Consider the following 288,358-nt stretch of genomic DNA (forward strand, 5'->3'; position numbering starts at 1 on the left):
TTGCTCTCTGAGCTGCTGTATGTGCTTACAAGTGGTGTTTCTACAAAGAGCTCATAACTCTGATATCCCATGGCGTCAGCTCCGTTAACTTGAGGCTCGGTTGGTTGCATGGCAGTAATCCTCGGAGCCTCCTCGGTGCGTCCAGTGGTCAGTGCGCCCCGGGGTAAATCCCCAAAACGAGGAGGAGGAGCTCGTTAGCGCGGCCCCCGACCGGGACAGCGCGGCTCAGTGATGGACCACAAGCGACAGGCCGCAGTGCCGGGGCACAAGGAGCGCACAGGACCGTATAGTACAGTAGAGATTATGAAACAGGAGCAAGTGGAGCATGGCAAACTTTCGTGTTAAGTGATATGAAAACAACAACCAATCTCCCGATTACAAGTTTATATAGGCTACATGTTGCGGCTTAACTAACGACTAAAGAGACTGCCTATAGGCTACCCTTCACTTTGGCAACCCAGTGGGCATAAAATGCTTTGTTGTCACTTTGTCTTCTTCTTCTTCTTCTTCTTCTTCTTTTTTAACTAGAAACAAATGCCAGTGGGTCTTTATAGCCCTATTTGTTCACCTTGCGATTACCCACCAAGGCATCTTTTTCAAAAGGGAACTTTTTATTCACGAGTCAAAGACTTCCAAATAACTTGTTTGATAATTTAAGCATCCGGTGGTCGCAGGGGCCAATAAAAACCCATAAAGTGTGGCTCAGTTTTTGCTGTAGCATACACTGTAATAAAAAAGAAAAAAGTAAAAATGAACACAAAATTGAAAACTAGCTATTAACACTTAAAAACGTTTTGTCTGGGCTGAAGTGTTATGATGACTGAATTTGAGATATTATATTCATTCAAAAACGAAAGAGCTTACCTGAACACTAACTGGTAATATTTAAGTTTACTGTACTTAACTTGACTGATTTTCCTTTTAATTCAGGGCTGCGAACTGTAAAGCTGAAGAACTTCTGATGTTATTTTTTTCTTATATATTTGTACTTGGGTCAACTTTATTATAAGGTATTCCTTTTTGACTCATATTATTGGGTCTATCTGAAACATAAAAGTGGGGAAATGTTATATTAGTTTAGATAAAATATATATATCTAGTAATTACAACTTTTACACTAAGTAACTATGACAAATCGCTTTTACAGTGTATTTCTGTCCGCTTATGTTACATTTAATACAATCTTGATCAAATGAAAGTTTGATTTAAAACAAAGGGTATTCCTTAACTTAAGAGTGGGTTATTAAGGCTTTATCCTCTCAGAGACTTTCTGCAGTCTGGTCAGTTTGATAACTGAACAAACTTAGTTTCATTTTTTTTCTCCTCAGTTAATTTGAGATGTTTGAAATAAGCAGTGTATAGATGAAAGGAATGACAACAAAACACTATCATCTAAAGCAAGTCTGTTTAATTAATACAACAAAACTGAAACTAAATCATTAAAAATAGTTTCCTGTATGGTCTCAAAAGCAATCACAACCAGAGGGGATACATGTGTTTTTTTCTTGCGTATCAACCGGTCATTTGAATGTTTCTGCTGGAGGATAATGAGGCATCTGGCGAGCCAGTCACAAACCAGTACTCAATCAATTAGGAAAAGATGCTTTGACTTTCCTTGAAATCATCATTCATTTGTTCCAAGCAACATTCAATATATTCTTTATTCACAATGCACTACTTAAGGCTACCAATGTTTTAAATAGTTTTCCAATATAGTTTGTGATGACAGGATGGACAGATGATGTTAAAGAGTAAGTAAAGGAACCTGATACCAGGGTTTAGATGTGTCAGCAAGAAATAATTAAGTCACTCAGTATCAAGAGTCATGTCACACATTTGCTTTTAAAATCTCAAAAACTCAAGCTGTTTCTAGTCACATACTACCAGAAGTGGCAGTAGTGCACTAAAACAGAGACTGTCAAGTTCATCCCATAGATGGAATTTAACATTCCAATTGTACATAAACAAACCTGACAATAAGTTACTGCATTCACACCAAGATAAAAAGTTAGATTTAGTCAACTGGTTTTGACATACGCTAAAAACAGAATTCAGACTGCTCTTGTTTTATTTATTGCACTATAAGGATGATCATGGTTGGGAAGTAATGTCTTGGGACAATCATTTGTTGTTTTTTGGCCCTGTTTTTTTAAGTAAACGCTCATTTTAGCCATCACTAACTAAACCTTTAATAAGAATCATGTGAATTTCTGATTTGAGATCGAATAGAATATTTAAGTAACCTCAGTCAAAAATCAAACTAGAGAAAAGACAGCCACCAAAACACACTGGATAAACAAGTCATTTTACATACATCAACATCTGAAAGCGGTTTAATCCTGAAATTCAAAGCACCTTCACTGTTAACATTTTGCTTTCACAACTCAGGCTAGACACTGCGCAGGATGACAGAAGGGGAGGAAGAGGATATTTTTTGTAGAGAAAAAGTTAAATGCTTTGATGCTTTTTAAGGAATCGTACAACGGCCACACAGAGGATATGAATGACAAAGAAGGTGAACACAGCAAAGCAGCACTAATTTGTACCGTCTCCTCTCTCTTACATTACAGCAGGTTATGTTAACGTGTGATTTCATCAGCTCCCCTTCAATGACGACGTGTCTCTTGCTGTAGCAGTGCTCTGCTTTGGATGACAGGCTGAGGACTGAGTGGATAAACTTGAGGTTGGTACTGCAGGATTTGAGGCTGGTTGGGGAGGGCTCAGAAGAGGTGAATATTAATAGTATTGGTGTGGTCTGTAGGGGTCATCCTGCATGGAGGGAGATCATTTATTTGGGGGTTTGTAGGGTTCCAGAAGTTGTTTTGAGAACGTGTTGACCTTGTCAGCACCTCGCACTTCATGGGGCAGCAGCGGTAACTTGACTATGTGGAAATCTTCATAAAGGTCTTCCATCTGTATGGAGAGGTCAGAAAATAAATAATGACAAGGACATGGGACTTTCGATGAAAACAAAGCAGCTGAAATGGGACCATACAGAAAGAAATCAGTGACCCATGACTCACCTGGTCTAGATACTTGGACTGAATTTTATGGCGGGCTTCACACATTTTACACGGCCTGTCTGAGTCAGGAAAAACCAGCTGGTTCACAATGATGTTGTGTGTGTCGATGCGACACTTGGCCAGCTCCTGGATCAGACGCTCCGTTTCATACAGAGAGAGGAACTCCGCAATACACACACAGATGAAGGTGGTCTGTTCCTGATGGATGTAAGCAAAGACTGGCAGTGAGAAGTCAGAGCACATAAAATGGTTTACGCAGAAATACTTCAGTTAATTCAAATACCTTTTTAGAACGCTTTCCATACATTTAAGACTTCATCGCCACCCAAGTTCTAGCTGGTTAAATCAGTATCACAAGAGCATATGTACTATCTATATGTAATCAAGCAAATTATAAATTGTATAAGAATAAATATAATCATCTTCTTAGAGTAGCCAAGAAAAGCTTTTTCAGTCAGCAGTTCAAGAATTCTGCAAGGAACATCAAAGCTACATGGAAAATTATAAATCAGCTACTCCAAAAGAAAAAAACATCAACAAATTTTCCGCTTAGTTTTTCCGATGGGAAAACATCCATCACAAGTCGTTTCGATGTTGCTTGCAAATTCAATGAGTTTTTTTGTGAATGTGGGAACTTCCATCTCTAAGCAGTTTGGAAACACAAATGAAAGTCCAACCGATTACATCAGAGGTAGCTTTCCATCATTTTGCTCGTTTGAACCTCCTAACTGTGATGAGATAAATGACATTATTATAGAGCTAAAACCATCTGCCCCGGGTCATGACAGCATTAGTGCAACCCTTGTTAAAGAGGTAAAAAGATCAATATTGAAACCGCTCTTGCATGTTTTTACGATGTCCATGGAAACTGGTACTGTTCCTTCTGATCTTAAACTGGCAAAGGTTATTCCACTTTTTAAATCGGGTGATCCAGGACATTTTACAAACTACCGTCCCATCTCAGTTCTTCCATGCTTTTCCAAAATATTAGAAAAACTAGTATATAAATGCATCCTCAAACATTTGAACATGCATTGTATACTGTGTGAACACAAGTATGGATTCGGAAAAAAATCACTCTGCCTATATGGCCCTCTTACAACTAGTGGACAAGATCCATTCTTCATTAGAAAAGAAAGAGTTTTCATGTGGTATTTTTCTGGATCTCTCTAAAGCATTCGATGCTGTAAATCATGAAATTTTACTAGCTAAACTATATAGATATGGATTTAATGGAAATGTCCTGAAGTGGCTCAGTAATTATGTATATAACAGACAGCAGTATGTCAACATAAATGGTGTAGAGTCTGAGAGAACTATGATGCAGTGTGGGGTCCCACAAGGGTCCATTTTAGGACCGTTACTGTTTCTCATACACATTAACGATCTTGCAACAGTATCAAACACAATATGCTCATTATTATTTTCAGATGATACTAATTTACTTGTCTCCAATAAAAAAAATGTCAGAACTCATGAATGAAGTAAATAATGGCCTTCTTGCATATTCAAAATGGTTTAAATGTGAAAAAATCTAACTTCATGATATTTGCTGGAAAAATGAAATATAACTCTGAAATGGTGAAATTGTATATAAATGATTTAGAAATGACTAAAGTAACATCAACAAGATTCTTAGGGATCTTAATTGATGAGAAACTTACATGGAAAGATCACATCAGTTTTGTCTGTAGTAAGGTTACAAAATCTCTGGGGATTATTAGAAAACATTTGTGGTTTTTTACACTCTTCTTGTATCTCAACATTATATTACAGCCTAATATATCCGTATCTTACTTATTGTAATATTGTATGGGCCAGCACTTTCCAAACATATTTTCATAAAATTCTATTACTCCAGAAACATTTTGTCAGAATGGCAACTTTTTCCAAGTCCTGTGATGCAACCTTCCCTCTTTTTCTGAAGTGTAACATATTGACAATCTTTGATATTAATATTCTTCAAATAAGTAGCTTTATTTTTAAAGTTAAATACATGAGTGCAAACTTGCCAGAAAGCTTTAAAGCATTTTTCATTTTTAATTCTCAAGTGAACTATTACTCAACTAGACAAATCAATAACCTATACCTACCAATGTGTCGTACATCTCGAGGACAGTACTCAATAAGATACCGTGGAGTCAAATTATGGAACACGCATATTTATTTACTTCATTCATTTATGATTTTTTGTCTTTTTCTAGATACAAATTGAGACTCAGAAATGCGTTGATGTCAGAAATATTTGTAGTGAATAGTCCTGATTTTGTTATATTGTCTACATACTGTATGTCCTGTTTTGCTCTATTTTTATGTTTTCAATGTTTGTATGTAATTTTTAATTGGGTAAATTTTATTTGTGATAGTAAATATTCTTACTTTGTTATTTTTACTGTATTTTATTTTAACTTTGTTTAATCTCTTAAGGTGAGGTTTTGAGATAAGCCCTCATGGGTTTCTACCTCACCTGCACATGTGTTTTATTTTTTATTTGTTTTAATTTTCTGTTTGACTCTTCTTTCAAATAATGTGCAAATAAACTAAACTAAACTAATCTCATCCATTTGCATCCTTCAACAACACGTGCGCATGCATCTATTACAATGATGTATGAAGTTAGTAACTTCCTTAGTAACTGCCCAAAAAGTGTCAAACAGTAGGATACAACTCCATATGTTTTAATTATGTTAAGGCTGAAGCAGAAAAGGAAAAACAAAAGGAAGTGAATTATGAGAGTCGAGCATGACCAATAAGCTACAACTGAGGATAAACCTCTCACCCTTCCTTCTCTTTAGTTTGAGTTGGGTTTTTTCTCACTTAAACACTTTGGTGACTTAAAAAAACAAACAAAACAAATACAGAACATTCCTAATCTGAAGTGAAACTTAGGAGGACATACTGGCTGCTGCATTGTTTTCAGACACCAACACTTCAACATAGCATGTTTCCTCAATGTCAAATGATATAGTAAGGTCATTTTATGATTTCATGAAGTAGATATCTTACATATTGCTCCTTTAATGAAGAAAACATAACACCTTATCATCAGGACAAAATGTAGTCAGCTTTCCCAAAACATCTGACTACTAATGCAGTCAAGCTCTGACGGGAGACAATTTGTTAAGAAGGGTTGTAGATATCAATCAATCAATATTTTAACATGGAAATTGACTGTGCTATGGACACTCTCTATATATAACTAATAATGTAATAATTGTTGTTGTTGGTTGGTAGTAAGTGTAAGGCTACACAAAGCTGTAGTAAACCCAGCATTGCACTGCATTGTGCTGGCTTCACATACAAACAGGAAGCAGCAACAACTGTCAGGTTTTTCAAATTAAATCTTTTAAACTGAAGTGTAAGAATTGTACTTTTTGATACAGTATATGAACGGAGCTGTTTCAAGTCGTCTGAGAGTCGTCATGCTCACAAGATAAATTGTGGGCACTTCTTACAGTCAAAGTGAGACTGTTTAAATTGCCCAACCACATTTATTGATCAGTGATGTGGATCGGCGCCCTGAGTACAATATGGAATACGTAAATTACTTCAATATTAGACCTGATAAGATCTGATCGGTCCCATCTCTACAAAATACTACAGTATCTCTCTCATCACTGTAGAATGGAGTAAGGGGAGGGGATGAGAGGATTCAACACTGCATCACACGTGCAACACAGCCACACTACATAAATGCACAAAGTGTAGAAAGGTCTGCATGTCGAGAGAGATACAAAGCAACAGTGATATTAAGAAGATGGAAAGTGGAAAACACATAATGCTGCTTCTCTCTATTTTTTTCTTTCCTTCACCTGATCATGCTATTTTTACTATCCACAATGACAAATCAAAACTATTATAGATCCTACAGTCTTTCTTGCACTTTTCAGATTGTGATTCCACAACAGCACAGTAACAAAGCTCAGCCGTCAGTCTTTGTACATTCAAGTTGATTTTTCAACGGCGTAATATTTGTGTCCTAGTCTGTTACCTTAGATTGTATTAGGGGTAAGAAAGATGTGTAGAGAAACAGTGGGAGCTCGACACACACACACACACACACGCACACGCCCCCTGCTGGCTTCACCGAACCAGTCTCAACCCTGGCAACCCCACCTCTGTTGTTAACTCCAATTTAAGTACAGAGGTGGGATCACTTGGTCTTCCCATTCACCTCCGTGACATTCATCGTGAAGGCGAGACGTCACGGGCCTGAATAGAGCTAATGAGGGTTCTGTGGGGTTTTGTCAGGGTGCATACAGACACAAAAACAAACTAAGGGTGGTTTGAACAGCTGATAGTTCACAAAGCAAATAACTCTTTACCACAATGAAAATTGCAAACAAGAAATGATTACAAAGCATCTTTAATGTGCTTGTAATAATCAAAATAAACTGTCAATAGAGTAACTTACAGGATCTTTGAACTGCTCACTGACTGAGCGGATGACTGGCAGGGTCTCCTCCAGCTTAGAAGCCAGCTGGTCAGCATTCATGTCACCCAGACCGAGCATGTTACACATCTACAGACAGAGTAACAAAAACAGAACACATGTATGAAATGTTTTTGGCCAGAGTGCTTTTTTCCATGTAGAACACTTGATTTGTGGTGCAATCATCAAATCTTGTTTAAAATTTATAAATCTCTAAAAAAAAAAAAAAAAAAGGATAAATGTCAACAACCAATGAGTGACTGGATGTGCTTGCTTTGCCTCACCTGGGAAATAAAAGGGCTGATCTGGTTCTTTATCTGCATGAGGCGACCAAGACCACGCTCCACAATGGTGGGAAAGTTGAGCAGCCGCAGTGTGTGACCCGTGGGGGCAGTGTCAAAGACCACAACTGAGAAGTTCATTCCTTTCACTAACCTGAGGTACAGGTAGACAGAAGTGATAACTAAGTACAACACTTTTAAGCATTGGCTCAGACTTGAATTCCCTTATACAATGGTATGATTGTTTCTGCAATACTTGTCTTTCTTACCTCATGACTTCTGCATAGCTCATGGCCTCGTCGATGCCAGGGAAGGCGCTCATGGCCTCCTGCATCATCTTCTTCCCCATGCTGAGCATGTTGTCCTCTTCGAAGAACTCATCAGGCAGCTCTGCCACACCCAGGCTGGGGTCAATCTCCTACAGTCCAACAAACACATTACAAACGGGGGGCATTGTTAACTGTAACTTAGTTAACAAGGCCTCAAGGTTCAAGCAGCTCAGTTTGTTACACACTGATGTTTTGTGCTTAGTTCCTGATGTGGAACCGGCTGATCTCATGACACTGTAGTGATAGTGATCTCGTTTCAACAGCATAAACAAGCCTATTTGTTAAAACAAATCCAGCTCTGTTTATGTTCACTTGTCACACTTGTTTTAGAATACTTTTGAACTGCTGTAAAGGTAAATGTGCAAAAGATGGGACATTATGACATGTAACAGGAAAAGCAGCAGTGTTCATAACATTACATTATATTTGTTTTAAATTCCAATTATCATTAGCTCTTTCGTTTGTCATTTGTTTTGTTGTTGTGCATGGGGGTTCACTGTTATGAAGATGTTCTGTGTCCATTAACACAGAGTGTGACATATACATGTGTAAACTTCATTTCCTGCCATTAGTGGCTTTCTGAACACGAGTGCTCACCTGTTTCTTAGTATGTTCTCACTTACCATTGCAAAGAGGTTGTCATAGCCCTTGACCTTGGTCGGCACCTTTGAGAACTTCTGGTCAAAAGCATCAGAGATGTTATGAGCAGGATCAGTCGAGATGATGAGGACACTTTCCCTCACAGCTGCAAGCTGGACAGCCAAACTACAGCTGCAGAATGGTCACATGAAAGGTTTGTAAAGCAGGAGGAAGGCAACAGGAAAAGGGTGTTCAAAGCCCTGTCACAGGACCCACATAGTTTAAACCAGTGTCCAAATCAATCCCTCACTATTTGACAATACAAGTTTGAATGCACCCAAATGCATTAAGATCTGATCACCATCACCACATAAAGATATGGCAATATTCTCATAGCAGTGTGTACGTAAATATGTCCTGCAGAAGGAAACTGCCTAGTCACCTTAGCGAGTGAAACAAAGGTATTCAGACACCTTTGATAATAATTGACCAATTATTGCACAATTTAAAATGTATCTGCTCTGAATGCCTTTGAAAACAATTTAAAATGTAGTTTATTGATAAGAACAGGGTGTGCACTGATGATGAACTGGGTGATTGTATTAATTCTCAGAGTTATGTTGTGCATTTAATGTTTGAATGTGCAGCTTTTTAATGCTAATAAAAAAAAGTATGTGTGTTTTTTTTTTGCATTTTCCAAACAGGACAGGGAAATCAGATGTTATAACAAATCACTTGAGAAAGTCATGACTACATGTGATCAGCTAGTTGACGTAGCCTAACTTAACAAAATAAACTGATTTAACTTTTTTTACTGACTGAATTAGTTCAATGTTTATGAAAGACACATTTTATTTAATGAAGTATTAAAGATAATTAAAGCTAGCTCTATCTATGTCGATATTGACGTATTGTTTTTGCAAGTTTCTGATCACATCCTGGGCATTAGAAAGCTCTTAATCTGAACCTTTTCTACCTGCAGACTTCTTAATAAGGTGTCACTTACAGTCATGTTAGCTTGTGTCACATCGTTTTGGGTCATTAAGAGTCAACACTGAATTTATTTCATGTCGTAACTAAGTCCTTAATCCAACTCAGTTATCTACCTCGTACAAACCCTGTCATGTCTTTGTCACTGTGATGTTCGGTCCTAAACAACACACCGCACATATACATTTACATATATATATATATATATATATAATGTTGCCATGCAGCATGAACAGGTAGCAAGCTATCTCAGCTAGCGATGTAGCTTCAGTCATTATCGGGATGCCAATTCCAGTTTTTCCTTTCAACTTACCTACATGTGGTTTTACCAACACCGCCCTTTCCACCCACAAATATCCATTTCAAAGACTTTTGCTCTATAATATTCTTCAGTGTTGGTTCTAATGGCTCCACATCAGGCGCATCTTCAAACTCGTCTTCCACTGAAGCAGCCATTTTGTCTGTGTACAATGTAACGTTCACGTACTGTGCGTAAAACTCAGGTGGTAAGTACCGTCAGTGCTGCCTTCAGGGCTCCTCGGACAAATTAAGGGTTGTAAAAAAAAAATGGTGTGCGTCCGATTGACTGGGGGTAAAAGTAGGCTAATTTCATTGAGGATGTGAGAATTAAGTTAAATATCAAACTTGCCATGTGTCCTAATTTGTATGGTGTGGCCTTAATGTGTTACAAATAAACAACTGTAAAAGCTGAATAGTAATTTGTCTACCGTTTAGATACAGTGTACAGATAGTCTACATTTAACAGCTGAAACCATAGACTATAAATATTACTAATACTATATAATATCTTAGGCTGAAACCTGAAATAGTTCATTGTCTAAGGAAGGTTTTCATGTTTTGTTAAAATAGAACACAAATAGGTCAACACAAGATTTTTTGTAAACATTTTTTGATTGTGATGTCGTTGTTGTTCAAATGAAAATGATTGAGTAGACATAATCTTAATATAGGCTAAACAAAATCTAGTAGCCTTATAGTATTCACAATACCATTTTGTAGGTTGTTTTCAATGTAAAACGGCCTCCAAAAAGCTAAGTTTGTATTTTTCATTACTAACAATATCAATCATCATCATGTCATCTTTGAGTTGCCTCACTGGTGTTATCTGAAAGGGAAATACTGCAAGTACCCACAGAGGGCATGAATGTATAATTTAATAGAGCGGCCCATTTTCGTCTGAACTGTTCACACACTTGATCCAGCTGTTTGAGTCAGTAGCTTTTGCTGGGATATCTATATCAGTATCCAAATTAGTTGATTAAAAAAAAAAGCCCATCCCTGTTGCAAAATGTTTTATTGTGTCACATCCTTAAAATAGCACAAAAGGCAAGACTTTGGGGTGTTTGAGATTGACGTTTTAATGTGTGAGGAAAAAAATATTGTGTGTCGAATGTGTCACATTAAAGCCATTGAAGCCAATCATAAATGTGAAAAGTTGGGTGTCTACTAAAAGCACTGCTGAAATCACACTAAGCATTGCCAAATGACTTTTTTCACGATATGGACTTAACACAACTTGCATGGAATTATGAAGATTTTACAGCATTTTCTTTACATTTAGAGGCACGTGTGTGACAAAAAGTATGATCACTGTAAAGTGTGTATTGGAGAATTAGCTGCAAGTGCAAGTCTTCATCACTAGATAAGCAGCTAATTATGCAGCTAATTCCATGGAGCAAAATATAGAATTGTGAATCAATCTGATGACGTTTTCTCCCTTTGTCATCAGATTGTCTCTTGAAAAGTCACCATAGTATAGAAAATATATGAACAATTTGATAAAAGAGAACATTTTGAGAAAATAGAAGTAGTTTATTGAGTGATTAGAAGTAGGCTTAAGGATTTGAGGAATAATCAACACATTATGGTTTAATCAATAACATGTACTCGATGACAGCGTAATACAGAAATAAAGACAACACTACAGATTGGAAATCTTTGGCCCAGGTGTGAAGCACATTCATTTGCATGAACATTTACAAGCTGTGACCACAGGATAAGACACCTGCCTCCACAAACATCTTTTCGTCCTGATCACAGTGCTTCCATCAGACTTGTCGGCTTTAATCCTCCTAGGCCCATCGTCTCCTCTGATGTCAAAGCAGTGCCAAGCCAGAATCTTGATGTGAAATGTCTTGGCTCTCACACACTCCATCCCACTAGGAAAAGAGCAACTTTGCCCTCCATCTGATTTTTTACAATCAGTCTGCCGCAGCCAACGTGGCCAGAAAGCAGGACCCAGATCTACCCATTGGTAGCTTAATTCACAAGTGGCTGATCGTACTAGCCAGTCCCTGGCCGATCTGGCAACATCTGATGACAAAGAGCTAAGGTCTAGATCTGTTGCTTCTTCCTCCAGCTTCAGATGCTGGTTTGCTGCAGCCTCTCTCAACTCTGGAGAATCACTCAGATTAAAATTCTCTTTGGCAGTGGTTTTGTTGGGCAAATTGGCAGGCAGATGGAAACCACGCAACAAAGAATTTCTATCACCCTGACCCCCAGGGCCTTCAGATGGCTGCTCTATAGACATCCAAAACACATCATATGAGGAACCCAGGAGATGCAGGAGCTGAGACAGGCGGCGATGTCTTGGTTTAGGCAAGTATTGGTAGTCTTCAGTCCTTGTCATCAGGGTGTATGGGCGGATTGGCTGCAAGTAGGATGTTAAACTGACCCTCAGCTGAAGAAATGATGAATCCATGCCTTTGTCCTTCACATCTTGACCCAGAGTCACATTTGGTAGCTGATTATGGGCTGAAATATTTGAAGAAAATACTGCAGATCCATAGAGGAGAGACACATAAATCCAGAGACAGTTCAGTCTTGACATGGTCTTAGGTCAGGATAGTGAAACAAGAATGAGAACTAAATCCTCCCGCTCTGCTTTTCACTGGTTTAGATATGAGTTTGCCTCTGGGTGCTTCAGGATCATGGTGTACCCAACACCAGACATCCTTGAGCTTTTTAATCAATAACATGCTGAAATTGAAGGACTCATCACAAAAACAGTGACATATTATTGAGCACGTCCACAGCAAACCTGAACTCCCAAGGTTCTGTTTTGGCTAACTTCAATGAGAACTTACAGGACAAATCCAACAAGTCTGAGTTCGTTTAATGTGTCAAATACTCAAATGACAACAGTAATAACCTGTTCCAACAGTTTGTGTGCTGTATTTAAAAAAAGGAAGATAGCTGAACAGTCATCAAGGAAACATATTTATGAAGTAAGATATGTAGCTACACTCATTTTGCAGCAATAATGCAATGGTAAAAATGTGTGATTTGACCCTTAATTTGTGAGGCTGTGTTGGTAACCTCAGAGACAAAATATCCTTCAGATCCTCTTAGAGATGGACTGCAAAGATGGGAAACAAGCTTCTGAGTATATTCCCTTCCTGGATGCTTGTGGATTGAGATAGTGGAATGATTTTAACAGATGATAATGGAAGCAACATTTTTGAAGGACAATGCCCCATTTATTATCATCTACACAAAATCAGCTGCTTTGGTCAAAGGCAAAAATGATGGCATAACATCAAATATATTCTCAACATTATTATAAACAGTAAACACTTGTAATTAAAGTTTTGGTTTGCATCAATATTATACTAGGACAATTCATAAATACAGTCATAGGAAGTTGCTTATACACAGAGATAACAAAGAGCAGAATCAAAGACAAAACATATTGATGCAGTGAGTTGATCAGGCAGCAGACCTGGAGTGTCAGGTTTAGTTGTAGGCAGCTATGTGCTTTCAGAGAAAACCTGACTGGCCAGAGGATTTTTGTGATTCCAGGCACACTTTTTTGAGATAATATGCATGTTGATCTTGTTTGTCCTACAATTAAAGTGAAAAAAGTTGGTCGTGCGATCTCTCCTGTTGAAGGGTAGATTGTGGTGGCGGTCTGGATGAGGAGGGTGACACACTGCGAATGGCTTGGGTGCTGTGGTCCACTGCCTTCGCCCGATCTTCAAGAAACTTGTCAAATTCTAAAAGACAGACATTTAAAGGACGTGATCCATGTGCCCATGATCAGAGGTAAGCCAACATTTAAAAAAATGACAACAAATTGGAAGCAATTTAACAGTAGAAGGAAGAACTAACCTTCACTGGACACTCCCTCACTCACAGAAGACTGATCTGCCTGCACATCCAAACATATTTGAACAATAAAACATGGACAAATTGTAATCATATCACACTTAGAATCAGAATCAGAATCAGAATCTGGGTTTATTGCCAAGTACATTTACACATACAAGGAATTTGACTTGGTGTATTGGTGCTAAACAATTAACAGGGAACTTAATCGGAGATCTAACCTTTTTTCCTCCAAAGAACATCATGTTTACAGGGACAGGTTTTCTCTTACCGTGTCAGAAGATAACCATTTGTCAATATCACTCTTCCGAGAGTTTTTGGCTGATGGCATCTAAAATAAAGAGATATCAAAGTTTGTTTGACACACACCTCTAGCACTATTACTTCATATCAATATTTTACAATGAAAAACATTCATATTAATCCAGTTCCATTTTTAAGTTATGGTTGTATGCTAACCCCTCCGGTGACCTGCAACCTTGTATCCAGTGCTCCAGCAAGACCCTCAACAGCTCCTGGGTCTTCATACCTGACACTGGGGATAGTATGTTTTTAATGCAGTGATGTTTTGACATATGAGCCACAGTAAACCAAATGTGCATTTTACATTATATAAATAACAATGTTATTTCTGGCAGTAGCAGAACATAAAACGACATTGTTTGGTGAATATAAGTTGTTCAGAAACTGAATACTATAGCTGACAAGCAGCTGTTCTTTTTTTCATTTACTTTGTGTGACATCACAGTCAGTGTCATCTGCTTTAGGCAGAGAGCTCACGGTATATATTTTGCATTCAAGTCTGAATGGCAAAGGCAACGTCAGCCTCAGAAATCAGCCTGTAATTCCATTACCTATATAAAAAACTCTATTTAGTTTTAGAGTTTCATTACAATATGGTCAGATACTGCAGATATGTAGCACATATGTTATGCTGATTTAGTTACAGCTTGCCCTAAGGACCCTAGTTAAAGTCACCCCAAGTGATGGGAGCATTTTATTTTCATGACATGCTGTGTGTCTTTTGGTCATTAGTTAACAGCATTTACCTTTTCCTCTGCTCAGCCAGCGAGCTTCCTCTTGTCTGGGCAAACATGTCAAACTCTTCATCCTCTTCTGCAAGACAAAGGGCTTACTTATTACCTTTGTATCTAAATATCTACTGCATAGTTAAACATATTGTATATTTAAAATACAAAGAGTTTCATAATGCAGCACAGTTGTACTCACTTTGGTTGGGTGATTGCCGTTGAGTGGCCCAGGTGCTGACTGCTGGTTGGCTGGTTTCTCTGATGACAGGAGGCTGGTTTACTGAAGCGGGCTCTGGGCTGAGGTCGATGAGGCTCTGGCTTGTGGTGGAGCTTGGCTAGGGTGAACACACAACACAGAGTGTCACTTGTTGGGTGAGTATATCTGCATAAAGCAGAAAAGAACAATTTGGATGTATTTTGTGTTGCATGGATTACCACAAACAAAAAAAGAGAGTCAGGATCTTACTTGTTGAGTATTTGTCATTTGTGCCTTGTTCAGTCTGTCAAACCTGAAATGCAATACGAGTTCAATACTGTTAGAACAAACTTACACAATGCAGCCTAAAACACAAAACTGCAGCACACCTCTCATAGCGGATGAATGCATTGTTGAGGTCATCGTTGACAACAAGTAGCTCCTCAATAAACCCTTCATCCAGCAGCTGGGGGATGAGCTCTACCACGCGAGTCTGCATACTTTTACACACCGAATACAGCTGCTGCTTGGACAGAGGAACAGAGAGATTGATTAATTCACAAAGCTAATCACATAGAGTGAAGAGACATTTTCTGTGATCTTAGATTTGAGCCAGCTTCTGTTAGTTATTTATCAGTCAGTGGTTTCCAACATTTCCCAGAATCCTTTAACATCTTATCTTTATGTGACATGAGTGCATGTGGTGCATTGCATGCAGCATGAGTGATACATTATAGCACCTGAAATGTGGTTGTCAGTAAATGTCTTTCGACTAAACTGATTGACTCACTCACACACACAAAAACAAACACACACAATTAATAACCTGTAGCAGCTCTGTATCATCTTGCTGAATCTGGCCAGGTATCAGCTCATTCAGCATTTCTGACATCACAGTGAGATTCCCCTTTACGAGTGCCAGCTCACTCCTCAGCTTCTGTTCCTGGAAAAAACACATTTATTTTTAATACAATTTCACTTATAAACAGTCAAATTAGAGTGACAACTTTGTTTGTACTGTATGAAGGCAACAGATAATCCGGCACAATTGACCAACAGCTGCAAAGGTATACCAATGCCTTAAAAACAAGTAAAGACTCCTTTGACCTATGAACTTTTGCTAAGGAGCATTATATCAAACCCTTCCTGATTGCTAGCTTCCATACCTGAAGCTCTGAACATTTAAAGCGTGTTGTTTTGAATAGGAGGTGTAAAAAGGTTTAAGGCAGTGGTACCTGTGCAGCAGAGAGGGTGACTGGTCCCTCACTGGGATGGACGGCAGGTGAAGTATTCTGAGGAGGAACACTGGGAGGTTCTTCTGGTTCTGACTGATGTGTGGGAGCAGCATCTGGGGCAGTCTCAGGAGTCCCATTTTCTGGGATACTCTGTAAGATAAAGTCAACAACTATGAAATGTGTCAGGGACGTACAGTATGCAGTTAGATATCTATACATGCAGTTTGTGTATGATGTGATAGTTTCTCTTTGTACATTCCTACCCTGTTCGGAGTGTGTATGGGGGACAGAGCATCCAGGTCTGTCATGGGGAACTCAAGGCCTCGTCTCCTCAGGTCATCATAAACATACACCACACCCGCCAGGGAGGGAGAGCTGCGAAACGCATCAGCCCACGACTGAGGGTGGGAGGTAAAACATATGGCCAAATATGAAAAATCTGTCAAAGACTTTTGGGTATACTGGCCCAGACAAAGATTTCATGAGTAGAGAAAAAAATCGATCTAGTCTCACCATTGTGTAACCACAAACAACAATGACAAAATGATAACAGTATTTTGCATGTCTGTAACAATAATAAATCCAAAGAAGCAAACCTTAAAAACTATGAGATGTCAACACACTCTGAAAACTCTAATATAAAGTCTAAGACCCTATGAAACCAGCGGGATTTCCAATAGTAGAGAGGTGATGAAATTATCAAGAAAAACTTGATCTGAAACCATTTCCATCAATAGTCAACTGTTTCATTGTTGACATTATGTAAGTTTTAAACCTTGAAACAAAGGTTGTGCAAGATTTTGAAGCTGTTCATATAACATAATGTATATACCTGTATGAGGCTGAGCACCCGGTCATGGAGGGCAGTAGGGGGGTTATATTTGGGCAGAATGGAACGGACCAAAACTCCTTCAACAAACTCCTGTGAAGCCACCAGAACTTGGAAGCGATGGCCACAGTTCTTCACGCAGGCCTCAAGAACCTGACAGTGATACAGTGATACAGTCAACAATATACAATATGTGCAAAGTGAAAGACGCGCTAAATCAAGTTGCAGGAAATTTAAGATTATCTTCTAAATCTCTGACTATTCACGGTACAATAAGTATGGTTTGATTTAACTGCTTGTGTAAGAAACTTGCTGAAACCATCTCCTATAGGCTACGAGCCAATTAGGACAAAGGTCATTCTGGTCTTACTCTCTCACCCTGCAATCCTCAACTACAGAAGGAATGAATAAAAACTTCATATACAGACATACTCACAGTTAGAGACAACATTATCTCTCTGAAGTTATTGTTTCCTACAATTCTTTTCTTTATAGCTTTAACTGCATCTCTTGGTCTGGGGAAAAATAAAAACAATTTTGCATCAGTTAAGCAGTTTAATTGATTTTCTATCTGGATATCATCTAAGCATGAAAATAAACAAAACCATTAAGGTACTGAACAGTGTAATCATTATTCAGAAGGGCTAGATCATCATATTTGTGGTTCCTGATGAAAACATGTTACTCTTGGGACTACTCTACCCCTCATCTGTCTCGTTGATGATGTCACATATCTCCATGTTCAGTCCCCAGTCATCTGACTGCAAGATGCCGCTGGTCGCTCGCTCTGTCAACAGAGCAGATAATAGTCTTACTGATATGGGAACAGATAATAATGCAACAACGTAAAGATTAACTACCAATATCATGCATCATGAATCTGCATAACAACTGAAAGTCACACAGGTCACAGGTTTTCTTTTGAGATCTATTTCAGAAATAATTCAAGCAAACAAAAATATATTTCAGTCAAAAAAAACTTGAATGTTGAACGAAAAATTAGACGTTGCCCACAATGAAATAATTCAATAAAAGGTGAGCAATTCCCAGCAAATATCATTTCATGGTCTGCCTTCATAAGGAGCCTGAATTTGTTATATAAATGTACCCACATGAGCAATATTCATTCAAGGAGAAGAAGAATTTGTTTGAATGTTAAACATATTTATGTTAACTGTTGGTGAATTAGTGACCAACAACCTCAAGCTGCAGGTAAACACAACATTGTGTACCATCAGGGTCCTACAGAAACAAAATTGCATTGCTCTGTGTTAATGTCTATATGACTATAAAGAAAAGTTGACTTAGTGTGGATCATTTATAGATATATAACTGTTTATCCCTGTTCTTCTTCCTGCATCTCCATCTATCACATTTATCAAGCTCAGCACAGTTTCGGCAGATGGCTGTTCATCATGAGTCTGGTTTTGCACAAGATTTCTAGCAAAAAAAAACAATAGTGAGCTTCAAGATGCTATAACTGCTAGATGGAGCGATGAAGGCCTACAGTCATTTGATCAATTATTCTGTCTTAAAACTAGTGTGGGCCTTTTGACACTCAAAGATAGGCCTACTCTCCTTTAGGATTGTGTGGATGTGGTCGGATCAGAATTGATGAAAAGGGTCCTCCTACTGACACTCATTGGTTGCAGGAATTACCTGACATCACCTCAATAACAAAAGGCCCATTCACTTCAATCCACCAAAAAGAGGCAGACAAAAAAAAAGAGAGATCTTTCGACTGAGGAAAATATTACTCAAGTGATGGTGTTTTTTTTATTGGAACTCACTGTTTATGGTAATACACCAATTGAGAAATGGGTTTCAGCTCAAATATGTATCAACCTTTAAGCTATTTAATAATCAAAGCCAGCTTTATTTTCACCCAACCCCTCACAGGCTCCTCATAAGTCTCTAAATCCCCTTCATTCCTTTCCACCCCCCCCCCCCCCCCCCCCCCCCACACACACACACACACACACACACACACGCACACACACACACACACACTTTTCCAAACTCTTATCCCTGCCTTTCTCAATCCCATTTGATTCTTTACCCCTCCTCACAACCACTCCCTCCCTCCCCAGCTCCCTCCACTTCATGTGACTGTCAGCTGCTTCTGTTCTCAGAAGTAGCCTTCTGAAGCCTCTCTAGCATTAAAGTGTGAGAAAGTCAGTGAGTGAGATAAAGGGAAGGAAGGTTTGAGATGGGTGGTTAACATTTTTCTCAAGAATCATGACTGACTGACTCATGGATATGTTGGATTTTCAGTAGGCTAGTTAAAAAGCAACATGACTCCATGAGCGATAACTCCTGACCCTAAAAAGTTTTCTAACAGGATATTATTGTTGAGGTTCATGAGGTGTGAAACAAACGGTATCTAGAGGGGAAAAAAACACATCAGTGGTTGAGGAAGTGACTGGAATCATTCAGTTTCTTCTTCATTCGCCAAACCCCTTGTCACTTAACTTGCATAAACCAATCATAGGGCAGACTGAGGAGTTACGACCCGCCTCTGTAGCGTCGCTGGCTTTCAAGACTTCTCTTTAAGTTAAATTAAATTCAGAGTTATTGATCCTATCGACCGCTACACAAATGGAAAAAATATAAACTGAACGTGCTATTTGTATGTTACACTGCTGGCAGCATGGTCAAAGATAATAACTTGTTACTGTTGATTTCACCTATATTTAATGATTACAAATGTAATCAATCGGAGAAAGATATCTAACTATAACGTTAGTTTCAAAAACAGTCTTACCGATTCTCTGGCCGACAGGCGTTGAATATGGATTTCCAATGAGAAATTCCATTTTCTCCCCGAGTGAAAACATCCTCGAAATTGAAGAAGTCCACCCTAATATAGCAAAAATAACAACTGTTGAGTTAGAAACTGCAGTGTTTCCTTTTCCTTTCAGTGTCTGCCGCTGCCCCAGAAACGCACGGGCTTTCTCTGAGAGGTCACGTGAAAACTCACGCAGAGTCAGGAAGCAGCGCACATCAACACAGAGACTACACAGAGGCAACAAGCAAAGCCCGTTCAAATCTATGGTTCTTAACCCTGGTGTGACGGGATTTTTTCATTTCTTTCAGGACAAAAAAAAAAACATTCACCTCACTTTTTGGAAGCTTCATGATATATCAATCATAAAACCCCCCACCAGAAATTGGTTTGTTGTTTCAAGGCAACAACATGCTATAAGGGTTTAGAGCAGCCTGAAACGTCATGGTTTTCAGTGTTTAAAAATAGAAAACAAAACAAGCAATTTATCAAAAATTCATTGTGAATTTAACAAACAAAGCATTAAAAACAAGTTTATTTTTATACGTTTAGCCTACTATTCTAACACATAGGCCTATGCAATTCAATTCATTGGTCGTTTTATCTTCATATGAATGAGAAAACAATTATACGATTCAAGATTCAAGATTTTTATTTGTCACATGCTCATACAGATGTGCAGTGAAATGTAAAGACTGTTCCGCAAGGCCATGCAATAACACTCAAATTGCTAATACACATGTATACAGTAAAATAGAATGTAATGTAAAATTTAAAAAAACAAATATTTGAATATACAAAATATAGAATATAGAATATGTAAACAGTGTAAAGTGTCAGTGTGTAAAGTGTCCAGGGTGTCAAAGTGCAATGTGCAGATTGGAATGTGTGGTGTGTGTGCATCATGTAGTCACAGTTCTGTTTTGTTTTTACGATAGGTTATATCTGATAATCTGTCTAAATATGTGAGAACAACGACAATAACAAAACAGCAGCAGTAGCATTAGGGTGTGTGGAGGGAGGTAAAGCAGAGGGGGACACTCCTGGGACGCCAGATGTTGCCGATGAGCCCTCTGGAGGTGTTGTGGGCCTGGAACACCTAGGAAGGAGGGTGCCCACCTGATGACCCCAGTGATGTTGATGCCTCCCTTTATCATTTTAAGTAGCCCACCCGCCCAGGATCATTCCCACTCACATCACCTTAGGTTAATTGCAGGTTACAAGGGATTGTATCACCTAGTCTTAGGATAGAGCTATAAACGTGATTGCTTTTTGTAACTTCACTGCGTCATACACATGTTCAGTACTTTTCCCAATGAACATGGGCTCGGGAGATTCAGCGGTGAAGTAGCCTACAGCATGGCCTTTTCATTAAGAAGTGTGTCTTTACCAATAAATTGGCACCAATTAATTTAAAGGTCGCTGATAGAGTTAGCTGGAGCTTCATCCAACTGCATCAGCATGTTGCTGAAGCGTTGCCATTATGGCCTCCATCAAACAGGTAAATGTGCTGAATAAAAGTGTTTCAGTCCTGATTTCTCTTCAGAACAGTATTGGAGCATAAGCAACTTCTGGTCAATGTAAGTAGAGGTGAATGTTGCATTTCTGATGTTGGCCTTGACTTCAGGTGTATCACTCACCCAGGGACCTTCATCTCGCCTTCTTTATCCCAACTGCCCCATCACTTCTTTTCTCCCAAAAAAAGTTGTTGCGACCATTTCCTGTAAATATTAATATGGTTTGACTTTTCATAATTCACAGGAGTCTTTACCATTCATCAATGACAATCCTCTTTAGGTACTTCTAAGTCCCTGTCCCATTGGACCCTTCTTCTTTGCTCCTCACATCAACAATTTGATCAACTGGATTTTAACAGCTACAAAAGTGTCCTTACCGCATCTTGCCCTGAAGCAACAAATAAAAAAAGAGTTTTAGTAAGTAAATTAAATCAAAATATGTCTTTGAAAAAGTAAAATATACTCCTTTAAATATGCATGCAAATATTTTTGTTTATGACAAATGTCAATGTCAATTTAATCATGGAAAAAAATATATTTTAACTTTCCAATTTTTGGCACTAGCTTCTCTGCAGAATTGGCTCCAAAAAGGGATGCTTTACACCCAGATTAAATGTTAAAACCAAGCCACAACCTCCTGTATTCAAAAAGAAGGCCAGTGCAGAAGTTCTTCAAGTCCACTTGAGGCTGGCTCCAAGAGCCCCGGAAGTCACTTACACACCCCACTCAAAAAAGCCTGTTTTTACAGTAGGAATTAACAATATTTATATCCTGTTTCAAAAACCGATATTGGTCTGATTAGTTATTGTCCTCATGGGCATGTGTGTGTTGGGGGAGGGGGGTGATAACACATCAGTCTTGATCTTAAGAAAGATAAGAGTTGCATAGTTAGGCGTGAGGCTGACCTGATTGACAGGCGGGTGCAGTGTAGCAGTTTGTCAGGAGGCTTAAAACCTGCCACAGCTCCAGCTCATAGTCTGTCATTGAATGAAAGTAAGGCTGAGACCGGATTTCCAGCATGGCGAGACGCCATTAAACCTCCAGAGCCCTCTGGAGTAACAGATGGATGACGTCATTCAAGCTTTGCCAATTTGTAGAGAGTTAACAAAACTTTTTAAATGTATAATAATCAGATAAAGACAGCTTAAGTTACAGGTTCATTTATCCCTCACATTAATATCACAGAGGTTGGCACATTTTGTAATTAAATGAAGAAACAGCAGTAAGTTGCCTTTCAGAAGTCCTTAATAGTGAGCTCAGGTCAAGTCTGCTTTTCTCATACAGTAGTTCTATCTGACTTACATAGAGGTATAGACCTAATGTTAGAGCCTCTTTAAGCTAAATAGCCCATTTCAGTGTGTTACAAGAAATCGTTAATGCATTGCATCTTAATTGTGCACTGGACTTCTGCAAAAACACATTATATAAAAATGTTCTTTATTAAATAATCACATTTTTAACTATACCGATTGTAACTTTCAGTCAATGCAGGGGAAGTATAGTCTATTATTTCCTGTTAGAGTAGAAGTAAAAATATCATAACTGTAAAACATCTTTTATTAAATGGTATGTTGTGGTCGGTTTCAGTAGATCCATGAACTGTTCTGGTACCTCTGGTTTAATGAGGCTTTAGGAAACTTTGGGGAAGATAGTGATGACAACTAAGAAAGGAAACATGACTCAACCTGGCATTTTACTTCAGAACCTGAAAGGTCCCCTCCTTTATTCCATTTTATTAAACGACACAAACCATTTAACTTACTGTTGAAGAGATTAATTTTTTAATGAAAGAATCATGATCACAAACATTTACACTTAATCTTCTCTAAGACTGTCCTGAGCCTATTGAAACACGAGACAATAACAACCAATCAGAGGTAAGGGTTTAATGATCATTTATCTTCTCCTTATGCAGATAAGGAGAAGATAAATGATAGTTGCACCTTGTTTGTTAAAATTCTCAAGACAACATATGAGAGTAAGTGATTGGTGATGTAACTTCTGGCTGCATCTTTTAATTAGCAGCACCATCTAGTGTCCTAAATGCTGATAGCATTTCAGCAAACAGGAACATTAACAATCCACATTTTTGTGAGAAGGATATTAGTTGCCCACTGAAAATAGAAATCAGACATGAAAAACAATTATTTCTAATAGGTTGTAAAAGTTAATGTCTTTTAAACTTCTTATTTGTGTTAATAATGAAGCATATATATATTTCTTTAATATCATCTATTTGTCTGATCTTCTCAGGACACAGTGTACTCTAGATATAGTTCAGTTTCTTGTTGTTCTTTATTATCATCTTATTTAGAGAGTACATTTGAATTTTTTTTTACTATCATTCATTTTGGTGAAAACAATCTTTTACATCCCTCCACAAATATTGATAGTCCACAGAAAGACTGTCCTTGTTTCTTTGATTTAAGAATTCAAAGTTAGAGAAATTGCTGCAGAATCCAATTTACTTAGGGCGGAATATCTCATAATATAGTGCATATAGTTTTATTAGATTATGATGACAGTGCATTCAAGTGTGAGCACCACTTTACTGTCGTGTGGAACCTTCCCTCTTAATCTTACTTGATTAGATTTTTGGTGTCAGGAGCAATCTGAGTACTGTTTGTACCCGAGTAGTATTTACCAAATAAATGTTAAAGTTGATGATTTGGTGTATCCTTAACAGCTGCTGCTCTGTTTTTGAGCTGACCTCTAAGTCAACACTTACACTTTGGAATCTTGCTTTCAAGGCCAATCTTTACCTGTTCGCCGCAATAACTCCTTCAATAAGGGCCATCAATCCATTGGAAACTGTAATTCTCCTCTAAGCATCTTGGCCACTGCACTTCAAAACAGAGTTAAGCGACATGTTGCCCTACTATATTGTTTAGGCTGTTGTTGCCTTGACTTGCCTACAGGCCATCACAAGAACCAAAGTAAACCTCTGTGTTTCTGTGCCAATGAACATCAGTCATAATACCAGATGTTTTTGCCTAAATACTGTTCAGCATAGATTATTGATGACAACTTTGAGACAATATGTCATGCTAGTTAAACCTTTCATTTTTCTCAGCCTTCCCCTTTAATCCATTAATTTTCTGCTAAGCAATGCATTAACAGTTTAATAAAGGAGAGGTCTAAGGTAAGATGTGGTGTCCACCTTGTTGTTTGACTGAATCTATAATCATTTCTATATTCCCTGCATCATCTGTTGACTTGTCCTTTTTGTCTTCTTCTTGTCTCATCTTTCTGTTGAAATCATAGTTGAACTAATTCATCTGCAAATTCTCTGGGGTTTATTCATGGATATCCTGTTACCAGTAGCTGAGGAGTATCCACACACAGAGAGGTCATCACAGCATCCTTGAAGGGGGACAGTTTTAATTGAATAAGGTATATTCTCATGACTAGTAAGCACATCCAAAGGACCAAGCATTTCAGATGCATTAGCAATCAATAATTTAACATCAGCTTGAATGCAAGGAACACAAACACCATATTCTGTATATGGCCGGTGTTGCAACCTAGAAATATTTGTATTAAATTAAAATGGACAGAAGAAAGCATACTACACTATACGTTAGAAAATATATACTATTATATCATTTTTGTTTAATTTGTTTATTTAAAAAACATCCTGTGATTTCATGTTAGTTTTTACAGAAATTAAAAAGTTGTTATTAACTCTTAACGTAAATAGTCAGGGTCGTGTTCAAGAGATGAATACGCATGTATGCCGTTTTTGCTGTGAGGACCCGATGCTTCTTGAGAAAACTAATCATAAAAAAATACAGCACCGGGGGGGGGGGGGGGGGGGGGGGGGGGGGAATAAAGCTGCCAAACGGAAGACAGAGTCCTGGTCTGCAAAACACCACTTAGCAAAATGATCATCTTTGATAACACTATTGGGCTAACAGAACTCATCTGCTAGAACATGAGGTCATCCAGGTCTTCATTCACCAAATAGTCTGAGGAAGAATTATTTTTTTGTCCAATTCCATTCAGGCAGTTTTCATATTTCAAATTTTTATTCAACATGTTTTTTTTTTTTTTTTAATTTAGGATCTGTTCCAAGTAAAGTTAAGAACAGAACATAGATAAACAAGATGTTAACCTATGCTAATTAGAATCAACTTGAAGAAGCTTTCAATTTCCCATTGGCATTCATCAATGTAATAGCACAGTGTATAGTTTGTTGTAAAATCTATCTTTTTTAATTTTGCTTTTGCATTAAGTTGCAGAGAGTGGATTTTCACATTTGTATTTGTTTATGGAATAGTGATTTATGTAGTTGACTAGTCTAACTATTGTTTTGTGTTGCATTCTATGGGCATGTGTCAAGGTTGGAAGTGCAGGAATGATGAAAAGAAAGACCAAACGCAGACAAAGTGCTGCAGTACAATGATGAATTCTGCCTTCAAGCTGTTATTGGCGGGTTGGCAGACAGGCGGACTGGTATCAGAAAACAGGAAAGTCAAAGGTTTGCTGCAGAAACAGGAGGAAAGGAGCGCACATGTGCTCAGTAGATGTGAGCTAAACTTAGGGCAGATAGTCCTTAGGTGTTACCTGCTCTTTTGAGTCCTTAGTGCTACTATACAGTTTTTTTCTGCCCGTTATGGCTTTTGTATAATTTGTAAAGATTACAATGTATTTCAATTTCTTATTCTCTGCCTTGCATTAGACAGTGGATAATATTTTTTATTTCAGGTTTAGTTTGAAATGTTTATTCTTTGCAAGGATGTAATTTATCCATCAATGCTTCTATTTCTGTGAGGCTGTGGCTCAGTAACATCAGTCGTCTCTCAACGGCAGGTCGGGGGTTCGAACCCCCAGCTCCAGCAGGCACATGTCTGGTTAGTCCATGGGCAAGACATTTAACCCCAAATTGCTCCTCGGCAGTGGCAGCGTATGAAGGTGTATGAATGGGATGAGTTAATACTGATGAACACATTACATAACTCCTCTGCCATCAGTGTGTGAATGGGTGTTAATGGCTAGTTGTGACCTGCAGTGTATAAGTATTTGAGTCGTCAGCAGATTTAAAAAAGTGCTATACAATCCCAAGTCCATTTACCATTCAAGTCCATTAACAGGTGAACGTTTTCAGACACCTGTTCAGGGCAAAGAAATAAATCAATGTCCATTCAGTGACACTATAGCCTATTCCCTCTCTTAGCCTAAACATTCCACCCTGAGTATGATGACAGATATACATACTGCCACTTAGAAACTAAATGTCTTACATGAACATAAAATAAAAATAAGAAAAACTTCATTATGAATTCTAAACCAATAAGACTGATGTATAAGGTCATTTTGCATGCATCATCACCACTAGATGGCAGCATCTAATGCACTGCCTATGGATCATTTCTGACAATAGCTGTATTCTGGTGTTTTATTTGTTGTTGCAGATGAAAAGCACCATAATGGTAACAAAGGTACCATCTAATGATAAAACATGGTAAGCGTTACATTAGTAAACTGAAAAGCAGTAAGCAGCTGTACATCTCACATCCATTCTGGCATCTGATGAGGAAAACCAGAGAGGAAGGATGGGTTGATGTGTTTTAACATTGCATGTTGATACTTTTCTGGGATAAATAATAGTGATTATAGAATAGAAGGGAGGTGTAAGAACATTTGTACCACATAATTTAGATATCATGTCCAGGCACACACAACACCACTCGCTGTTCACAAAACTTCTGTCTTTCTCTAAATTTCCATTTGTTGTAAAACATATGAACAACAGCAAAACACAGAGAGACAGCAGTGATGTGTCTTTATTCAGTCCCTGAAATGTTGTGTTAAAAAGTGAAAGATATGAAAATGAAAATGAGTCATTTTTTTGGCATTTGACTTTGTTCATTGTTAAAACGAGTATCTCCAACTTATTCTGTAGTCTCTGTTATCACATCTTTTTTTTAATCACAAACCTTTCAAGTAAAAAGCTGTTTCATAGTTACAATTTTCGCATGAACTAAAGTTGCATGCAGCTAATCTCTTCTCGTTTTGTTGACATACTTCTCTTCTCAAAGCTGTGAGGGGTTAAATTGATCCAAAAGTCAGATAAGAAAGATGCTTGACAGTCTGGTTTTAGGAATGAGAGAGCCTGTGTGTTATCTCTTTTCTCCAGGCTGTATGGCTGGTATAATGTAACTACCTAAAAAAAACCTTGCCCCATTGTTAACATACTAAGAGGTCTGTATCAGTAGTCTGTGGCCAATAGCTTTTTTAAAATAGCATAGCCAGCTGCACATGAAATAGCACTAGAAGGAAATTATGCAGAGGAAAAGTTAATTTAGCCTACTTGTATTAGTAGTCATATTATCATTTATGTTTAGATTAGAGACCGTTTTAGTTTTTTTTTTTTTAATTAATGAAAGGAAAAATAGCCTTCTTCGAGGCATTTCCATTGGACTCTATTGTTACTGTGGGGGATATTATTCCTAATGGAAACCCAAACACCATAATGATTTAATCAAAAATTGCCCTACAATAAACTGCATAACCAGGAGACTATAACAAGGAAATTGCATTTATGGCATATTTGTATAAGTGTCACTCGTGTGTGAAAGTGTGTGCGTGGTTGCACTGGTTGTAAATTGATCCCTCCTACTCTCCTTGGGTAGTTGTGCAGAGGAGGGGCGAGGGGCGAGGGGCGAGGAGGAGGAGGAGGAGGAGGAGGAGGAAGCCGAAGCAGGAAGGAAGGCAGGCAGGCAGGCAGAGAACGAGGAGAGGCAGGCTGTGAATGTTAACGAGCCCCCGTCGTAATAGAGCTCCGTAGGTAGGGTTTGATAAAACGCCTTTTAAATGGAGAAGAACGACGACCACTTTTAAACACCTACTATGCGCCAGTGCCGCGTTCGCCTTGTGCGCGTGCAACAGCCTCACCGTCGTCGGCACGTTTGATCAGAAAACCCGTCTTTTTCCGCTAAATGAAATGTATCGCGACTGCTCGGGATTCACATTCTGACAATGGAGATTGAAAATATCGTGGCTAACACGGTTCTCCTGAAGGCACGAGAAGGTAAGCACAACTGAATGACAATTTAAATGTACCCCCCTCACCCCCTCAACGACATGGCCATGGACGAGCCTGAGCTCTCGGCTGTCCTCCTTGGGATATATAACCTATGCTTCCACTGTCTCTCATCGCTGCGCAGGGCTTTGTCTACCGGAAAACATCAAACATATTCCATTGAAACCAGTTTAAATCTGATTGTATGCTGGCTCCAAACACACTAACCGGACAGGTTTAAAACATAAGGCCCCGCAGGCTTGAGATGAACAACGCAGAGTGTTTGCAGCATCTCGCTCTGACGGCAGCGTTACATGTTGGCTATCGAGTAATTTTTTTCACAACATCACAAGTTGTCTTGTAGATATTGGCTGTTTAGGATGATATAACGGATATTTAAAGGTATATATTACATGAAATTGAGTGTGGACCGAAATATAGGCCTAGCTGCGCAGTGTGACTGTGTGTCAGTGCAGCCTCTTCTTACCTGTCATTGTGGGTTTCGGTGTTGAAAGGCCAATTAGTGGGCTAATGTGAAGTGGACTGGTGGCATTATTTGATAGATAAATATTCCACTGCATTGCCGTTTGGTTGTTGATTATGAGCTGCTGGGAGGACGGAATAACATATAGTGGATATTTAGCTGCAGTGGGAGAGTGCAAGAAGGCCCATCATGTAGTTACATCGACGGCCAAGCGATACAGCCCCGGGTGATTACGCTGCTCAGTGGGCTGGTGATCCTGTAGCAGTTCACCTGGAGGTGAAACAAAGGCGAGTATCTATCTGTTTTCCAGAGGATGATAGAGCAGAGAGGCTACTCTAAAGCCAGTGTGTGGGCGCAGGGTGGGTGTACAGCATTACAAGTATCAGCTGCCAGAGGAGGGTATAAAAGGTGTTGTTGATGCATAAAAAAAAAAAATATGTCCAGTTTTCCCCTTTCGATCGGATTCGGTATATGTCCTCAGAGGATGTTGTGAAGGTTTATCTTTTTTATTTTTATTTTATTTTGCAGGTAAGTCTTCTTCATGGTGTTGTCAGGGGGTTCGCGGTTCAGTGTGCGCTTGGAAGGGCCCTTCATACAATTCAGACTGCGTTTCAGCCCAAGACTAAACGCTAAAACTGATGTGAAATGGATTATTAACAGCATCCACTTTTCTTTACCTGCCATAAATGGTGCTTGGCATTGTCCTAAGTGTTCCTCTGTGGGTTTAATGTAGCCTACACTTATTAGATCTACATGTTCTGGACCTGTTATTGTCCTCAGTCTTTGATCTGGAGAGGCCCTAGTACCATAAGGCCTTTGTGAGAAGTTTGAGTGTATGATGAACCATGTGTACTGTGGAAGGAGCCTGCTGTCATATGGGGCTCAGTGTTCACTTCAGTGCTACAGTGTGTGCTAAATGTTGGTCACATAAGTGAACTCATATTGTCATTTTGATCATTTAGTAGTTATTTGAGCCAGTTATCAATTTGAAATACTGACCATGTTTTGTTTTCTAATCTTTTGACGTAAACACGACATTATCATTATTTTGTAAAAAACACTAATCAATAAAGCCATCAAACAGGCATCACTTGAAGTCTTATTAGGATTTCAGATTTTCTAAAAAGAAGAAAATAAATTCCAGCACTCCATTCCATCAAACATGTTGACTTTTATAGTCGGTGTGAATATTTGGTACTTCTCCTGCTTTACTTTTTCTGTCCTAATTAGCATTCAGACTAAGACAGTTAATATCTCCAAATTGACCCCTGAGATTAATTGGTATTAATCTGCTTTTTAGAGGAGGATATCTTCAGGTCTCTAGAGCTGTTCAGTGTTCAATAATGTTAAGTAGCCAACTCTGGAAATGTCACAAGCTGTAGGGCAAATCAGACCTCTGAACACGCTAACCCAAACAGAAAACTGCTGCAGTGGGGTCAGAGGCCAGCAGCCTAATTATTCATGAGTGTTCTGGGTTTCAAAGATAATCGATGGGAGATGAATCATTGAAAAAAATAGTAACACCTTATTTAGTCACCAAATGTAACATTTAGCAAGTTTTACTCCCCACAGTGCAAATCCATCAATGCAATCTTACAGTTTCCCAAATATCCTAATTTTTCCACACGGTAGCATTAGCTAAAAGCCCTATTCAGATTGCTTGATAACTAAGACCCTGCAACGTCTCGTCTTCAGTATGAAGTAGTTGTAAGACAGGCTTTACAGGGGCGAGACTAGATCACTGTAAAGCAACCGAGGAAGCTTTGTGTGTGTGTGTGTAAAGCTGCCGAACTGTTGTCTTATCTTATGTTGTTCAACAATTGTTGAAATCGCCCATCGGTTCTGGTAAAACTACTTAAAGTGAAATCATCAATTCCTAATTTCCTATGCATAAAATGTGACTCTTCACTGTGATGGCATCGTATAAACACAAACTTAAGTCCAGACTGATTTTATGATGTTTATCAAACTAGCATAATGAAGAAATACCTGCAATACAAAAGATAAATGTAATGGTCAACAGAAAGTATCAAGGCTATACTTACCCGTGTTGTCTTATTTTGATCATTCAACCTATTCGTTGGATAATATGAAACAACTTTTATTAACTACTATTACAGGAAGTGATAGTAAGCAGTGCCGCATAAAAATCAACACTGCTTAAATAAAACATTTATAGAGAACTCGAGCACATTTAAATAATTATAAAATATATATTTTCACTTCTTGTCATTTTAATGAGGAGTCATTTAAGAATTGTATTAAATTATGTGTTCCTTTGACTTTGTTTTAAGTTAACATATGAGGGTCTATCCCCTGGTCCTTTTTGGTTACCTTCATACCAAATGGCAGCAAAACTGAAGGCATTCTGCCGTCTGCAGCTGATGACTCAACGTGCGTTCACCCTGCTGATGTGTCCATATAGGAGACTGGAAAACAATTTCCAACTAATAGGTTTGCATGGTGCATAAAAAATCCATTATTTGTTTGCTGGCCTGGTGCATTCTCCATCCTCTTCAATCGCCATTTATAAGTGAATTCTTGTTCCTGAACATCTGTCAGTGCTGTAGGAACAGTTGAGTGTGATCAGAAGATGCTCTAAACTACTGGCTTTTTTCTCTACTTCTACACACCTGTTTATTTGAAAACGGGTAGCCAGAATGAGAAGTGTTATGACAGGGTGTGTCCAGTCTGCCACTCTTGAAATGACACGTCAAAGGAAGTGGTTTGGTATTGTAGAGATGACACATCTCCTACGCCCCACCGCTGCCTCTGAATGGTCTTACATATATTTCGTAGACCATTTAGAAAGGAAGCTTAAATTTACAGTTTTAGGATGCTTTCTTCGGACTGAAGGCGTCGGAGACTGCAAGAGAGGACTGTTGCATGAGAGGTCAGTTTGCAGTCTAAAGATGTGAAGATGCGAAAGTTTCCCATGATGGAATATATTCAAAATATTTCAAATGGTGTTTCTGAGAATACCAGTGTTGGAAAGGGTATACTTGAAAACCACACTTGAGTAAAAGTGAAGATACCTCACTTGAAAGTTACCAAGCTTAAAGTTAAGGTCAGCTTAAAGAAAATGACTCAAGTCAAAGTCTTAAAGTAGCCAATTATAAATATCAAAAGTATCCAGTGTTAAAATATAAGTAAAGTAATGAATAGTTCAGGTAAAAGTACAAAAACACAAAATGCCATTATTTCCCTCTTCATAGGCAGACACAAGAGAGACTTCATTCTGTTAGTCTTCTCTGCCGTCAAAAGCAAATAACGTTTGGAGATACGGCCACTGGTGTTGCTGTTCATTAGTGTTTTGCGTTGTGGCAGCACCACAGTCTGCTGTCTCGCTGGCAGCTGTGATATGAGGCTGCAGCCATGGTGTCACATGATTCTGAAGACATGGCTGGATATGCGGTGACTTGTTTTGATGAGAGAATGCATACCGCTCTCGTTTAGGCTCGTGCGAACATGCGTAGTCCAGGTGATCAATACTGACGATAGAGGCGGACAATTACATTCAGTTTTTAGATTGTATCGAGTAATGAGGTGTCCAATATAGCAGACTCAAAAATCACATTCCCTACTTTACAACACTGGAAAATACTCACTAACTTGATCATTATTTGCATAAAAAAATAAAACCACAGTTCATGTGAATATAGACGCTCAGACAAGGATTAGATAACTATAATTGCCAGAGGTGGGGTAGAAAATCTATATTTTGGGCGGCATTATATCTATTCGTGGCCGTGAAGTATGGAAGCATGCAGCCTTTTACAGGATTTGACTTTTATCACAGTGTTGGTCAGTCTGTGGACTTCACTCCTATTATGTAGAAATAAAAAGACTGAAGTGAGATGGATACTTAGAATGTTTTATTTGACAAAACCATTCTTGATTTAGTTGATTTTAGTCGACACAATTTACAGTTAAAAAAGTTAAATCGCAATATATCTCAAAATATATTGTATCGCAGTTCTCAGCATATCGCAAAATGTTCAAAATCGCACCAATATTGTATCGTAACTCAAGTATCGTGATAGTATCGTATTGTGGTGCCTCTGGTGATTCCCGCCCCTGATGATTGCCACAGTGAAATGAATCCACAAGGTCTCACACATTACTCTGAACTGTGCAGAATAACCCGTTGACAATTTAGGTGTGACACAATTTCTTTTTCTGAGATCTAAAATGTCAGCAGATGCTAACCCTTATCTCCACCAAAGATTATGTAAACAATTTAACGCTGCAGTATTTGTACAGTTATTCAAGAAAGATCTACCCAATAAGCTTTGCATTCTCAGATTTCAGCAGCATCTTCAATACAGGAATTATTTTTGTGGAATTGTTGCAGTTCTTTACTATTTATTTGACAAACAGCGTCTTGTTTATAAATTTCTATTGAATTTAACAAACTTGCAATTAAAGAACTTAACTAAATATCTGTATTTCATATTTGCCTGCATGATGCAATCTTTTATCACACAAGCGGTAACTGTTTAGAAAACTGCTTGAGTGATCTGGGGTTCTAGTTTTGAGGGTACACCTAAAGAGCAACTTAGGAGTTATTTTATTTGACATAGGGACATCTGAACATTTAAGTTATGTCGCCTTATAGTATATTTATAGCTGCACAGCGACATGTGTAAATGGGTTGGCAAAGTTTCTTAAGTTTTTTAAGTATCTGTTGCTTCAGGCCACTATATATCATTAGTTAGGGCGTCGGCCTCTTGGACAGGTGGAGACAACAATGGGAACAGCCATTATTAGTCAGAGCAACCTTCTCCCAGGGCACGAAAATATCGAGAGGAATATATCCAGTATGGATTTCCATGTGTCATTGTCAACAAACTATAACATTGCTAATGTGTTTATGTACTGAAGTAATTGCACATAAAAGCATAAAGTCTGTAAAAATGCTTCAACATTTAAAAACTTACCATCCCTCACTTTCGGCTAAACAGGTTGATTTCTTTTAGTAAGAAGATGTTTTGCAAGGCCAAAACAAAGCCCTTAACAAAAAAACAACAGCCAAAGCTTAAAATGCATCATATGAGGTGACATATTTAATTTTACAGGGACAAAAAGCCAGACACAATTGGGGAAACCTAAATATAGCCATAGCTTGTGTCAGCTAGTTGATAAAGTGAAATGTATTTTTTCTTGTATTTTTTCAGATAAAGTGTTTAAAGAGGTCATATTTTTCCCTTTTTGGGGTTCATATATTTAATCTATGTACCTACTAAAGTATGTTCACAATAGCTAAAGTTCTAAAAAAAATGTCTGTTTTCATGTACTGCCGCTCCATGCACCGGCTCACTTCTGACTCTCTCTCTAAAGCTCTGAAGTGCCCACGTTCAGAGTCCCAATGTGTGCCAAGTCTGATCTGATTGGTCGGCCTGTCGGCTCTGCCGTAATTGGTCAGTCGCTCAGTACGGTTCTCGGAAATGTCCCGCCTCTTTTACCATATTGGGAATGCAGCCACTGTGTGCAACATGAGCTGCAGGGCTTGCCACAACGAGCCAATGGGCTTAGATCAGTGATCTCACACTGACAAGACGTCACACCGGCAAATTTTTTTCGAGGGGGGCTAGAACCGAGCGTTACATGCAGCTAATGGAGGACGTAGGAGAAGCCGCGTTTCCGCGGACTTTGAATCTTTGCACATAGATGTGCCTAAACATGCACAGGACACTATGAAAACACACTAAAGAGCATATAAAACCAGAAAAAGCATAATATGGGCCCTTCAAAGGAATTCATTACAAGGACATGCTGTTTTGCACCCTGCTGGAGGGGAGGTGACTGGGTTTGGACATTTTCATAAAACTTGACAACATAATTTCACACAATGTTATTTTCACAGACGATCTTTTCCAAGCGTAATCCTTGACCCAGAGCAGTGACGTGCGGTGAGGTTCGTGGCTGGTGAGGCACTGACTTTTTCAGAGTCAGATTTACAAATATATGAACCCATTTATAGAGTAGTTTAAACTCACCATTCAATTGGCAGCTTGCACATTGACTACTGGTTGTGTTCCATATCTCATATCAGCATTATTTACACACACATAGAGGTAAGGTGCATATTTGGCAGATAGAATGTTACATTTTTTTACTTGTAAAGGAAGTCCATTCGCCTATCCTTCTGGACTAAAATATCCGTGACTTTGTTGTAAAAGTACTCATTATCTTCTTTTAGTTTTAAAAGTCTTCCATTATGTATCACTTCTCGTTTTGATTTAAAGTCCAGTGTTGAGAAATATTTAAGCTTAGATATAAAATCTTCCTTTTCCATTTTTGCAATCAGAGCCAAATTTTAAAATAAAAATTCTGCATAGAAGAGGAGCAACATCAAACCAAGCATAAACTCTTGGCCTTATGAGCCTCACACAACCTGACACACGCCCCCTTCAGTTGAGGCAGAGGTACTGGCTGCCTCACCCCATGCTTTTTCAGTGCGGTTCTGCCTCACCTGCCTCTGACCCAGAGCCTAAAAATGTTATTGAGACTGAGATAAAAAAGGCCATTTACATAAAATCATGTCCACTTAAGTCCACTGAGATGCAGGATGAGGTCCTAGCTGGTCCTAGCTGGCTGAGCACCTCACTGACTCTGTTAGTGGGCTGATGTATTTGTCTTTCATATTTGAAAAACTAAACAGACTTATTGTATCATTGCAAGGTAAACGCACCTTGTAACTGAATGATAACATTAATACAGTCAAGAGGATACTGGAGGGCTTGGAGGTTTTCTTTGTCAGCTGTACAAATTCTTTGAGCAAAATGCAGTGTTAATAAAGTGAGGAGTCTATTATTATGCACCTTCAGCCCCTCCTGGAAAACCTGATTGGCTGTCTCCAAAATTGCTCCCAGAAAGTACTGTGTAAAAAATCCTAAAATGTTACAAGCATGCGACATTGTAAGTGTCTGCTACTCTTTACTCATACACACACACAGTCATCATATGTGTCCCTGCTTATTCAATATTATGTTCACTCAGTTTGTGCCACCGTCTATATTACTTAGAAATTACTTGTATCATGCTTCCAGCCTTTCAATGGTTTGTTTTGCTGTTTTATTCTTTTGTGTTGCCTATATCTAGTTGCATGCAACATTATATGCGCCAACCACCTCCAGGACAGTGGGGGCCACCAATCTCTGTTATTTCGGTGGTCACTGGATATCAAGTTTTGAAACCCCTGGACACCCCTTACATCATGCTACAGTTCACACTGTGGCAAATGTGTTGAGGGTGATTTAAATATGTATACATTAAGTTGATTTCAAATAATCCACTTTTTATTGTAATACAGTCAAATCTCAGGTTGTAAGAGTTAGGCATTGGTAGAGATATTACGTCAAAAACACAATGAAGACATCTGAAGGGCAGAGGTAAATAGGGTTGCTGCCAAGTGTTGTAACTATTTAAATAATTACACACCTGTTTGTAAAAGCAACATGAACCTATGTTCACCAGGTCTTGAATTTTGCGCACATTTATTATTGAAATGTGGAGAGTAACTGGATATATGAGCCTTTGCCTCATCTGACCTCTCTTCCTCAAATCAGATTTCATCAGATCTGTTTCTGCGGTTTCTTTCATCATTCCTGTCTTCATTCAAAGAAGAAATCAGGGCAGTCAAGTGCTCCCTTTACTCTGATTAACAGAAGTAACTAATCCTTCTCATACTTCTCATTTCCACATCACAAGATGAAAGCTTTTGATTTTGATTTACCATAGAAAATTGCAGATGTAAGTGGATACACCTCTGTCAATAACCTCTCTCTGCTCCCTTGCCTCTCTCCACCAGCCTTTAAATTGTAGGCTAGCAGGTCCTCTCAGACCACTTGTGAGGGTTTTCTTCTGACGTAAGCCAGCATAGCTTTATTAGTTTTGTGGTCATAGCTGGGCTAACACTTGTTGTCATCACTCTGGGGTGTTTCCTCCAGCTGAGGCTCATAAAACACATTGCTTTGTGACTTTCCCTTGAAGTGGGACTTATTTTACAGTTATTACAGCCACAAATGGGCTGTGCGGAGAAAGAGAACGGTGTGTTGCATATCCAGCTCTGCTGCATGGCACTACCAGTGACACTTAGCTGGTGGCTACTGGGATGGTCATTAGCACAAATTCTGGGCAAGCTGACTAAGCATTTAGTGGCATTTTTAAACACTTTGTGAACATCATAACTACGTTGTTTCAGCTGCATTGTTAAATGTTGGAGAGGCTCTTCTCCTGTGAGAACCCATCTGTCGGCCTGATCTTAACAATGTGTACGGTCAAGTGTATTTACTAGGTGTTTTTTTTTTCAAGATTCAAAGAAAAAAAAGTTTAATAAGGGAGTTTTTTTAAAGTCTGTCTATGTAAAAGTCTAGGAGCAAGTGCTTAAAAAGCAACAGTACATCCCAATTTTGCCTTCTGTTGTTGGCAGTCCTACCTTCAAATTTGACATCAAGATGTTGTGTTATCTGCCATAATCTTCAAGGTACAAGTGCTATCTGTTCCACGCCCAAGGGCTCAGTACTGGAGAGGCACTATGTGTTCCTCTTTTTCAGAATTAACCAGTGTGCCCTTCTTGAGAGAGAGACAGCTGTAGATAATACAGTACAGCCTAGATGGTAATCCTTTCAGTTTGTCCTTTTACACTCTACGTGTGTGTGTGTGTGTGTGTGTGTGTGTGTGTGTGTGTGTATATATCTCAAGTTTAGTCTCACCATGTTCCCCTACCGCCTCTCCCTCCCCCAATCTCCTTCAAGACGTTATGAAAACAAGGGGTCAGTTTTCAAGTATAACTTGGCGAGCTTTGATGGAATATCTTTAAGAGACAGGGCAGAGCAGGAATGGTCTTTCAAAACATCACAACATGCTGCTGGAATGGGCGAGATTGCATCTGTATTTGCAGCCAGCCATGTATGTGTGCTCGTGAGAGACTGCGTGTCCCTTCATGTGTGGGTCCCATAACCCCAGCCCCTGCTCATTTGTTTTCCTGGAATTTACTTTGGTGTTGTAATGTTGTTCACATTTTTACATGTGCACTCACCTTCTCTCTGTGCCATATGGAGAGAGACCAAAAGAGAAAGAAGTCCGGCCATAAACAATTATGCCGCATAATAATAATAAACGCATAACAGGGAAGAAAACTGTTTATTTGGGGGAGGGGAGCAAGAGGCTGAAGTCAGAGAGAGGGTAAGGGCGAACATGTGAGAGAGGTATGGATTATCGGAGGTTAGTGCTGCCTGATATTCACATGTTTCTCTTTTCCTCTCTTTCTCAGCTGATGTGTTTCTTTCAGTGTGAGTATACAGATGGATTACCTTGTGCAAACATTGGGCCTTTGCTTTGAATAGGCAACACAGATACTGGCAGCTAATGTTTTCCTTATCAGGGGCTACTTCAGCCAATCACGCACTGTATCAGAGAGTGACTGGAAAAGCAACAGCCCATTCATTATCATGGCCGGGCTCCATTGTGCCCATGTGCATGCTCATATTACAATGGGCCTAAACTATGACCCTCCCTCATTTTTTATGTATTTTGTACTGCAGCTGTTTGAACTGAACCTCCTTTGCATCTGCTGCAGGTTGGGGGTATAAGAACTGACGGGCATTGGCTGGTACCAAATATTCAGGGTACGATAACCTTGTCCAAAATATCTTGTTAAACAGTGTTATCAGTGTTTTGAAAGTTAGAAAAAAAATGTTGCTCCTGCCAAAAATGTAGTGGAGTGGCCTCAGTTTGTTTGGATTGAAACCTTTCTGATTTACTTGTTTATTTGGCGGTTACTTTTCTCCCCATTTTATGAACAATAATGTAGTACTGTTCATTTTCCCTGCTCTCCATGCTACCTTTATTTAGTCAGAGTTTAAGAAAGGAAATCTTATTTATTAAAAGTCACTGTGAGTTTGTTGCTAAAGGGCAAGTGACATATTGTAAGAAGTAAATACTGTCTGCTAGCTGCCAAGGTTGGTCTGTCACGACGAGTTGGATTTTCTAGCTTTGCTGTGTTTTTTTCGAGTGTCAGCATGTGACATGTGTTCATCAGATGGATGAGCGCCTTTTCCCATATGGTGATGCAAAATGAAGATGGGTTGTGAAGACGGCAGCGCTGCATGGCTCTGTGTTCACGGCAACATCAGAGAAAGCTGGGAATCACAGCACGAGAAGTTGCCAGCGACGGTGTTAAGTTCCAAGTGTTCTTTTTGAATTGGATAATTCTTGAAACGTTAACATGTAGACCAGGGGTCAGCAAATAAAAAAAGACCATCAGTTCCCAAACGCCACGATGGAGAATTATAACATTTATTTTTCAGATTAACACTTTAAATAAAACAATCAGTACATTTATTATGAAAAAGAAAATAAGCACATTGCAAATTATGGACCATTAATTTAACATTTTGTAAGACTGTGTACTCCATACATGGATAGTTTTTTTTTCTTGTAATGTACACTCAACTGAACCAGCATTAAAAAAAAAAACACTTCATAACTTTACCACCTTCTCACTGACTCATACCAGGTTTATTGGCAAGGTATGTTCCCACATATTTTGACTTTGATTTGGACTTTTCTTGAGATAAAAGAGAGAGGAAATGGAGGGCAGGAGGAGGAGAATGTTTGGGATGGTGTGAGTAAGTGAAACAAGAAAGGAGAGAGAGCACAGAGGCGCCTCATTCATTAATCCACTCATAACTCACTGCAGATAGACAGAGGAATACAAACACATGCTGCATGTAAACACACACAGTGTACTCCCTCTCTTGTTCTCAATCTTTGTCTGTTTTCGCTCTTGTTTACATACTCCAAAGTATGTTGAAACCGGTCAGACTTGAAAATGGACAAAACACAAAATATCTTAGAAAGAATAAGTGACACTGCTTTTGGTGTATTCATAACTACTTTAAAGAGTGCTGCAAGCTGGACAACGGAATGGATTAAAATACCCAATGCAATGTTAAGAAGACGCAATCACCATTACTGGCTTTTGAATGATACCATTTTTTATTAGCTTTTACTCCTATAAATGAAAAACAGAACGGATTTTATCATCACGTAAGACAAGAAGCAAACCTTCTGTAGTTGTAAACTACTTGAGTATGTTCTATTGTCCATTAATCCATGGCAAAAAGCTGCCGAGCAGTTTTTTTATGTTGTTTTTTCCTGCATTTTGCATTTTGCTTTTGTTGGATCGTTGACAGCAGAGCTGCAGAAAACTTGGGGGAAAATAGAGAGGGGGAAGATGTGAATTCAGACAGTTGTAAGTAACATGTTACACATCTTGGACTGCTGTGTGGCCAGGATGACCCCGCTGTCTATATAGCTTTTTAGGAAAGGAATGTGCATCTGTGTAGTCAAGCAGCGTGTCACATGATTTGACTTTCGACTTTCTTAACATTTTCCAACTTTGGAATCTGGTCCGTGGCCTTTGCTGAGATTCTGTGCTATGATCTCAGCGCTGGCTGTAGCTCGGATATGACTGAGCGAAACTGCTCTGAAGTCGGTGTTTATGGAGGGCCCCGTTCTCTCTGAGGGGAGAACCAAAGTAAAATAAATACTTGCTCCATCCTGTCTGCATTAAGGGCCGACACACATGGCTTTGACGTCAGAGTGACATTAAACAGGGTGGGGTGGCCCAGCCAGCTCCTACAGGCACGTGCACACACTTAACGTGCACAAACACACACACACTTTCTTCATCGCATACTATCAGAATCCCTTTCTGACTTCTTTTGCCATTGTATTTATCTATTTTGTCACTTTTCTCAGTTTTTCTTTCCAATTTATCATTCTTGTGTCTTTGTACTGTATAAAACCACTGTCACTTTTAACTTCCTGATCTGGGCTACATATCTAAAATGTAAATTTCCAACATAACAATTTCAGGGTTAGAGGGAACAAGTTAGATGCTGACATTTTTTTTAGCTTTGTGTAGCTGGTTTGACTGTAATCGTTAATCTTTCTGGTTTCTTGGCCAAAGTGTGTGTGTGTGTGAGGATTTCTCATGCAAAGTAACTGTCAAGTGCAATTCAACATAAAAAAATAATCTTTGCTGCTGCTCCTTTTTTTCTCTTTCCCCCTGATGAAGAACATTTATCTGAGTACATTTTCTTCCCGAGCCTTTACAGCAGTGTGTGTGTCTGTGTTTACCCTGCAGGCCCACAACAGGTCTGTCTACATGCCTCTACATTTAGCTATCTAGCAGCCTGTTACTGTAGCTGAGCTAACACACTGCATACCTTCTCTTTGAAATCCACTGCAGAAATTCCATTGTTTTTTTTTAAATTTTTTTCATTATTCTTCAAAATGTTAATAATTGAGAATAACTAAAGTCTAAAAGGTAGAAAATTCACTTTCAATCATCACATACGACCCTCGATGTATATGTCAGAGTGTCAGTGTCTCCAGAGACATTGCCCCGTTCCTTTCAGCAGTCGTGTGGTGTTACCAGCAAACAGTCCACAGGACTGGACTCAAACAATGTAGGTAACGGGAAACAACATTGTCTCTATCACTCCCCTTTTGGTTTCCAATGTTTAACGCACTGCGAGCCTCAGCCCACGTACGGATGCGGAACAAAAACTGGTTGTGGGTGTTTTGAGAAAGAGGAGAGAATGACAGGGAATAGTCTTTTTTTTATCCTTCAATAGTTCAATGATGTTTGCCTTTGCTGAGGGGCATGTGGACATGTTAGCTTGGTTGTGTTTGTGGCTGTCACTCGCACAAAATGAAATGTGCGGCTTTGTGTGTTAATCTGAGATTGCCATAGAATCAATTTATTTGAGTAACGGCTGGTCCCTGATCACTGCTGAACAAGCTAAATATTTTCCAATTTCAGCCACCAGCCGGTTGTGCACCTATAAGTATTTGTACCAGCAGGTGACACCAGTTTTAATTGTAATTGAAAAAAAAAAATCTTATAGGTATAGTATGTAAAATTGTATGACAATGTATATATATATATATATATACAGTATATATTTTTTTGTTGAATACTTACATTACTTAAAATGTTTCCAAGAGTTATCAAAGTCAGAGAAATCCGTATTTTTAGAGTTGTAACAGGAAGTGTCTTTTCCCGGCAGCCGACACGATGAGCCACCATGACAGAATTGAAATGTTTTATCGTTGCCAAGGAAACACCAGCTGTTACGTCAAAGACCGCTGCATAAGGAAGCGGGAGCTGCTACTGAAAGCTGTCGCTTTATGTCCTTCTGTGGTAAAAACAATGGCATGTGTCTTATGAAATCATCTGAATGGCACTGACAGCCTTATGGGGTTTTCTTGTGGAATATGAAAGGACTAATTGTTTGCTTTCTTTCTGCACTTCTGTTTCTCTTCATGTGCATTGATTAGCTTAGCCGAACAGCCATTCAGACAGACTGAGATTTCTCAGCTATCAGTTCTAATTAAATATATTCAATCAGTTAAAAGCTGAAGACAAGGGCCAAAACTCTATGAAACCCCTTTTAAACTAGGACCACAGATGAAGGGTCAGCACTGATTGACCCTTTACTTTCAGCCTGTTGTGTAAGGGCCTTCAGTTACACTGACCACCACACATGGGACAGGGCTCAAAAGAATTCAGTAAGATACATATTTAGACTGAGTTGTCACTTGCAAAGTTACACAACCAAATATCTCCACGGGACAAACTTGTTAGCTGGTTTAAGGACACTCTGATATGCTAACGTTACATGTCTCGTATAACATAATTTAGGAGCTCTTCACCATCCTACTAGCGGACTAACCAGCTAGCGTATATGCTAACCTATCGTGTGTAATACCCCATTGAGAGGACTGCGTGTCTGTCACTGCGGTGCTTGATGAGGTTTGAAGTGCTAGCTTGCTGCTACGACACTGTTTAGTTGCATCTTACAGGCACAATAAGTCAGTAGGTTCACCATGAGCATTGGCTCTGAAGGCAAAGTAGTCCCACAGAAGATGTTGACAGCCTGTTCAGGTTAAAGGTACAGGACAGGGAGTTGTTCCTACAAAAGATGACTTGCTGTTATTTTCAGTAGTGGACATGTTGAGGAGGAGGGAGTGCTTCTCTCTCGTGGCTGATGCTTGTGCTCATAACCCTGCAATAAACCTCAAACAAAATTTGAATCTTTCTTTTTTATTTGCTTTTTCATTTATGACAGCCTGTAGTACTAACTGTTTTGTTATGTTCACTTTGAACAGGCCTTAAAAGTGGGCTCAATGGAAAAAAAATTAAGTGGAAGTGGGATAGCCGTGTTTTTGTAAAGGTGAGACTCAGCTTGCACACTGTTCAAACAGTCTGCTTATGTGTGTGGGTAAGTTGTGTTGTGTTGGACCTTAGTGACCCTCTGTATGTGTTTGTGTTCAAGCTGCCACATGTCAGGGACCAGCTGGTGTCATGTGCACTTTGGGGCAGAGGATTTCCCTCTCTGTTGTCCTTAAATTATCACATTGTACACGGGGCACAAGAGGATGGTTTGTTGTTCTCAGTGTTTTAAAACATGCAATGAAGTGTTCGAGGAAACTTAAGTGTTTGCTCGATAATCGTAAGGAGTGTAAGCCTACTTTGTCTGTCTTTAATTTCATTCTTCACTTATTTTTATTACGAACTAGAAGAAAAGCTGGCATACAAATGCTAATTGGGATGGAAATGAATACAAACAAACACCCTCACCAGATAATGGAATAGGATACATTATGTTGGGAGGGAAGCGCACGCTGCCTTCACCAACATAATGGTATACGCAAAATAAATGGGTACAACCACAGTTGTCACAAACAATATGAAGGTGGCTGTAAGTGGAAGCGCTGTGGCCAAACACCAGAGCAAACAAAACAGAACACAACTAAACTGGGAGTTGGTGCACAAACACTGCCATCACCCTGAAGGACAGGCACCAAAGAACAGGTGCTGCTGCAGCAATACCAGTTAGCCCTAGCGGAAACAAAAAGGCTGCCAGCCACTTGTAATTTGGGTTGATTATCAAAGACAGGACGGCTGCAACCAATTCCTACCACCATGTCGTTGCATCGTTATTGCATTAGCTCAAGCAGACACATTCTTGTGAACTGTAACCAAAAAAAGAGATGTGCAACTATGCTGGATGTTGGTGGGAAAACACACTAACTTCAGCAACAACAAAAAAACGTTGATACTCACAAGTTCGGCAGTGACCAACTGTAGGGATGGGGATCCGAAAGAGGCGGAAAGCTAATCGCAACCATTGGAGGTGGACTGAATAGACACAACACAGGGCAAAGGTCACAGGGCTACCAGCAACAAGAGGGTTTAGAGTTCCATTTTTAGACTGACCATGTTTAAAAAATAATGTAAAGATTTCAAATAGTGGCAAATAAGGAAGGATAGGCACTGGACTATAATTTGTCTTTGCGCTTTTGCACTGTGTCACTTATTTGAACCTGATGTTTTTTATCTTCTTAGAATATTTTTTTCAGGTGTTCACTTGTCTTCCAATGTCATGTTATGAAAGCCTTGACTGATTTTTAAAAGGTTGCTATACTATGAAGCAATGATAAGCAACAACACAGATGCACATATAAAAGCAGGATCTTTCCCTGAAGCTTCGAAACATAACCTTAATGTTGCACACACTCACACGTGAACTGAAAACAGCGTTATTGAACAGTCCTCTGGGAAGTTCAAATGACCTGTGATGTGAGGGGTAAGCGACCCCTAGCCACCACAGCACTCTTCGGAGAATCGGGTTTGCTCCGTATATTTTCCTAAATGCTCATTCCAACACCAGCAGATGTCTGTGTGTTGGTTTGTGTGTTTTGTCAGTCTGTGTCTGACTGTGTTTGAGACAAGATGTGTGTATGCCTCATGATCTTTGAAGCTGTCAACATTCTTCAGCACATGCTCTGTCATGATGTCATGAGGCGACTGGTGAGATGAAGCAGCTGTCCCTTCCTCTGGTCACTGAGAGGTCAACATGATCATGACACACAAACAAACACACACACACACACAAATGTTGTGTTCTTGTGTTGAAATGACTGCTGAACATGATTTAAGTACATTTTTCACTGTGTCTCAGGTGGAGGAGGGAAGAGGAATGGTCGCAGTAAGAAATGGAAGGAGATGCTCAAACTGCCCCACATCAGCCAGTGTGAGGAGCTACGCCGCACTATTGGTAAGAAATGGTGTGTGTGTGTGTGTGTGTGTGTGTGTGTAGGGGGGTGAAGCAGAAAGATAACGTGCCATGCTGTGTTGTCGGGTGGGTCTGACTGTGGGAGGAAGTACAGATTGGACTTCCTTCCTGTTTCTACCCGTCTCCACCCGCAGCTTCAGGCAGGGGAAAGGAAACGGTTTGTGTACATGTGTGTGTGTGTGACTCAGTGAATCCATTTGCACAGCCTTTTCTAAACCTTAAAGTCTCTGTTAACATCACATGTTTGTCTCAATGACTACCTGCCTGCTCACATCAAATCTAAGTGTCTTCACTCTTGCTTCCTTTCTGTTCCCCACATTGATGTGTGGCTAAATAAACAAGAGCAGGATTTTCAGAGTTTAGCTCAGACAAGAGCTGTGCTCCTGTTTCTCCTTGTCCCCCTCACCCACCTTGGTCGTCTGAATGCCACACCACTTAGAGTGTGTGTGTGTGTGTGTGTGTGTGTGTGTGTGTGTGTGTGTGTGTGTGTGTGTGTGTGTGTGTGTGTGTGTGTGTGTGTGTGTGTGTGTGTGTGTGTGTGTGTGTGTGTGTGTGTGTGTGTGTGTGTGTGTGTGTGTGTGTGTGTGTGTGTGTGTGTGTGTGTGTGTGTGTGTAAAAGTGCGTCACAGCTATCTCTGCCAGAGATTGCTGTGCTACCCTCGCCCACGTTCTCTCCCTCCCTCTTTGCTGTCTCCATGCCTCCCCCTCCCCACTATCTGTGTGTTTCTCTCTCTTTCTCTCCCTCCCTCCTTCCACCACTTGAGAGCAACATAACAGTATCAGAACAGGAGACTTATCAAGGGAGTTTGTGAAAAACTGAAGGGAGGGAGGTTTTTACAACACTAGGATCAAGATCTTTTAAGGACAGGGGAGAGTGAAAGGAACAGTGAGAGCAGGGTGACTGAGTGAAAGAGATATAAATACCTGTACTCCTCCACTAAATATCTCTTAATGTGTCAATTCTTTCTATGTCGATTTGTCTTGATATTACAAATGATCATTCACAGATCTAATTATCATAAACTTAAATGTACCTGTGATCAGTGGTGATAGATAACCTGCATAAAAACAAAGCAAATAATTGCCACCTTATGTGTGAAAAAGGACCTTAATTGTCAAGTCTTACATCTTACATATTCATCCATTAGGATTAAAACTTTGCTCTATTAAAATGTGGTGTGTGTGTGTGTTTTAACACAGCAGCTGTTGAGGGTTACAAACGTCACTATTACATAGACGCTATTGCATAAGTTCCCTATCACACTGAGCATAGGATCAAAATAATCCTTTTGCCTACTTAAACATACACCACAGGCATGTACACACACACACACACACACACACACACACACACACACACACACACACACACACACACACACACACACTCCTTGTGTGCAGACTGAGATACACATGCTTGCACATACACACTTCAGAACCAGTTCATAGAAAGATACAGTAGAAACTGATAGCAGTGTCTTTGTTTTGTCTTGATGAGGTGGGGCTCTTGACCTTAGCTGTGACTTAAGTGTGCAGTACTTCTAGGAAGTCTCGATAACTTTATGCAGGCTACAGACCCTTTTCTGCCATTCTTAGAACACTCTGCTATCAATCCAGCATATACAGTACAGACGCAACCTATACATTAAGAGACTCCTGTCTGATAACAACCATTCAACAGATTTATATTAATGAACATCTTGCCACCATTTGCTTTTTAAGTAACTATATCAGTCTAACTAAAGTTGAGTTTAATCAAGTTGTATTCATAGCTTAGTTCAGTTTCAGTTTTACCCCTCAAGCTTTCAACTCCTCATTCTTTTCAGTCCTGTCCCTCTTCCATATTTCTATGACACCTTGCTGTCTTGTATTTTGTTCATCTCTCTGTGGGATTACTTTCACTGTGGTTTTGTTTCAGAGGACAAGAGAGGTTCTCTTACACAGATAGGAAACTTTTCATTGGTGGAATGCTGGCCTACGCTCACGTATTCAAATGATTTAGAGCCTTGAATCAGTTTGGACACATACACGTACATGCTCTTACACACTTAGCCGGAGCTGGCCAGATTAACAGTGGTTTTCTCCTCAGTATTTTGCTTTCATGACATAGGCCTGATTAACTAAAATATATCCACAGACATGAAAGGGAGTCAGCATTATTTCGAGCATAACATTTTTAACTACAGACATTTATTTTGACAGACATTGACACTTGAAAAGAATATAGAATTAAAGCTGCCTCCAAAATCTCATGTTTTGTTCTCAGTAGCACACATTTTACTTCAACTAGTTTGGTAGTTGGTTGAAATGAATGAATTCTGCAGTATCTGTAGCTATTGCAGGAATGTGCTGGTTTTGGAAAATGTAGATGTTAACCGTAACATTTTGAAAACTTAAATATTCAAGTCTCACGTGTCTCCCTTTGCGAATATTGTGTCCTGGTCCCGGTTGTCTGTGTTCAATTCGAATGTCAATAAAGTATTACAAATAATGGAAGAAAGAGTGTTGATAGGGGTACTGAGATAACTTTAGTCTTTTCTTAAAAGGTACAATTCTCTGTCTATTCATATAGACATATTTGTGACATGTTGAGAGACAGGCCAAAAGATCCTGATAATTTGGAATTAGAAGGCCACTAAAGATTAAGAAAGGGTAAACTAAGCAACACCAGCCTAAGGTTCAAAGATATAATACCATAAATTAATTACTCAACATAATAGAATAGTTATACAATGTATTCTTACTTATATTTCTCTTAGTGCCACCCAGAGAGCCATGGGTTATTTAGGTGTCAGATATGTTGCTTAATAGGCCAGTTTCTGAAGAATAACCCTGAACATTGCACAACAGTTTCTGTGTTTTATTATGCAAATTTAGTGTGTCACCTCAAAGAGTGACCAGTTGTGCTGTGATTCAGTGCTGGGTGGAATCTGATGGCCTCTGCAGTAGCAGGAAATGTAACAGCAGTCTGAATGAAACCACATTTAACTTCTCAACAAAGGATTTTCACAATAAGATACCCGAAACCCTATCAGGATGCTCATCGTAACACTTCAGCCCGAATATTTAAATCCTTTGCCGTAATGATATGCAGAAGAGGATGGAAAATTAGCATGACAAAATATGAGATTTATCAGGAGCTGAAGCTAACAATTCCAACCAAGCTAGGTTTTGTTCATTTTCTTCCAAACTAAATCAGAAAAATTGACTTCTGTTGAATTTGGTTTGTTTATTGTTCGCACTTCCCATTTGCAAACAAACCAGCTCATACTGTAAATCGAAGTCACGTGCACTTTCTCACAAGCAGCTTATATATATGGCTGTCCACCTGTCCAGTCAGAGAGAGAGAACATTTGAGCTAAGTCAACATCTAGTTTGTTGAACTAGAGGTTGACAATTAAGGGCTTTGATGTGGATATGTAAATTATACATATATTAATACAGCATTGTTGAACCGGACAAAGTTAATGGAACTAAAGGAGTAACTTTCAACCACTTCACACATTTTGCTGTAAGTGTGAGGTGCTCTTCTAGATGAGCTGAACACAGATGATTTAAAAACAAGCTTCCAAATATTCTGAGATTAAAGATGAAAGGCAATCAATCAAGTACTTTCAAAGATCCTTCAGTGAGATTTTTTCTTTCAAGAGATTTTGTTCTTCATATTTAAAACATGCAGAGGACAGTGAAACAATATAAATATTGTATCTCTACACTCTACTGTTGCTCGACTAAGTGATAACTTTGTGTTTGTGGTTGTATAAGTGGAGAGTTTGAATGAGAAGCGCAGAGCTGTGGAACAGGAGGGAATGCTGTATAATAAACAGTGCAGCTGGGAGGGCTGTTGTGGAGATTTGATTTACTGTTGGAGGTTGTCCTGCAGCTGTCAACATGTAGAAATGTTCATCCCATGCATCCCTCCTTTTCATCCTCTGTTCACATGTGTACGTGAATGTGTGTGGCCTATTTTTGCGTGTGCGTGTGCGTGTGCGTGTGTGTGTGGCAGTGATGGAAACTGTCCTAGGTCTTCTTCCTCATTTAGAGGAAATATGAGTCAAATGGACGGCATTAGTCCTAATAGGCTGAGGCCTGCTGCAAGACACAGACACATAGAAAACATGCAAACACAAATACTCTGCAGGAAAGAGAAAGACATACTGTGTGTTTAACAAAACTTCCAAATTAAGGGCCAGCTTGCTTTTTTTTTTAATTAGTGTGTTAATGGATGAGATAAGCTTGTTTTAGTCAAGTTACTGGACGTGCATGAGACAATAGCTCCTTTGAAAATAGGGGCATGTACTCCTCTAACCAACTTAAACATTCATTAACACATTGTGTGTGTTACTGTGTTTATAAAATTGCAAAAATTTGCCACTTTTCATAAAATAGAGGGTTTAGGTTTGGGAGAGTATGACTTCTAAACCTATACCCTCTTAGCTAGCCTCTATACCACTTAGTTAGCTTCCTAATGTGGTTAGTTTACACAGGAAAAAAAGTTTACCCGTTGTCTGCTTTTCTAGTATAAAACAATATTTCTGTGTGTAGTTAGTTAGTATACAGATACTGTAGTAGATTCCTGCAACACTGTCATTCTGGTATCCCAGTCTGTGATTTCACAACGTGTTACGGCGTCGTGGAAGCACAAGGTGTAAAGAAACAGCTGTGGCTCACATTCACACATACTCAGACATGCATTCAAACACAGTACAGGGGGAAGGACTTTTATAAAGTAAAGCACAGTTTGTTAACTGTCACTCACATTTAAATCCAAAATAATCAGCCAATCATCTTCCTCAAACACATTTCCTTCTTTCTTCCTCAGTTATGATGCGAGCAAAGTACTAGCTAGAACTTGATATGTATACATGATCAATGTTTTGAGGGCTCCATCTAATTGAATACTGAGTGTGAATGGATGTGATCACATCCCCATGATGAAAATGCAGTGGACTGCATGGTTTTCATTTTTCAACACTGGCGTTGTTGCTTGGTTTTAACAGGCAGCAACTTCTGGTTTTTAAAAAATAAAGCCAATGCAGAAGTGCAACAATGTGCGTTGGGTCCATTTTTAATATATTTTTGAATATTTTACGACTGACAGTTATGCACAATTAAAGCACGGCGGATCTGACTGAAAGGTAGCGCACAGTAGCTGTTTGTCAGGAGGTTTAAAGCCTTTCTAAATGTCTAAAAAGGTAGACAGAGATTTGTTTTGGAGTTTAATGTGTATTCTGTCTTTCTCCCTCTATTTTCTTTCCGTCAGAGAGGGACTACACCAGCCTATGTGAGAAGCAGCCAATTGGTCGGCTGTTATTCCGTCAGTACTGTGACACCAGGCCAGAGCTGAAACGCTGTATCGAGTTTATGGACGCTGTGGTAAGACTGCAAATGAACCTTCTGCTTTAATTCTCCATTTTCCTTTTTGCCTTTTATATATATATTCTCTTCTTACATGTTCTCCTTCAAGTGGTTTCCCCTTTTCTCAATCTCTCTTCTGATTCTTCTCTCTGTGATTTCTCCAATGACACTGGCTTGAATCAGAGCCCTGCAAAGCAAGAAAACGAAAAGAAAGTCAGCACTCGGTCCTTTTCCTGCTCTTGGCAGTAGCAAAGGGTTGTGGGTGGGGTGGGTGTAGGGGGTGATTAGCGATTTAGACAGGCTGCACAGAGGAGACCCCTCCTCTTCCTCTATGAACTCTTCCATGAGGTCAAGCCCACGTCAGAGGCACGTCCCCAGGGTGAGCAGGCAAACACAGGCCCCAGCTTGTGTCTAGGCCCAAGGAGGTATGCGTGAAAGAAAGACAGGAGGGAAACATGCATATTAAGAACCTACTTTATTTTTTTCAGTTAAGAAAGCAACCACGTAGGTGAGACTAGTTTGAATTACATATATTCACACAGATAGTCACACAGATACAATATGAGAAATACAAACATTTTAGTGTTTACACCTATTCTGCCTCATTCATCTCCTTGTATTGTATATTTCCACTCAGGCTCCATACTAGAGGAACATTATTGCCTTGATTAAGATGGGGTTGTGTCACTAGTAATATCTCTCTATTTTGTCTGTGGTCCTGCACTAATTGAATTTCTTCCTCTCTCTTGTTCCTCATTAACCCCTCTACCCTTTTCTCTCTCTCCTCCCTGTGTCTGTTGTCTTCCTCATCCTTCTGCTGCCTGTCTCTCTCTGACCTTATTTGGAGAGATATTAAAGATGGCTGAATGAGTACGCTTTGTGTGCTGCTGTGGTTGTTCACACTTGTATTCTTCCCTGACAGGCCATGTACCAGCTAGCTCCTGATGAGAAGAGGAGGGACTGTGGACTGAATGTATTAGACACATACTTTAATAATGGGGTATGACACAAACACAAGCTTCATTAATAAAAGTGCTGTAAGATATAGACTTCAGATACTAATCTGATATTGTTTTAAATCTTCAGGTTTTATGTCTCACTGAGCTGTGTGATATTATTAAGTACACTTAAACTGAACGTTTTTATTACTGATTTTTCTTAAACTTTGTTTTAATCATGTTATTATTACATCTACATTTATCAATGAGTAAACACACAGTTTTTGTTAATAAGGTTTAATGTAGAATATGAAGTGGACTGTACTAAATGTGGGACTTAATTATAACCCCTAACCTCTGGTAAATTGAGGATTACTATCCTCTCTGTCTTGTGTAATAATATATATATATATATATGTGTACTCCTCTATTTTGGTTATTTTTCGTTGATTAATTTGTGTTTATAAAGCCACTAAATTAATATACTTTATCGTTTCAAAGTAATACACACTTAAAATACAGTTAAAAGTTGACGTTTATAATTTAATAATAATAAAGTATTTATATGTAATATGTCCATATTGACGCTCTAAGTTTCCATTGTTGTCTTCACACCACAACCAAAACATGAGCTTTAACAAGTTATTTTTGGTCTTCAAACAGATTGAGTAAAGCAGCCAAAACTGTAGAAGAGAAGGAACAGTTTCTTTTTAAAATCTCTGAAGTGTTTTTTTTTTTATGTTAATCTGACTGGTCTTCCTTTAGGCAATTAATAAGAGGTTAACAAAAATGTAGTTATTTATGATTAAATGACAAATCACCATTTTCTTATAACATAACCTGACAAATATACAAATATACACCAGAACAATATCCTTAGTCTGTATCAACTTTAGCCACAACATTTGACTTCAATAAAAAGACAAGTTTGATTGAACTTTTTCTCCAATTTTTAAACTTGATTCAGTATAAATCAACACATTATTGGTGTGCGCATATTAAAGAGTGTTTGTGATTTAAAAACATAAATAAATGTAAATATTGAACATGTTACAGTGTCCTTAGACTTTTATTATTCCAGTATAAATGTTCATCAAAGTTTTCATTGCAAACGGCCACAGATCAAGTATGAGCCCCTCCCACCAATTTCTCTCCAACCAAAGGAGAGCAATAGAATCAGAAACAGAAGTCTTTATGCCAATTACATATAAGTGTATCTGTGTTAGGTCAGTGTCAGCATATTTCTATTTAGATGTTTTTAAACAGAGACCAGCATTCACAACTAGAGCCAACAGCACTAAGGCTATTCATTTTTTTTGTTTACTTGAGCTGCTAGCCCCACACGCCGTATATCTTTGACCAGAGTCATGAATGGCTACTGAACATCTACATTTGAACAAAATGTGCAAAATACAGAGCGGCTTAATAAAGTACACAATATTGAAAGTAATGCTTTTCTAAAAAAGTAACAACTCTGACAACCAAAAATGTTCTTAAGAAAGGTAATTCAAGTACACACAAAGGATAACATTTGCTGTTTGTACTTACTACTGGACCTTTAAAGAGTTTACAGTTACACTTTCAGCTCCCTCTGATGTTTGTTTATAAGATGACCAAACAGGTCAGGTGTGATGACCTGTCATGCCAAGCTAACTTGTCTGCCCACCTGCCTCACCCTCTTTCTTTTGCTCTGTAATCCCAAAGTCGGCGGCCCATCTGCCAGACCTACCCCAGGATGTGGTGGCAGGGTGTCGGGAGAAGTTGGAGCAGAGTCCATGCAAGGAGCTCTTCAATGACTGCACCAAGTAAGTCTATCTTACTCTCTCCACTTCTGCCATACTTGTGCTCTTTAAATGTAAGTGGCTATGATCTGAGCCGCAGCTCTATAACTAAGTCAGTCTTCAAGTCAGTCTTTTAAACAAATACATGTTAGTGTGTAGATTTTGTGTTTTGGGGCTTTTTTGTATGAATCTTTGAATGCCTTCAAAGTGCAACGGAACCATAAGAACCCCCATTCCTTCAGATAGTGTCTGTGTTTTCATAATGTTTGGACTAGTTGACCCTGTAACTAGTGATGATGAGACAGCTGGCACTTGGAACACGATATTAGACACACACACACACACTTGCAAATACATGCATACAAGGGTGAAAGTGAATGAAAGCAGTGGGCAAAGAGAGCATCCGGATGGCTGGCATGAAAACAACAGCCACCTCAGTTTTCAAAATACACACACTAAACTCTTACACACTCACACACACACACTCTCTCTCTCACATACACTGATACTCAAGCATGCAAACACACGAACACACACACTCTTGCAGGTGTTCCTTCTTCCTGCTCTGAGAGCCAGGAGAAGCAAACAGACTGGGGATTATTACTCTGAATGTACTTCTTATTTCCCAGACACACACACACACACACACACACACACACACACACACACACACACACACACATTCCACACGTCCTGGCGTTACTTTTGTATTAACCCAGTGATTTATGTCGCATAGTATATGTTGTAAAACATACACATCGGATTATTCCTTGGATACAGTTGTACAATATAAAATGTTCTAATGCAGCACCCCTGCCTTTAAAAACATAACAATGTTTTGTTTTTCATTTAACTTGTTTTTATTACTGAGGTTAGAGTTTGCAGTGGTGTTCAATCGAGACTGTATTTTATTGAGAGGCCTTATTTAGATTCTGCACCTCTCATGCATGTTCATGAACAGGAGAAATTATTGGAACAAACTTTCAAATTATGGAAGTCTAGTTAGAGATCATACACACTTAGAGTTAAAAATTAAACTTGATAAACAACCCTATTTCCAAAGTTGAGATGCTCTATAAGATGAAAATAATAAACAGCACGTGGCACTTCCTGAATAGAAATTAACTATTTGGCTCCAAAACCTGTGTACTTGAAATGGTTCAGCATTAATTGAGCCTTCACAAATGCGAGTTGATTGATGCCATGTGCACAAAAGCATCCCCATATCTTCACTGATGCTGCCGTTTGGACTGTGCACTGATTACAAGCCGAATGGTTCCTCTCGTCTTCCAAACAGAAAGACAAATTTTGCCTTGTCAGACCTCTGGACAGTTTTCCACTTTCTCAGTCCGTTTAAAATGAGCCCAGACCCAGGAGTGTCTGATTTATATATTTTTTTTTATCTCGGCATGGCAAATTTTCAGCTAGCATTTATAAAAGCAGTGATGAACTGTGCTCAAGATAGTGTTTTTTTGGACGTGTTCCTGAGCCCCACAACAGAATTGTGTCGGTTTTCAATCCTGTGCCATCTGAGGGACCCTACATACAGAGATCCCTTCAGATTTTTTGAATATCAAATGATTTTTTGCAGACAATGAAATCCCCAGATTCTTTGCAATTTTATATTAAAAATGTTATTTATAAATTGTTGCACTTTTGCCAGCAGTGGTAAACCCCTCCCCATCTCTACTTAAGAAGAGTGCAGCGTCTCGGGTATGCTCTTTAGGTATACCCATACGCACTTACTGGGTAATTATAAATAGGTCATACAGTGGTGGGTAGGCCAATTCTATTGGGATGTTTAAAGAAAAAAGTCAGCCTTATACCAGAAGACATTTGTCAATGGTAAAGATTCTACTGAATACAATTCAAACATGTGTGTGTCACAGACAATCTTGTTTTACCTCTGAGAAGTGAAAAGGCAGAGAAATGGCATGATGAAGAAAGATACCATAGCATTTAAGTTCAACCCTTAAAGCACAGCGTCCACTTAATTTAAACGCCTCGACTGGACTGAAAACAAATTCAGCACGGAAGTGAGAGGCCTGCAGAGAACACAGCATGAAGGGCTTAGTTAGAAAACTCACACAGAGCCACAAAAGAAGAGTGAAAATGAGGAACAGGGGAAAGTGAGGAGAAATGGAAAGAAAGTGAATAGGAGAGTTGGACAAAACAGCAGAGTGCACAGGCACATGTTTTTGTTACTAACGGCTTGTAGCAGCAGCAGTACAGATGTTTGGAATGTGATTCCTGTTTGAGATTGTCATCACTCCTTCCACTATCATTATTATTTACTTTATATTCCGTTGTGGAATTTGTATATTTTTCAATTAAATAAATCCTATGTACAATTCTGACCCGGGGCTTTTCCAGTTTTTTTCTCACTAGGGAAAGCTTGTAGGAAAGGAAACATAGTGCGGTAAGTCAAACGTGACTTTTGGCAGAGCCACACACCCACAAGAAGAAATGTATTAGCTCACTCATGGATTTTTTTCTGCTGCAGTGGAACATGGAGTTATGTCATAGTGAGAGTAAAGCCTGGCCTTCAGTACTACATGTGGAACATGGTCTTTTGTGTATCTCTGGTTTTGACAAAGGTCAATGTTCTGATTTTACTCCCCTTTTCCTTTCCCATGCCTCTTGGGCTCCCTCCGTGTAACAAAAGCCATATTGTACGTGTGTTTATTTGTACTCACAGTGGTGTCTGTCTGAGGCTGGTCTCCAAGCCAGGCACTGCTAGGCTCCTTCCTTTGTGGAGCCCCTTTCTTAAAGTTAGCAGTTGTGTCTTCTGAACATAAATGAACCTAATTGGCTTAAACAGTGAAAATGGATGAGAGGCTCAGCTGAGTAGTTATTGGCTGGATAACAGATTTGAGATGGATGTTGGTATGGGGTAAAGAATGTATGCTGTCCCCTATACCTCAGTTGTAATATGGTATTGTATACATTGTTTGAACATGGCATAACAGCACCTTGCAGTGAATTTGAATGCGTTTAAATAACATTTAATGTACATGCATTCAAAACCAATGTGAGCTCAGGGACAGCAGAAGGCACTGAAAAGACCAGGTAGGACCTATGCTGCTTTTGCAAAGAAAAGATAAGACATTTATCTCCATTACAAAGCAGAAAACTCAAGTACCACTACATTAGACCCATGTATCATGCAACAGAGGGTACTAACCGTGTGGAAACTCTTTTCTCTCAAGCATTTTGCCCGGGTCAGCCACCCCAGGGCTATTGTTTATCACCAAGCGGCAACCTACGGTGAAAAATTCCAGTTAAGTCCAGTTAAGCCTGTTTTTACTGCAGAAATTAACATGTTTACAGTCTGGTTCAAAAACTAAATTGCTCATGTCTCTTTGGGCACACACTGTAAAGTGATTTTTTGATAACTCATCCATTTTGATTTATATAAAGGATAGGCATTATTCAAAATAAGGCGCGTAGCTGACCTGATTGGTGGTCGCATTGTAATCGTTTGTCAGGAGGCTTAAGAATCGCCTCAACTCCAGCTCTTAGCCTGTCAATAGGTTGACTGAAAGTTAGGGTGAGACAGCATTTCCAGCATGGTTACCGCCATCGACAGGCTTCACAAGCCCCCTGCAGTAACGGATGGGTGACTTCACTCAGGCTTCGTCCATTAATATATATTATGTTGTATGGTGACTTCTGGCAGCTTTCCTTATCGTCCTTAGTAACAATTTGACTCTCATTATTGTCCAGGTAAATCACCTTATCAAACAAGAGCGTTCATCTAGAATTAAGGCGGTAAAGGAAGGATATTTACTGTAACTATTGCTGTCACTGTATGGTTATTGGCTGGCAGAAGAAATATTGATCACATTGGTGTAAAAGTTATGTCTGCTTGGGTACAGAAGTAGAACAGTTCCTTCCCCTCTCTAGTCTTTCCATGTTTCTTAAGCTGGATTCAAATTCTCATTGATACCTCATTTACTTGACAATTCTGTTTTAGTTACATTACTATTCTTACATATTTATTTTTTAAATAGAATTTGTCTTTTGTGAATATTAGATAACCATCTGAAATAAGGTTGCACCAGTAGATTTGTAAAGGCAGTAACACAAATTTCACCCTCTAAAATCCTTGGAGATTGTGTTTCTTAACAACTCAAACTTAGACTTGTAAAACCGGTTAAACTATCCTGACGTACCTATTATATGTATTTAAGAGGTACAAAGTAGTACTTTGCTCATTATCTGCTGCTACATAAAGCAGAGAAATGTCCTCAGACAGATTTGTGTCTGTTGCTGTATTGATCAACTCTGCATTGATAACCTTAACTGAAGACTTGTTTTTTTCTAGTCCTATTGACATACAGGATACAGCATTCCAGAAAACCTTTATTTCTATGTTAGTGACCTTAATCCTTGATTGCCCTTTCATTCAAAATGAGATTACACATTTTTGTGTTATGTTTTCTCCTGGTGACTTTAACTTTTCTTAAACTTTGAAGTTAAAGTTTTCTTTTGTCTAGTTATACTGTAGTCGTGGTATGCTCCTTCTCTATGTTTGGTGTGAAAAATGAAAATGAAATAACAGAAAATACATCCATTTTCAACAGTCAATCAACAATCAAATGTATATTTGCCTTAAAATGAATGAAGCAGAAGTGTTATAGTCTAACCTTTAGATCCAGAATGAATACCTCATATGTGGTAACATCTGGGGGTGGCAGTTGTTAGAGTCAGTCATCTCTCAGCTGGAAGGTTGAGGGTTAAATACCCAGCTCCTGCAGCCACATGTCCGATGTGTCCTGGGCAAGACACTTAACCCCAAGTTACTCCTGCTGACTCGTCAGTGTATGAATGGATCAGTTAATACTGATGGATGCTTTATGTAGCAGACTTTGCCATCAGTGAATGGGGAGATGTGACCTGCGTGTAAAAGCGCTTTCAGTAGTCGGAAGACTAGAAAAGCTCAGTCCCCTTACCAAGTCCATCTGTGTTAACCACTTGTCTTATTATGAACCTGATTTAGTTAAGTTTATGTGTGTATTGTGTAACTGCATCAAAGAGTACATGGTGTTGAAGTAAAAAAACATCTGCTGTACAAGCTTTGAAAAAGGAGACTAATTAGAGAGCATTGCAGGGTTCATGTCAAAGACTCAAGTCCTCACAACTCTCAGTTAAGTGACATATGTTGATGTATGATCCGGAGACAATGGGGCTGGGAATGTTACAGCTCCTGTCCTCACAGACCTTTTTTTTTTGTGACATCATGGCTGTCAGTCACCACAGTCGTTTTCTTTGCAGTAAATGAAGTTGTTCTTTTGGAGGATTATTTCATAATATATGACATAATCAAATGGATTTGGAAAGACTCATACTCACATACACGTGTATGGTAAGGTGAGATTAAAGTTTTCCGCTCAACCTTTTGCTCAGAAAAAAAAAAAAAGGTTTTCCCAATATCCCCTGTTTCCTAGTAGGGTTGGGTGGAATGTTTCTGTTCAAAGGCATTTTACATTTTTCACGGTGGAGTATCTGCACTCGTATTTTCCGTCTTTCCACTGAGAACAGCTTTGCACCGTAACACAGCTGGCAATGCCTAAGGAGACATGTAAGCACACAGATATACCCAGGCATGCACACATAGAGTATCTGATTCAGCGCTTACTCAGATAAAGAGGTTGTTTTGTTTGTAGTTATTGTAAAGGTTAAATGATTATTTTTGGAGAATGCAGGACACATGTTTGTTTGTATGTCTGTCTGTCTGTCTGGAGGATTTGTAGAGAAAACATCCATGTGCATTTATTTCTGGTTACATTGTTACATCTTTATCCCTTGTTATTAAATGATCAACAACCTCTTACTCACTCCCTCCTTTCCTCCCTCCCTCTTTATAGAATAGTTCGTGATTATCTGAGTGGAGCTCCATTTTCCTCCTACCATGAGTCCATGTACTTCTCTCGCTTTCTGCAGTGGAAATGGTTGGAGAGGTAGGTAGTCACTGCACATTACACACTTGGTAAAGAGAAATGCAAACCAATCCTTTTCCTGCGATTAAAATATCCCATATGATCCTATACACATTCACTGATTTGTCATTCATTCCACTTCTTTATCTGCTATAAACATCATAAGAAGGCCTTTAGACTATACTGTCTTAAAGCTTTAAAACACTAAAGTATTTCATTGATTAATACAGTAAAGAAATGAATAATGATAGAAACAACGTAATAAATGCTAACACCAAAAAGCAACAACAAATGCCCAAACAAACCAAGGTGTTGCTGCCAATCAGTGTTTCTGTGTGTGGTGAATAATTGATGATGCTTTGCATAATGGCTGTGTAACTGAAGCAGGGTGAAAACACAGTCATCAGAGTAGATTCCTGATATTTTAGCACATGAATATGTTTGCAACATTACATGGTCTAAAAATATTGGCATAATCTACAAGTTGTTTAATGATTCCTTCTGTGTCTCTTTCTCATGTCTCTCTTCTCTCTTCTTTCAATCCCTGCAGGCAACCAGTAACCAAAAATACCTTCAGACATTATAGAGTACTAGGAAAAGGTGGATTTGGTGAGGTGAGTGTCACTGCAATGAATAACACAAGTTGACATGACTGATGGTTTGATGTGGAATTGTGGTTATTAAATTTTTATGACAGATACTTTCCATCATGTTGTTCCCTTTTACTGTGTGTTTATACACGAGTTATTCAGGTTAATGATTAATGTTCTTACAAGAAGCCCTTAACAGTTAGTTAATGCACAGCTGTTAATGCCTCAATACCAGAGCTGATGGTTGTAGAAATCTTAAATGGCGCATTATATTCCAGTAGTTATGTTTTGAAAGTCTTGTTAATAAAGTGCTGTGTGTGTGATAGTGTTTCTTTGCTGCATGTTTTCCAGGTTTGTGCCTGCCAAGTACGTGCCACCGGTAAGATGTACGCCTGTAAAAAGCTGGAAAAGAAACGAGTGAAGAAAAGAAAAGGTGAAGCAATGGCACTAAACGAAAAACGCATTTTAGAAAAAGTTAACAGTAGTTTTGTAGTAAGTACTACCTTTTTCTTATTCAACCTTTCAAAAGAAATGTACTTGTTTTTTTCTGTCTGTGTGAGTGAGCGTGTGTGCTGTATGTGTGAGTACTGTTTGTTAAATCCCTCAAGTCCTGCAAATGAAATTGGATGGCACGTTTGCAAAGGCTGTCGATCAGCTGTTACAGACAGTTGCTATGAAACGAGTTGTGTTTGTTAAATGACTTCCATGCCATGGGGACAAGCTTGCGAGTAGCATTGAAAAGAAACATGTTAAGATAATAAACTAAAAGGGGGAAAAAATAGACCCACACCATACTCTACTTACCAGCTACCACTGGCATCTCAGCTTGCCACCTGCAGTCAGTTCCACATTCAAATTCATGTAGGGAATTACCCTTCTATTTTGCCTTTGCAAACTTGTCAAATTTGATTTCATTTTATCACGACGGCCGTAAATCATCTGTGAATGTGTTCACTAATGTGTTCTCTTTTGATATGTTCCTGAAGGTGTTTATTCAAATTTACAGATTGTTCACTGTATATCTGTGTACTTTGACAGATGAAGGTCATAGATCATACATCAGCTACATATGTGCCTCTACATCTGCTTTGGTCCCTCAATTTTGACAGATTTGAACTGTCTCTATGCTTTAGCCTTATGACATTGATGGATGGCTTACTTTTACATTGTCCCCACATACAATCAGCAAGTATCTAGACCAAGCATTTGATAAGGAATAATACTTTAGAATAGAGCATTAATCCTTTATGCTGCGAGGCTAAACACTAGTCAAAGTTATTACGATTCTATGGACTTTAAAATCTAACACACCCATAATCCACTGAGAAGTGCATGTCGGAATATAATATTTAAGGAACTATAGAATATCAGAGAAGTGTTTTTTGAGAAGCCCCAATGTTTAAAGCAATATTTCATTATATCAAAGTAAAATAATAGAAATACAGAAAACAGAATTGCTCTTTCTGGTTGTCCTACAAAACTAACTGTTACAAAGTCCATTTGTGACATTAGATGTTTTTGGACCGCAGGAACTTTTTCATAGTTCTAGGAACTGTTGGAGCCCTACCCCGTATTATTGATTCCGCACCACAGGAACTATGAACTATTTTAGTTCCTAGAACCTCGCTTAGAGGAACCTTTTTAGCTCCTGCTTCAGACTAGGTACCATGGTGGTGCGAATGCAGACAGACAAAAAGTCCCCGTGTTGTGTAGTGCTCAGGGAACTCCCTAGTGGATAGTTCCTCTTCAAAAAGTCCCCAGAACTTTTTGTTCCAAAAACACCTATTGCTACTCAATATATTAATTATGCTTTGGGAAGAACGGCACCAAATGTAGGCTGATTGTCCTGTAGGGGCCTTAACTAAAACAAACCCAGAGTCCTCACCTTAACTTTTAGGTAATGTTGTAATGCCAGAATTGAACACTTTACAGAGAGTCACAGAGCTTTTCATTTGTAACACGCTATGCTAAAGAAGTAAAAACTTGGTTTACAAACAGAAAATACTAAACATCTTCACTGCTCTCACATTATAAATGTCATATTATGTGCATGTTTCAGGTGTGTCTTTCTTGATTTAATTTGCTATAATCATTTATGCTGTATAAAAATGGAATTGTGAATTGTATTCCTGCTTGACTGTGCATGTCCAAATCAGGAGTCCAACACAGCTGGGAAAGTAGTGTTGTTGTGAGCCACTATTTTTATTTCATCTAAGTGCTCACACAAGAAGCAGTTGAGGTGTTAAAGCATGAAACAAAAATGGATATGCGTTTTGTTTCTCTCTCTCGCAAAAAAAAAAGCAGCATGTGTATGGGTATCCGTGGGTGTGCAAACACACAAGTACACATACACATACACACACACTAACTCAGAGTTGGCTTGTTACAAAACCTCAGACCTGCAGCTTTTGTCGCCTGGGATCAGCGTGTGTGTGCGCGTGCGCGCGTGTGTGTGTGTGTGCGTGTGTGTGCGCGTGTGCACGTGTGTCCGTGTGTGTGCGTGTGCGTGCGTGTGCGTGCGTGCGTGTGCGTGCGTGTGTGTGTGTGTGTGTGTTTTCTGTGCTGCAGGCAGAACTGATGACTCTTCATGTGCCTCTCTACCTACGAGAGCGGCTCTGTTGCCTAGCAACTCTGACCAAACAGCAGTAGTAAGGAGAAGAGTCAAGTGCTCTCTCATACCCCTCATTTTCCTCTCTCTCACTTTTCTTCTTTACCTTTTTTATCAGTGCATCATACTATTGTTTAAGACATGCCTACAGTATGTTTTAAACAATAATCCATCAAAATATTCAGTGTGTGAATGTGTTTATAGACACAGGACAGGGTCACCTTGTTCTGAAACCCCTACATGCAGGACTGATAGAAGAAAAAATAGCTTTATTTGGGCATGTTTCGAGGTATTTAGGATTATGTAAACATTAGCAACACGACCTGATTTAATTTGAGTTAAAGGCTATCTTTAACATACATCAGACCAAAAAGCAAATATCTAAAAGTAAGTCACAGAAAACTAAAACAATGTCAACATTGTAAATAAGAACAAGGAATCAGTCATTCATTTCTTAAGGACTATCAATCAATGAATCTTTATTTGTATAGCGCCAATTCATAACAAATGTTATCTCAAGACTCTTTACAAAAAGAGTAGAAGACCTTTCTCTTTGTTAAATTATCTACAATGAGCCAACATGAATCCATCATTAGCACTAAGCAACATTTAGCAAAGTTACAGTGACTATGGAATGAATAGGTTAAAGGTTATGTTTCAAGCGGAGAAAGATCAGCGTGAGGAAATGATCAATGGGCATGTTCCTGCCTTGATTGTAGAAAAAGGCAGACGATGTCCTCCCATCCTCAATCTGCTGCTTTGAATAATTTCTCATATTTTTACTGTCTAATAATTTCAAAAAATATTTTTGTCCCAAACTACGTTTGAGTGCTAACAAACACAGATTCTGAATTGGTTAGAGATGATAATGAATCCAGTTTAAATGGCAATCATGTGCAACGACTGTTATCAGGACATTATACTGTACATACACATTAATGCATCTAAGTAAATACTTTGTCCTCCTATGGGCACAAAATGTTTATGATTAACATAAATACAATATCTGACAGTGTTAATATGAAATAGAATCAACTAATCAGGCGAGAGTTGTCTATGAAAGAAAGAATGCGTGTGCCCCTATCCCTGTGGTTAAAGAGATTTTTTTTTTAACCTCCCTTATGGTCCATTTCTGACAATGCAGTCTGGAGCAGATGGGATTCCTCCTGATGGCAGCTACATCCTGCTTGCACACAACATCACATGCACACACCCTATACCCTGCATGTCATTGACCCGGGGGGGGGGGGGGGGGGGGGCAGTGCAGAGAAGGGGACGCCAGGAATGAAGGGAGAAAAGAGAGATAGATGAGGCGATTAGTGGGGAAGGACTTCAGGGGAATTGAGCACAGAGTGGAAAAGAAGCTTCTGCTTTCCCATATCTGTGATCTAGCTTTCTTTGTTTCTTTTTGTATACATTCCAGACATTCCTTCTGGTATAATGGATGATAATTTGGGGCATCAAACAAACCAAATGAGACATTCACGTTCATCTTGCCGCCCTGTCTCTTACTACTGCTCTCCCCCCTCCCCTCCCCTCCTCCTCCCCCCCTCTCCCCCCTTTCACCAACTCCTCGACTGTGCCCTCACCTCCCCTGTTACCACTTTCCCAAACTTGCCTCCCTCTCCAGGTTAGTCTAGCTTATGCCTATGAGACCAAGGATGCGCTGTGCCTGGTATTGACCATAATGAATGGAGGTGACCTAAAGTTTCACATCTATAACATGGGCAATTCGGGCTTTGACGAGCAGAGGGCCATCTTCTACGCTGCTGAAATATGCTGTGGCCTTGAGGACCTGCACCGTGAAAGGATAGTCTACAGGTTAGGTCACATGGGGGTCAGAAACAGTTTGGGCACATGTTCATGGAGGAAACGAGATACTATGCAGGATTTTGTTGGCTTGTATTATAGGTAGTGAAGGTTGGGCATCTAAACTATTTAAGAAAATCCATGTTTTAGCTAAAAATGAAGACAGCATTCAGCATGGAGGCTTTTTGACACTTTACAGGGGCGTTACGTCTCAGAGAACTAATTCTGTACGATTTTGTCAGAAAGGTCCTGCAGCTGACTAAATGTCCTGAAGTTTAAAGGAAAGCTCCACCGATTTTGCACATGAAGTTCAGTGAACTTGTCAATTAAAGTTTTACTGAACCTTTAAGAACAATAGTATGCTCTCTCTTGTGGCTCTGAATGAAGTTTAAAGTTAAAGAAAATAACTCCGATGATGTAATCAGGCCTGACAGAAAGTCTAAAATAAACCGGTGGTTGCGGTCTTTGAAAGAGGTGAGCTTGTACCAGGAAGCGTGAGTCCAATGACAGACACTTCCCTCATGCATCATGGGATATGAAGAATCTGAGATTTACCCATATTTAGAGCAAATGTCAGGATATCCTGGCTTCTGCTGCTTATATTTTAACCCTTCACTTTTTAATCTCTCTCACAACTTTCAAAACAAACCTTAAAAATATGAATAAAACAACAAACTGACAACCCTTTAACTTAGTGGTACTTGTACTCTGTTCCATTAGAGGGTTTGCAGTTGTGTAGCATTTGGAAAAGCACAAATGAAAAGTCCTGAATAATGAAGTGTCACTGGACTAATGATGTTCCACCAAGATGTCATGTACCTGTCAAACGAAATGGAGTGAGAACATATGAACACCCATATTAAGAAAAGACAGACTTTCCTTGATCTTTGCGTATGTTTCAGACTTCAGTACACTTCACAGTTGCCATTGTCCCTGTTCTTGGCATTACTTAGAGTGTGCCAGTTTTCATATTTTACTTCTTTTTCTGCGGCGCATTTCCAACAGTTTGAGAAATGAAAAGCCTCAGAAGTTGAAGTAAACTAACAATGTGGCAGGTTAATTGAAAAAGCTTGCCAAATGTTTTAATAAACTGACTTGCTGCTCAATATAATGCAGAAAACAGAGAGCAAGTAAAAATGTGTGTAGTGAGCCATCTTTTAGCCGTCAAAGGAAATATTGTAGAAGCCCACTGGCACTGCCTATAATACACAATGAAAAAAAAACAACAATATGTCAAATCCATCAAAACACAAATATTAAACCCAGATTTTATTGTTATATTCTTTGTACTCATGTAAGTGCTAGCCTACGCTCAAAATGAACAGTGTCTGTTTTCTTTCCTCACAGGGACTTGAAACCTGAAAACATCCTTCTGGATGACCGTGGTATGTTTACAAAATGTTTTTCCCTTTTGTTCATTTTGAGACAAGTTGGTCTTGTATGTAGGCACCCTGATTGTCAGAGTATATTATTTATTTCATGTGGATTGTTTGATTAAGTTATGCTGCTGACTGCTTGGTAACTAGTCCTCTTTAGTTTTCCACATCCCACCTTTCAGACACACTCCCATTTCATGTAATATCACTCATATGGTCGTATAGAAATTGGGGTCTCCTCCCAATATTTACTTAGCTTCACTTTCAGTCATTAAAGATCATTTGAGTGTTACATGACTTTTGTCAGCTCCACCTTTGAACTGGTGAATTTAGTTTGTTTCATAATTCAGGATGTCTAGTATTAAGCATTAAATCCTCTGCTTGTGACCAAAATTGCATTTTTTTTCAGTGATGTAAAAATAGATTAGATAAAATTAGAGTGTGATCTCATTTATCTATTGTTCCTGTGTAGGACACATCCGAATTTCAGACCTGGGCCTTGCTGTTCAAATTCCTGAAGGAGAGACGATACGAGGGAGAGTAGGCACCGTTGGATACATGGGTATAAATCTGTGCCTCTTAAAAATCTTCTTCCTCCCTTTTTCAATGATTTATTTCATCCCTTCACTAGAAATTGACTTGAAACTGTTTTTTGACCATCCCTTTACAAAATCTCAGTTTCCTTACCCTCCTGATTAACTTCTTTAACTGAGCCACTTGAACTGACTCTCTTTCCACACTTCTCATCCCCTGCCTTAGCCCCCGAGGTGATCCAGAACGAGAGCTACAACTTCAGCCCAGACTGGTGGGGGTTGGGCTGCCTGATCTTTGAGATGATTCAGGGCCAGTCCCCATTCCGAAAACGCAAAGAGCGTGTCAAGCGAGAGGAGGTGGACAGACGAGTGCGTGAAGACCCGGAAGAGTACTCCGACAAGTTCTCAGAGGAGGCGAAACACATCTGCAGACAGGTGAGAGGGAGGAAAAGGACCTGACTGATGGCTTTGAGTTTGGAATTAGTGTGGCAGAGGAGGAAAGGGAAAGGCAAATGAAGATAGGATTATGTGGAATTTGACAAATATGAAGAAAAAACACTATCGGACCTCTAAATGATGTTTTCATTTCAGAATATGCATGTAGCCTCTCATTTGTGTTTGCATCTGCATCGTACATGATTATGTTTATATTAAGACAGTTAATGCCATTAGTAGTTTAAGAAGCCTTAGAATAAAAGTGAAGCAGCTTTTGATTCCTGCTATTCACTTAGTAAAAAAATCAGAAATTCAGAAATGAATTAGTGAGATTAAGAAACAAGACTGTTCAGTTCATAGTATTGCCCCACCCAGAACATGATAACTGGTGCTTTTACAACAAAAACAAAAGTAATACCATACATTTTTGAATCAACGCATGGAAAGTTCTCAGTGTGGTTGAGTGGTTTTCATGTCTCCCCTCTGAGCAGGAGGGGACTGAGCGTATGACGTCGTGGAACATTGTGACCCGGGGTTCAGTAGATTCAAAGACTACTGGGGGGAATGGGGGAGGGATGGCTCAAAATAGACAAGTGATCTGAGTTGTCAAGAGCAGAAAGTTAGAGTCTGCTTTGAGCCCCTGCATAAATTAGGCGAGGGTTGCACAAGGACAAGAGATGCAAAGGGGAAGTAGAAAGAGGATATAGTATAGGGAGGTGTGGTAAAAAAATATATATATAAGTGTTTGCTGTGAATGTAATTAGCTTGCGGGAGACAACATGGCAAGTGTGACTATTCACTGGTATCAAAATAACAGAAAAGCTAACACCCACTTCATTAGCCTACTTGACTATATGTTCATTATTTTATCCACAAGCTCTTATGGAGACTTCATGTTCTTGGGCTAATTCTGTCGATGATGTACCTTCCTACTAATCCCTAACATTCTTCTTTAGAAAGTTTCAGTGTTTAAATCTCTCCTGCCCTTTTTACTCTCCGTCCTGGTGCATGTCAGCTCCTGTCAAAGGACCCCAAGGAGCGAATGGGATGCCAGGGTCGAGGGGCCATAGAGGTCAAGCAGCACCCCATCTTCAGAAATATAAACTTCAAGCGGCTGGAGGCTAACATGTTGGATCCTCCCTTCAGTCCTGATGTAAGAGCACACACACACACACAATCCTCACAGTATATGATTGAACTATCATGGTCAAAAATAAAGGAAAAAAAAATCCAGAATCAGCTAGTAGAATAAGATTTTATTTATTTATTTATTTCTACACTTTAACATTACAGGGACTATTCACATTCATAACATTTCTGTAATGTGCCAGTTTAGCCATCAAAGCAAGATCTTTTTTTTTTTGGTCCTCCATTAGTGGGAAATGTAGTTGTTAGAGCAGCTCCAAGTTAAGGACAGGCGTAATCAAATGATAGATAACCAAATGCAATGGAAAACTACTGACAAGAATGAAATAATGATAAAACAATTTTTAGATCACATTAATACACTATGAACATCTTCTACTTATTGAATAAAAATGTTATTGCACAGATATGTGTGCAATATCATTAAAAACAGTGTGTGGCATGTTGACTTGACAAAGGTGAACACACAGCTGAGGATTCATTGCACATGAAAAAAGTAGTTTCAGACATAATTGTAGAACTTAGATTAGGTGATACGTGATCATATAGAGTAAAGGCTAAAATATATAAAAATATAGATCTAACAGAATTATTAATGTAGTAGTAGTAGCAGCATGAACAAATTGGTTATTATAATTACATAATTATTGGTCACAGCAGCTAGTGGGAGCTGGTTAGTGATGAATAGGCTGAGTGAGGGAGAATTGATCACTTGAATTGATATATTTTAAGGTTTATTTACCCCCCCCTTCTCTCTCTTAGCCTAGAGCCGTCTACTGTAAAGACGTCCTGGACATCGAGCAGTTCTCCACTGTCAAAGGCGTGAACCTTGACCCCACAGACGACGACTTCTACCACAAGTTTGTCACAGGAAGTGTCTCCATCCCGTGGCAGAATGAGGTACTGCAGACTCACACGTCTGAGATGATGTCATCATTCAGTCAGAACAAACAGTTACAATGCAACACAGCACTGGTGACATAGGAATACATGTTGAAGTGAAAAAATACCTTTCTTTTCCATTTCTTGAAGGTTATTAAGATAACGTGCCCCTCTTTTCCTCTGTAGATGATTGAGATGGAGTGCTTCAAAGAAATTAACGTCTATGAGACTGACGGGACACTTTGCTCAGACCTGGACGTGAATCGACCCAATCCTCCACCAAAGAGGGGCTTCTTCTACCGCCTGTTCAGAAGAGAGGCAAGTGCTAATGCTCCGCCAACTGTCCGAGGGGGTGGGGGCTAAGGTACTTCCTCTTTTCCTTCTTTCCTTCCTTTCTTCATTTTCCCAGGCCTTGTCCAAACCCAACATGTAAAAATCCTGAATCCCTCTGAATTCATTTGTTTCAGGTAATGCTGATTTAAGGGGTTAGAATAAGGCCTGTCTCCTTTCCCTTTTTTACAGCACTGAAAAAATAATCATTTTCTTTTCTTTTTTTTTAACATTGTTCGTATTTGTTGCTTTCCAACTTTGGACTAACATGAGGTGTCTTTACTTGGTTTTTGCTTGTCTTGATATCAAGCTTTGCTTTTCAGATAGTGACACATATAAGAATATGTTTGTCAAAGGTGAAATGGTTCTACCATCATGTATTGGTTGCAGGAACTACTAAATTAGCAGGTCATTTAAACCATCTTTCACCTGTTCGGTACTTGTCTGAACTTTGTAGTTCAAGGTTGTAGCTGCTATAGGGGGCCCTTCCCCCTTAACTTTGTGCCATACATTGGGTTTAGGATCTCATATTTAAATCTCCATAAACAGAATTAAGAATAACAATTATTTCAATCATTTCAAACACCAGAAAGTCAGGATTATCAGGGCTCTCTTTCAATGAAACTACATGTAGTATTAAGAAGTTGGGGAAGTAATTCAATTGTACATAGTAGTTCCAGTGTTTTTATAAAATGTCCATTATTACGTTATTGTCTGTGGCCTTGTCCTAGTAGCATTGCTTTTGTTATCTTCCCACTATCTAACAGTTGGGTTTGAAGTGTCAGTCTCCACCTTGGACACTACAAAAAAAACGTAATGATACATTCAAGGCAAACCTGAAGTATCATCAGAATCTGGTGTCATCTTCAAAACGAGAGATGATGTAGTATGGAACGTTGCTCATGATAGTGATATATCCTCACTTTTGGTTCTTCCCAGGTATGTTTTAAGAGCAGTTACAGCGACGATGAGATTGAAGAGCCCTCTCGACTTTAAACCACTCCTTTCACCTGCCTCCTCCTCCCCCTCGCCGCTGAACTTAGCTACAAACTCCAACCGAGCGGGAATCTTAGGAACTCAGTGAATGTTGACCTGTATTTATGAGCTGTATTAAAAGTGTATTATAATTAAAGAAAAAAGTATGAGTTTAAAGATTTTGTACATTTGTACTTGAATTTATGTCTAGATGTATATTTTCACTAAAGGTTGTATTGTACAAAAAGCCATAAAAGTACCACTTGAATGCTTACATTACATTTCTTTTCCTTTTTATTTACTTTTAGAATGAGTATGGAAGTGTATCTGGGACTTTTTTGAAGAAGCACAGCAACATATGTTTTTTTTAATTTCTCAATGTAGCATAAGGCCTTTTTTTTAATCTGTGCTGTATGTTTGTCATTTATTTTGCCAACACAACTTGTTAGTAAATGAAAACCACCTGGTCCCGTATATATACAGTATATATAACTAACTTTTAGCCTCCACACCCCTCATGGCTCAGGTGGTTCTGAATGAAGCTCGTTGATATAATAGATAAAGGGGAAATAAATCCATTCTAACGTTTCTGTATTTATGCCTTTGAACATGTTTTGTAGATCTCGACTTGCCCCCCTTTATTTCACTTTGTTTGGAAAGGATTTTCCACGTCTTTCTCTAAAGCAATTTTGTCCCATTGCACTGGTTTGAAGTGCATATCTAGTAAACACTCCTCTGGATGCTTGTACAAAATTTGATTCTTGCAAAGTTTGTGTGGATTTACTTCTGATAATCTCTACGTCAGCATGTGCAGCAATACAAATCTTTTAAAATACAAAATAAATAGCTCTAGTAATAGGCTTCCCTCTGTTAAAAAAGGCTCGGTAATTAGCATTCCTGAATCTCTCCAAAAAACGTCTTCTGCTGATGTTAGACAGTGTTGCCTTTGGATGCAAAGCTGTAAAATCAAAGTATGTTACATTATTCATCCTGGCCAAAAAAAAGTGAGATTCATCTTTATTCCTAATCCTTTTTTTTGCTTCTTTAAATTAGTTGCTTTTTTCTAACATATCCAGTTCAGTTGAACCTTGTTTCCCAGCAAGGCCGAGGGAATTATATTACTTAAAATATCCCTGTAATTTGCTACCCATATATACTGAATACTAGAAAGTTTAGGGCAGGTTAACTAGAGAATGAAGTGGAACATAGAGAAATATGTTGAATAAGACACTGTATTACCTATCTGAATCTACAGCTGACAAAGGCTTCATCTAGATAGCAAATTATGGTTGCATCCATTTAGCTGTTAGCAGCTAGTAATCCCGGGGCTAAGTCAAGATGCAGCCTGCTTTGGCCTGTGCCTGCTTATCATAGATAGCATGTTGCCTCTTAGACACATATCATGCTTCATAACCTTCACTCAGAACCTGCTGCTTAAGCTGTGTTTTTTTTCCAGATCCAAATAACATTTCTGCGATCATAACTACTCCAGTGAAACCCTTTATGTTCTTCTCTCCCAGGGCTGACCTTAGGCAGTTGATTGTGTCTGTTGTAGACATAAGGGAATCCTGTTTAAAAACTTTCCTTATATAGTTACCGTCAGCTGTGCACAGGAACAGTCAACCACTTGCAGAACCACAGCTGATGTGCACTTAATGTCTTATTTTCTTATCAAGTAATCAAAATACGAACAAATACTTTTTTTCTGTACATTACCCACAATGTTCTAATACGTTTGTAAAATGTTAACTTTTTTTGTGTTTGTTATCAGTGACATTATGGAGGCATTTTCAGACAGTTTTCTTCTGAGCTTTGATTTTAGGGCTGTTGCTGTTTAATCACAACCATCTGTTTTAATGCTGTGAATACCCAATCTGGACATGTTAACCGTGCCTGTGTGTGTGTTTGTGTATGTATTAGACTGTATGCAAATACAGCTTTTATTCAATGTAGTGCATTGAAATACAAAAATACAATAGTTCATATTCATGACAGGGCTTGAATGTCACAGAGTTGAATTTCAAACTATTCAAGACTGCTCTCATTTCAGATGGTACGCATAAATACCCCATCTCTTGGACTAATTTGGAGAGTTGGTTCTTTTCTAGAAATGTTGTCCCCAGTTGCACATTCCATTATGAAAAAAATCAGGAACTGAATGCGTGCATTAAGCTGTTGCTGGCTTGTCGTCACTTGAGTTTGAGTCTTTGTCTTTTTTTGTTGCTCTCAGGCACATCTTGTTTTTCTGTTTCTTTCGCCTGTGTAGATTTTAGCCTTATAGCTCTTTAGCCTCAAAAACCTTGTACATTTTGTATTTCTAACCTGTAACTAAACTCTAACACACACTCAGTCACTCTCACAGGGAAACTAAACTGTGTTTGCCAATCATGCCTCAGTCATTGTTTGAACTTTACTCTTATGCCATCCATGTTGCAGTAAAGTGATTCTGTTAATTTCATTGCACTATTGTGTGTTTTGACAATGACTATAGGAAGTGTCTTTAACTTTTTTGCGAATGATACCAAAAGCTACATTGAGTAAATTCTACTTATTTTTAGTGGGGAAAAAAACTGAAGAAAGACTGACAGCCTTTATTGTACTGTATGTGCCAATTACCAAGTTAAGTTCTGTCATCCCGCCTTTTTCAGCCTCTTTATCATTCCGTCCATCCTCAAAGAAATTCCTACACATAAAGGAACTTTAAACTGCTCAACAGTTTTGAATGTCCGCACTAAGTGCATTGTAATGCCTGTTTTAAAAAAATACATATGTTTTATTACTCAAGCATGTATTGGTTTGTAATACTTCAGGCTCCTTGTATATGTAAATGATGACCTTCTAGTGCCAACATATCTCACTGGTATCTGAAGACAACTTTATAAATGGCAAGGTGACCAGCTGAGTTGGCCCTGTTTGAATACATGACAAGCATTTCTTCTCTTCTGCCTTCCCCTAAGGCGGTGATGATGAGTCTCCCCCTAATATAACTGGGATGGTGCTCAGCAGCAGCATTAAGAGATGGAGATCCTCAGTTTCTTGATGTCATTTGAGTCTAGTTTTTGGATAACCACCATTAAATGCCAGGAGCTCCTTCTGGGTTTGATACTGTTCTTTCTGTATATGACGGATATGGGATTTTTTTTAAGGAAGGGAGGTATGACATGCATTGTTCGTATTCAAACAGGACCTGGGACTTCTTGATTTTTCTTCTTTTTTAGTAACTGTACAGTCATGTCGTTCAACCACTGCAGTCATTGTTAATTCTTGTACAAGTTGTATCACTGGTTGTTGTACCATATCTGACATTTGTAATTATAAAATAATACACTGCCATTTGTATAAAAAAAAATACTTGTATCTTGTCTTATTTGTGTCAAGTATTGTTTGTTGTTAATACATGGGCAAAGATGGAAGAAAAATAATTAAGGAGATAAAAATGGGGGGAAAAAAATATATTAAAACCTATGCTGAAAATTGCTTTCAGGAACAAAAATAGTTTCTAGATAATCAATATATTATTGCAATGGGAACAAAACCAATATCTGTATGTGTGGTAGGGGCATCAGTCTAACCCTAACCCTAAACCAGAATGAAGAATGAATGGCCTATCAAGATACCACAAATAGATCCATTGATGCCTGAAGGGGCCAAGGCATTGATGGAAAACGATACATATAATGACCCAGAATTTTCAAATGTCCTACTGCATCCACCACTGACAGGATGTTGTCTACTGATCGAAATCATTCATTTAAATTCATCCACCAAAAGCAACCTATTGAAGAAGTCAGTTTCAGATTTAAATCCATCCTTTCCCATTGTTTCAGATGGTGTGTAGAATAAGCCTCAGCATAATAGCATAAAGGTGAGTGTCAAATACATATTATTCCTTGTGTGTGTGTTTTTCTCATTGATGTGGTTAACAGTAAACCCTCATCCTTCCAGTATTGGTCAAATATTGTTTTTGCAATCTGCCTTTCAGCGATCCCGTGACTGAAAACAATAACAACAAAAGAAAAAAAAACGTAGTCACTCATTGGTTCGTTCACAAGTCAGTCAACATGAAAGTCCACTCTGATTGGCCGCGGACTTTACATCCCTGCCTCTTCTGTCAACCTCTTACACATCCCACTTCCTGGTTAGAATCGTCCGGGGGAGCGCAGCGCTGCAACAAATATGGCTCTTTATCAACCATCATTTCGTCAGTTTAGGAAAACCATTTGTGAAATATAAGAGATATATTGCAGGAGCAGAAGGCGGAGAGGCGGGGTAGTTGTCACGGGGCAGCGTCTCGTCACTACGCACCGCTTGCTCTGTCTTGTTCCCACTCTGCGGGCTGCTTAGCTCTCATAGTAAATATTAGCTCGCACGGCTAGCTTGCTTACTGTTGATTGATAAAATGGCCACCATGGAGAAACTGATGAAGGCCTTTGAGTCTCTGAAGTCTTTCCAGCAGCAACAGGGCCCACCGACAGCAGAGGAGCTTGTCCAGAAACAGTAAGTTTATCATCTTCAGCTCTGGGTTACACTCGTATTTGGCTCCCTAGGGTGCTATGTAGACAAATAACACCCCCGGGTGACCCAAGGTTTAGTCCCTGGCTTGAAGCTAGTTAAGCTAACATGAAAGCTATACATCTTTAAGTCTAAAAGATTAAGCTTTGATATAAACCTATTCAATGTTTGAGCTTTAATTGTGTCCGAACATTTGCACCACTGATGTTCACATGTGAGTGTAAGCTGAGGTCACAATGTGTGATTTTATGATCATTTAGAAGACGTACTCATTATATCAAATCACATGCAAGAGAGGTCAAGTGTTGAATGAAGTCATTCAATATCGATAAGCTGCTACTGAAGGAGCAATTATATGTGGAAAGCAACGCTTAAAAATCTAAGTGTGATGTTTAGTTAATTGATCAGAAGGGCAGATAAAAGTGACTTCTGGGCTGTGTGATGCTCCAGCTATACAAACTAGACTGAAGGGTAAGGTGTCAAGTCAAATGTGCGGAGTAAACTGTCAATAATTGTGTATAATGTGGCAAAACTGAGCTCACAATCCTCTGACAAGCTAATAGTAATTTCAACAGGAGTGATCAGACTCAAACAGGTGCCATGTCCTTTTTCATTCGGCCACTGTTTCTCGTCTCTGGTGGCGTACAGGGGCTGATGTGGACCCCAAAGAGGCAGGGGGGACCACGGCGTCCAGCGCGCTGTGACAGCTCACCTAAATGAACCATTCTGTCTCACTCGTAAACAATTGTGAAGTCCATCAAAAAGGCTGGTCCAAGTTTTCCAGTTGGGTAACGTTTCCTGTAGTTGGTGGGCTCGGCAGCTTGTCAGCGAACGCACCTTTTCTGACCACGGCACTCCGGTAAAGATGGCAGAACTTGACGTTACAGTGTTGGTTTACAGTCAGGTAACGATGAGGACGCAGAGGGTCGTGAAGGTTAAGAGTTGTGAAATGGGGAGAGTAGGGTGGGTGGACGTCAGATGCCTTATACTTCATGGTGAGCCCCAGGTTGGCAGGAGACAAACCCCTCAGAAAAAAAAAAAACACCTTTGTGTTACAAAACCTGCCTCCATCACTCTCAGAGGCTTTGGTAACTTTGAGGCTGCTGAGCCAGGTTTGTTGCTTGCTCACCCAGCTCTGGTTTGTGGACTAAACGGCTCACCCTCTGGCCAGTTCTTCCTTCTTGGTACCATCTGCCTTTGATATGACAATCAACTAGTTATCAGACTAGAAAATAGGCATTCATTTGCTAGCTTAGCTATTTCCAGGACATGTTGATTCTTAAGGATTATGTCAAGCATGCAGGCTGTGTAAGTCAGGTTGGTTAAAGTTGAATCTAATTTAACCAAAAGCTCTTAAAAGTGTTGAAATAAATGTAGGTGAGTAAATAATGACCTGCTGCTGTATCCTGCAACATTTCCTAACTTTCCAAATGGGCATTATTTTGGATATTTGGGAAAATTAACCACATAATGGGACTCTGAATGGTTTCTCAGGCTTATAAAAAAATACATGTGACCGTCATACTGCTGTAGTACCGCAGCTCCTGTCCTGACTTGGCTGTTTGTAGTGATTGTTCTGCATCTCTCCTGTTATAATACAAGAGCTCGTTCAAAAAGTGGACTGCAAAAGGAGATTAATATCCTGTGTCAAGTGGGTTTTGCGAATGTCCCACCCCTTAAGGAGGATAGGGGTCTGTTCCCTTTAACTGGAAAACATGAGAGCATATTAAGACTGATCCCATAATCACCATCACCTGTCACCAAAGTCAGGCCAGGCTTTATTTTATTAGATAGTACTATGAACTCTGTTGCAGGTTGAAACTAGTGTGGCATGAAATATTATGAGCAAATGCAACAAAGTAATTTGTGCTTAGAGTTATTGAATTTCCTTTACTTTGATTAGCAAATGAAGCCTAACCTTTCATTCGAAGGAAAACATCTTCAGTGTTGTCATGCACTAGTCTAGTATCACTGTCATGACAGTGATGCAAGCTGGGAAAAACACCTGAAGAAATTGCCTTTTTGTAGTCTGTTTCTTCCGGTTTGACATTCTGTGACACGGCTGTGGAACCGGCCGGTCCAGCAGTAAGTGTTACCATGGTTTCATCTCGCCTTCTAATCCTGCCCATCTTTCCTCCTTTACAGGAAAAAGGAACAGGCTACCACGAAGAAGGACAGGGTCACCCACTGCTTGACAATATGTGAAAACATTGTGGCTCAGTCTCTGAGGTAGGCCTGATGATTGAATACAAGAATCCGTATAACAGTTTTATAGCAGGGAGGTGTTAAAACAATGACATGAGAGTTATTATTGCTAGTAAGGTTTCAATTGGGTTACATTAAGATAGCATAAAATTGACCACTTGTGATTTTCTTGATGGCTGATTACAGAATATCAACAGAGTGTGTTAGTGTCTTGGCTGGACAGTAGACACAATGTGACATATTCATAAAACCAAAAGTTGCTTCTAGTGATGAAATTCTAATAAACATGTTTATAGGAATTTCCACTTAAAGTTAAGACTAGATCCTGCTAAGGATAAGTTATTCACAAAGCATCTTGTCCCTTAAGAGAACTCCTCAGGGGAAACTAGTTAGGATGATTTAAAGAGTTTCTTCAGCAGAGAAATGATGGAGAGATAGGAGAAATGTTCTCTGAAAACTGAATGACCTAACTACACCAGGATTAAACTATGTCTATAAAGGCGAAATAATGTGTAAAGGAGAGGGCCAAGCAGGAGTACAGTATGAGGGAATGTCCCTGAAAAACATGCTACAGTACTTAACAATCCGAGGAGCTAACTTTTTAATAACGGATGGAATGAATGGATATTAGTATAAATGCATGTGTAATGACATTTCCCTCACATTTCTTCTTTATGGTGCTGGGAACAGAACGTCTCCAGAGTTCCAGAAACTGCTCGGCATCGCCATGGAGATGTTCCTGCTCTGCAGTGATGACAGTGAATCAGATGTCCGTATGGTAGCAGATGAATGCCTGAACAAAATCATCAAAGTGAGCAAGAGCCTATATTCCACCAGCAAGGAAGAATATGTACTTGATGTGACCAAATGTCTTGTCCCCTTTTAATTGGACTCTGTTAATGGGAATTCATTTCAAATCAGGTGAAACAGCCATGTTGTCCAGAATGATCATTTTTATATTTATCTTCAGGCACTGATGGACTCCAACCTGCCTAGACTGCAGCTGGAGCTGTACAAAGAAATAAAGAAGGTAATCAGAGATATACCTATGGGCCTCGGTCTACAATGTGCTTCTTGTAGAGTGTTTAAAGACATCACACTAGATTGCAGAAAATGTACTACTATGACGGTAGTAGAAATGTTAATGATTGTTTGTGCATCTTTGTAGAATGGTGCCTCCCGCAGTCTAAGGGCAGCTTTGTGGAGGTTTGCTGAGCTTGCCCACCTCATCAGACCACAGAAATGCAGGTAAACACAATAATGCCTTAAAGTGGTTTAACCGAATTCACAAGAAAACAAAATGTATATTAAAGTATGCCAAACTGAGAGGGGAAAAGTCTGCCTCCAAGATAACAGCTTCCCTCTGAAGCAGGTATGGTGACTGTCTAAAGAACAAATTCTTACCACTTTTCTTCTCTTTTGATCCAGACCCTACCTGGTCAACTTGTTGCCATGCCTCACCAGAATTACCAAGAGGCAGGAGGAGACAGTACAGGAGACGCTTGCTGCAGCAATGCCTAAGATCATGGCTGCCCTGGGACACTTTGCCAATGATGGCGAGGTCAAGGTAAACACACAAAGCAAAGCACGAGTAGAGCTCAAAATATGTAGGAAGGAGCACTTCCTGGACTCAGAACGTGTAGATTTGAGGTGCTCTTTGATTGAGATATCAAGCAGTTAGGGACAAAACAAGAAAAACTCCTAAAAAAGTAAAAATGTCTTTATTTTCATTGTGTGGTCTTGTAGAACTTAACAACAGACTTTGATGTCTTCCAGCATGAAGCCTTCATCAGGAAGTAAAACACATACAGACTTTGGGTTATTTGCTGATAAAGACTTGAGGCCAAAATGTGCCAAACGTCTGTTTTTAAGGTCTACATGACCGTGCCAAAAAGAAAGTTGTACGTTTTTCTTTTTTTCAAAACAACAAAAAGTATGGAAATAGAGATGTAGGATAATAAAAGATACCATGTTGAAGAGTAAGAAACATTCGGTTGGCACTTATTGGAGGATGTGTGCTTAAATCATTTCTTAAAAGCTTTCTTTCATCAGAGCTCATCCATTTGTGTCCCAGGTGCTGCTCAAGTCATTTATTGCCAACCTGAAATCCAGTTCCCCCACCATCAGACGGACAGCGGCCAGCTCAGCTGTCAGTGTGTGCCAACACTCCAGACGCTCGAGCTACTTCTACACCTGGCTTCTTAATGTGCTCCTGGGTAGGATACAAAACACAAACATTTCACATGTGCCTATGTAGTTTTTTTTAATCTATAAAGCTAACCCCAACTGAAATTTGCAAGCTAGATTTGTTTCAGACTACTAAGCATCTAGGACAAGACCACAACCACCCTGACCCTCTCTCCCATTCCAGGTCTGCTTGTCCCAGTGGATGAGGAGCACCCTAGTCACCTAATTCTGGGGGTGCTGTTAACCCTTCGCTATCTGATGCCTCTGCTGCAGCAACAAGTTAACACAGCCAGCCTCAAAGGAAGCTTTGGAGTCATGAGGAAGGAGGCTGATGTTCAGCCTACTCCTGAACAACTTCTTCAGGTAGAAAGAAGAGAACAATTGTGTTGATGTCTGGGTGCGTAGAGTCATCATAGAGTAATGGCTTAATTTTCTACGTTTGTGTGTGTGTGTCTACAGGTGTACGAGCTGACCCTACACTACACACAACACTGGGATCACAATGTGGTCACGGCGGCTCTGGAGCTTTTGCAGCAGATGTTCAGGACTCCCTCTCCAGAGCTTCTGCACATGCTCATCACCCCTGGCAGCATTTCACATGTAACTGTGTTTCGCCAGGACATCGAGAGCCGCGCGCGCTCTGGCAGCATCCTCGAGCTCATTGGTAAAAGAAATATAAAAAAAATCAGTATTATCCCTATGATTTGTTATCCCCCTTCATAAAGTTATGTGGGTGCTGGAGTGTTACACATTGTCAACTGGCACTAAGATAAGCCACTGTATCTGCTGTAGCTACCTATTTATTTATTAACCCCTACTGACTGACTTTACTTAAGTGGTATTGTTTCTCTACTCCGGTTTCTGCTTCAATTTCTGTTGGTGGTCTTTTTTCTTTGCTTGCTCTGTCATTCCTTGTTTTCTGTAAATAATCCCTGCCAAGTTTTTTCTTCTTTTTTTTTTTGCTCTTGCTGCTTTTCACTTCCTCACCTACTGTTTCTACTTCCTGTTTCCTGCCAATGCCAGTGGGAGGGTCCTCCTGCAGTCCGCTCCTACTCAGGAAACAGAGAGGTGACTTGTCTATTTATCTCCTCTGGTCACCAAAGCCCGTTAACTGATGTTAAAGGATTTGGCCAAATGTTCCTCTGACTGAGTCACTGATGGTGGTTGATTATTGTCCTGATGTGTAGAAGCTCACAGCTCTGTTGTTATTTTCAGTGCACTCAGTTGAAGGTCAATTTGTGCCACACAGGATTTAGTCTCTTTTCCTCTCTTAAGCAAGTGTTAGTGTTGATGTTTTGTTCACATTTAACCTGCTGTTTCCAGGTAAAATCCTTTCTGGGGATGAGGATGGGCTGGAAGATGATGCAGAGAGAACAGAGGTCACTACTGGTTCCTTTACAGGTAGGAAGCACCCACTTGGTGGCAAACTATTCATTTGTCAACAATCTTAAACTTTCTCAAACAAGATAGTCAGGCCACTTCAAGCAGTAAAAACATGCTCTGTGAATGTCTTCAGCATCTGTTGTTGGGGCAGATGGCTCCTCCCCGGCGCAGGTGGACATCATCACTGAGCAGCCACGCTCACAGCATACCTTGCAACCTGGTGAATCTGTGGACCTCAGTGCGTCCTCTGAGCAAGGAGGCGGGACATCTGCATCAGACACTCCAGAGTCACCCAACGACAATGAGGAGGAAATGCTGAGTCGGAGCTCTAGCGGCGGGGCCAACATCACTCCGGAGACGGCTGACTACACCACACCAGAGAATGCTACCCCTGAGGGAGGGCCCTTAGGAGCAGGCGGGACTTTGCTTGGTACTAATGACCGCTCGCTTCCGCCCAGTGACTCCTCCCAGACCACCACCGAGGGACCAGATTCAGCTGTCACTCCTTCAGACGTAGCAGAACTGGTCAGTGTGACTATGAGCATGAACGTCAGATAAAATATGTTTAGAGAATAGAGTTTGATAGCAGCTGTAGGTAGACAATGAAAAACATAACTATTTATTAACATTAGTTATAGTTAATGAACACTAATAACCTTAATGGCATAGTTCTCTGTAGATGAATAATGTTGCACTTCTTTGACTTTCACTTTATTGGATGGGAAAACCCTTTCATTCTAGTTCTTTGAGCGTCACTTCTGTATATGAGAAGGTGTTTAAGTCGTTAACCAAAAAGCTAATTTAACTAAAATGACTGTAAACATCTTCAAATCGTGCTGTTATCCTAATTTATAGACATTAATTTAGGATTTGCTTTACGATATAACTTCAATAATAGAAGTATCTGAGAAAAATTCCATGTTGAGTACCAACACAATTATAGGGTATAAATTCTAACGAGACTAGAAACCATAGGATAGAAAGTGATGAGTGTTTCCTACAGGTGAAACGACAATATATCTAAATGCTCTGGGTTATGGATATCAGTCATCTTTTAATACATTCAAAGGGTTAAATGGAGTACAACATGCAATCTACTTGTGTGGTCATTTTTCAAATCTTTGGCAGTTTATATTAACATGCTCCCAATCAGAGGCCTTTAAATACGCGATTGCCATACTAACAATTCCACCTGTATGGTCCTGCCCCTTCTGCTTTGTCCTTCTCCCAAACCCGGCGTAGTCTCAAACTCCATTGCCGCGGGTGAATGAGCCATCCACCCCCTCGCCACCTTCCACTGAGGGTCCTGATGCCACAGACAGCGACTCATCTGTCTACACAGCGTCCTCTTCCTCTTCGTCATCGTCTTTCTCTTTCTCCTCCTCCTTCTATGCCATGTCCTCTTCTAGCACTAGTGACAAGGTCAGACAGTTGGACACTTTGAATCAAGTTAGAGGGGCTTGCTTGAACCTGGCTTTCTTTCTTCATTCGTTCTTCTTTTCATTCACTTGTCCGTGACACAGAATTTGCCCTGCCGATTGCTACTTCCCCTCTCTTGCGTCCATTTGTAGTACGTCATGCCCCTTTCTCCTTTCCTTGTTTCCCCTGTGATGCTTTTAAGGACCTTGGCTCGAAGGACCTTGTTTACAGGAAGAAGTAGAAGCATGAATTCCACCTATTCCTCTTGTTTTTTTTTACCCGTCCAGATTTGGTTTCCTTTACCTTTCAAGAGTCTGTGAAAGATATTTGTTCCACATGAGGCCAAATCTAATTACATTCTTCTATTAAGAATACTTAATACAACTGGCTTGGAAAAATAAGTTCTCTGCAAAACATCATGTATGTACCTTCCACAAGTTGACTTGATCAAAGAGGAATTTATTCAGAAATTGAAGTTTGGATCAAGAGCTTGCTCCTCTATTGCAACCAATATTGTAGTGTTCTCACGTTTGTGCTTACTGTTTGAAGTTGATTTGCTGTAAATGTACTAAAAAAAAAAAAAAAGCATGATTCTGTAGATTTTAGAAGGGGGCATTTGTTTGACTCACAACTTCTGCCATTGTTTGGTATGCATTGTCTTCCCTCCTGATCCAGCAAATCTAACTAGGTGATAAATGAAACAGTGCCGTATCATTTGCATGTAGTTGCATTTTAAATTGATGTATCTGTTGTTTCTGTAAATCAATTTGAGTTCCCCTCGAGAGATGTTTGTTATGTGTGTCTATGTAAAAAGGTGCTGGATGGCAGTGAGAGCCAGTACTCTGGGATGCAGATCGGAACACTACAGGATGAAGAAGATGAAGGAGTTGCACCTTCCTCCCAAGAAGAACCCTCAGAACCATTCCTGCAGTCAGCACTGGGTGTGTTAGATTATTCATATATGAACACATGAATAGAATGACTGGTTCTGTTTTGATTATTGGTTTAAAATGTTCCTTATGCCTAATGTATTCTTGTTTGTATCCAGCTCTGAGCAAGCCTCATCTCTTTGAGGGCAGAGGCCACAACAGGCAGGGTTCAGACAGCAGTGTGGACCACCTTATACCCAAGGATGAACCTGCTGAACCTGAACCTGACAACAAGGTAGATACACCCACATAAGAAACTTCTGTGCCACTCTAAGGTTAAGGAAGCAAAAACTGTCCTATATCTGTCTCTAATTCCTCTGCCTGCTTCATAGCCTTCACGGATTAAGGGTCCAATTGGACATTATACAGACCAGGGGGTGGAGCCGCTTGTGCACTGTGTACGGCTTCTCGCTGCTTCCTTCTTGCTGACAGGACAGAAGAATGGTGAGTGTTATTAGACTTAGATTAGATTATTGTTCAATGAGTACCCAAACCACCTTTTGTTCAATTGATGTTCAAACAACAGTTTCTAATTCCTAAACCTAAAAAAGTCATTTTGTGCTTAAAGCTAATCAAACTAGGATTAACATTCTTACAACACAAACAACGGTCATCTGGTCGACAGTCCTGTATTTGACTAATAGAATGGAAGAAATACAATCACACACAGTCACATTTTTGTTTTGTTCACTTAATTATAAGCCTTGCATTTAATGAATGCTTTCACACTCCCGTCTGCACCTTGTTCATTTGAAAGTTTTTTTAAATTATTTTTTTTACATGATTTCGCCATTTAAGAATATAAACAAATATTTTTATATACTTACTTTTTTTTAAATTGGTTTTAATCAACATTAAAATCAGATTCATAACAACAAGACCCTTGCCTATTATTACAACTAAAGTTGAGCCAACAGTTAAAATCCCAAACTGCATTAAATTCTCCTTCCTTGTTTATACACTTTCAAATCAGAAATTCAGTTTATCAAAAGCTTTTCAACAAACAATAAAATACTCCATGTATGTTGTACATAAATGTTTTTTTCTTTTTCACCTTTAAACCAAACAATATGCTTTTTTGCATCCACAATTGCCCCTACTAGTTTGTTTTTAATCAAACACCTTTATGTGTACATGTCATAGTGTGTCAATAACTGTTGTTTATGTGTTTGCAGGGCTTACCCCTGACAAGGAGGTGCGAGTGAGTGTAAAAGCTCTGGCTGTCAGTTGTGTTGGGGCAGCAGCGGCGCTGCATCCAGAAGCGTTCTTTAATTCCCTCTACCTGGAGCCGCTGGACGGCACACCAGTGGAAGGTAAGTTTTGAAACCAAAAACCCTTATTCAGATGACCGGGGCAAAGTGTATGGCATTATTATGGTTATTGTGAGATAAATAATTACTGAGTTAAAGGCTTTATTTGCAATCTAATAGAAACATTTCATACAATATTTGGAGGGCTGGGAGAAGACCTGAACCTTTTAGGTCATAATCCACTCTGAAAAAACTGTTACAATAAAACAGAAAATGTAAATGTTATTCAAATACAAATCTAAAACTAGTAGATCAAGAGAAAAGTAGGGCTGTTGATTGTGACTTTTACTTATTTTATCATTTTCTTAACAACAACGTGGTGACAGTAAGTGACAGAGACAAACACTCTGGAACATTACAGAGCTGCAGACAGTAGACAGCGACCGGTGCTGAAGTGAAGCACTGTCACAGCAGGTGTCACCAGAATCAATTCCTCATAAGCCTTTTGCCTCCAAAACAGCATAAGTTGATTGTTTGTTTTTTAAAAACCTGACGAGAGAGAGAAGTAATTTACATTACTCTGTACCATGGCTTGAATGTTTGTGTCACTGATTGTCACTGCGTAGATACTATTTGCAAAGTGAGAGCTCAAACTCGATGTGTTTCCTCATTTCACACTGATCTTTTTGGCACAGATTTTACAAATTGCGTCATCTAAATGAGCTGGTTCATCTTTTTCATTTAGCTGGAAGATGAAATGTTCCCAAAGGGGCGTAGTTACATCCGGTTTAGTTTCTTAGTTTTTCTGTAGTTTTTATTAGTTTTAGTGTTAGTTCTAGTTTTTTCGTAATGTGGGGTAATTGTCAAAAGCGAGACCCATAAGGGCCATACAATGTAAACAGCATACAATTTTAGAAAATAGATTCAAATATTGTTACTTTTACATTTAGTTATTCAATTGGATAATTGAATAAAAGACAAGACTTAAAATACCAATATGTGTAGTGATGACTCATAAACTGGATTGGGTGGAAGATAGGGTTAAGTGTTCTAACACCTCTTACTTTAAGGCTACAGGTTAAAGTAGAATTATTATTACGATTATTGGAGATATGTTATAGAAAGGGTAAATACATGCATGCTTTTCATTCGTGTGCACACAAACTTCATGCCAAACCCTTCATAAGTCACTGTCCCAGGTGACATCTCCTCAATACATTGTGGATCCCCCCCCCCTGCTCTTCAAACTAGCGCACTTGCAATCGCATCATATTAGTTCGCTCAGCAGCTGATGGATGTGTTCAGGGTTGTGTTGATGATTAGTTTTGTAAACATACGATACAGTTTCAGTTAGTAATTGGTTTTTTTTTTTAGTACAGATTTGTCATTGTAGGATTCATCATTGTAGGAATGCAGAAATGTTACTAATAAAAGAAACCAGTGCACTGCACTTCTCATTGTTCCCATGGATACATTAAATGGGTCCAGTGTGCACAATGTGAGGGTGTCCCCCCAAAACCCAAAAAAGTTTTATTGAATACAGGCATATTTTTTTTATTAAAACACATTTATTATTTCTTTAATTTGATATGTCAAATACTTTGATAGATAACTCCACTGCATAAATCTTTCAAAAGGCTTTTTTCACAAATATCAATGCAGTTATAGAATGCATTCACTGATGATTTTTTTTGTCTGTCTTCATTACTTTCTCTGACATTGTTTTCAATATCTGTCTCCTTGCAGAGCAGCAGTATGTCAGTGACATACTGGGCCTTATTGACCACGGGGACCCTCAGATCAGAGGGGCCACAGCCATCCTCTCTGCAGCCATTATTCAGGCAGCACTCACCAAAACCCGTTTCAACATACACACCTGGCTGGCCAGTGTGCAAAGTGCAACAGGTAGGTTTGTCTAAGCATGGACAATTTAAAGCTGGGAATGTTTTAATGGTTCTTTCTCACCTGCCTGTCCTGTTGCGACCTAGGTAACCCCCTGTCCCTGGTGGACTTGGTTCCTTTGCTCCAGAAAACCCTGAAAGATGAATCATCTGTCACCTGCAAGATGGCCTGCTCGGCAGTGAGGGTGAGACTGATCTGCACAAGTGTGTCTGTAATCTTTATTCAATGAGCGTTTGAGTCTAACCTCTTTTGTGTTTCAGCAATGCCTCATGACTGTGTGCAGCAGTACCCTGAGTGAGCTTGGTCTGCAGTTGGTGATAGACCTGCTTGCTTTGAGGGACTCCTCCTATTGGCTTGTTCGCACAGAGCTCTTGGAGACCCTGGCTGAGATGGACTTCCGGTAGGCTCATCATTTTCCTTACATATAAACCAGCTACATACTTGGGTATTTGTTCACCACAGTTAACCCTGCACTTTATTTTACTTAATTTCCTAAACTGAAGTATAAAACCTGTGATGCCTCTTAAGAATATTCACTCTTTCCTTTTTAGGTTACTCAATTTCTTAGAGATGAAAACGGAGACTTTGCACAAAGGGGATCATCACTACACTGGGGTAATTTCTCATACTTCCTTTCTTTTAGTATTGCTGTGGAAATGTGTAGCTTTCCCTGTATTGTTGGATATTTCTTTGACTGCATTCTCAGAACCCATTACTTTCAGTAATTTTTTTTATTTTTTACCTACGTCACTATGACTCAACACATGAATATATAGGCTGCTGTGTGATTAAATTCTGTTTAATCATTCAAAATAAGGTACATGCAGTTCTCATCAGTGAGAAGAGAACTGCACGTTTAACACATACAAATGTAAAATGATATGATGGCACATGAAAATAATAAAACGTACAACAGAACAGAAGAAAAGAACATACATATATTTAGTATTAAAATATCTTTGTGAAATGGATTACTATAACCTTGTGATTACTCACTGATACATATTTAATATCGTTGTTGAGAGAGTCTGATCTGACACTCTGGGGTCAGTGCATTGACAACAGAGAGAGAGAGAGAGAGAGAGAGAGAGAGAGACTTTGATTTGCGGCTACAAATAAAGGAGAACTTATAGTGGAGAATAAACATGTCCAATTGCTGGCTGACACTTTTGGGTATTTAACAGTCTGTCCACAACAGAGACTGCTTTCTAAACAGTTGGGTTTTCACGTCATTCCGATTTGTGAGTGTGTCAGACGACAGTGCAGTTTGGACTTGATAAGGACTTGACTGGAGTGTTCATTACATGCCTGCTCTCGTAAATATGTTGTCACAAACATAGTTGTCACAAACATACAGAGTGAGTTTGATGCCAACACTGTCATCTCCTGGTAATTTGGTGTCAGGCGTTTTAAAATGATTAAATGATTCTAAACAGACGTGAAGCGAACTTAGTGTGCTACGTGCAGAGTTCTTCAACTGAGTGAACTCAATCAACTTTTGAACTTGTGTGAGCGCACACACTCATTGATGTGTTTCTCTTGGATTCATTTAAATGTTTTGAATCATTGCCCTTAGCTTGGTTTTAGTTAAATTGTCTAAGGGTCAAATTCACAAGTCAGGGTAGAATGGACAGTGACTTTGACATATGGCTAAGTGTTGAGTTTTGCAGTAATGCACACATTTTCAAACCCAAACTTTCAATATAACATTTCATCCACATTCCAACCTTCACCTTTGATATTGCCCGGGGAAAATGTGATTTGTAGACACAAGCAGGGAAAATAAACGTGATTGACATCTTTAAACTGGATTTTTGAGAGTGGGGCTTAGGTGTCCTTTTTGTCCTCTATATTCAGCGGCTGCGGCTCCAGGAACGAGTCTTACATGACGTGGTCATCAATCTGCTGGGAGATGATGACCCAAGAGTTCGGCACGTGGCAGCCTCAGCTGTCAGCAGGTGCAACTTTTCTCTTCTACTCAGTTTTTGCCAGACACACATCTTGTCTAGATGTTTATCTAAGCATTTGTTTCTGCTAATTGGCTACTTGTAATGTCACCCTTTTCATTTCCCCTTAACCTTAATTTGCCCCATCACTATGCCTCTCATCAGGCTGGTTCCAAGGTTGTTCTTTGAATGTGACCAGGGTCAAGTCGACCCAGTGGTGGCAATTGCCCGGGACCAAAGCTCAGTCTACCTGCAGCTGTTGATGCATGAGACCCAACCTCCCTCTCAGTTGACAGTTAGCACAATCACAAGGTACTGGTCACAGCCGTCTCCTCTTGAAGAAATATACTTTATAACTTTTGGCATTAAAGACTTAAAATTTCAAAGACAAACTCACAAAACACAATCTTTTACATAATCAATGTACTCAACTTTGATCTTTTCTCTGTTTTCCAGGACATACAGAGGCTTCAACTTGTCCAACAATGTGGCTGATGTCACATTGGAGAATAATTTGTCCAGAGTGGTTACTGCCATCTCCCATGCTTTTACCTCCTCGACCTCCAGAGCCCTTACTGTGAGCTTGCTTACATAACACATACTGTATGCAAAACCTTTTTGCCATTTGTTTTTGTGTATTTTCTTCTAAATGTTCCTAAAACATCTCCTGTCTTTTTCTCTGCAGTTTGGCTGCTGTGAGGCATTGTGCCTATTGACCACAAAGTTTCCACCCTGCACTTGGAACACAGGCTGGTTCTGTGGCTATGTTAGCTCCAGTAGTGGTTTTTCTTCTCGCTCTAGTCTCAACCGCAGCAGGGGAAGAGCTTTCAGGTATGTCTTACCTCTCTAGAATTGATCTTTTTTAACATTACATTTAGTGTTGGCTTACTGAAATAATCTCCCACAAATATTCCATGTTAGGCGACAACTCACTACTCCTGCTATCTATTGAAATTCTTCAATCTCTATGCACACCAAGTTCTCTTCTGTCCTTTTCCTTCTGGGCTCAACAGTGCACCAGCCACTTCAACCACTTCCTCATCTGCTGCAGACACTGAGCGGAGAACTCTGACAGTGGGAATGGCCAACATGGCCCTCTCCTTACTGTCATCTGCCTGGTTTCCACTAGATCTTTCTTCACACCAGGATGCACTTGTGCTTTCTGGCAATCTGCTTGCCGGTTGGTATTATGCTTAGGAATTTTACATGACCCTGCTGTTCCAAAACTGTATTAAAAATACAACAACTTGTAGAAGATTAACGAGTTATTAATATTGCTCCTAGCTGTGGCTCCTAAATGCATGCGCAACCCCTGGGCTGGAGATGAAGAAGGCAGCAGTGGCAGCACAAACACTAGTGGAGGCCCGAATAAGATGGAGGAACCCTGGGCAGGGCTGTCTGAGCGCTCCTTGGTAGCAATGGTGGAGCAGCTCTTCTCCCACCTGCTGAAAGTCCTCAACATTTGCACCCATGTCATGGATGACACACCACCTGGACCAGCTGTTAAGGTAACTGTTCATAGCCTTTGTTTTGCTTTGATTGGCTTGTTTTCAATATGGTTATTTGTACTAAATAATGATACCATTTATCTGCCTATAATTATAAGCTGGCAGTTGTTTTTAGTTTGCTCTTTGTAACCCTCTTTAAGGCCACCCTTCCATCCCTGAGCAACACTCCCTCACTCAGTCCCATTCGGAGAAAAGGCAAGGACAAGGATTCTGCTGAGCCTAGTGCTGCCCCTATGAGCCCAAAGAAAAGCAGTGAGGTCAACACAGGTACATGCACATCTTACAGACACCTGTGCAAGTAAAGATGAAAAAACTGAAGTGTCTGTGAATTTTAAAAACATTTAACTTTGTGCTTTTTGTGAGCAGGTAGGCCAGCAGACAACACAGGGTCAACAGCTGTAAACAAATCAACCACCCTTGGCAACTTCTACCATCTTCCACCCTATCTCAAGCTGTACGATGTCCTCAAAGCTACTCATGCCAACTATAAGGTCAGAACATGCATTTATTTTACGAAAGTGCCTTTTGAAGTAGTCTAAATGTTTTTGGAATTATATGACCTGTGTTTGTAATCTAGGTATCACTGGACCTCCACAGTAGCCAGGAGAAGTTTGGAGGTTTCCTGCGCTCCACCTTAGATGTTCTGTCTCAGCTCCTGGAGCTGGCCACACTACATGACATCAGCAAGGTCAGGATAACAATGACTGTATTTACACTCAGACACTGGTTAAGTGTTTTAAGAGTGAGCAGAAAGTAGGAGATGTACTGTAGGATTGGACTGGATTGAAGCAAAATATTATTTTTCATTCTAATCAATCGATGTATAACTTTTCATGCTCAGCAGAGGAAAAAAAAAGGCAATTTATTTCCCTTAATGTTCTGAAATGTTTTATTACAGTGTGTTGAGGAAATCTTGGGCTACCTAAAGTCCTGTTTCTCCAGAGAACCAACAATGGCTACTGTTTGTGTACAACAGGTCAGTATTGTGTGTTTGTCATTAATCTGGATTTGATTTCTGTAATGTCACATTCATTGTGTGTGGCAGTCTTTAAGGTTCCAGCACTGAGCAGTGTGCTGCAATCAGTGCGACTCCACACAGATTGAGGCTGGTTCCTGCCGACAGGGACTGTAAAGGTTTTGGTTCCCCTGTGCGATGGCTCCATACATCTTTATACACGTGTACAGCAATGCAACAGTTGGATTTCATCTTGTCATATCTAAGCTAACTTTAAGATGAATCAAGAACAGGTTTAATGTGTGTTTTACAAATGTGGTTTAGTGATGTGATACTTCAAAATGTTGCAAGTTACATCTACACAAGCTTGAAGTCCAAACTTTTGCATTTTGATTTTCTAATAACTGATCACTTCTCTTTCTTTAGCTGCTGAAGACTCTGTTTGGCACCAACTTGGCTTCCCAGTACGAGGGCGTCCTGAGTGGACCAAGCCGAACCCAGGGCAAGGCTCTCCGCCTAGGCTCGTCCAATCTGCGACCAGGCCTCTACCACTACTGCTTCATGGCACCATACACTCACTTTACTCAGGCTCTTGCTGATGCAAGTCTGCGCAACATGGTGCAGGCTGAAGCGGAGCAAGACACTTCCGGGTGAGTTGTAGCTACACGCAGGTTTGAGACAAGAACTTTAATAAGTGCTGCAGTCTCCAAATATGTTAGACAAACGGGTGTGAACTACCAATGGGGAACAAAGAACTTTAAAGATGACTGTATGAATTAGAAGCACTGCTTTTTCTGTCTAATTTGACAGTTTGAACCAGAAATTATTTTTTTTACCAATTTATCCAACTATCAACTCTCCCGACCTCCAGGTCTGTATCTCTGTAAGGGATTTATAGATAGCTGATTATTTTAGGTAAGATCTATAGAAATAAATGGGATCGACTTCTCACTTCACTAATAATAAAAATGGAAAAGTATTAACAAGGAAAAATAATCAAATCTGTTGAATAAACTGACAACACCAGTAAAAGGGCTAGTATAGCAGTCAGGCACTCCTGAAGCGTTCTTTCATTAACTAGGGTAATTTATAAGACAACAGCGCCCTCTGCTGGCCAAATGCACTTTCATTATTTAGTGGTTTATTAACAGTATTTTTTCTGCTTGTTAGCTGATGTTAGCTGTGCCTGTCCAGGTTAAACAATAAAAACTCAAAGTATTATTAGATTTCACAGAAATTGACAAATTACAATTCAAACAATACTACAATAGGTTAAATGCTTAAAGGGATACTTCACCCATTTGCATTTAGCTTTGTATCATTAGAAACCTGGTAGTATTTTTGAATGGTCGTGCATCCTGCCCTCATTTTCCCCTGAGATGGGAACTCTTTGTATTTCTAAGTCTGAAAAGGAGCTTCCAGTGACGCAAAATGACGATTTTTGCGTCACTGGAAGCTGTTGCGGTTAGCGGGGTGAAACTACAACGCTAGTTCCTCATATTTTCGACCACTGAAGCTACAGACCAATCACAGATCAGTGGGTGGGAACTCACTCCCAGAATCGAAACTTAACGTCCGCCACATTGCTTGGAAGCTATGCTAACAGGCTCTCTACATATATGACCCAATGTCAATACAGATTCATGTTTCAACGGGTGAAGTATCCCTTTAATCCTCAAGGACACACACCTAAGGCATAAAATGATGTATATTCCTACACTCTGGAAAGACTGAAACCTGTCAACAGAGCACAGTTGTATATCTCACTGAGTCACATGCTTCTGCTGATTTTATTCAAGAGAAATGCACAGAACACATAGAATAGAACATGACTAACCCTTACTCCTTTCTCCACTTCTAGATGGTTTGATGTAATGCAAAAAGCTTCAAACCAGCTTAGGTCCAACATTGCAAATGCAACACGCCACAGAGGAGACAAGGTAAACTTTTTAAAAAACTTCTTTACAAGTTAAATGAGTATTTTACATCTGTGATTCTCTAAGTCCTGGCCATGTCCAGTGAGTGGTTACAACAGAACATGTACTTTGTTTTGGAACTTCAGAATTTACTTTTCAAATGTTTTTTTATTTTGTTAACACATTTTTAACTGTATTTGGATTAATTATTCATTTGCATTTCATTGCCTTTGTATCCCCCCCCCCCCCCCCCCCCAGACTCTGTTAGGAAAAATGTAATCTTGGTCTCAAGTGTTGATTACATTTATCTGATTGTAAAAAATAATAATTCCAGGACCCACCCAACTATTGCAAAGTGGGCTTCATCATTGTGTTTGGGAATGACTGTAGACCAAACACTTGGTTTTTATTCATCTCAAATTCCATCACTAATCTGGCTGAGTAAGTTGCTCTTGTTCTGATAGCTTATTTGTGTTTCTCCAGAATGCCATCCACAACCACATTCGTCTCTTTGAGCCTCTGGTGATCAAAGCTTTGAAGCAGTACACTACGAGCACTTCTGTGACCCTGCAGAGACAAGTACTGGACCTGCTGGCCCAACTTGTGCAGCTCAGAGTCAACTATTGTCTGCTGGACTCAGATCAGGTAAACCAAATAAACAAACAAAGAAAAAAAAAAACCATTCCTTTTGCCCGAGTTTGTTCACTCAGGTAAATGTTTTGTTTTTGTTCCAGGTGTTCATAGGGTTTGTCCTGAAGCAGTTTGAGTACATTGAGGTTGGCCAGTTCAGGTAGGTTTTATTTTCCTTTTACTTCAGTAAAAACAGATATGTGTTGAAGCTTTGTCAGAAAGCCATTCATCTTTTAGGCCTGTTGGAGTTCATTGCATGAATGTGTAAACCTAATAAGTTAAAATTTTCAAATTATGTCTTTTGGTTCTCTTGACAGAGATTCCGAGGCGATCATTCCCAACATCTTTTTCTTCCTGGTGTTGCTGTCTTATGAGCGTTACCATTCTAAGCAAATAATCAGCATCCCAAAGATCATCCAGCTGTGTGATGGCATTATGGCGAGTGGCAGGAAAGCTGTCACACATGGTGAGAGGGACACATGCAATCATACTAAATTATATTTTCTACCTGTAAACCATTTTTCAATTGACTTTATTCTTTATTTAAATTCCTCAATTTGACTTCTACTAACACATAAACACAAATAGCCTTTAGCCTTTATTAGACCAGCATGCTTGTTTTTTATCTTTTTAATGAAGGAGGTTCACATAAAAATATAAAAAAAATATATTGTTTACAATTCGACTTTCCTGTGTTCTTCCTAGCCATTCCAGCCTTGCAGCCCATAGTGCATGACTTGTTTGTTTTGAGGGGCTCAAACAAAGCAGATGCAGGCAAAGAGCTGGACACACAGAAAGAAGTGGTGGTCTCCATGCTGCTTAGACTTGTGCAATACCATCAGGTAAGGTCACATATTTAAACACAACATGCGAATCCCATGAATGTTTTATCTGTCTGACATTTGCTTTGGCATGCATTGTAGGTGCTGGAGATGTTTATCCTTGTGCTGCAGCAGTGTCACAAAGAGAATGAAGACAAGTGGAAGCGATTGTCCAGGCAGATTGCTGATGTGATACTTCCATTGATTGCTAAGCAGCAGGTAGGAAAATGCCTTTAGGTGTATATCATGTGTGGAGTTTTTAGCTAGTTATAAAAAAGACTGAAAATGATATTGAAGACTTGTTGTGACTTACAAAAGCCACCGAGACTACATGATAATGGCTGCTGTTTGTGTACAACAGGTCAGTATTGTGTGTTTGTCATTAATCTGGATTTGATTTCTGTAATGTCACATTCATTGTGTGTGGCAGTCTTTAAGGTTCCAGCACTGAGCAGTGTGCTGCAATCAGTGCGACTCCACACAGATTGAGGCTGGTTCCTGCCGACAGGGACTGTAAAGGTTTTGGTTCCCCTGTGCGATGGCTCCATACATCTTTATACACGTGTACAGCAATGCAACAGTTGGATTTCATCTTGTCATATCTAAGCTAACTTTAAGATGAATCAAGAACAGGTTTAATGTGTGTTTTACAAATGTGGTTTAGTGATGTGATACTTTAAAATGTTGCAAGTTTCTAGCTTGAAGTCCAAACTTTTGCATCAGCAGCAGGAAGGAAAATGCCTTTAGGTGTATATCCAATATTGATGACTCGTTGTGACTTACAAAAGCCACCGAGACTGTCAATGTTCATTTCTATATAGTACATTTAAAGCCTCTAACTGTTGCTGCCTGATTGATATCAGATGAAGTGAGTGAACAGCATGCTGCAGAAACGACCTTTGTTGGCATTTTTCATAAGCAAAACAATAATCAACAGTGAGAGATACATTTGTTAAAAGAAAGCTGAATGAGATTCTTCCCTAGAAATCCCTGCTAAGACATGGAAAAAAAAGAAAAGATCAGCAAAGACATGAGAGGTACTGCTTTCTCCACAGGGGTCGCCAAAGTTGATGCAAACTAAAAGTTTTTGCGGAGATATTAAAACAAAAAAAAAACCACAATAATATTAAATCAACAAAAGAACAAACAAGACTTCATGTCAACAATATACAATATGTGTGCTGCTTAACCAACCCTAAAGCTGTGATGGGGCTTTACCTGCTTTGTGATCATTCAGTTCCCTTTTTCAAACCTCATTACGTCTGTAAATAATCTGTTACATATGTTGGCTTTTCTACAGATATCACAGGACCTTTAGTCATCTTAACCACCTGAACCCATTCATCCTTTTCATCCTTATGCAGCCACATGCTTGCTTTATATCAGGCCTCCAGATTTTAGTTGTTTAAAATGCAAAATATATTTGTTTTAAACAACAACTGATATGAACTCCAACCAATGTCTTTGACTGGACTGGTTACAACCTTCATTTGTTTGTGTTGTTCCTCAGATGCACCTTGACTCTCCGGAGGCGTTGGGGGTGTTAAACACTCTGTTTGAGACCGTGGCCCCCTCCTCTCTGAGACCAGTGGACATGCTACTCAAGAGTATGTTCACCACCCCGGCAAGCATGGTGAGATGTCCCATGTGATAACAAAACATGTTCTAGCAACTTTCTGACTTCCCTATGTGATGCACCTTGAAATAAAGCAGACAAGCTGTGAAGTGATTGCAAAATATAAATGTCAAACTCCACTCCTCCAGGCATCAGTAACTACAGTCCAACTGTGGGTGTCTGGTATCCTGGCGGTGCTCCGAGTACTCATCTCCCAGTCCACTGAGGACATTGTCCTCTCCCGGATCCATGAACTTTCCCTCTCTCCGCATCTCCTCTCCTGCCACACAATCCATCGCCTCCATCAGCAGAGCCCTTCCCAAAATGAACAAACCACTATTGATACTCTCTGTAACCAGGAGTCTAAGGATGAGACACAAAAAGCTCCACCTGAGGAAACCTTTGCCAGGTTAGTGAGAGTCCTAGCTGTCTGTAGTTTAAGAATTCTAACCTAGGGGTTTTGGGGGTTAAGATATGATATAAGATGAGTTGTACTTTAATGTCCCTGTCTTACAATAACATAGATAATCCAAAGTATACATTAAAAGAGTTAATACAATGGAACAATACATCAAATTACAGCATTCCTTTCCATGTATCAATTTCTACATATACGTACATGAACACCTTCTGATGGCAGTAAAATGTAGGTATATTGTAGACCCTCGGCACATTCTACATAACCTGTTATTCAGAAATGTAATGCACAGAATCAATAATGAATGTTGGTTGTAATTCAGCCTGGTCTGAGGGACCCTGAATCTTATCCTAGAGAGTAAAAGTTGAAACTCTGAGTAAAGAATGTGAGTCGGATTCATACACTATGAGCAGTCTGTTAATAGACAGGCACAGACAATAGAGTGTTTTGAGAAATTTATATTTTTTAACACCCATGATTCTTATGGCAGTCTACACAAGACAAGTTATCTGGTATCTGAACTGGAAAGACAAGTGGCCATACCAGGCTGTTGTTTTGTATCTGTTACCTTTATCCTTGATTTTTTGCAACCAATCTATTGCCTTCATTGCTCTATTTCTTCTTCTGATTCAAATATATATATCTACCCTATCTCCTCCTAGGTTTCTGCTCCAGCTTGTAGGAGTGTTGTTGGATGACATTTCCTCCAGACAGATTAAGGTGGACATTACAGAGCAGCAACACACCTTTTATTGCCAGCAGCTGGGGACACTACTCATGTGTCTCATACATGTCTTCAAAAGTGGTGAGCTTATATCAGTCATTTTTCTTTCATGAATCAGCTTTATTGACCATGTATGCTTAGACACACACAAGGAATTTGTCTCCGGTAACTGTGCTCTCAATGTACAAAAGAATAACATTAAATATTAACATAATATAAGCAAAAAGACTAATATATACAAGACTAAATAAGATAATAGTAGTGCAAAAAATGCTGAGATGAAATATATGCTATTATGTAACAGATGATTCATTTACTTGAGGTAGAGTTTTTGTACAGTATTTACATAAGCAGTATGCATAGATCAATGAGGATAAAATGTATTCTATATATAGAAGTGTGGCCTTTAGGCTTTTGTAAGTGGTGCACATTAAATGTTTGCCAAATTTCTTAAAGTGGCAGTCCTTTTTCTCATTTCATTTTTCTCTATTACAGGAATGTTTCGCAGGATCACAGCTGCAGCTAGCCGTCTCCTAAAGGACGAGAGCGGAGGCGGACAGACTAGCACTGAGGCAAACCTTTTTTACCCCTTGGAGGGTCTCAACAGCATGGTGCAGTGCTTGATCACCACCCACCCCTCCCTAGTGCTGCTGTGGTGCCAGGTTCTCCTCATCATCAACTACACCAACTACTCCTGGTGGGCAGAGGTGCACCAGACACCCAGGTAACAATAGATGTCAGATTTATTTGTTGAGAGCTAAATCATTCAACTACAATAAAACAGGGGAATACTCAGAAAATACCCAACTAATGAAAATAAAGGGAAGTCCATCTTAAAGTGATGTGGAAAGTTACAAGTATCACAGAGTATCAGATAAGTTTACCCTATCACAAACAATATCAGTATGTGTTATTTTTTATTCTATACCAGACTTGGTCTTGTGAGCGGTTTGTTACTAAGTGAAAATTAGTCTTTAAAAAAAACACAAATCTGTTAAATTTTAAGGTCAATGCAAAAGTAGGCAAGATTCAATACTATACAAAAGTTTTGACAATGACTTAAATTTAACAATCAACTCTATCTCCATCCCTCTTCTTCCATAAGGAGACAAAGCCTGTCATGTACGAAGCTACTGAGCCCTCATTCCTCGGGGGAAGGAGAAGAGGACAAGCCTGAGGCTCGTTTAGCCATGGTCAACAGAGAGATTGTACGCAGGGGAGCCCTCATCCTCTTCTGTGACTATGTGGTGAGACTCTTAAGAATGTAGGAAATAGTGAACATGAACAAAAATGTTTGTAAAAGAATCAAATACGCAATGCAAAAAGTAGGAAGTTAATTTAATATTTTTCTTCTCCTGTAGTGTCAGAACCTCCATGACTCAGAACACCTGACGTGGCTGATTGTCAACCATGTGCGTGACCTCATCAGCCTTTCCCATGAGCCTCCAGTGCAGGATTTCGTCAGTGCTGTGCACCGCAACTCAGCTGCCAGTGGTCTTTTCATCCAGGCAATCCAATCCCGCTGTGACAACCTCTCTGCTGTGAGATTACTCCCTTTTTTCTGTCTGTTCAAAAAGAGATGGAGAGAGCATGTTCTATGAGGGATTATTAAAAGAATGCATTATATGTGTCTTTTTGTTTTCTTTTTAACTTGAAATGTTTCATCTTGACTACTCTTTACCTATTCTAATGCAGGTAGCCCAGTATTCCTCATTTCTGAATATTTGGCTCTTTCTTTTGAATTTATACTTTTATATATGTTTTGGTCAACTATTGTTTTTATCCCAGTTTGTCATGAATTTGGTTTGACATGTTGCCTCCCATTTTTCCTCAACCCCTTTCTCCTTTCCTTTCTTTCCATAATCACTTGTCTGCCTTACTGACGTAATCTTCTCCTTTGCAGCCTACCATGTTAAAAAAGACTCTGCAGTGTTTAGAAGGCATTCACCTGAGTCAGTCTGGCTCCCTGCTGATGTTGTATGTTGACAAGCTGCTAAGCACACCCTTCAGGGTTCTGGCTCGCATGGTGGATACACTTGCATGTCGCAGGGTGGAGATGCTGCTGGCTGAGACCTTGCAGGTACAGTTTGACATACAAGTATATATTTTCTCTTCAACCAGTGCTATTATGCTAAAAGAGAATCTTTCATGAGTTGAACTTAAAGGCAAACAGGTAGGGATCAAATGGGCTTGTAAGTGTCAATAAAAGAATAGGTAACAATAATAATGCAAACATTTCTTTTTTTGTAAAAGGTTAATATACCCAAGATTAATGATCAATACCTTCATGAAAGGCCTTGGGAGCTATTTTTCTGGTTCACATCTGTTGATAGGATTCTTCCAATCCTAATCTAAGGTCTTTAGCTTTGGGGGTGACCAACAATATACATCTGGGAATAAAAGTTGCCAAATGATTTTTGTGGTTTGGTAGCTGGGCTCAGCTTTATAGAGGGTATGGAGCATTGGATCTCTAGGACATTTCCCTCTGGGGGTTTTCCTGGTAAATCCAACTAGGAGGAGGGACTTGCGGGACAGCCTCAGGATCTCAAAGGAGGAGCCACAAACAATACCTTGTTAGGGAAAAACTTGTTCTCAGCAGGCAACCTTAGTCAGGCATAAGAAGGAGGTGGTAGAATGGATGGATGGGAGGAAACCTTTGCCAGGTTCAGTTGAATCAAACAGTTATTCTTTCGTACACTACACATTTGATATCCCTCAGGTTAATCTTGTGTAGTTTTGTCCATCTCTCTTGTAGAACAGTATAGCCCAGCTGCCTGTGGAAGAACTGGACCGGATCCAGGAATACCTGCAGACCAGCGGCCTGGCTCAGAGGTAACACTCTTTTATTCGGCTACAAGTTGAAATATTTATTTGTCGTGTTAATATACTGTTATACATTTTCCTTGAGATAGACAAAACACTTAAAATATAACATTATTAAGAGGGTATTATTTTCTTCTCACCTGTGATTTCTGGGTCTTGTGCATATCTGAACGAGTGAATGGGTGTGAGTGTTGAAGTTCTGCACCTGCAGGGCAGATTTTTGTCAAACTGAAAAATTGTAATGTCATTTCTAATTTTTCTAATTACAGGCATCAGAGGTTCTACTCCCTGCTGGACAGGTTCAGGGCCACTGTTACAGACACCAAAAGCCCAACACCTCCTGTAACATCTCACCCATTGGATGGGAATCCACCACCTGCCCCTGAACTGGTCATTGCAGATAAGGTGAGAGATAAGGGAAGCTGACTGTTAGTGTATGCAACCATGTTTCATTGTATCTTATTCTTGCAGAATAAAGAAGTTAATCTTAATTGAATTTTGTTTTCAGGAGTGGTACGTTGCTCTGGTGAAGTCTCAGTGTTGCCTTCGTGGAGATGTCTCCCTGTTGGAGACGACGGAACTCCTTACCAAACTACCTCCTGCTGACCTGTTAAGCATCATGAGCTGCAAGGTGAGACAGACTTGCAGACCTGAATGATCATTATTCTTGAACATATTCAAAATATGACATTTATTGCATCTCAACCTGCCCTTTCCTCCCAAGGAGTTCAACCTGAGCCTGCTATGTCCGTGCCTGAGTATGGGGTTGCAGCGGTTAGCCCGGGGTCAGGGTTCACTCTTGTTCGAGACTGCCTTGCAGTCCACCCTGGAGCGTCTTGCAGCAATCACTGGATCACTTCCAGTCCCTCACCAGTCCTTCCTGCCAGCCTCCCAGCCACAGCCCTACTGGGAGCAACTAGCTGCTGTGTATGGTGAGAGTGGAGGGGAATGGGAAATTATTGGAGGAAATTGCATTAAATATAAAACATTTCATTTAAGTGCATGATTAAATGACATTGATTTACATTATTCAATTAACTTCAAAATCATGTAAAGCATCCTCTCAACACTTCAAGTGGAATCTCAAAACACAAATTCTGAACATAAAACATCTTGAGAGGAAGTGATACATGTTTGGGTGTCAAAGGCATCTGTTTCTGTTTCTATTCGGAGTAGTATTGTCTACTACCATTCAGCAGGTATTTGCTGTATGCAGGAATCCCATGTATGAAGCCCATGTGGAGAGAGGAGCAATGCATGGTCCGTAATGCAGTCCCAGAAACCAGCAGCTATTCTGATGATGATTCATTTTATCTTATTAATCTCTATTAACCAACATCAGACCTCAAGTGATGCTAACAGTCTGGTGAAGTAGTTAGCAATGCAATAATACATTTTTCTTATGCATTTGAGGCATGTACATTTTCAGGAAGATGTGCAAAGTTTTCCTCAAGACATTTTTTTTTAAGACTACTTAACTGTAGTCTTGTGAATTACAAGAAGGGAAAGTTGTGGTTGTAAAACAATATTGTAAGGGGGGAAACTGCAGGAAAAATATCAGTTCACAGCTACGGTAAAATGGTTTCTTTTTATTAATGATTTCCTGCCTGTTTTTCAGGGGAGCCTGGTTTCTACCCGAGGGTTCTGTCACTCTGCAGAGCTCTTTCCCAGTACCTGCTGAGTGTAAGCCAGCTGCCTTCCTCCCTACACATCCCCTCTGAAAAGGAGCACCTTATCACCACTTTCACTTGCACTGCTGCTGAGGTAAAACAACTATATTAAACATTTATTTGTATCATCATTAGTTAAATCATTTGAAATAAACTTTTATTGAAAGTTGGAGTTGAAATCTCCGGAGTATATTCGGCCGCGTTCAGACATCAGCTCACTCGTATTTTCTGCGGAAAAAATACTAGGGGTCTGGCCGGAGAAACTCCGGGTAAAGTCCGTGTGAAAAATGCGCCTGTTTGCGTTCACATATAGCCTTCAGCCCTTCCGGGTAGCCTAATCTCCAGAGTTTTTTCAGGAGATTTCTGTATGTGTGAAAAGGGTTTATGGGGTACAAATTACATAAATTATACATGTTGAGGATATTTACAGTATACAACCCCATTTACTTAACAGTTGGCACATTGTGTAAAATTTAGATAAACAAAATACCCTGATTTGCAAAACACTGATACCCTGTATTTGATTGAAGATAGCACAAAGACATCAGTAAGATGTTGAAACTGCCGAATTTGATTGTTTTTTGGAAAATGATATGCCCAATTTCAATTTGATGCCAGCAAAACATTTCAAGAACAGTTTGAACCGTGGCCACAAAAGACTGAAAGTTTAGGGAGGCATAAAGAAACACCTTTTTGAAGGTTAACTGGTATCAGTATAGTAAGCTGAATCCCAGAAAGGCCAAATCTGAAGTCAGAGCGGTGAACATGGATTTTAACTAACTTTTTTGATTTGTGTTTCTTACATCAAATTCAAAATAAGCACATAATTTCCCCAAATCAATTACATTTTTCAGTTACAAAATGTGGTATGTTGCCTTTTTACTATTTTAAATCAAATATGGAGTTTCTATGTTTTGCAAATAATTACATCCACTTTTGATTTACACTTCACACAATGTTCCAACTTTGTAGGAATTTGGATTGTATACCCTGGCAGTCTTTGCCACTGCTTACCATTTTCATCTCGAACTGATTTTTTCTTTTGCCCAGGTGGTTGTATGGCACCTCCTCCGGGACAAGCTGCCCCTGAGTGTGGACCTCCAGTGGGCTCTGTCCTGCCTTTGTCTGTCCCTGCAGCAGCCCTGCGTCTGGAACAAGCTCTCCACCCCTGAGTACAGCACACACACCTGCTCCCTCATCTACTGCCTACGCCTCATCATTGTTGCAGGTGAGTAGACAAAGCAGGACGTTTGTGCATTCACTTTCAGGCCATTTCAATGGAGATCCTGGTCAACCTTTTTCCATCTTTGCTTCATAGTCGCTGTGAGTCCTGGTGACCAGCTTCTGCATCCAGAGAAGAAAAGGACGAAGGCAGACAGAGACGGTGAAGAAGACCAAGTGGACTCTGCACACGCTGACCGTGAGCAATCACGTAGACATTCTATTTAACTGCTTGGATGTTTTATGTCGTGATGTTTTTCAGGGACTTTTTTTTGCCTCTTTGTTAAATGTGCAATATTTTACCCATTAAGTATAGTATAATTTCAATAAAAGCAACAAGATGTACTCTGTCTGACAAAAAAATATAACATTTATAAAATTGTGTTTGTTGCAGACATGTTAGAGTGGCGAGCTTGTGAAATCATGGCAGAGCTAGTGGAAGGCCTGCAGAGCATCCTTGCTCTTGGTCACCATAGAAATGGTTCATTCCCTGCTTTCCTTACACCTACCTTGCGCAACATTGTCATCAGCCTGTCTCGTCTCCCACTGGTCAACAGCTACACTCGAGTACCTCCATTGGTCAGTGTGAAAAAGACATTATGCCTCAAATTTGTGTACATGATTTTTTTTGGTCAATGAATTTTATGTGTGTGTGTGTGTGTGTGTGTGTGTGTGTGTGTGTAGGTCTGGAAACTGGGCTGGTCCCCTCAGCCGGGAGGTGAGTTTGGCACAACACTGCCTGAGATCCCTGTGGACTTCCTGCAGGAAAAAGATGTCTTCAGAGAGTTTCTGTACCGCATCAACACACTGGGTATTGAAACTTAGTCATGTATTAGGAATTAAAAATAATGAATGAATGATTCAGCATGTTATTACCTTAAATGCCACATTTAGGTCAGTAGGATCTTTACACTTACTGAAGCTGAAATATCTCATATATGTTGCTATTTTGTGCTCAGGTTGGAGCAGCAGGACTCAGTTTGAGGAGACCTGGGCTACTCTGTTAGGGGTGCTGGTCACCCAACCAATCACTATGGACCAGGAGGAGGAGACACAGCAGGAGGTATACACAAGACTATTTTTACTATTTACTCCTGAAACAAGCCACTACTGATATTGATATATTTACAGAACTCATGTCAGAACTGACATGCCTGCATACCCACTGATACCATTGTCTACTTTAATGAAAAACATGCAAGAATTAATTGAATGTATTAAAGCCTGGTGTTTTTAGGAAACTTCATATACACATTGCAGTACATTTTGCAAATTTTCTGTAGCCCTCTGTTCACCTTTTTATATGTCTTCAATCAGTCTCAATGTTTGTTTTTTTTCCTTAGGAGGACTTGGAGCGTACCCAGTTGAATGTGTTAGCAGTGCAGGCCATCACCAGCCTGGTGCTGAGTGCCATGACCCTGCCTACTGCTGGAAACCCTGCAGTCAGCTGTCTGGAACAGCAGCCCCGCAATAAGAGCCTCAAAGCCCTGGAGACAAGGTAGCTATGAAGCTATTTTGAATTTCCACTGAATATTGTTGCATGCTTATTTTTGGCGCTACTTAAGATTTCTCTGTGTGTGTGTATATATATGCACTCAGGTTTGGTAGGAAACTTGCAGTGATCAGGGGTGAGGTGGAGAGAGAGATTCAGGCCCTTGTGTCAAAGAGAGACAATGTCCATACACACCACCCATACCACGCCTGGGACCCTGTACCCTCGCTGTCGTCCGCCTCAGCTGGTAATACAAAATTCAACCACTACCACCTTCGGCGCCTATCACACCTGCCACTCTAATTCATTGTTTAATTGTCTTTCAGCCGGCACCCTAATCAGCCATGAGAAGCTGCTGCTTCAGATCAACACAGAGAGGGAAATGGGAAACATGGACTACAAATTAGGACAGGTAAGAGATATGTGCAAATAGAGAAAGTGGTTGGTAACGAAGTTGAGCAACCGTGTGTTATTTTAGGCTGACTGACTTTCTGCGTCAGAATGTTACATTTTTATTTTCCCCCCCAGGTCTCCATCCACTCAGTTTGGCTAGGGAACAACATCACCCCACTGAGAGAGGAAGAATGGGGTGAGGATGAAGAAGATGAAACGGACATTCCAGCCCCCACTTCCCCCCCTGTTTCTCCCATCAACTCCAGGTCAGAAATGAATGAAGACATGAACACTCATATGCTTCTTTAATGTCAACACATAATGCACTGAAATAAGAGGACACAATGAAACCTTCTTCTGTCTTTCTGTGCTCTCAGGAAGCATCGTGCAGGTGTGGACATTCATTCATGTTCCCAGTTTCTCCTGGAGCTCTACAGCCAGTGGCTGATCCCTGGCTCTCCAACTAACAGGAGGACCCCAACCATACTCATCAGTGAAGTGGTCCGATCGGTGAGCTACGATAAACACCCCTCCAATAAATACCTGCGCTGATATGAAGCAAATATTTGAGGTGATCTACAGGAATAAGACAGTAACAGTCTATCTATCTCTGATTTTTTTTTTCTTTAGCTGCTGGCAGTGTCTGACCTGTTCACAGAGAGGAACCAGTTTGAAATGATGTTCACCACCCTGATGGAACTGCAGAAGCTCCACCCTCCAGAAGATGAGATCCTTAATCAATACCTCGTCCCTGCCATCTGTAAGGCTGCTGCTGTACTGGGCATGGTGAGTATCGCTTTGTGTAGGTTAGAGACCTTTTTGACAGTGAAATGATTTATTTGAGTTATTGGTTGTAGCGGTGTACCATCAAAGTGAGAGACTACAGTGTATGAAAACTGACAACTGAATATATAATTACAGGACAAAGCAATAGCCGAGCCTGTGTGTCGACTGCTGGAAACTACCCTGCGTAGCACCCACCTGCCCAGCCGTATGGGGGCTCTGCATGGAGTACTGTATGTGTTGGAGTGTGACCTGCTGGATGACACGGCCAAACAGCTTATACCAATTGTCTCTGATTATCTACTGTCAAACCTCAGGGCTATTGCTCAGTGAGTATCACTCATCATCCTCAGTCTCTTCAAAACAACTCTTTGGCATCTCTTCATCTAAAAAGCTGCATTGGTCAGGAAAGAGCCTTGGGAAGCAAATTGTTGTTTATGAAAGTGAGTGACTTTTGGAACAAACTGCCTCCCAGACACATTTGTGTGTTTTAAGCCTTAAACCATAGAATGGGAACATTTGTTACTCTTTGGCACTTTAGAACAAACTGAACCATAGCTCATATAACATTTAAATGGTAGTTGTTGGCTACTAGATCTAGATCATGATCACATGTAAAATGTCAGTGAAGGCTTTTCTGTTGAACCAGAAACCAGAAGTTAGAAGTTAGAAATGGTCACTCAGCCGTGCAGCTTGTTGCTCTGCTATATATTTTGGGGCTGTAATTGGTTAGAATGCAGGGGTATGCCCCATTTCGAAATCGTTTTTTTTCTTGGAAATAAAAAATGAACTCAGAGGAACCTGGATACAAAAATCTTACAAGTCAGCACGGGGAAAATAGACTGGAATAGAAGGAACCCACTTAGTCACAAAAATAAATACAATTGGCATTTAAAGGGTTCATGAAACAAGCTTCAGATTGCAATGCAACTTTTGTTCAATAGTGACACCCTTCATACTTTAAGCCTATAACTGCCTATAACCTTCCAATTTAACTTGAATTTGTTTCATTTACTCTGTATGTTCTCTCTTTGCTTTCTGCAGCTGTGTGAACCTGCATAACCAGCAGCATGTGTTGGTAATGTGTGCAGTGGCCTTCTACATGATGGAGAACTACCCTCTGGATGTTGGAGCTGACTTTATGGCTGGGGTTATACAGGTGCATGACATTCAGTTATTTTGTTACATGAAACCAAAAATAATTGAGGGTTGTATTTTTCGTTTTTTCTTTCTTTTTGACATTCAATAAATAAAGTTGTGTCAGTGTTCATCATTAGCTTTTTACTTCCAGTTGTGTGGTGTGATGGTGTCAGCAAGCGAGGACTCTACTCCCTCAGTCATCTATCACTGTGTGCTTCGTGGTCTGGAGCGCCTTCTGCTGTCAGAGCAGCTGTCTCGTGTTGACGGAGAAGCGCTGGTCAAACTAAGTGTGGACAGAGTCAACATGCCGTCGCCGCACAGAGCCATGGCTGCCTTGGGCCTCATGCTCACCTGCATGTACACTGGTAAGTGAGGTGCCAACAGGGCCGAAACATTAGTGTTCTGCCTTCCTGTTACATCACCAGCATAGAGCGTACATCTTAGTGGTGCTTTTGCTGCTGTTAGTCCTTTCTCATACAATAGATATACTCACCAAATCAGCGCTGACGTAAGTTAAGATTGCATTTGAGAGTATTTATATAAAATAAGGGCACCCGTGCTGCAAAGTGACCAACCCACCGATCACACGTTAATGATTGGCCTCTGATATAACAATCGAAAATAAGGGTGTATGGTCTGCAGTAGCTCAGGGAAGACTTGGCTTGAGAACAGGAAAGATCGTGGTTCAATTCCAGGGTCAGGTCATGTTCGTACATGTGATCTTTTCAGCCCTGTGTTTGTAAGATAACAGGGTTAACACAAAAGATTCTACAAGTATGTAGTGTGTCTTATCATTGATAATATACTGAGTTTCTTAGTTTAATTACCCTTCTAATGCACCATTATCACATGTATACTCATCAGCTCTCTTTACACCCAATGCAAGTAACAACCACATATATTTACTACACACCTTTTTATGACTAACTTTGATTAACTTTTAACAATTTTCACCATCCTTTTAATAATGCTTGATATAACATTAAGCACAAAGTACCTGCTTGCTTCTTGCATGTGATAGATGTGATGTGTACATACCTATGATATTCGTTTATACCCTACCTCAAACCCCTATACGTCGGCCTCTACTAACTTTTCCAACTTCTAGCATGTCATCGTCCATTTGGAGACTTGCTAGATAACACCTCTTGCTAAGAGCCAGCCTACAAATTTGTTCTTGTAAAACCCCTCTTGCAAATATAAACTGACTTACAATCCTCTGTATACCTCTTCGTCTGCTGTAAAGCAAAACAAGCTAAAGCTCATTCAGGTCACAGGAGAGGATTATCTGGTAATTATGTCCCTTCAAAACGTGACGTTAAAAATCTCAAATACTTTGAGCAACAATCTCTTACGTCTGAAGAAGGTGAATTGACTTAAGGGAGCTAAATTCTGATCTGAATCTTATGATATCAATGTCCTTATTACCCACTCTAACCTCTCCCCCACTGGTTCAACCCGTGCCACCCCCCCTCTCTCGTTCTCTCAGCGGTGCTTGCGTCGGGTTCAGACGTGACAGGGGTTAGAGGTCAGGGTGACTCTGGCTCTGCCGTAGCAGAGGCGCTGGGCGTTACGACGGGTCATGTTGGTTTCTCCTCAGGCAAGGAGAAAGCCAGCCCTGCCAGTCGCCCCACCCACTCTGACCCACAGGCCCCAGACAGTGAATCCATCATTGTTGCCATGGAGAGGGTCTCGGTGCTCTTTGACAGGTACAACCACTTTTCAAACAACCTCCACTATACAAGAACTGCACGATAATTATTTTTTAAAGATGTACCAACGGCAAGCCAAACACACTAACATCTACATTTGGAGATTTCTTCCCAAAAGTGTACCGATGCGTTTTTAGTGGTCAGAATAATTTGTTTGTAGCAGCTGATGTACTTCATTTCCCATCATTATTTGCTCTGATGATGTTTCCATTTGTAGGATCCGGAAAGGTTTACCAAGCGAGGCTCGGGTGGTGTCCAGGATTTTACCCCAGTTTCTAGACGACTTCTTCCCGCCACAGGACGTCATGAACAAGGTCATCGGAGAGTTCTTGTCTAATCAGCAGCCTTACCCACAGTTCATGGCCACTGTTGTCTACAAGGTGAGCAGCAGGACATACACTTGTGTAAATGGGGAAAAGAATGTTGATAAACAGCATCCTAACATGGGTAGATGGGAATTGTTGGCCTTTGCCTACAATATCTTGAAAGCAGATAATGTACTTTAAAAAAGCACACTGCTCAAATACTTTTTTTTATTTCTCAGCATTAAAATGTTTTTTAATTTAAATAATTTTACCAAAAATAAACATAAAATAAGCCTATATACCCTGGAATACACTGAAACAGCATGTGCTTAAATGAAGTAACTTGGGAAAAATATTATTGTACTAGATCAGAATACTACTTTACTAATTAATGAGCATAGTTTGCAAAAAAGAAATATGTTTCTTGCTACATTCAGGTCAAATGGCTTCTAGGGTATGTGAAAAAAAATCTCAATAGTTTAAATGGCAGAAGGCTGCTGTCACTATGCTGTACGTCCAAGGGAATCCATGATCGTTGGGCTTAGTAAGACGAGTCATTATTCATGCTTACCTGTTCTTAATGTGTGATGAAATGGAATGTAATCAACTTGAACTTAAGCACATCTTTACAAAGTCTGGATTTTTTAATGTAATAACAGTTCACTTGTCTTAGTCTAATCCCTCCCTTTTCCTGCCTCTTGCTCTGCTCTGGTCCTACTTCCAGGTTTTCCAGACACTCCATGCCACTGGCCAGTCTTCTATGGTGCGAGACTGGGTGCTGTTGTCCTTGTCTAACTTCACGCAGAGGACACCAGTAGCCATGGCCATGTGGAGTCTCTCCTGTTTCTTTGTCTCTGCGTCAACCTCCCAATGGATCTCAGCCCTGTATCCTTACCTGACAGATTTCACATAAGTGGGACAGTGATTTATCTATATAGCTATTCTAAAAAGTGTGTTGGGATGTAAAAGTAAAGTGTAACTGCACGTTATATTGTCCTTAACCCCTCTGCTCTTAACCAGACTGCCACATGTGATCAGCAGAATGGGCTCCAGTGAGGTAGTGGATGTAAACCTGTTTTGTCTCGTGGCAATGGATTTCTACCGGCACCAGATTGACGAGGAGCTGGACCGCAGGGCTTTCCAGTCCGTCTTTGAGACAGTGGCGTCTCCAGGCAGCCCTTACCACCAGCTGCTGGGCTGCCTGCAGTCAATCCACCAGGACACAACCCTGTGAGGGTGACAGAGAGAGAGAGAGAGAGAGAGGGAGAGAAGCATGGGGTGAAAAGTGGATTAGAGATACATTTGGCTGGGGAAATAATTAAGTCTCCTTGAGTTGTGAAGTAAAGGAAGAAGAGTGTTTCTTCAGACAAATCTACTTCAGCCTCATCCCTTTCCTTCATATACACTGATATGAATGAAGTAGAACTACTGAAGTCAGTGAGCATAAGGCCAAACCAAGGTTATATCTGAATCAATGTCAGTTTTAGGTTGTTAGTTAAATGAAAGGACTGTCTGGAGAATACACTTAAGATGATGGACACTGACTGCAACCCCCCACAACCCTGAATGACACCACCTTGAATCAAAGCTTGGAAGAAAAAGACAATAATCAAACACAAAATTGGATTGGTTTATTTTCCCATTGGGACTTGTTTGAGTTCTCTTGGTGTATGTCAGTTATGTAAACAGAGAAAACAAATTAGAAAACTCAAAATATTTACAATATATAAAGTTTCAGTGCGTCTATTTTTCAGTGTGTTATGTAAGAGTGCTAAAGGTCTGGTTAGGATACTTAGGCTGACACAAATATCACAAATGTCTGCTTAATGTTGCTTAAGATGATCATTCCGACACGAAAGTTAGTAAATATTTAATTTCAAGGAATGATCAATTATAGCTATCGTATTTTTTTTTCCAATGATGATGAGACGCTCGGGACGGATGTTCAAATTGTACTTTTCACAGCAGGAATTGACTTGTATGCACCCATTTCAACAATTATTGTTTCTGTTCAGTGGCCTAATGTTGATGTTGTTTTGATTGGACAAAGACCTATAGGGGTTCATACTTAAGTATAAAAAAAACATGTTTTTTTTTTTTCATTAAACGTAGTCATAACTTTGTAAGCGCCCATATACCAACACACAAGAGGGTTGGAACAATCGAGCAGGAAAACTACCAAAATAGCAGTGTTGTCATCTTTACTTTTTATCCAGTAGCGGGGAGAGGGCATGTTCTGATGAGTTTATGACATTGCTTATCTGCCAAGTCCTTTAAAAATATATATATATATATATTATTTAATTCTTGTAAGCCCCACAGTGCACCTGGATGATTCCACCTGTCATTTTCTTGTACTTTTTTTAATTCTCAGGTTGTAAGATGTGATTTATTGTTGTTGTAATAAGACTGGAAGTAATTTGCAGTCAAATCTTTAAATGGAGTTAACTTCGTATCTTGTAAAAAAAAAAAAAATTATTGTAAAGTAATATGAAAGCCATCGTGCATGATAAATTAAGAACTGTGTAAAGATGGAAGATCTTAAAATAGTAAGATAATGTGATGTTGTTTCGTTTTGTCTTAACACACACAAACACATGATGATGAAATGAAAAGCCAGGGAGACTGCAGAATGCAAAAATAGACAAGCTTATACAATTTTATTGAAGACTTGACCTTGAGTTGCCTGGGAGCGTGCTGGGCGTCGTTACCCTGTACATACACTTGCCTTAGATAAAGACTGAATATATGTATGTTCTGTACACTAAAAAGCTTGAAAGCATGCTTAGTTTGACTGCTATTTTCTTGCATAGTCTTTAATATCGTATTTCTGTGGGTATGGTTACCATGACCATTGTGCAGAAAAGATGTAACACGATCCAAAGGGAGCCTTGTAACCTTAGCAACCAACAGCAGCTTTGACAAATCAACAGATAAGGAAGTGTAGCATGGTGGTGGCATGTCAAATGCAGATTGTTTTGGGTTTTTTTTTTAGCTTTAAATATTATTTTTGTCTCTGTCAGTTTTTAATATTTCCTCTTTAATTGTCTTTGTTTAGAATTTCAACAAACACCTACCACTAAAAAAACTCTGAGATTTGTCTCATGTTTATTGAAGGAGCTTTCTTGATATGCAAAGAGTCCTGCAGCTCTTAAAAGTAAAACCATGTTGATTTTATGCTAAATGTGTCAGCACCATCACCATGTTGAAATAATGCATAAACACAATTTAAAAAACAGAGTCTTCGTCAGCTTTTGTTAAAATGGTAATGTGAGGCCTCCCTAAAGGGGAGCAAATAGGCCTAAATGCTTTTTTTCTGACACCAAGTCTCCAAAATTGTATGTTAAAATGAATCAAAGAATGGCAGAACCTGTATTTTATTTTTGTTAAAGGGTATCCATTAAACAGCATAAAGAATTAGTTTGTTTCATCCTGATTCTGTCAGTATTTTCTCCAGCATAGGAAGGACCAGAAGTGACGGGACCTCTGCAGGGGTAATGAGATGAGTTTAAAATCTTGTAGTTTTTGGGATATGGACAAATGTCATATTCAACAGATTTCACCTGCTTATCTTTAATGTTTAAGAGATTATTTTCTTCCAGTTGAAGATTCCACTGCTCAGAAAATAATCAAGTCTTTTATTTTTAAGGTAATAATTGCTGGTTACAACTTTTTCTTTTTTACGTTTTCTAGATTGGTCATGTCACTTCTCTTTGAAATGAGGACATTGGCAGTTATTTACACAATAATTATCTGACAACAATACAATGGACTGCATATTTTTTACAGGATCCTCAACAGGACCCTGCGACCTCCTTACCATCTTCTTTTTTTACTATCTGCAATGTCCATTAAAAAAAGAGATTGTGTGTTTTAGTTATTTTTTAATAATATGATTAGATTGAAACCTGCACATGGTTTGTTGTAGAAATGAATAAATTATTTAAAGATGTAAAAAATACTTTTTTGTGATGTTGCATCTTTAAAACTCTTCATGCAGTAAATCAAGCTAAACTTGAGCTGACAAACTAATAAAAAAATAAAATCCAGTTAAGACTTTACAAAAACTGCTCTGCACACAGGATCCACTGTGAGGATGCAACCACACCCCGTCTGTCTTCTCCTCTGCTTTAACAATACAATGAAACAGAGAAAAATACATTATTTACCAACATAAATATGACATTTAAGAAAATTCTATTAAAGTGTATTTAAAGCTTGTTAAATGACCTCTCGCATTCTTACATCTGATCTAATTTTGTTTTCCCAACCAGGCTGTAATTCCTTTTTTAGACACAGCATGGAAACAGTTTGCTCTTGTTTTACAGCTCCCATTACGGTGAGTGGTTCATGATTAAAAGGTATTAACAGGATTACAAGACAGCTGCCATATGGTACATGAAACACTCAGTTGTATTCATGATTGCACAGGTATTAAGTCACTTTACATTGCAAACACTAGGCTCTATGACTGAATTGGACAAAGGGCTAACCATGTGCTTAACACTGAAGAAAAGCTATGTACATCAATCAATTTTTATTTGTATAGCGTCAACTCATAACAAGTGTTATCTCGAGACACTTTACAAAAAGCAGGTCAAATACCTTACTCTTTGTCTGTTAACATTACAAAAGAGCAGGTAAAAGACCTTACTCATTGTTATGTTACAAAGATATATTGCTATATTACATAGCTGCCTTAGAAACTAAAATAACAAACATGACACTAGGCAGAGCAGGTTACATTTATACTTGAATAGACACTTTAGTCATGTAGTTTATTTAGTTATTGAGCAAATGGGTGTTAAATGAAATGCTGATTATTTTTTTTCTGGAATAAAACAGCATTTCAGATATCAAAATGTAAAAAAGATAAAGCATTATATATTATTTGGAGCCCTTTCCCCCCCCAAAAAAAAAGATAGATTGAACCACAACCAGCCACAATAATAAAGTCATCAGTGACAGCTAAATGGTTACAAGATGAAATGTAGGAACAACAAAGTTAATGAACTTTTAACCCCCCCTCCCCCCCCCCCCACCCCCCCGGTTGTCCGGTCTAAACACACCTCCCTCCCCTCCAGTCCTCCTCCTCTTTAGGGTACTTCGCCAGATGGTGCAGCCTTTTCTTTTGTTTACCCATCGTCCCTGAGTTTACCTAATTCACCCTGGATACTAAAGTATGGACAGGCAGCCCCACCGCCGGACAGCGACAAGTAAGTTATTTTAAGAATCGGAGTGAAACTGCACGACCAAAAACATGAAACAAAAGAACATGAAACATACATTCACCTTTTACTGAGCACATCACTGCTTTACAACTCAGGCGTACTTCAGACAGCTGCTGTCGTCTGCTGCCTCGCTTCGTGGTTGTCAAATACGGATTGGTGCGTGAACTCTGCTTTCATTAATTCCTTTAAACAACAGACTGCCTTTTTAATTATGTAAGTTTTGACACCGGATAAAATATGCTACTGTAGCTACTTTTATATGTGATTTCTCAAACTAACTTTTGCCAATTTATCCACATAACTGTTCGCCGTCTGACTGACACCTCGGGAAACCAATGACAGGATGTAAAAGTCTGTGTACACTGACGTTGCCATAGTTACAGACCGACATTCCAAAGATCTGGAAGTCGGAGGGGCGGGACGATCGTTTAAGCATGGATGAATGCACTTTCGAACAGCAAGGCACGGCGAGAAACTTTTTCGGTAACTCTCAGTAAGCGTCAGAAATCATGGCATGCTTCCTCCTAATAAAGTGGGAAACAAAAAACACATAGTTGTCTTTTATTTTTCGTTTAAAAGCGGTCGTTACGAGCAGGACTAACTTGTATCTGTTCTAGCATGTGAAGCTAACAAAGCTAACTGTACTGTATTGTGTGAGCTAATCTCAGCTAAAGTTAACATTGTCTTCAAAGTCTGTGAGTTTTTAAGATTATGTTGCAAGCAAGCAACCCTGAACACAGACGGAATAAACGCAGACATTAAGAAACATACAATGAATGGTGATCCAGAGGTTGTGTTGTTGCAGTGTGAGTACCTGCCAGGTGTGAACACAGTCTGTAAACATGTTTCTCATTGGACAGAGCTGCAGTGACTCCGCCCTGCGCAGGTGTAGCTGTGCGTCAAGTCCCTTCACCTGGGCTCATGAGAAATATCAATACTGACAAAGATAACCGTGTCATTTGTCTAGTTCTGATATGTTAGATAACATAATGATTTTTAAGATTGCATATGGCATTACCAGAGATACAAGACATTTAATGTGTAGAATACATTTCATACACGCTAAAGTAAAGACAGCCATAGCATGTTAAAGCTGCAAAGATTCTTCACTAACCTACCTGTGTTCTGTTCTGCAGGTAAAACAGACATGATATTGGGAGAGAGAGAAACCACTACGAGAGGAATTGTGAGCCAGACCAAGCTTTCACCCCTCTGCTGCATGTAAGACTGACACCTGTTTTCAGGCAGGTCAGCGTAAAATCATTTCAACAACACGATACATATTGTAAGTGGCTGTGTTCCTAGCTCTAGCTGAGGCAAGGGACAAAACAATGACTGATTAAAACCTGCTTAATCAAATGGACAAGAGGAAGTTACCTGGCACAATGTTCAGGCAAGGGGATGCCACATCCAAAAGACGCCCCTGTGGTGGAAGTGGGCTCAACCAGCTTCAACCGCCGTCTTCCTCCACCCAGCAAGGTCGTATCCGGGCTGTAGAGGTGGCAAGAGGAAGGACAGGGTATGGCTTTACACTGTCAGGCCAAGGCCCATGTGTGCTCAGCAGCATTCTGAAAGGGAGCCCCGCAGAGTATGTAGGTTTGCGTTCAGGAGACCACATTCTCTCTGTTAATGACATCAATGTGTCCAAGGCATCCCACGAAGATGTGGTCAAACTTATTGGACGCTGTTCTGGCATCTTGAAACTCGTCATCGCAGAGGCCGAGCGTCACAGGCGGCACCATCACCACCACCAGCGCTCCGCTGGAAGTCGTCACAATAACAGCAATGCGACGGCAGCATCTTACCCGGACTCCTGCTCTAGTGAGGATGAGCTGGATGGCTTCTATGACAAAAGCGCTAACAACAACAATAACAGCAGGTCGGGCTGTGGAGCCCGAGGAGGCTGGTACAAACCCAAGCCAGATTCTAAACAGCAGGGAATTAACAGGGCAGAGAAGGTTGTGGCAGAGCTGCAGTCCGGAGGCATTTTTAACATGATATTTGAAAACTCCAGCCACTCCTCCAGCAGTTCGGACAAGGAGAGACCGAGGATTAGCTCATCATCAAAGCCACGTCCCCTGTCTGACCCGGAGTTCCCTCCGTATCAGAACCCCCGTTTCCACAGCAACCCCAACCTTCTCTCTGAAGAAGAGATGGCCCAAGTTCTAAATGACGACTCAGTCTTTCTGGACTCAGACTTTCGTCAGCTCCACCTTCACCACCATGAAGAGCAAGACTTGGATGTAGAAGATGGGGGTGACTTGGTCTTAGAGCCCAACGAGGGCATCTTAAATGTGGGCATGATTGTTGGCTATTTGGGCTCAATTGAGCTGGCCTCCTCAGGGATGAGTTTAGAGAATGACAGCCTGCAAGCAATAAGATGCAGCATGAGGCGTCTCCGGGCAGAACAGAAGATCCACTCACTGGTTCTTATGAAGGTGTGGTAATATGTTTTATCTATCTTAAAAGAATATCTTATTCACTTAGCATGAATAACTAGCTTTACTTAAAGTGAAATGGCCCTTTAAGGCATCTCAACGTTATGTGGCTGATCACTCTGCATCAGCATAACAAGTCCTTCTATTTGTCATTCATCAATCATTTCTGATAAGTCACATCAGTTTTATTCATATAGTACTATTTATATAATGTTATTTACAGAGACCCAGCTATTCCAACATTGTAAATCATTTGGCAAATTTGCAAGAATTTTTCATTTTACAAGCACAAACCTTATAAAGCCTGGCCTGTGGGATTGCCTTTGAGGGGGCTACTTTAAAAAGAGGGAGAAATATGACAGCCAAAGATTTATAATGAAAACAATATCAGCTATACCAACTAGTATGATAGAAATGTTAAATATTGCAAATGATATCATTAACAATTGTAATATAAATATAAATTTGACTATATAGTATTAACAATAGTAGTGATAATTAGTTGGACCAAGGCAACAGGTGTCTGCTTCAATGATCAGCAGGCGCTAAAACAAGCCTGAGGCAGCCCTAACTAAACACTTTATCAATAAGGAAAGTTTAACCAAACTGTGAATGTTGCACTCTTTTTGCCTAGTAGCATATTGTTATGTGTTTCAACTTTATCCCACCAGGTCATGCATGACAGTGTGCGTCTGTGCAGTGACAGAGGTCAAGTTCTGGCAACCTATCCTGCAGAAAAACTAGCCTTCAGCGCCTGTTGTCCTGACGACCGCCGATTCTTTGGACTGGTCACAATGCAGACCACTGACGACCAGGAAGATTGTTACTTCAGCAATGGACAAGATGAAGAGAGCAGTTTGAGGACTTCCTGTCACGTGTTCATTGTGGATCCGGACCTCTGTTACCACCAGGTATGATTATAGAGATTGTGACAAGATGTGTAGGGGCTAAAAACATCACTTGCCTTTATCAAAACCAAGTCTGAATTAATCTATGTATACAGATTTATGTACATAGTATACACATACAGCTAAGTTCATCTTGATGTGCCATACAACATTTATTATTAAGTATTGAATAGTTTTATTTTCAGGTTGGATACAAAGGCAGTGCTTTTACAAAAATAAATTACAGCAGAATAGGAAAATACTTTTATTTGACTCACAAACACAAAGAAGCTGGACAAAGTACCAGTATTTGAAAGAAGTACAGTCTAAAAGTATTACTTAAATGAATAAATATCTGACTGAAGAAGGAGGAGTGAATCAGCAAAATTATAAAAAAAAAAAAATTTCATTCTTATTTTCAATGCCTCAATGTTTAACGAAAACGAAAATTGAAGTCATCCGATGTGTCCAATGTCTATGTTTATATTGTTAAAAACAGTCAACAAGTCAAACATTTCCTGAAGCAAGTTAGTAATTTACACATTTATTTTGTGGCCATCCCCATCAACTAACACATATAATGGTGACTACTGTTTCTTAAGGTCCATTTAGGAGTAGCAAGGAGGTTTGGCTTTGAGTGCACCCCCGACCCAGACACAGGAGGCTGCTTGGAGTTCCCACCCAGTTCTCAGCCTCTCCTTCAGTTTGTCTCTGTCCTCTACCGGGACATGGGAGACAACATTGAGGGGGTGAGGGCTCGTGCATTCAATGATCCAGACAATGATGCTCAGCAGAACCACAGCACCAGCAGCAACAGTGACAGTGGTATCTGCAACTTTTTGCCAGAAGAGAAGAGCAACAGGGTACTTTTAGTAGACCTCGGAGGTCCTTCAAACCACAACCACATCTCTGGTCTACGCAACTGGGACAGCCCACCTTCATCTCAGCAGGCCTGGAGTCCCACCCTAGGAGCTGCAGCCCCTCACTCACCGCCTCCTCCGCCAGCTCTCAGGAATGGCCACTACCGTCATGAACAACACCTGGCTGACCTCCCTCACCCTCTCCCATTGGCTCACACTGATGTTCCTGGCAGGCTTTCTCGAGGGGTCCACCCACAACACTATTCACAAGGAAAGCGGGGAGGGGCTGTTGTGGGAGGTGAAAAGAGAGGGGTAGGTGGAGTAGGGTTGGAGCAGCAGCGGTGGCTGCCAGTCCATGTGCTGAGAGACTGGCGCCAGCAGCACCACCACAGCCACCTCCAGGGTGTGAGCAGTGATCAGGAGTCCTATGCAGAATCCACTGACGGATGGTCTTCAGCTAATTGCAGCACCCTGCCCCCACCCATGAACAAGATCCCTGCCGACCGCTACCGGGCCCCACTGGCCTCTGGAGATCACCTGCCACCACCTGGAGGGAGTCAGCCTCCTCCGCCTTCCCATCCCCACTCTCACACCCACCGGCTTGCTGTTCAGAAAGATGAGTGGGCCAAGAAGCTTTTTGGTGCTGGGGACAGAGAAAGAGCTGGAGCTGAACGAAATGTCCGAGAGAAGAAACGTGGCAATGCAAAGGAGGGAGAGAAAAAGGTTAGTTTCATTCAGATTGTTTGAAGTTATTGTCTTTATTTTTCTATTGATTTGAATCATACATTTTTTTATTAAGAGATTTTAACTCAATATAAAGTCAGACTATTCGTCAGACTGCTTTCAGTAAGGTGTTATGCCATGGTAGTTTTTGGGCAGTAGACTTTTGGAAGAGATGTGTTAAAAGTGACCATGAGATGAGAAGCTTGGGCAGCAGGTAGTATCCCCCATCACACTACCATGCTGTGGAAATTTACTCTGACAGTTTATTGAGGCTATAAATCCCTCTGTTCATCCCAATGCTCCCCATCACATTCTCAACCTCCACTTTTCAGTTGCCCACTCTTGAACTACTGTCATACAGATGTCAAATTTTTCTGCTGGTTTTGAATGATGCAATGAACCTTTTTCACCCGGCACTACGTTGAATAATGGTAGCAGCCTGTTTGGCTGTCTCCCAAGACTTAGTACAAGTGGATGGATAAGTTATTTATCCCCACTGCTCCAATATCAAATCATGTATTATGCAGCAGCTACGCATCTGCCTTTGCCTGAAAACCACCTGTTTTCCACCTTAATGAAACTCAGTGCAACACAATACTAGATAACTTTGGCTGCACTTTTTGACTAAATGTATTTCTTTTTTTTTTAATCAGAACATTACAGACTGTCTCTTACTTAGTTCCAGAAAATAGAAGAGAGAGAAAGATATAGCAGGCCTGACTGCATGCTGTCTGAATTAACCTGTCTACAGCCTGTACTTGGGATAGACTCATGTTACTTGGTAATGGACGAGGCTGGTTCTTCCCCCTGTAACACTTATGATAGAAGGGTTCCAGGGAGACCCAGGGGACAATCAAAGGAAATGTTTACAAGGCCAGAACCCGGGAAGATGCTGATAATGACAGGAAGCTAGATGTTAATACTCATGAACAACGTCAGCTGACTGGAGGAGGACAGCTTTAAATGGTGTAGCTGTTATGGTGATAGTCAGCCATCATGACCTGAAATCAAATAAAATATGATTTTGTTGTGGTGACTTTCACTTTTGATTTGATTGTTTTTATATCCTTTGTATAAATAGTTTAGTTTATAAATTAAACATTTAAACCAAATGAGATATTTTTAAAAAGTGTTACAAGTCGCAACCTAATGGTATAATGTGTAATATTTAATTGACTTTAAGTTTTTGCCACATGGTGGCACTGTTTCACTGTCTAATGTAGACCTCCATATCCTCCTGCACCTCCTACCTGTGTTTTGGAAATCCATTGGTATCTAAAGGTCATCTGTCCATAGAATTTAAGTCATGATATGACATAAACCTGAACATAAGATACTGTTACTTATTGTGTAATTAAAGTCTTTGAATATACTCAATGAAGACACAAACAAGCACTTCCTGATTCCTGAATCTTAAAATGTGATACAGTGATCATTGTGATATTTTATCAAAGAACCAAAGAGATCACAATTCCATCATGTTTACTGTATCCGTAGGCATTTGTACACTACGTCCTCTGTATACTATGATAGGGATCAAGCGGTGTACATGTTTTGTTTCTATGTCAACAGCTGTTGTTGTTGTAAACAGGGAGGATGCCTCTTTTCTGTTCAATGTGACATTAAAATTGTTAAGTGCTTACACTGTTCCGCTTCATTGCCATTACAAATAGGAATTGTTGTACACTGACCAGATAATACAGAGGTCATGCAAGACTGTTTGTATAAACCTGTGTAATCAAGTGTTCAAAATTGTATTATCTGACACACACACACAAACAGACACACACAGACGGATGGAGGGTTGACTCGGTATCTAGGCAACACCACTGGTCATCTCTTGATGAAATGCCAAGAAGACCTGCTCTTAATCAGCCAGAACAATTCAACATGTGTCACAGTTTGGCCTCTGGAGCCTTGCAGCATTGATTACTTAGTCATTAGTCCCTGATTCTTTCTGTTTACTAAAGTATGAAGAGATTTACAAAAAGCCATGTGTCAAAGAATGGAAGGAAGCAGAATATTTCTTCTATTCTTACAATTAATAGTCAAACGGCTATGAACCTTTTTTTAGTATTGTAAATACAGTGCAGACTAAGGTTATTTTCCTTTTTGGTGTACATCCTCTTCTCTCTGGTTACAACACATTCAGATTACTTTGTACAAGAACTCATTTTCTCAGGTGAAGCACTTAATAACAGCCAGACACTAATAAAGCTATTCCAGTGTGTGAGTCCACTGCAGCATACTTTACACCACTTTGCTCTTGAGTCTTCTTTAATGAATATTTTTTTTGTGTAAAATTAACAGTGTTTTGTCCATTAGGGCTGGGAAATTAATAGAGTTTTCAATTTCAATTATGATTTTGGCCTCCCCGATTTTGAAAACAAGATAATGGAGATAAAACAATGATTGTGCCACATGCTGTGCTCGTTTTGTCATGTGTGGTAAATGTTACACTGTGTTTGTTGTTATATTTTGGCCACAAGAGTACATCAGCGCTACCGCAAAAACATAGTAGATATATCTTCATATTTTTTTTAAATATATTGAACTTGTCTCTATTGATTGATTGCTTGTTTTTCAAAGTGGTAGAGTGTTTAAGTTTGATAAATGCTTGCGATTCAGGGCTTGTAAAATCAAAGAGTAATCATGTTTAATAACCATGATCTCAATATCAATCCAAATAATCCTGAATATGCTTTTTGCCATAATAAAGCAGCCCTAATGTCCATTCTGTTTGTGTGTCAGAGTCTGTCTCTGTGCCATTGCGGGTTTGACTTAAGTACTGCAGGCAAAATCACAGGGCTGAACATGCCCGTGTCTGACATGTGGAATTTAACATTTAAGTGGAAAAATGAAACCTATCTTCCACAGACATGCAGGTATACTCCTCGGGCAAAGCTGCACAAATCTCCTCATTTTAGCCTTTATGTAAGAATGTAAAAATGTCATGTATTTTTTATTAAATTGACACCTAGACATAAATGTTCTACAACACCTGCCCACCACAACACACACACAAAACCACTCAGGAAGTAAACTAAGTGGTATGAGATTTATGTAAGTCCTAGTTAGCATATCCTGTTTGGATTTAATTATGTTTTTGATTATACATGTTTAAATAGAGCAAAAAAAGAAGAATCATAATATTATCCCAGTATGATCCCAATTATGAAGTGAAACCTGTATGGATAAATTATGGGTAATTAGATTACCGCGCAGAAAACAGCCTACCAACAGTGTAAACACTTTAAGGTTTACATGCATTAGCATTAAAAAATTAGTATTTTAGAGATATATCAGTATCATTTCCTGTACAGTTTTACTTTTTTTTCATGTTACTTTTCCTCTTTATCATTATTATGAAACTTTTTTTTTCTAAAAATGAACTGCATCTGTTTCCAGAATATACACTTTACAGGCACATTATACAGCTTGAATACCACCATTGTCAGTACTGTATCTTGGTCAAACTATAAAAAAAGGGACTTGAATATTGTTGGCATTTTTTCTGGGGCTTTCCATTTGGTTATCGCTAAACACACTATACATCTGAATGGGTCTATCTACCACAAGCTTATGTTTGCAGATTAATCGTTCATTCTCTTATTAAAAAAGTTATTTGTTCATTTCCCATTTTCACATGAGGGAGTGAGGAATGTGATACTGAATGTGTGCGACTAAAAGTCATTGACCAGTGTAATATTTAGAAACATCTTAGGCTTTTAAGATGACCAAGTGACCTTCCACTCATCTCATTGCAAAACATTGCTCGCTGTTCATAAACGCTCATATTGTTCTAACACTACCACAAATGAGATGTTTCTTTTGCTGTAGGAGTATGGAATGAGGTGCATTGTTTAACTGAGGAACTGTAGCAGTCGTTGAAGGAAAAGGGGTGACCCTTACTATCCAGACAACCCGGTTCATTCTTTGGATTAGAATTGCAAATTAACAACAACTATGCCTCTCTGACTGTACTGTCACATTCACCTGTATTACACCAAACATCTGATTTAAAACATGGTTATATATCTTTATTCAGGGTAGCCGGTTCCGGGGTCTGACCATGGGCTTCCCTCCTCTCGCCCAGCGCTCATCAGCCAGACGCTCCTTTGGACGTTCCAAACGTCTCAGCCTGGCTCGCTCTCTGGATGACCTTGAGGTAGGAGTGTCCCCATGAACACAAACTAGTGTACAGACGCATCATAATATACCTTGTGTACACAGTACCTGAACCTCTCAACTGACACCTGTGACGTTATTGCAGTGTTTGATCTCGGTCTGTCCACTGCTCTTGTCACATTTGAGCTGCACGTGCACCATCCTTCTCTAATAATAGCAGCTCATGCACATCATACATCCTCACGTGACATCTCAAGCCCTCTTCTCACATCACCGTGGCAACATCCACAGTAGTGGACACAGCCAGTTCATAGAAAGAGCCAACAGACACGTTCTGGAATGGTTGTGTATTTCTGTTTTAAAGTAATGCATATTTGAATCACCGGGTCCAGTATTCCTACGCTGTTGCAAGAATTATACGTCTGCCCTTCTTTTAGCTGCAAGAAATGACCTAGAATCCAGTCATTTGAGAGGCATGAGGTTTTTTTGCCTAACAATATGCCTATTTAGTTCTACTTTACAACATTTTCCTCCTACAGCCCGGCAGGAACAACACAATCAACTGCTATCATTCCGACCGCTATAAATACCCTTTAGGCAAGGTCTAGTTTTACAGGTTTTCTTCTTGATAAATTGTTTTACGTGTTTAATGTATGACCTTCCATTTAACAAAAAAAACTACTTTTTATCAAGTGTGTGTGTGTGTGTGTGTGTGTGTGTGTGTGTGTGTCTGTCTGTCTGTGTGTATGTGCGTGCGTGTGTGTGTGTGTGTGTGTGTGTGTGTGTGTGTGTGTTTATGAGCAAAGTTCATAACTGTAGTTTGGTTCTGTGATAGAGATCAGAGAAGAGCTAAGTGTTTCCTCTATTTAGTGGCTTCAGAGGCAGACTCAAAATAGACAAACAGATCCCACTCTGGCCCATCAGTAGTGGATTGCTTTTTTTATTATTTACCTTTTTATTCAAGGATCAAAGAGAAAGTTAAGTTATAGACTTTGGAATGACATGGTGATAAAAGGCTGCATGAAAAATATTCAAAGTTACGTCACAAAAAGATTTTAATGATACTTAAAGCTGCTGTTTATGTGAAGTTCCTTCTGAGGAAGACCGACTTATTTAGTCTTATTCCTACATTTTTGTTAAAGATTTGGGCTGGGGGGACTTTTTCGCCTTTATTGATAGGACAGCGGAAGAGAGACAGGAAATGCAGGGAGTAGAGAGTGGGAATATACATCAAATTCGCAGTTGAACCTGTGAATGATGGTCGAAGACTGTAGCATCTGTGTTTAGGGCGCCTGCTCTACTTGAACAAGTTCCCCTTTCAATTCTGTTCTATACATGACGTTATATCAAAAGGGTTACACATTGTACTAGGCTGTGTTTACGCCCATGTTGTACAGTCAGTCGAGTCAGTTGTACAGCAAGAACAGAACACATTTCACTATTCATTATAATTGTATCAACTTCTATTATCACCATCCAGATAATATAACAACATGTGACACATCATCAGGTGGTGATTTATGCATTTTTGCTGGCATTTAAAGGTCCACCTTAGTGTGTGTTACACACAGGGATAGATCAGTCTCTGTCCTTTTGCCACACCACCCCATGGCCGAGATTCTCTCTTCTTTTCTTCTCATTACCCAAAACCCTCAACCCCCTTTTTTTTTCTACCTTTTTCTTCCGGTTGTTAGGCCTTTTTCTCTTGCTGCACATGCGGTAATGTCCACAAACAGAGAGGTCTTTGTATGGTGCGAGGGGGGAGGAGCGAGATAGTTGTCAGTGTGTGTGTGTGTGTGTGTGTGTGTGTGTGTGTGTGTGTGTGTGTGTGTGTGTGTGTGTGTGTGTGTGTGTGTGTGTGTGTGTGTGTGTGTGTGTGTGTGTGTGTGTGTGTGTGTGTGTGTGTGTGTGTGTGTGTGTGTGTGTGTGTGTGTGTGTGTGTGAGTGTTCATGATGGTGAGGGGGATGAAAAGGGTTTGGAGTGTTAGCCAGCACTTCTAATGAGCTCTGATGAGAAACAAGCTGACATTCCCCTCATTAGTTGGACTGAACACAAAAGCACATCACAGGGCATAGACACACAGCCCAGATTACACACATATACATGAGGAGCCATGCATTAACATTCACAAACACATTGCAAGCTTAAGTCAATCAATAACACAAAAAAATCAATGCACAAAGGCAAAATCACAGTGTACCGGGAATTGGACACACACATTGCTTCGCTACCTTGTAAGCAGTGACATTTAACATCTAAGCATCTCCAGCAGTTAATGACTTTATAGTCTTCTGTGTTGGATTATGTTGTTTGTGCTATACACTGTTAAGTGTTTGTGTATGTATGCCAGGGCTTTAGGCTTGCAGGATGTCTTGTGATTGTAGAGCTTAACCAATGAACACTCACAAACAGAAACAAGCAAAAATACATTTTTTTAATGATAGCAGTAACTTTAACTGGAAACTGTAAAGTACGTACCAGCTCTCATACAGTTGTATGTGTCTTTTAAACAGTTAAATAGAAACTTATCTGCTGTATCATTTTTTACTTTGAAACAGATATACAGGTTTTTATGTACCAAAGTACCAAGACCATCATCAAAAGATTTAAAAACAGCCTTACATGCAGCTCACTGATTTTATGATATTAAAGGACATAAACAGTCATGACAGACCTTGAACAAATCTGAACAGCATGATTGTTGTGTGTGCACCTGTGTAAGCCTTTTACTAAAAATAAGACGAATAAAAAAGATCAAATATAGGTTGATTTCAAGTCTGTTTTTTTTCATAAGCGGCAACATAATGATAGACAGAGGAAGGTGAAAGTTCTTGCAAGTGAAGATTAGTATGGTAAATGTTGGAGAAGCAATTCCAAAGAAATATCATCACCAATCATAATTTTAAACATGTTTGTTTAAAGTTTTGACCTTAAAGGTGGCTCCAGTAAGCCTTTTGTGAAATGAGTTAATAATTCCCCGCAGCATTTAACTCGTGCCCTCTCTCTGTACCTGGGCAAAGAAAACCTATAGTTCTTACAACTCCTTGGCTCTGTGAATAACATGAACAAACATGGCTCTGAAAGCAACACTTTATTTTGCATAGAATTTATCTTCTGCTCTACCACGTAATAACCGGGCCCATGAGGAATAAAGATAGACCTAGATACAGCAGTAAACACTTCTTCCCATATTTAACCCTACTTAAGCAGAAGACACCAGACATCACCATTATTACTTGCTATTTATCAATTGTAGAATTCTACAATCTACAATTCACTTAGCAGACGCTTTTATCCAAAGCAACGTACATCAAAGAGTAAGAACACAAGCAAGGATCTAGAAAAGAGGAAACAATGTCAGTAAGTGCAAATCAGCTTTGAGTCCGATTGGACACACAGGTGCTGACAGGAAGTGACCAGAGGCAAAGCACAACATTGAGGGCAGTTATTGAGAGCTCTAATCAGTATAGAAACCATCTTATAAGTCGTCGTTATCAAACAAAAACCATCATCACAACTATCATCATCATCATCAATAATATGGAGACCATCATCATTAAGTTAGTAGGTATTCATGAAAGAGCTGGGTCTTTAGCTTTTTCTTAAAGGTGCAGAGGGACTCTGCAGATCAAATCGAGTTTGGAAGTTCATTCCACCAACGGGGGGCGACAGAGGAGAAGAGTCTAGTCAGAGACTTAGGACCCTGTTGTGAAGGTTGGATCAGACGCCTTTCATTGGCAGAGCGTAGTGGGCGGGAGGGAGTGTAGACCTGGATGAGAGAGTTAAAGTAAGGAGGAGCCGTTTTTGTCGCTGTTTTGTAAGCGAGCAGCAACTGGGAGCCAGTGTAAGGAGATGAACAGCGGAGTGACATGTGCTCTTTTAGGAAGGTTGAAGACCAGTCGTGCTGCTGCATTCTGTATCATCTGCAGGGGTTTGATAGTGCATGTAGGAAGACCTGCCAGTAGAGAGTCCTACCCTTGGTATTGCAAATCAATGAGGCTGAAGATTCTAAAGGAGGGACAGAGTTTGGAAAGAGAAACAATATTTCTCATGAATGCATGTAGCTTATGTATTCCATATTTGCACATCTATACAGCAGTTTTGGTACTATGCACTTTCCTTGTTCAAACTCTTATACTCTTATTCTACATACGGAAATAAGAAATACTTTTAACTCAAACAAATGCTCCACATGTATATTATAAAAGAAATGATAGCACTGGTTTATGATACCATTGGCTTGTCTCCTTAGTTCCGTTTCTTTTTAGCAGGATGTGTTTGGTTGTGCTGGAAACAGATACTCTCGTTTTTTATTCTTCTGCTTTATTTCTAAAGGGCTAGAGGGCGTGTTTGCTACCTCTTTAATTGTGACGTGTCATTTTGAATACATGATCAATCTTAATAAAGATGTAATCCATCATATCGATGATCATAGAGGGAAGAAGTGTTGCTTTCCGAATTCAGCTCGTTGTCGATATTGTCATTTGTTAAAAAATGGCTTTTTAAAATCTTTATATATTTTTGCAAGGCACTGAATAACTAAGACTATTTATTCATAAAAGCAAGGAACTTATCTTCCTACCAAATCTACATCAACAAATACATAGATGGTACTGAGTGTGTGTGCTTGCACGTGATTGTAAGATTATATTTTATGTGTACCTCCTTGTTTTTACTCAAGTTTGCGTAACTTTCCCAAAAGCTAATTGATTTTTCCCCTCTGAAACAAATGCAGTCTGTATTTATTTTGGGGGCTAGTCGTAACTCTCAACTGATCTGACACTCACCCTAAGACATGCATTAAACCATTTAAAAAAGGGTCCCAGGCCACATAGCTTAACTTTAGTGGAAGTGTTGCACCAAAAATGTCTAACCTTTTGGCTAACCTCTCTGTATAGACCCAAAATGCTGCTTTTTTGAGACTGTACCACTTTAATCTGAAGTTTAATCCGAACAAAAAGTGATTGTTAGGTTCCCCTTTGTAACAAATCAGAAATGGTAAATGGTAAATGGTAAATGGACTTGAGTTTATAAAGCCCTTTTGTAGTCTGATGACTACTCAAAGCGCTTTGACACCTACTCATTCACATCCATTAGCACACTGATGGTAGAGGTTGCTGTAAGTGACCATCAAGTAACTAAATCCATACATGCACATGCACGAGCCACCGCCGAAGAAGCGGGAGCAATTCAGGGTTAAGTGTCTTGCCCAGGGACACATCAGACATGTTGCTGCAGGAGCTGGGGATCAAACCCCAGAGAGAGACGACGACTCTACCAGCTGAGCCACAGCCGCCCCAATACTAGAATTTTACATTTTAATACAAAGCTAAGAAACAAATCAAGCAACATTGAAACCTGCAATAATTTGGATGAAGAAGTCCTATGCAGCCAATATTTGATAATTTCTTCTTTTTTTTAATACAACCTACAATTTACACAGTGTCCTCTCAGTGGCTCTCATTTTCTAACAGACATAAACTTAACTTTTGCATCATGAGATGCTAAAGGAGCTTGAGAAACTTCAGTACTTGCAGACCTCTACATTTGAATGGAACACAGTTGCTCATGTTCATTCAAGTGTGGCAGCTTTGGGTTAAAATATGACTGGAGATCATAGACTGTAAATAATGGTGGACGTAGCCTGAGTGATGTCACCTATTGGTTACTGTAAAGTAGTTTTATCATGGACACCATGCTGGAAATGCTGGAAAAGGCAGAGAGCTGGAGCCGAGTTGGGTCTTAAGCCAACTGACAAAGTATACTGCGCCTGTCAGTCAGGTCAGCCACACAGGTATTTATGAATCACTCTTATCCTTTATAAAATCAAAACTGATGAGTTATAAAAAGAATTCACATCCGTACAGTGGGTGCGGATAAAGAGATGAGCTAATCAGACCAATTTCATTTTTTGAACGTCGCTGTTTATGTGTTTATTTCACCCATTTATGAATGGGTTTGTGTGAATGACTTTTGGGGATTCTGCATTCAGCCTCGGGTGGTCACTCGATGAACTGCAGGTTTTTGCACTTCCTCATTGGCTTCAATTTTCAACATTGGAGGTTGCTGAAGATCAGTAACAAATACTATTTTTTTTTACTTATTGATGCTATGGATCAAAAAACAGAGATTATCTAATTTTTAAACTTAAAAAAAATATTGAAGTAAAGCAAATTGTGACAACCTTGTAACAGCACACGGTCTGATGAGCCATTATTTGGAAAACATTGTGGTTCTCTGAGCTGACATTGAATAACTTGCTTTTTGTCTGTCAAACGATCTCTTTGCTTTTTATCATTACTGTTTGTGAGTTTGGGGGTGCTTCACCCGCTGTCCTCACCCGAGGGCCAAGAGGGGGACAGTCTAGGGGAATGTGAGGGTGAGTAACTCCAGTGTGTGTCAAGGCATGTTGAGAAATGCATCTTTTACTCAGTCGAGCTGCACACAGCCCGATCATCCCTATATCTTAATCATTGCTGTCAACTGGAAGAGTGACATAGAAATCTCTTTCTCACTGTCTTCTCTAACTTTGCAACCCTCTCCCTCCCCCTATCATGAGTGTCACTTTACTCTCTGAGATCCAGACATGCGTGGGGCATACTAAACAGATGACAGAGGAGCACTGAGGGTAACAAATTCAACGCAGAGCTGATTTTATGTGTGGGTGTGAGTTCCTTAATGGCAAGGGGTCTCCCTCTGCAGCAGCGCCTCCGCATTTGTCTGAGTGTTTGCATAGCGTGTCTCTCAGCCCACAGCAGTGTGGGTGGAATAGAAATTATAGGAGGGTGGGTGTATAGGCAGAGAAAGAGGAGGGGGATAGCAGAGAGGCAGGGCGTGAAACGAAGCAGGGGGAGGTGGATGACAGAGAGAGGGAAGAGGATTCCAGCAGCAGTGACATTGTCGCTGTTTGGACATATGAAATCCGTCAAGTTTTGCTGCTTTGAGGCTCTGTGAGGACACACACAGACCTACACACACACACATACACAATCAACAGCTGATAACAATGTGTACTGGGGGAAGGTCTCTCATGCAGTGCTGAGGATTACTTTTCTCTTTCTTCATGGAGCAACAAACTTTGGTTGTGGATTCTGAAATAGCTGCTGATCCAGTGAGTAAATGAGTTGTAGATGGATATTTGATTAGTTTTATGTGCATGCTTTATTGTGTTTTATTATTTGATGCAGTCTATGTTAGATCCCTTAAAAGATGTCATGGCTTCTGTCACAAGCACTTTATGTTACAGAAACGTGACTGTTTTCAGAATCAGAATCAGGAATACTTTATTCCAAATTCGGTAAGAGAACTTTATTTGAGTAGACGCTAGTAGAAGAATACAAATGAATTACACTTTAAAATGAATTTGTCATGAATTGAAATCTTGTCATTTCTTATTGGGCATGTAATATTTGTACACAGACTAACCAAACCTCGGGTTTCTCACAGATTCAGACATCAGTTTGACATCAGTGCAATCTTTTCTTGTTTTTGTTAAAATGTCTAACAAATCCTTAAAACTTTAGTGGCCAGGTTAATTTTAGGAATGACAAATCATGTGACCTCTATGGACCGATCATTAAGGTCTCTACGGCTCTGTTGAGCAACAGGGAAACCTGTTGATTCTGTTGGATTGTTTTACTACACGGGTCTTTAGAAGTATTATTTTGAAGCAACTGTTTGTATATTGTGTTAATGTGATCTTTTATAAATACACCACTTAGCCAAGACAGGCTGTGTCTCATCTCACTCCCCCCTAAAAAAAACATTCTTTTTAATTAGGGCTGCCATCATTCACTAGTCAATTGCTCTTAATTACGGTCTAACATTAATGCATTCTATTTTGTTTATTTAGTCTTCCCTGTAGTCACAGTGATGGAAAAGAACGACACTGCTACATCTTTGAATATATGCGAGTAACAATGTGATTACTTGCTCTTAACTCTTGAAATTCAGCGATTCATGGTTTGACAGTCTTATATTTAATGTAATTAGACAAAAAGTTCAAGAATTATGCTATGTGGTCATAGTGTCCACAATGTTATATTTACGTAGTTGTGTGTGTGTGTGTGTGTGTGTGTGTGTGTGTGTGTGTGTGTGTGTGTGTGTGTGTGTGTGTGTGTGTGTGTGTGTGTGTGTGTGTGTGTGTGTGTGTGTGTGTGTGTGTGTGTGTGTGCACATTCATGGGTGTATGCATGCATCATTTTTGAGTAAGGGGTTTTGACACTTTGGTGGAAAGCACAGGACATTATACCACTAAACAGAGCAGTGAGAAAAGGGCCTGGAAGCCCTCTGACCCAAAGACACACACACACACACACACACACACACACACACACACACCCGCAAACATTCAAAATAGAAAAAAAACATTCACATGCACAATCAGATACTCAAAGATGAAATCCTGCACTCACATCTTTGTCTTTTGTGTGTGTGTATTCTCTCTGAGTGAGGGTGTGCGTGTTATCCTCGTGATATCCCCTGGGAGCAGAGTGTGTTGGTAAAGGAAAATCAGATGATAACACAGGATCAACACTGTTCCTGTACATGAAACACCTCAGGAGACCAGGAGTCACATCAGATGTAGCTACATTTTCAAATGAATGCTTCTTTTTTTTATGTTCATCCAATGCCAGACGGTTGCTGTTCACCACATAGGTCACATTACAAACATTTTATCAGACGCAGGACTGGTTACTCACTTAAAAGTGAAGACAAAATAAGTTGCCAAGCTTGAGAGGAAAAGTATGTACTTAGTTGTAGATGTTAAAGAAAAAGCCTGTATAGTCTCTTTTTGCACAGTCTGTAGGATAAGGCCACTTGTGACCACTGTTCGCCCTTACAGCGGCACTTTTTCTACTTGAGATGAGTCATCATCATGAATTTTAAGATTTCTCCTCTATTCTTAGTTTTGCAGTGTGTGTGACTGATTCATCTGCAGCTACTGTTAAATCAAAGGGTTTAAAAGGCATCACCAATTAATGAATTCATGAAGTTCTGTCAGTGAGCAGTATTTCAAGTTATTATTTAAGCATACTTGAGAAAACAACCACAAAACTGCCAGGTCGTCATCGCCTGCATTGATGCTGCATCAAGGACAAAACCTATAAGTCTGTATAAAGTGTTTGAGTTACTTGGACTTGGCACATGTAATTGAACTATCTAAGTATAACAACAGGTGTGTGTTGGTACCAGCAAGGTCTGCTATCAATTCATTCCTTTGCACCCTCACTAGCTATACTTACTAACTTACACACAGAATCAGTAGTAACGCTGATCAGCCAAGTTATCGGCTAACAGGCTCACATTGAATTGTGACATACAAGAAGTGAAAGACTTATGTTATGTTCCGTGTCTTGCCTCTGTCATGACAGCAGAGGGCAATGTTGAGGTTTTTTAAAAATGATTTATCTTTACCTGCTAGAAACATAAAACAGGTACTACAGATCATGAACTCCTCTCTGTAAAAGTTATTTTAATAGAGATGGTTTGATAGTCAGTTTATAAAAGCCTTTCATTTTTATGCTTGCAGTACCAAACTGTTGGTTTAATCTTTATTGAAAACTGCCTGTGAATTCCTCCTGCAGTGCTGTACATTTGTATCTTAGTTTCAGGTCCATTTATTTAGTGTTTTTTCTGGCTTAAAATGAGTGGGAAGTGGTTTCTTTCTTAGCACGCTTGTGTGCCATGCACAGTGGCTTAATTGAGCGCTTTTTAAAAAAACAACATATTTAGCATATTTCAGAAAATATTTAGTACCTGTATCTTACAACTAGACCAACACCTAAAGAAACATGACCAATTAGCTGTCATCCCACCAACCAAACCTCTTTCCCCCGGGTTTTACTCTCGCCCCAAACTTTTCCCACACTGTCGCCCTCGTTCCCCTTCCAGAATTGTCAAGGAAGGGAAACTGCCCACTCTCCAAAACATTATTTGGACCATTATCTCCTATAACAATGGTTGTGATTACATTATCAATTAAAAAGAAAAATGACATTGAAGGTGATTGTTCAATACACCATATATGTACCACACCCTATGTACTTCTTTATGTGCAGACATTTGTTTTTGTTTGTTTATAAAATAGAATGTTTGTGACTACAAAGGAAAACACACACAACTACTTGCGCAGTGTGGAGAGAGGTACAGTAAGACATTTGCAGAAGCTTGATTGGCAGACCTACCTTTGTTACCGCCCCTTCCCCGGTGGGGGAGTGTCACTTTGGAAACTCAGCCGTGTGTGTGAGTGACTGCCAGAGAATGGAACTTCCTTGTCAGTCTGTCAGCTAACTGTGTGGAGGAGCGTGTGAGAAAGAGAGGGAGAGGTGTACGTTGTGTTAATTTAGAAATAGAATGTAAACAATGGCATAGATTGAATTCCCTTAAATCCTCTGAAGCAGATGGTGAGGGCTTACTCTTAGCTCTGTGGGTGTGTACGTGTTAGTTTGTGTATTAGGCACTTAAGTGTGTGTTTGTTTTTTTGAGTGGGTTTACGTGTGAGACAGGCATGCTGAGGCATTGATCCAAGTCAGCTGTCTGCATGAATGTCCTGCCATAGGTTGCTCCTGAAGAAGCTCTGTCAGCATCAGCACTCGTGTGTGTGTGTGTGTGTGTGTGAGAGAGAGAGAGAGTGTGTGTGACTGTTTTCATGTGTGCTTGTGTGGCTCAGATATGTAGATAAAGTGGATAGTGGGTTTCCTCCTGTGAGAGGAGTACAGGATGAGCTTGAGGAAGAGGCTCTCCTTCAAGCGGGTCTGGAACTTCAATACAGTAAGTAGTATGCAAACATACACTTACAGAGAAAGTGCACAACCTGTGGTTTTTAGTGGGAGGATTGAAGGGGGAAGAAACTTTCTTACTCATTTATTTCCGTACATGTACGTGTATGTAAATGCTGGCTTCAAAATATTCAAACATTCAAAGATATTTAATTATGAAAAAGAAGTTAACGCTTGTTAGAAATGCTGATGGATTTCGTTTTCTGTTTGGTTTTCCTTCTGTTGAGTTATTGACAAAAGTAAGTGCAGAGTGGAATGGGGAAGAGAGAGGGAAACAAACAGGGAGTAAGAGATCACATTGACTGTCATTGAGTACAAGCAACAGTGCATACCAGTGTTGATGAGTCCAGAAGAAAAGAGAAGCGCAGGTTTAGTTTTAGGAAACAGAGGACTATTACCTATACAGCAAAGTACACAAAGAGAAAAAAAGGAAACATTAACCCTACGACCGCACTAGAGAAAAAAGAAACAGACATGGGTTGGGAGCGCTGGAAAGACACATGAAATTGTAAGAAGAAGAAAAATGGTGGGAAAGGACGGTGGCTATCGGGAAATAAACCATTCAGAAGTTAGGATGAAAAGTCATATTCAGATTTTGTTTTTTAAGAGAGACATGGTGGTAGGCTGGAAAGTGTCAAAGGGTAAAGTGAGGCACAAGGAAAGAAATACTTAAAAGAGCTTTAGAAGGCTCTAGGCTGCCCCCCCCCCTTCCTCTCAAAGCCAGATGTGTTCTGAATCAAAGCTAGAGAAAGAAAAAAGAAAGAAAGAAAAGCATAGGTTTAGACGGAGGACAGAAAGAGCTTCTTTCTTTTTTCCATTCAGTTTGTGAATTTCATTCAGTACATATTTTGTCTGGTGTAACTGAAAACAACTGAGACATCCTACTGAAATATATCATAACTCAGAGTGCACACTGAAAACAGAGTGTGTTGTGACAAAGGCATGTGTTCAGATTGTATTGTGTATATATCTTGTTCATTGTCTGTGTCTATTAAAGGCAAGGAGTCAAATAACGAACATTTACCACCAGCTCAGCCGCTGAGTCACATCTCCTCTGTGGCTCTAAAGTAGGGAAACAAACATTATCTGCACTCATCCTTTCCTATAGACTGCAGATCAATTCCCAAATGCGTTGAAGAGATTTAGGACGTTATCCCAGATTTCCAGAAAAGGCCACAGAGGATTTCAATTTGGAGTTTTGAAATGTTTGTGGTGGCGTTTAGAGGCTGAACACATAAAGTCCATTCACACTGAGTTTGCTGTTCACTGTATGCTACTTTTTTTTTCATTGATTAAGTCAGTAACGTTTTTTTAAAACTCCTCCTGAAATATCTTTTAACGGGAAGTGATTCGATCAGTCCAGACCTGTCTTCATATGTAGGATTGTCACCCATGCTCATGTGGAGCTGAGCCTCATTTCGCCTGCTTTTGCATCATTGGAAATTAATCTGCTTGTTCGCCTCATCCCATGCACTTTGAATTACACTAAAGCTGAGCGTAGTCATGGTTACCAATCCTGGCAGGGTGACCGGGCTTCTCAATGGCAGCTACTATTCACCTCATATTCAAAAGTAAACACCCAGGCACGCACACATTGAGACTGTTGGCCCAACAGCTTCCTCCTCATCTGGAACTGTGTGTGGCTGTGTGTGTGTGTGTGTGTGTGTGTGTGTGTGTGTGTGGCTGTGTGTGTGTGTGTGTGTGTGTGTGTGTGTGTGTGTGTGTGCGTGTGTGTGTGCGTGTGTGTGTGTGTGTGCGTGTGTGTGTGTGTGTGTGTGTGCGCGTGTGTGTGTGTGTGCAGTCACAAAATCTGTGTTGTGAATTAAAGTCACCTTCTAAGAACAGCATGTGTGAGTCAGTTGTTCAGTTATAGGTGTGGTCTCCTCCAGTTATGTTGGTGTTTACGGGCACATGAGTAGCCTTGGAAGACAAGTTCACTGTTCTTCAAAATTTCAGACATGTTTTAATTCAAATACATTAAAGATGTACAAAACGTACAGCTCCAGTGACGGAGGAATGCAGATCCTGTGGTTAAAAACAGTCTTTTCTTTGTGTGAGTTAGTGCATCTTCACTAACAGATACTACCACAGATAGACATTTGATTTTAGCCCGTTTAGTTTTAATGGCTTCTCTGTGTCTCATCATCTTAAGAAGAATGTCTTTTTCCTGGAATCAACTTCCACTCAGAGGTGCATACAGAGACTGAGAGAAACCTCGGATTGTTTAAGAAGACTTTTATGACTTTTAAAGTATTAATATTAAGATAACAGTGAGAATGAATGTCTGTAAATTAAACCCTGTGTTTTTAACCCCAGCCTCCAGGCATGGTAACAGATGATGTAAACCACGTCTCTCCCACTGCTAACAGCTAATAAAGCATTTGGCTCCTGTATACACAGTGACCACCACACATGGACACGCACATAAACCTTGCATAAACTCTCCTGGCATGTGGCTACGAGGTGGCATTTTATGTTCAGGGAGCTGAAGGCAGGAGACTGTCGATGTAGAAAGGTGACTGCTAAGCTAAAGAAAATGTTTTAAACAACACGTTATCCAATGGATCATTATGTCACAGCTTTTCATTAAAAACACACAAGTTCTAATGTTACACAAGACCATGCTAACACTGACAACCCTTTTAGTTGCGTCCTCTTGGTTTAGAGTTAAAGTCGGTTGTCTCTCAACTGGAAGGTTGGATCCCCAGCTCTTGCAGTCATGCGTGTTCTTGGGTAAAACACTGAACTACAAATTGCACCCGATTCTAAACCAGCCGGTGTGTATGGGATTAGTAGTACTGATGGGCACTTTACATAGCATCCTAGTGTGTGAATGTGGTGTGAATGTAACATGTAGTGTAAAAGCAGCTTTGAGTAGTCTAGAAGACTTTGTATTGGTGTACTTGGCCTTGTGTTTTTGTTTAAATCTTATCTCTTGCTAGTATTTGGGGGATGTTCAAAGCTTTATCCAAAAGCAACTGGACTGGTTGAAGATCTTGAAGACGTTTCACCTCTTCAACCAGTTCTTCAACCAGTTCTTCAACAAGTCCAGTTGCCGTTTGGATCAAGCTTCAAATTTGACCATGACCTGGATGACTGAGAACCTACACAGATATTTGGGGGATGGTTCATGTTAATGGTGCTGTTATGATGTTGGCTAAATGACATGCTGGAACATTTGATTGATTCTCATCTAATGTTTCTTTATAATTCCATGTGGGATGAGTCATGTAAATAACCCGACACGAAAATAAAATATTCATTTATTTATTTTAATGTAAAATAGTCGCTCCTACACATACCTTGTATGTACATATCTTGGTAACAATTCCTAAGAGAAAATAATCAAAACTTGTAATTACCCTTTACTTTCTTAAAACATGTGATTTTTCTAATGTTAAAAAAATCAACCTCAAAAAAATAGTTTCAGCTTTGGTACATTTTGTATTAATACACTGATCCATTTTGTTATGTAGATGTCAAAATATCATCTTAGACAGCCAGACTTCTAGACCCTAAAATTGTGATGTGTCAGAATACAGTAGCACAAATAGTAGCGTATAAAAGCTTGATCAACCTTAAATGGTAGACCACTGTTAGTGTGCGCGCCCCATGTATGGATGCTGTGGTCCTCCAAGCGGGCGGCCCAGGTTTCTCGCATGTCATTCCCCACTCTCTCTCTCCCTGATTTCTGACTCTATCCACTGTCCTGTCTCTCCATTAAAATGCACAAAACGCTCCCGTAAAAAAGGCAGAGCACTATAAGGGCCTCCATAAACACATTCCAAGGTTTTTTTCATCTGACGTTTTTTCTGCTTATCTTATTGGTGCATCTATTCTATGATGGGGACATAAACATCCCACTATATCTATGATGGGATATAAATAGTGGCTTTTGGCATTCTTTATTTTTTTATATAATTTAAAGCTCTCTATTTTCTATTGTTCTCTTTTATCTATTCTGTAACATTTTCCAGCTGCATGTCTTTACTGTGGACTGAGGCTTGGGAAGACACGCTTGAAGAGGAAAAGTGTGTAAAACTTCAGTCATTCCCTGTGGGATGTCAGGAATGATCAGGATCGGAGGGGAAACACCACTGGAATGATTGTAGAAGAGTTGGTGGAGGGATAGAATGAAGATGAGGGTGTCTTGATGGAAATGTGGAAAGAGAGACAGAGACAGATCAAGAAAGTGTGGTATTACTGGATACGAGGAAAAGCACAAGCTAAAGGAAGAAATGGCAAATTGTCTTGAAGGGAGTGTGGGCCAGAAGAGAAAGAGGAGAGAAGAGGGGACTGTGGGTCTCACCACTACTCGTCTTGAAATGATCACTAGAGCAGAATGGAGATGGGGTGAACGCACACACAAAGTCACAAATCAAAAAGAAATGCACCATTCATACAATAAGCATAACATAACATATGTGGGCCATATTCATACATATGCTACAAAACACTCAAATTACAGAAAGAATACATGGAGTTAAAATATGTGAGATGAAAAATGTGTGTGGGACACTAGTCAGGAGGATCAAGTAACCAGTTTCCAACTGTGAGGTTTCTGCCTCTGTGATTTTTCCTTGTCCTCCACAGTGGTTCCACCACTATCCACTTCTATAAAGTCACATCAAATCTCTTCTTACACACCCATGCCAATGTCAACTCTCTCAAGGTCTCGAGTCTGAAATAGCTAATCTTAGGGGTTAAGCTTGCTTTGCCATCTGTTGAGGAAGCTTAGATCAAGTAAGGATATAGTGAAGACACATGCTGAATTTATGTGCATCACATCAGGGTTAGGATATTAGAGGATTTGAAAAGTTTACAAATGTATTACGGTCTGAGTTCGGATGTTACGGTTCATATTCATGAAAATTGACGTACCCCATGGTGACTTTATTTGCTTGTACAAAATTAACTTTATAACGGGGCTAGCACTGTGGTATTCTGGTTACAGTGAATTTTCCATATCTTCAAGAAAAAAGATCATTTTGGCATTGCAGTGATATGGGGGGATTGATCACTTCGAGAGAAGACTTAATGTATTTTAAAGCCTATTAGTTTAAATTAAACTGGCTCGTTCAGACTTAATATTTTTAAGAAGCCCCATTTTAAAGTGTTGATTTCAGTTATCATTTTTTTTAGTTTTGAACACAAAGACCTGCTCCTACAAATACTTTTCTTTTCATTCTTCCTACATTCCAGATATTCCAGAAATTCTTTCTTTCTTTTACTTCTTATTTCTAAAGCTACACATTTTTCTAGAAACTGCTTTTGAAATGTATATAAGATAAGATAAGATAATCCTTTATTTATCCCACAATGAGGAAATTTACATTGTTACAGCACCAAAGAGCAAAGATTGCAAACAAAAAGTGAACACAGTACAATTTAAATAAAAAAAGAAAAATTAAGAATGTACAAAAAATAGATACAAAAAATGAATATAATAAGAAATAGATCAGCTATTGACAAAAGTGTAGTCCGTAATATTCCGTGTAACACAGACATGCACACAGTGCACATAAAGTGTAACATGTTATTGCACAAAGTGGATGGTTAAGCATAATATAACATTAATATAATATAACATGGTTATATGGTTAATATAAAGGTATTCTGACTTGCCTGTTCAAGTGTTCATAAATATACAATCATAAAATGTACTTCTATACTGTTACGTAACTTGCAATTACAAAGTGTTCCAATTACATAAACGTCTTTTGTTTTAGTTTGGTATCATCCAGCATACCTAACTGAGGAATTATTAACTTCTTGGTTTCTGAGAAATTAAGATAAAGATTTTCTGCTTATGACCATTAAAAATCATTTGTACAGTATTTGCTTTTGCAGAGTCATTATGAGATCATCAAAAGTTGATTGATAAAAATATCCCTCATATACCTAAAAATAAGTATCTTTTGCCCACATAGTTTCTCTATTGTTTGCCTTTAATGTGAGTAAGTAAGTACATTAGGACAGATTAGTCGTCAAATGAACAGCATAAATTCTGGCCTGGGATGCAGAGAGCTGATCTAAATATATATATTTTTTTTTTTTTAAAGTTAAGTCTTACACAAATAGTTGTGTTGTTCCTTTCTCAATATATTTTGTTCCTTTCCCTCATTTGTCTTCTCGGCAGCTTTTACTCTTCTGAGTCATGGGGTGTTTGAATGTTCCACAGTGTGCTGCGTTATTAGTGTCTGTGTTGATTCATTCATCTACGTTCAGCGTGTCTGTGGTGGGAAATACCCTTACATTGTATGTGTTTATTTCTAATGGTTGTTTTTCATCAATGTAGCAAATTAGCATTTAAAAAGATGGTTTGACAACACAAGCTCAAAGATATCCATGACTCTGTTTGGGGGAGACAGAGAAATATGGTGGCTGAAAAATAAGTTTAGTCTTGCAACAATTTGAAGACGTTTCTGTGTTTGTATTTATAATCGATGATGTGTGAGATTAAAGCAAACATGACACTTTGCTGTGAAATCAGAGGAGAAAAAAAGGCTAGTCCTTTCTTCACACGTAGTAAGCTCCACCCCCTTGATGAGCTTTTCTTGCAAATCAAGCACAGCCAGTTCACAGATGATTCAAGAAGACAAAGAGTGTGTGCTAACCTCAGTGTGTTATGTGAGAGTCTGTGTGATAATTTCCCAGGTCCTGTGAGAATCACAGTCAGTCTGTGTCTTTGTTTTCCATGTGGTTTAAATTGCGTGTCTGGGCAGCTGCCTCTTGGCCCTCATGTACTCTGTGAGTTAGTATGTGTCATCCACATCCTAATCCATGTCTCTTTGTATTTCCTTACAGTCTGCTGCAGTCTCCGATGGAGGTGAGTAGAAATGTCTTTACAATATCTCAAACGTAATGGCTGTCTCATATTCCATGACATGTATCTTGATCTCTTCTGACTATTATTTTTTTACATACCTGCTGTTGAATCATTTCTTTTCTTGTACTTCAGTTGTTGTGATTCACTTTAAGTAGCTGTAATGGGATGAAATAAAGCAGCTGTTTGTGTAGGGACAGTTTCTCTGTATATTGTAGTGTTGTATGGGGTTGTGGCCATGCTCCTCATGAATATGTGACCGCTTTCACTGAATTCACAGAAACAACAGACTATCTTGTATTACCTGCTCAACTCCTGCCTCACCTCTGCCTGCTCTGCTGAGGTTGACAAGCTGTAGCCTTAAAATAGTCCAACATTTGTAAACATAAGATGAAAAACAAGAGCCTGTTGTACCCAGCTGATATCAAAACATCTATCTTCCATTATAATCTCTTATTTTGTATTTTTAACCAGCATGACACTGCTCTTCAATTTCAGGAAGTGTAATTTTAGTGGAATGTTTACATTTTTCCATGTATCCTCTTGTGTTATAGTGAAGCTCATTCTTCAATTAGCATGTGCCAACAATAACAAAAGGTCTGTGACTTAGCACCCTAATGGTGCTTTAACACCTAGCAAGAGCACATGAAAGACACAATTCATGGCAGATGGATGATAAAAGGGGGAACAGGAGGTGTTGAGTCCATGGAAGACATGTTTACAATCTGCTCGAATGCAAAAGTCATACCTCATGTCCCTGGTAAAGAAACTGTATTTTTAGTGTGTATATATATATATATATATATATTATATATAATATCAGATTTAAAGCTACTGTGAGGAGTTTAAGTTGGTCATTTAACAGACTGGAGTTATGGATGTCTATGTATGACCTACAAAAGTCAAGAAAGAGAGAATATTTGTTGTCTGTTACTGCTGCAATAGGTGTCAGACAAAGTAATGTCAGCATAACATTTAAATGCCATTATTTACATCTTTGTGGGAAATATTCAAAGTGAGAGACATGTGAAACAATACTATTTATGTACTTGACAAGATCAGCTAAGAGATAATACTACTTTGTTGTCAATATGGATCGAAAACTCAGACAACACCAACATTGGAAACAAGATCCTAAGGGAAAGTTGTTTATCTTTCATATTTAGTTTTACGTGACAGTTTGAGCCTTCTTTTAGTGCTTACACATAAATAGGTTCATTTACCCATAACTGGCTGCAATTTTCAATTAGATTTGCGGTTTCAATGTTTTGCACTTCATCACATTTTGTTTTTATTAATATTTCTAACAGTCTCCCAACTTTTTGGGCAACAGGACTATATTACGTTGCATAAATATTTTGCATTCTGGGAATTCTTTGTTAGTTTTCTTTTTTTCATCAATTTGTGTAAAAACCCAGTTTAGGGTCTGACATGCCCCTAACACTAACTTTTGTGTGTGTGTGGTTTACATGTGGGTGTGTGCGTGTGTGTGTGTGTGTGTGTGTGTGTGTGTGTGTGTGTGTCTGAACCACATATATTTGCTTGTGCTTTAGTGTTTTTAGTTCTCTGTGTGTTCTTGGCTCTGAATTATTTATCATTTCAAGGCCTACATGTGCTTGTATCAATTACCTACCCTGTTGCAAAAGGTGTGTGTGTGTGTGTGTGTTTGTGTGTGTGTGTGTGTGTGTGTGTGTGTGTGTGTGTGTGTGTGTGTGTGTGTGTGTGTGTGTGTGTGTGTGTGTGTGTGTGTGTGTGTGTGTGTGTGTGTGTGTGTGTGTGTGTGTGTGTGTGTGTGTGTGTGTGTGTGCAGGTGCGTGCATGTATTGTGACCTGACACTCTCTGTGGTCTCTTATGTTTTCAGTCAGGTTGCTCATGACCAACAGCCTCTCTCTCTCCTTTAGTCTCTTTCGTCTTCCTCACTCCCTTTCTGTGATGTTGTCTGCTGTGCGTGTGTGCCCTGTCTTAAACTATGTATGAAACCCAGCGTGTGTGAGTGTGTAAGGGGCCCTGATAGGGTGAGTATGGATGGAGGGGCTTGGTTGCCCCTTAGGATTCGCTACATGCCACGCTGGCATCACACCGGCTCCTACCAACTTTACCCAGGTGAGGTAACAGCTAGTGCTTCTTTCCATCTGAAGAAAATCCTGGTTTTAGACACAGAGGACTGGTAAACTAAACGGTGTGAAAGGCTTTGATGTTTAATATTATTTTGACTTTGTTTGAGTCACCAAAGGTATTTCAAGGATTGCAAGGATTAAAAGTTATCAATGGAACAAATGACACAGATGGTTTGTTAAATAGATGATTTTTTAACGATGAGCTTCAGTTTGTAAGACTGCTTTATCTTTTTTACCATGTTGCTGCCATTCCATAACGTGTAGGGTACCTTGGCTCTGCAGTTTCTTGTCTCCCTCCCCATTATATGAAACAAGCGAGATGAATGTTGGCTTTAATTGGAATACAGTTAGGTGGGTTTTCTGTTCTTAAGTCGATAACAGGAAGTTACTTATTTTCTGGCTTTTCTGCAATTATGGAAGTTGAACTTTGATGACCAAGCTCTGGTGGCTGTTTAGTCATATCTTTTAAACGATTATTCTCTTTTGCATGTTAAGGACATGAGTGGAGGTGTGTCACAGGTGTAATTAAGTAAAACTTAATTTATAAAGCACTTACATAGTTAAAATCAATCAAACAAATCATAAATAGAGAAAATAAATCACAGTGTCAAACAGGGCAAGAATAGTAATCAGGCAAACACAGAGACAAACTACACATCAAAAAAGGGTTTAGAAGTTACATTAACACTTGTCTGTGTGTTTCTAGATATTTTTTTTTTAAACACACCAAAATTCTGAAAATGTGATGTGATCACCCGTGTGATAAAAAGAATGCTCAGATTAGATGATGAGAGTGGACGAGGGGTATTATATGGAACAAGGAGGTCAAAATGTAGCTGGGGGCAAGGACATGCAGTGCTTTGTATGAGTCCAGGAATTTGTTGTTGATTCTGAAATTTACTGGAAGCCAATGAAGGAAGGCAAGGAGAGGCGACAGGGGGATGTAGAAACGACAGCTAGTTCAGATTAACAATCAAGCAGCTGGGGCGCTGGTGGCGCAGTGGTTAGTGCGCGCGCCCCATGCATGGAGGCTGTGGTCCTCCGGGCGGGCGGCCCAGGCTCGAATCCGGCCTGTGGCTCCCTTCCTGCATGTCATTCCCCACTCTCTCTCTCCCTCATTTCTGACTCTGTCCACTGTCCTGTCTCTCCATTAAAGGCAGAAAAAGACCAAAAGTACAATCTTAAAAAAACAAAACAATCAAGCAGCTGCATGTTGGACTTACTGTAAACATTATAGTGATGATTGGCTGAGGCATGTATATAGAGAGTTGCAGTAATCGTGACAAGATAAAAAAGTGTATATTAATATTTCAACTTGTGAAGGAGAGAGCATTGTTCTGATTTTTGTGATATTTCTTAGCTGAAGGAAACACGACTGCACAAGCTTAGTGGTGTTTTTGTCTTGTTCTTGTCAAAGATGAATCCAAGATTCTTAGTGGTAGGTTAGATATTTAGACTGAAGGAGGTCAATAAACTGTTCCACTGCTGTAGGGGAGTGATCGGGTCCAATTAAAAGTATTTCAGTTTTGTCAGGGTTAAGATAAAGGGCATTTTGAGACACTCACTCTTTAATACAGACTAAACAGTTATGGAGAGAGGATCATTGATTGAGGTTATTTGGTTTTGCAGGAAAGTAGTTCTGAGTATCCTTTGCACAGCAGTCATGTGTTGTTGCAAGAGATGTTGTGAAACCCAGTGGAATCAGAGGTGACAAATGCCCCCTTCTTCTTTGTTACTGTTGAACCGTCTTCCATTTGACATATTACATCACTTACCATTCGTCGAATTGCCTTTCCATTTTTCCTTTCATCATCATGTGCTTCAATATGTTTAACTCCTTCAGCTGACACAAAATAAACTGTCAGACCGACTGAAATAAACTGACTTTCTGGCTTACTTCTACATATTGAATGACACTGTTCAACTTCTGGGTCAAAGCTGGCACAGGGACTGTGGAGAATGCACAATCAACTCCAATCCAGTCTGCCTTCAAGAAATTCCAAGATTTTAGTCATACTAAGCCCCTACAGGCTCAGGTAAGAAAAAAGGAGGCCATGTGCTAATCCATCCCATTGTTTCCAGATCCATGTTAACCATGTGCATGATTTTTTTTCAACACTGCAAACTGATCTGTAAACCATGGGAATGGATGCAAAGCCGTGGAATACAAAGGGCTTTTTATTTTTTCTTACCTGAGCCTTGCAGCACTCCGTACAGTCGGGCTGACTGATTATGATAACACACCGGGAGACACAGTTGGCATTTTATCAGTAAAACAAATGTAATTTAGGACAGCAGTACATCACCTTTTTTTGTGTGAGTCATGGGAGGGTTGAGCTTTTCTTAGATATAAATAGAGGGGAAAAAAAGGTTGGGAACCACCGCTCTAGGTGAATGTAGATATCAGAGAAACTTATTAGTCGAACTTAAAGCGACTGAAAACTTTGTGTCAGAGCTTTAGTATTTCCCTGCATTAAACATTACAATCAATTCAATTGATAGTTTTTTTATTTATATTGTGCCAAATCATAACAAGACTTTTCAAAAACAGCAGGACTAGACCGTACTCTTTGTTGTTATATTTAAAGAGACCAAACATGAGCCCACATTGGGAAAGCACTGAACAACATTTAGCAACAGTGGCAAGAAAAAAGTCCTTTAAACAGGCAGAAATCTTGAGCAGGACCAGACTCAAGGTAAACAGACATCTGCTGTGATTGGATTGGCTGAGGAAATGGGATAGAGGAGAAAGAGAGAGATAGAAATGAAAAAAAAACAGAGCAGCAACAACAGATAATACAGACTTCATACAGACAGACTATAATGCCATTGGACTCCATTATTGTTGCTGAATATTTATTTGATGATGCTTTTTTAAAGACTGAGGATCTGTCCAGATGGTGCATTGTAAAAATCTGGTCTCTATGACACTTAACATGATGAGTGGTTAAGAGAATAGCTGGGTTCATGTTTGCCTCTCCTTGCCAACAGTTAACCAGGATAAACTGAAGCAGAAGTCTGTTAACTGCTTTTTTTTAACTACGAGTTAATGACTTGAAAAATGACTTGAAAACTGATTTAGAATATCTCCAGTTTGAAAACTGTAATTGATATGACATTAACACTGCTGAGGCCAAAAGCACACTGGAGTTGTCCAGACAGGACTTTAGCTCTGGGCATCATACTTGTCTTTTAGTTTATTTACAGGATCTGCGTCGTTTAGGGCACCTGACCGGTGATGTTTTCCCTCTGGCTGTTCTTGTTTTTATTTTATCTCATCTGAGCAGCCCACTTCCAGTTCAACAGGCCTGAAGCTCTTCTATTCTTATTCTCAGCTCTCTCTCTGTGCCTTAACCTTGTAAGTCTGTTAAATCATTTGGAGTATATACTGAGGTGCAGAGGCTGGAAAGATAATCAGTTCATACATACTTTATGATTCTTCTGAGAACTACTAAATTAAGCTTAGCACAAAAACTCAATATGTTTAATGCTGAAAGAACACATTTTGAGTGACAATCATTTTATAATTGAAAATGTGTAACTACAAAAAGAAGCAAGGGTATGTTAAAAGAAAAGTTTAAACTGTCTGGATTGTTCGAGATTAAACCAACCAGAAATAATTCTGCATAAGAAAATAACATAAGCAATTAAGTTTGTTTTTAATAACATTGTAAGGGGAGAATATGTTCTTATCACTTTTTTCATTTGTTGTGTTTTTAAAGAATTATGTCATGAATTTATTATCTTATGGTTCCCCACAACTCTCTGAATTTGCTATGTTTTATTGTACAGTATTATATGTCATTGCTTGTTGCTTGACCTGTAGTAAACAAAGTCAATATGGAGTTCATATAAGTTGTCATTTAAATTTGTACAACTAATGGGTGATCGAATCTGTAATATAACTCTGGAAAGAAATTGTATCATGAGTGAAACTGTACAGAGGTGTTGTGCTGAGAAGGGATTAAAAAGCAACACGATGAAAGGGACATGCGTAGATAGGAGCCCCACTGAACTGTCTAGTCATTATTTCAGGAGGCAGAGTGGAGGCCAACAAGTGGAGAAGCATACATTTAGCCTAATATTGATGATAGCTTATCACCCACTCTAGACTGTATTTTTTTATTTTTGCTCTGGTATAAATAATGGATGGATATTTTTCACATAGAGCAAAATGAAACTACCAACGTTTTTAATCATTTCATCCTGTATGTACTTATATTGGGGCTTTACCCAGAGACTCCCAGCCCCCATTTGTGTCATTCCCACTTCTAACTACTCCATGTGTTATCTGTGTGTTTGAACAGAACTCAACAGTGTAGAGCTGCAAGGTTGCAGCAGTGACAACAGTCTGAACAGCAATGCCAGCCTGCCCAGCGTTCAGAGCCACCGACGCCACACTGAGAGGAGAGTGGCCAGTTGGGCTGTGTGCTTCGAGAGACTCCTGCAGGACCCTGTGGGAGTCCGCTACTTCTCGGTACTATGACAGCACATGACTGGTGTTGGCCAGCACATTCACATAACAGACAGTCTGTGGTTTCATGCATTAATCAATAGATTGTTCAGCTATATTTACTATTAACACTGCACAGTTGAAATCTTTTTTTTCTTGATATTAAGTGTTGCAGATAACCTTGGGATATGCTAAGGAACCCAGATAAAATATGGTTATAAAATTATTCTTTCTGCGGTGACAATTTAGTCATGTCAGGCAAAGCATTTTACATTGTACAGATACGTTTTATTATAAAAGCTTTAAAATACTGACTGCAGCCCTCCACACCCTGCTGTATTTGTATGAAAATACCTTTGACCTCTAGGCCCTTAACTAACTTGTTGGAAATTTGATTTTTGCACTACAGGAATTCCTTAAGAAAGAGTTCAGTGAAGAGAATATTCTGTTCTGGCAGGCATGTGAGTTCTTCAGCCACGTCCCCGAGAATGACAAGAAGCAGGTAACTGACATGCAAGATTTTTGTTTGATCAAAAGCATGCAGCTATTTAGATACTTCAAGCTAAAGTTAAGAAAATCTTGTTCAGTAATCACCTGTTTTTTTATCCTTGTGTTCTCAATTTCCTGCCACAGCTCTCTCAGCGTGCGAGGGAGATCTACAACAGCTTCCTTTCCAGTAAAGCCACTACACCAGTAAACATAGATAGTCAAGCTCAGCTCGCTGATGACATACTAAACGCCCCACGGCCTGACATGTTCAAGGAGCAGCAATTGCAGGTGGTGTATACACAAATAAACTTCTAACTCTATTTATTGAAACCCTAATGTGATTCACAAATAGAATTACGCAAGCTGTACTGTAGGACATGACGATGACCTCGAGGGGGAAGTGAAAAAAGGAATAAAGTTCAAACTAATTTAACTGAAACAAAATAAACTCCTAATGAAAACGCACTAGTATTTCAAGACTGAGTGCTCACACAACATAAGGTCAGTTATTAATCTTTCCATGCTGTCTTGCACTATGATGTGAATAGCTTCTTAGACATGCTGGTCGTGAAGGGAGGAAAGTTGCTGAAAAGCTCTATTGATTTCAGTAGACAATTTCAGATGTTCAGACTCTGATAAGAGTCACAAGGCCAGGGAGGATACCCTTATCATCACCTCCTTTATTTTTACACATCAAACTTGCACACTATTTCCCAAAAGTATCCAGCCTTTTCATGATCTTCTGTAACCATTACCTTGAGATTTTGAATGGCTCTTCAAAAGGGCCCAGGCTACAGGAGTTTTGGACCAATTATTCCCATCTCAACCATACTGACATCTGAAGGAGAGTTCTAGTCTGAGACCTTGGTTGGTGCCTTTGTAAATCTAGATGATCTGTTTTATATCCTGGATTATCTGGCACCACCAAGCTCCTCAGGGTTGCCCAAATAATTCCAAACATGTGGAAGAAGCAGTTGTTAGCAGTAGTAGCAGTATAAGCAGTTATAGCAGCAGTAGTTTCTTGTAGTAGTAGTAGTTGGCTAGTAATAGATGCAGTAATACAGGCAAATTCAATAACAGTTAATAATCACCAGAAAATAGCGTTAAGCTAAAGATAGTCACTGTCTCCATCCATTTCAACATCAGTAGAACATCACAGAATTCGATAAAACAACAAATCTACCGACTGAACAACTTGTTTGCGTTCAAGAATTTATCCAGCTTTCTGAACCAGGGAAATGTTTCCTTTGGCCAAGCTGCTCCCTTACCTTTACTGTACATTTCATATTGCTGTTGGCCTTTCTTGGCCTTAGCCCGACACTGCTTGGGAGGACGTTGAAATCCCCTCTAAATCATGCACTGACTCAGTTTGAAAATGTCTGTATTTTGGCAAATGTTGTGCCATTCGACCTCCTTGATGCTGTACTGTTTTTGTTGGAAGGTTAATTAATATGAGTTAGTGTTTTGGAGTCATCACACAATGCAAAGTGTGACCAGTATTCATGACACTTATTAACCTACGCAGTGGGGATAGGCTGAGATGTAATTTCGTAAGAACAGCCATGCTTTGGTGTGTGCTTAAGCCTTTTTTTACAACATTGCAGTGTGAACACAAAAAGACCCAAGGGAAAAAAGAAACAATGTAGAATTGTGTCATCTGCCCACTAAATACCCATCTCCTTCATTTTCTCCTCATTAGATCTTCAACCTGATGAAGTTTGACAGCTACACCCGGTTCCTGAAGTCTCTGCTGTATCAGGAGTGCATGCTGGCTGAGGTGGAGGGGAGGCCCCTGCCTGACCCTTACCACATCCCCAGCAGCCCAACCTCCAAACACAGCACCACTGGCTCCGACCGCTCCAACATCTCCACACCCAAGAAGGTAACACTAAAACAGGCTGCCCCTTGGATGTGTTTTATTTAAAGTTATTTCAATCAAACATTTCAAAAGGGTGTTATTCCTTGTTTAAATCTGGGTGTCTGTTTTTGACCCTCTTCATTTATTTTGTTTGTTTTTTTAAAGGAGGAGAAAAAGAGCAAGTCTGGCCGATCTTTAAATGACGACAGTCGGGATGAGTCAGGAGACCGGAAGAAAGGCATGTTCTTTTCCTGGTCCCGCAACAGGAGCTTTGGCAAAGGCCCTAAGAAACGAGAGCTGGCCGACTTCAACTACAGTCAGTAGCTTTGAGCATTTTATGAGTTCTTTCAATTTTAAAGCTTTTTTTTTTGTATGTTATCAAAATAAAAAAGCCTCCTGCCTTTAGAGTGAAATAGTTTTATTACTACTTCAATAACACAGATCAGCAAATAGTGATTCTTCCAAGTCGTAGTTTACCCAATAGACAATAGATGCACTAGTTTCAATTTCTTTGGCCAAATCTGATTGTTGAATTTTTTCCAGGTCTGACCTGCTGATTCGTATTTTGTCAGATTCGTATTTTCCTGCTTTAAAGAATTATATTAAACAGCAAAAACAAACATATTTGGGTGACCAGCTCTCATTATCACTGAAACTAATCTCAAAATAAAGTGCTTCAAACCACTGCACATATCTTCTTGAACAAATAAAAGTAAAAATAAATTGTATTTCAGTACATTACTCGTGTCAAACAGGTTCAACTTCAGCCCCCCAAAAAAGGTGTTACAGATCTATATAGCAGCACACCTATGGAAATGTATTTACAAATTAAAATGTAAAATTTAGTGGTTGTTTGCCAGGTAGTGGTTTTTACAGGCACATACAGATGTGGGGTGACATTGTAGTTGGCCAGCATATAAACAGGATTTCCCATTTCAATACATGCTGAAACCTGCTGTGTAATTATTGCCTGCAATCTCAAAGCCAACATGTCGTCTCGTGTGTGTGGCTGTCGCTTTTTGCATGGCATTACATGTGCAGCTCTTTTGTTAATCTAAGATTGGCACAGCATAAAATGTATTTGAGAAGACTAGTTCAGATCACCAGCCGGCTGATTGGTGCACATCTACATCTACTTCCACAATTTCCCAGTTTGGGATCAATAAAGTAATTCTATTCTATTCTATTCTTGACTTTTATCGTTTTAAATTGACACTTATTAGTTGACAGGTCATTTTGCTTCTTTTGGGCCATAGCCATGGTCAGTTGAAATCAGGATCTTATTTACTCAATATATCAGGACTACTATGAGGAATTTCATTCATCTCCACTTTGACTCAATCATTTTAAAATAATCTGATTTTAGTGGTCAAGATCAACTTCACTAGTACCTTAAATCAATCCTATTCTTGTGAAAGCTCTCCTCTTGATTGTTAAAGAGAAAACAGTGTTTCTCACTGAATATTATTCACTGTAATTCATTGCACTATCGTGATAACTTCAATTTTCACACTTTTTTTACACTTTCAAACTTTATTAAATTTCTATTTTTTTAACGTCATCAATTCATAACCTTTGATTAAAGTCGTGGATGTAAACTGCACGTGATTGTTTAATGTAGGAATTTAACAGTGGGACAGTAACTCTAGTTTATGTTGGATGGCATGTCTTTCTTCACAACACTACATATTCTTTTCCAGATTTCTCTGGCAGCAATGGTCGCCGTGAATCCCAGGGGTCACTGTCATCGGGAGCAAGTCTGGAACTGGGGACATCAGGATTGGGGAGGAACGAGGTCAGTCTGGAGAAAGGCATCCTGAGATAATTAGTTAAGATATTGGAATAATGTACTTGTAGACTTTTATTACATCATAGCGGGGTTTCTGAAAATTAAGAATGCTGACTCTGACTGTTTTCCAATCTATTTACCTTAATTTCCATTTGCCCTGTCTTCTCTCCTCATCCTGTCTATGTTTTCTTCTGTCAGGGTGAAGTTTCCCGCGGCGCAGTATCTATGTCAAGCAGCGCCACCTTGAGGCAGTGTAACATAAGCTTGCCTGATGGATCATGTTGCCCTGTGCCACTCAGGGCTGGAGTGTCTATCAGGGACTTGCTGCTAGGCATCTGTGAGAAGCTCTGCATCAACCTGGCAGCTATAGACCTCTTCCTGGTTGGGGGGGAAAAGGTACAATACAAGTGGGTGTGGGACCATCCCAGGAATCTTCATTCAGCACTTCAAAGCTCTTGTACAATTATATACACAATATGGGGTACTGGGTATAATATAAGGATTATGTTTTCAATGCAAAAACAAGATGTCTGGTGCAAATCCATAATTTAGGATGTAAATAAAATAATAATGTAAAACACACATTTGAATTGCCCGGAAAACACCCAAAAAGTTTTGCAGCTGAAGGCAATTTTCTCTTGTTGTGGATCTGGTTGTGGAGAGGCGCTGTCAGCACCTCAACAATCTGCTGAAAATATAGAAAATGTTTTTTTGTTAACTGTTATTGTTAATATACACGTTAATAGCTAACATGTAAAACTGAAGCATGTTAAACATGTTCGATTTTCAGCATCTTGTCTGCATGCAGCTTAAAATATACATAAATACCACTTTTCTGCCAACAAGTGGCCGTTCAAACTAGTCAAAGGGTCACAGTGAGCAGTGTTTGTCAGAGGTCTTTCTCTTTGTCTTTCTCTTTCATATTGGACAATTTATCAGGTCAACTTTCATCAACTTTTTTTTTGTGTCTGTCTTTGAACTCTTTCAGCCACTTGTTCTGGACCAAGATTGTATGACTTTGTGCTCTCGTGATCTCCGACTGGAAAAACGCACTCTCTTCAGGTAAGGTTATCAGCAATAGTCACTAAACTTTTAAAATCAAGACATTTTTGGGTCTTATTCTGTCACACAGAAACCTACAGTTGTGATTCTCTTTCTCCTTTTACAGACTCGACTTGGTTCCCATTAACCGTTCAGTGGGCCTGAAAGCAAAGCCTACTAAGCCAGTGACTGAGGTCCTTCGGCCAGTGGTGGCCAAATATGGCCTGCATCTCTCTGACTTAGTGGCGCGCATTGTGAGCAGCCATTTAATGGTGTTTGCCTGTAGATAGAAAAATATTGACAAACAGGCATTGTATATGGTTATACCGAATTCATATGTGTGTGTGTGTCTGTGTGATGCAGAGTGGGGAGACGGAGCCATTAGATCTAGGTCTTCCCATATCAAACCTGGATGGGCTGCGAGTAGTATTAGATATCGCAGAACATACTCCCGAAAAAGGTACGAAACACACAAATGTAGTTATCCCAATTATTGACATCTTGACATCCATACAGCTACATGTGCTCCCTCTCCTTCATTCAGACAAACAGAAAGCAGCTCCCTCAAAGAGTCATGTCCCGACTTCAGCAAGCAGAAACCAGTCATCCTCAGTAAGATCTTCTACCTTTTTTTTCCCCTCATTTTTCTTCTTGCACTGGAATGTTCTATAACCCACTGACTGTCCACCTTCTGGTTGATGATGTCACGCTACTAAGTGCCCCTTTCCCTGTCTTCAGTCACTGGTGTCTCGTTGCAATGTGTAAACAATATGTGCAAGTGTATGATGTTTGTCTCGTGCAGCATTTGGGCTGTATAAGACTTGTTTGTTTATGTGCACTGTTGATGTGAGGTCAAGGGCCTCGACAAACGTCTGCCTGTGGCTAAATGCTTAATCAACTTTTCTATCTGGTTTGCTGGTTCTCTTTCTTCTGTAACCAACCCACTGGTCAGGGAAAAGTAGCCTATCCTCCCTGAAAGTTGACTGGGTCTCAGAACCTCAAGAACTTCCGCTCTGTACCCGGAAATGGACTTTATGGTGATGGCGGGAGCACTTTACACTCACTGTCCGGTAGAGCTGGGAACTGTCTACAACCTCACAATTCAATTCTATTTCAATTCTTTGGGTTACGATTCCAATCCAAATCGATAGGATTCGATATTGATCAATATGCTTCAATATCGATTTAATAATACACTTTTATTAAATGTGTTCAAGCTGAAAGGCAATCCTTTCTTGGTTGATTCTATAGGAATCAATTTTTCAAACAGTCTGTTTTTCAATTCAAGGGCAGTCATTTGATTCTTATTACTAAGAAAGTTGGTCTCTCTGGTGTTGTGGTATCTGTCAATTTGACTGTTCATGTTGGCCCTGCAGGACTTTTCCCTACTCTTCATCTAATAAGAATTTAAGATGTTTTATAGATAATTATTTTTAATCCATTTGTATTGCTTAATTATTACACAAACCAGATTTTTTATATTTTCCAAATTATGATCCCTTTTTATCTCAAAGCAACATAATTGACCCCCCCAACATCTCCATAAAATTATTCTCATTTTACAAATTGTCAAAAGTCCCCATATGCTGTCATTAATTGTGCCCATACTTGCACCATCAAGTCTTACCAGGGCTCTAATGCCCCACTCGCTCTCCTTGTGGCCCTCAGGGGAAGGACAGGCCGTCAGGGAAATCTGTTTCAGCCCACCCCAATGGGGAAAATGGCAAGGCTGGGCCCAACCCTGACACAAGCAGCCAGCCCTTACCCAACCACTCAGTCTCTCTCCATAAGGCTCCGGAGAAAAGAAGGCAGAAAAAGATTAATATAGACGAAGCTGAAGGTAAAGACGATACAACCTGCCTCTCTCTCTCTCTCTTTTGTTTCTGTAGCTTTGATGTTCTGATCACACTAACCGTTTGCCTGCCTGCCATTTTGCAGCAGCAGCATCAAATGCTTTCAAAGCTAGCTAGCTACATGTAGCTCAGTCTCCCTGCTCACTTTGAATGTAGCTTTGACTTGTTTAACTGATTGAAACACACCCTCTGCTGCATGTTTTCTTCATTGTATAGGATGTGTTGGCCTGTTTCCAAGATCTTTTTGGATGATTATGTATTTGTTTGCTTGTGTTTTGTGTGCACCTGCACACACCTGTGTGTATGTGCTTATGTGTCTGTCATCCTGTTTATGTATGTTGTGTGTGTGCGCGTGCCTGCAGAGTTCTTCGACCTCATATCCAAAGCTCAGAGCAAGCGAGCAGACGACCAGCGAGGCCTGCTAAACAAAAGTGACCTGCAGCTCCCAGACTTTCTGCGCCTGTCGCCCGTGGCAACCAACCAGGCTGGGCCTCCTCTTTATGAAACTGAGCCAGGTTGCTCAACTCCTCATTCCCGTCACTCCAACAATGGCAGCTTCCCTAGCAGCGGTCGCCAGGGCACCAAGGCAAACAGTAATGACAGGGGAGGAGGCAGCACCCACTTGCTCAGCGCGAGCCATCATTCCCAGAGTTTGGACTCTGCACTGGGCAATGAGAGTAGAAGGGGGAGGAAAACCAGTCTCCAGCCTCAATTTCCCGGCACCATCTCCCCCATCCATCCATCCCAGGGTGCCCAGTGTGGTTTCCATCTAGACTCTGTCAGGGGAGAATCCGTCCAGATGCTGGAGGAGGACACCCTGTCTGACCTGACTCTTGTTGGAGAAGGGGACATTAACTGCACCAGCCTAAACTACGTCACTCCCTCAGCCCTAGAGTGCAACCCCCATCCCCGGCAAGAAGCACAAGATGGTCAGCCAAGCTCAGGTACTTCCCCAGTGTGAACTCTTGAAACTTTGGACCCAATAAAGTCAGCTTGAAGTACCTTGTTGGTTTTTGGCCCAGAATGCATCCTGCTTTCCCCTCTTGATTTCATAAATCACTTTCTTAAATTTAAACAAAATAATAGAACTTTAAAATACATATTGAATTGTAAATACAGTAAATATTGTAAAGCTGAATAATTCATGATTTGAAATGGTGAAGAATGTACTAGCCTGTCACCAGCATGTACAGCAAGTCAACAACAGCCTTAAGAGAAAAAAAAGTCAGGCACATGGAGAAAGGAAAGATTGATGCATTATGCACATGCGTGTGTGTGTGTATAACTTGTCCAAGTTATTTCTTTGCATGGAGTGTATCTGTGTGACCTTTTCAGCTGCTTGCAGTGGATTTTCTTCTGGAAATGTTAGCTTTAGGTTTAGTACAGGATGAATTGTTATTGACTCACGTCATCAATCCTGATTCCCACCTCCAGTGTACAGAATCTAACAATGCACTTTAGCCAAATATAAACACAATCACAATCATTCCACATCTTTAAGAATCATTTTCTACCTTCTTTTTTGCAAACTTTGACCAGTCAAAGTTTCAGTTTATTGCTACTAAGTTTGAGCTGCTATCAAGCAGACAAACACTCGTTTTCTAATAATCAATTGATGCTCTAAATCCACACAAGTATGAAGAATACATCACTACACCTTTGGGTTGACCACGTTTTTATTCACAACTCATTACTTTTTTCTCGGACTCTGCATTTTAGTTTAGTTTAACATATTCTCAGACACAAGCAAAGTTTTTTTCTGTTTCCATCACTTTTCTCTCCCTCAGGCATTTCTCGTCTCATGAAAACAGACTTAGCGAATGATATACATGCAATCTTGTTGTTCAGCAAATTATATGAAAGCATCTGCACTGAGCAGTTTTCTGTTTTTCATCTCCAGAAATCTTCTTTACACTTCATCAAACAGCAGCATATTTATTCCTTATCCACAGTCGAGCAATTCTTCAGTGTTTTGAACTGTCTTTTCTTGCTAGATTTTAGCTGGAAGATTTGGACTTACAAGTCTAAAAAGGTTTTACTCTTATTTTATCCTTCTTTTCACTTTTATGATCCGTCAGTTAAGTATTAATTCTTATATGCTCGTCTTTGTTAAATCACTGATCCTCTGTTCTGCTCAGTTAACTGCTCTGTCTGTACATAGATCAAATAAATGTTTAAAAGGTTGAACTCTCTCTGTAGAGCCTCATGTGAGTGGCCTCATTTCTTTAAACATTTCAATTCAATCTGAATCATCTGTTTCTCTTCATTTGTTATAAATGTGTCAAACTGTCCTTAGCTCATCTGTGGAGATTCTGAATAGTTATCTGTGTTTACATGTAGTTTGTTTATCTAAGGTTATAGTTTTAAAAGTATATTCTGGCCCAAATGTCAAACATGGTATCATCCTCAGAATAACTTTACTCAGGATTTCTGACATCTCCACATATTTCAGAGGGAACTCTTTACATATTACTTCACTACTTTATTTGACAGTGTTTGATATTAGTCAGTTATGGTTTCATTTCACCTATAAGAAGACATCTTTGTTTTATAAAATGATGATGAATTGTTACGGATGAAATTGCAGGATAGTATACAGGGAAGAACATTTTGTTTTGCTTAGAATTTCAAATTGAAATATTATCAGTGTATTTAAACTTTCAAGGAGAGGATCCTATTTTCTTCCATCAAGATGTGTATTAACTTGAGTCATGAAAGTAACTCAAGTTAATACCTTCATATGTCAGCTATTAGTTAAAAGCCTTCTGTACAATACTAGCTATTAAAAACAAAGAACCTTTCTGTCTCCCCTTCTATTTTTTTTTACCTCTCAAACCTCCTATTTATCTTAGTTGGTATTCCTGTCTTCTCCCTGTTGCCTCCCCTGTGTGTGTGTGTGTGTGTGTGTGTGTGTGTGTGTGTGTGTGTGTGTGTGTGTGTGTGTGTGTGTGTGTGTGTGTGTGTGTGTGTGTGTGTGTGTGCGTGCGTGCGTGCGTGCGTGCGTGCGTGCGTGCGTGCGTGCGTGCGTGCGTGCGTGCGTGCGTGCGTGCGTGCGTGTGTGTCTGCAGGACAGGGCTTTGTTTTGGGGTACAAAGGCTTTTTGGGGGAACTGGGCTATCATCTATGCATGGGTTCCCTTCAGCTCAATGCCTTGTTAGACAAGCTTTGTCATGCATGGGCTCTTTGGAAGCCAACAAACAAGCCTATTTTCTGTTTCCTCCCCTTCCTCACTCACTAACTCACTCACTCACTCACTCACTCACATACATCAACACAGAATATTAATTTCCACTTAATTCATTTATCATCGTGCCTATGAACAACAAAAACAACGTCTATATACATCTGTGTGTTTCTTTTCCATGACGTCATGATGACATATGTACATTTGCTAAATCTATCTGTACTGATACAGAAAGAGTGAAATCAAATATTTACATGTATTTCCACATTCTCCTCTCTCGTCTACACAAAGACACAACCAGCATTTTTGTTTATAGTTTGTTGTGATCTTTGAGTCTGTGGGATCTTTCAGTAATCACTAGAACACTGAGTATCAGTAACACTGTCTGAAATATAGATCTCAAAGTACAGAAAAATCGATCTCTTTTCGGACAGCAAAAGTTTCTGATAAGATTTCAAAAAGAGCTATGTTGTTGTTAAATATCATTATTTGAATATTAAAGGAATGCTGTGGTCTTATTATGGATGTGATCTGTGTTGACGAGCTACAGGACACATCCATCCATACATTCATTCACTTATTGGCTCATCCCAGAAACTGCTGTTCACAGAAGCTGTTATACAGTCTTGGCTCAGTGCTTCACTCTTACTGGGGCGGTTGCCTGTGTGCACTTGCCAAATTAATTAGTGCATCAGCACAATTGGCTTTTCATCTCAAATGGCCCCATCTGCTGGTGAGAAAACAGATAAAATGGTGGACATATTGAGAAAAAGAGAGAGAAATAGAAAATAAAATATCTCCTTAAATATGTTAGGGTGACTTAACCAGTCAGTGTATCAAAGCAAAGGTTTGTAATTCAGTAACTGAAAGTATCGTTTTAACCAAATCATGTGAAATCAAACATTTATTTCATGTTAAAGTTGTTTTAGTAAACTTTAAAATAACTTTATTCTATGTTAAGGGGAAATATTTAACACTTGCAAAATGTAAAAATGTCTCTGCACACACGCATGTTTGAAATATAAATAGTTACGATGGAATGGGGTCACAAGCTAATAATGATGATCTTCTCACTTCTCTAACACTTTATGCCACCACAGCTCATTTAGAAGAATTACTCACTCACACACTAAATCATCCAGGGGAATTTCACTCAAACCAGAAATCGCCAACTTATCAAACAAACATTTCGCCTGCGTAGCTAAATACATGACACCAGCGTTTAAGTGAGACATTTTGTATTTCAATCCGTCAAATTCCTGAATTACTTTACTCTTTTTTGGGGAAAAGATTTTTCGCACAGCAAACATTTTAACATCTCATAGCATAAAAAGAAAGCACAGACAAAACCCATATCCCCTACAATGTCTGAGCAATATGTTTATATTCACCTCTGATTTCCCCTCAGATATTTTTGGGCTGTTGTTTTTTATTTGCTCCCATGAAACAAAGACAATTTAAGAAAGGAAAAGGGAACCGGAATTAGACAAAAGCAGATTTAAAAAAATCAAGATTTGTTTAACATTTATTTTTTAATAAAATGTTGCTGCAAATAACCTGCCAGTAAATAATGAGGTCCCACTTTTTGTCTAAGCCAGTAGATGGCAGCAGGATGTGTTAAGATGGGGACAGAGTGACACATAAAGACTGAGCACCATATAATCCTCTTTCCAATGATCTTAAAGCAATGAACCAGCATGGGAATAGTTGTCACACCCACCAGTTTCTGTTGCCACCTAGCACACTGTGTGTGTCAGAGCGTGAATGCATTAGTGTAACCATGGTGTTGGAACATGGTCAAGGCTGTCACAGTGTGATACTTGACTGAGTTTGACAGAATGCCAATTTGAAATCTCACTTTTTCCCTCACATATACATGAAGATATCGAGGGAGAAAGATAAATTACAGTTCAGTTTGAAAATTCTGTGCATTGTGCTATCATGTTTTTGCTGTGAGTGTTCCTGGCATGTGGATGGTTTGCAGTGCCAGTGAGTGCATTTGTCATTACATTTCTTGTCTGGCTGTCTTTTGTCATCTCCCTTTTTAAAGCCTCTTTTTCTTCAGGAAAAGACAGAGACAGATGTAGAAGGAGGGAGAGAGGGGGAGAAGGTCTGAAAAAGCCAAGCAGAAGAACCACCTCTTCCAACCCCACCCTCCCCTCTCCTCTTCCTCCCCCTCCTCGCCTTCCTCTTCGCTTACGTGGTAAATCTAAGTCGCCGTCAACCAGTACCAGACACTCTACCCCAAAACAAGCCTTGGATTTGGACAAAATCACTGCCACCCCTGATCCAGAAGACAGGAGGCAAATCCGCAGAGAGTCCCATGACCTCAAGGGCTCCAAGGGTTCAGAGCTGGACAGGAAGTGGGAGGGTGTGGCCCTGGAGTTGCGTTGCTATGGCAGCAGGATGAGGTCAGCAGTGTACCAGACTTCAGACATGCCCTCTATGGTCAGGACCAAGAGACAGTTGGAGCAAAGTGATAACAAAGGGCAGGTAGACCGGAGTAAATTGAAGGCAACCTTTGTTTGAGGAGCTCAATGTTTAGCTGACTTACCGACTGCTAACATTGTCTCTGGGATTTTGAGCACACTGACAGCCTCTGCAGCTGCTGCTGAAACATTCACAAGGTTTAATCTTCAGATGAAGGGGCCAGAGTCAACAACTGTTCAGCTGTTATAGACTCTCCATTAAGGATGGCTATTAAGACAGTGGGCGGACTCTCATAAATCAAATGCTGTGTCCTAATTCCATTCTACTCAGTATTTGCAGCGCAGTGGTGGGAAGGAACCAAGTACATTAAACCCTGAACTGAAGGACGATTCTGAGGATCTTGTTTTCAGGATTTTTACTTTATTTAAGATTTCTCTTTGCCCACTTACTTGAACATATACTCCAACTAATTTTCCATGCTCATTCCGTCATCTAATATTTTGTGCTACAGACCAAGACACTCAAACAAAACACAATTGTGTTGCAAGTTAAAATCAATTCAGTTAAATCCAGTTTGGCTGGTTGCAGCACGATACATAATTGTTCATACATTTGCCTTAATTATAGTTCAATAAAATAATGTGTATAATATCAACCGTTTAGAGCAACTTTTCTGCTTCATAAGAACTATAAAAATATGTAGTGTTTGTTTTTGGATTCTTATAACAGTATCATGACTTGTGCAATTTGGCTTGAAGGGACTGCCTCTGTCCCCTCACTGTTGCCAGTGGAATATCTGTAGCTGTGATGTCACAAAGGATCCTAAGTACATAGAGTTGCTCCTAGTGACAAACTTCTACAAAAATTCTCAGAATCCCAACATTTCTAAGGATTTCCTATTAAAGTAAGGACTAGATCCTTGTAAAGATAAAAAAGTATTCACAAAGCTTAGCCTTTAAAGGAGTTTCTCAAGCTAAGTAGAAACAGAGAGATAGGGGATCAAACATACCATTACAACACTGTCACAGCCTCATATTAATATCAATTAAGCACCACAGTTACTTACCAGCATGTTAAATTATCATAAGCAAATAAATATAAGAAAGGAGTCTCACACAGAGAACAAAAAGAGAAACCATTCTTATTGATTCATAACTTGGCGGAACAGACAAATATGTTTTATGCATACATGATACATATAAGTCCATATGGAACTTTCTTCAGTGCAAAGTGAGGCATGCATGTGGCTACCTGCACTGATGAAATGCTCTTTACATGCGGATGTAACTATAAACAGGTAGACTGCTGTGCAGTGGGCACGTGTTTCAAGGATTTGCAGGCTATACCTTTAAAGTGCGGCTTACAAGGTATTCAACTTTCATTACTTCATCACAAAGATCAAAACAATGTTTGACAAGGTTATATGATTAGGCTAAGTTATCACAAAGAGAATCTTTATACTTTTCCTCTTTCAAGGATCGAACAATCGCAGCTTTTGAAAAAATTTATCAAACCTATAGCAACCAGGTCCTCAGTAAGATACAAGTTTCTATCTCTTCCTCGCTCAGAGCTGTTCTGGGGATGTTCCTAAATCACTCTTGAGCTAAAAATCCTCACTAGAATTGTTTTAGCTTAGTTATGAGCTCTTTGGGAGGATTCTCTGAATGTGTGTGAATACGGGCCCAGGAGATTTTGGAGTCCTTGGAATTTCTTTCGTCTTGCAGGTTTACTGGAGAGAAAATTACATCTACAAGTAGAGAACATATAGCAGTTAAGTATAAATATGGAACTGTGATGCAGAAATACACTTAGGCCTAGCCGTTAGCCTCCTACCTCCCCATGACTTGTTTCCATACATGAAAACAATGTTAATACCTAGTTATGTGGTTGCCTTTGTATCCAGGGTTATAAGTTGGCTACTCTCATATATAAAGATTGTGCACTTGTAAATAGACAAACCCAAAGCTACAGAAGCTGAAATGTTTTGGACTTTTGGTCATTAGTACGGCTCAGGCTGTAGAAATGTATATTTTCCGCAACTTTATCTGTTATGCCCTCTGGACCAGGTGAGCAGGATCTACTCAACCTGTCGTGATGCCATTCCACAGATTAGATTTAGATTGGTGGTCTTCAGTTGTGTTAAAAGAAGAAGGGTTTTTAAGGTTGGATGTTTGTCTTTTTTAATATTATGACATGTTGGTCTTGCCCACTGGAAATATTTTTGAAAGCAGTTCTAAGAAATAGCCTACCAGTCTGCATTTTAAGGGGCAAGATAATGAAGGAAACACTATATGAGATAAATCTTTCCATTGCTTATTACAATACTGTAAATGGGGAAATAACACTCTGAACAGTTCCAGTCCTGAGTGAAGTGGACGGTCTAACACAATGCAATGATTTAATACTGCAGGATTGGATTGAGAAATAAGTAATAATAAAATAATTTAAAAAAAACTATTGGACTGCTGTTTACATATTTTATTTGCTCATTGTATGGACATGTTCACATAATAACGAGTTTTCTGGATTAGTTAGTATTAATCCCTAGATTAAAACTATTATTTTTAACAAGCCAGTACAGGCCAACAGATTAAAGCTTTCCACAGACATACTGATTAACAATAAGGCAACTTGAATCCCAGTCTAACACCCGGCTAAGAGAAGCCTTATGAGTTAAGTGAAAGGTACGCAAACTATGCCCTTATAATTTAGTTATCTCTAAGGACTTGATGCGGGATGGCAACTGTACTCACTTGACAGGATGTAGCGAGGTGAGGTTAGTGTCTCTCCCCGCCTCGGTGGTCTGATCATCGGGGAGACGGACTGTCGGTCAGGCCCGGACTATAGGATATTTAGAAAATATGTGACCTCCTCTCTGTCCCTCTGGAGTGGTGGAGAGGAGGTGAACAATCACTCTCTCTCTCTCTCTCTCTCACACACACACACACACACACACACGCACGCACACACGCGAGCGCACGCACACACACGCACGCACACACACACATACACACACACACACACACACACACACTCACTCTCTCTCTCACACACACACACACACACACTCACTCTCACACACACACACACACTCACTCTCTCACACACACACACACACTCTCTCACACACACACACACACACACACACACACACACACTCTCACTCTCTCACACACACACACACACACACTCACTCTCTCTCACACACACACACACACACACACACACACACACACTCTCACTCTCTCACACACACACACACACACACACACACACACACTCACTCACACACTCTCTCACACACTCACTCTCTCACACACACACTCACACACACACACACACACTCTCACTCACACACACACACACACACACACACACACACACACACACACACACACTCTCTCTCTCTCACACTCTCTCACACACACACACACACACACACACACACACTCTCTCTCACACTCTCACACACACACACACACACACACACACACACACACACACACACACACACACACACACACTCTCTCTCTCACACTCTCTCACACACACACACACACTCTCACTCACACACTCACACACACACACACACTCTCACTCACACACTCACTCTCTCTCACACACACACACACACTCACACACACACACACACACACACACACACACACACACACACACTCTCTCTCACACTCTCTCACACACACACACACACACTCTCACTCACACACTCACACACACACACACACTCTCACTCACACACTCACTCTCTCTCTCACACACACACACACACACACACACACACACACACACACACACACACACTCACTCACGCAGACACGCAGCTGCTCGGAACCATGACAGAAGATGACGGATTCAGTTGTCGCGGAGGGACAAGTCAAGTTTAGAGAAGGAAAAAAGGTTCATTTATTTAATAGTCCTCTCGATTTTTAGTCTCAAAACACATTTACAAACGTTAGGTCCAACAGGAATGCGCTTCTGTCATTGACTGATATTTTTGCAAACTTCTCCACAGTGGAAGACTCGGTGGGTCGTTCTTCGGAAACCCTCTCCAGTCGCAGGTATGTAGGACTATAGTTTTCACTTTTAGCTGGTAGACATATCCCTCTCAAATGGTGCCAGCTTCGCGGCGACACTACTAGCCTGTGCGTTTCTTCCTCTGTGTCATTCAGCATTGACCAGACCTTTTCTTTGGAGTTGAAATAAACGTAGCCTAACTTGTGAAATGATCTTCTTGCTGTGCACCACTTTAAGACGCAACATTAGCCCACTCGACACAGCAGCAGAATTCATCTAGTGATTTTATTTTTTGTTTGACCATAAAATAAAAATGAATAATATTTGACTCTTTATACATTTGTATTAAGAGACTGGATATCAATAAGATGGATTGAGTCAAAGATCAAAGGTTGTATTTTTTTTTAAAGCCATAGGCCTACAGATGTTTCTTTAAAAATAAAGCCTCAAAACTATAACATTGTTTTTACTAGTTGTAAGGACTCTCCATGGATAAGGCTAAACTTCCACTGTCTTCCTTAAGAAACTCTAGACACTGGCCAAATGGTGGAACTAATGGAGGCGATCATATCTTTTAATAGGATATGTTTGTGCATATATGTGAATTTTGTGTTGGTCATCAGCAGCTGTGCCTCTAAAGCAGTGCATTGTTTGTTTTGTCAGTTTCGCTATGAAACATTGTGATCTGTGTTCTGCTATTAATCAGTATGAAATCAGAGCTGATAGCATTTAAAAAAAAAAAAAAAAAAAAAAAAAGTCATTCTCTGTGTCTGCACCAGACTGTCTCTATCTGCTGGTTTACAAAGAGAAGAAGAAAGGGAGGGAGAAAGGCAGCTGCAACAAGGAGAGGCTCAATGTGACCCTGGAGGTAAGTTCAGCTGCAGCAAAAACCAAAGGCCCTCTTGTCATTATTTTAAGTCCAGGGGACAGCACTGGTGGCAGTTTAATTACAACATCAGGTTCCACCACATTCATGGTCACAGTAGCTTTTTTCAAAACATTGTTAGAAAAAATATATTGAACACACAAAAGCAGGAGAGAGAACAGAACAAGAAAGATATGAAATACCATTTGCACTTACAGGGTTTGAGGCCCTAAGAGGCAGAGGAGGTCTGTCTGTTTCTATTTGCTAGAGGTAGGAGGGATAACATTGTTATATTATAAACTCATTTGGAACATAAAGTATTAAAAGTTACATCAAATTTCAGCTTTAATTCTCGACCACTGTAGGCTTACATACGAGTGGCATCCTGACACAAATGTTGAAATGTGATGTCTGCTTTATTTTTGTCATAACAAACAGAATACAGAGTAAAAACAACTGTTTTAAAATACAATTCTTATTGAACATTTCTCTGACCATTTAGGGAATTTGTGGCGTGGAACCAGGGACTGGGTATGATGGAGTATCCTACACCCTCTCAATCATCTGCCTGGCACACACGCTGGTCCTGGGCTTCAGCAGCCGAGATGCCCTGCTGGCCTGGGATTCCCGGGTTTGCTACAGCCTGGGAGAAGGTCAGTGATTTAGTCTTGTGAGGACATCACTCGGCCCTTTTTAGGTATGTGATGTGTAAAACAGTTTGCAAGGGGGGAGGTGGTCGAGTGGTTAGTTTGCACGCCCCACAGATGCTATAGTCCTCTGTAGAGCTGGGTTTTATCCACAACATCACAATTAAATTAGATTTCAATTATTTGGGTCATGATTCGATTCCAAATCGATTATTTTGAATTGATATTGAACTGGGAAAATACTTGTTGCAATGCATTGATGAATCGATATTTTTGAACCAGCCCTCGGAGCGGGCAGCTCAACTTTGAATTCAATCTGTGGGTCGTTTTCTGCTTGTTTTCCCCTCTCTCTCTCTCACCGCTATTTACAACTATAGCCACTGTCCTGACTCTTCAATAAAGGCACAAAAATCCCCCAAATAAATCTAAACTTGTGTTTGATTGTTGAGAATGTAATCTTGGGCATGATGGGTGACGAGAATAAAGCCATGCTAGAGGAGTCATTATCTGCAGGCAATGTTTAACAGGCAATCAAATTGATGGTTCCAGGCTATTGTAAATACATCGATCCCTTCAAAAAAAGACACAACAGCAATTCTTAAATATTTTAAAGCACATGCCACTTAGTCTTCATTCATATATCCATTGTACAAAAAGAGGTTGGCAGTCTGTTCCCATTCTACACTCTCTTATATGTAATCAATTCTATGCACTCTTCCCAGATCCCAGAGACGGTAATTTCATTGGATACACAAAAAGCTTTTAACTGAATTATACAGACATCTTTTATTATCTATATTATATACAAATTTGGAATTTGCCCAACGTTCATGTCTTGGATTCAAACAATACTCTGCCACTGGAATCAATAAGGAACAACAATATACCCACTCTGATTATTGACCCTCTAAGGAGCAAGAGCATAGTCGTCCCTTCTAGCCATTCCTTTTAACACTAGAGCCATCATATGTCTTTGTGGCAGAATCATTAAACACTTTTTTGGGATTCATTTTATAACCTTTGGTCTCAGGTTATAAATGAACTCTACAACTATTACTATTAACTATTTAGGACTCAAGGAGCTCTTGCACTTGCACTGCCTCTTTATTTCTGTGCATTTAACAAAAAAAAGTACTATCTGCTTTTATAGATACTAAATTGATATTTCCCTTACTTATCCTTTATTGAACCTCAAAAGCCCTTCATAAATCTTACTTGAGAGATTCAACTTTTTCAAACATTTTGGAATGCAATATGATTTCAGATACTTACAAATCCTTGACTAAAACTATGTACGACTGTTTTTCAAAGAAAGCAAAGCATGTGACATTTTGTGAAAGGACCTCCAGGTAAATGTAAGGCTGAAAAGTAATCTAAACCAGAGATCACACATTTGGAAGTTTCATGTTACAGTATCACTTTCTAATTGTTTCCTCCTTTAAAGTGGCTTGTTGTTTTTTTCTATCTGTTTTCACACACTGAACTGCTATTCTATACTTTTTAAAGCCAATGTTTGATATCAAATCGAAAAATATAGGAATTTGTTAGTGAAGAGCGTTACTGACTGTGCAAGTGTATGTTGATAGATTTTAGATATTTATATATAAATTTATAGATATTTGAAGCAGATGCTATTTTTTAGAAGTTCAATAATATAGTTTTTTGTTTGTTACAGAATGTACTAAAAGAAGCTAGAATGCCAAATTGCCTTAAAAAGCTGCACAACATTAACCCTGCAACATTGAGTGAATATTTGGGAGGGTGAGAATAGGGTGAAGGAAGAGGACATTTACTAAAGTTTTATCTCTTCTTCCAGTATATTTCAGAAGAGAAGTTTGGAGAGCAGCAAAATCTCATTACTTTTTCATTACTGTCGTTTTTTTTCTATTTGCAAAATCTGCTGAACAACACTACTTTTAAGTGGAAAGTGTTTAGCTGAGGGGGAGGAGAAGAGCATATCAGGTCCTCACAGAAAAATGTAATCCTGTTTTATATGCTTAAATGTCTGAAGGGAGAGATGTTAAGTCAATTCCATGGTGGTGAAATATGTTCTGAAGCAAGGTTTAAAAGAAATTCTGCACCTCAACAGTTATTGTTGCTGTCTCCCCCTCCTTGAGAGGCTTTCCCTGCATAATATGAAGATTGCATGAAAAGTCCCACTTGAACTGTCATTACTCTAGTCAATTCTTCAGGAGATGATACAGTCCTGTAGGTCAGTGGTTCACAACTGGTTCAGCCTCAGGACCCACCACCTCCATGAAAACCGCGACCCAAGTTGCTGATACTTTTGAACCAATCAGGTTTATTTAATAAAAGATGGTACATTTTCCACCTCAGATTTTTTTAAACATATGACAGAACAAAGCTACAGAAAAAGAATACATGTTTAAAAAGCACTTTATGGACTTTTTGATAACTTTTTTTCCCCAGGCACTCAGTCAAGAATTGATTTCCTCTTGCAGATGACTACAGCTCTCTTTCCCATACTACAATATGATTTGTCTACAGTGCTTCTTTGAAGCTTTTGCCTCAGCATTATGTTGGATCCCTTTCAGCTAAATGTCCCATCTTGCAAAGTGCAAATACCAAGACTTACAGACTACACATGCTTTGGTTCAGTGAACCAACACAATACACAATGTAGCCCTCAGTTACATCATTGTTTGCTGAGCACCGTGCAAGCCAGACTGCAGAGTTACTCAGTGTCAGTGTAACACAGTTTGAGCCAAAGTATAGGGAGCTTACTTTTTAAGATCTCAACATAAAACCAATACATTTTGCATTTATTCAAGTTTGTCTTTAATTATAACCATCGTTTTTTGTTTTTTAAACCTTGTATACATTTGCTTGTACTTTAGGGGTGATAAATACTACTTTATTCTGCTTTTGTGTATGTGACATTATTCTGCATACATTTGGAAATCTATTGGCTACAGAAAAGTGCCTCTGCAGAAACTGAGTAATGCCATGTTGCAGTCAACAAAGCTTGATGGACGTCTTTATTATTATATGCACACTCATTAGTTACGATGTACTGCACATGCTTATATGCGTAAGTGTGTGACCTATGTTGATTTTTATTTGTGTCACCTTAGTTGTTCTATGATTTATTTTTCAGTTTTAATGAATGGTCATATGCTCGTCTGTTGTCTTAGAGTCAGTGTGACATGATGGGAAACCCACACACTCTTCACTCTCCTCTCTATTCTCTCTGCTTCTCTTTCTTTCTGTCTATCAGTCCACAGGTTCAGTGTCACCGTGGAGCCAGGTACCAAACTTGAAAGTGGCCCTGCTTCCCTCCACCTATGCAACAACCTACTGGTCCTTACTAGAGGTGTGCCACCTGTCATCATTGGCCACTGGAAGTTGTCGGCATTACGTCGATATGGGGCTGTGCCAAATGGCTTTGTGTTTGAGGGGGGGACTCGCTGTGGAGTCTGTAAGTAACTTGTAGAAAGAAAATATTTTCCTGCTTAGTGATTTCAGACATTCTGATTTGTTGTTGTTAGTGGGAAATTTTTTCTATTTGTGGGTAACTGGTAGGGTTGCCACCTTTTCAGCATGTTTATATTAATAATCCTCTCTTTTCCCAAAGGGCGATCTAAACGGACTGATTGTACCACAGATCAGAGAGTCGTTTTAGATATTAGATATCAAAATCTGTCATTTCCTTATTTACAGTAGATGAAATAATTATAGTGGATATAAATTGTTCCACTCTTAACTCTTAACCCATCATTTGCTCTTCGTGTGCATTTCTGTAGCATCATGCTGTGTTAGGTCATGTGGAAGTGTGGAAGGCTTTGATAGAGTCTCTGCTTACTGGCCATTCACATTGTTTGGTGTCGCTGTAAAGTCTTTCTCTTTTGCCTCATAATCCAAACTTTTATCCACAGTTGTGGGTCACAAGCCAACCCAACAAGCCCATCCATTTTCAACCCTTAAATAAGCAGTATGGTTGCTGTATATCTGATTTCTGGAATGGGGGGCTGTGATTGGATGACAGGTGTCCCTTGATGGATGTGATCAGTGCATGATAGACTACTGGCTGTGTCAGTTCGGAGTAAATCTCCATCTAGTGATTAGAGAGAAGTAACATTAACATACAGGACAGTGGGTGTCCCACTGGGGACAAACCAGTTTGGTTTTAAATTCAGGATGTTTTGGCTACAGTTACCCTATAGTAACTTTTCAACTATTGAAACTGCCTACTTTCATTTAAAATTATAACTGTCCGGCGCTTGAAAGTTCACCATCTCGTTTCTATTGGGCCACAATGAATGGATGCACTAGAAGGATCCTTCATGGCCCTGGAAAAGTAGGATGCATTTGTCTTCCACATTTGAAGGAGCTAGAGAAATAATTCAACATCCTGTTACGAGGTCAGCCCTTTAGGATCAAAGAGCTTCTTTTGAATATGCAGTATTTTTCTTAGTAGTTTTGCTCATGAGTTGTATGCAGAGTATTCAAATCTCTAAATCTCGTTTTGTGCTATTTGTGTTTTATGGGTTTATATTTTTTGTATTCTTAATGAAAAAACCTGTGATTTCATTTCATGTGTTTACAGAGTAAGTGTATCTACTTAAGAATTATTTTCTTTGTTATAACCCAACATATGTGATGTGTGCCTATCCACCTAACAAAGATGTGTATGTGTAAGTATGTGAGGGTGGGTTTGTGTGGTTGGGCGAGAGTGGTTGCCAAATACAGTACGACACAGGCTGTCTGAATATGCAGTTGATATTAATGGGAAGAATGAGAGCTAGCTTTTTTTGTTTCAAGTGCTCATTGATGAAAGATGGACTTACCAATAACATCTGTGTCCCTGATTTAATTAGGATAAGTGGAAATGTTTTTTTTTTTTTAGAACTGTCATCTGAGTATGTCTGTAAATGTGCGTTTAAACAGCTTCATAGCTTCTAGGAATAGCCATGAGGCCCACAGGCTCTGGTTTCAGTGTTGATGAGCAACATCTATAAATACCAGCCTCCCCTTGTAGTGGTCACTAAGCCAATCCAATTGGCTTGACAAGCTTGACAGTTTTCGTCTTTTCTTCACCTTCATATTACCATGCAGCCATTGTCGTGGTAGCAAAAGGCTCCCTTTGCGTGGATGAAATACAAAGGCATAAACGTGAGAGACAAGTTGGCAAGTGGCCTTCTTGGCATGAGTGCAAAGTAGAGCATTAGTTTATATTTGTACATGTTAACTTGGATTTGGTGATATCAGCATTTAGCAGTCAATTTATTTTGTGTTGTTAGGTTTCATTTACAACTTGCTGTTGCTTACAGTCAGGTACAAATCTTTTTTGGAACAATAATCACGTTACCAAAAAAAGTATGAGATAGGGAAAGAAGCATCTGTTGCTAAACTGCTGAAATCCCTTACATAGTTGTGAAAGAGCAAGTTCACCTAGTTTGTTTAGTTATTGCAATTACCGAAACAAAAAAAGGATACTTGTTCTGTGACAAAAGGGATTATTCTCAAAGAGTTGACATAATTAGCTCTAAGTCCATTTAAACCTTTTCACAGAAATTCATTTTCACTGGTGCTTTTAAGACTGTAACACAACAAGAAGCTACTTTTACACATTATGAAAATGTTATTTAACATTTTAGTGTTTGGCTGACAAAAGGCTAAATGTTTATTTTACTATTTTACATTTTTTTATTTAAAAGTAGGAACGCACTGGTGTAAATGTATAACTTAATTAAATTTGGCATTCACACCAAAATACTGGTATGGTTACAAACTGTTGCAAAGAAAAACTTGGCAATAAACTTGGCAATGGAAAGAGCACATGTCTGAACACATTGCCTTTATACTTGGGGAGGCTATGGCTCAGTGCTAGAGTCTCTCACTCATTCACTGCTTGACATTTGTGCTGTGCAAAGCCCTTTACTTAACAGTTGTTAGTTGAGCTTTGATAACAATGGATGTTAAGCTTTGCCTTTGTATGCACAGTCACATACAGACAAATAGTTTCCTGAACAGTACAAAATACTATCTATTTATTCACATCATTATTAGTAATATATTGCCAAAACAAAAAACAAAGAAATATCTCATGTCACCAGATATATAGGGCAGAATTAGAGCTCACTCTTTAAAATAAAATGTACATAATAATCCTATAATTTTACCATAAGCATGTCCTTGGGGACGGAGGCAAGAGAAACTCCATTTAAATTGGATCCGATAAATATAATGGTTTTAGAAATAGGACTGACAATATCAATAGCAGTCAACGGGACAAAGGAAAGGAATCAATGTGTAACAAGCTTCCCAAGTCTATAGCAATATTAATATTGGCTGCAAGTCAAGCCTGAGCAATCCCTGGCTAAATGCTTCATCAATAGTAAAGGTTCAAGCATAAGGGTTTCACAGATGAAGAGTTCTTAAGCTCTTCCTCCCAAACTACTTCTCGAGAGTCTTGGTACTACAAGCCTTGATTCAAGTGTAAAGTTCTTGTGATTTAATAGCAAACAGCAACCTGTGAGGCTGAAAAATAAGCCAACACAGACAAACCTGGTTTTGATATGTTAGCCATTATATTCAGGTATAAATGAATATGCTCACTAAACCTTGTTTTTAAGCTTGTATTTGTGGACGCATTGAAAAGAAGACTGGTTCTTTTAAGTAGCCCCCTTATTTCATTAATAATTTTGGTCTAATGAATATACTAGTACCTAGGTTAGACTCGAACAAAAACTTGACGAAAACTTGAGCTAAAAAGCCATCTAATGCATTTCTTGTCCAAAATTGTTTTGGCTCCAACAAACCACTACAGCAAAAATCATTATAGGCAGGGTTGGTAATTTTCGAACACTAGCATGATTTTGAAAGTAACACCCTCATTGCTCAGTCTACAACCACCCCCTCCCCTTTGTGCTCCCTTAAAAGCCACGCCCCTCACATGCAGAAGCGGACCTCAGCTCATTGCTTGCATTGTGTAGAAACTACGTCTCATTGAGCTGTAAGTAGACTCTCAGTATAAACTCCAAGTCGGTGACGCGCTTTGAGTGTGGGCTAGTGTACACTTGGGGTAGAGAACGAGCAGGGAGACAGCATGATTGGTTCATCAAATCGGTACCTATGGGAAAACATTGGTAGAAGTTTTTACATGCTTACAACTGATCCAGATGTTTCTTCGTTCCTTTATCAGAGCACATGAATAATTAATTTCTGTCAAGACCTGAAGACAATTTCAACCAAAATCTTAAAAAGTGTATCTGAAGAAAATAACCAACCCTGCCTTTAAGACAAATCTGGGGTCCAAAAATTGCAGTGCACCGAAAAATTAGAAAGTCTCCATGGCTACATCATATTCTTTCTTCTTATTCGTATAATGAATATTGGTTATAGGTAGCTTTTAGATATGATAGTGCCTGACCATTAAAGGCTTTTTAGGTTAGTATGGAAGATATTTCTCCTTTCCCTAATTCTAGGAACTAAATGAGCAGCAGTATTTTTAACCAGTTATACAGTTAAGTCTTTAGACTTAGTTCTTCAGCTTCAATTGGGTGTGATGATGTGGCTTTAATGTTCTGGAGAAGATGATACTTATATTGCCAAATATTTTGTTTAGAAATATAAACGAGATCATTCATTATAAGCCTTCCTAAATGGAGTCAAATTATGTCAACTGCTTTTTTTTTTTCTTGCTTCTAAGTGACAAGTACGGTAGCTGTAAAAAAGGACGCTGTCCTTTCAAGTTGACAGCCAAATGCTGTCCTTCAAATCTACAAGCAGTGAGTTTTTGACACTGGAAAAAAACCATCTTAAAGCATAGCATCTACGGTGGAAAGGAAGATCTCTCAATGACACATCTTCAGCAACTGGTGAATAAATTATATTATTTAAGTTACAAATTGATACAAATAGTCAGGTCGGACTTGATGTGTAGTTTTTGTTGCTTTCACATAATGTATGATGGTTAGAATGTGAATCAGTGGTAGAGTCGTAGTCTCTTACTCGGACGGTCGAGGGTAGGATCCCCAGCTCCTGCAGCAACATGTCCGATGTGTCCTTGGGCAAGACACTTAAACCCAAATTGCTCCTGCTGTTTCGTCAGCGGCGTATGATTGCGTATAAATGGGATTAGTTACTTTTTTTTTTTTTTAAGATTTATGGAGATGATGAGATTTAATGGAGAGATAGGACAGGGGATAGAGTCAGAAATCAGGGAGAGAGCGGGTGTAACGATCCTGTGCCGCCCGCTTCGAGGACTATGGCCTCCATATGGCCACGCACTATTTTTTTTCTTAACTCCATTCTCTTTATTTGAGTGGGGCGCACGCACTATCCACTGCCCCACCAGTGCCCTGGATTAGTTACTTCTGATGGTCTCACTTCATAGCAACCTCTGCCATCAGTGTGTGAATGGGTGTGAATGGGTAGGTGTGACATTCGGTGTAAAAGCACTATTAGTAGTCAGAAGACTAGAAAAGCGCTATATAAGCTCAAGTCCATTTACCTTTTAGTAAACAATTAAAAACAGCCTTCTGAACCTTCCTGAGTAATGTTTGTCCTTTAAAAAAAGGGTTTACTCCGTATTTCACCTTTCACAACAGCTTATTTCTTCCCCCAGTTTGTTCTTCTCTTGGATTTGGTGATTGTTAAATTGTTTTTTTCTTAACTCCATTCTCTTTATTTGAGTGATCCTTCAATTAATTGTGCCTCCCTCTCACTTATAATATTGTCCGTCTTTGTCTCTTTCCATCTTTAAGGGGCTGGTGTTTTCTTCTTGTCCTGTTCTGAAGGAGAACATATCAATTTCCTATTTGACTGCATTGTCAGGGGCATAACACCCAGCAGGGCCCCTCATGGCCTTCGACCTGCCCTGCCAGGTGATGACACGCTCACGTACACACACTCTGTGACACAAACAGACGCATGCATGCATTTAACCATTTTAAAATTGTACATACGCAATGCGCCTGGAACATAATCTGTGCTTTGGGGGGAATTTTGTATTAAAGTTATTTTGATAAACATATAATCAAAAGAGACCCAGTGCATTGAACTTAAATAAACAACATTGTTTTGTGACCTTTACTTCAGTTATAAAGGTTTACAGCCTGTTTAAAGTGCATGCTTAGCATATGTGTCAGGCGCCATGTTAACAGAAACTCCACATACCTCAAGTCAAAGGTCCCCCTGTAGATTAGAGGTCATGACTTGTGTGTGACTTTTTTTCTGTTGGAGCTTCCTGCTAATTTCACAGGCATTTCTGAGGCAGCAAATATCGAGACAGAGGGGTTTAACGACAGCTGCAATCAGAATAGTTGTACAGGACAAATATTGAGGATCTAACAGTACTGTAACTCTGAATAGATAGAGACATACCATCAGTCTGTTAAGTGTACAGACATAATCACAGGATCCAGGTTTATTCAGACTGATAAAAACATTTAGAATTAAGCTCCAGCCTACCTACAATTTTGTTTTTCAAATGTCAGCCAACCTGTGTCAGTCTGCTATGAGGCACCCTGTAACCCTAAGACATTAAGTGCAGTGAGAGGCAGCTATATTTAGCATAGAAAAGCAATGTTAGCATATGTTAGCTGACACCTCACCTCACATAGCGTAGTGAAGTAACTTGGCATCTGTATGCTAGCATTAGCTGCTGCAGTCCAGAGGCAGAGATCTTGGGTTAGATTGTTGACACTGACACCTATACACACAAACACCCTGACCCACTGCACCATGCATTTGGCAAACACATATAAGTATATATAGCAGGCTTTAGGTGTATAATTGGCAGGGGTTTACACTATACTGATGTTCCAACATAGAGTGTAGGCGCCTATATTCTCCTGTAGGAGATGTTTAATTAACAAGTTGGAAACACACTCCCACACAGGGCATCTAATAAGGAAGCTTATGCATACAGTAGCACTCAACCAACTTCAGCTTACATATATCCAACTGGACATGTAGTTTCAAATATATTTCAGCCTAGTTAGGTGACATAAGTCAATAGATGTTTTTCAGATGGACATGTTTTTTTAATCAAATGCCTTAAAAAAGATAAAATATGAATCACCTTGAAATATTTTTATTCAAGTTTGTATCTTTATACATACCATCGAAATAGTTCATGTCAACCAGATTCTATTTTGGCAAACGTGAAACTGCTGAATGATACTAAGAATATGCTTTTATTACGTCTGTGTAAAAAGCTAGAAATTACACACAGCTCTCTTGTTTATGTGCTGTTTTGTGTGTGTGTGTGTGTGTGTGTGTGTGTGTGTGTGTGTGTGCGTGTGTGTGTGTGTGTGTGTGTGTGTGTGTGTGTGTGTGTGTGTGTGTGTGTGTGTGTAAATGTGTGTATGACCAGCAGATCCCAATGCTGACCCAGATTCAGCTGAGAAACGGATCAGTCAGGAGGCATCAGAGCTGGAAAAAAGACTCAGCATGTTGTCTATCTGCAGCCTGGCAAGCAGCACAGGTATGTTATTCTATTTAACTTTACATAAGGCTAGATGTCCAATATGTCAAGTCATGAGCTCTTTGTAGTGTATTGCATGCATCATCATAACCTTGTACAGTAAGGCTGATTGACCTTCTGTCAACACAAAGGCTTAATCAGTGGTCCACATTTATGAGACTTTTCTAAAACATTATTTGTCATAGTTATATGTTTGTAATATTCAGAAATGTGGAATGCAGTTGTTAGAGATCATATTGTTAATTTTTGATTACATTTAAAACTCAGAGAAAGTTGAAAAAAAAAAAAACCTTTATGATTTCTGTTCAACTTCACCTGAAAAAATGTGTTAAAATCTCTTTATAATATACAATATCTCTCACTCCTTTAGCATCCACCTACAGCTTCAGCACATCTGTTGCGGGGGATGACCAAAGTAGCATCTCCAGCTCCTCCTCTAGCCAATCGGATGCAAGCTATGGAAGCAGACTTCCATATTGGGCGGAGCCATTAGCTAGACCTCATCCCTCAAATGAGACAGCATCAAGCTCCTCAACCCTGAAAGCTTTGAACAGTTCAGATGACCGGCTTTATGCTGCCGTGATGGGAAGCTCCAGCACTCATCTATCCTCCACCACGCTCCCTCCCCGTGCTCTCCATGATAGTGGACGACAGAGCTCCTTAGACAGTGGGATTGGGATAGCGACAGCCAGTCAGTCGTCTTATTCAGGGAGCTTATCCTCTTTTACAGGGAGTCTGGACACAGCTTGCCAGGGAGGAGGAGAGGCGTTTGGTTCCTTGACCAGCCTTACAGCTTCTCCTCCTCCTCTTCTACCACTGTCTACACCTTCATGTGTTCCTCCATCATCTCCTCCTCCTCCTTCTCAGTCCACACTTACCTCAGAGCAAAGTTCAGCTACCTCCCTCTTCCCATGTGCATCCAGATCTAGCTCTTGTGCATCCTCGAGGCACAGTGTGGAATATCAAATCCCCAGCCTGCTCAGTCGTTGGTATGACACTCCCAGGAATTTACTCCAAGCACTCTCCCAAAGGGAAACCTCCTCCCTAGAGGGCCCACCTGAGCTGGGATGGGACAGCGTGAGCAGTAGTGATGGAGGGGCTAGACAGGGACAAAGGATTACCAAAAGTCCCACAGGACTCATGGCTCAGTGTCAGGCCACAATGCAGCACTCACACTCTTCGGGCAGTGAGAGGATGTTCTGTGTAGACAGTGAGGAGAGTTCCACACCTAGATCACAGCATGTTCCTGGAGGCCTGGATTGTGGAGAAAAACAGGTACTGGCAGTTTCACACTCTTGAAAATCATCAATAAATCTGTGAATTAAATAAGCATCTTGGTCAGGGCCTAAAAAATGGAAAGTACAAATCACTTAAAAACTGATACGTATACAAATACCAATATTATTCTTTAAGATCTGATCAGGTTGCACCATGAAGCATAAAAGCCTACACCTAGACTTAACCTAAAAGAGCCCAACATGTGTAATACCCAAGTTCAAAAAGTACTAGCTGTGGCCTTACATACAAGGATGCAGGAAAAAATGCTGTGTATCTCACTCCATCATAGCACTGCAAATTTAAGGGTTTGGAATTGACTGTAAGATTGATTTAGCTGGAGAATCATATTTAAAGTCATAAGATGTTATTTTCAAAAATGTTTACATTCATTATATTAAGTCTTGCTGAGGGTCTCCTTTTCTAAAGCAGTTGCGCTCTGCTCTGCATTTACATAGACTCTTTATTGTCATTGTATAAAATAATACAATGAAACTTTGTTAGCAGCAATCCTGTACAGCAGCGTTTACAACATCAGGTTCACATATAAAAATAGATTTGTGTTTATGTACATTTTCAGTGAATGAGTATGTAAATGAGTAAGCAGTTGTGGTGGCTGAATGAATATGTACAGTTATTATTGTGCATTGACTGGGTAAGTATCTTGTGTACTTTTAAGCAACAATTATTGTGCATTCTCATTCTTACAGTTACCTGAATTTATTTGGCCTAATGACTCTTTTGCTGCCTTTGTAATTGTGACTAACAAAAGTCAATGGTGTAAAGGCTCATAAAAAAACCAAACAGAAAACGCATGAGTGGAGAATCACGAAGTATAAAAATGTCTTATTGGGACTATTCTGGGACTTACTACTGGGGGTCATGAGCATCAAAAATCATTACCACAAGTAATTAATGAGCTAAACGTTTTTAAATGTGTTTTAGAATGTTTTAAGAACATAAACATGCTCAGTCTGTAATACAGTGACAGATGGAGCTTGTTGGTGGATATCATGCCTTGACAGACTCTTCCAAATGGCTAGTTTAGTCTCCAAGTGCCTTTGCAAAACATTTGTCTGAAATCCTCTGGGTTTGGGACCATGGTGACAAGATCCCAACACCAGAGTAACTGAGTTTGAATCAAAGCCAGGTCTTTATTATGAGGTGACATAGCCACCCACTGAGGCACAGATATGCTAAACACAGAAAACCAATAACTGCAGGGAAAACAAGGGTTGGTTTCCATCAAAAACCAGAGCTTCTGTTTTTTTCAGAGCCTGGGAAAATCACAAGATGAGACGTATCTATATTGTCTAAAAAAATGTTCCCTCTTGAAGTGGGAAAATAATCAGGAAAGGAGAGGGAGAAGCATGCCTTGTGATTTTTGACAGTTTGTGTAGGAGTGTGTGTTCCTTTTACATCATGTGTATGCTGAGGAAGGAGAGAGAGCAAAATGGAGGGGAGTACGTTTATAAGCAGGGATAAAATCCTCTGAAATACTGGGAGAGTAGAATCATGTGTTACACTTAAAACTTTAATTTATTAATGATTCATCATATATTTATATAGTGCCACAACAACACCCATCCTTTAGATTAGATAAGTTAGAAGATAATGCCTGATTACATAAACTTTATTAATATACATTGTATGAAAAATACTCTTTCTGAAACAAATACTGAGTTAATATATGTGATGGAACTGAGAAAATACTGTGTTAATAATGTAATACTGAAATGTCTCATGTTTGAGGTTGCTAACCTTTTATCTCTTGTGTATGTCAACTCTGTCATCACTTAAATTACTTGTTTCTTTACCGTCTTTGCCTTCACACGGCTGCAGATTGTCACGATTTCCATTTCTCATCTCTCACCTGATGTTGTTTTTCTGTCAGTCAGTGGTTATAATGAACATTCCAGCTACAATCTAATAACTCTGCTTCCTCATTAAGGATCCTTCTCTCTCCATTCAGTGCAGTCATGGTTTAGATAACTACGTTACACCAGAGCAGTGGCGATCAGCAAGAGCCAGTTGTGTGACTCAGGTGAGATATACAAGCCTGTTTTATTTCTTGGTTCCATGTAGCCATTAAATAAGGTTTTGAATGGAGCCAGGAAAGTGACTCCAAATTTTGGCAATGGCAAAATTTGTCATTTAAATAATAAATATATATATATATATATATATATATCATATAATAATACAAATAATTAACTACTTAAGTTATATGCATACTCCTAAAATGGGATTTGCTATTGGTTTGCCTTTAAGAGGTTCTGTCTCAGCACCCAAGAAGAAGTTTATAAAGCCCGGTCGGGGTTGAACTCTTCTCCCCTTTTCAACTCAGCGACCTTGAGAAATGGATTATCCTGTGAGCTAATGTTGTAGTGTAGCTTCTTTTCGTTAGCCTTTGCCAACATGTCTGCTGATACTGTATGTCCTGAATTTGTTGTGCTTCACAAATGTTGTCTTGCACAAGTTGTGCTTTACCTGCCTGGGACTCCTGCTTTACCTAAACAGCAAATAAAGGAACACACTCGACAGTAAACACGATTCCAGGTTCACGACCGCAACAAGACTAAAAAGAGACAGACAAGTCAGCACTCAAATCTCCTTTTAGTTTCCTTTATCCAGGTAAGAATATAGCAACACAACAACAGACGTGTTTCAGCACTAAGGCTTTTTAGTCCTGCTTTACCTGCCTGGGTTGGAGACTTCTAACCCACATCACCTTCCTTGCTCCCTCCTTTAAGGAATTTGAGCACGCAACTTCTCCTAAAGTGGTCTGTCAGATCCCTACTGTGGTTCCAAATCGATCCCATTTTATCCTCAACCATTACATCTTGATCATCTTACATGCTACATGTTTCCTTACATGCCAGTCATCTATGAGAAAAACTTGTTCATAAATTGCCAACAAAGTGTTGATAACATCTTCATATCCACAGTGATGACCCTCTTAAGTGGAATGCATTTTGGCTGTCTTTGTCTTTTGAGTGTAATGTTAGTTATAAACAGCATTTTTTAAATACCAAATCCAAAGAAGTAACACAAATTACAAAATATGAACACCAGAGCATACTCTTACTTGCTATAAAGTCTAAGGTGCGTGCCATGATTGCAATGAAGTTCTGTTTGGATATGGAATAAATTTGATAACTGGAACTTTGGAGCCTTATTTTTGCTCAATTCTTTTTAGTTACCAGCTGTATGTCGTTACTATTTAATGTGTTTTTCTTTGCCCTATACTTTACCTTTTTAGCTGATTCTAAAGCACTTAAAAATAAAGTATTTCTAATAATATATGTAATTTGTTTTCTAGATTGCCAACTCACCATCAGGCCTGTCATCTTCTGCAGATACACAAGGTGTGTTAACTAAGAACATTTCCTGAAGTGTTGGACTTTTGAAGAATTTTGATGTTGTGGTAATTTATACTTCCAGTGAATTTAATTTCAGTGTACATTGCACAGTGTTACTAGTATCTTTAACTATCATTTCATAAATGTCAGATAAAAATATATGAATTGTTGTTAAAAAAAGCTCCAACGTGTTTATATACATCAAAATCATGCACTTCTTCATGCATGTTATAGAAAATAAACTAAATCATATTAGATTAAATGGCCCAAAAAAGGAGCATTTTGATGCATTAATACTTTTGTTGCTAAGTATTTTCACATTGTGTATTTTATTTTAAAAAGTTATCCGAATATTTCCACAACTTGTATCACTGTTGTCACTACTGAGTTCTAAACTTGGGTTAGACAACATTGGGATAAACACTAACCTGCAAAATGTTTGTTCCCAGACCTTCCTGTCTGCGCAAGATGGGAACATAAGGAAACTGGGGAAGTTGTTGATAAGTTGGCGGGACTGAAGAGGACGGAACCCTCTCGACCACCATCTGCCCCTCCTCCTCTGCCTTTTCCACTGAGAATGCTTAGTCCAACAACAATCATTGGTAAGAAAGTTATTTTTTCTGTCTTCCAATAAGTATAAGTAATTTGTCTTTGTGCTTTTATTTAGAGTTGCTAAGAGTATGGCTAAGCTTTTGGATTTTTTTCTTCAGGTAAATCTCGGTCTACCCATGAGGCTCCTCAGCCTGTGTCACTGGAGAATGGTCTCCAAAGCAACAGCACTGTTAACTATGTTAACATCTCCATTACCCCCCTATCAGCTAAACCTCACAGAGAGTCCCTTTACACAGAACTGGACCTGCAGGGGACTGGCTCAGTGCCAGTCTTGAGTGCTGTCAGACGTAAATTTTTGCAGCTCTGAAGACCAAGTACGAACACCGATCATTAAAGGCCATTAAGATGTATATTTGTCTCTTGCTGCAGCAGCCATTTTATGGGAATGTCCAATCCAATGTCTCTGACACCCATGGGCCTACTGCTACATTGTCAAACACAGTGCTGTTGTGAAGGGATAGTTCCTTTTTTGTGTAAGTGTATGAAGTTATATCCCTTTCATAAAACAGGGTATAACTGAACAACCATGTTGAGTTGAGGCATTTACCATTTTCCAGTTTGTGTACAGATTCTTGCTTAGTATCCCAATAGCTTCTGCCTAATGTACATATTTTATATTTCAGGATGTATATGGATTTTTTTCAATTCAATTTATATTATGTGCTTCAATTAAGTACACAATGACAGGGCAAAGGTGTTTATTCATGTACATTTGAATTCAGTTCAGCTCAAAAGCTAATTAGTGGGGTACAGCCAGAAGTTTATTGATTGAAAACAAAATGTAAAAAGAGTGGCATAAAGCAATTTTACTCATGAATCAACATAATCATGTATGAGCAAGAAACAGCAATTTTAATCATTTTATCATCAAATGAGATTGGTTAACTCAATCGAGGGTCAGTGGAACACAAGCCTCTCTTAGACTGGTTTGTTTTTCTACCGGTGAAAACATGAAGTTCAGAAAAACATGGAACTAAGAAAAATAAGTGCATATTCTCTGTTTCCCCTTTACAATTTCCTTACAAGAAGTATGCCCACCTACATATTATTGCCATGACAAAAGTTCAGAGTGTCCTGACAGAGCATATATCTAGGACAGGAAGAACAGACTGACTCAGCCGGTGACCAGGCAGGTAGAGCCACCAAAGTGATTCTGACACACCATCCATTCTACAAATAAGAAGAATGAAAATGATATGTCTCAGGGGTCTCATATATGCAGCAGGCATTTTGGATGTGTTTTGTGTTCAGTTACTGTGTTTTCATTTCATATGGGCTTATGTTCTATTTGGTACTCTCCTGCCTTTGTTTTGATGGCTTTTATTCAGTAAGTGTTACATTTTTAACATGAAGAGATTTTCAGAGCACATGGAACATGTATTCCTGAGGAGCCAGTGGACATTAGTGTTAATATTCTAATCAAGGAAAGTCCTTCCTTAATAACCCACAATGTGACGAAGGGGTGAAATGTCAAAATGATGGGATGGCAAACTGTATTTGATTTATTTATTTAAAAATAGGGACAGAAACATCACCCTTATGATTAGCAAGGCTCTTAAAACTTTTTGAAAGCAAGTTGTGGTCAAAATTCAGCATTTGGCCAAATGTGTGTTGATGACTGAGTTCCTGCATGCCATATTATATCAATAAAATGTATTTATAACACTTACGTGCTTTTAATTGCATCTTTTTTTATCTGTAAATCTATACTGATTTTAAAGGGAAAATAAAGTGTTTTATTTTGGGGCGGCTGTGTCTCAGGGGTCTCTAAACCAGATAGTTGGAGGTGTGATCCCCAGCTCCTGCAGCCACATGTCCGATTTGTCCTTGGGGAAGACACTTAACCCCAAGTTGCTCTTGCTGCTTCGTCGGTGGAGTATGAATGTGATTAGTTAATACTGATGGATACTTTACATAGCAGCCTCTGCTTTCAGTGTGTGAATGTGTAGGTATGACCTGCGATGTGATAGCGCTTTGAGTAATCAGAAGCAAGAACAGCGCTATACAAACCATTAACATTTCATCCAAAAATATTAAATAGGAAAGAAAATAAAAAATACTTTTTTAGGTTGCTGACAATAGCAACTAACCAGCTATTAAAAATAGATGTCACATTTTCATGTTTCATTCCTTGTGATCTGAATCTGCAAAGCACCCTGCACTTTATTTTGATTAGAAAAAGTAGAAAAAATGTTTTTTTAAATGTGGAGACCAAGTGAATTGATGCTGTACAAGATTATCATATAAATGCACATCTAACGACACGTAAGCCAATCCCTATATTTACCGACTGTGACATCTACATTTTGCATCTTCTTGCTGAACTAACAATCTGTGATCATCCCAGCCCAGCATATTGAGTGCATGGTTGTGTCTTTTGTATAAATGGCCGACAATTTATTTACACATTAACAAGCAATAAAACGACATCATAAGAAAACAAAGATTTTTTTACAGTAGTTGAAGGGGAAGAGACTATCAGTGCGCTTTGTTGTTGACAAAACAATTTCAGTTCAATCAACCTTCACTGATTCGATAGCCATGGTCCGGACATCTCAGAGCTCATTGTGCTCGAGTCCATCACGAGAGATCTTGTTGGACAGGTCCTGCAAGTGTTTCTTCATCTGAAATCAAACAAGTCAAGCCTGTGAAATTTTTACCTGCAACCCAAATACCTATAGATCATTTGTGAAGTAGCTAAGAAAGTTAACACAACATATTCTACCTTCCTGTTGACTCCAAATGATAGTTACTTAACTTCATAATTATGTTTCCTTTAGCATTATTAATATAGCATTGTCTTAAATTGTTCAGTATATTATCATTCTGTACTTCCAAAGAATTAGAATAAATGTGCACGATATATTCATCTTCATAAGTTTGGATCAAAACTGCTCCTTTTAAGTTTTTTACCCAAAACTGTTGTGTTGTAACGGCAATAAAAAAAGAAACTATGTCTCTATGACACATCAGGTACTGTTAAATTGGTTCTCCATTTCGGTGCGCCGATATGTTTATTTAATATACATTATTAATCCCTTCACCAAAATTCTTGTTTACACTCTGTTACTGAGATACATGCTACTAGCACACATTATTATTGTAATATCATTATTATCATTATTATTGTTATATGAGCCTTTTTATAAAAAGCACACATAGTTTGTAGTACAGTTCTACTTGTTGAAAATGTATAGCTGCTTTCATGCCAGGTCTGGATAGTTTTATTCATTCAAATTAAATTTGACTCCAATTAGAGATTTTTGCTTCATTATAAAAACGTTGTGGTGTTTGATAAAAGAATCGATCTATGTTAACTTTCTTTACCTTGTAGCCCATCTCCCTGGTCTTCTCAGCAAGAGAGTTATACTTTTCCTGGTTCCTCTTGATGTGCTCCTTGTCTCCTAAAGCCTCCACATGTTGCAGCTTCTGGTGGGAAAGCTCCAGCTGCTCCTTGTAATGGCTGTGTTTCTCCACCTTGGTCTCGAAGTGATGCAGCTCCTCCTAGGTGAACAAAGAAAGGAGAATATTAGGAAACAAACAGAGGTCCTATACAGACTGCCTCTTCAAGGCGTGAAATGTACGTCCCTGTGACCTTTCACCTTCCCTGTGAAAGTCACAGAGAAGTAATGGCGGATAGAAGTGATCCCCCGCAGATATTAATGCTGTTGAAACTCTCAATACTTTTTGATTCCACTTGTTTTAAAATGATACAATCCCCATTGTTTAATGATCCACAGTACTGAAAGGTAGTTAAGCTTTAAATCAAACTACAGATCTCAAGTCATATTTTAAATCAAGAACTTCTGCAAGAGAATGAGAGAGAGCAGTTAATATTCACAGGTAAGTTTAACTGGATGTCATGTGACCATTAAGGTGGAATATTTCAAAATGGGTCTAGATCATAATTTTAGGGAAATCTGCACAAATACAAAATTTCGCTATCAAAACGTTGCATTTGAATTTGTGCAATTTAGATACTGTGCAGGAGTGCACATTGACAAACAAACCCAAAAATGTTCACACATTGGTCACACTTCTTTTTGCAAAGAATGGTAATAAATGATGTAAGAGCTACCTTGAGAGAGTCCAGCTCATCTTCAGTGAGGTTGGCTCTCTTGGCAGCCTCCCATAGGTCGATCACACGTGGCTCCTGAAACTCTACAGAGAAAAAACGATGCATGAAAGAGATATAAAGTGACAATCATCCCTTTGTGACACTTTAAAGTGGGAGGGAGCTTGTAATAGAAACAGTGACAGCAGATGTCTTATAAGAAAAAAGACCACAACAACAAGTTCAATATCAAATAGAAGAAAACTGCTGGTATTCACAACTCAGCTTGAGGTGCTGTCACTAACTTCTCTTCACAACTCAATAAGCACAGAGAGTGCTTAAGAGTATGAACTATACATTATTCAAATTTACTATTAATAAAATATGTTTTTTAATGCCTGTCATCATTGCCAATGAATCGATGTGACTTAAAACATGCTACCATAAGAGGCTTTGTTTACATTGTCCCCTATAGGAGTGTTACTTTTTAAAGTTATAAGAATGTAGGATGAGATTTTCCATTTAATAAAAATACCACACTGGCATGTAAAGGCTAAGATATTCTATATTCAATTCTAAAACTGTAAAGAAGCTCTACTTAGTCTGCAATGGCCAAAACTATTGGCAAAAAATGAAAATCCCTCTAAGTATCTTTAAATAACTGCTACCAGACTAATGGTTCAAATGGTAAAAACCACAGTCAAAATCAAGCTCTGAAAAGCATAACAAAACAAACAATTTCTTAAGGTAACTTTTGTGTTATGGTAAATTAAATGGCAAAATCAACAAACTACTCGGTCCTGCACGAGGCATAATAGGAAAAGTGGACATCCCCACAATACTTTCAATGCAGTTTCTAGTATAAATTTGCAATTCATTTAGACCACTTTCTCCAAGTGTCTGTAGTCAAAAACGTGTGAATGCCAAATCAAAAAAAAGTCCCTAGTCTTATTCTGACTTATTCTCAATCATCTAATTGAGACAGATATGGTTTGTCTGGTCATCCTCCAGAACAACTTTTGTTCAATCTAACGGTGATATAAATGAAGTATACATCTGTAGTATTGAGAATGTGACTGTTAGCAGTATATCACTTTTGTGTGACAGCAGTAACCAAACAGCAGTAAAACCCTGATCTTAGGAGGGGATACAATGTGTCTATATACATTAATCAATCCATGAAAAAGTATTTCAATACACTGTCCAGAGAGTCAGTAATGCAGGTATGGAAGCAAATCCTTTATAGAAGTTCCATCTTTTAGAAAAAGATCAACAAATATTTTGGTACTGTTCAGAAATACAAATATGAAAATACTAATTTTTAGGAATATAATGCCAAATGTCTTTATAGGGTTAGGGTACACCTGAGACTTTTTAAACTCCCTGTCATTGTGTTTGATATCAAATGATTGCAAATTGATTTGAAATATGTTGTCCATACACAAAACATTGTATTTAACATCTAATTTGTATGATGAAAACGTATTTTGTATTTTGTGTGTCAATGTTTTTTATGGATATTTATAATATCATGTTTAATTATTTATAATGTCTTAATAAATAGAAACATTTCTCTTGTAAGCTCTTTAAAAACAATGCCTGAGATGGAAGAAGTCTTCGATTAAATCCTGATTAAGAATATTAACTTAGGTAAAACTTTAACATTCCAAAAACACTTTCAAAGGTTTAAACATGTACAAAATATTTTCATAATTAATATTAACATACATTAATCATTTCATGTGAGAAGTTAAATTATCGTGCTGGTGGAGGAGGCCTTCGTTTCTGACAAATTAAGCAAATGAGGAAGTGCCTTTACTGCATTCATTCAAAAGGTCAGCGGAGGATTGACCCAACTTGTTACATTCTATGAGAATACACAGTAACCCTTCATTTGTTGTTGATAAATAATCTCACTAAAAATGTCCCTAACGAGCATACTGCATGGTTTCCAGTCTTCTCTGATATACCATGGTGTTCATTTTGTAAATTATCCTCCAATGTAAACATAAAAAAAGAAGATTAGTCACCTTATGTTTAAGGGGTGTGTAGCTACCACATTAAACTCTATACAGAAGTAGTCAGAGTACTAATGTCCACTGGCGTTTCAGCAGGCATTGCCTGTGAGCAAGCTAGGGCAACAAACTGTAGATAACAAAATGGGCAGAACACAATATGCTGTGCTAATGCAATCCTGGAAACCTTTCTTAGACCATGACTCTCTTGACTTCAACTCCCAGATGCTATGTCATCTGAAGATAGCAGATGGGTTTCAAGATTGACATTTTATATCAGTGTGAAAGCTGCCTTATAAGAAAATATAGTAAAAAGAAAAAAACATCTAAAAGTATAACTTTCTTTTCCTTTACAAGAGGGCAGCAAACATACAACAAGCTGTGTGTGTGTGTGTGTGTGTGTGTGTGTGATCTATCTCACCACTGTCTTCAGCAAAGCCCTCGTGGCTGAGCTTACGGAGGCGCTCAAAGCCCTGGTTGAGGTCTCTCATTTTCAACTTGAGGTCTTTGTGCTTCTGGTGCAGCACATGCTCTTTGGCATCACCCTCCAGGGGAGAGATTACATTCTTGTGTACTTCTGTTAGGGTGAACAAATGAAGGGAAAAGAGATGAGGAGAGGAGCTGACACAGCCAAACACTCAAAAATCAGTTGAGGAATACACGAAAAAAAAAATATGGAGGAGAAATAAAATAAAACATACAAAGAACAGAGTATCATTTGATAAGAGGTTTTGTAGTAGCTTATAAAATAACACATTTTTGTCATTGTACACAGGACTGGTTTTTTATTCATAAACAGCTTTTAGCAATCAGGGCTGTTAATGTAAAATGGTATCATTGAATACCGATGGAATAAAAATTGACAGCAATTTTTCAATTAACATTTGCTTAGCGTTCATATTATAATTCTTCTGTCCTTTCAGTCCACAAACTCCATAAAGTGAATGATGAAGATTCAGTTTCTCCATGAGTTAAGAATATTACTTTGTAAGGATTTGAGAAGTTGTTTTATTTTGATTTAAGGAATTTTTCAATGACAAAAAAGCAAAGTAAATGTATTGTTACTTTAAGGGTCATTGTAAATGAAAACAATTGAAAGAAAATGTAGCGATTCATTCTATATACTATGATATAATGAAACTGCACCATACAGATTCACTGATGATATCGGTTGTCATTTTTATTTGAAATTAACCAACCAACCAAGCATCTATCAGAAACTGTGGGGTCTTCCAGTTTAGCTTCAAACTAACATTTTGGTGACAAGCACTGATTAAGTAAAGAGTTGTGGGTGGTAACATGGACATTATGACATCTTCCACCTACGCATATGAACACAAGAGTGAACAAACTGGGAAAAAGAAAATCCAACCGAGTTGCTGCTGATGTTTGTATAACTGACAAAAGAAACAGATAGATTGATATTCAGGTAAATACCGGTGAATAAGAGTGAAAAGGTGTATCATTTAGTGTTAAAATCTTTAGCTAAAATCTTTAGCTAAAATCTGGATTTATTTCCTGAAAGGTTTAACTTGCATAAGTATATGTTTTGGTAGGGGCTTGTGAGCGAACAAGTGGCAACAAACATAATTGTTGCTTGAAAACAATCTGTCATATTTACAGGTTTATGTTCATTAATGTCCCTACTTAAAAATAAATGAATAAATAAGAAGAGAGAAGAAATGGACTTCAAGGCTCATAAATACAGACTCAGAAAATAACAAGTAATGTAAGTAGCAGAGGTAGTGTCTCATTTGTAGTAAATGGTAAATTGACTTGAGCTTGTACAGCGCTTTCCTAGTCTTCTGACTACTCACAGTGCTTTTACACCGCAGGTCACACCCACACATTCACACACTGATGGTAGAGGCTGCTGTGTAGAGACCGTCAGAAGTAACTCATTCCATGCATACACATTCATACACTGCTGACGAAGCAGCGGTGGCAAATTGGGGTTAAGTGTCTTGCCATAGGGACACATCAGACATGTAGCTGCAGGAGCTGGGGATCGAACCCCTGACGTTCTGGTTGAGAGACAACCAACTCTACCAATTGAGCCACAGTATACATGCAGCTCACCCTCTGCTCTGCTGACGGTATCCATGAGGATGTTGTACTCATGTGTCTTATCCTTGTGATGTTGGAACTCCCTCTTCAGACTCATCAACTCCTCATCTGAAAACTTCCCTGAGCTCTTGGCCTGGTAGAGAAACAGTCATCAAAGACAAAGCAGAAGGAAAGAAGATTGCAGCAAGATTGATTAATAAAACATTTAGTTAAATACAGGAAGTCCAATAAATACTCGTTTCTATAGACTTTTTGAAATTAACACAGAACATATGGAATATGTTGAATATATGAAATGTCAAAATCTTTACAAATATTGAAAAAATATAAATCATGAAGGTACATGCAATAAGCATTGAGAACCACCAATATGAATCATATACAGAATACATTTCTAACTTAAATTTAATACATTTTAAGAAAGCCCTGGAGTTTCTTCAGCTGAGGACGAGGAGCAGCAAAAAAGGGTGTGCTCATGAAATCCTCAGGGTATGACAGGATTTGACAGTTCATTTGGTGCAGCTGTTTAACAGCCGCTTCCAGGTGTAAGCTGAGTAGGGAGTGATTTGACGGCCTGTTGGGGTCATCAAGACTCATGAGGAATGAAGACAAATCACTTCAATGTGTGACAATTTTTTTGAGTGCTGCACCCAAGTCTACATTTTTGACTTTCTGTGCACCATGCACAGACGGCTTTCGAGCCAAGCGGTAAACTTTCAGTGTTGAGAAGCCAATGCGGAGGGGAAAACAAACGCAGTTCCTTGAGTGTACACTTAGGGCTGGCTCCAAAAGATCCAGAAATCACATACACACTCCATTCAAAAATGCCCATTTTTACAGCAGAAATCCACGTTAACAGCCTCGTTCAAAAAACGATATTGGTCTGATTAGTTATTGTCTTCATGGGCAAAGTTTTTTTTTTACTTTTTGTTTTCATGAGTTACTACAACCACAATTGACAGGCAGTGGCTGTGTAGCAGTTTATCAGAAGGCTTAAAACACGCCTAAGATCCAGCTTAGCCTGTTGTTAGGTTGACTGAAAGTTAGGCTGAGGCAGGATTTCCAGCCGCTGCCCATGAGCCTCCAGAGCCCCCTGCAGTAACAGTTGGGTGATGTCACTCAGACTTCGCCCAGTAATGTTTACAGTCTATGCTCAGTGCATTAATGGTAAAAAGGATCTAAAAGTTTAACATTGGCCCTATAAATAATGACAAACAAAATAGATACAAATACAGATGAGAATGCTGATGGTATTTATTAATATATGAAATAAGTTGACATGGGTTTGTTTGTAAAACGTAAAAGTCTCCAATTTTGACAAACAGAAAAACACAAATAGCAAAATGATCAAAGTGATTTAGAAGAAAAGTTTAGAAGAATTAACCTCAAATTTAGTACATCTTTTTGGTGTGAGATTTTGCAACATTTTAATAAAAATTTGCTTCATTTGACAGTGAAAGCAAGCTAAAGCGAGACAGTTAATGTGTGGAGAGAGAGGGGGGGATGCATGACACAACAAAACAGGAGGCTGTTCCAAAATATTGTTTTAATATTTAGCTTTCACCTTACTTAAAACAAATACACACCTTGTTCCAGAGTTTGTCAAGCCTGGGATCCTCAAATATGTCGCCCTCCTTGGTGTCATGGTCCTTTAGATGGTTACTCTCTAGTGGTCTAGTGTCTCTTTTCCCATCCATTCCATACTTTGCCAGGATCACTGAATAAAATACAGCAATTGTAACGTTATCAAACAATGTAGCCATTTCATGTAAAATTGATGTAAAGTGGCACATACACATGAATTCATAATTATGCTAGAAGTCTGTCATCTTTTACCGTAACTTGTTACTTCCATGTTCACAGAAAATTGAGCAACATGTCTCCATAATAAGCCACCGTTTCATGTTGAAACGTATGTGCAGTGAAATCCCTAAATCTATGAGCAGATGACGGTGAGGAGTAGGAGGAAAAGGAGAAAGATAATCTACATTTCAGTGATGGCTTTTTGTGAAGTAATGCCTGCTATGTTATTACAGAAGTGTGTGTGGATGCAGAATCAGAGGCAGGAGAGGTTGGATCAAGACCACATTATCTTCAATGACAGAGACTTTATCCAATTTTTGGGATGTCATTGGATACCTTTGACTACATCTGTTAGCGCCTATCCACAAGACTCTCAAGTCAAGACAGTTCAGGAGACCAATCTGAAGTGCATGGGAGTTTGGTCGTACTGGCTGGAAACATGGTTTGGGAAATCAATTGAATTTCAATTACAATTTTGGCTTTCCACAATCATGAATCCAAGATAATCAGATTAAATGATTGCTGTGCTGCAAAGTTGCACTCGTTTTGAACATGGGTTTTATGATACGTTGATGCTGTAGCAATTATTAGCGCAACATTTAAAAATAATTACTGACAAAACATCGGTATGACAGGAAAACGCTGTGAAATTGAGAACGTGTTACTGTGTATTTTTTTTTTCAGGCAGTATTTTAACTGGCACGTTCAGCTGGTCCAGACTCTGTCAGTCATTCATCCGGGCCAGCGGGCAAGTTATAATGTCGAGCCCTGTGTGTGCATCTTGAGTCCGAGCCTGAAACTCGAGTCCCCATCTCGGGTATGCACACAAACTTCATGACACTCCTGCATAAGTCAGGGCTGTGCCACCCCAGTCAAAAAAGATTGGATTCGCCCCTGCTTGTTGAACTAACAAACTTGTACGCATGTCATGTTTGACCAGAAGTAAGGGGACAGAGGGCTTTGTTGATGGAACAGAAGAGGAAACAACAGGGACTCAACTTTAACCAGGTTAAAGTCAGACGACTTCTCATGGATTACAATCTTTCCTTTTTCGATTTCATCATAAGTGACTGATGCTGCCTCTGCTGAGAGAGTCACTGTCTGATTTCAAAGCTGTAATAACATTTTATGTTGGGACTGATAAATCCTAACAAACACAGAAAAAGTGGAAGATAGTGCTGAAAGTTCCCTCCTAACAGACTGTTTCTATTGATGAAACCCGCTCATCAATAGACTCTGCTGTCTCTCTCCTGTTAAGACGCGATGTAGCTCACCTACCGAAGAACACTCTACCTCCCTCTGTTATTAATATCGACCAATAATAATCCATACAGATCACAAAAAGATGGGACTCTGTTGAACAGAATAATAATCAGTGTTGTTGAAAATGGATGGATTGGTCTACACCATACAAGGTTATTTTTTGCAACATAAGCGCAGCATGCTTTAGGCCCGTGTGTCAATTAAGATATTACAAATCAGCAGGGGAATAAATGCTGTCTCTGTATTGTAAATGTTTCAGAGAATATCTTTATAGGAAAGCAATATAATATGGTATAAGAGAAGAAACCAGTTGAAACCTCTTCAGGCTCAGCTAAAATTCATATCCTTCGCGTCTGAGACAATCCATTAAGGAAATGTGTCAGTCAGTGTGCGTGTGTCAAAGACAAAATCTCACCCTCGGTAGGAACAAACACAAGAGCAGCAGAGACATTGCTCTGGAGAGTGAAACACATAAATACTCTCATGCTCTGCTGAAATAAAACCACTGTACATAAATTAGTATATGTCATTTCTAAATATATGGATTTAAAAAAAAAAAAAGTAGACAGTGGGCTTTATAGCAGCCCCGATTTGAAGGGGGCATATTATGAAAAATCCACTCTTACTGTGTTTCTGAACATATATTTGGTAACCTGAGTGTCTACTGACCCACAAAATGTGAAATAAACCATCCAGTCCTTTGTTTGTGGTCTGCATAAGTCTTACAACACAGAGAGAAATGCTCTGTTTCAAATGTACTCTCCTTGTGATGTCACAGTGGGATTCAGGTAAAAAAAAATCCCCTCCCCTCCCCTGGTATCTCCACCCATGGACTTCACCACCAGCCTAGAACAAAAGTTTTGCACAGGTCCGCCATTTTTATTCTCGCTAGCGAAGGTGTGATGTCTATCAGGAAAACTCAGGGGGGGCTCATTACATTTAAAGAGACACACACACCAAAATGGAGCGTTCTGAGAGAGCTGGTTTATACAGGGTCACAAACCTCCTCTGGTGCTTGATTCATGTTATATTTTGATCAAAGCACAGCACAGATGTTTCATTTAGACCACAGGGGACTGTTTGAAAATGGGGAAAACGGCTATAATATGTCATCTTTAAACAAAGCCTAAAGACAAGGCTTTTTAGAAGTTGAGGGACTCGATTGATTCGAGGAATTTTCAGCCCTAAGGCGCTTATCATTGCAAGCTAATTTGACTTTTCTCTAGACATAAAATGCACACGGACATTGGATGGAATCTATTTTCCTTTTTTTGGCTAATTCAAAATAAAACATTTGAAGGACATGAGTGATAAAAGTCTTGGTGAACAAGGAGAAAAGGAAGACAATTAGTGAGGATGTTGCCATGATTTAGAGATACAGTGGGTCTGGAAAGTATTCAGACCCCTTTACATTTTTCACTCTTTGTTTCATTGCAGCCATTTGCTAAAATCAAAAAAGTTCATTTTATTTCTCATTAATGTACACTCAGCACCCCATCTTGACAGAAAAAAAACAGAAATGTAGAAATTTTTGCAAATTTATTAAAAAAGAAAAACTGAAATATCACATGGTCATAAGTATTCAGACCCTTTGCTGTGACACTCATATTTAACTCACATGCTGTCCATTTCTTCTGATCCTCCTTGAGATGGTTCTGCTCCTTCATTGGAGTCCAGCTGTGTTTAATTAAACTGATTGGACTTGATTAGGAAAGGCACACACCTGTCTATATAAGACCTTACAGCTCACAGTGCATGTCAGAGCAAATGAGAATCATGAGGTCGAAGGAACTGCCCAAGGAGCTCAGAGACAGAATTGTGGCAAGGCACAGATCTGGCCAAGGTTACAAAAGAATTTCTGCAGCACTCAAGGTTCCTAAGAGCACAGTGGCCTCCATAATCCTTAAATGGAAGAAGTTTGGGACGACCAGAACTCTTCCTAGACCTGGCCGTCCAGTCAAACTGAGCAATCGTGGGAGAAGAGCCTTGGTGAGAGAGGTAAAGAAGAACCCAAAGATCACTGTGGCTGAGCTCCAGAGATGCAGTAGGGAGATGGGAGAAAGTTCCACAAAGTCAACTATCACTGCAGCCCTCCACCAGTCGGGGCTTTATGGCAGAGTGGCCCGACGGAAGCCTCTCCTCAGTGCAAGACATATGAAAGCCTGCATAGAGTTTGCCAAAAAACACATGAAGGACTCCCAGACTATGAGAAAGAAGATTCTCTGGTCTGATGAGACCAAGATTGACCTTTTTGGCTTTAATTCTAAGCGGTATGTGTGGAGAAAACCAGGCACTGCTCATCACCTGCCCAATACAATCCCAACAGTGAAACATGGTGGTGGCAGCATCATGCTATGGGGGTGTTTTTCAGCTGCAGGGACAGGACGACTGGTTGCAATTGAAGGAAAGATGAATGCGGCCAAGTACAGAGATATCCTGGAAGAAAACCTCTTCCAGGGTGCTCAGGACCTCAGACTGGGCCGAAGGTTCACCTTCCAACAAGACAATGACCCTAAGCACACAGCTAAAATAACAAAGGAGTGGCTTCGGAACAACTCTGTGACCATTCTTGACTGGCCCAGCCAGAGCCCTGACCTAAACCCAATTGAGCATCTCTGGAGAGACCTGAAAATGGCTGTCCACCAACGTTCATCATCCAACCTGACAGAACTGTAGAGGATCTGCAAGGAAGAATGGCAGAGGATCCCCAAATCCAGGTGTGAAAAACTTGTTGCATCATTCCCAAGAAGACTCATGGCTGTACTAGCTCAAAAGGGTGCTTCTACTCAATACTGAGCAAAGGGTCTGAATACTTATGACCATGTGATATTTCAGTTTTTCTTTTTTAATAAATTTGCAAAAATTTCTACATTTCTGTTTTTTTTCTGTCAAGATGGGGTGCTGAGTGTACATTAATGAGAAATAAAATGAACTTTTTTGATTTTAGCAAATGGCTGCAATGAAACAAAGAGTGAAAAATGTAAATGGGTCTGAATACTTTCCAGACCCACTGTATATGTTATACATTTTCAATGTTGTAAGTTTAGGTCAGAAAGTAATGAGCAGCATACTAAATGAGCAGTTAAGTCTCAACATTTTTCAGACTGCTACGTCTACAAAGTAGTAAAAAACACTACAAAGTTGAACTTTGCTTTGAAGAAGTTCTGCCCTCATCACTATGCTCAAGTGAACAATTACTACAGCAGCTGATTCAGCACTATCTCAACCATTTAATAGCACACCAGTGTCACTTTTTAACCACTGATGTTACTTAAGCACTGTATAAGGCTAGTTCAAAATCCTCATAAACGGCATGGAAGTACCTGAACACAATGTCTGTACTGTCGAGCCTGCACACTACAAATTTTATAGGATTATCTGTGGCATTATACCCAAGTGATCTACGAAGGGTGCAACTAATAACAAAATGTTCACTGAATTGTGAAATTCTTCAATAAGCATAACAAAGCCAAACAAATTGCAAAGAAATAAAATTAAAGAGAGACATACTGGGGCGCCGGACAGCCGAGTGGTTATGTTGCATGCCCCATGTACGGAGGCTCAAAATGACAGTTTTAGCATAATTACTAGTTAAAATCATAAAATATGTCATCACATAGATGTATGTTAAGGTCGATGACTGAACTTTCAAGGAGGACAAGGTTCAACCCATCCCTCACTGCACAGGAGAGCTCACCGTTGAAGTTACGTCTGAGCTGGGCCTCTTTCTCTCCATTTTCATCAAGCCCCTCAACCTTTAGCTTTTTCCACTGCAGCTCATCTTTTTCCTGGATCTTCAGGTCACTGTGCAGCTCTGCCTGCCGCACTGGGGACAACACCATCTATCCAAACAAAAAACAAAATCAGTTGTTTGAAAATGCAATGGAGGCATTTTGAGCACATAGAATATTAACTAATTAGAAACACTAGTGACTAAATGGCAACTGAATAACAGAGAAAATACAAGCATGACAGCTTAAAATATGAAATGGGGAAACACTTAAGTGGAGCTGCAAACATACAATACTTTAACCTGCTTTTTGTAACATAACAAAGAGTATGGTCTTTTACCTGCTTTCTGTAAAGTGTCTGGAGAGAACACTTGTTATGAGATTGATTGATTTCTTGATTGATTGACATTCTGAAGCTCAAGTTTAAGCACCATTTTACCATAATAGTAGATATAAAGGTTAGGGCCAACTATTGAAAAAATAATAGAAGTAGCCTACAGTATAAACAATCATTAGAACCAAGACTGATGTAATAACTTCATTTAATCACTGACATGACACTGAACAATTAAACTATGCTAACATTCAAACATTGCCAACATCGGAAAGAAGTCCATCAACTCTTGCTCATTAAACCGAGTAAAATAAGCCCCTGATACAGGCTACAGAAAAGTCAGACTGTTAGCACCCTGTACTTTGTGTCATTACGTTATACTTACCCTTTTAGCTTTCTCCCAGACCTGGTTCAGCTTAGCTATCCTGAACTCCACAGACTGCCCATCACTACTACTCGTCTGCTCGTTCAACTCTCGAGAGTATTTCCCTGCAGTCACACAGGTGAAGTACAGACTGAAGACTAAACAAAAGAGCTTCATTTTTAAAACAAACACAGGAATAACACGACCTACTGCTGAATTCACACAAACACTACCAATGTTATCATCGCAATGGGGGGGACCACAGGTCTTGTGCTCAAAAAAAGGGAGGAGAAGACGGGAGTTCTGGGATTTGTAGTTCCATGTGTCAACCTTCGCGCTGCCGCAAAGTGGATGCGAACTACATTTCCTGAAAAGCCGTCGGCGAGGTTTCCTAACATCGGAAGCTGTTAGCAAATGAAACGTCTCCACGCGTTTCACATGACATGCACCGGCTATACGCCTCAATATGATTGGATGTCTCTTTTTAATGCTAAATGACATAGGCTACTTGTAAATATTCAAATTGTGACGGCCCTCTGCATTAGGCTATGGGCTACACACATTTCAGCACAAATCACAATAATGGGCAAAATACACAATCTGCAACCTTATCGGTAAGAAGCATCAACAAAAGTTGACCCCTGCCCTGCCCTGTAGGGCCAGGAGGAACATCTCCTGAATGTTCATAACTGTAGGTTGTGGCTGGAAATGAAATGGAGAAATGTCCTATAGGTTTGTGGTAGCAATTTGTTGTCATTTGCTGATCATACGTCAGACACCCAGGCACTATGACAATGATTTAATTTGATCTTAATTAGTTGGTAGCACTGCAGTTGAAGCAACCCTTACTAAACACAGACAAGCAATGAAAATGATGTGATTGAAAATTGAACTTACACTGTGGAAGCAGACACAAATCTGCATATTTGCAGCATAATTACACTGAATCACCAAACCACAAGATATGAAAAGAGAAGTGTGTAATGAGGGGATCATTAAGAATACATCAAATAGGATTAACAAAAAATATAAAAGGTGTGTCAGGAGAGGTCAAGAAGCCAACAGGCTATACAAGGGACTCACTTCTTAATAGACATATACACGTATGCATACACACACACTGAAACACATTCAATAAGAAGACTGAAAATGTAACCTGCTATCAGCTAATCAATGAAATAGGCATTATTCTGTTGAAAAGGTAGAGTGAATGAGTGAGTTGATGGGAAAAAATAATAATACTGTATATATATATATTTATATACACTTTATGCAAAAGTTATACCTCGTGGATTAAATGTGAAGACAGTTTCCTTTTAAAAATCTCTGTAGATGAAGAGCTGTTAACAATGAGTCTTTTAGAATTCCATATTTGTACCCCACGAAATCTGATGGAAAACTGACTGTGTTTGGTTTTATAAAAAGGAAGATGGAGATGATCTTGTAGAATACGAATGAATCTGAGAATTCAATTGAAAAAAATATTGAAATGATGATGGTAAAGAAAAGGGTAGAAACATATATTTGTATATAAACATGTCTGATGTATATTGATGTCATAAACTGAAAGAATGTTTAGTTTTTTGTAGAGGGGGCAGATGTTTCGGTTGCGTTGGAGAAAGTTGCCAATCTTACAAAACATTTCTGCAACATATAAAGTTTAAGAGGTGAGAGGGGTAAGTGTTTTACCAGACAATATTACCAGACAATATTACCATAAATCAAATATGGATAAATCATAGAGTAATATAAGGTTAACATACAAGATAAATTTATAAAACTACAAAGTTTGCTGATGATCCCCAATGACGTTACCATTTTTTTCTGAGTAAATTTAATATGATTTTTCCAATTTAACTTCTCATCCACAAGGATGCCTAAAAATTTAGTTTGTGAGACTTGAGATAGCATAATCCTTCTGATACCTCCTGCCTTTACCTGTGAATATGATGAAATTGGACTTTTTACTATTTAATGAAAGCTTATTACGTTTCAACCATTTTGCAGCACTCACCAATTCTTCATTTGTATTATTTATGAGGGTGTGTAAGTCACTGTGAGATAAGATCATGTTGGTATCATCAGCAAAAAGAATGGGAGAAGAAAGTTTACACGCTAATGGGAAGACATTAATATAAATAACACAACATAGATCCTAATACAGATCCTTGTGGTACTCCACATGTTACATTAAGAGTGCTTGAAGCACAACCATTGAATACTACATACTGTTCTCTCTCACTCATATAATTGGTCAACCACTTCAGTGTGTCACCATAAAGACCAAGTCAAATGCTTTCAACAAGTCTAAAAAAATGCCTAGTGCGTATTTATTATTATTTGTAGCTGCCTGTATTTTGTCTACGAGCTGTAAAACTGCCATATTGGTAGAACTGTCCTTTCTAAATCCATGTTGATGTTATAAGATGTTATTTTCTTGTAAATGTGTTACTATTCTTCTTGAGAATCTTTAAGAAACAAGGTAAAATGGATATAGGACGATAATTTGTGAAATTTCTTTGATCACCAGTTTTAAACAGTGGTATAATTTTTGCTTTTTTAAGCTCTCTTGGGACAACACCAGTGGCCTAAGATATGAGTGAGAGGTTCCAATATGTAATCTGACATTTCCTTAATTAGAGAACTATCAATTTCATCATGGCCAGCGGAGGTATTTTTTAGATTTTAATGATGTCACTTACTTCCTTTAGCTGTGGGGGCTCAAAATTTGAGATGCAGCCATAACTTTTTTCTAAGTAATCTAAAGGGCTGCCTACCGTGTTGTCAATTTCATTTGAGATAGAAGCACCTATATTTGCAAAAAAGCCTTAAAAGCCACAAGAGATTTCATATGGATCATTAATGAGTTTATCACCTTTTAGAAACTGAGAACTAGTGCCTAATGATATTTTCTTCTTTTTATTTAGCAGATGGTTGATAATATTCCATGTAGATTTGATATTATTTGTTGATTCTTTAAACTTCTTTGAAGAGTATATTTTCTTAGCTGTACTTAAAATATGCGCATACTTATTTTTGTAAGTTTTATATTCTTTCAAATTAAGGGGAGTTGGATTTGATATATATTTTTTGTATAACTTGTTTTTTTCATAGAGGATTTTTTTAAGACCTGAGGTGAACCAAGGTTTGTAAAAAACAAATTGTTTTTCTTTTATCCTCTTGAGGGGGAAACATTGGTTCAATAAACTAACAATTACATTCATAAAAAGGGAATAAGCTTATTCTGGATCTTTTTCAAGAAGAACCGTTTCCCATGACATGTTTACTATTTTCAATTTAAAAATGTCCATATTTTTCTTGGTGTATAATCTCTTGTAACTAATAACTGGCTTTTTTGTTTCTTTAACCTTATAAGCCACACAAAAAACTTGGCAAATGATCAGAAATATCAGTACGTAATATACCACTATTTGATTCCCAATCAAAGAAATGTGTAAAAATGTTGTCAATTAGAGTTGCAGCTGTATCTGAGATCCTAGTTGCCATATGAATTAGAGGATAAAAGTAATTTGAATACATTGTATTTAGAAATGCTACAGTTTGTATATGCTCATGAATCATACACAGTGAAAGTGTCTTCTTCCTGGTTTGCTTTTTTTGGCCCCATTGTGCGTAAAAGCTGTTACTGGCTGTTGCTGGGCCTGAAGCCTGGCCTGGTGGTTGCTCTCTGCTGCAGGGCCTGAAGCCCGGCCTGCTGCTCCTCACTCTGCTGCTCGGCCTGTAGCCCGGCCTGCTGCTCCTCACTCTGCTGCTGCTCCTTACTCTGCTGCTGCTCCTCACTCCCATTTTAAATTCTAAACTCCAATAATCTTGTCTGGATTGCTTCTGCACCACCCCCTAAATACAGAATTCAATCTCAGCCTTCCCTTTCTTTACTTTCCAGTCTGTGATGGATCCATCTATTTGAGACCTTCTCCTCCAGTGTGAGGGATCACCCATCATCAGGGTTATTTTCCCAGGGTGCTTGTGTAGGCTACTGTAAGTGTGTGCTTGCCTGCCTGCTGCTAATGTACTCAATAAAAATAAGCTTTTAGGTGATTCAAAATCATTTTTCTCCCGCTTCTCCAGGATCGGCATGCAGGCAGCAGGCTAAAAAAAGTCAGCCCAGATATCCTTTTCCCCAGCAAGGTTTTTTCCAAGGCTTTCCCAAGCTAGATGGGATATTTAATCTCTCCAGCAAGCTCTGTGTCTACCTAAGGTCCCCAAACATTGCTCTTGCCAATGTTGCAGTCTTTAGTGAGAGAGGAATGAAGAAACACACAGCGACTGTTGCCACCGCCTGTCTTATTGAGGAAGCAGAGCTATACTAGAATCAAACAATTAACCCACTCATACAATTAATCCAACAATTAACCCACTCATACAATGATCTAAATCAGTGTGTAATAGTTGAGCTCTCTGTCCGTTTGCCCCATGCCCCTCATTACACTAATCAGGAAGAGAATGAGCTGAAACCAGCTGTTTCCATTTAGTGTCTCCTTAAAGGCAGCTGTGTGGCTAGGTGCGATTTCTTTGCCTTGCTTTCCCTGCCCTGTTACGTCAAACTGCAGCAGTGTCTGCAGTTAGTCCTGAGACTGCTGAAATAGCATTGCCTTCATGTGACACTGACCAGTGCTGCATGAAGTGTACCTTGAGGTGTGTGAGACATTCTCATGGGCCTAGTCTGACTCCCACAAGCGTTCAGGTATGCATTGCCTTGTTTTTAAATGTAGATGTTCACATATGTAGAGTATTAATGTATGCCTCTAACAAGGACATGGTGTGGGTGCTCATTTAGCAGTACCAAAAAAAATATTTTCTACAGTGTTGTTGACCTCTCTAGGCCTCCTTTTTGTACTAAATTCTGACCAAGTCAAATCTTACCGTCAGACTAATACTGTTTTCGAGCATGCTAAAGCTGACACTGAATTTTCTTACATAAAATCCATCGACTCTTTGTTGACATGTGGCCTCTTTTTTCATATTTATTTGACAAAACATAGGCTTTGTCAATATGAAAGTCTGCAAAAAACAATTGATGAATATTACATAATCACAGCTGCTTTAAACTGTATAAAAAAAGCTACTCCATGAAATTCCCTGGCGCACTGATATGCTAATCGATAAAAGGCAATGATCTCATCAAATTCAGTGTGATGTTTTATGCAGTATATACTGTATACTGCATAAACCCTTTTCACACATACAGAAATCTTTGGCCACCCAGAGGTTCTTCAGGCTATGTGTGAATACAAACAGTCGCATTTTTCGCCTGGACTTTACCCGGAGTTTCTCCGGCCAGACCCCTAGTATTTTTAAGTGAGTTGATGTCTGAACGCGGCCGCATATACTCCAGAGATTTCAACTCGAGCTCACCTCGAGCCAGTGAAAAGAGAATGACGTTGAAAACAGTGAATGCCTAAAGTGTCTGCCCGCGACCACTACGATCTCCGTGCACGTAATTAAACGTCTGCATTATGTTTTCTGTTCGTCAGTATGTTGTTCTCCACTCTCTTGTGGATGTTGTCATTCCATTGGATTACACATAGCATTGATATAAAGGCAAATATTCTCATTATAACGTCGTGTAGCGGACTGTATTGATTCGGCCGCTACTTCCGCATTGTTTATTTATGTCACGTCTTACCTCAGGAAATCCCCCGACCCCCCTCCCCTGTGTCAGGGAAAGTCCCCTGCTGTGAGGAGCATATGTGAACGGCTAGGTCGGGAGAATCTCGGCAGCGTCCTCCTCTAATTATCTAGATATTATCCGGAGTGCATATGTGAAAACTGCTATACTGAGTTCAACAGTAGTATGACTGCCAGTCGTCGGTTATTTTGCAGTATGCTTGGCACGGTTAAACTGGTTACCGGTCCTGGAATGCGGACGTAAACAACAGCCATAACAAAAATAAAACAAGTCTACAATCTCTCATATATTCTGTCATTTATACACAATGCCCTGGGTTGAAATATGATTGGCATGCTATTAAAGTTGTAGTATACTTTTCAGACATGCAGGTTTAACTTTTACTCAGCTGTGAATAATATGTAGTAATGGAGCAAGCCAAGGACCCTGTAATCGCAGCTGCTTGTCCAGCTGTGGCACAGACACTGTACAGTCTACAAAGCAAGAAAATCTGAGTTGGTAAGACATATAAATACACAGTATATGCACATGTCATATTTGTTATTGGTTCATGCCCATAATGTGGCAAGATATTCAGTCACCGCCACCGACGAGTTCATACAGCTGTGCTCTGGCATTTTGATCTCTGACCTGGCACTTCGCATTGTGGGAGACAGTACGCGAGGTAGACTGGTCCGATTTTCTGGTCTGTACATTTTTCCCGAATCAGTATGACATCCTGGTATTTTTGGCATACTGCGGATCTCGCAGTTGTTCGCATACTGCATACTGCATTTTGGCCAAATCAGTATGTAGCCTATTAGTAGTATAGTATGCGGTTTCGAAAACAGCCTGTGTAAAGCCTGGCTGCAGGATAAACGGGCCAATTTTAGATCCGATTCTTCCTTCCCGACAATCTTAGGGTTGCTCCCGACTTAAGGCTGCTCAGAACCGATTATCTGCTACAAAGATCCAATCTTAACGTCCCCGATCTGCCTGGCGATCGTCGGGGACGCCCTGATTTATTTCAAACATGTTTGATATTTAGAATTTCAAATCTTGATGATTACGTCATGAAAAGTGTCCGGCAGAAGATGTGTGTGACTACAATATAAGCATGCGAGACAAGGGAGGACTGTACTCATGGCGACCAGCGGCAGGACCCCACCCAGCGCTTATTTTAATTTTATTTTTTTAGTTTTCGGTAGGCCTACAGATAGTCAGTGCAACACTTTTCTGATACTTGTATCCATATATCTACAATTGTATCAACTTTTCTATATCCTACAACAACTTCCACTTCCTTCTCTTTCACCAACCGCCTTCCGTTTGGAGTTTTCAAACGAAACTTTATTAACAATTGTCAACGCTCCGTTGTGATTTCACTCGTACAGTGTGAGCTCTCCGGCCATGCCGGACAGTCGGGTCGTACAGTGAGCACCTAAATCGCATGGTCTGGTAGGGCGTCGTAAACGATTCACGTCGGACAGTGTGAGCTGACAAGCCACCCCGACTCTTATTCAATCGGGGGAAAATCACATAGCGTGAGCCAGGCTGAAGAGGAGAATGTGTGTATGAAAGAGGATAATATCTGTCACAGTTCTGCTATGGATCTCAGCTTTTCTCATTCACCTTACCTCTTCTCTCTGCTCGCCGGTCACACCCACCTCATCAAGCAACTCACTACACCTGGGCACGCAGCTGCAGATCATCGGTAATCAAACTGGTATTTAATCCTCTCCCATTCACCAGTTTGTTGCCAGATTGTTCTTCGCCTCCATGCAAGACTTTCCCATACTCGTTCCTGGACTGATTACCTGTGGCCGACCCTGCCTGCCTCTGACTACCAAACCTTGTAGCTCTCCTGGAAAAACACCTCATTCTGCCTCTTGAATATGTGTGTGTGTGAGACAAGTCTGTCTGTGATAGGGAGAATATATGTATGTAAGAGGGCCAGAATGAATAATGGCTTGTACGGCCCCTCATACTGACCTGGCTGTTCACGTATGCGTATAGGGGTCTTCTGAGGCAAGATGTGATGTCACAATGTCAACAAGAGAGATAAGAACATACTGGTAAACAGAAAACATAATGCAGCAGTTTAATACAGCACACTGTAGCCTTTGCCAGAGAGCAGTGGGGTGAATATGGCCTGTCCGGGGTGTGTGATGAGAGGTGTTGGTCTTGATGGCCCGCAGCCTCTTGCCAGAGGGGAGAGTCTCAAACAGTCCATGTGCGGGGTGAGAGGGGTCGGCCACAATCTTACCTGCGCGCGTCAGGGTCCTGGAGGTGTGCAGGTCGTGGTGAGATGGCAGGTTGCAGCCAATCACCTTCTCAGCAGAGCAGATGATGCGCTGCAGCCTGCACTTGTCCTTTGCTGTGGCTGCAGAGTACCAGACTGTGATGGAGGAGGAGAGGACGGGCTCGATGATGGCAGTGTAGAAGTGAACCATCATGGTCTTTAGCAGGTTGAACTTCTTCAGCTGCCGCAGGAAGAACATCCTCTGCTGTCTTTTCTTGATGAGGGAGGTGATGTTCAGCTCCCACTTGAGGTCCTGGGTGATGATGGTCCCCAGGATGCGGAAAGACTCCACAGTAGACACCGTGGATTCATCGATGGTGATGGGGCTGGGGGCGGCTGCATTTTTCCTGAAGTCCACAACCATCTCCACTGTCTTCAGAGCGTTAAACTCTAGATTGTTTTCGCCGCACCAGGTCACCAGATGGTCAGCCTCCCACCTGTAGGCAGACTCATCCCCACCAGAGATGAGTCCAATGAGGGTGGTGTCGTCTGCGAACTTGAGGAGCTTGACAGACTGATGACTGGAGGTACAGCTGTTGGTGTACAGGGAGAAGAGCAGAGGAGAAAGAATGCAGCCTTGAGGGGAGCCAGTGCTGATAGTCCTGCTGTCCGAGACATTCTTCCCCAGGAAGTCTGTGATCCACCTGCAGGTGGACAGGACTTTAAAATCTAATGATGACTCATGTATAAAATATCCAGCTCAGTAACATTTGTAAAATATGAAATCATTTCTTTCTCACACCGTAATGATCAATTATACAATAAACCCACACTGCTCAGAAAAATTGTTTCAAATGCTAGTTCATTTCAGAGAGTTTCGACTTACAGTATTGAAGTTTTTATTTTTGATCAATTAAGAAATATTCTTTTTCTGATAAGGTGTGATGATCTTTATTGATCCCCCTTTGGCTCAAAATCAAGTAGTATATAATAATATTAACAATAAAAACAAAACAGTAAAGGGAGTACAGATGTGTAAAAAATGCAAAATAAATGATATATCATAAAGCGGTTAATTGTCCTTGTTTGTTTTCTTGGTTTTCTTGAGGCAAAATAAATTATGACTTCACTGTAAGATATGTGCCTACCAGCTTTGTTGTTAAGGCTAATTATTGCCACACTGTGATACAGTAGGTGCCATGGTTGACCTCAAGTAGGTCTTGTTGATCAATTTGAGTTTAGAAAAGCTCGACTCTGCAGACGCAACAGTCACAGGGAGAGTGCAGGCTATCCAGAGAACTATCCAAAAATTAGGGTACATCTCACATCCTATTTTCATAATGTATGTGAGAAGCTCAGAAATGGTAATCTTTTTTTAAGGAGTTTTGGAAGGCTCTGTAGCCAGTTCACTACCATCAAGATTCTAAGTTTGTCTGCAAGAAGCTTACACTGGTCCCTTTGTGCCTTTTCAACAAGCTGGCTAATGAAGCACACCAAAGTTGAAAGAAGACAATCAGTTTAACCTATGCAAAAACAGGAGCAATAATAGAGCACTGAACACAAGTAAGTGGAGTAGGTAACCACTGTAAACTGCTGCATTGATATAATCATAAAGAATAAAAAGTGGCAAAAAGCCTTTGCAGAGTCAGCAATACAATGTGAAAGCACCCTAATGAATATCTTCAGGAGTGTGAAAGGCAAACTCAGCAGCTAGAAATGTCAACAAAGCATTCTGACTCCAGTGTTATTGTGTATTTATTTCTCTAGGGTGTGGGGCTTAAGCATCAAGATGCTACTGAACAGCATAGGAACAATACCCGTTTACACACCATACAGCAAATTGGTTATCAGATTTTAAAACACCCAAATGGATAATGTGAGTGGTCTGTAGTAGAGCTCTGGGACAGAAAGAGAAGAGAGTGTGCTGAATGTCAGAGTCCATAATATGTATCAAAGTTATTTTTTCTTACATTTGGATTGCTTTGAACAATTTTTTTGATCAAATAAAATAACAGAAAATACAAGTTTAATTTAAAAGGTTATGTTTTTCTGAAACTGTAATGATCATTGCCTTGTGAAATTATACAATAAACCCACACTGCTCAGCGACATTATTGTTTCAAATGCTATTTTTCTTTAAAGAGTTTTGACTTGAACTTATAACATTTGATCAATTAAGAAATGTTCTATTTCTGATAAGATGATCTTTATTAATCTCCCATTGGCTCAAAAGAAAGTAGTATACTATATTGACAATAAAACAAATAAAAGGAGGTACCTAAGAGAAATTCTAGGAATAATATATATACATTATTTTTAACTATTAGTTTAACTAGTTTTGATATATTATTTACATCTAAAGATTTGATGATTTTATTTTTAAAAATATACTGATGAATATTGCACAGAAAGTGATGGCAACCGATAAACATATGCATATACATCCGCATACATACTGTATATTGTTATAATATATAGCCAATTTAAGTGTCACCAGCCACAAGATGTAGATAGAAAATTATTTTTTTAAAACAATTGTAAAAGATAAATTAACACTTTAACTTGTGTACTAAATTTCAAGTGACAGTGGGTACAAACATGTGAAAAGTATTTCGAGGGACAGCTACATTTAAAACATTAAATATAAAAAGGCATAGAAAATGTAATAGAATTAAGTGAAAAATTTAATAAAATCTACATGGACACTTGGTCTACTACATTACAGAGATCAGTATAAAATATTTCCTTCCCAGCCAGGCACGACTGATCTGTGCTGGAAAATCTGAAAGGCAAACGTTGCACATTTACATATCCAAGAAAAACTCAAATCCATTATGCACATAGGTCCGTACTATCATGGTTCTTCAAAAAACAAAGGAGGACTCATGTGCAATAAACAAACTATTTACTTGAAACAAAAAGGGCAGACATAAACTTACTTTTTAACAAAAGGAGCCACGAGGAAAAAACTGGTAAGCACAGGAAGTAGACACTGGGAAACACTGACATACAAACATCCAACAACTAACAACACCGACATAAAACAACGATCTGACACAGAGGGGAGAAAACTCAGAGACTAAATAGACATGGGGTCATCAAACACAGGTGAAGACAATGGGGGCAATCAAGGCTGAAGGGAAACACTAAAGACAAGATTCACAGAGGGAAAAAATAAACTACAGAATATAACTGGAAACACTAAGGACACAGAACTCAATTTAGCAACAATACACACTAGGACAAAGAAACGCAGGTATAGGAAATACAAAATAGAAACTAAACTAGGAAACAAGAACTACTAAAACAGGAAATATAGATCTAAACTCTGAAAATACAAACTAAACAATACCAAATCCTGACACGTAGTGTTATTGAACAAAGAAAAAAAAATCCTAATCAAATTTTGATAGACTGCGATATTTTTCAATGTCTGACTCACAATGACCAATTACTACAGCAATCTGTGCATAACACATTTAGCTAGGTGTCCCCTTCTCTGCCTTCTAAATATGTGATAAATGGAAGCACTGATTGTAATTAGAAAGGAACTTGATATGGTTCATTTTACATAATCCATAAGGTTTTACAAAGGTGTTTTACAATGATTTCTTAGTTTGACCTTTTTTGTCTTAAGAAATACAATTTGTAAGTCAAAATCAAAAAGAGAGGACTGTAACTGCATAACACTATCACCTTTAATTTTTTATTGTTAAATTAACACTGATATGTATGATTGTATAAAACGCAAATATTTTGTTTTGTGGGTCTGCCTACACATGCAGCCCTGCTGAAAATGTTGCTGCTCAGCTCTTATACCTCCAATTGACATTAAAACATAAAATTCGAGGTGCAGCAAAATGGTCGACATCAGATAATAGGTTTAGGAAAAGGCCCTGGTTTGTATAAACACAATCTTGCAACTCATTCACTATTGTCTAATGATAATCTGTATCTCAGCAACGGCTAGACAATTTTTCGGTATTGCGATTTTGCCAGGAGTTTGCCATGGACAACTTCAAGTTTTAGACTTAATTTTCCAAGCACTGCACTGTTTACAGTCCAATATGCAATTTCATAAGCAAATGTGTGTTCAGATCAAGGTAAAGGGAAATTCAGAGTAGAGAAGCAATTTCTTGGTTCTGAGTCTCATTTAACCGTTATTAGTAATTTACACAGGGGCCTCACTCTGGCTTTAATCAGCAGTATGCCACATGAGGGGAAGAAAACTACTATTAAAAGCATTCCTAGTTAGAATTAACAACAAATCATCTGCCATGAAACTAGGTTGGCACAGCTTATGTAACTGAGGACAAATCTTGTTTACAGCATGGCGCTATTAATGTTGAAAAACTTCAAAAAGAGAAAAAGAAAATGTTAAAAAGATCAACAAATGCATAAATAGATACAAAAATGTGTACACAGATGTTATGGGGCTAACACAACCGCACAGCTAAATGCTATCCTTGCGCCTAACGCTAGGGCCAGTGAGCCCGTAACTTAATGCCTCTCCTTACGTGTTGCGTAAACGTGAAGGTGTCCTGCCTTACCTGAATGTGTGTGCAACTGTCCTGTCTGTTTGAGGGGTGCGTGTGGGTGACTCACCTCAAAGATCCTCGTACGTGCCGCGACCAGCTCACTCGAACAGCTCGATCCACGGAGTCACTTGGGTACGACCTCCTCCGCCAGCCCTCTCCTTCATATCAGTTTTGTAAATGTGTAAAAAGAACCCGTGAAGTGTTGAAATAAAAACAAACCTTACTTCAGATTCAGTCTCTCAGGTGTCTGCGTCCTCGCGTCTTCCTCGTGGCGTCTCTTCGACTCGAAACTACGGTCATTTCTGCTGGCTCCTCGGCAGGTGCTGCTAATGAATGTTACAGAGACAGAGCCACCACACCCCCCTCAGGTGTGTCATCAGTACTGACCCTGCTTCTCCTCCTACCAACCACACCTACCGCTAAAGACACTGAAGTGAATCCTCCTAACGCTTTATCATAACAGTTCAATTAACAGTAAAATGAATCATTTAAAACAGTTCCACCGTCTTACCGTTACCAATTACCGGCTGAAGGGTTGACTGCCTCTCCTCGTCCTCGTCCTCGTCCTCTGTCTGTTAGCGCTCGCAGGGTTCATTGAGACAAGGTGTTTATCATATCCATTTGCACAAGATCAGAGAAAGCTTGTTTTATGTCTAATATTTTCGATCAAAAGCTTGTTAGGTGTACCTGACAGTAATCATGTCAAGTGTTAACATGTTTTATCTAAATGCTTTGATCACTATGATTGAAAGACGTTCTTTTAGAATAGCCAAATAGATAGAACTATTTTTTGACGGGGAGGGATTGAGTTGTGGTGCCATGGAATGAAGAGAATCGATTTTGGCTTGCAGTGCGCTGGGTCAATGTTTTTAACCCAATGTTGGGTCAAATCAACCCAACCTATAACCCAGCAGCACTAACCCAGCATTTTTAGGTGTGTATAATATTTAGAATTTTCAACTCAGGAGATTAAATTCGAATCAATCAAAAAATAGTCTATTCTGCTGTAAGATTTATGAACGTGGAAGTAATATGAATATTTTTTATCGGTGGGATGTTGAACTGTCCAGATGTCCACTTGGTTCCTGGACCTTAAGATTTGTCTACCTAACACCATTCAGCTGTTATCAGTATTACCAATAGTTAATTTAAATGGTCATTTGATTAATTGCATGTTTGAGTTTTCCATTATTTTGCTCAGGTCCTGAAATGGCAGTTATTCCAAAATAACTTGCATAAAAGTTGAGTTCACTAGGCCCGCTTATTTCTGTAACTTTACCAAAAAAAAAGGCTAATTGTCACGATTTGGTCTGTTTAGTTTAGTTTTTCAGAGTTTGGATGTATCTTGTTTTAGTTCTCATTCTTCCCTGGCGTTTGCCCTGTGTTTTTTCTAGTTAAGTCTTTAGTGTTTCGTGTTTTATTTTGTAATTTTGTATCCCAGTGTTTCTTTATGTTCTAGTGTGTTTTGTTCCATTTTCAAGTTCTCCATAGTTGTCCTCAGTGTTGTCTTGTGTTTTCTCTGCCTCTGTGTGTTACCCTCCTGTCTTGATTGCCCTGCTTGTCCTCACCTGTGTTTGATTACCACTGTCTATGTAGTCTCAGTGTTCCTTCCCTCATGATGTCAGATCATTGTTGTATGTCGGTGTAGTTTGTCAGATGTTGTCGTATGTGGTTTCCCTCGTGCTCCTTGTGGCTCTCTGTGGTCCTGGATACCTGTGTTTTTCGTTGGACCTGGTTTACATTTGAAACATGCTACATTTTTACTGAAGCAACAACACATAAAATGTGATAATTTGTTGCTTTAAGAGGTATTGGTGCGTATTTTGGTGTAAATTACTATTCGGTCAGTGTTGCTTAAATTATGATGGACCATGTTTGTTTGATAACCTCCATAGGTCCTCCCCATGTGAATGGGCCTCAGAAAACGTTCCCCTTTCCCCCCCTATTGGGTGGCCTGAGATTTAGCCAATTAAGATTTTCCTTGAACCACTTTGCAAATGACATGCTTGATACAATGAACAGGTACTTTAATCGTACCTTTTTTCTTCCCTTCCACCCCCCACAGCAGTTTGGCTTCTTTCAGCTTATCTATATTATCCCTCTACTATCCACTTGTCCCTGGTCACAAAACAATATCCCCAGGGAATAAATCTGTATTGTAAAGGTTTGTTTGGACAATTAAAGCCCCTTATTGAATCAAATGAAGTATTGACAGAGGGAGGAAGGACGGAAAAGGTCAGCAGACTGAGAACATTTAATGAATATTGAATTTGGCTCAACTCTTTCACAAACACACAAAAAACACCTGCAGGCGCTGGTGGTGAAGTGGTTGGTTCACTCTCCCTGCGTACGGAGGCTGTGTAGTGGGCAGGCGACCCAGGTTCAGATTCAAGCTTTTGCTCCTTTCCTGCCTGTCATGCCCGACTCTCTCCCCTGTTACCAACTCTTATCTACTGTCCTGTCTATTTAATAAAGGCATAAAATGCCACCAAAAATAAATGTAAAATCTAAACAGATTTCAAATGAAATGTCATTAAATTAAAGTTTACTGGGGCTTTTTGAAGAACTACGTGCGTTTCGACCAAATCTACCGGGGTGTAACGCTACACCAACCCCAGCTAAAAGCTAGCCTAGAACCTGACTCTATGGCCAGTGAGCCCGTAACATAGTGCCTCTCCTTACATGCTGCATTCAACGTGAAGGTGTATCCTGCCTTACCTGAATGTATGCGACCGTCCTGTCTGTTCAAGGGGTGCGTGTGCGTGACTCACCCTCGTTCGTGCCGCCACCAGCCATGGTTTATCCAATCAGGGGCATTCATTGTGGCTACGTCACCTATTGCGTAACCTACAGTGAAAAACATGGCTATCAAGAGCGGGTAGAGAGGTTCAGGAGAAAATCCCCACAATAACACTTTTCAGGGGGTATATATACGACCATACGTCAATCAAGCGGCGAGTTGAGTGCTCCGGTGCTGTTCCCTAGCCTCCTCGCCTGAAGCAGTGGAGCCGTTACATAACCGTACAGCTCGACTGGTTCCGAGAAGGGATAGCATCTCAACGCTTTCTATTCATCCTATGGAGAGCCGGAGAGGCAGTCTTGCAGTGCATGTTGGGGTCGTTGCGACAGGTTTCCTGGCGCACTCGTCTGATAGAATAGACAAGAGCTCTATTCTATGCAAATGAGTCCAGGGACCGCCTGAACTCTACGTCACCTATTGCGTAACCTACAGCGAAAAATGTGCCTATCAAGAGTGAGTGAGTCAGTCCAGGAAAAATCCCAACAAGCCCACTTTTCAGTGGATATACGCCCACCAAGCGGCGAGTTGAGTGCTCAGGCGCAATCCCTAGCATCCTCGCCTGAAGCAGTGGATGTGAAAAATAACGCATATGCTCCTATTTATATATTATTATCAAAATAAAAGCTTGCGTCCGATCCGCGGTGTCTCTTTCCTACTTCGTTGTTATTGTACTACAGGGTAACAGTGGTCACACTATTAAACAATAATCACTAATAGAACACTTAAAAGGAAACTTCACTCATTTGCATTATGCTTTGTATCATTAGAAACCTGGTAGTATTTTTAAATGGCCGTGCATCCCGCCCTCATTTTCCCCTGAGATGGGAAAGCTCTGTATTTCTTTTCTGAAAAGGAGCCTCCGATGACGCAAAAATCACCATTTGGCGTCATCGGAGGCTGCTCTGATTAGAGGGGGTGAAACTACATCGCTAGTTCCTCATGTTTTCAACCCGCCCATAGAAGGTGGGATCTCACTCCCAGAATCTAAAAGCAACGTCCGCCATCTTGCTTGGAAGCTATGCTAACAACTCTGTGGAGAAAGCTGAGAAAAACCGACAATGGCTGTGCATTCTGGGAGTTGTTGTCTTTCATCAACATGAGCCAAAAAGACACTTTCTGCCTTTTCACGGTCAAGAAGGCAGAAAATTTATCTCACATTTCTACTACATATGACCCAATTTCAATACAGATTCATGTTTTAACCTGTGAAGTATCCCTTTACATATATGTCTAACAGATTTTGAACCGATTTTAGATAGATGGATAAAAAAGTTTATTTTTAAAGCACTTATCAAAACCAAGATGACAAAATGCTTTACAGAATATAGAAATCCCAACAGTAAAATACACACCCATAAATCCTATTAAAACCATGAAAATCTTTACATTTATTTTGATAAGAAGCTCACGAAGCTCCAGGGGCTTTAGGGCACCAGGCGCATTTACTTTTCTTGTACGGCAGGAGTGTTGCAAAAGTGTTAAATGACAGCCAATGGAGAGGCTCGCCTCAGTTGTGACCTATGTTTTGTGTATTTTCAGGACTTACAGCTAAAAAAGGTAACTTTTCTGCCTTTATTAAATAAGTAAACATTTCGAGTAACATTGCAAAACACTACGTGCAGATCTGTGTATGCATTTGTGGATCTATTTACGCATTTGTGGATCTGTGTATGCATTTTCAAATAGTATTGCCAGCATACAATAATAGTTCCATACTCTACAAGGCTATAGCACTCACTTTATGTCTTACTCAATTTATCAGTAAATTTGAAGTCACAGAGAAAAATGCTTTAGGATTAGCAAACTTTTTGTCTGTCCCACAAACACAACAGTTACACCTTCTCAAATTCTTCATTGCAGGTACACAAATCGTATTTTAAGAAACAGAAATTAGGAAACTCATACACTCACATTTTTGCTACGGGTTGTTGCAGTGAATATGGTACAAAAAACATTCACACACCTGTTGAATACTTTCTTACAAATACTTTTTTTTTCTTGGATATTTTTCTAGCACAAACACAAATCAATAACTACAACAGCTTGAATCTGCCGTTTTCCGTTCACAAATTACAGGTTCACGCCGCTCCTGCCTCTACAGGTACACAATTCACTTTTGCTCCACATTTACTGAGATATATGGTGCAAAAGTGATTTGTGCATCTGTAGAGCCAGAGGGTGCTGGAGTTTGCCTTGGCCACCCCAAACAAATTTCATTGGTCCTAATTTATGATTTGTAAAATAGGATTTGCAATGAAGAATTTGAGAAGGTGTAACTGCTGTGTTGTGTTTGTGGGAGAGACAAAAAATTCTACAAGTTTGAAAATGCTAAAGCATCTCTGTGCCTTCTCTGTGAGTGTTGTGATTTTAGTCAGCAACTCGTCAATACAAAGCACTAAAGGCTGTGTCCAAAATCACTCATTCATTCCCTACTCCTTACTCTCTATGAGTTATATGTAGTGGACTATATCGTGCACTCACTCAGCAAACTTTAAAAACATTTCAGACATTGTCAGATTTTCCCATTGTCAGTCATCTACCTTCCGGTGTTCCAGTGTTTCAGTCACAGTTTTCCTTTGTGGATTTTTGTTAGACTCTTTGGACATTTAATTATTATTTTTTTTTTTTGGTGTTTATGTTTAAATAAATATTTTTGGTTTCGGCATGTGGGTCCTGCTCTTTGTTTTCCAACCGTCATGAAACGTAGAACATTTCAAATCTACATTTTTATTGCAGATTACATTTGACTCAGTTACGACAATAGTTACCACCAAGTACGTTCCGCGAATGCTTGAGAGGAAATAACTCTCCATGCGAGCAGGCGGCGGTAGTCCGTTGTTATGATACAAGAAGAGCATTTTCAAAAAAACAATTGAAATGAAATGAAAAATGAAACCTCCGAACAGCCAATCAGAGAGATTCCTCTCACAAACCGCGCTGACCGACAGCGATTCGACATGTTGAATTGACCAAAAAAAGGCAGACGGGGGCTGACAGGTAGCGACGAAGCTGGACACACTGCAAAAGCTTTGTCGACGATCGCTCACCGATGGTCCAATAGGACCAACGGCCGACAATCTCCTTGGTGTGTCAGGGCCTTAACACCCGTTTCAAACCAACAGTCTTCCCTGGCCAAAATGTGCACTTTGTCATCTACAAAGGAGGGTCCTTTGTCCTTCAGATGTGAGTAGACTGCAGAATCTTGTCCTGATAAGCTGGCTCTCATATGCTGTGCCATGCGTTTGTGTAGTGCTCGTTTAGTCTCTCCAATGTATAAATCCCTGCATTCATCATTGCACTGGATAGAATAAACAACATTGCTTTGCTTACGCCTGGGATTTTTTGTCCTTGGGGTGGTCCAACTTCTGCCTCAAGGTGTTGGAAGGTTTTAAATGTACAGGGATGTTGGGTCTGTGAAATATCCTTTTTAATTTTTCTGATAGTCCAGACAAGTACGGAATTACAAAGCTATGCTGTTTGTTTTTCTTATCGTCTTGTGTTTTTTGGAAGTCTTGAGGAAGCAGGTAACCAAATGTTTTAAGTGCTTCCCGAAGATTTTTCTGTTACTTCTCTCTTCCTTGTAGGTACACCCCTAGCCCTAGGGTGTATGATTCTGATGACATCTCGCTAAGTTGTAGTAGATTGTGGGACTCAAAAAGTAAGTACTGGTCTGTGTGGGTATAGGTTTCCTGTAGACTCTAATGTTGAGGCTTCTGTCCTCTTCAATGCAATTCCTCTGACTAGTGATGTGAAAAGCAGTTCTTTTCAGTGTACTGAATCAGTAGAATCAGTTCAGTAAAGTGATTCTACTGGTGATTGGTGAATAATAAGCCAATGAGCTGAGAATTTAGTTAGATAAAGCTACAGTTTGCAAACTGAAAGCTGCTAAAAGAATCATATATATTTTCGCATAATGTTCTGTTAGTACATTCATTATACGAATCACTGACTGAGCGGGAGAGACTGCGAGTCACACACACAGGCTACTAAAACAGTCAGAGCTGAGTGAAATTAAGTTGGATAAATAAGCCGTTTGCAAACCGACAGCAGCTATAAAAAGCACATACATTTTCACAACATCTAAATGTTAAATAAAATATTTGCTGCTTCCTCAATTTTTGAGCCATGAGAGGGAGATGTAGGGGCGGACTTGAGTGACTCTTATGGTCTAGAGAGAGAGACACGAGACGGGAGAGAGGAGAGCGCAACTGAATTTGAGAAATGAACGACTCTTTTCAGGAAGTGATTCAGTTCAGTTCGTTCACCCAGATGATTCGTTCTTTTTGAATGAATCGCTCACAAACGACACATCACTACCTCTGACATCCTCTCTGGTAAACCTGATGTAGTTGGTGTCGTTGCTGAGGTATACTGTGAAGGCTTCAACTTCATCCAGATGAATTTTGAGTATGCATAGTGTCGTCCACATATCTAAACCAATAGCTGGGGGTAGCCCCTGTGTAGGTAACCAGAGCCCTGTACTCCACCTCCTCCATGTTGAGATTTGTCACTATTGGGGATACCATTAAAGATATGAGCTCATAAGACAAAAGCTGTTTTTACCCGGCTGTAAACATGTTTATTTTTGCTGTAAAAATGTGGCCTTCTGGGGCTGTTGGAGCCAGACTCAAGTGGACATTTTGGGACAGCAGTTTTAGGCACTTTCGCAGTGGCTTCATTCTTCAACACCAAGGTTGCTGCTTTGTTAGAGAACAAGAGACACGTTTGACTGCATTGATATATCACTTTATCTGAGAGAGATGGCAACTCACTATCTTTATAAATGGAAGCATAGGCCAGGCTTTAAGTCCTTCCCACGCATTTAATACGTGTACACACTCTGTCAAAGGCGCACACACACACACACACACACACACACACACACACACACACACACACACACACACAAGCAGGTTCTGATCTAGCAGAGCCACTTCCAGTCAGTCTCTCTCAGCTCTTGATTGGGTTAGAGTGATCACAATGGCAGTCCATTTCTTCTGAGAAAGATGCACGCACGCGCAAACACACGCACAGACACTGATTTGCATTTGCAAATGCAGAACGTACGTGGTGGTTGGCCATCGGCTCTAGTCTTTGGGGTTTGTTCTAATGCAACTTTTTGGCCAAGACAAGAGGCGATATGAGGCGTCGCCACCAGTTCTTTGCCGTCTGCTTGCTGCTGCGTCTGTGCCTTAGTGGTTGTTCATTTGAAAGGGGCCTGCCCTGATGGCATTCCTGGCCAGGTCCTGAAGGTCTGCTCCCCTCAGGTAGTGGGCGTATTCATTGAGATCATCAACCTCGCTCTTTCCCTGTGGACTTTCCCCTCCTGTTTTAAATCCACCACAATACATTAACATTTTTATAAGGAAGCCATGAGAAGCTTCAGTTTTGATATGAGCAAGTGGGGTGTACGGACAGTGGAACGTCTCTCTCTCTCTCTCTCTCTCTCTCTCTCTCTTTCTCTGAAGCGAATGTGATACAGCTCTCTTGGTTTTGCCATGCCGTGAGGTCGAGAGAGCGCGTGCCTGCACTCTATCTCTCGTGCTCTCTCTCCTCCGCTCTTACTCTCTCTCTCTCTCGCTGTGTCTGGCACGCAGCAATTTTATGAATAAATTCACAGGGCGCTGAACATCACCTCCCATATCAAGAAATGACAGCAGAGGATGTACTTTCTGCGGCAGCTGAAGACGTTCAACCTGCCAGACCATGAAGGTGCACTTCTACACTGCCATCATCGAGTCCATCCTCTCCCCCTCCATCACAGTCTGGTACAAGTGCAGGCTGCAGCGCATCATCCGCTCTGCAGAGAAGGTGATTGGCTGCAACCTGCCAACTCTCCACAACCTGTACACCTCCAGGACCCTGAGGCGTGCAGGTAAGATGGTAACATGGACTGTTTGAGACCCTTCCCTCTTGCAAGAGGCTGCGGAGAGTTTCTTCCTCTCTGCTGTCAGCCTCATGAATAATGTCCCAGCCCTCCTCCCTCTCCCTACCTCCACATAACACACACTCTCATCAGCCCCATAGTCAGAAAACATTACAGTAATGTGTAGGCTGAATCTGCTTTTACACATTACATTAACTCTCACTGGACTTTAAATGTATTTTCTTTACATGCACTCTGTGAGTAGATTTATATACACTGTAAGATTTGTTTCATTGTCAACTGCACAGCTCCTTCATTGCACATTTTGTACTTTTTGTTTCTTATATTTTTACAATTTTAAATTGTATATTATATATATTTGTAATTGCTTCTTATATTTTATTATTCTTGCTATTTTTGCTTTATTTCCTTTGTTAACTGTTGTGCACCAATAAACCAAGACAAATTCCTTGTATGTGTAAATGTACTTGGCATTAAAACCCAATTGTGATTGTGATTCTGAAATGAAAAATTAGATAAAACAGGTCGGAGATATACCTGGGCGGCCATAAATTTACCAGGGCGGCCTGCCCAGGTATCATCTATGTGTGGGGAAACACTGATCCACAGCCACCCCATCCATGCATGCAGCAAAAGAATTCAACAACTGCCTTGTTAGATATTTCAAATGAGAGTTGGTCACTGTGGACAAGACATAAATAACAAAAAAAAAAAAATGTGCCAAAAAAAAACATTGTTAAAGTTTGAACAACTTTTTGTTGGTCCTTGTCAATAAAGAGCTCATTATACCCATTCATTGAATTGGTGTATCTTCAAACCTTTATAGACTCAGAGAGTAAGACTGTTTATCTTGGATTCATTTTACACATCATTATTCCATATTACCAGGAATAACTGAGAATAAAAAAAGATGAATTCTTCTTCTTCAAGGATCAATGCCTTTGCATTCATCCATCTTTTTGTTGAAAAGGTGTTAGCAGTTTACCCTGTCTAGAATTTGAGCAGTGCAGCAGAAATAGTGGAAAAAGTGTTGTTACAACACACAAAAAATCTGGTGCTGGATCCTGTATAGTGCACTAGATGAAGCTAGACACAAAGACATGTCTTGAGGAACCATATTGGTGTGCATCATTAGAGACAATTTTTCAGCAAAGAATATAAAGGATAGGTCTGTTAATAAGTCAACTCTGACAGCTTACCTCTTCAGTTTTTCTCTAGTATAATATTCACATGTATAATTTTGTGCAAGTACATATTCATCTTAAAGTAAAAACATTTCAGCATCAAGAAATGTAGCATTGTCAGCCTCAGATAGGCTATTTAGCTCAAATGTTTTTTAATTGCTGACAAAATGCTTGGTAAACATGAGAAACATTTTAAGTGGTTACAGTGGAGGTCATCTGGTAAACGTGCAAGCATATATGACTAATGCTGAGTAATCTACACAGAAGTCTGGGTTCTTTATTAAGCCTCATCCTTTCCTGAAAGTAATAATTTTCCTTCCAGTCTGTCTCAATCAGTCCATATCTAAAGAGGCAAAAAACTCCAAAATCATTGATTTAAAGAACTTTTGATATTGAATAATTCCATGTTGATTATATATATTTTCCAAAAGATGTCAGGCCTGTCAATATGTTCAAATAGCAACTACAGTAGAGCTGTTAACTACTGAGGTATTAATTTGGACTTTCTTCTTTTTTTTGCTTAGACTGTAAAAACAGATGAATTGATTGTGTCCTATTTCATGCACCACATGTTAATACTAGCATACAACCTATGGCCTTTCCCTCCATCTCTGCATTGGATACTATTGATGTGTTTCTTTCTTCTGGTAAGAGGCTTCTAGGGATTGCCTTCTCTTCCCCTTTACTCTTTCCATTTCAGTGTTCTTCTGCCTAACATTCCAACCTACGGCTCTTTAGTGTCATATATTCTCTGTTTGTCTATACACATTGATAACACCTGACAGAAAGCAAGGAGTGTAAGTATCCCAAACCCTGACCTTTAGCTGCTTTGTTCCTTTTTTTGCAATTATGTCTTGTCCGCTGTCATTCTGGCTTATCACTCGCTGCGGTGATCCATACTGTAGCACCAAAGGGACGGATGTGGTAATGCTGCAAGCTAGTGAGGTGTGTGTGTATGTGTGTGTGTGTGTGTGTGTGTGTGTGTGTGTGTGTGTGTGTGTGTGCAAGTGTGCGTGCACGTGTGCGTGCATGTGTTGCAGTGAGAAGCCATGGTCATAAATTAACAATTCAGGATGCAGACAGAGTGAGGAAGAATCTTCATCCTTATCCAATGTTGCTGCCAGAGGTTGGTTGGCCATGGGATTTATGGTTATGTGTTCAGGTGTGTGTTATTGATGGGGTAAAGCTGGAGACTGGGTGGCGGCTCTGTTTGTCTGCATTATTTACAGCATGGTTGCTGCTTTGTGATTGGCAGGGACAGCAAATGGTACGATGGAAATTTTGTAAACCCTATTGAGCCCTAAATAGCGCTGTGTCTCTCAATTTGTTCTTCTTTCAACTGCTGCAACAGACTCCATACTCCTTTATATGTTTAATTTTTTTTAAACTTGCTTTCTCAAGCCTGGTTTATGCTGTCTCTCTCTCTCTCTCTCTGCAGTATATTCTAAACTTTAGGTGAAGAGAAAAAAACAGCATCATATAAAATGTGCACAAGTGAAATCACTTATGACATACTTTCCATACTTTTTACAAGTATTTTGACCGAGAAGGTTAGGTATGATTTGTAGAGGTGAAGGGAAGGAGCTAGAGAAAAAAGGGTTAAGGTTGGAAAGGAACGGAGGATGTTTGCAGCGATGATTGTTCTATAATTGTGTTAAGAGAAAAGAGAAGCCTGAGGGAGAGAGGGATGTACCATGACACAATAAGATAGAAAGATAGAGATGTGGGTGGATGTTGGAGAAAGGACAATAGTAACTACTTTAGAAGGCATGACGCCCCAAGCATCAGCAATATTTCATTTTCTGCTGAGAAAAACAACGTGATCAACAGACGCACAAAATAGATGGCACTCACAGCTCTGCTGTTTCTGAGCTGCTATTCCCCATTAAAACGTCAATACCAATGCAATATAGCAGACCCAGCTGAAGCAATGGATGACTCCTTTGAAACAACTGGTTTATGATACTTTAATTTTTTCTTTATGCCATGCAATTATCAAAAACACACCATAAGGGCTGTCCAAAAGGAACCAAAATAACTAATACACAAAACGAATATAGAAAAAATACCATAAATATTTACAAAAATAAAATAAAAAAAATAATAAATATAAAAAAATAAAAAAATATAAAAATACAATTCATAAAGTTGTTTTACAGAGTTCAAACCTTTGACACATTTACCTGGTAGAAACAAAATGAATATGATACAATACAATACAATACAACATTATTTATAGAGCACATTTAAACACAACAGAGTTGACCAAAGTGCTTTACAATAACAACAACAACAAAAAAGAAAAAAAAAGAACACCAAAGCATACAAATACATTTTCAGACGGGATTTAAACACTGGCAACGTGGGTGACAACCTAACCTGGGGGGGGCAACTGGTTCCACAATTTAGGGGCTACAACTGCGAAGGCCCGGTCTCCCTTATGCTTTAGCCTAGCATTGGGTGCAACCAGAAGCAACTGGTCAGCCGACCTCAAATGACCGTGACGGGAGATAAGAGATCAGAGAGGTAGGATGGAGCCTGATCATTCATAGCTTTGTATGCAAACAGCATGGTTTTAAAATGGATCCTATACTTGACAGTGAGCCAATGAAGGGAGGCCAGAACGGGAGTGATGTGCTCTCGCTTGCATGTTCCTGTGAGGAGCTGAGCAGCAGCATTTTGCACAAGCCACAAACGAGACAAGGAGGCCTGACAAACACCAACATAAAGAGCATTACAATAGTCAAGGAGGGTTGAGATGAAAGCATGTATCATCCTCTCAAAGTCATTAAAAGAAATAAAAGGCTTGATCTTTCTTTCTGAAAGTTGTTTTAGCTGGAAGAAACTAGATTTTACAACAGAATAGATCTGACTGTCCATTTTCACACCCAGGTTGGTTACTGTGGGTTTTACATAAGGATCAAGGGGGCCAAGGTCTAGAGGGGCATGACAGGCACCACTGGGGCGAAATATTATGACCTCAGTTTTACTGTCATTAAAATTTAAAAAGTTCAAAGCCATCCAGGCTTTGATGTCCTTAATACACTCTGACAGTGGTTCTAAAGAGTTTGGGTTCTTCCGTTTCATCGGCAAGTATATTTGCGAGTCATCTGCATAAAAGTGGAACGAAATGCCATGTTTTTTAATAATAGCAGCTAGGGGGAGCAGATAAAGGGAGAACAGAATAGGCCCAAGAATGGAACCTTGGGGGACTCCGCATGGGAGAGGTGAGTGGGAGAAAAAACAATCACCAAGGTTGACAGAAAAGGTTCTTTCAGACAGGTGGGACCTAAACCATACAAGAGCAGTACCACTGATGCCCACACAATGCTCCAGGCGAGCGATGAGGATATCATGGTCTATTGTGTCAAAGGCAGCTGTAAGGTCTAAAAGCATAAGGATGGCAGAATCTCCTGAGTCATTAGCTAAAAAAAGATCATTAAAAAATCAGACTGGAAGACCTTAAGAATACCATGTACATCTAAGTAGGACTGTAGTTGTAGAAGTACAGCTTTCTCCAAGATTTTTTAAATGAACGGGAGTTTTGAAATGGGTCTAAAATTGGAGAAAACAGAGGTATCTAGATTAGGTTTTTTGATCAACAGTTGCACCACTGCCTGCTTAAAATAAGGTGGTACAACACCCGAAGCAAGACTCCTAGACTAGCCAGACTAATGAGATTCTGACGATTTACGCCTTTTTTTCTCTACGTTTGGATAACTTAGAAAAAATGGGTCTGGGCCAGGGGACAGACACAGTACCTATAGTATAAGTATAATTACAGTTAGATTTAGAGTTACAGCTATAGTGGCTGGGAGACAGATCTAAGGGAGGCACAGAGAAGCGTGTAAGACTGCAGCTCTGCCTCCTGGTCTGAACTCTGTGTTGTTGTCAAGGTTTTGGACTAATAACCTCTGCTATGTTTCTAGATAATAGAGCTGCACCGTCCAAAGTGGGATGGATGCCGTCTCTAGCTAACAGACCAGGCTTTCCCCAAAAAGACTGCCAGTTATCTATGAAGCCCACATCGTTTCCTGGACACCACCTCGACAGCCAGCGGGTCAGTGATGACATGCGGCTATACATGTCATCACTGGTCTGATGTGGGAGGGGTCCAGAGAACACTACAGAGTCCGACATCGTCTTAGCAAAAGTACACACCGACTCCACATTAACTTGTGACACAGTGACTTCAGACTGGCGTAGACGGGAGTCATTAGTGCCGACATGAATTACGATTGTATCAAATCTACCTTTAGTCTTTGTCAGCAACTTTAAATTAGATGTGATGTCACCTATGCCCGCTGACGTCGCTAGCATCACGTTTCTGACTATGGATTCTCCAATAATCAGAGGTTTATTCTCAGCGGGTGTGTCGCTGAGTGGGGAACCGTGTGCTTCGATTTTCGACTATGCTTCCCTCGGACAGTAACCCAGCCACCGCCTCCCGGCTGCTCGGGAGCTACCGGGGGGGAAGCCAAGCTATGTCGGCCCGCACCGGCTACAGGTGGCTGGCTAACTACTGCTGCATACGATGACTCTGACTCAATGGTGCGGAGCCGTATCTCTAACTCAGACACCCTCACCTCCAAAGCTAAAAATAAACTACATTTCTTACATGTATCATTATCACTAAAGGAGGACGAGGAGTAACTTAACATCTGACACGTAGAGCAGGAGAGAGCAGGAGAGGGAGAGACAGAAAAAGAAGCCATTGTAAATAAAGCTAACTGCTAAGCTAGGCAGCTAAGAGTAGGTAGCTAAAATAAACAAAACTGTTTAGCAGGTTTGTCGCTACAGAGAAAGAGTGCTTTTCGAATTACTTCTGTTTGTCTGAACATACAGTGTGTTAGAAACAACAGTCGTAAGTCGTAAGAAACTAGGCAAAATGAACAATTAAGCTTTTAGCTCTAACGATCAGCAATGAACAACACAGTAGGCTACAGCGGAGAACACAACAGAACAGGAAATGATGCAATAAGCTCACTCGTAGTACGTAGCACTACGTAGGTAGGATCAGAAACCATCCTCGCCTGTCGGTGGTGGTGACGACGCGGAGCCCGAGCTGGGGCGGACTGGTAGTGTCGATGCTCTCACTGTTTGCCTATGGACACAGACATAGAGTCTGTTTTCTGCAGGAATTTCCAAGATACCAATTCAATTCTGGAAGAAATCTCAGAATCAGTTGAGGAAATGCTCTTTTGTGTTGAAGTAAATATGTCTCTAGGCAGGTTTAAGTTTATTGATCTGTTGCTATAGTGATTTAGCTTAAACTGCTTCGAGGCACCGAACAAACCCACGTCATGTTATCTTGAAATTATCCAGATGAATGAGTAAGCCAGGTACGAGGAACGGGGCACAGCTCTATTGTTTCCCCTACCATTAAAACACTCCCCAGTTGTTCTTCTGCTCCAGGGCCCAAGTACAGAAAAGAGCCCAAGTGATTGTGTCCGTCTGTCTGATGAATGTAGAAAGGAGAACTGAATTTGAGGATGATGCCCCATACGAGACGGCGATCACTAAGAAAGAAAACCTCTGCTGTCTTCTGCATGCTTTTGTATTACTCACAGGTTTTGCGAATATAGCTTGGACACAGAAGCTTGAAGCAAAATCTGATATAAAAGTAGTAATACCATGTTTAAAAAAACTGAACATGTAATCACAAGTTTACATCTATTTATTTTTTTAATGACTTAAAAATGAGTGTCTTTTGTCTGGGATGGCTCATGTGATAGTCATGGTGGATAAAAACCCAGCGTGGCCAGTACATTTACAGTAGGTAAGGAAAGCAAAAACAAGCTCCGCACACCAAGAAAATCCCGTTTGAAGGATTCATTAAGTGATGTTTCGAGCAATCTTAAGCACACATAGATACACACGTGACCCAACACAGCTGAAATTCATTGTTTACCAATCAGGTACTGGCTAACTGTCATAACTGCATGAAGCTAATTCAGTATAGAAAATATTCTCTGTAGAATTCAGACATCCATAGTATATACAGAGAACAATAAATATCAATACATACCAACACATTTACTCCCTGTAGGACATATGAAAGTACAGTTTCAGATCAGGAACTCTCTCTGTAGCGTGCACACTGAAACTCACTCATCACATACTGACTACTACTTCTGCTCTACTTAATCACGTTCTTTATATTGCTGCCTTGCTATTACTTTAATACTTCTTATAATACACATGACAACTTATATAAACTGAAAATAGACATGTCAACCACGGTACCATACTCAATCCTTATTGCACAGATTACCTACTCAAAATACCCAGGTTATTACTCAAATACACATTAACCATACCCTTAAGTAACACTAGCTATGGCTACATTGTCAAAGTACTCCTTTAACATTTTATACAGGGGAATAATGCATGAACTCAAAGGCCATGAACTGTATGACTTTGTCTTATTACTCTTTTTACTGTTTTTCATCACTGTTTTTAACCTCTATGAATTATGCTTTTGAACTAATTTAAGTCTTGTACAAACTCTTCATCAAAATACTCTGAAATGCTCCTTTAACCTTGACAGAGATGAAATAACAGGCTGTGGCGCTAGCATATTAGCGGGAATTAGCATGTACATATTAGCTTAGCCTAATATGTACATGCTAATTCCCGCTAATAGGCAATTATCAGACAATGTCTGACGAACACTGAATATAAGAGAGCACATACAGAAAAATAATGAACAAGCGCTTATACTTACCCTCGATGCAGAAAAAGCCTTTTATATGGTGCTTTGGCCTTTTATCTTTGAGACCTGTCAGAGTTTTGGGTTCTGTAAGATTTTTATTTCTGCACAAGACACCATTCATTTTTGCTTTATGCATTGAGCCACTGGCAGAGCATATACAGAAAAATTAGGAAATAGAAGGAGTAGAAATTGCAGGTACACAGTATAAATTAGCATTATACGCTGATGATATTATATTATATTTAACAAAATTAGAAAACACTCTTCCAGCCTTAATGGGGAATATTACAGACTACAGTATGGTATCAAGATATAAACTGAATATGCCAAAATGTGAAGCTATGAGCTTGGGAAACTTTATCTCAACAGGATTTAAAAAAGAATATCCATGGAAGTGGGATAAAGAAAAGGTAAAATATTTAGGTATAGAAATTCCGAGGAATATGGCTCAGCTGTATAAACACAACTATGATGAATTAGAGACCAAGATAAAACAGGACTTGGATAGATGGAGTTTAGTCCCTCTGTCATTATTTGGAAGGATTGATTCTATTAGAATGAACATACTCCCAAGATTTTTATTCTTATTTAAATCACTACCTCTGTATGTCAGCCCAACTGCATTTAAGCATTGGGATTGAATGGTACTCAAATTTATATGGAATAATAAAAAGCCAAGAGTTAAAATTAAAACACTCAAACTGTCCAAAAGAAATGGGGGACTGGCTCTAGAATTGTCTGTACTTAAAGGTTTGGGGGTATCTTTGCCATTTCTTGGGAAAAAAACAAAAACAAAAAAATAGATAACAAATGCATTAAAAATACATTAACAACTTGTGGTAAAGTCAGGAAGGAACTAGAGATTAATGATGAACTCTTGGTATTGAGAGCAATGAGGGAGGATCCGGACTTCACCCCAAATAAAGAGGAAGGCATCTTTAAAATCTGGTATAGAAGAGGATTGATTACATTTGGACAGTTTTTAGATGACAAAGGAGTTATTCAATTTGAATCCCTGAAAAAAGAATTTAGTTTGCCACATATTAGCTTAGCCTGTGGCTAATCCACATTCCCAAAACAATGGCTCGGTTTATCATGCTTCACACAGTTTGTCCTCACTCTTAATGTCTTAACCATATGGCTCTAAACCGTTATTTCACGCTCGTAAAGTTACTACCGTTGTATTTAGCATCCGGAGTTGTTTCTATCGGCGGAAGCCATCTTAGACAGACATACGCGGCAACACACACTCTCTCCAAGGTCAAATTCCATGTTACTTAATGTCACAATGACAAACTAAAGCTCTGCTAAAACATACTACTCTTGTACATACTAATTATAGTCTGCTTACCTGTAGGAAATATGAAAATACAGTTTCAGATCAGGAGCTCTCTCTGTAGTGTGCACACTGAAACTCACTCATCACGTACTGAATACTACTTCTGCTCTACAGGTGTGATGCTCAGTCTAGTGTACAGCTTAGAGTGCCCTCTACTGAAGAAGCACATTCACTCAGAATACCCTGTGATAAAATAATACGACAGTTCAGTGGAACAGTTGTTTGCTTCTGAGTTTAGCTTTCACTCACAGTGCCACACATGTTATTTTATTTTGCTGTGTTTATTACAATTGTCAATGAAGTGCTGGCCAACTAAATATTTACGAACAAAAATTATAATCTAATAAAAAAGGACGGTCCCCTTTGTAGAAGAGAGCACTAAGACACAGTTCCTGCCAGCATAGACACAAAGGCACACACAAAAACACCCTAGACACAAACACATGCTAACACGTACTTTTTTTGTATACCAATTTTCCAGAGAGGAGTAGCACATGTGTTTTTGTGTACCTCAATGCATGCTTCCCCTGCAAGGTTGGATAACGTCTACTTCTCATGAGGAGCAGGAAAAAAAAAAACTGGCAACACAGTCATCTCCTAATTACAAACTATCCATCTGGTTTCACACTGTGAAGGATGTGTCGGAACAATATTGCAACTGAGGCTTCAGTGTTCCATGTCACTCTTAGAGCTACTCCATGGGAGCCAGAAACGAGAGCCACAGAATTACTGAATGCCATGTACAACAACAAAGCCTCCAATTTTTCAATTCTAGAAAGCTTCTCAGGTAAACACAGAATAAACATGACAGTCAATGGGAATGTTTTACCATTGTTAAGGTAATCAGGTAAATAATAAATGAATACAAAAGAAATTCAAAGTACAATGCAATGCATGCTTGAATTAAACAACATAGTGTAAGGGTTTTATCTTTCTCAGGTTCTTGCTGTTTGTGTCTCTGTTGCCAGTAAAAAAATGTTTAGGCCACAGTCCAAAGACCAGGTCCAAATGTTAAGGACATGGCCACTATCCTATCAGTTAGAGCACATTAAGTCTTGCACTATGTATAATGCTTGTTAAGCACTGGCTCAGAGTAAAAGAAATACAAAGACAGAGGACAAATGACCAGTTCAATTTTAAATCTCAACTCATGTGGTCAGATGTCCTCGAGAGACACTATGAATACTATGCATTTTTGTATTAATACAAATAAAATACACAGTTATATTGTGTTCTGTTACATGTTTTACAAAACTCCCCCAAATAGAGGTCAACCTGTAGTTTGATTAAGATGTGTACCATATTCTACTTGGCACAGCTAGTGATTTAATAGTAAATTATTATTTGTATTTACTGATATTTTGATTGTGACCTCTGTGTTTTATATACCCAGATACCTTCATGAAATTGTTTAAAGGTTAATGTTCATAGAAATCCTCTACATTGACACTGACCCTTGGCTCAAAAGTCATCAGCCTTTTATGTAATTTTATTTACTTGACTAAATATGTAAAAAGTGATTAATTGATAGACAGTGTCCCACTATCTTTGATTGTAACCTTCTTAATAATATAGTTTAGCAGGGGACATAACTGATTATTATCAGGCTTTGTTTGACTTCTTTTTTTATTTTAAGACCCTAATTTAACAGATTATTTGTTAGATGATGAATCAAAAAGCAAATTAAATAAATTAACCCTCTACACTCTATTACATTGATGTTATGCTAATCCTAAATATTAGGTTCATTATATTCATGACAAACTTTTTTTCGATCTTTTATCTTAGATCAAATATAATTTCTTTAGAAGATGAGATATGTCTATAATCTGTTTCAAGCACCCATTAGTTTCTGTTTATAACATCAGTCCTTTCTCCCTTACTAAACTCTGGTGAAGTTGTAAAGTTTTATTGGAGTCTGTTATGCTGCAGTGACCAATCAATACAGAAAATCCAAGAAAGGCAGCCTGTAAGTAAAAGGCTACCTTGAAGGCGATATAGAAATAAAGATGGCAGCTGTCAATGAATTGAAAGCAAAGTAATATGTTGTAATATTTTGTTTGATATTATTGCATGATTTTATTCAAATCAATAAAAAATACATGAAAATACATCAGGTCTATTTCTTAAGCTAAATCAGAGCAAGTGTTGCAAGAAGTCCCATCTGAATTACGCATAAAGAAGCCTGAACACAAGATAGTCACTCTTTTTCCACCCAATCTTTTTATTTTACAATTTACAAATGTTAGCAGGAATAAATTGGTTGCTCTTAACTCAAGCTAGAATCAATGTTCTGTGTGAACCACTTTTTGTGTATATTTGTGAAGAATGAAATGTTCTAACTGAATATGTGTGAGTGGAGTGTTTGTGCATGTGATAAAATATGGCTGTGTGTGTTTTACAACTCCATCACACAATGTGCAACTGTAGTTGAATCTCCAGCATCAGCAATGGCAATCTGCAACCTCTGTTCAACTGTAAGTGTTTGTGTGTGTGCACTTTAAAACGTGTTTGAAAGATCACTTGAGACACGATCATCAGACCTCTTTCACTGGTACATTCCATAGGAGAGATTAACATATTTTCAGAGTTTTTAATAAGAAACCAAAAAAGACAAGTATCTATAATCTTGTGAATTGTTCCAACCATATTTGACTGGTGGCTGGTGAGACAAAAAAAAAAAAGTAGAACCAAATGAAAACAACATTTGTTGTTTTATAGTAGTGGGCTAACTTTACTGGCTATTTTAAAACTACGCCTCACTTTGCCTCGTCTACCAAGGTTTTTTTTTTTCCACGTGTGTCATTTGTCTTTGTTCAAGGTTTCTGTATCAGGACTGCCTTATTTAACTGTTCCTTTGATATGTGAGTCTTCATTGCACTTTTCCCTTTCTGGAAATAAAGTAATCATTCACTTATTCGTATGCTCCTTGGAGAAAACCTGTTGCCAATTTGGCATAGTCCTATAGTCTGGTTATGTTGCCGGACCAGTGTGTTCATTGACCAGTCTGTAAGCTAAGTACCCGTTATGTATCACAGACTGTTTAGCAATACTGAATTAAAAAGCAGGCGAAGCCCCAATAAATGATCAAGTTCCCATTACTTCTCATCAAGGCAATGAGTTGGGTAGAGCGGATGTTTTGATCCACCTACCTGCACCCAGATCCTTTCTCATATTGCCTGTTTAAATTGAACTGGGCTGATACTGTAGATCAGCATGAATGCAGTCTAAGCTGATACTGAACAGGAAGACAAGGTTTATCATCATGCTCACTAGGTTGTTTCCTGAGGCCACAGCTCTGTTCATATAATTGGGGCACCAATCAGTGATCTGGCTATTACCTTGTTCTTTCTTGTTTCTAACATTGTGCTCTGCACTGCGGGAACACTGGCTCTGTATTCTGAATCACTCGCCAGAAACAGGCTCTAAGGTGTATAGGAGACTGTGCTGATTACCTTTATCTTTTTGTATCAAAGTGTTCGACTTGTTTTGTTCTTTCATCTCTTAAAATACTATATCAGTGTTGTTCTTGTCCTTTTTTATTTCTCAGACTCAGTCAAGACCATAGACTGTAAATATTAATGGACAAAACCTGCATGACGTCAGCCATCTGTAACAGCAGGGGGCTCCAGAGGCTAATCAGCAGCGGCAGCCATGCTGGAAATGCTGTCTCAGCCTAACTTTCAGTCAACCTAACGACAGACTGAGAGCCGGAGCTGAGGAGGTTTTTAAGCCTCTTGCCGAACCATTACATTGTGCCCTTTCAATCATGTCAGCTACACGCCTTATGGAAAACTCGTATCGTTCATAAAATCAATACAGGGCCGTTTTTAACAAACAGGCTGTTCTGCCTGTGGTTTGTAGGTGACTATTCCTGGAGCCAGCCTCAAGCGAATACTCAACAAATTGCAGGATTTTGCACTTCCGCATTGGCCTCACATTTTGTGAGGTCACATATTAATATCAAGATACATATTGGTGGCAAAAAAACAGGGTATGGTTACAAAAATAAATAATGATCGAAAGCTAAACTGTCAGCCTGAAATTTACTCTATTTTCAGGTTCTTGTTTTTTGTTTGTTTTTAATAATTAATATCAGATCATCCTTTTTGTGCCTTGTTTATTTTCTGGTTCAATCACTGTAGTGGTTAGAAAAAAATGCAGTTCTTTCCCCCCCATTTGCAGAGCTGGTATTCTGTCATCTACAGACGTGTATCTGAAATGGGAGACAAGGCCTCTCACTACTACCACCTGAAGTCTATGAAGCCCAGTCACCATCTACATAACAATTATAACAAAATAGTAATTACTTATATTTCAAACTATTTCTAATTTGATATAAGTACAAGGGAACTAAACGTCTTATCTGTTATTGTATTGAGTTAATAGTGAAGCATTTGCACCAGGGGATTGGTTCACCAATCAGCAAACAGATAAATTAGAAAAAGTTTGAAAATCAAATGTATGCACAAAAAAAACCTTTTTTTTACAGCTGAAAATGTGATTGCAAATGAGATTAGATCCTGATGAGCAGGCCCTGCATGGCATCTTCTGTTGAGAGCTTATTTTTAAATGTAGTGAATGTTGATGTAGCTGCTTTAAGAGTGGTCGAAGACTCAAAAGGAACTATTACAAGAGTCCGTTTTATTCGCAAATAGTGCTGTGCACTGCTAGTGTTTCACCCCTGTACAGCATACGGTTGGGTGAGAAATTAAGAAGGAAAGAAACAAACATGTTTTTACTGGCTTTAACCACCATGCAGGGCCTGCTCATCAGTTGTAAAATGTTTTTTTGTGTGCATACATTTGCCCCAATTATATGAACAGAGCTGTGGCCTCAGGAAACAACCTATTGAGCATGATGATAAACCTTGTCTTCCTGTTCAGTATCAGCTTAGACTGCATTCATGCTGATCTACAGTATCAGCCCAGTTCATTTTAAACAGGCAATATGAGAAAGGATCTGGGTGCAGGTAGGTGGATCAAAACATCCGCTCTACCCAACTCCTTGCCTTGATGAGAAGTAACGGGAATTGAACATTTCTTGGGGCTTCGCCTGCTTTTTAATTCAGTATTGTCTGTGATACATGACATGTACTTAGCTCACAGACTGGTCAATAAACACACTGGTCAAACAACTTAATATCAGACTATAGGCCACAGACTTTCTCCAGGCAGCATACAAATAAATGAATAGGCTACATATTTTATTTTTGGGTCTGGTTATTTACATTACCCATCCCACAAGACATTATTCAGACACATTAACTGAAAATCCATCAAATATTCCAGGATGTCATTCAGACAAGATCAAATAGCACCTTTAACATGTCATTTAAAATAAAACTGTACAATACTTAAAAAGATCCCTTGGAAGTCAAAGGCATGCAGATTTGCACTATTATTTCAAGGCAAGCAAGGGGATAACTTTACACACATGTAAGAATTAATGCTAATTAATCATATTTCACTTTTCAGCTCCTTCAGAACACGATGCGCAGTGAACTCCTTTAATCTTGTGTTAACACAACATAATAACATCAACCACAATAACGAGTTTATAGGACTACTGCAAGTTCACGCAGGCTTTTTTAATAATGTTTCCCCCAGGTTGAATGTGCAAAATAAGTATTGTGGAGAGTGTATTCACCTGATGGCTTGCCAATAAGTAATATTGCGTATCTAATGTACATCGGTACGAGTGTGTGATGGGCCTGTATGTCCATACGGAGCTGGCTGTTACAATACTGACCTCCAGTGTGCGCACGGAGGGTCGGATTAGTGCGTGGTGTCCTTGGTGCGGGACTGCTGCTGTCAGCCTGTCGTTACATAGATGTGACCTCCTCTGCTCGACTTCTTCTATTTAAATTGATTTCATAATGGCACTCTTATGATTATACTGAATATACTTTCAGAAGTCAAATAAAGAGAGCGATCGTCTCTGATCATGGCCATCCGATTTGAGACTTTGCGCGCAGAGACACATTGAACGGAAGCTACTCCGACACTGTTCTGCTATTTCCTAATAAATGATAAATGATATATTATTCAAATATAGCCTACACTCAACCTTTTTTTTGTTATTTCGTTTCCTTCTTCCTATAATCTCCTCATGCTCCCCTGCGCTGGAGCGAGTCCGTGTTGGATTTGTCTTCTATAAAAAAAAAAAAAAGAGAGAGAGAGAGAGAGAGATAACAGACAAGTGGTTGCTCAGACCTCTTTCAGGACACAGTGGGGAGGCGGAGGTGGAACGATGCGGGCGCAGTCGAGATATTAGAGGACGCGCTGAGAAGGATAGGCGCTCTCTGAATATGAAGATTTTGAGCATACGAGATGTTTTTTAATGAGGACATGTCATGCTTTCTATATTGCGTTATATCTATCCATTCTTCTTTTGTCATTTTCTCTATTTACCCACGAGAGTCTTGCACGCATGATCTGGAAGATCGCAGGTGAGGAGATATGAAGAAGAATGCCATAAACTGTAGATTTCTAGTTGAATATGCACTGACGCACTTGTGGGATATTTCTATGGATTACTTTAATAGATTTATTTATGATTTTTAACAATACATCGATCTAAAAACAGAAAAAACGACCACAATGGATGTATTTAATAGCTCTAATCTGGAGGACGGAATTGAAGCAGTGAATATCTCCTATAATTCTACATCTCAGAGTCGATACACCCAGCTTTCTATCTGGAGTCTGGCCGGACTTGTAAGCTTTCTAATTTTATTTACAATAGTTGGAAATGTCCTAGTTGTTATCGCTGTTTTAACGAGCAGAGCTTTGAAACCACCTCAGAACCTTTTTCTTGTTTCCCTGGCCAGTGCGGACATACTGGTGGCCACCCTGGTCATGCCATTTTCTCTTGCAAATGAACTCATGGGCTACTGGTTTTTTGGTAAAATTTGGTGTGACATCTACCTGGCTCTTGACGTTTTATTTTGCACTTCCTCCATAGTTCACTTGTGTGCTATTAGTTTGGACAGGTATTGGTCAGTGACACAGGCTGTGGAGTACAACTTAAAGAGAACCCCCAAAAGAGTTAAATTCATGATTGTGGTGGTATGGTTGATTTCAGCTGTTATCTCCTTTCCACCACTGATATCAATGGACAGGAGCAATAATGAGTCCAGTCCCCAGTGTTTCCTGAATGATGAGACCTGGTACATCCTCTACTCCAGTATTGGCTCATTCTTTGCCCCCTGTGTCATCATGATCCTTGTTTATGTTCGGATTTACCAAGTTGCAAAGACCAGGACCAGAACAATGTCAGAGAAGAAGAGGGATGTGGACTTTCCACTGGATAACGGGATGGAGCAAGCTGAACCAGGGAGAGGAGGATCATTAAAGTCTAACAGGACCGGCAGCATGAGAGAACAGGAACGGGAGAATGGGTACTGCCAAGAGCCAGAAACTCAATCCCCTCTTCCAAATGAGGCGAAGCATCTGCCAACCGACCACAATGATGATTTTGAGGACAGCAGCTCATCAGATGAGAAACCTAAAAAGGGTTTCAGTTTCTCCAAACATCAACATGAAAACAAAAAAGACAGGAAGTTCAGCCGGAAAAGCAGCTCAGCCTCTAAATACTCAAGCAGGAAGTCACGAGCCAGTTCCAAGTCTTTGGAGCTCTTCTCGTCTAGAGGCAAACGAAGAAGCACCATCAATGGGAAGAAAGTTTCAGCTGCCCGGGAGAAGCGTTTCACCTTTGTCCTTGCTGTTGTAATGGGCGTTTTCGTTGTCTGCTGGTTCCCATTCTTCTTCTCTTATAGCTTGTACGGAGTCTGCAGGGAGCTGTGCAAGGTTCCTGAGACATTGTTCAAGTTTTTTTTCTGGATTGGCTACTGTAACAGCTCACTTAACCCGGTCATCTACACCATCTTCAACCAAGACTTCCGCAGAGCCTTCCAAAAGATCCTCTGTAGGTCATGGAAACGTTCTTTCTAAATGTGGGCATGGATGCATTTGTAATAAATTTTGGATGAAAGGATTTAACTACTGTGCAAAGAAGGATTACAATGCAAAAGTAAGCTGACAATATACACATCATGTTCTTTTATTTAACACCATCAGGCTGATTTTAGACTGATGGAGCCTCAGGTTATTCCTTATTTTTTAGACTTCTTTTCCATTTATTTAAATACAAGAAACTAACTCTTAACAGTCACTTGATGTATGCACACCACAGTGGCTCATCTGCATGGACTGCACAGGAGGTAAATGGTTTAGAGAATCACTTGATTCATAATGTTACCTTATCCACTCAGTTTAATGCCAAGGCCTTGACAATCTCTACACAACTGTTACTCGAAGCGTCAGTGATATATTCTCTATGACACTCACAACAATAGGGCATTGGGACAATCGGCCTCCTTCCTTACTGTTTCAGTAGCAAACCTGTTGTTATGGTGATATTGTTTTCTTAAGTTCTCCATGTGGGGCTCAAAAGAGTCAAAAGCGGAAACTGAAGGGGAAGACATTGTATGAGGACATACAGTATGTTTTGTTTTTTGTATACTTGCACATGTGGCTTGGAATCAATCCAGAAACTGTTACACTTAGTACATCAATGTTAACTGGGCATGTCCCCTTACAGACAAATGTTTGCACCTGTCTTTGAGGATATGAATGGAATAAGGAAATCCAGACAAGGCAGATTATTAGCCTCTGAGGCTTCACTGTTTACTGAAATGTGTTAGTTCTGTGTGTGTGTGTGTGTGTGTGTGTGCGTGTGTGTGTGTGTGTGTGCGTGCGCGTGCGTGCATGCGTGCGTGTGTGTGTGTGTGTGTGTGTGTGTGTGTATAAGCGTGCTTTGTTTAAATAGCCTGATTCTTTGTGGTTATGTGTCACAACTCCAAAAATCATAACCAGACATGTATTAATATATTAAAGATGTACTTTGTGTTTAAAGAACAATTCCCATAAGGTTTTTTTTCTGTTACTGTTCATTAGCCTCTGTACTTTTTTTAAAATAACTAATGTTTACTTCTCTGCTTTGAGCACATACTAAAAGATCAAATAAAGCCTTTTTTTGTCATTTGAAAATTCCTGAAGCGTGTACAGTATTCAGAGTCCATTTTCCATCTCCTAATGTTTCTGTTGTGCAGCTGTTGTTTTTGTATTATTTAAGCTGACTCTCTAATAACTGTGAATTAGAACACACAAATGTAAATGGTCTTACTTGGTAAACTGCTGGCATTTTTTTAAAATTTGATTCTTTCTAGTAAGCTGCTGTTGTTCAGGCTTGATCAGTGAAGGTTATTTATCTGGAATCCATCCTGCCTACGATACGGTATTATTCCCTGGGTAGACTGGTGAGCGGGAGACTGAAATCAGGTTTATTCACACAAATAAGTCACCAGCACGTTTATCAAAACTTTAACATTATGTATATGTTTGACTTAAAAAGTCACAATGTGAAACAACAACTGCCCTATAGTGGTTGTTGTGGTGATGCCTGTCAAGTCAAATTGTTGGTAGCTAAGCCATTAAATTACACCGATAAATAGAAGCTAATTATAATTCTCCAAAGCATGTCATGGGAGAGTGAGTGCATAAAATAGCATGTGAAAAAGTTTCTTGGGGAAAGTGACAGCTGAAAAGACCAGCCTCACAGACTCCACTTTGCAATTTGCTGGACAAATCCACGTTAAATGGCTTTTGTCATGATGGAGTCTAAAAAATGTGGCTCATGTTGTTATATGCAAATCAGGATGACTGATTGGTCAACGACAAAATGTTGAGGTTGCAGTAGACTCTTTATGGAACTGTGCAGGACTTGCCACTTACCCAACATACATTTTATTAAACACACAGTTTATGAGTTATGCCGCTGGGAGGCTCCCAATCAAAAAAATTACAACATATGACTTTGACGTTTGTGGGGAATCACGGGAGAGACTCTGTCTGCTGTTCCACCACCACCCCTGATCAAAACGTACTTCCAGTTGACTAGTTAAGACAAACGGCTGAAACAGACCCGAGGAAGATGTTTACTGACGAGTTAATATAAATCCATGTCAAATTTTCACTATGTTTTTTTTCACAGCAGCACATACAGCAACAATATGGTAGCTTTCAGTAGACATTCCTGCTTCCTTATGTAGCAGTCCTTGATGTATCATCTGGTGTTTCCACAGCAACGAAAAACATGCCGTTGCTGTCATGGCGGCTCTGACATGATGGCAGCTGCAGCGATAAGACACGTCTCGTTACATCTATAAAATTAAGGATTTTGATAACTGTTGGAATTATGGGGTGTAAAGTAATTACTCAACAAAATCAATATATAATGTAGGTTCAGTCAATTTACATATTATAGTGTAACAATTCTACATATTGTCGCACACATATTTTCAAATGTATTTACCTGAAAGGATCGTATTTTCTGCAACCCAAATGCAACTTCTGCAAGCCAATTTCAACTACTCCCCTAAATTTACTTGAGTTTTTAAAGGCAGGATGTGCGACATTTTACAAATGTATGCAGCAGAAATTCAGTATATCCTATGTAAAAGTCTCTGAGTCATGGCTGTCTACAATGACTAAGAAGCGCGAGTCTTGCCAGCTGTACAGTAGTCTGAGCCGTGTTGACATCATGTTTACATGGACGGGCGGCCTTGCGTATGAAGCTGTTTTAGTCAAGGACTAGAGAAAAGAAGAACAACATAGTCTACTCACTGCTTATTTGCACACGTAAGTGTCTTTAGATCTCGGCCATTCTGTGTCAATTATGTGCAATATGAAGCTATGAGTTAGCCAAAGTGTACTGACGTTAGCCTGCTAACACAACAATGCAGGCCACGGGCAATTGCAGCTCGAGCAAAGGACAATTTTGTCTGCCACTTGCACTTAATGGTGTTTAATTATGGTGCGTTCTAATTGATAGCTCTGGGGCTGGGGCTTCAGAATAGCGGAGGTGCCACCAAACAGCAGTATGTTGGTTGCATTGGTTTCTCCCAGGGCGACATCTACTGGATCAAAAAAGTTGCACATTCTTCCTTTAAAGTTAAGATCAGGCAAGACAACAAATGATGACATTGAATTTGCTTCCTAACAGCTTCATGTATAAATCTTTTAAGTCCTGAATCATGCAGCGATGAAGACTTCAACTCAGCCTGACATCCCATATCCTTTTCTCCTCTGCCTCCCTCACACATGTCATAACTGATTTCAGCAGATCTGCTCAGTGCTCAGTGGGCGGTATATGGAAAATCAAGATGGGCCAGATTATAAAGTACTTTGGTATGTTGTGGTTAATAGAAATAAGAGTGCTACAAGCACAATGGTAAATGGACTTGAGCTTGTATAGCACTTTTCTTGTCTTCTGACGCTCACACATCACACCACAGGTCACACCTACCCATTCACATCCATTCACATGCTAATGGCAGAGGCTGCTATGTAAAGTGTATTTCAGTATTTACTAATCCCATTACGCCACCGACAAAGTAGCAGGAGCAAATTGGGGTGAAGTGTCTTACCCAGTTCACATCAGACATGTGGCTGCAGAGCTGAGGATTGAATCTCCGACCTTCCAGATGAGAGATGCCCGACGCTACCATTGAGCTACAGCAGCCCCACAAGCCTTGAGATATGATGCTACATTTTTAATGCAGTGGTTTTGAAAGCATTGTATACTGTTTCCTTGAATAATTAAGGACATTTCCTATTTGGAAGTATCTGAGGTATAGATAATAGGACATAATAAATTCCATGGAAAAATTTGTAATTTCACATTAACTTTTTTTCTCCTTCTTTAAGCTCACATTTCCTCCTCTAACAACTTTCTTCAGTGTATGGTCACACATTCTGTACATTGTGAGCTGAACCGTAGTTTTTCTTAGGTTTCCACTGTGCCTCACCAACTCGAACATTGTCTTGATATCCTCTACTGTTACAGTCATCTTTTTTCATTTCCTTTTGCATTTGTTTTTATCTGCCTCAGTGTTTATAAAAAACTTGAGAAATGCAAATGAAAACTGATTACAAAAGAAGGCAGACTAATATACGCAAATGCTACATAAAAGGGATGTAAAGAATCAGTTGCTCAGTCCGTAGGGACTTGGGTTGGGAACCGGAGGGTCGCAGGTTCAAGTTCCGGTGCGGACCAAATCTGGAAGTTGGTCTGGTAGCTGGAGAGGTCCCGAGCACTGTCGAGGTGCTCTTGAGCAAGACACCGAACCCCAAGCTGCTCTGGTGCGCTCTCTGCTTAGCAGCTTGTAGCAGCCCCACTCTGACATCTCTCCACCAATGCTTTTCCACAGATCCTGTTTGTGCATGAGTGTGATTCGGGCCTGTGTGTGTGAGAAGCATGTCTCTATAAATTACAGAGTGTAAACCCAAAATTTTTCTCAGGGATTAATAAAGAATATCAAAATAAAAAAATAACATAAAATAAAATAAAAAAATTGGTTTAGCTCACACAGAACTAACAAATTAGCTATTCTTGTGAAGCATATTTTATAGATTTAAAATACTATTTAAGAAAAAGAAATCGTTTTTTTAACTACACCTGAGGATACATTAGATTCAGTGATATTTTTCAAGATATCCTAAGAAAAAAGAAATCTTTAAATATATATTCTTTTTGAATCATAAAGAGCCAAAGAGGGTGAGTCTCTGCCTGGTCAGTGACTTTTGTCTACATTGTCCAAAATAAAGAAAACATTGTTTAAAGATGTTTTTACTTACTCACAAATTTTAATTCCTTGCAAGCAAAAAGGTAATATAATTTTTAAATTATTGAAACCCAGAGAAAAAGAAAAATGGTCCTATGATTAATCTACTAAAATTACGTTGTTCCTAGAATGCCACGTTGGAGCGGCTGTGGCTCAGTTCATAGTCAGTTGTCTCTCAACCAGAGGGTCGGTCAGATGTCCGATCTGTTTTTGGGCAAGACACTTAACCCCAAGTTTCTCCTGCTACTTCGTCGTGTGAATGTGAAGTAAGTGTAGTTACTTATGAAGGTCACTTTCCATAGAAGCCTCTGCCATCAATGTGTGAATGGTTGTGAATGGGTAGTGACCTTCGGTGTAAAAGTGCTTTGCATGCAAGAAATTCCTCACTAATTCAAAATGCTTCACAGCTGAAATGGCTAATTTCTACAAATGAAATAAAAATACAAATAATGAAGCATGTTGAAAGCAAATTTAACTCTCGTACCATAGCATTGCAGGTCAATTATTTTTATAAGGGGCAGCAGCTCTCTAGAAACTTCATAGGCACTGATTGTATGCTGTAATTCTAGCTCCTCAGTTGCAGCAGCACATCAAATGGCACACAATGAATTTCTCTTATGTCCTTGAAGTGTTTGAGGGAGCGACTGCGGGAGGCCAGGCACTGAATGTATTTTTAAGATGGGAATTTTAGAGAGTCCTGGCACCAGTGCACACAGCTTTTATTCACCAACAAAGAAATAATGATTTCGTCAACATCAGGCTAATGTGAGTAGAGGTTTTATTATGTGTTCTCTCTTTTAACTCAGCTTAGCCAATCACCTAATTGCTCCATTGGTCCATTCCCACTGTGTCTGGACTATTTCCTTTGTGTAACGTTAAGTAATCATTTTTGAGAGCTTGGGAAAATATGCTTAATTCTCTCATCTTTGATGAGAGGAAAATACCAATCTCATCTTTCAGTTTATGTGAAGCTTTGGACTACACATATTTCAAAGGATATAAGGCTATATGCATGAGAGAAGTACTACATAAATATGACAGAGAATTGAAACACCAACAGCCATCTATCTTTCTTTAATATCTAGCACACAGCATCTTGTCAGTGATGGATAAAAGGCTCTATATTAGATTTCCCCGAATGTCATGGCCAAGAGTAGAGTCCCACTCTGTAGCACAAGAATAGGGTTGGTTGATAAAAAAGTCAAGATAACATAATGTTTAATTGATGAGAAAATAAGTCAAGAGATTCACATGAATCACAGGCAGCCCAGTTGCAGGGCAATCAATCACTATGTTCTTTTATTTCTCTAGTGATCTCCAAACTCTTCTCTCATACCTGCTCTTCTCTCGTCCCTGCAAGATTGCAAGAGCAGAGAATGCTATGCTCACATACCATCTGCCATCAGTTTCACACTCCACTTTATCAACCTCTGTCTTTCTCCACCCTTCTCTCTCTTCCCATATCAATCTATCTCTTCTCTCAGTCTGACAACAGCCATTTATCATGTGAGCTTCTGCTCACATGATACATTTTTACTGTAGTTTTGGTTGGCTGTATGGAGGATTTATTTTTATCCTTTGTATAAATTCACCCCTCTCATTAATTTAAGTTTGATCAGTGTGTTTTGATTGAATTGTAATGTCTTGTTCAATACAGAAGATATAAGTCTCAACACTGAGGAAGGAAAAACATGCGGCTTAAAGGAAGCAATAGGGAAAACTTAATCCTGTCCCTTTCACCAGTTTGTTGCCAGATTGTTCTTTACTTCCATGCAAGACTTTACCTCACTCATCCTTGGACTGATTATGCTGCATTCCAGTTGATCTCGGCAGTCGGAAATTCAGTTCCCAGTCGGAAGTGTCAACTGGAACGCCCCCTGAAGTTGTAATTACGACTTGGAAACTCGGAGAAAAACAAGTAGCCCGAGATCCAATATGGCTGCTACGTGCATCGAAAGGGATGTTTAAGCTGTAACTGTTGAGTTTACTAGCAGCTTAGTCGTCTTTTTGTGTAATTAAATCAATCACACCGATGGTATCGTGCACGTTTTCTCTGTGGAGGTGTTTTCATGTTATTTTCGGTCAGAAGCTATCACATAATGTGCTGTTATCGTCTGGTAACTAACAAAGCTAACAAAACAAAAGCACTCCTGGAGGCGTCCATGTTGCTTTTCCGAATTGCAACTGGAACGCAGTTTACTCTGGTGTGACGTCATTCCCAGATCTGACTTCTGACTTCCGAGGTAAATGGAACGTGGCATTACCCGATGCCGACCCTGCCTGCTTCTGACTACTAAACCTTGTCGCTTTCGGGGAAAAAAAAACAGCCAAACTTGAGAACAAATTACACTAACTAACAGCCCCTCCCGCCTGATCCACCTCATTCACAACTTCCTCAGTGACAGGCTGCAATCTGTGCAGGTGGGCATCACCACACCACCTGTCCTATATACTAACACTGGAGCAACACAAGGATGTGTATTTAGCCCATTCCCAATTTACACTAATGACTGCACCAGCCCATCACCAACCACCACATACCTCAATAATCAGATGGCCCACCATGTATCTGAGGAAAACAAAAAAGTAATGGAAGCAGAAATACATTTTTAAAAAACTCTTGAAAATGGAATTGCAGAACCCGCGTCTTCGAGCTGGGCCTCCCCTTTTTTAATGTGAGCTCATTTAGAAAATTTCAGGACAGTTTGTGTTTTTATCGAATTGAGTTTTAACTGAGGTATGAAAATGAAGACATATTAATAATTGAAAACTTACATTAGATATAATCTCACTCTACTCTAACTATAAACTGAATCTTACCCCCAGCCACTTACATTGATTTTACATTTTGTAACAATCTATTGTTCATAGTACACCCATAGGCTACGACCATTAAGATTCAAGTAGCCAGGCTATATCAAAACCCCAAACTAGTTCATGCTGGTTTAAAAAGTAATCACCAAGAAAGAAGCAACCATATCCAGAACAATCAGTCAGCAATTCCAGGAAGCGATGATATAATGATAAAAGAAAAAAGTTCAAGTAATCAAGTAACAAAGTAGAGCAAAAAACATCATTGGAAAATTGGAAAACCAAGAAGCAGAATAGCATACCAGTTTCCATGACATTCAGTGGAATGAACTAAGGATGGAAGCAGGTTTTAGTCGAGGCTATTATAGAATGACAGCAGTGCCATCTTATGGTTGAAAACTCAGTTAATATCTAAACATAGTCCTAGATTATATATCTATGAATCTTTTTGGGATTAAGTCAAGTATAGCTTTGTTAATTAAATTTAATGTGAAGTACGTGCAAATCTTAAGTATGTTTTACAGGTTTTCTGTTTGCTTTTAGCAAAAAATTATAGCTTTTTATAGTTGCCATTGCAAACTACATTTTTTGAGCATATGGATTGTGTATTTATATAAATTGTGTCTTTATATAGTATTATAAGAGAAAGAATACATAGCATTTGAGGAAACTCAGTGTTCAAAAGTTCCAAAAGCATAAACCTGAAAGACTGTTAAAAAAACATAAAAGCTTCCTTCGTTTTCCAACATAAGGGTAATATATTTCTTTTACACTTTATTTAAATTTGTATTGCTTTTGTCACAGATGTCACATGTTTCTTGTTTATTTACACAACTGATGCGTGTGCTTGTAGAATTATAAGATCTCTTTTTCATGCCAATGCTTATTCAGGCTGATTCACCCTGCTGCAAATACTGCCATCAGGTGAGAAAGACCAAATTGTGGCAGGCAGCTAGCTGTGGCACTTCCGCTGGCAGCCTCAGCTGCCACTGACTTGCCACGGCCGCTACCACAGCTGTCAGTCATGCCACAGGACCTGCCAGAGATGTGTGTGGCAACTGTCGCTATTTGTTGCCTCTGCTAGGGAGATGCCGACATTTAGCTATGATTATGAATGTTAAAAGTTGTCAATGTTGTATTACACTCGCTAGAAGTAGCATTTCAATGATGTGATTTTTGCAATATTTTGAAATGTAAATGTAAATACAAGAACTATTTGGTGTTCATCAATATTTTTAAGCAAAACATTGATACCATTAAATGTCATCTTAAAAATCCACACATATTGCCTATATTATCTGTGCCACTCCAGCTGGCAGGCTCAGGTGACACTGACCTGCCACGGCAGCTGGCGCTGTTTCTGGCTGCTACCACAGCTGCCAGTCATGCTGCGGGACCTGCCACTGGTTTGTGAGCTGCAGCGATTTGAAGCATTTCAAGCCAGCCCCCTGCTGGCCTGGGGCCCCAAGCAGTCACCTGTCTTTCCTATTGTTGCCTTTCCTATTGAAGTGTGTGATTAAATGTATCAATTGACAAACATAAATTAAAATGATAAGGAATTCAAAAATGTTATTGTTTAAATCCAGACAGAAATTCCACCTGTGAGACTAAGCAAAGCCCGTGAAGTAGATCTGATTAATGGTTGTCGAGATAATCAACGGACAGTCAGACAACCAGACAGAGTCCTTCCTTTATAGCTAGATAGTATGAGTTCTTGTAATTGAAATAGAATTTATTCTCAGTTTAAAGCATAATCACATAAGAGGATCTATATTGATGCAATGTCATTTAGTTTTTCAATCCTAACATTCTTTTTTTTCAGACCAAGATCAGCAGAACACTAGCAGGTCTAGGGCCACAGCCTGCAGCACCATCCACAGGCACATCAGCTGCAGCACCATCTACAGGTACATAAGATGTAGTGTGTTAAATTGCAGGGCGTGAGATTCTTTGGCCTTGAAGTTTATAGAAGGAGTATAATACATCTATGATGAAAAGAAAGCTTTATTTATGTGTTACAAGACAGCAAAGCCAGACTGCAGGTGAAGAAATTGGTTGTCATCAGTAACTGCAATCTTACTTTCCAATAGCATATAAACCATTTCTAGTTTTATTTACTTATCATAAGGTAGATGTGTAACTCTCAACCTAACGTGGAGATGCCTATCAGCTTTATATTCCCGGTTGGTCGACATCAGTGATGACATCACCCACTTGGTGAAGAATGCACAAAAGCAGCAGTTCTTTTTAAGTAGACTGAGGAAATATCGTATCAGCATATCACTGAGGATTCTCAGCAGCTTCTACAGTTGCATCAAAGAAAGCATCTTGTCCTGCTACATCACTGTGTGGTACAGGAATCACACCGCCATGGACAAAACGCCTGCAGAATGTGATAAAGACTGCTGAGAAAATAATCAGAGTGCCACTACCATTACTGCAGGGCGTCTACCACCAAAGAGTCCGTAGAAGAGACTGCAGTATCATCGAAGACCCCACCGACCCCCAACACAGGTTTTTCACACTTATGCCAGGACAGCTTGTATAGGATATCAGACTGATTACTGTAAACCAGTAATGAACAGATCAAGAAGCTTCACATTTTCCTCTTAATGAATTGCAACATTTTATTTGTACACCATTTTGACACCATTATTTATGCACCATTTTTATTATTATTGCTTATAGGCTGCTTGTTTCATATTTCTTAAACCTCTGTCAATTTTTTTTATCTAGTATTGAGGTTTATTTTTTTTTTTACTTATTTTATTATCTTATCCTTGGATAGTCTTGTTTTTATATTTCTTATACTTGTTTCATGCTTTTATATTATATATTTAGTTTTATAATAATTGCTATTTTATGTTTCTTATCTGAACACTGCTGTGTTACTGATTTCTATAGACTTTTATGGTTTCCCCTGTGAAGTATTTTAAGCTTCATTGTACGATATGAAAGGTGTTATATAAATAAATGTAGTCAGCAGCAGCTGGCAGGATAAGGTGAAATACTGTAGTTATTGGGACGCTCTGTGTGTACCCCCCAGAAACAAATCTCACTCCAAACTGAACAGTCTAGCAGGAGATATATGTATGTATATGACATATATGTTATTTTCAGTAACCTGTTTTTTAGGGACCCTAGTTAAGAAAGTGTTTAGAAATTAAAGAAGTCAATTAATGGCCCATAGGGTTCATTTAGCAGTCATTTTGAATTGATGAGCACAAGTGGCAAATTTTTTTTCTTAAAGCCCCATAAAGTCTGCGCCCATAGTGGTCCTGCCAAATATTGCAACAACACGTCTGCCATCTGTCCCACTACTGCCAATGTTTTCTGACCAAAACAGTGATGATAGTGGGGCAAAATGTCGATGTGCTGCTGCAATACTCAGCATGACCAGTGCAGGCACAGACATTATGGTCTGGAGCTTTAAACTATATACATACAAGGGAATATTAGCCTACTCTGCATTTTGAGTTGCCCTGGTATATGAAATGTGCCACATAGGCCTATATAAAATTTCCATTCCCTTATTATGAATCATATGAACACAGACTCTGAAATAACACTGAATTGAAAAAATAAATTATACATATTTATTTCCCATTCACTTGAATGGGAACAGTTCTCAGAAATATGTCCGTATTGTCCATATTTGAAAATGCATTGTAAGTATAGCTAATTCAGGAGTTTTATGCACTAGGACAAGTCATTCATTTCTTCTGTTATATTTCTTGTTGACCATTAACTTTATATTGTATCTACAGACTCTTGACTATTTGGCTGAGACTTTTGTATCTTAAACAACTTTGAAAAATGAAAGGTGAGAAGCCAGGCTACAAATAGCCTTTTAATACATAAACAAAGGAAAGGAAACAGTATGATAAAGTGTACAACATTTCTAAATATTCCAGCTGATTTATTTGCTATAGGACTACCTACATTTGCAGATAATTCAAAAGTTAAAAGTTTAAGTTGTGGTGGATGGGCTGTTGATTTGGTAACCTACATTGTTATTCTTCTCAGGTTCACATCAGATGTTCTCCAATGTTCTACCATTATTGGCCTGTGCTAGTTCTGAATGTGTCTTCTGTAAACAAAAGGAGCTCGCAAATGAGGAGCACCTTCAACAAAAGTATCTCAGAGATGCAGTTTATTTTTCGGAAAACGATCGAGAGCGATTGGTGTTATTGTACAGTTGACCTATAGAGAGGTGTATGATAACTTTTAATTTGGCTTAAGACCAGTGGTGTAGTGCAGGGTATACGCAGGTATACAGAGTATACCCACCTTTTTTGAGTCTCCATAGAGAGTATAGTAGAGTATAGTAGAGTATACCCTAAATCCCCTCTGATTCACAATATTCAGTAGTATGCTACAATTTGTTTTCCCTAGGATGGTATAGGGACTCTGTAGTTGTCTCATCCTGTAGTCTGTTTGCCAGGTAAAATTATAAAAGCTGCTCTTCTTTTGTAGTTTACGTTAATTTCACAACAATCCCTCCTCCCTACAATCCCTACTCCCACTACTACTACTACTAAGTCAAGCAGTGGAAGTTAAGTGTTTACGTGTAAATACAAAGGGCCTGTTTTTAAGTGAATTAAATATGCAAGAGTCTTTACATTTCACTGTTTATAACAGAGACTGATTATCCTCTGCTGCACCGGCCCCATAAAAATGATTTTTGGGAAAAATTAAGAGTATACCCACTTCTTTAGGCACCACTACACCAGTGCTCAAGACACAACTGGAATGAGTTGAATGGTTATTTTAAAGGTCGCATTTTTAAAATAGGCTTTATGTTAGGTGATATACTGTATATTGGTACAGATTTTTTTTGTCAACAAATCGGCAGCAGGAGAGGAGGAGGATCAAAGGCAAGGTAAGTACTAAATTAATTGTTATAGATATAACTGTTATAACAATACTTTTGGAGACACATTTAGTGTTGATTTGAAGCTGCCATACTTAAATTACATTCCATACCTACGCTCTGAATGGTTTCAAAACCTGGCAATCATTCAGAGAGTCAACTTGACTTTAAAAAGGTGAGCCCTAGCTAGGAAATATAACATCTCGAGAAATTGACTTCCTTCAAGGTAAAACGTAAGCTACTGACAAAAGGCATTGGTCATATTTCAAGCAACACTATTTAGTATAAAAAAAGTATATATAAAAAAATAATAATAATTAGAATAAATTAGTGTATTATTTGATTATATTAATAATTATTAAGTCAAGAGAATGCCATTTACATCAAATCCACATTAGATTGAACATAAAACTTTGTATGTAACGTTATCTGGAACTTCATTCGTGATCTGTCTGCTGAGAACAGCCTCATGGAAGTAATAGTTGGCAAATGTTCATTCTATAAACACATTCCTTTATAAGTAATTTGCCATTTTCAAAGTCACTCTATGAAGCGGAGACAGATCCCATTTTAATCTAGAGTTCAGAGGCGGCTGGTGCTAAGCACTGTATTGTTAGCAACATATTAATAAAGTCATTGATTACTAAAAGTTTACAGATCATTGTTTTTTTTTTTTTTTTTTAGCATTTTGTGTCATTTACGATGATTAAACAGGCTTATAGATGAATCATAGCAATTTCTATGTTCATTGTTTAATCTTTTGAAGTATTTCCACATGAAACTGAATTTGGTCGGTTGGCAAATGTATTGCTCCTGGCAGTAAAAACTGTACTGTCCACCTTTTTGTAGGAGCGGCCTTCTGGCAATGTAAGCCCAAATACACGACTGGAGAGACCTTAGTACATAGGCAAATCAGATTTGATCTTACTTTGAATAGATAAAATGCTTATTACTTTACCAATAATTACCAGTTTAGTAGTGGTTTAAATACAATTGACTAAAACTTATTTTTAGAGGGTATAGGCCCACATGGTTCACAATTACAGCCTTGCTCTGAAAAAATGGCCAGTATTCATACCATGGGTGGCATATCATATATTGTGGCATATGCTGTTAGGATATGGCATCTGCTGGTGAACCACAAGTGGAATACCAAATGCCATGTCCTGTTTGTTCCGGCGAGCAACTCGGACAACCAGGTATGTACAATTGAAATGTCGGCTCAACTTTATTTACATAGCACTTTACACACAATACAGTTGACAAGGTCAGTTTTAGTTAAGTCACTTATAATCATGAAGAAAATGTTGTTTTTTTTAAATTGATAAAATTGACAGTACTTTATAAGGTATTGTGTAATATTGGTAAAGTTGTTCCTTTTCTCGCTTTGTTTTTCACCAGTGTTTTCCATGACCACATAAAGAAATACCAATGGGTACAATGTACAACTTGCAAAAACTGGCTGCATTTTGAGTGTGCTGGTGTGGAGGGCGACTGGATATTCAAAGATTTCCATTGTGGATGCAGCCTTATCCCAGATGTGTAAGTAATATCTCATACATCCCTACACACATCATCCCTGTTTGAAGACGACTAGTGAAGATGTAGGTTAGTAGTTTGTAGTCTGAGTTTCTAAGAGTAATAGGTCTTTTGTTTTCTATAAATCTTTGTTGGCCTTTGGGATTGAGATGATGATCCCTTGTCTCATTGTGGGTGGAAGTAAACATGTTTCAAAGATTTCTGTGAAAACCTGATGCAGCAGCCCTTTGACATCCTCACAAACGTATCTGTAAAAGTTTCCTGTAAGACCGTCTGAGCCAGGGGCTTTGTTAATGAGAGTCGACCAATTACTGCATCAAGATCTTCAATTGTGATTGGATTTTCACATGTTTGTTTACAGTTATCATCTACCTTTGGAATACATTTAGATATATCTTTTAGGAATTCATCAGAGTCTTCTTTAGAGAATTTAGAGCTGTAAAGATGGCTATAAAATGTAAAGATTTCAGATGAGATTACATTTTCATTATTAATTTCTACATTGTCAATCATTAAGGATTTTATAAAAAAAAAAGCAAAAATATGCTGAATTTTTCTCCCCCTCTTCTATCCATTTAGCCCGCGACCTGATAAAAGCCCCCTGTGCTCTTTGAGTATAAATTACATCTAGTTTGGATTGCAGATTCAGTATTGTTTGTCTATCATTATCAGTAGGTTTAGGTTTATTGCAGTAGACATTTAGGTCTCTGATCATGTCCAGTTCTTTTTCTTGAAAGTCTTTTTACTGAAAGACATAGTGAATTGACGTATTTTGTATTTTAGGAACTCCCATTTCTTGACAGGTGTTGTTAGTTCATCTGAATTCCTAATTTCGATAATTAGTAATTCAATTTTTTGGCAGTAATCTTTGTTTTTTAGCAGACTGGATTTAAATTTCCAATATTTGTTTGAATGATTTCTTCTATTTCCAGGTCTGATATAAAGAGAAATAATACTGGGATCAGTCAGTGGAGTAGCGGAGATATCTGAACTGATTTCATAACAAAATAAGTGGCTTGAAATCAACCAATGGTCACTTCTAGATTTAAGATGGTAATTTGGGCTAAACCATGAGTATTTAATTGTTCCTGGGTTAAAGTGACTCCAGGCATCAATTAGATTTTGTTCATTGCAAAAGTTAGTAAATATGGTGTTAGGGTAGCTTGTTGAGTATCTAGGAGGATATTTATCATAGAATTCATCCTGAACTAAGTTAAGATCCCCCCTAATATAATATTATGAGTTGAGTGGGATACTGGTTGCTCGCTAAATATCTAAATGTATGGCAATTTGCTCAAGTAACCTTTTATTTTCTCTGCAGTTGTTGTAGCCATATATATTCATCAGGATGAATTTCACCTCATCAAGGGTTAGGATGAGAGCGAGCCAGTGACCATACTCATCTGCCATATGGGATATAACTTGTCCTTGGAAATTATTCAGTAGGATGGGGACCCCTGCTGTCCTGGAAGAGCCATGACTGAAATAGGCTTCGTCTCCCCATTGCTTTGACCAAAATAAACTGTCTTCTTCCTACAAGTGAGTTTCTTGTAGAAATATAATACTAGAATTCTTCCCTTTGCAGAACAAAAAAACCCCTATTTATTTTAGTTTTGTCTCTTAGACCCCCTTGCATTAACAGAAATGAGAGAGATGTCATTTATAAGCTGAAGCATAGAAAACAATAATAACAGACAAAAGAACTAAATAGAATAATCTGAATTGTTATGAACACAAGTAGATTTAGTATTTAACATATACTGATGTTTTTAGCAGAACCCTGAACATATTAACTTACTTGTTCAAAGCCTCACTTGTTAGGATATACTGTATATCCCAGGTTTATGGAAAGACTCTCTGACCATTTATGAAGGCATATGGGCCTCGGAACACAGCCTTAAATCCATCCTTTCTCGCCTTTTCAGCCTTTGGCCACACCGCTTTTCCTGCCTCTCTGTCTTTTTTGATGAGATCTTCAACGAAGCGGATGCGGAGATCTTTACAGATGGGGTGGTCTTTGGTGGTTCGCCAGAGTTCATCCCTGAAAAGCCTTCCAGTGAACTGCATGATGATTTGACGGGGTCGTTCAGTGTTCCTCGGGCCAGGACGGTGCACAGAGTCGAGGATAAGATCCATCTTTGTCCTTCCAGTGTGGAGCAATTCTTCCAATGATATCTGCAACGACCTGACGAGTGTTTTCTTCTTTTTCTTCTTTTAGGCCGTTCAATCTTAAGTTACATCTTCTCTTGTACCACTCCAGGTCCGCAGCTCTCCTTTCCAGCTCTGTTTCTTTTCTTTTCCGTTTCGTTTTTTTCTCAGAGTTGTTTCACATCTCCTTCTAATTTCTTGTTGTTTTCTTTGCATTCTTTGATTTCAGCAGAGTTAAACTCAACAGTTTTTGCGATGTTGGATATGGTAAGCGTAGTTTGCTTTAGAAATCTTCCATCATGTTCTGAAGAGTGCCAATCGCAGCCAGGATTGCAGCAGTGTGTCCAGCATGGACCCCAGCAGCTGTGTCCTCGTCTCCTTTTTGTTTTTTTCTGAGGACCCAGTGGTTTAGAAGGCGATCATAAAGTGTTCTTGGTACCTTTGACGCTTGTCTGCATCATTTCTGATCTGCAGTAGTCATGTGTTAGCAGCGCTTTAACATTAGCTTTAGCTTTAGCCATGTCATAGCTTTAGATAATAATAACACTTTACAAGTCTCCAGAGGCTTGTGTAGTAACAAACTGTACCCAGTCGTTGCCTTTCCCATTGTGCAGGGAAATTGACAGGGTTGCCCCCTCACCCTGCTGCTCTTTGCGAGGCGCTTGAGCATCTGGTTGAGGGTATTAGGCTAACATTTATGACACAGTTAACAAATTGGCATTGACATTTTGTTGTTCTTAACAAAATCTGAAATATCTCTGCCGCAAACAGCAGCTGCTGCAAATTGTTCGCGAAGAACTTTAAAGATGCATAACTGTTTTATTATGAGTAAGTGAACAAACTAACTTTTGATATCAGTTCAGTCTTATCTGATTTCGAGGGTTCGATCCCCAGCTGCTGCAACAACATGTCCGATGTGTCGTTGGGCAAGACACTTAATCCTGAATTGCTCCCGCTGCTTCGTCGGCGGTGTATGAATGCCTATGAATGGGATTAGTTACTTCTGATGGTCACTTTACACTAAAGCCGAATTGCAGAGTACCTACACAAAAGTAGGCAGCAGGTGGTAGACAGTACCTACTATCCGTGCTGTATACTGTTTAGTACCTACTGTTTAGTAGGCGCGCACAGTATGCCGATATTTGTTCCTACGTCATGTTATTGACACTCCAACTCAGATGAGGGCACTAATGATCCCTCTGACCGAATCATGAATGGTCCCATGGTTGACAGAATAAAAGCCAGCTGTCAAGATCCGAATTCTGAGTTGCATTCACCATGTGGACAATGCAGCGTGTTGTTATGGAGTTAGTGCTAGGGAGAAGAAGGCGAGCCGGGAGAAAAGATGCTTTTTTCACCTCCTGGCCTTGATGGAAGAGGTGACTTTATGTTATTTTACAGGTAGTAGTTAAAAGTCAGGTTGGTTATTGAATTAGATTTGGTCACTGTATGAAGTTGCAATACAATGAGTTTACATAAGAAAAAATATAAATACAGTATCATGAAGCTAACCACACGTAAAACTCTGGAGCAGGGTAACGTTAGCTATATTGTCAGCTGATTAAAGTTTGTTATCTTATGATTAACCATAATGCAGTTATAGTTATATAGTTTTTATCTTGTACTTGACCATATATACACGTAGCTACTGAACATTTTCATGTCATAGCCACCAAATGCACACAAAAACTGTGTGGCATTGGGAAAAACTGTTTCTAGTCATTCATTGTTTGCAATTGACAAATAATGTAAAATAACGCAATTTGCAATTATTGTCTGAGTGAGTCCAGCTGAAAAGTTAATAATAATAAATAATGTTTTCAGTTATTTGGTTTTGCCATTGATATGACATACTTGCATTAACTGAACAGCCTATTGTAAACTGAATTACTACACAGATTCTAACTCAGAACCTTTTTTTCCCCACAGAATACCAGGGGAGCCAGAGGCCTATACCGCCAAATAAACCTCCAGGTACCACTCCTGAGGTTGTACTTTGGTGGTGAGGATACTAGGCCACATTTCTGCCTGAGCAGGGGTGCCTTGAATTTGCTCATGGCTACTTTGGAGGAGGACCACTCTACCCATGGATGGGGCAGAGGCTTGTGCATTACCTAAGCAAACAGTCTGCGACTTGGTGCACAAGGCCAGCAAGAGTATCCTGGGCATTGTGAAGCGGGTTATCCGTTTCCCCACTAGTGCAGAGTTGGACGGAGTTAGTGCTGGTTATGCTTGCCTGGCAGGGTCGGCAGAGTGGTTGCACCAGCAGCACACAAGCAGGCATACTTTAACCACAAGCTCTTCCACTTGATCCAGTTCCAGGCCATCACTGACCACAGGGGGAAGTTCCTGGACATCTTCGTGGGCTACCCTGGATCAGTCCATGATGCACGTGTCCTCAGGCACTCTGATGTGTATGTTCATCATCTATACCCCCCACAGGCATGGTTCCTCATTGGAGACGGTTGATACCCCTGCATTCAAGACCCCATCACCCTCATCACACCCTATCATGAGCCAATGCAGAGCCCTGTACAACGCAGGTTCAATGGCAAGCTCTCCAGAGCCAAGGTGGTTGTAGAGCCTTGAGCAGGCCTTTGGGGTGATGAAACCAGGTGGTGGACCATCTTCCTCAAGGCAATGGAAGTGAGAATTCCATTTGCTGTGGAGGTGATAACCTGCTGTGCTGTTCTGCACAACCTGTGCCTGAGTACAGAGGACCTGGAAGGCCCTTCTGATGATCAGGACACGGATGAGGCTGACCCTGATGCTCCTGCATATCCTCAGGTGGCTGATGGCCTTCGGGATTGTCTCGCAGCTGCAGTCTGAGCACCTGTAGTCTCGTCCCTGGTGGTGGTCTTGTGCGTCTTTTGGCAGATATATAACTGTTGTATAAATAAGTTATCCCTTACATTTTAAGGATTATAGAATGAGATAAAATGTTCAATACAAAAATTAAACAAATGAGTGGCACTCAAATCCAAATAATAAACTCTAATGATAATAAAATGATAAACATGCTGTATGTATACAGACTAAACAGATGTTGAGTTTTCTTGTTCTTAAGAAGGAGAACAGTATGTTTGTGAGCTAACTTTTTACTATAAACTCCTTTTGGTGACAGACATGAATGTGCTTACTTCAAATCCCAGTACAGTATAATCTCCAATTATTAATCTTTAAACCCTCTTTAGCCCTTTAGGTTCAGAGTTGAAAATCTCAATCAAGAGTATTTTGAGGCTGTGCTGACATGGAGCTAAAATGCCTTGCTAAGGTGAGACTCTATGTTGTTGACTTCTACTGGGAGCAAGAATGTCAGAGATTATAAGCGATCATAGCCCTCTATGCTGGTCTACTGGCGTCACAAAGTCTGACCAAGAATGCTCACCTCGACTAATGCTATCAATGAGAACAAACTATGCAGCATCAACTTATTATATAGAGTGAATTATTAATGCTGGAGCCAGCATGGTGAAGCAAAGTGGGCTTGTTAATTGAGGAAAGCACATTTTTAGCAAGATTTTGTTAGATAGCAAAATGCATTCTGAGATATTTATAGAGATAGCAAATCTGTTTGGTTTTTATTAAAGTGGCACTTAATGCTCTCCACCTTTATAATATGCTTCAAAAATGCTCTTCCCTTGCTGGAGGAGTAATTATTGTGAGCAATAAAAGCTTATGAAATGAATGCTTATAAAGACTGTTATTCATTTTACATAAACAGTTAGTTCCTTAGGGCCTTTTGAAGAATTTTACTTCTAATAAATCACTCTTTTTTAATTATTATTATTTTTTTTATTATTATTGGTACAATAGCTGGAAAAAACTGGTGACATACATGACAAATGTAAATTCCAAAATCACTTAAATTACATGAAAGCACATTTTCCAAAGCCATATGCTGTAGTTTATACAGCAGGAGGATATTTATTCATGATGGGAATTTGTTTTACCTTACAGCTTACAAAAGGGATTTTATTAAAAGGTATTTCTAATAAAAGTATTATTTTCCAAAACTAAGAAATGTAGTATAAACAACGTAACATGACATATATGTTAAATTATTTTGATGACACTACACCTGTCCTGGGTGAAGTTATTGAATATTTTTCGAGCATCTTTTTTTGGTGTTGCAATTTGCAGACGGTCCCTGCGCATCCGGGACACAGCCGGCTACGCGTAGAGGCCAATGCAAGTTCCCCAGCGCGGAGGACGGCTCGTCTGGAGGATAATTCGGTTGTAGCTCGCAGTCTAACTTGCTGCGATTGTAAAGAGGTGTCGGTTTTGTAAAAATAATGTTCCGCTGATCCGGGAAAGCCGAATCTGTGAATATCATTCTAACTTTCGTGCAATCTGTCTACAAACCGGTTATACATGTTTTGTTCATATTGAAAGCTATAAATACAACATGCAACATCCACACTGCTTACCTCATTGTAGGCTTTATCTTAGTAACTGTTAATATTTGTTTTTTCTTTAAGTCACTGCGCTTGTTCATAGCCTATTATTCGAGTCCAACCTGGTACTTATTGCTTATTTCATTGCTTAATTTATTATGTCTATTCTATTTTATTTTTACATTCTTAAATTATTTCTATAGACTACTCACTACTTCTGTATTGTGTATTAGAGCAACGGAAACAACCGAATTTCCCCTTGGGATTAATAAAGTATTTCTGATTCTGATTCAGATTCTTTACCGACGTGAGAAACCCACTGTCATAATCGTTACGGATTTTGACACCATTTATGCCCCACCACTCCCACTGTCCCCTCTGCACTTTTTTGGAAAAGGAGAATAACAACGGGGGAAATCGCTCTCCGGAGCATTTATCATAGAGATCAGGATACGTGAGCACTTCAGATGTAGGGGCGGCTGACTCGACCATTTAAAAGCGAGGAGCTGCTTGCTTGACAGCAGTCGTTGACAGGCAGGTGGGGCTACGTTGTCTACTTTCCGAAACGAGCGCTCCAGCATCCAGTGACTCTGGTTCTACTTCTTGGTACACAACAGGGACTTGTCGTTGAATGGTTGCCCCGGATGAGTGACCTTAACTTGAAAACGGAGTGAGTGGCCTAAAAAGTAGCTCTTTTTCGTTCTTAACCTATAGACTGTTAGATAAATATGAATACAAAAAAAGGCACTGTGACACACATTGGTATCTGTAGAAACGTGTGATTATCTGAAAACATTTTGTACATGGCCAATTAGGCTACACTAAACTCAGGGTAAAATAGATGCATTTAACTTTTTACCCAACTCTTATCATTAGGCCCAAGTTTTCTCAATGATAGCTGGTGTGCATATGTGAGGTATACACATCATATTGTCAGGTATACAACATGTAGCCTATTTGATTGTAAATGAGGGGACCACTGCGCATACAATAGTATCAAAACAGATGTTTAGTATCCCAAAAATCCTTCCAATGTCTTCACAACCCTCATGTTATATTACATTAAAGATAAATGTCAGATCAATAATGTTGATCAGTTATGATGAAGACAGGGACAGATTATAAAAAGCTTCAGAATGACATAGCATAAACTGTTTCTGAAAATGTGTAGTGAATAATAATAATAATAATAATAATAATAATAGGCTAATAATAATAACTTAAGTGCAAAGACATTACAAATTTAAACAAATAATGATCAATGATAGAATTTGTAAAGTAAATTTGAGGTACATATTTTAAGTCATTGATTATTACTTCAATTGTAAAAAAAAAAAAATACAAATACAAATAAATACATCAAAATAAAAGTGCCCAGGGTGCATAAAACATCATCAAAATAGGGCGTTGTATAAAATAAAAAATCCTAGGGGTGAATCCTCCAGACCCCCCTGATTTCTTCTCTAATCCCTGAAAAAACCCATGATATTTAATTAGCACCTATAGTGATAAATTATAATCTGTATGAAATCATATAATCAACTTTCTGTTGGATTTATGTTAGATACTTTGAACTACCATTAGTCACGAGTTTGTTTTAAATGTTTATATTTTAATATTCCTTTAGCAATCATAATACTAGGCTAAATCTATTGAAAAGCATATTTCCTTTGACAATATCCCAAAAATGGTGATTCCAGGCGTGAATGTATCCTATTGATTTATTTGGGCGCACACAGCACATTACGTTAGGCTACGTTCCTCTGGACCAACCAATGAGCACAGCTCCTACTCCATCTGCTGTAACGTTTCAGGCAGATCACCGCCAGCCAGGCAGTGTCTGGCAAAGCTGCCACTGGGGTGCATGGAGCATCACAACATTATATTGTTCATATCGTCCCAGTGTAGAACCAGGGGCTTGTAAAGTCGATGAAGTGAACAAAAAGAAAGAGCCAAGGCATTGAAGAATATGAACGAAGTGGGACCACCACGTCGACCCGCCGCCTCTCTTAATTTTACCATTGACAACATCCTCAATCTCAAAACAAGCGGGAGGAACTACGATCACTTTCAATCAGCCGCACAGCAGGATGATTCGACCAAGGCGATGGGAAAACAGGATTTTTACAGGACGCACGAGGTCAAGCGGAGGCAGGACCAGGGCAGCATGCTTGAGGAATTCGGTAAGAGAGTTTTGTCTTAACAATTTGCGATCTACAAAGGCATCTCTTAGTTGTTCTTAGTTAGAATGTCATCAGATCATCTCACAGGACAGGCTTCACTGAGATTTAACCCCAGCCGATTTAAAGAACTGCCATCTTGTTTGCAGAGTTCAACAAAGAGTGCAGCAGAGCAACAGAAACAGTCATCAGCCACGAAGACCCAGAGAAGGCGACGGAGGCGCGCTTCGAGAGCGGGGACAGCAGCTGTGACGACAGCAGCTCCAACAGCACGGCCACGGACCCCAGTAATGGGTGCATCCCTTTTAAAAAGAGCAAATTGCTTACAAGAAAGAAAACACGCACGATTTTTTCCAAGAGACAGATTTTCCAGTTGGAGTCTACTTTTGATATGAAACGCTACCTGACCTGCGCAGAGCGCGCATGCCTCGCCAATTCCCTCCAGCTCACAGAAACCCAGGTGAAAATATGGTTTCAGAACCGCAGGAATAAATTAAAAAGGCAGATCTCGACCGAAATTGACGGACCTCTTACTGATTTTCCCAAAACTGTAAAGTCTGTTGTAGTTGGTCAGCTCCCGGCCTTGTACAAAGAGGGCAACCTGCTGGGGAGATGCCTGCTGCCCTTGACTCTGCCCATTGTTTATGCTGGTAGTAGCACACCTGACCTCTGCTACTCAAACGCCCACAAGTACTTCAGCCTTTATGACGGGGACGTATGATGGTTTAGTATGTCCCCATGTGAAAAAGACACTTTTTGGGTGGTTTCCTGCAAAAATTCGAACACAAGGTTTTCATAATGATGGAAAACAGACGTTTCAAGGATGTCGCAGCCAGAATTAAACTCTGAAGGTGGCCTAAAAAGTTCTAACACTTTAATGTTTCACTGCGTATTTACTATTATTATTATTATTATTATTATTATTATTATTATTATTATTATTATTATTATTATTTACAGCCATTACTACCACAGTTTAACTAAAGCATTTCCAATTACTTACGCCACCAAATAAAATACGATTGCCTATGGAATTTGCATGCATTTTCTATCATTATACATTTTTAATAACTGAAATGACAGACTATTTAAATTATGTAGCCTAATTAAACTTTTATTAATGCATGTATTTTTTCTGCTATTTGTACTTAATCCAGTGACTACTGCTAATTTAATTAAAACCTATTCATTTGCTAAATTATGTTGTAGAGCTGAATAATTTAAATGAAGCTCTAGTAAGTTCAGTCAGGAAGACTATGACTGCCTTCACGATCGGGTCTTTCTCATTCATCCCCTTTTTCATGCTCACTCATGTTTCCGCTGTCATTTTTCGAGCTGTCATTTTTGGGCAGTCGTTGGGTAATCAGCTGTCTCGTCAGCGGTCTCATCTAACCAATCGCATGGCCTTCCTCCCTATCTTTCAGCATATCATCGTTTTTTAAATATGATTCTTTCTCTGCCTTAGTTCCTTCATGCGGATGCTTCCCCATCACCGCCCATCTTCGCAGATTCATCATCCATCAATTCTTCACCCATCCGGTCTCATAAAGTCATCAGCTTCACTACCACTGGTGTTTGGACTCCATGGGGGGATTTATTCCGTTGACGCTAACAATTGTCATTCTCCAAACACATAGTATTTCTGTCAAGTCACATTTCCATGTTATTCAGTGTAATAAATCATTTTCTTAATTCACTTGTCTCTCCTGATTGAACTTTATGTGTTTCAGACAAATTACACAGAATTTCAGAAAATGAGGAAGATATGTTCAGAGACGATTCCAACCATTATTTTTAAAGTAGTTTTTTTTTTTTTTTTTAATTATTGTTTGCAAATATAATTTTATCATACTATGTTATCTATCATATTGGAAGTTTTTAGCTATCAGATCAGATCAAAGAATGCCTCTGGGTATAAAAACAAAGTTAAAGTGAAAAAATTAGTGGAGGAGGAAAGGAAACACTTGCATATAGGGGATTTTTTTTTACTGAAGAAATTGTTAATCTCCTTCCACAAACTTTGCCAAAATGGTTCTTTATCAGCACATAAGCTCAAAATCAGTTGACTTTTGAACATATTGACTTTTCTACAACAGAGTAGTAGAGAGGCCTGTTGTCTCCATCAGGCTGTCTGGTGTTTTAGAGTTGCCAGAGAAAGTCATAGAACGGTTTGGTAAGCATAATCCTTTTTGCAACAAACTCAGACATAACTGGAGACAAGTTACAAGGTTTTGATTTAATTTTTGTAATTTTACATACTCTATCAATCTCCGAGGGGAGAGTCTGTTTTACACTCTGTAATTGAGGGACATCCTTACACACATTGGCCCAATACACACACATGCTGGACCTGGACATACATAATTGGAAAGATGTCATAGGCTAGCCAGAGCTGTTTAGAGTTTGGTGCCTTGTTTAAGGGCACCTAGGCAGTACTTGGAAAGTGACTTAGCACCTCTCCAGCTACCAGACCAACTTCCATACTTTGGTCCGCAACCAGACTTGTATCCTTGATCCTCCAGTTCCCAACCCAATTCCCTACAGACTGAGCTACTGCCGTCCCCCCTTTTTTTAAGGGTTGGCCTGATTAGACATTTTACTTAAGTGTGTTTAAATGACACAAAAATTGTAGATCATACTACATTCATGGAGACCATCACTTATAGGTTTTAGGACTGCACATTATACACTAGATTTGTTTTTAATGTAAAGTAACACTTTACACTAATGTGTATATATAAATTCACTTATTCACTGCCATTCTTGTTTTAAGGAGTGCTAATTGTTTCCACCAGTAAAAACCTGTTGTATTACATAACAATTCTTTTCTTAAGAAACTTTACAAAAGTCTGCTGACTGACATCACTTCAAATAGCATGCTTTGGAAATCAATGCATTTAAATAAATGGTGGTTATTAGGCTATAAAGAAAAGAACGACACTGCAGCATCTTTGAATCTCATTTAAAAAAACTTTTCAAAGATTTGATCAAAGATTTTCCCCTTTAACTTTTGAAATGGCCTAAATAGCAAAATGCTGAGATGTGACAGAAATTAAAACAACTTGGGTGGATATTAGAAAAGAAGTGATGCTTATCATTTAATCCTGTAAAGGTGTCATCTAAAAAAAAATATGATCATCACAAATATCCTTTCACACTCAAGAACTGTCTTGTCATGATTTTGTCTGTTTTAGTTTTGTATTTCAAAGTTTAGATCTTCTTGATTTAGTTTTTCTTATTCTTCCCTAGTGTTGCTTGTGCCCCTTGTGTTTCTTTAAATGTTTCCGACTTTAGTCTTTAGTGTTTCCTGTTTTATTTTGTGATTTGTTATCCTAGTGTTCTCTCTTTTCTAGTGTATTGTGAAATTCTTGAGTTCTCTGTGTCTTTAGTGTTTTGGATTGTAGTTCTTGTCCTCAGTGTTTCTTGTCTTGTGTTCATTCATGTGTCTTGTTGGTCTCACCTGTGTCTGATTACCCCATGTCTATTTAGTCTCTGTGTGTAAGATCATTGTTGTTAGTTGTCAGTGTTGGATGTTGTTTGTCGTATGTCGGTTCATGACATGTCTAGCTCAAAATCCACAAAATGTTAAAACTCACACTGTACAAAGATACTCATCATTGTAGCCATTATCCGTTAATATTGGTGAGCTGGTGGAGTGAATGGAAACAGTTCCGGCTGTCCAATAACCGTATAGAGAATAAACCTGGGAGAATAAGGGCAATTTTTGGAAAATATTTTGAAACGAGGAGTTGCGTTATGCTGATGATAATGTCATAATCTATTTAAAACTTCCATCAGAAAAAAGCAAAACCTCACAATTGTTTAAGACTCAACACACACAGCTGTGTAATTACTTCACACTTCATTTGAAAATGGTTTGGCAGAGGGACCTCAGAGAAGAGACCAAATGTAATAGATGGTCTGAAGTTATGGCAGATTGTGGTAAATATGTGATAGAGGCCAGGGTAAAGCTCACATGATTCAAGATATTGCATAGATAACTGTAACTTTCCTACACTGCATTTGGGAGTTCAGTTTGGTCGGACATCTAGGAACTCTGATAATTAACATTTTAAGCAGTTGGTTTGGTTCAGTAAATCCTCAAAGTCCGGATCTCTGTTCACTTTTGGTCCAATCACAAATAACATAAGTGTGAATTCTCTGTAGTCCTTTTTGGTATACAATAGCCTGTCGAGTTATTTTTAGACACTGTTATTAATCTAATAACAGTGTCTAAAAGTAACTCGACAGGCGCCACTGGTGTCCATGCAATGACTGAATGTATGAATTATTAAGTGACAAGTAGGGTCTTTCCAGGGACAGGTTCTGGGATTATATCAAGTTTAAATACATTTTAGCCTTCTCACTGTATATCCCTATAGGGATTGTGTAGTAGATGTAACATGAGTTGTCTCTACTCTGACATGCAATATTTGATATCTTTTTTAATTTTTCTCTTTCTTCTGTATCTGTTTCTTTATTTGTTTATGTTTACTGGATTTACACACTGAAGTCTACCTCCGTATATGCCACATGTTCCTGTATCCTGGATACAGACGTGTGAAAGCTATGTACAGAGACTTCCAAAGATTCAAAAATATACATGTAAATAAACAGCTAGAGTTTTTTTTTACGTTTAGTGTGATGTGGAAATATACTTTTCCATAAACTATTTCAATGGGAAAGTGTTTATTACATCTCTCTCAGGTGCACTAATTTTGTATCGAGTACTGTCTCCCATCCCTTCCCTCACATCCGGCCCCCTCAGACACCCTTACTGCGGTAATGTGCCATTAATCTACCTACCACTGAAAATACATTATTGGCCAATCAATAGGTGAGATGGAAGGATAAAGGAAGAAAAAAAATTACAATTAAGTACAGGAGGAAGGGGAGGGCTAATCTAAGTATATGGGGAGGCATTTGAACAAGGGAGAGGGGGTAAGCACTTATCCATAAAACAAGAGAATGAGCTCAACATTTCAAAGACAAGGAATACTCAATGTGGTTTCATACTGACAGTCAATATACATCCATTAACAACACAATCAGTTCTAAGGGTGTCCTAACCACAACCCACATCCCACTTCTCGGCTTCACATAATAACATCATTTTTGCTGTTGATTCAAATGCTCGACTCCTACAGCTGAGTGTCTGTTTCATCATCATGGTGTCTGGTCCAGGCAGTTTACTCTAGGTTTGCTGCATTACGAAAAATAGATTTATATTCGATATATTAGATGAATCCAATGTTGTTTGTTACAAATAAGTGGCATGTATAAGCAGTTTTCCTTTCTATCACCACTGGTGTTGAAAGGTTCAATTTAAGTCATGTGCCTAGTATTGACAATCTGCGACTAAGATGCCTCAAACAACCTCTTCCCTCACACCTTGATGGTGTTGTGCTACAGGATGCAGTCATATAGATCTAAGCAGAGCAGACAATGTAATGTGCATTAAGCAGAGCTGACCTGATGTCTTGAGACACAGGAAAACCCAGGAGACTAGACAAACACTGGGCTACTGCCATTTACAGCTTTACTGTGCTGATGATTAAATAACTATGAAGCTCAGTCCCAAACATTACGCTTACAGCATAATTCTATGTTGATACTGTTTCACATTATCTTATTAGGAAAATCATATAATGTAGTTTTGTTTACCATGATGAATTAGAGCTTGGACAGATTGTAATTAAGTGCTGAAAGTAGTGCTTTTTTTCCTGAAAAAGACAGAAATATTTCTTTTTTTTGTAAGATTTATGTTTGTAAATATAATGAAAGATAATTTGTATATACAACTTTTCTGTGACCTAGTCCATAAATATATTTAAACAATTGGAAAAATATATATATATATATATTTTGCAGATGTTAGAAAGTTGGTCACCTTCAGGTATGACTCCAGTCATGCAAATGCTTGTATTAAGTAATTATTTTTATACAAACACATTTTTCACATCTACAACGGCTCTATCATTGTTGTTTAGGACCATACAACATGTATTTGAAATGACACATTTGGTATTTATATTTTGAGTTGTACGTCAACTTGTCTTTGTTCGTGTTTCTTTATCATGTGTACGAGCTGCTAAAGATAAAAATATAAAGATAAACTTTATTGATCCCCCATGGGGAAATTTTTTTTGTCACAACAGCTCAAGAAACAGGAATATAATTATCAAAAATAACAAGAAGTTAAAAATCAAACATATGTACATCAGTTAAATAAAGGGAGAAAAAATACAATAATAGAATAATACTAGGTATGTACACTTCCACTTGTGGAAAGAGTTATTATTATTAAAAACACACACAGTGTGTAGCATTATTGTTATGAGGTGGTGATGCTGTTAAAGAGTCTGATTAAACAGTCTGATGGCAGATGGGATGAACGACCTGCGGTAGCGCTCTGTCTTGCAGGGTGGGTGTCTCAGTCTGCTGCTGAAGGAGCTGCTCAGGGTCCCCACAGTGTCATGTAGGGGGTGAGAGGGGTTGTCCATGATGGATGTCAGCTTCACTAACATCCAGAGGACAGTCCAAGACAGAACTGGCCCTCCTGACCAGTCTGTTCAGTCTCTTCCTGTCTCTCTCTGTGCTCCCTCCTCACCAGCAGACCACTGCATAGAAAAGTGCAGACGCCACCACAGTGTCATAGAAAGTCTGTAGCAGAGTCCTGCACACTCCAAAGGACCTCAGTCGCCTCAGTGGGTGTAGTCGACTTTGGCCCTTCTTGTACAGGACATTGGTGTTGTGTGACCAGTCCAGTTTATTGTTGAGGTGAACACCCAGGTATTTGTACGTCTCCACCCTCTCAATGTCCGAGCCCTGGATGTTCACTGGTGCAGTCTGCGGAAGTCAATCACCATCTCCTTTGTATTGCTGGTGTCGAGCTGAAGGTGGTTGAGCTCACTCCAGTCGACAAAGTCCATGATGACCTGCCTCCTGTTCGCTCCCCTTAGACACACACCCCACGATGGCTGTGTCATCGGAGAACTTCTGCAGGTGGCAGCTCCCAGAGTTGTAACTGAAGTCCGAGGTGTACAGGGTGAAGAGAAAAGGTGAGAGCACTGTCCCCTGCGGGGCCCCTGTACTGCAGACCACCAAGTCAGACCATGCTCCACACCAATTGCCCCAAGAGGGATTAATAAAGTTGTTTAAATTGAATTGTTATATCTCTCCAGCTGAATTTGAAGCTGAGGACTCACCTTTATGTTATTTGGTGCAGTATGAAATGGGTGTGAGAAGTAGGTCACTAACAGAGCAGGTTCTTAATAAAAAATCAAAGCGCTGGAGTGTGAATGCCTTGAAAGAGACAAAACTACAGCCAATGAGTCAAAGAGAATTAGAAGTTGAACGGGCCTTCCTAGAAGACAGAGTCTAGGTGCTGAAGATCCAAATGCACCACCCACAGCTGAACTTGTTCATACTCACATTTCACAGGGAGAAGCTGGTCCTAAACTTTCTTCCTGATTGTATCCAGCTGTGCATAATCAGAGATCAGGTCTATCATAAAAAAAAATAACCCCCCCTACCCTCTGAATGTGTAAATCATTGCCAAAATTTGCTTAATATTTTGATTAGATTTGCATAGAAAGTCAGTGTTTTCCCAGTAAATAACTATTTTATCTTGATCTCTTTAGCTTTTCCTTCATATTATATTATCCAATTTTCGTATTACCTTTGGTATATTCTGCATAACAACACTCAGGAGGATGGTCTGCATTTTCATTGTTCTGCCCAATGTCAATCACTTGAATCTTGAAAACAGACTGTAATAACATAACTTACTACATATACGGGTTGCAAACCGACTATTGTCCAACAAGTCAGTATTATGATCTGTCTCACGCCTAACGGGAAAGCGGGAATATATTATTTATTACAGATTGAGACGTAACGTTAGGCTGCATCATTACCGGGGTCATCGTTGTCTCACATTTAGAAGCTTTACTGGGAGCAGAAAGTCAGCACAAGTTATGTCTCCACTTTGCAGACAATTAGATAAATATATCCATCTTACGTTGTCTCTAAAACGTTTATAACCTTACTAACCGATCTACAACTAGCTTACATGTAGCCATTTAGCCACAGCCTATAGATATCATGGTAACAGTTGAATACACATACTAAACAACGGGCTGCAGATGTTCAGGCTTCATCAAAATCTGGTAATACTGTATTACTGTACCTTGAGTCAACATGGTTCTTTAGCTTTGGCTTCCTCACTCTCTGCTTCTCAACAAATGCACATTGTCTCAGAGGGGCGGTCGTGACCGTTTTACGACAGTTGCAGTCAGAGACCTGCTGTTGCCGCTAAAGCGCACAAAAGCTGAAAAGTTACATATTGGGGCTTTAAGTAAGTTACTTACTGCAGTGAAGCAGTCAGAAAGACTGAAGCAGAGGATTTATGTTGCTGCTGAATGTTTTCTGCTACACTTCTACCTCAGAGACCATTTGTCTAAGTTTTATGTTTAGAGCATTGTGAACTGTGGAGATAGTGAAGAGTTAGAAACTTTTGTTGTTTCTGTCTTATATGTGCTTTGCTAGCTAATGTTAACTGTAGTTAACAGTTTTCTTTCATTGCTTCTATAGCATGTAGCTTAGTGTTTATTTAGCAGTATTTTTATGCTGCTCTGTGCTTGCTTGTATTTAAATAGCAATGCTTGAACTTTGTAAACACATACTAGCGGTCTGTACGAACATATTGTCATTGTCTTTGTTATATTACAGTTTTACAAACAAAAAGCCAGAGAATTCTACACTCCAGTTAATTTCAAGAAAAGTCAAGCCTTGTGTTTTTATTGGAGGACTTTTGAAATGTTATCTGGCTGTCTAATCATGTACATGGATACCGGGTAATTATGTGCAGATTTAATAAAGGAATCCTGAACAATAACGTATGAGGTAGATATACAATGAGGCTTTGCAGTTATTTAAAGAAAAATAAGATTAAATAATTTGGATTAGGAATTTGGACTCAGAGCTTCTGATTTTAGACACGACCCTTTTCCTCGTCTCGAGGCCCGCTGTATGCTAACTGAACTTCTTGCTTTGAAGAAGTTCGGGTGGTCCTCCTGACATCCGATCGACACCACAAACACAAAGGAACGCTCTTACTCTGAAGCACGGTTTAGGGATTCCCTCCGGGCGGTCCAACTTGTGGTCCCGGGAAGCTTTGCTTTTTTTTCCAATCTGTAATTCAAGACAACCAATGTATTAAACAGTACAAACAATTGATGACCAGCATAGATCAAAGCAATATAAAAACAAAAATAAAGAAATAGTATCCTTATCTAACACATTCTAATCTATAGTCAAATAACAGGTAATATGATCAATACCTATCTAAAATTATAATTAAAGATCTCACTTGTCCAAATCCTGGCCACTAGATGGCAGTAGCTTTCCACAGTGAAAGATCCGTTTGTCATAACTCCGGCATTAAGCATCGCATCAAATCCAGAATCAAGTTATTCAGTCCCGTTTGATATCGCAATTATATATAATTTATATACCAGAGATTAAATGGACATTCATTTGAGGTAGAATATAAACATGTTGGTTTGGGACTAAGTATCTTTCCAAAGCAGTTTTACAGCTCCTCCTGATATGACCCAGAGCTCGGCAGGGGTTCTTTACTGCTCCTCCGCGCCAGGATGTCTGAGCAATCAGTCAGGGTGCGGTCACACTGGCCATCCGTACCATGCCGTACTCAAGCACGATTGGCCCCCTGCTGTCCCATTCCCACGCTGGCTGGCACGGCCCGCGGTCACACTGGCTGGGACAAACCGTGCCTAAAAGCACGATTACCTCTTGTACATAACGTCGTAATACAACACATGCACGCTTTATGTTATTATGAAGCGTGCTCAGTTTACAAACAGGCGGACGAGAGAGAGAGAGAGACAAAGAGAGATAAAGAGAGAGAGAGAGAGAGAGCGAGAGAAAAGAGATGCGCAGTCGAGTCCGCGTCTGCACATCAGAGAACAACACAGAGAGCATGACAGCTACTTTGCTGACTTTGCAGCTTATTTTAAGACATTTTTATCAGACCCAGACATAAATAAATTAAAAAATAAAATAGATGCGCGGCCGAGTCCGCAGCCACACATCGGAGAACAACACAGAGAACATGACAGCTACTTTGTGGTTTATATTGAGTCATTTTAGTCAGATACAGACATGGAACTCTGGATTTCTTCATAATGAAGGCTGTCAGCATTGTTTACCCGCGTGCTTGTGCCCGTGCATGAAGTGTACCGTGCTGAAGCACACCTCTCCGAAGTGTGCCAAAGCCAAGGGAGTGTACCGTGCCTGAGCACGGCACGGAGCGGTCACACTGATCAAACGAACTGGACTGGGCACGGTACGGATGGCCAGTGTGACCGCGCCCTCAGTCGTAATTCACAGCTTTAGGTAAACGAAAAGAGATGCCCTGTTTTGGATTTTTATTCTGAGGTCTAACAGCGTAGGGCGTGGTTACACTGCCAATGTTGTCCTGTACCGTGCTTAAGCACGATTGCCCCTCCCCATTCCCCCGCCTATACAGTTACTTCTTGTACATAACGTCGTCATACAGCACACGCATGGCTTTATGTTACTATGAAGCGTACTCAGTTAATAAAAATGGTGGACCTGCACAAAAGTTTTGTTCTAGGCTGGGGGTGGAGTCCATGGTTGGAGATATCAGGGGAGGGAGGTTTTTTTAATTTTTTAATCAGAATCCCACTTGTGATGTCACAAGTTGAGCAAATTTGATACAGATTTTTTTTACTCTGTGTTGTAAGACTTATTCAGACTACAAACAAAGGACTGGATGGGTTTCTTTCAAATTTTGTGGGTCGATAGACACTCTGGTTACCCAAATATATGTTCAAAAACACTGTAAGAGTGGATTTCTCATAATATGTAAAGATTTTAAAGGTATATACATTCATATTGATTGATTGATATCCTAAGGGTAAGAAGACGGAACGTAACTTTTCCCATATAAAGAAATGTTACAATTCTTCATAAGGGTTGCAAGCAGATATATTTAAAAGCAGAAAACATGTACATAAATTATGCATGATATATGTATTCAACATAACATCTACAAAACAAAAGAATTCTTCATGTTCTTTTTTTACATAAACGTAACATGTTTTTTCCTGTATCGCAGATATTGTGTGTGTTCGCTTGTGATAACTTTCTGTTACATCCTGAAAAAAACACCCACAATAAACATACCTTGTAGCCTTGAAGCAAATGGATCTCTTGAGTATTGTGCTCCCCCTTGGCCAGTTCACTGTAGGCTCTAAGTGCTCTGTAATAGCAAGCAATCAGCAAGATGGATAGAAACCAACATCTTGCCCCTAGGAAAGAAATATAAATAAATAAGATGAATAAATAAAAGCCCTGTGTCCTCACAACCACATACTGAATGAATTCAGTATGAATATTTTATAATGAATATAGATTGAGAGGTTGAAATATTTATGATCTGATGATGGTGTGAGGTGGTGGGAAGTAGGGGTGGTGCTAATGGTGTGAAGTAGCAAAGAGTAAAATTACTCATGGTCCATAAAGTAAGTATCCTATAGCAAATTGAATTCAGAAAATATTTTTCCAGCGAAATACTTTTAGGATCTTTTATTTTCTGGTGCCAGTTTTTTTTTGTCGCTGCCCAGAACCAAACTCTATCATTTTTATCATAAGCACAGCAGTATATGTAAATACTTCCTCATGCTGCCCTTGTGTTGAAAAAAAATGGCACTCCATCTAGCCTTTATAAAATATCTTGGTTTCTCCCGAGTATGCCCTACCCTTTTGTGGAACACTGTCCTATTTGCTTTTATGCAGCCTACCTTTACCAGCCATAAACAGTTTAAGTCTTCTATTGGTCAGTGTACAGGGGTCTGGGGACAAGGGCTGACTGAGCAGAGCCCAGGGGACAGATGAAAAATTACTGAGTAGACTACTTCAGAAAGATTATATTTTCAGAGGATATACTACATTTCTGCTACATTTAAGTGTGAAAAATCACATATTCTTCCTTTAAATATTGTTATAGGTTTCTAAGTTGAGGGATAGAAGGTTTAAAATTGTATGTAGTGGGTTTTGTGGTTGTGACAAACTAGAGAATCACTGGAAAAACTGTGTGTTGGTAGGTATGAAGATCTACATCTCTGAATCTGGGTCAATTCAGATTACTGACTATTTTTTTAAAGTTCAGAATTGTATTATTTCTTAATTCAATCATGTCGACAGTTAACTTCAGTGTATTCCATTTATAGGCAAGAATTTGTGCTGGTGATGATGCAGATTGAACGATGGGCACAAGAGCATTCCCAGCATGTCTGTAACAGGATGTGTTAATTGTGTGGATGATAGTGAGTATAGCCTCTCTCTGCCATCAGAAGGTTTTAAAAGAATATAATTCCTATGTATATTACATAACTATGGGTCACACTGCACACGCCTGTCTGCTTTGCTCAGATCAGATGTTCAAATTAGAACAAAGGGGGGAGGGCAAGTCTTCATCCCATACACAGATAACTACTCTGTTATCTGTGTATGCTTATATTTGTGTTGTAAAATAATACTTTATTGATCCCCTGAAGGGATGTAGCCTACATACTGTATGTGTCAGCAAACTGTAGTCCTAGTATACTAGGAATATACTGGATCTTTCTGATCTCAGTTGGAAAATAAAGTCATGGTGGGATATTTGGTATGTTCAGCTTGAGTTAAATGAAACAAACCTGAATTTGAACTATTTTATTGGAGCCATGCAAGCTGCCATGGATTGCCATGGAAATTTGTACACGTTATATGAGTTTCCCAGATGATGGTCTTTGGTAATCCCTTGACTCTGACACCATTTAAATAATATGAATGGCTTTATGCTAATTATCACAACAACTGTTGAATGGATTGCCCAGATTTTTTCCACAGATGATTATGTGGTGCAGGTCATTTTGGATTGGTGGCAGGGGTGAATCCAGTGGGTGGACTGAGCCTCACTCGACATCTGATTGCCACCTCTGGTGCTAGCCTAAAATCCTCCAATCAACTATTTGGGCTGTATTGCAACATGTAGCATTATTTGCATTTCAGTGTGGCACATTTACAAAGTAAATACGAATATAAATTAAAAACAAGTATTGTAAACCATTACAATACAAACAGTTACTACCTGAGAATAAAGACTAACCTTGTACAACAGAGTGCACCTCTTTCCCAGCTGGTATAGATGTTTATTATCTTCTCAACTAATGGACACTTTTCTAGTCTTGTGAATACTCAAAGCACTTTTTACAATGCCTGTCACATTCACCAATTCACATCACACTCACACACTGATTGCAGAGGCTGTTAAGGGCGCGGTCACACTGGAAATGTTGTCCCGTACCGTGCATATGCTGCATTCGTGCTGCTCGGGTGGTCCAAGTTGCAGAGTTTGGAAGCCGTTCTTCCGACGTTAGTGTGTTCACTGGGGAAGGTGGCGTGCACGTTTAGCATTCAATGATGTTGCTTTTTTGTTATGTCTGACTTCATTCAACTGTCACTCCACCCAGGCTATTTGAGTCTGGTTACAGAGACAATTTGAAGCTTATAAGCTGCTGAGGTTGTTTCTGCAAGAGGAGTTCGATGCTAACGGCCTCTTTTTCAATCCACCATGGCACAACAGTTCAGTGTAAGTTTTATTCCACACTTCCATTAACTTTTTGTTTTGGTATGTCAACTCATAACTCTATGAAGTCTCTGAAAATTGGCCTTAATATCTTTTATACTTGGTCTCAAATTGTCATAATGTTATTTTATGACACCTGCTGACTCCCTGACGTCATTATGTATGTTTATGTTGTTGTTGTTTATAAAGTTAATGTGGTATGTGAAAAATGTGTGTAATTGCATCCAGAGTAAATATTTATAACTTTTTCTCCCAGCTATTGCTGCTCAATCACTTGTTAGACAGGCTCAATATACGACTGTCAAGCTGGCTTAATCGGGTTCCTCTTGATCTTGATTTTTTAGAATTTGTATGTTCTCAAGAGTTGGTCATTCTCAGTGCTGTCTCAAGCCAGATTGAGATTCCTCAAGATTTATTAAATGCACTCGCTCTAGTCCACCAGATGGCCTGCAGCCAAAATAAAAAGGAAACAACAATCATTGTTACCCATGAGAAGGGGAGGATTGGTAGTCCAAGAACGATAATTTCAGAAAGCTACCCATCCTACATTCTCCCTTTAGGGTTACCTGTGACATGTATTGCCCAGCTTTTAGGGCTATCTAGGTTCACAATACACAGGCGCATGTCAGAATGGGGATTAAGTGTCAGGGAAATGTACAGCAGCTTGACTGATGCAGAACTGGACTCCTTACTGTCAGTGATCCAGCAACCCAAATGCAGGGTATAGAATGATGATGGGTCTACTTAGAGCGCAGGGACACAGAGTTAGAGCGCAGGGACACAGAGTTAGAGCGCAGGGACACAGAGTTCAGTGGGAGAGGGTACGGTCCTCGATGCACCGAATAGACACTGCCAGCATAGTCTTAAGGATGTCACAGTTACGTTGCGCGGTAAGAAGAACATACTCGGTCCCAAGCCCCAAGTCCCTGATGCACATCGATACAAATCACACTGATACGGTAAGTGAAAAGAAGATAAACAGTACACAATGCACAAAGTGTTTGTGTGTGAAAGTAAAAACTACTTTTTCTCATTTTTATCAACCAAGGTACAACATAGTGATATTTGGAGGCATAGATGGCTTTTCAAGAAAGGTATGCAGCATAAGATACTGTAAGAAATGATCATTCTACTACGTTAGTGAAAGGGGTAATATGTAAGATATCTCCTGAATGAAATGATAAAGTGACCTTACTATATGATCAGACATTAATGAAACATGCTATGTTGAAGTGCTGGCTTCTCTGACAACAATGCAGCAGCCAGTATGTCCTCCTTCTAACTTTAGATTCTGGTCCTGAATGCTCTGGATTTGTTCTGATCTGATGGTTTTAATTTGAAATGCAGTACTGAATTTAAACTCTAGGGAGTAACATATTGCACCTTTAAGTATTTAAAATGAAAGAAAAAAATGCTTGAATACAATGTTGCTACCCTAGAATGGAAAATAATTGAAAAATGATTAGGATGTGAACATTATCAACTGTCACTTGCCATATTATTGTAGTGATATATGGAATGATCTTATGCCTTATGACAGTCCTATAACAACACTATTATATGATTATTAGACACCAACAACAACATTTAAGAAGCATTTTGAGTAAGTAAAAATTGTGGGAACCCATGTATACAATCGGTAATATGAAGAATGAGGCAGGATTCACAATAAAATCTTGAGATCATGCAAATACACTACCTTCTTTGATCTGTGTTCTTCCATCTAGATCATGTATCTACGTGTGACAAACAGCAATCTGGCATCAACAACCCTGGCCTTTTTCAGTGAAGCAGTGCAGAATTTTGGTTTGCCACTGAGATAATAAAAATAAATAAAAATGTTGGGCTTTCTCTCTGTCATTTGAAACATCACTTAAAGAGGTCATATTATGTCCTTTTTGGGGTTCGTATATTTAATCTATGTTCCTACTTTTGTATGTTCACAATAGCTAAAGTTCGAAAAAAGTGTCTGTTTTCATGTACTGCTCCTCCTTGCTCCCTCTACGCTCTGAGTCCGTCAGCTACGCTCTGTTGAGCCCACACTGTTAGACCCCACGTGGGCCAAGTCTGCTCTGATTGGTCTGCCGATCCGCTCTTGTCGTTATTGGTCAGTTGTTCAGCACGCGTCTCGGAAATTTCAACATGAGCTGCTGGGCTTGCCACAACGAGCCAATGAGCTTAGATCAGTGATCTCACATTGACAAATTCTTATCGAGGAAGGCTAGAACCGAGCGTTACATGCAGCTAATGCTACAGCTAACAGGAGGACGTAGGAGAAGCCACGTTTCCACGGACTTTGAATTTTTGCAAATAGATGTGCCTAAACATGCACAGGACACAAAACACACTAAAGGGCATATAAAACCAGAAAAAGCATAATATGGGACCTTTAAATATCCATCATAGGGCCTTGCTTTGTTGGTGGTTTCTCAGGGTCAGAGGTGATCATGGAGTGGAGAATGTTGATGTGACTCGTTTTATGTTCTCTATCCAGGAAACAGGCAGGAGTAGCTTCATTGCAGCCAAAAGCGTTCACAATCAGAGGTGAGGATAAATATGCATGTAAAAATATGCATTTATGTTGCACAAGTTGTGTATGCATAGGTATATACTCTTTATATTTGTGTGTATAAGTTTACTGTTTTGATCCCAAATATATTTTTCCTTTCATGAAATGCTTTTAAGATAAGATTGTTGATAGTTCTGTGTAATTTATGATGAATTAACTAACAAATCACATTTGTTTGAAACAGAATTTAGAGGTTTTGGCGGGACGTGTTCACTGCAGTCACCGGCCGCTTCTATGATGTCCTACACCAGCTTGAAGAGGAGGGCCATCTTGATTTTTACAATATCCTGCACATCTTTTGCTGCCACCATGCCTTCATTCCACTCATTCAGCTCCACCTCAACATATTCAGAGATGGCTGGGATGACCATCTCCTTTCAACAGAGGGGAACCTCTCCCCCAATCAGCTGTGGCACTTAGGGCAGCAGTATCATTCCCAGGAGTGTGACCAGGTTGGCATCTCTCTATATAAGCTTCTCCCGCTCTCTCCACCTCCTCTACTCTTCTTTCCTGCATCAGAGACAGTGTAGAATGTTTCAGTCAAATTTTAAAAGGACACTGCAGCCAATGCAATCCAATTATCTAAAAAAAAATGTATTGTCATCTGAAAGCCTGCATGTGAGGCATTTCAAAAGCTTTGGTAAATTATTGTTTTTACTGCATGTGAGGCATGTACGGAGCAGTTAATTCCTTCCAGTTTTTGATCAATTGTCCCATCTTTTACACAACTGGCACTTGTGTCTTTGATGCTCACAGTAGTTTGACTTGTGACCTCTAATTAGGTCCTTTTTTGTCATAATTAATTTTATTTAACAGGATCTAAACATTCCACATATAGACTGGGAAAGCAGTGGTCTTGTCCAAAGTGACCCATGGTATCCAGGTTCCTGAAACTGAGTACCCACTAAACCCAGTGGAATTTGCAGGACTAAAAGCTGTTGTGGATCCAATGAGATCAACAAGTCTTGGTGCTGATGTTTATGTAGCTGCACTTCAGTACATGAACAGCATTGTAAAGTAACCCCTGTTCCTTTGGGTTTGGACACTGGTTACATGCCATGCACTAAGTGGGCTAAGTTCTGTAGTCTGGCCAAAAGATTATCCACTTACATTTTACATGTTATAAAGACTGTGAGTTTGGAGGCGTGTTTTTATTTACTCCTTCACTAAAGTAGTAATAGAAACCAAAAAACAATTATTTTGATTAATAGCTAGGCTACTTACCCCGGCTTGGTGCACCATAGCGAATCACGATGAACTCCGACTGAAACCTGCAGTCACGCTTCTTCTCCAATTCCTCCCTTCTGATTGGTCAACAACCCCCCCCCCCCCCCCCGCAAAATTTCGCAAAATGTGTTGCAAAACTCAAGCGGCGCAGATTCACGCGAGTAATATTAAGTATGTGAAGTTGTTGCGGCAGATTTGAGAAGTTTTTAAGTAATTGGAGAGTTGTGGTTGTAAAGGATAATGGACACGAGTAATCAAAATTCATGTGAGTAAATGGTGGATTACAAGTTTGCAGCTATTATTTTTATGTGCAAATATTAGTCTACAAATTTGTAAATATTTTTTTCCGTGACTTCACATTTTTTTTCCATTTGTGACATGAAATTCATTTCACATGTGTTTGTTACTTTTTATACAAGTAAACATTTTTACATACAAGTTCACTTTTTTTTTTTCCTTCTCACATCACATTCTACAAGCTCTCCTATTTTGCAACATATCTACCTTCATAGATTATCCTGCTGATGGACGGTTGTGACAGACCTAGGTCATCACTGCTGCACTGTTGCATCTTCGCTGTTGCCAAATACCTTAACGTTGTGATTACTTTCATTTCCAGTGATATAACGTTGCTGCGTTGAGTGGGGGGTGTGAGCGCATCTCGAATAAGATCTACTTCAAACATGATCCATGCACAATCCAGTCTGTACTGTTTAATTAATTCACTGTCATTCATTCTTTGGAGAACATTTCTTCTCTCTCCGTCTCTCCACCATCTTCTCCTCAGTTTAAGAACATTTTAAGCCTGTTAAAAGTTCTCCACACTTCTCCTAACAGTTTAACACCTTAGGAGCTCTCTTAAGGGCTAAGACACTTTGTGAATAACTTTTATAATTACAAGGATCTAGTCCTAAACTTAAGGGGAAATTCTTAGAAAAAGGCCTTATTCTGAGAAAGTTCTAAGAATTACGTTACTGGGAGCAACTCTTTGTACTTCGTGAAGGACTGTAGGGGTGAAGCGTGCTTAAGCTTGCCAGTATATTAGGAAAATTTCAGGACATTTACGATTTGATGTTTTCTTTTTAATTTGGAAATACTTGTGCAAGTTTTTGTATTCACTTTGAGCTTAACTTGCATAAAAGGTGTCTCATTGATTAGTTTGGACTAAAACTGTAACAAAAAAGCCAACAGGCATGCTCACACATGTTTCAGATCTTACAGTCCTGCATTTCATGTCCAGTGCTGTGCTGAGTGCAAAATAGGATGAACACTTTGAAACTTCATCTATGGCCTGAGGGCTGAGAAGAAAAGAGCGGGAAGAGAGAAAAAAGGGAGCCTGAAACAAATAAAGTGTGTGTGTGTGTGTGTGTGTGTGTGTGTGTGTGTGTGTGTGTGTGTGTGTGTGTGTGTGTGTCTACATAATAATCAGACAAAACAGGTCAAGTCCAGAGAAAGAAAGCAAATCGAGGTAAAATACTGAGTTTCCGGAGGATTAAAATCTTGTTACTGATGTGTGTGTTATGTATATATGATCCAACAATATAATATATAGATAGAAACATTCAAACTACTTGTTTTTTGTCATTGTGGAATCTTAATCTCTTAAATCTGTGACTAATTTAGCTGTCTGCTGCCCAGGAGCCAGGCTGGCGCAACAAGATACCCCATAACATTTTGCCCTCCCTCACCAGGACAGTGGGCCATTGGGATATCCCTGCAGGGCTGGAGCTGGGTCAGGGGGACCGATCAACATAGTTTAAACTGACGTGTCTGCTTAACTCATACAGGCACACACACAACAGTTAGTTTGCATGAAAAGGGTTAGGAGACAACAATCAATAAGACCTTAGCCCTCTGGTGTTGGATATCATCCCTAAAGGGGCTTTGGAGGCTTGCGTGCGTCTGTGTGTGTAGCCTGAAAGACTTGTCGCACAAAGAACACTTAAGAATGCTGTGTATGTCTTGATTTCTCTGGATATCACCATGATTTCCTCCATCTTTCAATTGGTGTTGGTGTTTTTCCTTTAACCTTACCTTAAAACCAAATCTCCTAAAATATGTTTCATACGGGGACTTCATTCTGAAAACACACTTCAGTCAAAATGTTTGGTAAACTATGAAACTACAAGGAGTTTTAACTGGTTCTTCAACAGCTAATAATTAATACTGTTTCAATTTTATTCAGTATGTTTTTTTAATGCCTCTCTTGCTCTTTGTGGACAATTTCCAAAGTTTTACAGTGAGTTGTATGTTCGACAAGTGAAATAAAGTAGTTTGTTTGTAAGAGCTATAAAGAAATAATCCAGCACAGGGGGCTCCAAAATCAACAGAAAATGACAGTTCGCAGTTCGTTTAGCGTCCCAAGTGTAATTCCTCAATCTAATTTATTGACTCCATAGGCAGGAAATAGAGCCCTTTTTCAGCATCCCATAAAATCAGGAACAATAAGTCCCATCAGCTTAGAAAATATTTAAAATTATGTTTACCCCATTTTATGGGAAACACTAGATGTAGTACACCGATACTTGTTTATAATACTTCCTGCAGAGTGATACAGCTTGTGGCACTTTTCTATTTTGCTTTTACTTACCTTTTATATTTTATTTTTTTACTAACTGTTGATATTATAATTATCATTATTGCTTTATTGGGAAGACTCAAGGTCCATTTAAAAGACATACAACACACATACAAGTTAAAAAAATTGGTATAAGGCAATTAAACCAATGCTTCCACATGACTGGTGACTGGTATTGTACAGTATTGAGACGAAGATTTGACAGCAGCATAATGATATAATTATGAGAATCATTCAGGCAACAGATACATTTGTACATCAGATTTCTCTACAGAGCTTGGAACGTGTTGACTCCTACATGACAAAACATTTCACTTGCATCATGTAGTATCATGTAGTATGTTTGGGTAGCTCTTAAAAGAGATGTTTTGGATGTATTTGTGCACTACATGTTCTCTGGCCATGGGACACTTTCCTCTGCAGAGAAGTAGGACTTGAAGGTCTCCCTATCCCAGATGATCTCCGCTGCTGAGTTGTTGGCAGCAAGTCGACTAAGGTGTGGGTTATGCTTCAGTAGCCATCGGTGGCAATGGACCTGCAGCAAAGGGAACATTTGATTTAAGCGATTGATGGAAAAGATATATCACTTCACATTGTTTAGTATGATGATAAACATAGCCTACTTAAAAGAAACAGATGTGTCTACTTGTGCATAACTTTTAAAATGTCTTTAAGACTTTTAGATGATGCAATATGAGTGTTAATGGGGCAGCTATAATGTAAATACAGGTCCGATCTATCCAAACTTTATTCGAGAAAAAAACATGTAGAAATGTTTGGTAATCTTCAGCATATAAAGTAAAACGCATTAATACAGACTGTCACTTCATGTATATCAAGACAGAGTAATTTCAGCAGCATCCTGACACTATTTTGAGGTGTTTTATGCCACTGTTGTATGCTGTAGTATGAAAAGTGTGTGACTTACCAGATGCAGTGAAACTTCACCGGACACAGATGAACAGTCAATCCCCGGTCAATTCGTCGGTAGTTGGAAACCCTGACACCGATCATAGAAAATTTTTCATCAGGATTTCTCATCACGGAAATCCTGACACCGATGCTAGCTAACGGAGCAGTGGTTAGCCTACAGTAGCACTGAAAGCAGCCGTAATTAGGACGGAGTCCCTTTAGAAAACTGTGATATTCACCGAGCTGTGTGGGCTCCAAAGTACGTTGTAAACACAGAGATGACCGTGTTTGCATCTAATATTTTTTCCGCGTTTGGTGTGTACACAGCTTAAGATGTAGTAGTAATTGATTACCTTCCACCAGGCGCGTTACCAGGTAATTTTTACCGGGGCTCAAGTCCCGAATGTTTTGAGTATAGCCCCGGATAAAAAAACACAAGTCTTGGTAACCTAACAGTCGGTCAAGGTCTCTGTCAGGTCTCTGTGTGTGTGCGCAGTGTGCACGGTGTGTGTACGGTGTGTGTATGTGTGTAGTCTGATTAATCAGTTGTCAGCTCTGAGTGAGTGAGTGATGTTATATTACACGTATTATGGTCAAGTGTCAGCGTCTTAGGCAGCAATTCAAATTTCAGTGGGAGATAGCCTTAATATTTGCAGTCTATGGAGATGGCAGACAAGGGAGGAAAGCAATTAAATCTTATAGGATTTTTCCAAAAGAAAAGAAACGGTAAGCATCAAGCCTGTGTGGTTATGTCTCAGTGCTGATTAAACCTGCCTGTTGATTTATATTATGAATCATATTCGGCAGTCAGTCATGATGAGTATTTGAATGTAGGTGCATTTAAGCTAGCTGGCCTCTGTCGTCTGATCCAACAGCTTCTTTTCTGTCTTTAACAGAGTTTTTCTCGTAAATCAGATATCCATAAGTAAGCTGAAACGACTCAACTCACTAATTTTACCATACGGTGTGTAGCCTACTGTGAAGTCGTGCCTCCTAAAAACAGGCAGATGCTCTACTATATCCACAAATAATAGTCGTAACCCTCTGAATTTCAAACTGATTTACAAGCGGTTTGCCTTGTTACACAATGCCAGACATTTATTTGTAAAACAGGATAAGCTCCTGGGTAAAAATAATTGAAAACACCTTACATCAATTAGATATATCAGTGATATATTTATGATATAAAATTAACTTTGCAACCTAACTAATAATTTCACTAACTTACTTTAAGTCTTCACAATTCAGTTTTCATTACATCTATGAAAGAGTATTTTGCTAATTAATATATTAAGGCTTTGATCTCATTAATGTTGATACAGATTGGTGACAAGTGGCCTCCCGTGGACAGGTGTTGTAAATTAGCATTTTGCTAGAAACACTAAAAGCAGTGCATCTGGGACTTGTGCATGGTTAAATCGCTGCGGTATCGCCGCATCCCCCTTCGGATTACGAAGCGGTGAAGGACCACATTAACCAGCTTCTTGAGTCCCAGGTGATTAGGGAGAGCAGTAGCCCCTATGCGTCACCTATTGTTTTGGTCCGGAAAAAGGATGGAAGTCTACGCTTGTGTGTGGACTATCATCTGCTCAACAGTAAGACCAGAAAGGATGCTTTCCCCTTGCTTCGCATCGAGGAGAGCCTAGATGCACTTTCTGGAGCCCGTTGGTTTTCCACGATCGATCTGGCCAGTGGTTACAACCAGGTTCCTGTTGCAGAGAAGGGCAAGACTAAAACGGCCTTTTGCACACCCTTCGGCCTTTTCGAGTTTAACCACATGCCTTTTGGCTTGTGTAATGCCCCAAGCACCTTCCAGCGGCTAATGTAGAGGTTGTTTGGGGATCAGCAGGGACAGTCCTTGCTTCTCTACCTTGATGACATCATCATCTTTTCGTCCTCTTTCGAACAACACCTGCGGCGGTTGGAAATGGTGCTTGGTCAGCTCCAAAAGGAAAGCCTTAAAGCAAAACTCGAAAAGTGTGTGTTCTTCCAACAGGAGGTTGGTTGCCTGGGGCACGTAATCTCCCACCATGGGGTCTCAACAGACCCCAAGAAGATTGAAGCGGTGGCGAACTGGCAACGTCCCCTGCACGTCTCAGAGCTGCGCTCCTTTTTGGGTTTTGCAAGCTATTATCGCCACTTTGTGGAGGGCTTTGCCAAACTGGCCGGCCCTTTGCATCAGTTGGTGGCTGAGCTGTCAGGTAGAAAGTCTAAGAAGAGGTCGGCTGAGGCTTTGGGCGCTGAATGGACACCTCAGTGTGAGGAAAGCTTCGAGGCCTTGAAGTCGAAGTTGGTTTTAGCCCCTGTGCCGACTTTTCGCGCCCTTTCACTTTGGAGGTCGATGCTAGTCACAGTGGACTTGGAGCTGTTCTCTCACAGCAGACAGACAGTGGGGTAAGACCAGTGGCTTATGCCAGCAGAGGCCTTCGGCCCACCAAGCTGTAATTTGACCATATGTCAAACTACAGCTCTATGAAGCTGGAGTTCCTTGCGTTATTTTTCGCCAGGTCTTCCGTCCTGATGGAGGGGAAGAGCTTTTACAGCTAATTTTGCCTGCCATTCTCAAGCAAGAGACTTTAAGTCAGCTTCAACAAGAACATGGCCACCAGGGCATTGAGCGGACCACTGAATTGGTCCGGCAACGATGCTATTGGCCAGGAATGTCTTCAGACATAAAGCAGTGGATCCAGGAGTGCGAGCACTGTCAAGTTGCTAAGGACTCTGGACATGTGCCACATAGCTTTATGGGTCACCTGTTGGCTTCCAGGCCAAATGAGATCTTGGCCACAGACTTCACACTTCTGGAGCCTTCCAGAAATGGGCTTAAGAATGTCCTTGTCATGACTGATGTGTTCAGTAAATATACTGTTTCTGTCCCTACACGGGATCAACGGGCGTTCCAAGTCGACCTTCACTCAGACCAAGGGAGAATAGGGCTGGGAATCTCAGGGTACCTCACGATACGCGATACATGGCTCACGATAACGATAATATCTCGATATGGCGATTCTGCGATTATCGATACATTGCTCTTAATAACCTACGATATATCCATGTGTTTATAGGGGTGAAACAAAAACAACAAAAAAAAAAATTCATAGTTTATATTTTGCAGCATATTTTAACCAGAGTACAAACAGCAATAGTGCAAAAACAAGGACACTGTTTTAGCGCAACATAACTGTAAACAGGATTTTTTTTTAGGTGTCTGACAAACAGTGACACTATTTTAAACTCATTCAGAAAACACGACATCTCATGTCTCTCAAGTAGATAAAATCTATTAAGTAGAAACATCACAAAAATAAATATTTTGCATTTGAATTGAAAAATTAACATTTCTCTTTTAAACAGATAGGCCTAAACATTTCTTATAAAATGTGAATAAACACTAAATGCACCAAAATGGGCATTTTCCATGTTTACAGCGTTGAACATGAACTGTAACCTTACAGTAGACAAAGCAGTTTTCCTCAAACCTGAGTGAACTGAAACCTGGACATTTTTATATGTGCATGTTTTTCTTCAGAAAGAGCAGCTGGTCGGCATGCTCAGATGTAAGTGCACTTCTTGAAGCACTGATTATGTCACCAGCAGTTGAGAAGACTCTTTCTGCTGATACACTCGTTCCAGGGACACATAAATGCCTTTGTGCTAGCTTGGAAAGAAGAGGGTACACGTGCTCTTGTGTCTTCCACCACAACAGTGGATCCTCGGTCAGTGGCAAAGAAGGAGCATCTTGATATTGTTTAATCTCCCTTTCTGCAATGGATGTTGCTGGTATTGAGACACTAGATCTAGTCTTCTTGAAGCTCTGACCCAGCAGGACAACAAGTGCAGACTTTCTTTTCTTTGGGCTCTTTGCAGTTAAGTCATTATTGTCATCCTCAGAGTGAGACCTCCCCAACCTCTCCTTCCCCCTCCCTCTGTGTTTGTCTCTGTGCCACTAGTGTATCCTCCCTCAAAGCAGCAGCCTTGGACAGTAGTTTTGCATAAGTGTCTTGCATTTCTTGAGGTGACAGAAAGAGCAAAGATTTAAATCTAGGATCTAGAGCTGATGAGATGTTTAGAAGATCTTTTTCCTCCACAGACTTGTATGTCTTTGACAGATCTTGATGGAGGGCTCCTTTAATTTCTCAAACCAGAGGTGAATCCCCAATAGAGCTTGTTGTGTCACTAAGAAGTTGAACATGAGGCGATGATTGAAATGGTGGGACTCTTCTCCTCACACATGATGTTTGTTGCCACAAGCATTGGGTTCAGCGCTTCAACCATCTCTTCTGCACTTGAGATGTCTCTCTCTGCCAGTGCACAGTCAGACACATTCTTTCTTACCTTTTAAGAAAACAAACAGAATAAAACATCAATGCACGTAATTACATTTTTAAAATGTATTTATTAGATATGAATTTAAAATATTTAACGTTTACTGGCATTTATGAATTGAATTATCTGAGTAGATGAATGATAGAAATATGGATTTGTTATGTTGTGTGTGTATAAGCTTAGTTATTATGTTAAAGTTCATTGCCTCTGATAAGTTAAATTACATATAAAAACATACTGAAGGATTATTAAATATCAAACAATCTTGCCTCAGGAGACAAGAGGGCAGCACAGGTGGCTGGCTGTTGCTCAAGAAACCTGGAGACCATCTCGTAGGCACTATTCCAACGAACAGGCATGTCAGTGATGAGCTTGTGCAGGGGTAGTCCAAGGAGTCTCTGATTCTTTTTCAGTGCTTCTGCCCCTACTGTGCTCCTGTAAAAGAAGGTAGAGAGCATCCTAACTTTGGCAAGTAGCCTGGCGGCAACGTTTACTTTACGGGCCCGTTGTGATGCAAGGTTTAATACATGGGCAAAACACATGTACATGCTGGTAGCCTGTTAGCTCCACCGCTACGCTCATGTTTGCAGCATTATCGGTAACAACCACTGGCTCCTTAGTGGCAAGTCTCCACTATCCACTGCTCTCTTAAGTACTTCTGAAATGTGTGCACTGGTGTGACTTTCGTGCATTACCCTGGTTTGCAGTACATACGAGTTAATTTCCCAGTCATTGTTTATAAAGTGCCCAATCTGGTGACGCCTGCAACCCATGGATGTTCGGCACTGCCCTCCCCGTCGGAGGCGAAATTCCCCCAGGTGGCGTTGTCGCAATCAATTAATCTACTGCTCCTGCTACATTTAGTTTTAGGAAGAAAATAGACAGTGTTTGGATAAAATGGAACTAGAATCTCTTATGTATCTTGCTAGTCTGCTCACCTTAACTACATGCTTTACAGTGCACTTATTGACAACCATGTTAAAATACAATAGAGATCATCAGGTCGAATTACTGGGGTATAAAAGAAAGTAAAACAAATAATTTAACACAGAAATCCCATTAAACATTAAATAAAGTATAGAGATCCTGGTTACGTTTTTGTCTGCCAAATATGGTGGAAAAGAAAATCCAACACAATACTACTGCATTTGGCGTTTCAAGCACGGGGAAATATAACAAAGAATTGGAAAACATTTTAAATGAACCAGATTCTCTCTGTTTTGGATGGAGGATGATGCACAATGCTTCTACCAACAGATGGAACTGTTTACTGATCACAAAGCGCCAGGTTTTGTCAACCTTCTTCAGGTTTTGCAGAAGTCCTCCAGCTCCTCTAAGGGTGATGGCAGGGACGACTATCTTCATCTGGGAGAGCTGCAGGTGTAAGTCTTGCAGGTCCTGCTTCAGTCGTGCAACAGGCTTAATGCCTTTGACCAGTCCTAGGTAATATCTGCTTCAGTGGAAGAGCAGGGCATCTGGCACAGCTCTTAATCAAGTATATCCTCTGTAAATGTCTCTCCGAGTCATGACTGTCTACAATAAGTAAGAAGCGCAAGTCCCACTGGCCATGTTAATGTCGGGCAGTTTTTATATCATGTTTACATGGACGGGACAGACTTGATTATAAAGCTGTTTTAGTCAAGGACTAGAGAAAAGAATAATAACATAGCCATCTCACTGCTTATTTGGATGTCACATATGTGCCTTTAGATCACGATCATTCTGTGTCAATTTATGTGCAATATGAAGCTATGAGATAACCAAAGTGTGGTATCATTAGCCTGCTAACACAACAATGAAGGACACAGGCAATTGCGGCTCGAGCCAAGAACAACTTTGTCTGCACTCGCGCTTAATTATGCCACTGGAGGAGAGCTAAGGCTTCAGAATAGCGGAGGTGTCGCTAAACAGCTGTTTGTTATGGTTTCATGCTGGAGCTCAAGGGCGACATCTACTGGATCAAAAAGTTGCACATTCTTCCTTTAAGTCAGAATTCTGAGTAAAAAGACAGCAATCTAAAAAAGAAAATAAAAAGGTTATATACTCAAACTAAATTTAGTGGCCCAAATCCTCTTCCATTCAAGAGCAACAAACTTGGAAATATTTGTCATTAATATCCATTTTTCCTCTCTAAGAGAGTGGGGATCTCAGGTTTAGTTTCCTCAGAGTTAACTAAGGTCTGTGATGCCCCTTGATGAGCTGTTGTCAATCTAACACTGAGAGTGCATCTAGAGAAAATAATGTAGCCTGACACTGAGCTTTTGGGAAACTATAAATATTTCAAGGCGATTATAGATGCTGCTGCTCAAATGACCCCACACGCAAAATGGGATAATCCACTCGACCCTACATTTCTGGGGTAATTTGTTCATGCACACAAACAAGGAGATTGATTAAAAGTAAAGTACATTAGTTATTTTCAGAGTTGCATAAAGTATTCTTCGTAATAACTTCATAATCATACAATGTTGGGCTATGAGTCATGATTTATTTGGATAAAACAGGCAAACCTATGTAAAATTAGACATTAAACACCCCCATATAGCTGCAATGGAAGGATCCGTGTTTCATAAACACATTTGACTGAGAGATTGGCTGTCGACTAAGGCTCTTTTGAAGGAATCGTTGAGGATTTGACTATATGGGGTCATCCCTATTTAAGAATAACCATCATGTAGTAAAATTAGACTCTATAAATGCTGAAATGACTATATTTTTACTCTCAATTCAAAAACTACGTATATAAAAAAAAATTGGTTTTGCTGTGGAAGGGTTTGGAAGAGAGGAGAGGGGAAAGGTAAATGCAAAAGACAGCAGGGGTTACACTGATAACTCAATACAACTTTGTTCGATGCAAGTTCAGCCAACTGCAGGCTACTGCATGGCTAGGCTAACAGTCCTGTAAATAGAAAAGGTTTAAAAAATAAGTAACAAGCAAATTATAATTTGGTTTGGGTTTACAGTGTAGTTTTCCACAAGTCTTCAACATAAATCTCAGAGTAGATTTATATACCTCAACAGAGCATCAGCATGTCCCAATTACATGAATAAACTGGCAAATTAATAACAAAAATAGTGAGATCTGTTTGTGTCAAATAAATTTGTCAAACATCCAAATTCTTATGACCAACTAGGTGCCCAATCATTATCAACTTTAATTTTAACTTCATACACATGTGCAAAAAAGCAAAGGAATATATTTGTATACTTGTGAAAAAAACATTGCAAACATTTATATTGTAAATGGTCCTAGTAGAGCCTCAATAAACATTATTTAATGTGGTACTAAATGTGAGATGTTGTAACAGGTTTTGTATGCACTAAATGAACAGTTGTAATTTGCCATTTATAGGACCTGTAACAACATTTTACATGTACACATAATTAACAATTGGACACTAAAAATCTAAATTAATTATTTATCCAAACAACATTTGCATCAAAAATTGTATTTAAAGTAATTGTAATCTGTAATCCCAACATTCACATAAATCCATGGCGTGATTTTTGACAGTGAATGTCTTCAGCAAGGTAAATATTTGATGCATACATAACTCATTTACATCCAAGTGGTTATTTTTTAAATACAGCTGCAAAGGACTTTTGGCCAAAATACCACACACAGGACAAAATTATTACTTTTAGCCTGGTCTGACCAAAGTTGATTCATATCATTCCAGGAAGCTCTAATGCCTAATTCAGTTACAGTAATTTCAGTGCCATAGCTCTTGTTGCCTAGAAATCTATGAAAGCTCAAGCGGAACTGTAGGTGGACTTTCCCATCACCATTCTCCTAATGGTATGCTGGTGTCCTTATGTGCTGTAAAGCATCTAGACATTTCGTAGCAACCACTGTGGGGGTGAAATTCCTGACTGGGAGAAGTAGCTCCACCACCATGGTTTCTCCTGCCGCTCTATCCCCCCCTCCACATCTTGTTCGCCGTAGCGTTCAAACTGGTTATATGGGTCAAATCGATCCCATGTGTCTAATGTCGGGAAGAGGTGGTGGCCAATATCAGGATCCACAGGTACCTAGTGTATAGAAAAGGAAAAGAATGAGGATTGAGTGCATGGATAAAAATACAATAAAAAATATTAAAATACAAAGACCTAAGAAGGCATAATAGTTGAACTTTGAATATCTCCATCTATAATTTAATTTAATCATTTGAACTTGTGTTTCTATTAATCCTATCAGTAAAGGCTCTAACCCTATCGTTAAGACAGCTGCTGTTTATTCGTAATGAAGTTCCGATGAAGTACATTTTTTTTAGATTTCAAACAGGCAAGACACCCATTGCTTTTGTGAAGATTATAACTATCACCTGATTGGTTATCAGACTTCATATAAACTTAGGGAATATTATTATATTTCTTTCTGTTCCAAAATGATCGTAATATTGAAGGCATAAAACTGCAAAGCAATTACAAAATGCTTCAAACAAATCAAGTGTTGTAAAATGTAATATTTTATTCTAGCGAATGAATGTCATTATTCAAACTTATGGCAGAAACTTCTGAAAATATGATTGCCAGACTAAAAAATGTCCAAAACAAAAGTAGCCAGATATGGACAGCATTTATGGATTATATTAAGAATTTTACATCTTAGAGAGGGTAAAGAATGATGTCGGGGGAGATCTGTAAATGAATGTGTGTGCAAATGCATCTTACACTGTATGAAATATAATATTGGGAGATATGGTTACCTGTTTGTAGGTAGGCCTATACATATGCACGTGTATAGGTACTACATGTGTTTTTTCATGAGGGGCTGCCTGCTAGGGGTTTTATGTAAAAAAAAACAAAAAAAAAAAAAAAAACGTTTGTTGTTGTGGTTGTTGTTTGTTGTTGTTTTCTCTGTATGTGTTTAGGAGAGGTGTATCCTTGGTTTGTTTGTTTTTTCCTTTCTTTTTAATGTACTGATTCCGGACATCTAAAAACGTCAATATTATTTGTTTTGTTTGTATGTTTGTTGTAAATGATGCAAAAATTAATAAAAACTTGAATTGCAATAAAAAAACAAATAAGTCCCTTTTTTGTAAAAGTTTTTGATTGTGTGGAATTCCGTAGGAAAAAATATTATTGTTGATGCTACAAGGAAGTTTTTGGATGTGTTGGGAATTTTAAAATGCTGCTTGAATGGCTATTTGTGTAAATGTTTGTCACAGGGACATAAAACAGTGGCTTACTGAGGCCCATCTCTCCCCCTTCTCTGGTACATCTCTTAAATTAACTGATTTTTTTAGGATGGTCCTTGATAAACATATGTAATTAACGCAAACCAAATCAGGGAAATGAAACTAGGATTCAAAAGAGGCTATACAGTACCTTTCAGAAACTGGATAGCATAATAAAAACAACCAACCTTCTCCAAGACAAAGTCAACACGTCCAGCCCTGTTCATGGTGTGAGGCAGATGAACCCTCTTGCTGACCCTGGAATAACCTTTAGCTGTGGCCGTCAGGATGTGAGTACCAGGGTTCAGCAGCCGCCAGTAGTCTCCATCTTCGGCTAGGGGGAAGGGAGAAAAGGAGTGAGGGAAAAAGGACGCGTGTGTGCGTGTGTATCAATATATCTGTATTTACCTGTGGTTACATCTTTCCTAATCCCCCTGACAGAGATAGTGGCACCTTTTATTCCATGTCCTCCAGTGTCCTTAACTACACCTTTTATCCCCCGATGGACCTGTTAAGGGACAAGAACAACAATAAATAGCTGTATATGTATGTTTATTTATTTTGCTCTGAGTCAAATGGACTTGAATTGAGCTTGTATTGCACTTTTCTAGTCTTTTGACTATTAAAAGCTCTTTTTAAATTGCAGGTCATATTTACCCATTCACATCACATTCAAATACTTATGGCTCAGGCTGCTATGTGAAGTGTCCATTAGTAACTAATCACATTCATACACATACCGCTGACACAGCAGCAATTTTGGGTTCATGTGACTGCAGGAACTGGAAAACTAATTTCGACCTTCCGGTTAAGAGATACCACTGAGCTACAGCCTGCCAGGCAAAAATGCTTTCATCTGTCTTGTGCCAATGTCTATAGGTACATACTTATGATTAGCATTATTTTTATCTCTCTTTTTATGCATGTAACAACAAGCACTTTATAAAGTGTCTGACTAAAGCGGGCTTACTAAAACGTACAGACTCCAGAAAACTGAGTAGAGCTTCCTTATTTCTTTTCCATTCTGGGTAAAGCTCTGCCTCTGAGGGGAATTTCTCACAGCCGAGCTCCACAGTGACCTCTAGACAATTTGTGTGCAAGTAGTTGAAGTCTGACATACCTGCAAGAAAGACAAATTAATAAATACATACTCACAAGCAATATCAAAAGCAAATATTTAATGGTCCTCGCTAGCTTGAAAATTATTATATCTTACCACCAGCAAAACTATACCACAATGCCCCATTGATGATGCCCCTATTTCGGTAAAAAGAGGCTCCACACCTCTCTGTGTCGTTGTTTGACATGGTAGCATGGGCATCTGCGTAGGTACGAGCCAGCTGCTTAAAGACCTAGTGTGGGAAGA

The 288,358-nt window shown here is 39.4% G+C and overlaps 13 protein-coding genes and 2 non-coding genes across 26 annotated transcripts in view; 9 read left to right on the forward strand and 6 right to left on the reverse strand.

The window, feature by feature from the left end:
• LOC132984828 (bestrophin-2-like) overlaps positions 1 to 88 on the reverse strand; it is a 7,202-nt gene extending 7,114 nt beyond the window's left edge. The window contains exon 1 of the mRNA XM_061051831.1: positions 1 to 88. This exon is cut by the window's left edge and continues 104 nt beyond it. The gene's annotated coding sequence lies outside the window, so the exon portion shown is untranslated.
• Positions 89 to 1,391: 1,303 nt separating this feature from the next.
• get3 (guided entry of tail-anchored proteins factor 3, ATPase) lies at positions 1,392 to 10,108 on the reverse strand. The gene is made up of 7 exons (XM_061051856.1): positions 9,948 to 10,108; positions 8,689 to 8,836; positions 8,006 to 8,154; positions 7,740 to 7,890; positions 7,438 to 7,545; positions 3,024 to 3,221; positions 1,392 to 2,913 (listed from the first exon to the last, which is right to left on the reverse strand). The coding sequence occupies exons 1-7, from the start codon at positions 10,088 to 10,090 to the stop codon at positions 2,785 to 2,787; spliced, it is 1,026 nt and encodes a 341-aa protein (XP_060907839.1). The 5' UTR covers positions 10,091 to 10,108; the 3' UTR covers positions 1,392 to 2,784.
• Positions 10,109 to 11,454: 1,346 nt separating this feature from the next.
• On the reverse strand, positions 11,455 to 12,974 carry LOC132984871 (noggin-2-like). The gene has a single exon (XM_061051887.1). The coding sequence runs from the start codon at positions 12,483 to 12,485 to the stop codon at positions 11,616 to 11,618; it is 870 nt and encodes a 289-aa protein (XP_060907870.1). The 5' UTR covers positions 12,486 to 12,974; the 3' UTR covers positions 11,455 to 11,615.
• A 138-nt stretch (positions 12,975 to 13,112) lies between these two features.
• LOC132984854 (target of Myb1 membrane trafficking protein-like) lies at positions 13,113 to 20,027 on the reverse strand. Of its 2 annotated transcripts, XM_061051867.1 has the most exons (15): positions 19,818 to 20,027; positions 17,756 to 17,840; positions 17,490 to 17,568; positions 17,057 to 17,206; positions 16,488 to 16,622; positions 16,225 to 16,374; positions 15,816 to 15,932; positions 15,379 to 15,512; positions 15,260 to 15,302; positions 14,993 to 15,128; positions 14,812 to 14,878; positions 14,222 to 14,297; positions 14,034 to 14,093; positions 13,766 to 13,805; positions 13,113 to 13,650 (listed from the first exon to the last, which is right to left on the reverse strand). In XM_061051867.1, the coding sequence occupies exons 1-15, from the start codon at positions 19,888 to 19,890 to the stop codon at positions 13,505 to 13,507; spliced, it is 1,491 nt and encodes a 496-aa protein (XP_060907850.1). In that variant the 5' UTR covers positions 19,891 to 20,027; the 3' UTR covers positions 13,113 to 13,504. The 2 variants fall into 2 exon arrangements, with proteins under 2 accessions (XP_060907850.1, XP_060907858.1); XM_061051875.1 differs by lacking the exon at positions 17,756 to 17,840 and having other exon boundaries at positions 19,818 to 20,024.
• An 8,020-nt stretch (positions 20,028 to 28,047) lies between these two features.
• grk4 (G protein-coupled receptor kinase 4) lies at positions 28,048 to 70,317 on the forward strand. 2 transcript variants are annotated; one of them, XM_061051907.1, is made up of 16 exons: positions 28,048 to 28,388; positions 44,907 to 45,002; positions 50,284 to 50,396; positions 51,301 to 51,378; positions 53,021 to 53,121; positions 58,968 to 59,060; positions 59,590 to 59,653; positions 59,981 to 60,121; positions 63,868 to 64,058; positions 65,394 to 65,431; positions 65,895 to 65,984; positions 66,182 to 66,390; positions 67,406 to 67,543; positions 68,299 to 68,436; positions 68,605 to 68,782; positions 69,688 to 70,317. In XM_061051907.1, the coding sequence occupies exons 1-15, from the start codon at positions 28,337 to 28,339 to the stop codon at positions 68,779 to 68,781; spliced, it is 1,719 nt and encodes a 572-aa protein (XP_060907890.1). In that variant the 5' UTR covers positions 28,048 to 28,336; the 3' UTR covers position 68,782; positions 69,688 to 70,317. The 2 variants fall into 2 exon arrangements, with proteins under 2 accessions (XP_060907890.1, XP_060907882.1); XM_061051899.1 differs by having other exon boundaries at positions 68,605 to 68,736.
• A 3,547-nt stretch (positions 70,318 to 73,864) lies between these two features.
• On the forward strand, positions 73,865 to 111,002 carry htt (huntingtin). Of its 4 annotated transcripts, none has more exons than XM_061051928.1 (66): positions 73,865 to 74,220; positions 76,381 to 76,464; positions 77,131 to 77,251; positions 77,411 to 77,470; positions 77,609 to 77,688; positions 77,869 to 78,007; positions 78,515 to 78,656; positions 78,812 to 78,990; positions 79,087 to 79,291; positions 79,951 to 80,028; positions 80,144 to 80,535; positions 82,244 to 82,370; positions 82,478 to 82,593; positions 82,691 to 82,802; positions 83,534 to 83,671; positions 85,355 to 85,513; positions 85,597 to 85,694; positions 85,771 to 85,910; positions 86,062 to 86,125; positions 87,368 to 87,468; positions 87,622 to 87,768; positions 87,913 to 88,033; positions 88,142 to 88,287; positions 88,470 to 88,636; positions 88,741 to 88,964; positions 89,105 to 89,231; positions 89,331 to 89,455; positions 89,542 to 89,652; positions 89,863 to 89,940; positions 90,346 to 90,569; positions 91,781 to 91,859; positions 92,319 to 92,480; positions 92,570 to 92,625; positions 92,783 to 92,931; positions 93,171 to 93,307; positions 93,389 to 93,505; positions 94,797 to 94,919; positions 95,051 to 95,310; positions 95,982 to 96,124; positions 96,539 to 96,767; positions 97,149 to 97,290; positions 97,405 to 97,584; positions 97,947 to 98,123; positions 98,799 to 98,875; positions 99,136 to 99,271; positions 99,375 to 99,497; positions 99,591 to 99,798; positions 100,485 to 100,630; positions 101,587 to 101,764; positions 101,855 to 101,956; positions 102,152 to 102,336; positions 102,442 to 102,568; positions 102,717 to 102,820; positions 103,101 to 103,255; positions 103,357 to 103,496; positions 103,576 to 103,661; positions 103,778 to 103,908; positions 104,020 to 104,152; positions 104,273 to 104,428; positions 104,564 to 104,754; positions 105,470 to 105,584; positions 105,717 to 105,930; positions 107,166 to 107,274; positions 107,495 to 107,657; positions 108,307 to 108,467; positions 108,603 to 111,002. In XM_061051928.1, exons 1-66 carry the CDS (start codon positions 74,123 to 74,125, stop codon positions 108,814 to 108,816), a joined length of 9,411 nt encoding a protein of 3,136 aa, XP_060907911.1. In that variant the 5' UTR covers positions 73,865 to 74,122; the 3' UTR covers positions 108,817 to 111,002. The 4 variants fall into 4 exon arrangements, with proteins under 4 accessions (XP_060907911.1, XP_060907903.1, XP_060907926.1 ...); XM_061051920.1 differs by having other exon boundaries at positions 73,866 to 74,220; positions 107,055 to 107,274; XM_061051943.1 differs by lacking the exons at positions 73,865 to 74,220; positions 76,381 to 76,464; positions 77,131 to 77,251; ... (4 more) ...; positions 78,812 to 78,990; positions 79,087 to 79,291 and adding an exon at positions 79,390 to 79,695.
• LOC132955165 (small Cajal body-specific RNA 14) lies at positions 90,003 to 90,132 on the forward strand. The gene has a single exon (XR_009665902.1). It is a non-coding gene; the product is annotated as a small Cajal body-specific RNA 14 (non-coding RNA).
• LOC132955173 (small Cajal body-specific RNA 14) lies at positions 93,710 to 93,839 on the forward strand. Its single transcript, XR_009665903.1, has one exon. It is a non-coding gene; the product is annotated as a small Cajal body-specific RNA 14 (non-coding RNA).
• Positions 111,003 to 112,666: 1,664 nt separating the features above from the next.
• On the forward strand, positions 112,667 to 155,250 carry rgs12b (regulator of G protein signaling 12b). 3 transcript variants are annotated; one of them, XM_061051955.1, is made up of 19 exons: positions 112,668 to 112,798; positions 113,950 to 115,251; positions 115,923 to 116,162; positions 116,741 to 117,721; positions 121,770 to 121,889; positions 139,439 to 139,460; positions 145,883 to 146,052; positions 146,438 to 146,530; positions 146,662 to 146,805; positions 148,217 to 148,399; positions 148,541 to 148,691; positions 150,076 to 150,170; positions 150,363 to 150,560; positions 151,153 to 151,226; positions 151,333 to 151,459; positions 151,569 to 151,665; positions 151,750 to 151,817; positions 152,874 to 153,045; positions 153,421 to 155,250. In XM_061051955.1, exons 2-19 carry the CDS (start codon positions 114,172 to 114,174, stop codon positions 154,017 to 154,019), a joined length of 4,614 nt encoding a protein of 1,537 aa, XP_060907938.1. In that variant the 5' UTR covers positions 112,668 to 112,798; positions 113,950 to 114,171; the 3' UTR covers positions 154,020 to 155,250. The 3 variants fall into 3 exon arrangements, with proteins under 3 accessions (XP_060907955.1, XP_060907938.1, XP_060907946.1); XM_061051963.1 differs by lacking the exon at positions 112,668 to 112,798 and adding an exon at positions 113,208 to 113,306 and having other exon boundaries at positions 113,959 to 115,251; XM_061051972.1 differs by lacking the exon at positions 152,874 to 153,045 and having other exon boundaries at positions 112,667 to 112,798; positions 153,421 to 153,634.
• A 6,464-nt stretch (positions 155,251 to 161,714) lies between these two features.
• LOC132984931 (protein Dok-7-like) lies at positions 161,715 to 181,590 on the forward strand. Of its 4 annotated transcripts, none has more exons than XM_061051984.1 (12): positions 161,715 to 162,590; positions 162,706 to 162,751; positions 163,487 to 163,575; positions 164,075 to 164,225; positions 167,458 to 167,658; positions 172,949 to 173,068; positions 174,562 to 174,672; positions 175,043 to 175,947; positions 177,899 to 177,991; positions 179,270 to 179,315; positions 179,759 to 179,911; positions 180,020 to 181,590. In XM_061051984.1, the coding sequence occupies exons 1-12, from the start codon at positions 162,537 to 162,539 to the stop codon at positions 180,226 to 180,228; spliced, it is 2,178 nt and encodes a 725-aa protein (XP_060907967.1). In that variant the 5' UTR covers positions 161,715 to 162,536; the 3' UTR covers positions 180,229 to 181,590. The 4 variants fall into 4 exon arrangements, with proteins under 4 accessions (XP_060907967.1, XP_060907994.1, XP_060907984.1 ...); XM_061052001.1 differs by having other exon boundaries at positions 161,716 to 162,590; positions 177,920 to 177,991; XM_061051993.1 differs by having other exon boundaries at positions 161,717 to 162,590; positions 174,565 to 174,672.
• lrpap1 (low density lipoprotein receptor-related protein associated protein 1) lies at positions 180,603 to 195,818 on the reverse strand. Its single transcript, XM_061052024.1, has 8 exons — positions 195,574 to 195,818; positions 194,821 to 194,965; positions 189,644 to 189,774; positions 188,070 to 188,190; positions 186,412 to 186,567; positions 184,000 to 184,082; positions 183,249 to 183,425; positions 180,603 to 182,545 (listed from the first exon to the last, which is right to left on the reverse strand). Exons 1-8 carry the CDS (start codon positions 195,727 to 195,729, stop codon positions 182,477 to 182,479), a joined length of 1,038 nt encoding a protein of 345 aa, XP_060908007.1. The 5' UTR covers positions 195,730 to 195,818; the 3' UTR covers positions 180,603 to 182,476.
• Positions 195,819 to 232,131: 36,313 nt separating this feature from the next.
• adra2c (adrenoceptor alpha 2C) lies at positions 232,132 to 235,897 on the forward strand. The gene has a single exon (XM_061052036.1). The coding sequence runs from the start codon at positions 232,489 to 232,491 to the stop codon at positions 233,839 to 233,841; it is 1,353 nt and encodes a 450-aa protein (XP_060908019.1). The 5' UTR covers positions 232,132 to 232,488; the 3' UTR covers positions 233,842 to 235,897.
• A 19,636-nt stretch (positions 235,898 to 255,533) lies between these two features.
• hmx4 (H6 family homeobox 4) lies at positions 255,534 to 258,214 on the forward strand. The gene is made up of 2 exons (XM_061052049.1): positions 255,534 to 256,525; positions 256,672 to 258,214. The coding sequence occupies exons 1-2, from the start codon at positions 256,312 to 256,314 to the stop codon at positions 257,241 to 257,243; spliced, it is 786 nt and encodes a 261-aa protein (XP_060908032.1). The 5' UTR covers positions 255,534 to 256,311; the 3' UTR covers positions 257,244 to 258,214.
• Positions 258,215 to 279,413: 21,199 nt separating this feature from the next.
• On the forward strand, positions 279,414 to 279,884 carry LOC132954168 (uncharacterized). Its single transcript, XM_061026656.1, has one exon. It carries the CDS (start codon positions 279,414 to 279,416, stop codon positions 279,882 to 279,884), a length of 471 nt encoding a protein of 156 aa, XP_060882639.1.
• Positions 279,885 to 284,280: 4,396 nt separating this feature from the next.
• The window catches only part of cpz (carboxypeptidase Z), a 13,663-nt gene continuing 9,585 nt past the window's right edge, over positions 284,281 to 288,358 (reverse strand). For both annotated transcript variants that reach the window (XM_061052071.1, XM_061052062.1), the window contains exons 9-13: positions 288,209 to 288,344; positions 287,973 to 288,112; positions 287,401 to 287,500; positions 287,181 to 287,326; positions 284,281 to 285,844 (exon numbers count right to left, since the gene is read on the reverse strand). In XM_061052071.1, the coding sequence (XP_060908054.1) occupies positions 285,644 to 285,844; positions 287,181 to 287,326; positions 287,401 to 287,500; positions 287,973 to 288,112; positions 288,209 to 288,344 (723 nt within the window). In that variant the 3' untranslated portion in view covers positions 284,281 to 285,643. The remainder of the gene's footprint in view (positions 285,845 to 287,180; positions 287,327 to 287,400; positions 287,501 to 287,972; positions 288,113 to 288,208; positions 288,345 to 288,358) is intronic.

The sequence above is a fragment of the Labrus mixtus genome, chromosome 2, assembly GCF_963584025.1.
Source record: "Labrus mixtus chromosome 2, fLabMix1.1, whole genome shotgun sequence".
NCBI lineage: Eukaryota > Metazoa > Chordata > Actinopteri > Labriformes > Labridae > Labrus > Labrus mixtus.

Excerpts from the sequence above, each read along its gene's own strand:
- get3 (XM_061051856.1), bottom strand. The coding sequence starts at position 10,090 with ATGGCTGCTTCAGTGGAAGACGAGTTTGAAGATGCGCCTGATGTGGAG. Across the intron at positions 3,222-7,437 it reads GTGAGCAGTTCAAAGATCCT|GAACAGACCACCTTCATCTG; the intron begins GTAAGTTACTCT and ends TACATCCATCAG. Across the intron at positions 2,914-3,023 it reads AGTCCAAGTATCTAGACCAG|ATGGAAGACCTTTATGAAGA; the intron begins GTGAGTCATGGG and ends CTCTCCATACAG.
- LOC132984871 (XM_061051887.1), bottom strand. The coding sequence starts at position 12,485 with ATGTCAAGACTGAACTGTCTCTGGATTTATGTGTCTCTCCTCTATGGA.
- LOC132984854 (XM_061051867.1), bottom strand. The coding sequence starts at position 19,890 with ATGTTTTCACTCGGGGAGAAAATGGAATTTCTCATTGGAAATCCATAT. Across the intron at positions 17,207-17,489 it reads AGATAATGTTGTCTCTAACT|GTTCTTGAGGCCTGCGTGAA; the intron begins GTGAGTATGTCT and ends TATCACTGTCAG. Across the intron at positions 14,879-14,992 it reads ACGGCAATCACCCAACCAAA|AAGAGGATGAAGAGTTTGAC; the intron begins GTGAGTACAACT and ends TTTGTCTTGCAG.
- grk4 (XM_061051899.1), top strand. The coding sequence starts at position 28,337 with ATGGAGATTGAAAATATCGTGGCTAACACGGTTCTCCTGAAGGCACGA. Across the intron at positions 53,122-58,967 it reads CTCTTCAATGACTGCACCAA|AATAGTTCGTGATTATCTGA; the intron begins GTAAGTCTATCT and ends CCCTCTTTATAG. Across the intron at positions 66,391-67,405 it reads CGAAACACATCTGCAGACAG|CTCCTGTCAAAGGACCCCAA; the intron begins GTGAGAGGGAGG and ends GGTGCATGTCAG.
- htt (XM_061051920.1), top strand. The coding sequence starts at position 74,123 with ATGGCCACCATGGAGAAACTGATGAAGGCCTTTGAGTCTCTGAAGTCT. Across the intron at positions 87,769-87,912 it reads ACAGTTAGCACAATCACAAG|GACATACAGAGGCTTCAACT; the intron begins GTACTGGTCACA and ends TCTGTTTTCCAG. Across the intron at positions 88,288-88,469 it reads AGCAGGGGAAGAGCTTTCAG|TGCACCAGCCACTTCAACCA; the intron begins GTATGTCTTACC and ends TGGGCTCAACAG.
- rgs12b (XM_061051955.1), top strand. The coding sequence starts at position 114,172 with ATGGACAAGAGGAAGTTACCTGGCACAATGTTCAGGCAAGGGGATGCC. Across the intron at positions 117,722-121,769 it reads CAAAGGAGGGAGAGAAAAAG|GGTAGCCGGTTCCGGGGTCT; the intron begins GTTAGTTTCATT and ends ATCTTTATTCAG. Across the intron at positions 151,818-152,873 it reads GCAGAAACCAGTCATCCTCA|GGGAAGGACAGGCCGTCAGG; the intron begins GTAAGATCTTCT and ends TGTGGCCCTCAG.
- LOC132984931 (XM_061051984.1), top strand. The coding sequence starts at position 162,537 with ATGACGGATTCAGTTGTCGCGGAGGGACAAGTCAAGTTTAGAGAAGGA. Across the intron at positions 162,752-163,486 it reads GAAACCCTCTCCAGTCGCAG|ACTGTCTCTATCTGCTGGTT; the intron begins GTATGTAGGACT and ends TGTCTGCACCAG. Across the intron at positions 177,992-179,269 it reads GAGCCAGTTGTGTGACTCAG|ATTGCCAACTCACCATCAGG; the intron begins GTGAGATATACA and ends TTTGTTTTCTAG.
- lrpap1 (XM_061052024.1), bottom strand. The coding sequence starts at position 195,729 with ATGAAGCTCTTTTGTTTAGTCTTCAGTCTGTACTTCACCTGTGTGACT. Across the intron at positions 194,966-195,573 it reads TCTGGGAGAAAGCTAAAAGG|ATGGTGTTGTCCCCAGTGCG; the intron begins GTAAGTATAACG and ends TTGTTTGGATAG. Across the intron at positions 189,775-194,820 it reads GCTCAGACGTAACTTCAACG|TGATCCTGGCAAAGTATGGA; the intron begins GTGAGCTCTCCT and ends TATTTTATTCAG.
- adra2c (XM_061052036.1), top strand. The coding sequence starts at position 232,489 with ATGGATGTATTTAATAGCTCTAATCTGGAGGACGGAATTGAAGCAGTG.
- hmx4 (XM_061052049.1), top strand. The coding sequence starts at position 256,312 with ATGAACGAAGTGGGACCACCACGTCGACCCGCCGCCTCTCTTAATTTT. Across the intron at positions 256,526-256,671 it reads CAGCATGCTTGAGGAATTCG|AGTTCAACAAAGAGTGCAGC; the intron begins GTAAGAGAGTTT and ends TCTTGTTTGCAG.
- LOC132954168 (XM_061026656.1), top strand. The coding sequence starts at position 279,414 with ATGGTGCTTGGTCAGCTCCAAAAGGAAAGCCTTAAAGCAAAACTCGAA.